Source organism: Heteronotia binoei, chromosome 11 (assembly GCF_032191835.1).
Source record: "Heteronotia binoei isolate CCM8104 ecotype False Entrance Well chromosome 11, APGP_CSIRO_Hbin_v1, whole genome shotgun sequence".
Lineage (NCBI taxonomy): Eukaryota > Metazoa > Chordata > Lepidosauria > Squamata > Gekkonidae > Heteronotia > Heteronotia binoei.
In genome coordinates, this window is record NC_083233.1 from 4456383 (window position 1) to 4670670 (window position 214288).

General features: G+C 47.7%; 3 protein-coding genes across 4 annotated transcripts; 2 read left to right on the plus strand and 1 right to left on the minus strand.

Moving 5' to 3' along the window:
- Positions 1-3221: 3221 nt before the first annotated feature.
- On the minus strand, positions 3222-141953 carry OPHN1 (oligophrenin 1). 2 transcript variants are annotated; one of them, XM_060249711.1, is made up of 23 exons: positions 141800-141953; positions 100559-100654; positions 89916-89977; positions 87995-88066; positions 85288-85389; positions 75743-75853; positions 69495-69599; positions 68080-68209; positions 67460-67560; positions 67183-67274; positions 66024-66102; positions 62916-62949; positions 58125-58187; positions 55120-55194; positions 38871-38955; positions 36733-36791; positions 32743-32848; positions 27011-27170; positions 24806-24953; positions 20957-21268; positions 7777-7942; positions 3561-3611; positions 3222-3276 (listed from the first exon to the last, which is right to left on the minus strand). In XM_060249711.1, the coding sequence occupies exons 1-23, from the start codon at positions 141951-141953 to the stop codon at positions 3234-3236; spliced, it is 2406 nt and encodes an 801-aa protein (XP_060105694.1). In that variant the 3' UTR covers positions 3222-3233. The 2 variants fall into 2 exon arrangements, with proteins under 2 accessions (XP_060105694.1, XP_060105696.1); XM_060249713.1 differs by lacking the exon at positions 20957-21268.
- A 16913-nt stretch (positions 141954-158866) lies between these two features.
- On the plus strand, positions 158867-166894 carry LOC132579223 (potassium voltage-gated channel subfamily C member 3-like). Its single transcript, XM_060249457.1, has 3 exons — positions 158867-159115; positions 163440-163953; positions 166089-166894. Exons 2-3 carry the CDS (start codon positions 163462-163464, stop codon positions 166878-166880), a joined length of 1284 nt encoding a protein of 427 aa, XP_060105440.1. The 5' UTR covers positions 158867-159115; positions 163440-163461; the 3' UTR covers positions 166881-166894.
- An 11640-nt stretch (positions 166895-178534) lies between these two features.
- On the plus strand, positions 178535-191654 carry LOC132579221 (potassium voltage-gated channel subfamily C member 1-like). Its single transcript, XM_060249456.1, has 3 exons — positions 178535-178621; positions 185777-186286; positions 190871-191654. The coding sequence occupies exons 2-3, from the start codon at positions 185789-185791 to the stop codon at positions 191651-191653; spliced, it is 1281 nt and encodes a 426-aa protein (XP_060105439.1). The 5' UTR covers positions 178535-178621; positions 185777-185788; the 3' UTR covers position 191654.
- Positions 191655-214288: the final 22634 nt, after the last annotated feature.

Consider the following 214288-nt stretch of genomic DNA (forward strand, 5'->3'; position numbering starts at 1 on the left):
CGGGAGCAGTTTTCGCGCCCTTTTTCGCCCGCCGGCGCACGCGATCTCCAGCTTTTTTTTTTTTTGAACGTCCGGCTAAGATCGCTATAGCGCTATAGCGACGTATCACAAGAGCATCACCATAGGGATGCCTGGGCTCCATTAAGATGCCAGATATCGCCACCACTGAAACCTGGTAACTTATCTCAATAGAGCCTAGCCATCTCTATGGTGTTGCTGTTGTGATACGTCGCTATAGCACTATAGCGATCTTAGCCTGACGTTCCAAAAAAAAAAAAAAATAAGCTGGAGATCGCGAGCCGGCAGGCAAAAACGGCTGGCGCTGGTGGAAGCGAGATAAGAACGGAACAGTGTGAAATGGCTCGCTTCAATCACGGAACCCTACCGGAAAAAAAAAAGTGTCTGAAAACTCCCATCCCTGTCTCGGATTACTGCAAGCGGCACAATACCGACTCCCTTCCGGTTTCCACTGGTAAGTGTGAAAAGGGCCAACCAGTCACTGACTCAAGGGGTTATCCATTACTTTAGAAAAATCAGTACAGAGAAATGATGTGGCCAATTATTGCCCAGTCTTCTGATCAAAGTAACAATTTCAGGTTTTCCTCATCTTCTCTGGTGACATCAATTGACCATCTCCATCAGCAGCCTTTGATATTGTAGACCATGAGCCCTGGTTGAGACGTTAGGAGAGAAGAGCTGGGATCAAGGGATGGGCTTTGAACTGCACCCAGCACCATGGACTGAACTTGGAAGTGAGCTGGTCACCAATGGAGATGTTTGAAATAGGTGACACATGTTCCTGTTTTGGCTAGCTCCTAGCAATAGAGTGAAAGGCGCTACCAACCAATGGGACCTCTCCTCACCACTAGGGCAATGAGCAAAGAGGCTGTACTGCCTACTGCCCAAGAACCTGTGCATTTGTGTCCCCCCCCATGCAATACTTTGACCGAGTTCTGAAAATAAAATGCATGCAATCACAATAACACAGACAGGCATTTTTTTTTAACCCATAGAAACTTTATGAACATTATATCTAACTGGACAAAATACATTAGCAAACACCCTTGTGGCCTTGAAAAACACACAAGAACAAGCTGATTTGCTGGACACCTTCAAGTTGCTTAGCTCTGATGGACGGAGGCATGCAGGAAGACCCACTGACTTGTGGTGCTCAGCCTCATGCAGAAAGGGACCATAAAAGGAGGGTGTCACAAGGCCGCACAAGTGCTGCTTTCTGGTGTTGCCTGCATGTCATCTTTCTCCCCAGCCATCTCCAGCATTAGTGTCCTCTTCCTCCTCCCAGCATTCAGTGATGACTTGAACCACAGCGTGAGTACATTAAAAGAACACGATCTGGATCTCTGACTTTCCTGTTTGGTCACAACTAAACTCTTCTCCCCCCCCCCCACCCCCCGACAGAAAACAGCTTCAACTGAAGGCCTTGGGATGGACGGACAGGACTCCACTGTGTCCTCTGAAGCACTGACTAATTTCACTACAGCGACTGCCAACTTTTTTGTCCGATTTGCATCTGCTGGACACAAATTGGACTAAATGGAATGGATTGCGTGCTCTTATTTGGCAGGAATTCTTATCAGCACTGATATCACTCAAAGACAATATTAAGTTCGGCATGCTCATGTTTGATTTCCCCCCCCCCCCACACACACACACTGTTTAAGCAAGGGTACACATGTGCACAGGACATCAGGTTCAAAATGCAATGTCTCCAAGTGTAGCACACTGCAAAAACCACCACTGGACTTGGACAGAAAGCAGGATGTGCCCCAATAACACGAAAAGGCAGGCAGCCCAGAGACATGGCCAGAGAAGGGGCACAGAAGTCCAGGATCTCTGTTGGCACAGCGTCACCTTCCTTGTGCACTATCAGGCATGACGACTTTTTCTGTTTTGGTCCCAGGAAATGATACATGTTGTAGTGTGAACCCAGATCATCAAAGCACTTGGAACGCAAAGGAATGCTTCACCCATGTGGCAGATCAGCAGAACATGGCTGCACACAAAGAACAGGTCGTTGCAATGATTCTAAGTAAGCGGATGCCACAGACTCTGCCCAATGAGGAACATGTCCAAAGAAGACAGCAGAGTTGACTGTGCAGGCAGGCATGCGAAAGGGCGCCCAGAGAGTCTCCTGCTTGCTGCAGAGCGGAAGTGCTGGCTGACAGTCTTGCCAAGCCTCAGGCCAAATGGGAGGGGGGGCAGGAATCAGCCACAGGAAGGGTGGAGGCAGCCCCCCCCCCCCCCTGCAGGAGGCAGAAGAAGCCGCAGGGAGATCGGCCTGGGAAGCACCACTGAAGGGAGGCACAAACAACTCCTTTGGTAAACTCCAGCGCTCTTCTTAGTGCGAAGGGGAATTCTGGGTTTTTTATAAAGTCCATACATTCCTACAAGGCATTTACAAAAGGAGTCAATAAATTTCACTTCCACAGATTATCTGCTTGCTGAAGGAGGGGGGGGGGGGAGTGAGCAGAGACAACTGTCTGGGCAGGAAATCTTTCCACATTTCTTCCAACAGCACAGAAAGGTCTTGCCATTGCAGCGCACTGAAAAACACACACATGGTGCTGCAGTTTTTGAAGAAGCACCTCAAACCTTCCTCTTAGTCCAGCATATCCCCAGCAGGAGCTGTTCCAAGGCAGGGTCTAGGTGGAGGCCCAGCCCACCCAGGGCCTGGGGAAATCCTCTGATGGTCCCCAAGAAAAAAGCGGCAAAACGGATCACTTTCATTGGCTCCAAAATCCATCAACTGTCCACTAGCCAGCAATGCCCTATCTAGTCAGTCTTCAGATGGCAAATGGAAGACATGTTCTTTGGCCACTGGCAATGGTAAAAGCTTGGAAGCAGAGGAGAAAAGGAGGAGAAGCCACGGGCTGGACTTTTAAATTAATGACAAGGTAGAGATATTGTCTTCCATGGCGATATATCCTTCTCTTCAGAGAATGCCTATGATTCACAATGGAATGCCACAATGACTGGGACAGCACTGGGAAGCAAGAGAACTACTGTGGCAGTTTCTCTGGAATCCGCCAGGGTCAGTCCTGGAAAAAGAACAAAACCAAGCTCTATTACAGCTGAGATGAACATCCGGAAATGCCATGCGGAGCCGACATGCTGGGACTGCACCGTTCAGACTGCAAGCTGGAATCCCCGCCCCCCAAGCCTCACAGAGCTCAACCTGCTTCTTTGCTCTACAACACATACCTTGGAGCCTCTCAGCTTTCATCACTTGGGAGCCTGCCTTGAGGAGATGAGGAACTGCAAAGAGAAAAAGAAGAAGAAAAGTGCCGGGAATCGCCCTGCAACCCAGGATTGCAACTGTGCTGCCAGAACATGGAGCTCAAGGAAGCCAAAAGAGTGACACAGAAGGCTGTTCTGCCCTCAAGGCCTCCAGGGGATGCAGTGCCAGAGCTCGGGGGAGGGGCACTGTCCCTCCCCTAAATTCTGCTGCCAAAGGCGCAGGCTGCTTGCAAATGGCCACCGTCTCTGGGCCTCCCTCCCCTTCCCACTTCAGAGGAAGAATGACAACAGTCCTCACTTACCTGCCTGTCCTGAAGGAGGCCGTCTCAAAGAACTTGGTTCTGGAAGCCACTCTAGAAAAGGAACCAGCACAGGCTTTGATCAGAGATGGAGGGGCTCGTGGGGCAGGCAGAGGGTGGACAAACCCCACCTGGCCAACAGCAAGACTCTAATGCCAGGGGAGGGACAGGCACAGATACGTTCAGCTCCCCTCCGCACTCAGCACAAACCCATGGAAGCTTTCCTGCAAGTCCAAGATGAAGCTCGCAAAGCTGCACATCTCGGTAAAGAACCTTTAACTTCTGTAGTTCCACTTCCCAGCTCATTAAATCTCTGAGTGGACCTGGCTTTAAATGCCAATCCTAGGTGAACACCACAAGTCCTGCTCTGCTCAGCCTGCCCCGCAAGGTACCTTCCATCTCCTTTCCCCAGCGGGCCAAGCTCACTTCCTGGGAGTGGGCCACTGCAGAATGCAGGGCTGGCACAGCAGGCCCAAGGCCTATTTTGTAACATTGAAATCCCACTTTTCTGGCCTCACAAGGGCCATCAAGGCATACATAATAAAATTGCATTTTAAAACCATTAAAAACAACCAAAAACAACAACAACGCATTGCTGACCACTTAAAGCCAGAATTAAAATCCACGCAAAGATATAAAAACAACAGCTGAAACGTCACATAGGAAGGAGGGGTCACCAAAGCTGATAAAAGGCTGGTTGGGTCTGAGCAATTATGGCACACCTTCCCTGGTGCTTCGGCTCTGATCAGAAGCCTGCAACTGGACTCTCTGGACCAGAACTGGAAGGCAGACGGTCAGAAACACCACTCAGCCTGGATGTGCTGGACCAAGGCCAGACTCCAGCAGGCCTCACAAGCCTTCTTTGGCCTTCATGGAACCAATCCTTGGTTTTTACACTCCTTTCTTGGTCCTATATCAACTTGTATATTGTTTATCATATTTACTATTGTATCATGAACCTGAATGTACAGACATTGTTGAGCACTGAAGATGGTCAGACTAGAGCTAACAGGTTGAAATTAAATCAAAAGAGTTTTTGGCTCAACGTTAGGAAGAACTTCCTGACAGAGCAGTTCCTCAGTGGAATAGGCTTCCTCCTTGGGAGGTGGTGGGCTCTCCTTCCATGGAGGTTTTTCAGCAGAGGCTAGATGGCCACCTGACAGCAATGAGGATCCTGTGAATTTAGGGGGAGGGGGTTGTGAGTTTCCTGCATTGTGCAGGGGGTTGGACTAGATGACCCTGGAGGTCCCTTCCAACTATGTGATTGTATGATTCTATTGGGACCAAACTGCGTGGGGTCACAATAGCTCCCTTTTGTATACGTTGTATTTTTAAGCTTAAATGAGGCTACAAGTGGGCCCATAAATGTTTGTAACCAATAAATAATATATATATATATATATATATATATATATATATATATATATATATATATATATATATAATATATTTAGATTTCATATATGGTTTTTAGTAATTGGCCCTATACTGGTTCAAAACTAACCTTTTTAGTTCTTGGTTCTTTAAGCAATCTATGACTGTATTTGAAACAAAATTGTATATGAATGATGAATATGTTATTGCTAAAATGTAAAAACATTTGCTGAAATTGGAAACAGAAGAAGAACAGGTGAAAAAATTTATGATAAAATGGTCAAAAAACTTTGGATATATTAACTGAACAATGGAAAAAATTATGGTCAAAGGGGCTTAAATTTACATTAAGTTCCAACTTGAAGGAGAACTTTTACAAAATGATGTATCAATGTTTAAAAGTGTTTTGAATAAATGCTAGAAATGCAAACAGCATGAAATGTCATTTTATCATGTATGGTAGACTTGTGAGAAAGCTAAAAAAAACTGGATACAAAATCATTCATTTATTCAGAAGATTTTGACTAACATAAAATTAATGCTCCCAGAAGCCTTTCTGTTGGGACTCAGAAAACACCCGCTTTTGTTGCTGGATATGACACCAGCAGCAAGACTGCTACATGCTTAAAAATTGAAACCCTGGACTAAATGCACAATAGAGAAATGGTTGGTGAAGATGATGGAGCTGGTGAAGATGGCCAAACTTCCTTTTTTGATAAAGGAAAAGACAGTATCTAAGCCCCTGATAGACTTCTTGCATGAAACAGAAAAAAATTAAGATTAAGAAGCAAAAACAATAAATTTATAGGGAAAGTACTCTTTTAATGTGATTTTAGAGTAAGGTTATAACATAATGTTAACAATAATCTGAAATTATTCCTTCTTTCATTTCTTTTCGATAATTCTTATAGATTCTGTTCCTTCCCCCCCCCCCTTTTTATTTTGCCTCTCATTTCCCCCCTACTTTTAAAATATCTTTTTCTGTTTAAAAATCCCAATAAAATTCATTTAAAAGGAAAGAGGGATCACTGAGGCAACGTCAAATGAAACTTTTGGTGGAAGATGGCAACGGGGACAAATTAATCTCTGTGGAGAGAAGAGAGTTCCAGAGTTTTGGTGCCACAACTAAGAAGGTCCTCTCCTCAGAAGACCTGAGGGGCACCTGCAAAAATGACCGTGTTCTGCCATAGTGACCTGAACATGTTCAGATAGTCAAAGCTAGGAGGCAACATCAGGGGAAGGCCTCAGCCTCTCTGCCTCCAGAGGAACTGAGTGGCCATTGTGTGAGATGGGATGCTGGACTAGATGGACCCTCCCTGGTCTGAGCCAGCAGGGCTCTTCTGAGGTTCTTCTCAGGGGAAGGCCTCGGCCTCTCTGCCATGTTGTTGGACCTCCAGAGGAACTGAGTGGCCATTGTGTGAGATGGGATGCTGGACTAGGTGGACCCACACTGGTCTGATCCAGCAGGGCTCTTCTGTTCTCTTGTGTTCAATTGCTTGATGTGCATTATTTCCAAAGTTTTTCTTTAATTTAGATTACCCAAGCACAGATTTCCGGTTTCTTTCCTTTCTTTCTTGGGTGGGCTGCCCTGAATATGCATGAGCAGGATACGTCCCCCTCCCGTCTCCCCCCACAGTAGTTTCACAGAGATTCTGAAGGGTTGTGTCAGAAGTCCTCTGCACCTGCTGTTTTGTTTCCAGATGGGCACCTGCAGAGCAACAGGGGTTCAGGGCTGGCTGTGTCACACAGCACAAAGCGTGGCTTCCCCACACACACTTGCTCCACTTGGCAGTTCCAGGTCTGTGCTGCAGTATGACTGTCGCTTGGATACTAGGAGAGGAAATGTCAGTGCTGAAGCTGGCAGCCGCTGCTGGTGCTACTTGGCCTCTTTAGAGTGAGAGGGTGACACACACTCCTGACATTTCATCTCTGTGGCCAAGTTACGGCAGCCACTGGCTGCAGGGAGTCTGTTCTTGGCTGCTAACTCCACCAAGGTCTTCTTGAGAGCTGCGTGTGCAGGGCAAGGATTCTCTAGCTCCCAACGGTCACTTGCACAAGGGATTTCCCCTCCAAGGAGTGAGTGACAGGAGCCAAAAGTGCAGCATAATTCAGGCTCCTAAATTTACTTGGGACGGGCTTGAGCAGCTCCAACCCCTTTTGATGTGTGGTGATGGGAGGGCCTGCTTCACAAGCTCTGCAGGTGCCAAGCTGGGGAAGGAAACAGGAGCACCTACTAGAGAGGCTTCCTAGAAAGTTCCAGCTCTTTTGTGCTCCACCGTGTTCTTTTGCCTTTCTGTGCACCTGATGGAAGTCGGGCGTTATCTAAGACTGCCATCTCTCCTGTAGATTTGGGGATCTGGGCAGAACAGGGTTTAAGGACAGGAGGGGCCTCAATGCAGTATAACACCAGAGTCCACCTTCCAAGGTAACATTTCCTCCGGGGGAACTGATCTCTGTCATGTGGAGATCACCTGGAGGCTGGCAACCCTGCCTGATATCGCTGCTGAGCCCCTGCCACTTCAGCCAGACCTCCAGCAGCCTTTTCAGGTCCTTTTGGCTGCACAGAAGGGGACACCTCTGTCCACTTTGACCACACAGGCTGGTTCAAGCCTGCAGAGAGTGAGTTGCCTGGGAAAGCAATGCTGGAGGCTGCAGGTAAGATTTCAGCTTTGAATGTCCTGGATGCAAACTGAGAACTGGCACAGCACAGAAGGAGTTTCTAAGGGAGGGAAGCGATCCCAAACGCAACCCTTCTTGACTTTCTGCCTACAGTCTGGCGCAGCCTATCCCTCCGCCTCCTTCCCCGGCTGGTGTGAAACAGGTCTCACTCTGGCTGGCTACTCACACTGAGGGAAGAGCTTCTCCCGGCCTCCCACTTGGCAGCTCCGGCTTCGGTTCCAGCTTCTGAGGTGGGGGGGCTTTGCAGGGCGGGTCCGGGGGTCTCACTGGAGGACGCATGATAGTCGGTTTCTCTCCAGGAGATCGCACTCTAGAAAAGCCTTCGCAGTCCCCTAATGTTGCAAAACAAGACACAGTTCAGTGAGAGTTACAAGACATGTAAGGAAGCAGGGGATGGAGGGGGGGGGAGAAGAAGAAAAGCCTCCCTCGTTCTCCATGCTGCAGAAGGTGCCAAGAGGCTGCCTCCAGGGGCTCCACCCAACGGCAAGGCCAAAGGGCTTTGAAAAACTGCCCTTTGAGGAGCAAAGCAGCAGGGCCCTTGTGGCCAGGAAAGCCTCCGATGGCTTCTTTTCCCAAAGGAGGAAAGACCAGCTACTGTATTCCAGAGATCTGATGTATTCTCTGCACAGGAGTCTGGCAGACAGATGAATCTTTTGCTGCCCAAACTGACCCCCCCCCCCACCTCCCACAGGTGGTCTGCCCCCAGAACAGAGTTTGTGTATTTACTAGGAAGAGCAACATTATTATCAAACACATGCTCAAAACTAACATACATAACTGGAAAGCTGGGGTGGGGGAAGAGACCATTCAGATGCAAACTCTCTCACACCTGCACAGACTGTCAAAATTATCTTTTCCCACAGACTGTCAAAACCATCTCCGTGCAAGCTTCCAGCACATTCTGGTTGCAACTCGATGGGACCATCGAGAGCCACACCAAGTCATTTGTTGGTCTAGTGGTATTTGCAGAGGGCCACCCCACCTTATCACAGATAAAACTACAGAAGTTAACATTCTGATTTTAAAAATCTTAATTTAAAAATAATCTTCTGTGTGAAAGATCCTTAAAGAACCATTTATAATTGTAAACCTTACATCCATGCAACCAGACAGGCAGCCATCTAAACACCTCTAAAATCAACCAGTCAACTGACTGCTTCACTCAGAAACTAAAGACGAGAAGGCACGTCATTACAAAATCCCCTGCGTGTCTGAAAGGGATCCTTGAAAGGATCCATACAACAGGAAAACAAGAAAGGGGTGAATAGCTAATAGATATACAGCCCTAAGCAATTTTCATCTAATAAGAAGGAAAGGCATTTGTTGCATCAGGAGAGGAAATATATTCCCAAGTACAAACAAGACTGGATGTGAGAGGAAACAGAAATCATTTGCTCTGCCCCCTCCATCAGGTGCGTACAAGCATGAAAGCAGCACAAAAAGTGTACACTTGTTAATTCAAGGGATGCTGTGGAGAGAAGCCGTATCAGAAATTTAGATCTAAGTAGGAGTGTGTATGCAGTTTAACTCAGATTTAAAAAAAATACTGAATAAATGCCTTGCGGGTGTTTATTCAGAACTTCCTAAACTGAATGCAAATTTGAGAAGTTATTCAGCTAATGAATAGATGATCCTGAATATAAGCTGAAGTTATTTGGCTTTTATTCGGGTTCAAACAGCAAAACTAAATGGCAGCAGTGGGATTTGTTCCCCTGCTTGGGGGGGGGGGCAAATGGATAGCTGCGGGGAGGAGCAAAACAGATAGCTGAACCGGATCACTTGGGGGGGAGTGAAACTGACTAGTTTAAAGGTTTGCAAGCATTTCAGCCCAACAGTGGGCCTGCTTGCTGTCAGGCTGAAATGGCTTCGTAATATAAAGCCGCAAAAAAACTGTGGAAAAATAACGAAAAAGATTGAAAATTATTTCAAAAATATATGTGATTACTCAAATCCCTCTTAAACAATATACCGTATTTGTAATAATTAATATCACCATAAATTCCAAAAGAGGCAAATGTGCAAGAGAACAAGTTTACACTGTCCTTTCAGTTCATCTTGTCAGTTCAGACTTCAAGCGCTCAATGATTATTCACCCGGCTCCACGGGAAGAATGAAGTGCCAGTGCCGACCAGATTTCAAGTGCAGATGATTTCAGTTTTTCAAAGATGTTTCTTCTGTTGCGGGTGTGCCATTAAAACTTCCATCTTTTTAAAGCAATTTTAAATTCAGTGGGTTTTCACAGCCTCTAACAGTAAAGCTGCCTGTGATACTGTTTCACTCTCCTTTATCTAAGAGACGTTTCCCACTCCTCCTGGCTTTCCGAATTTTTAAATTCTTTAAATTCATTCTGGAACACCACTGCCAATCCTTCAGCATTTGAGAGCGTTTGGGAAGCTTTACTGTTTGGCATTTGGCAGCTTGTCAGAACTTGTATCTTTACTGCGGCTTTCTTATAATGCAACCAATGCTGTATTGTACTCTCGCTGTGACTCAGAGCGGCTTTGTTACTGAACCAAACCGACTCCATGTTGTAACCCTTGTTTAACCCAAAGTGCTTGAATAGTAATTAACCTTGCCCCACTGGTATCCAAAATATTTGGGGCTGTAGAATGAGTTATGTTATGTCTCTGCACATTCTCACACTGGGACCCTTTGAAGCTGAACAGCATGGCCTTCGGAGTAGGGAGGCATCCTCTCTACTGATAGTGATGGTGAGAAGACAGATGTGCCTGTAACGGTGTGAATTGTGGCTTTGTGAGATGTTTGCTTTACGTGTATAAAATTGAGTTGGTGCTGGCTCTCGCCATCACTGTTATCTTGCCTCTTCCAGTGCTTAGTTCTTACTAATAAAATCCTAGCTTTGCAACCAAGTATGGGATCCGTTTGAAGTTCTTAAGTTCTGACATTATAACAGTGATCCCATTGTTTCGTGGCTTATCTGTACTGGAGGCTTGGCCAGATGGCGGCAAAAGTTCCAGACGACGGAGAGCCCACCACCCCAACGGAGGACCCACCGCTCGACCCAAAAGTGACGGGGGTTCGGCGCAAAATTAAGGTCCCAGCACCGTTCTCGGTCGACGCGTTCCCCGCCCCGCGAACCTGGAGCCCGCGGAAGTCTACGGCAGCGATCGACGCCGCGGAGCAACGGTACAGAAGCATGTTGGGCGAAGGGGGAGCCGAAGACGGCGGCGACGACCAGGCAGAGGGCCCGGAGCCCCGAGGGGGAGACGACCAGCTCCGGACCCTCCGCAACGACTTATTCGACTGGGTGCGGGAGATCCACGACGACGTGCATCGGTCCCGCGTGTCGATGGCCGAAGAGATGCAGCAGAACCTGGGCGCAATTTACGACCAGCTCCGCACCTTGCAAACTGCGGTCCTGGGGGTCCCTGCTGGAGGGCTGCCGCTGGGGCAACCGCTTGCGGCCCCGCCGGCTCCACCGGCCCCAGCCCCGCCGGCTCCGGCCGCCCCGGCCCCGCCGGCTCCGGCCGCCCCGGCGCCGCCTGCCCCAGCCCCACCAGCTCCGCCGGCTCCGGCCGCTCCGGCGCCACCGGCTCCGCCCGTTCCGGGGCCACCAGCGCCACCCGCCCCGATCCTGCCGGCCCTACCGGGCCCAGCGCCACCGCCGGCGGCACCTCGAGCCCCGGGAGGAGCCGAGGGTCGAGGAAGAGAGTTGAAGATTACTTTCGACGGGAATCCCGAGGACGTGGAGTACTTTACAATACAGTGCGACACGTTCTTCACCCACTGGGGTGCCGATTACCCGGCCGAGGCCAGCCGAGTGTACCACATCGCGTCCCGACTGAGAGGCCCGGCCCGCAAGTGGTACGTGGGGCTCTTCATGGGAAGAAAGCCCGAAGTAGCTACCGTGGCGGGGTTCCTGCACGCGATGCTCCGCCAGTATGGCGACCCTCTGCGGGAGGAGAAGGCTGTCGCCGCCCTTCAGCGCATAGAACAGGGCAACCGCTCCACTCGCGAGTACGCCACCGAGTTCCTGGGCTACTGCGCAGCAGCGAGGGGATGGAACGAGGTCATGAAATACACTGCGTTTATCAATGGCTTGAACCCGAACATCCTCGACCGCTGCTACAGCCAAGGGAGACCCGACACGCTGGTCGGATGGATCCAACTGGCCGGAGAAGTGGAGACCAACCTCCAACACGTCGGAATGCGGCGGCAGCAGCTGGCAAAGAAGGGGGCCAAACACACCCCGACTAAAACCGAAGGGCGGAAGACCCCGGCGACCTCGACTCCGTCCCCCGCCCGCAAGTGCTTCAGATGCGGAGACCCGGATCATCTCGCCGCCAACTGCCCAGTGAAAGTGGGAACCACCCCTCCCACGGCGAAGCCGACCACCCCGGGCCCGAAAAAGAAGAAGAGTAGCCGCTCGAAGGAGCCCAGCCGGGGCTCCGTCGCCACTTCCTTGGCGACTGACGAGGATTTTACCACCGACCTGGCGACTGTGGAAGAATCGACCGAGGAGTCGGACGACACCGAGTCGGCGGGAAACGACAGCGACCTGCTTTAATGGGTGCCGCAAAGCAGGTCCAACAACAGCCGGCACTCCTAACGGTGAGAGCCTCGGGGGGTTTACTATTTATGGCCGTTACCCTCCTTAACCCCAACCTAAAGAGATTCATGCACGCCCGAGCGCTAATCGACTCAGGGTGTAACAGAGACCTGATCACCCCCCGCCTAGTCGAGGCGTTGGGATTAGCCACCTCGCCCCTGCCACAACCGATGCAATTCCAGCAGATGGACGGGGGGCCCATGAGGGGGGAGCCCTGTACACTTGAGACTCAGGCGGTCCCGGTAGGAACCGAGGAACATTGGGGGATTGAGACTTTCGTAATTGCCCCCTCTTGCTCTTTCGACGTGGTGGTAGGCTCGGCTTGGCTCGCCCGCCACCAACCAGACATAAGGTGGGAGGAACAAATCGTCCGGTTCCCCGATTGGAGGTGCGAGCACCACCACTGGCGCCCCGAATGGGGGCCGCACGCTCCCCCCCAAAACATGCGGGCTTGCCTCACACTCGAGGAAGTCGCCACAATCCCCAAGGAGTATCGGGACCTAAGATTAGCATTTAGCGAGAAGGAAGCGGACGAGCTACCGCCCCACCGCCCTACGGACTGTGCCATTGAGCTGATCCCAGGGCACCAGCTTCCCAAAGCAAAACTATACTCCATGGGTTGGGCGGAAAAAGCAGAACTCCGAAAGTTCTTGGACAAGAATCTTAAACGCGGCTTTATACGACCGGCCACAGCCCCCCATGCCGCCCCCGTCCTATTCCGAAAGAAAAAGGACGGGTCTCTTAGACTTTGCACAGATTTTCGTGCGATAAACGGGATTTCCATGTCCAACGCCTACCCGATCCCATTGATAAAAGACTTGTTGAACACCGTAGCAAAGGGAAAAGTATTTACCAAGCTTGACCTCCGAGACGCGTACTTCCGCGTCCGCATCAAGGAGGGAGACGAGTGGAAGACAGCCTTCAACACCCCTCTGGGACAGTTTGAGTACTTAGTTATGCCCTTCGGACTGCAAGGGGCCCCTGGTGTATTCATGAACTTTATCAATGAAGTGCTACGGGACTTCCTCTTTAAGGGGGTGGTGGTGTACCTTGATGACATCATTATCTATTCACAAGATCTAAAATCTCATGTGCCACTGGTTAGAAAAGTGTTAAGCACCCTTTGTAAACACAAACTGTATGCCAAATTGTCGAAATGCGAGTTTCATAAAACAGAACTGGACTACTTGGGTTTCCGAGTGTCGGGGGAGGGATTGTCAATGGACCCCGCAAAGGTCCAAGCGGTGCTGGACTGGGAACCCCCTCGAACCCGCAAACAATTACAAAGTTTTATCGGGTTCGCCAACTTTTACCGCGACTTTATTAAGGGGTTCGCTACAGTCATGCTCCCCCTCACGGAACTCCTCAAAACCAAAGGGAAGGGTGACGAGGCGAAAAAGCCAGGCGCGCGCCTAACGTGGACGCCTGACTGCCAAAAAGCTTTCACTGAACTGAAGCGCCTCTTCACCTCCGAACCGGTGTTGGCTCATCCCGACGAACTAAGACCCTTCGTGGTCCAATGCGACGCCTCCGACGCCGCAGTGGGAGCCATATTAATGCAAAGAGGGGAGAATGGGGTGCTCCGGCCGTGTGCCTACATCTCAAGGAAATTTTCCAATGAACAAAGAAATTGGTCAGTCTGGGACAAGGAGGCGTTTGCAGTCATGTTTGCTCTTAAAACTTGGCGTTCCTGGCTAGAGGGAGCGAGAGTCCCCTTCGAAATCTGGACCGATCATAAAAACCTCGAAGCCCTCACTGGGCGCCGCAAAATGACTGCAAAACAAATCCGGTGGGCAGGCTTCTTTGCTAAATTCGACTTTGTGCTGAAACACATCCCTGGCTCTAAGAACTTTTTGGCGGATGCCCTCTCCCGCATGCCGCAACACGACAGTCTCCAGGAGGAGGTGGTGGACTCACTAATTTCCCCCTCAGCCATTTCGGGGGGAGTCACCACCCGCTCCGGCATGCAGACCGGCTCTCCGGATTCAGACCTGCTGCCTCGATTCCTCTCAGTGTATAGCCAGGAGACTGACCGCCCACCCAACTTAGTCAAAGCCGAAAACGGTCTCTGGCTGCACAATGAAAAGATCTATGTGCCCACTCCCCTCAGAAAGGAAGTCTTGGAACGCTGCCATTCTAGTCGCTTGGCCGGCCACTTTGGCTATGTCAAAACTCTCAACTTGCTCACCCGCCAGTTTTGGTGGCCAAAAATTAAAAGAGATGTGTCCGAATTTGTTCTCTCATGTCCCACCTGCCTCATGGCAAAGCGGAGGGGCAGCAAACCCCCGGGCCACCTGGTCCCCCTCCCTACAGCCGCCCGGCCTTGGTCGGTAGTCTCCATGGACTTCATTGTCGAACTCCCGCCTTCACAGGGCAAGACAGTCATCTTGGTCGTAGTGGACACATTTTCAAAGCAAGCCCACTTCATCCCGTGCAAACAACTACCCACGGCCAAAAAACTCGCCCAGCTCTTTTTCACCCACATTGTACGCCTACACTCATTCCCAGACAAGGTCATTAGCGACCGCGGAACGCAGTTCGTTGCCAACTTCTGGCGGGAGTTCTGCAAACTAGCCGGCATTGAGCAAGGCCTGAGCTCTGCCTACCACCCCCAGTCGGACGGACAGACGGAGAGGGTTAATAGTCTTCTAGAACAATACCTCCGCTGTTTCATTAATTTCCAACAGTCCAACTGGGTGGACCTCCTCCCTTTTGCGGAATATGGCTACAACAATAGCCTCCATAGCTCTACCAAAACCTCTCCTTTCCAGATCATCAATGGTTACGAAGGCAAGCCATTCCCCACACTCACCCTCCCTGCCAGCCCGTCCGAACCAACATCATGCCAGCAATGGTGGGAGGGCCTTCGTGAAGGCTGGAAGGGTATTCAGGAAAACCTGGAGGAAGCGAAAAAAGCCTACAAAAAGCAGTTTGACAAAAAACACTCCCCAGAGTGGGATCTGAGGGTGGGGGATACAGTCTTCTTGTCAACAAAAAACCTTCCCCTTCCCCAGTCCTGCCGTAAACTCGCACTGAAGTTCTTGGGGCCTTTTAAAATCAAAAGGGTCATAAACAAAGTAACGGTGGAACTCGATCTACCCAAAGCTCTAAGTAAGATCCATCCTGTTTTTCATTGCAGCTTACTTCGGAAAGACCCTGGTGCTACGTCCTTCCATCCCAGGGCCCCACCACCCCCTCCGACGACAGTGAGGGGTCAGAGTCACCATGAAGTCCAGGAGATCCTGGACTCCAAAGTCAAAAGGGGAAAACTGTATTATTTGATCAGATGGAAACACTTCCCCCCGAGCTGTGATGAGTGGGTCGAATCTCAGAATGTAGCTGCTCCGCAACTGCTGAAAAAATTTCACCTACTGTACCCGCACAAGCCCAAGGCGGGCCCCGCGGGAGGGGGCGCTTAGGGGGGGCAGTATGTCAGAACTTGTATCTTTACTGCGGCTTTCTTATAATGCAACCAATGCTGTATTGTACTCTCGCTGTGACTCAGAGCGGCTTTGTTACTGAACCAAACCGACTCCATGTTGTAACCCTTGTTTAACCCAAAGTGCTTGAATAGTAATTAACCTTGCCCCACTGGTATCCAAAATATTTGGGGCTGTAGAATGAGTTATGTTATGTCTCTGCACATTCTCACACTGGGACCCTTTGAAGCCGAACAGCATGGCCTTCGGAGTAGGGAGGCATCCTCTCTACTGATAGTGATGGTGAGAAGACAGATGTGCCTGTAACGGTGTGAATTGTGGCTTTGTGAGATGTTTGCTTTACGTGTATAAAATTGAGTTGGTGCTGGCTCTCGCCATCACTGTTATCTTGCCTCTTCCAGTGCTTAGTTCTTACTAATAAAATCCTAGCTTTGCAACCAAGTATGGGATCCGTTTGAAGTTCTTAAGTTCTGACATAGCTTTACTGTTAGAGGCTGTGAAAACCCACTGAAATCATCTGCACTTGAAATCTGGTCGGCACTGGCACTTCATTCTTCCCGTGGAGCCAGGTGAATAATCATTGAGCGCTTGAAGTCTGAACTGACATGATGAACTGAAAGGACGGTGTAAACTAGTTCTCTTGCACATTTGCCTTTTTTGGAATTTATGGTGATATTAATTATTATATTGTTTAAGAGGGATTTGAGTAATCACATATATTTTTGAAATAATTTTCAGTCTTTTTCATTATTTTTGCACAGTTTTTTGTGGCTTTATATTACATTTCTGTTCTGTGGGACTCTAGGTTTCACTATAGACTGAAATGGCTGGCAACCATTTCACCCCTTCTTTTCACTGCCTCCCCCCCCCCGCCCGCTTAGAAGCAAGATGGAGGGTTTACATGGCTGGAGGGCATTTCAGCCTAACAGTTAGGCAGGTATGCTCATCTGGTGTTAGGCAGAAATGCCTTCCAGTCATTAAACTGGTCAGTTTCACTTCTCTTTCCTCCCAAGCAGAGCAGAGTAGAACTGACCAGTTTAAGGGTTCACAGGCTTTCCAGCCTAACAGTGGTCTGAGGTGCCCATCCACAGCTAGGTTGAAACGGCTGCAAGGCATTTCAGAGATCCTTTTTGCCTGCTCCCGACTGGAAGCAGGGAGAGTGACAGCTGCTGAGAAATATCCACCTGCTATTTGAACCTGACAGCCCCCATTTCATTTCATTTTATTCGATTTATATCCCGCCCTCCCCACCGAGGCGGCTCAGGGCGGCTCACAACATAAAATTCTAACAATAAGATTAATGAATATTAAAATACATTAAATAGTTTACAGCAGTTAAAACAAGAAAACGATCTATCAATGTGCTATCCTACAACCTTCCTTTGGGGTTTGGGGTTTTCCAGGTACCGGTCAGGCACCAATCGGCTGTTAGTGTTAAGTGGATGGCAGCCATTTCACTGGTGGGATTCACTCACCCCACTTCCAAGGGGGAGAGTGAAAGTGATCACTCGAATGGTTTCCACAGGGTATGCAATGGGCCCGAATTCAGGCTTCCTGAATATGTCCTGAATACCAGTATCATACCCATATTCATATTCAGGAAATGCTGATCTTTTCCAGATCCAAAATACCCAAATGATTAGAGGCTGATTTTTTTTCTTGCTCACCCTCAGATCGAAGCCTCTCCCACCTCACATCTAACAACATACGTAAACCCAGACATTGCCAGATGGTGATCAACGGCAGCACTGCTATTTGTCCAATTGGTGCTGCTCAGACAGGATTCCAGAAGCCTTAAAAGGCAGAGGGACTCATGAGGCCAAGGCCGTTGTCAGGACAGAACAAAGGCCCTTCCCGCGGAAATGCAGCCTGCTCTGAAAGAGGGCAAGGCACGGAAACAGAACCAGCATCCCGTCTTTCAAAGGCACATAGCTGCCACCCAGAACATGAGCCAGCCCAGACCACATGCCAATGCCTCACTGGGGAACCAAAAGCTCAGCCCTGGCAGCACGGATTGCTTGAGTGGTAGTGGCGTAGCCATCACTGTGACTTCTCAGGCAGACAATCCACAGACAACAGTTGTTTTTGCCGGAACAGAAGCAGGTCTGGTTCTGTGTGGTGCTGAGCAGCTCTGAACGGTTTTCCTGTTCCTTCCTGGCCCTCTTCAGCCAGCTACTCTTCAGATGTTATTAACTAATAGTTGCATTGGAGTTAATAACATCTGAAGAATCAATAGAATTGGCAAGTTCAACTGATGAGAACTGGGGTCAAGACCTTCTCAGTTGGGTCCCTGAATGGCCAGCTACCCTCCGATACCATACCTTGCAGAACTAGCGTTTTTCTTAAACTCGCTTTTATAACATAGCTGATGAAAGTGTCACTGAATGCTTTTGAGGACACAAGAAAAAACAAACGTCTCCTCCAAATGTATGTGCCTTGATTTGCCCTTGACAAAGGGGAGCAAGGAGGACTTAAGAATCCACAAAGAACCAAAATCTTCAGGCTGTGAAAATCTGAGAACTGCAAGGCCATGAAATGATACCAGGCATGGCCAGATTGTCAAAAGTGCACATTCCCTCAAACAGCAGAGCCCTGGTCCCAAAATGGGATCCATCACACGCAGACAAATATGGAGTAAAAGAGGGCGGGAATTCCCCAAACCACAGGTCTCCCACTCTCAGTCACCCAAAGGTCTCTTGCCTTAAAATGGCTCCACCCATTCTAATTGGCTGTCCCCTTCCTGCCACCCATCCCAGCCACCTACATGATGCTCTCTCTCCCTTCAAGCATGATCTCCAAACTCTCTTCTTCCAAGAAGCACTGTGCAAGATAAAGCTACTCTCCTGGCAGTACCTGACCTGCCCCCCACCAATCCCACTCCCCTGCTGATTCCATTCACTGTCAAGATTGAGACTGAGCTCTGCAGAGCAAGGACCTGCCTGTTCTGCTCATGATGCTTCACTGAATACCACTCACAGGGAGGATTAACAACTAAAACCTGACTCAGTTCTACGTTCAGATGACAAATCTTGAACCCTGCAAGGAACCAACACACAGGCAAGAGCCCCCGTGCATGTTACAGCCCCCATGTGGCATCCAGTGGAGACTTCCAGGTGTGCTCAGTAACAAGAAAGAGTCAAAGAGGACGTTATACAGGAGACCAGGTGATAAGAGCTTCCAGTGCATCCCCTTCAGTGGCAAAGAAGTTTCCCTAACTTTCCCAGTCAAGAGGGGCCGTCCCAGTGGAGGTGAAGGGCCCCTCCACCCAACAGGCTAAAGAGGATGACCACCAGTCCTGGCTTCATCCAGAAAGGCAGTCAGACCAAAGCCAGGCTATGTTCATTTCTCTAGGACATGTTTTACACTTCTTGAGCCTAGCGGAAAATGCTTGTGCACACGCATGCACATTATTCTAAGAAACTCACCGCAAGAACAGAGATAAATCAATGAAAATGGTGGTGGTGGAATGTTTTTTAAATTCTGAATGCATCCCCTCCACCATCCAACGTGGTGGAATCTCCTCCCCCTCTTCTCTGAAGCGGTTCTGCTTTGGCTGGAGGTTTTGTTTGCAGAGAACCTGGGGCTCCCTGGATGGACCTCAGAGCAGCTGACTTGGCATCAGCTTGAGCTTGGCAAGCCTGCCTGGACTTAAGACAGCCAAGCTGTAAGATCAGCTCAAGCTGAAAATTACTAGTTGGTCTGGGGTCAGCTTTAATCAATGAGGGCAAACTCGTGGAGGAGCTGCTGAGGACTCTGTTCTCCATTGCTTATGGGTGAGGCCTGGAGACTTGTGGAGTAAGAAAATCAACTTTAACCATGAAACAGGAGTTTCTGCATAACACTTTCTCAAAGACACCCTGAACTTCCTGCCACAGACACAGTTGGTTGAAACCGCAGGTTAATGACCAAGTGATTTCTTCATTGGATCAATAGGAACTCAAGTGTGCCAAATTCAGGATGCTGAAAAATCAGCCTCTATGCAGGGGGTGTCGAACTCATTTGTTATGCGGCTGGATAAATAAATAAAGAAATGTCACTGTGTGGGTGGGGCCACGAGTGCCATAAAATGTGACACAAAACCAAAAACCGAGGAGGAAGTCGCAACAGAAAACCTACAACAGAAGCTGAGACAGCTTGTGACTATATAATTACCAAAAAATAAATACAATCTATAAATGATATTGTTCTATGTTTTTTTCTTAACCGTGATTACAAATACAAAAAGTTTTGTTGTCCCCAAAGTGACCACAGGTCACTCGCTAGTTGAGAGCGGCCATTTCATGTGTCACTTCATCAGGCAGCAGGACAAATTTTTGTGATGTAATCACTATCCCTACAATCCTGTTCATATCGAGTCACATTTAGAACTGGCTTCTCAAAACTTTTATTCCAGCAGTGCAGGGAATCAATTCCTCTGAGTCACTGTATATTCTCATTTTATGTGTACTTGCATGGAGATGTAACATTTTGTATTTGTAATCATGGTTAAGAGAAAACATACAACAATATGTCTTATAGATTGTATTTATTCTTTAGTAATAATAGTCACAAGCTGTCACAGCTTCTGTTGTAGATAAACCGGAAGGAGACTGCTGAGCTGGAAGAGAAATAAGGAGGAGCGGGGGGGGGGGGGGGACAAGGGGAAAGGGAGGAGGGAGGGAGGTCAAAAGGGAGCTGTGGGGAGGATAAAAGGAGCAAAGAGGTGGGGAAGAGATGCCTGCCTGTTTTGGAAAGGAGCCAAGCAGGGGGCAGCAGTGGTGATGAGGCCCCACACCCTATTCTGAGGTGTGGCAGAGGGAAGCTTTGGAGAAGGAAGCAGGAGAGACCGAGTAGCTTGGCAGGCCAGCCTTGCAGGGGCTGGCTTCAGCCTGCTGGCCGTATGCCTGACACCTCAGCTCTATACAATTCAATGAAAGATACAGAGGAGTTTTTTAAAAACATACCAAGGGATCAAATTACTATTATTCTCAGTCATTAAAGCTGAGGTTGTGCCTTGATTCTGTAAAAAACAACTCATAATTCTGATTAATAAAATTTTGTAACTGGAAATAATGAAATTTTGAAAATATTTAATTACTACAGAAGTTTACCTGCTTGTAAGACCCAATTTCACTAACTTAAAACGATTATGAGAAGTCTGCATTGGTCCAGCACTTGGTGGAAATGGTGTTCTGAGCAAGCAAGTTAGAGGAGGAGGAAGAAAGTGGCATCGCCAGGTGCTCGGGGTGCTAGGCACAGCAAGGGAGACGGGTAGGAGAAGCAAAGGAAGCGGGGGACAGGGGAGCTGACGGAGTGCAGGTCACAGGCAAAAACTCCAGAGAGATGGAAAGCCTTACCCTCCTTGCCACAAGCCCCGGGTCTTGGAGCAGGCTTCTTCGGGTGGGCAGTGGATACCTTTAGAGAGGCAGTGCCTGGCACAATGCCATTGGCAGCTTTGCTGGTGAACTTGGGCCCCCCGTCCTGCAGCCTGGACACCAGCCTTCCGACATCCACCTCCGCGCAGGGGTCAGGCTTGCCTTCTGCACCGACCTTCCCGGGTTCAAGCTCTCCTGTCCTCTGCACAGGCAGCCTGCTGCGCTGGAGCGGTCTGGGAGCTTCCGGGTAACTGGGCACGATGAAGCCATTGGGAGTTGTGCTGGGGCTGCCACCTGCCAAAAGAAGACCCGTCACACTCCTGGCTGAGACCCTGCCAGATGCAAATTCCTAGCAGTGGACAGTGATGCAAAACGGGAGCCAAGCATTCTCCAATCAAGCTTTGTGGAGGAGCTTCTGTCTGGGCAGAGGGTTTACCTGCCTGATGATATTTAACTAATCCAGGACTCACACTGTGGGAAATCCTGTCCTTTATGAAATAGGCAAAATAAGACGTCAAGAACCTGCCTGGATTATTTTTGCAACTGGTGATGCTTTGCGTACAGCCCAGAGTGCCTGTCAGAGGCCCTTGATGGTGGTACAAGCCCCACCCCCCCCCCCCACCCCCCCGGGGAAGGTGTATCTGTAGGAGACACTTCAAGATGAGAGTGGACTAATTTAGGTTTTATTTCTTGGCAGCCCTGCAACGCTAAATGGTGGTCTTTTATGTTTTATTTAAAAAATATAATCGTTTTATTTAAATGGTCAGCTGCCTTTATTTAAATGATCCTGAAAGGTGGCCAATAATTTGTTTAAATACATAAATGAATAAGTTGATAGTGCAATGCAGGTAAGACTCCCACGCAGATGTCATGGACCATACAGGCCATTTCCACAAGCCCGGGTCCAGTGACGGCCAGGCAGCTGGGCTTTCTTGGCTGCAAACGCAGGGGGTTGGACTAGATGACCCTGGAGGTCCCTTCCAACTCTATGATTCTATGAAAAGGAGTCAGTAAGGATTTCAGGGACAGCTTGACTTGTGAAAAAGAGGCCATTTGCAAAACATCAGGCTGCATTAGAGGCAAGAATTAGCTGATGCTCACAAGCCAGACAGCTGGTCCAAAGACACCAAGTAGGGAGAGCATGAAAAGAAGGAGGAAAAGCCAGGAAGGGGGGGGAGGGGAATCAACTTTTTTCATTCCCATCAATGCAGAAATGTCTCATTCCTGTCAGCATCAGCAGGCCAAGTATATTCTGAGAATGCACAACTGGAAGATAAGAAGTTGCTGTCAACGTGGCAAGATCCTTCCAAGTTTCAAATTGTTGCGAAGTAAGCAAGCTGCACGCCCAGCCCATGGATGGGAAAGGAGGCCCGTCAGCATTCCGGGGGCTGTGACTCATCAGCCCGTCTTTCCTAGTGGTGCCTGACGTGGGCTGCCCTCCATGGAGCCGCCCCCCCCCCCGGCTCTGACAAGAAGACTCCCTCTCTGCAGGGCAAGCTCATCTTGCAATCTGACTGGCAGGAGAACCAGCCCAGCCGAGCCTTTCCCGAGGCAGGCGATTGCACAATGTGGCCCCTTTCCCCATTAGCTTGGCGGCTGTCCTACAAAAGCTGCAGAGATGCCGCAAAGGCAGATGATTTTGCAGCTGTGGTTCTGTGGGGCCCCTGGCTCCGGGGACAAGCACATTTCATTCAGAAACAGCAAGACACCAAGAAGGTAGAAGAACATCGAGAGGGCCCTGCTGGATCAGACCAGGGAGGCTCCATCTAGTCCAGCCTCCTGTTTCACACAGGGGTCACCCTCTGGATGTCCAGCAATGGGGCACAGGGCGTGAAGTTGCCTCCTTTCAGCCACATGTCTGTCTGATGCCCTTTGCTGTGCTCTGATCCTCCCCCAGTGGCCAGTACCAGGAGGACGTGGTGGGAACAGCTTGAACCCGCGCCACCAAAAAGCCAAGTTTCATGGGGCTCCTCTGTTTGCCTACCCCAGGCTGTTTAACACCCCAGGAGAGATCCTGCACTGATCCGAAGGGTGGTGACATCCATGTGCAAAGAACTCAAGCTCTGAAAAGGCGCCTGGCCATGGAAATGCACAGGGTGAGAAGGTCAGCCCAGGTGACAGAGAGGCTGGTGGCTGGCCTCAAAGCCCAGCAAGGATGGCAGAATTCTGTGTGGTCACTTGATGTTATTTATAGTCCCCCTTTCTCTCTTGGGCTCAAGGCAGGTCACAGAGAGCAAGTCAACAGAATGAACGACATGGCAGACTCAGGGAACAAGGCAACAGAAGTAGGTCTGTAGAACCAATCAGAAATCTAAAAACCACTGCAGCAAATCTTAAGTATTAAAACGACACATTAAATGATGCAAAAATGACACGGTAGTTTCTGGACAAGGCTGCTCGAGGAGGGTTTTAACCGCCTGCCGGGGGCTGCTTTGCCAGCTGCGGCTTTCCCTCGAGGGCGGGATTTGTTCACAGTTCAACCCTGCTCTGGTTGCAGCATGGCTGGACTCCAGCAAGGCATTCTGTGCAGGGGCAGCGATAAAGCCCGAAAAGAAGCTTCAGCCTATCCAAAGTGCAGCTGCTGTGATGTTGGGAAGTGAAGGTCACAGGGGACCAGCTCCACAGGCCACTGTGGCCCACGTCCAGGCCCCATTCGGAGTGGTGGCAGATCTGGGCAACTGGTCTGGGACCCACAGCCTGAAGACCCTTCTCAGAGCCCCCCCCCCCGCCACCCCGCAGGTCCCCACTTCTGGGGCAGGCAGGTGAGCACCAGAGACAAGGCCTCTTCGGCACCACAGCTGCCTCCCAGAGGGGCCTGCCTGGCACTGAACTGGCCGCCTCTGAGATGCCAGGGGGGGCTTTCAGCGCTCGCTTCCAGGGAAGCTTTCAGCTGTGCTCCCTTTTCATCTTCCCTAAAGGGTTTTTTTTTAAGAAAAAAGAAAGTTTCCAGCAACGCTCCTTTTAGGATGTTCTAAGATCTTTATCCTAAAACTAATCTAATTAAAAAATTGTCATTTCTTCCATCATTTGTTGCTGCCATCATTTTTATGCATTTGGAGGATGTTTTTATTGTTATTCCGTATGTTGTGAGATGGACAGATATAGACGCACACCCACAACTGCTTTCGATAGAACAAAATGCTGGCAGAGAGCCCCAGATGTGCTTCAGACTGGTGCGAGGAGTTCAGGGGAATGCTGGCCTCCTTTTCTTCCTTGGGCCAGCTGCCCTCTCCTCTGTTCCCCCTCCCAAGCTGGGGGGGCGGGGGGGCCTGCTTGAGAAGCAGCAGTCTCAAAAGCCTTCTTGGGGCTCCCCCAACTAGTCCTCCAGATCCTGGCCCTGACTTCAGACACATCCTGAGCAGGGCCGGCCCGTGGGTTTGCCCCCCGCCTCCTCCCTCTCCCCTTCCCATTTGCAGCCTGCATCCCTCTGCCCCCCCCACCGCTGCTGCTGCGGCTGCTGCTAGCCCCCTCCGGCCTGCCCCTGCCCCCTTCGGCTGGTAGCCAGACCCTCCGGCCGGCTGCCACCGAGCTCTGCTGCTCTCCCTCCCTCCCGCTCGCCAAACTAAGGCCTGCCAGCTACTCACAGCCCACGCCTGCACGTTTTGACTCAACAAAATGCACGGGCTGCCTTAGTTTGGCAAGCGGCGCAGGAGGAAGGGAGAGCGAGTAGAGCTTGGTGACCGGCCAGAGGGTGCAGGGGGCGGCGGGTCCACCTCCAACCCCCCCTCCCTCCACTGACAGCCAGCTGAAGTCACAGCAGCATCAACACGGAAGGCAGCCACAGGCAAAGTCTGAAAAGGGACAAAGAGTCTCCAACGCAGCTGAACTGACCTTCGTTCTCTTCCACCGAACCTCCAAAGAAGACGGGCCTCTCCCTCAGGGGGCGCCTGGAGATGGTGATGGGCTTGTGTCTCCGAGTGGCCACCCGTGGAGGGGGCACTGGGGGTGCAGCGTTATCCTCAGGGGGGCCGGAATATATCTGGGGGGGGGTGGGACAGAAGGAGCAAAGGGTGAAAGATCTTAAAAAAGAGAGAATGACCCACACAGAGGTCTCTTGATCCCATCTGGCTTGGCTCTGCTCTCATTGGGAGCATCAGCCCCCATCCCCTCTCCCCGTCCTGCCTGTCTTCCAGAGGCCACAAGCAACTTGGCTGCCTCTTGGCTGGGCAGAGCCAGGTACAGCTTTTGCCCAGAAAGGCAGCAGTTGCCACCACAGCCCAAGGAGGTGCCCTGTGGAACTGAAGTTAAGCTGCCTTCTGCGGCAGCCATTTTGTTGCTATGTCAGCATTCCCAGTGTGACAGGCTCAAAAAGACTTGTTTTTTACACACACACCCTTCACTACCCAAAGGCGTCTCAGAGGGGCTTCCACTTGCCTTCCCTTGCTCACCCCACAACAGACACCCTTGTGTGGCGGGTGGGGCAGGAAAGCTCTGAAGAGCTGGGACTGGCCCAAAGGCATCCAGCTGGCTGCATGTGGGGGAGGGGTGGAGAATCAAACCCGCTTCTCCGGAGTAGAGTCCGCTGCTCTGAGCCACTATGCCAAACTGGCTCCTGAGCTACAGTCATGGCCCAAATCCACCGTGTGACTTGGCCTCTGCCAGCCAGTGTGTTCTGGAACCCGGTTGCCAGGCATGGAGAAGCCCGAGGGACCCAGAGCTGCACCCCCCAAGTGGTGCCAATTCCCTGCAGACCCTTCTCCAAAGCCCAGCTGAAAAGCTGCCCTCCCTAAACCCTCACTGAGAAGCTGGCCTGCCTGAGCTGGGCTTGTGCCCGAGGAAGTGGAAGCGGCATTTAAACTATTCATAAATGCAGAGAGCTATTGACCCGATCTCAGCCTCGCAGACAAGGGTTTGTGTAATGTCACCAGTTGTTTCCAGAAGGATCACATTTTTAATTTAGCCGTAGCGCTCAAGTTTAAAACTGTCAAAGGAGTAATTACCCACCCCGAGTCAGGGAACAATTTTCCTGCCTTTTGAGTCTTCATCATGCGCAGCATAAATAATATATCATACCTGCTTCAAACTCATTTGAAGTGTTTGCTTATGTGTGAGTGGAAACATTTTCGACTCTGAACCCACACTTATAAGCCCCAAGTCTAATAAAACGTTACTAGCTTAACCTTATCGCTGCAGAAATTAAAGGCCAGGAAGTCGTAGTCTGGCTTTTTAATTAAAAGAGCTCATTCCAGAGATTAGAAACAGCAAACGACATTCATGTTGAGCCCTATGCTGAAGGGAACGTGTCGAGGTGGAAGGCTGCAGGGAGCAGGTTTTGCCTTCTCTCATTTCAACAGATAAGACTACTGGGAGACACTTTGGAAGAGCCATCTGAAGTCACTCTAAGATTACAGCCTTGACTACTTTTCATCAGTCCTGATAGCAAAAAAAACTGCTCAACTGAAACTGCTCCACAGGTGGGCTTCACAGCCTCTCCCCAACTCACAGGGCCCTTCCGTCCTGGCATCCACCCCACTGCCTCTGGTCTCCCTCTCAGCCTTTTCCTCTGTCCCAGGTTTCCCTGAAGCAGGCCCAGTACACGGTGAACATCTTGCAGCAGACTGGCCTCCCCAAACACAGTGGGTGTCTAGCAGCTCACAGAGCTGGGAAACATCTGGCCCAGGATGCCTTGGGACAAGCCGGTCCTTTTCAAAAAGCAGTACCAGATATAGGGAAGCCCCGTAATAGAAAAATGAAGTTCCACTAGGGAAGAAAGTTTCACCTCAGGACCACTAAAAGAAACATCGCAACAGGGCAGGATTCTGAGCATGGAACAGGAATTGCTCCTCAGTCTTAAACCAGCTTGGGGATAGAGTTCAAGGCATGCAGGTCAGAGAGAGAGAAATCTTGACAGGCCACTAACAGAGTGGGTCTCTCTCCACATCGTATGCACACCATGAGTCTGTTAACAAATGCTAGTTAAGCCATCTCCCATTGCTGATCTACAACTGGCTTCAGTGGTGAGTGTGGAGCCTCTAAGGCGTCCCTTGATCTTCGTTCTGCTCTGCAGAGAGCCAGCAAAGGCGGGAGGTGCCGTACCTTGTCAAAGTGCTCTATGAGGATCTCCACCACAATGTTTTGGAACTTGATATTCATCATTGCTGCAACGGTGTCTTCCTGAGCCCGCAGGAGTGTGGGACCAAACACCACTGCCATGTTGGATGGAGTCATCAGGTTCTCCCTGCTGTGTGCACACACACTGCCGGGGGGGGGGGGGAGGAGAAGGAGAAAGAGTGAATCAGGAGAGGGAGAGAGACCAGAGGCCTGCCTCAGCAGGGAGCTGGGGCTTGAAGTGTGAGCTGGTGGGCTGAGCACCCTTTGTGTACCAAAAGGAACAAGGCAATACAGCATCAGCCCTGCCAGCGGGAGGCAGGATTAATCCCCTAGACCAGGGGTGTCAAACTCATTTGTTATGAGGGTCAGATCTGACATAAATGAGACCTTGTCGGGCCGAGTCATGTGTCTACCTGTTTAAGATTAGATAGCAAGAGATGTAAACTTTTTAAAGGACACAGACAAATACGACTAAAAAAAAACTAAAAAAAACAAAAACTTAAACATGCTTCAAATATTAGCAATCATTGGTCTTAAAGGTGCTTTCTTTGTATCTCTCCTGTGCAATCCAGAGAACTGGGCCAAGGAAGCTCCGCCTCTTTCCCTCCCTCCCCAGGGGACCAGGAGGGGGAGGGGCCTCAGCCAATGGGGAAATAGAGGCTTTGCTCTGTAGCTCCTGTGCGATGGAGCAAGCCTTGCAAAACAAACTGTGATGCAGAAGGAAGCAAGAGAGAGGGAGGAGGAAGCAGACAAGAGACAGTTGCCCGGGGGCCTGATGTTTGGCACCCCTGCCCTAGACTGTGGAAGCCCAGCCTTTGCAGAGCAGTCCTTCAGCCAAGACCCCACTCTGGCTCCGGAAACTGATCTCAGGCACCCTCGGGGGGGGGGGGGAAGCCACACTCTCACTCAAGCGCAGCCCCACCTCCTCCCAGGGCAAGCAGTGCAAAGCACCGGGAAGAGCCACCAGCTTGAGCACAAAGAGCCCCCCGCAGGCTGCAGCTGGCAGGAGCCCCCAACTGGAACCCACAGCAGCAGGGCCCCTGCTTCCAGCGAGGGCTGCCTGGGCTCCGCTTGACCTCCCTGCTTGGGAGGGGGAAACACTGGGGGAATGCTGCATGTTTCAAGGTTCAGGATTTTTATCAATCCCCCCCCCCCACACACACACACAGTTTGTGAGAATGCCAGACTGTCAACACTGGGCAATGGGCAACCTGACTCTTCATGGCTGGGTTTGGAGAGAGCGACCCACGGCCCCAGCCTGGCCCTCCCGTGGCTGTCCACGGCACTCTGAGTTTGCAACGGTGTGGAGGGGCGACCACTCAGGAGAGGCAGTGGCGGCCCCGTACCCAGAAACGTTTGGGTGGAAGGGACCAGGAAAAATGGGGGGGGGGCGGCTTGGCTCTCTCTCCCGCTATTGCACTCTCTCTCTCCCCCACTGCCCCCCCTCTGCCGCTCTCCCGTCTTGCACTCTCTCTTGCTGCTCTCTCATGTGCGCTCTCTCTTCCTCCCTCCCTTTTCTGCAAGTCCTGGAGACCCTCCAACAGAGGGGCCCTACAAAGGGAAGAGGGTTTTAATAGAGCGGCTTGTGCGCCCCCCCCCCCACAGCTCCGGCCTGGGTGGCAGGGCTGCTGCAGGTCTGTTCCCTGGCCGGAGAGACGACCTGAGGGGGCAGAAACTTGGCATGGCTCTCCAGCTCCCTTAGACTCCTAGCAGGCCTCTCCACACTACACACAAACACACACAGTGCTGTGAAGGGAAAAGAGCCCAGATGGCCAGGTGAGCAAAGGGCAGGGGCCTTAAGCAGGCAAGGAGGAAGGGGTGGAGCCGCCCAACTCTGAAAAAGATTCATGGCTTTCAGGAAACAAAGAGCTTTTTTTTCTTGAAGCAACCCATAAATTCTAAAGTTTCATTCAATAATGCCAGCTATCGAATGATTTAGACTCAGGCAGGGCAGGTTTTCATGGCATTCCTCACAGTCATTTTTGGTATCCAGCTCTAAAATTAAGTCATGAAACACACACACACACACACACACACACACACCCCGCCACACAAGGGGTCAGCTGAGGCTCTGGGCCTGCATGAGAACAAGGTCCGTCTGGGGCTTCCTCTGTCATGGCTCCAGGAGCTAGTCCTCAGGAAAGCCCACCAGGCTCGGTCACTCAGGACAATTCCCAAACTGCATCGCATGAGAAGTATGAGGTGAATAGCAGCCCCCCAAACGTATCTAAGCACAAAGGAGGCTGGCCACAGCATCTCTGCATGAGTCACTGCTCCATCCCTGCCTCCCTCCCTCCCTTCCTGCTTGCCTCTGCTAGGGCAAGTAGTTCAGCCACATCTAGGAAAAGAAAGATTCACACTGGGGGGGAGACACAGGCAAGTCTCATTTTGACATGTACCAAGAAAGAAACTTTTCAGGTATCTACACGAGAGGAGAACCTGAACTACAGGGTTGGGAAGTCCCTGGAGTTTGGGGAGGGGAGGGATCTCCGCAGGGTAGAATGCTCTTCAGCCCCTCCTCCAAAGCAGCCACTGGCTCCAGGGGAAGGGATTCCTGAGGTCTGGAGCTCAGCCACAATTCCAGGAGATCTCCAGGCCTAACTGCAAAGCCCCTGCTGCGGGGAATGGAAGTCAAGGGAGGAAGCAGAGCCCCTCCTCTGCCCATAGCTCACTCTGGAGGTCCCATGCCCCTCTCCTCTGCTGGGGGCCTCCTTCTCCTCATTGCCTCCGAGTCTCTGTGGGGGGCTGGTGCTCTGGAGAAGCCAATTCCTGGGCTTCTTTTGCCAGGGAGAGAGTGAGGACACACTCTTTCCCTTTGGGGGCCCCTCAGAGAAGGCCATGGCAGGCCCTGGACCAGAGCTCCCCTCCCCAAGGCAGAGAGTCCAGGGTGATGCAGCGGCTGGAGGGGTGGGCTTCCAGGAGCTCATCACTGGCTGGCCTTGGATTGATGGGGTCACTGACTTCTGAGGGCAAAAACAGATGTCAGCAGGGACCACCTCCAGCTCCGGAGGGGGAAGGCAGAGCAGCCCAGAGGCTCATAAAACAAGCTGTCAGCAGCTCACAGATGAATTCTGCAGCCACTCCACAACAGCCACTTCTGATGAAGAGTTTGGAAAGCATGACATGCAAAGTGCAGAACAGGAACACAATTACCAATAAGAGAAGGAGAGTCAGTTTCAGCAACACAAATTCAATTTACTCTAGAGCAAGCATTCCAGAACTGCTGCCTGAAACAACTGGCAATGGCCAGGCCTGGGGTCAGAGTTCCTGGGGTAGCCCTGGGAAGGCAAGCACAGGGCAGCAGCCTGCACACACCTGGGAGCCCACCAAAGGCCGGCTCTCCAAGGAGTGCGCATGCTGACACATCACCTGGCCGCTCTCGCCTGCTCAGAGGAAAGCACACCAGGCCTGTAGCCACAGTGGGGCCTGGGGGGGCTAGCCCTCCACCCAACCCCCCCTCCACCTGTGTGGCCCCTCCTTTCCCCACTGCTCCCCCCACAGACCCGTTTTTGCCACCGTTGCAGTTCTTCCCTGCCTCCCCCGCTCTCCCCACAGCCCCGTTTTCACTGCTGCCGCTCTCCCCGGCTTTTCCCTGCCTCTCCCCGCACTGCCTGCAGCCCCATTTTCGCCGCCACTGCTCTCCCCAGGCTCTTCCCTGCCTCCCAAGCTCTGCCCTCAATCCTGTTTTCGCCACTGCTGTTCTCCCCAGGCTCTTCCCACTCCCAAGAGCATGAGAGAGAGACAGCTGGGGCCCAATGGCTGGTTGCTGGAAGCAGCCAAGCCTCCACGCCCCCCCCCACCCAAAATTTTATGTCCTGCCCCCCAAAAGCTACGGGGCTGGAGCACACAGACCCAGAACATGACAGCAGCGGGGCAGAGGGGGAGGCGCCCAGTGGCACCTCTGTTGGCCAGGTGGTGCCCTAGGCAGCCATCTACCTGGCCTACTTCTACACACCAACCCTGGTAATGAACAACTCTTTTGTAACTAGCTTTTGTTTCAAGAAGAAAGGCATTTCTTCCACCAGACTGAGCCCAGAGAACATGTGTGCACCCATGTACACACAGCAATCAGGGTGGAGCATGGTTCTCAAAATCCCAGATAAAACAGACTTGATAGCTGGGCTGGGCAGAAAGCAGGTTTAATGTTCTGGCTGCAGAGTCCAGCCATATTAGCATATAAGTTGCACGCTACTCTTAACACTTGACAAAAAGCTGCCAGTGGGAAGAAGAAAAAGAGCAGTTACCAAAAGGAAAAAGGAGAGAAGGGAAAGCTCCTCTTTCCACGCGTGAAGTGCTTCACAGAAAAGGAGTGCTTTCTTTTACTGTTCCTTTGACTGCCAGGCAGTAGCACTCTTCGGATTAAAGGCCCTTAGCAGAGCGCCCTACAAATCTGGGGGAGTCAGGATTAGAGATGAGTACAAAACAAATTACAAACCAGGTTCTGTCATGAATCAGGCTGGCTTGTGGCTCGTGATCTGCCCATGAACTGCTATGCTGTAATGTGATGCTTCGTTCGGTTTGTGGCCCAAATTCCCTTCATTCTTGGAAGCGCAACCCCGGGAGGGAGGGAGGGGGTGGCATATAAAACGTCCTCACACTCTCTTTGCACAGCAACAGATTGGGCAAGAAACCCGGGAAAAGGTGCAACATGCAATTCCTCTGCCACTCGTTGTGTCCTTGCCCTAGCAGCTGCTCTTATTCGAAGGTGGGAGTGCACCTCTTCATTCTCACAACAGCCCAGCTGTGCGACCCAACAAATCCATGCGCATAGGAATATGGTTAAGATTTATTAGAAGTCAGAGCATGACCTTTGCTTAGAAAGCCATTGCTCAAAATGGTTCATTGAACGCACTGGATACTAGTATAGATACAAAAACTGCACACAAAAGCCTCTCTACTCCCAGTGTCCGTTATAGTACCCATGAGCTGGTACCGGACAACACAACACATCTTCCCAGACATCTCCAAGGTCAGGGCTACATCCTCCAGCCACACCGGCCGTAACTAGAGTGACCAGATAAGCAAGCTCTGAGCGAGAGCCAGCATGTATAACAGAGTTTCTGTTCCCCTTACTCCCTCCTGCACCCCCTTGAATAAAACATGGTTACATACAAGCATTTCAGAAGTACAGATTGATGTACTAAACAGAACTTAGTGGTAGGGAACCTGACTCAACCAGCAAGAATCATAGAGTTGGAAGGGGCCATACTGGCCATCTAGTCCAGGGGTGCAAACATGCAGCCCCGGGACCAAATCAGACCGAGTGCATGTTTTAAGCATGTTTTAAGGTTTTTTTTTAAAAAAAAATCTTTAATGTTTGTGTCCTTTATAAAGTTTGTGTCTCTGCTACCTAATCTGAAAGAGGTACACACATGGCCTGGCCCAACAAGGTCTCATTTACACCAGATCTGGCCCGCATAACAAAAGAGGTCAGCACCCCTGATCTAGCCTAGCCCCCTGCTCCAGGCAGCCTAAAGCATCCTCCAGCCATGTTTGGAAGACTGCCAATGAAGAGGAGCTCCAAGGCAGCTCATGGCTGAAAACAGATTTGAACCTGGATCTCTCCCTAGTTCTAACCCATGCAGCACAGTTATCACAACAGCAGAAAAGCAGTGAAAAAGCAGGGCTTGACTCCCACAGTGTTTCCACCAATGCACCCGCATGCTTGGCCCCCGAGCCCCAACGCAGCTCCCCTTCGGGCAAAAATGTCATCTTACTGGACAAGATGCCTGATGAGAAGTTCCAGCATCTCTCGGTTCTTGTCAGGGAGTTTATAGACCACAGCATGAATGGACCCCAGCCTGTAGTCCAGGTTCTCAGATTCTGCGGCGGGGGAGAGGAGAGAAGAAAGAAAGAGGTTTGGGCCTGAGATCAGCCAGCCCCTGAATAAATTGATGGTGCGGCCTCATTTGGAATACTGTGTACAATTCTGGTCACCACACCTCAAAAAGGATATTATAGCATTGGAAAAAGTGCAGAAAAGGGCAACTAGAATGATTAAAGGTTTGGAACACTTTCCCTTTGAAGAAAGGTTGAAACGCTTGGGGCTCTTTAGCTTGGAGAAACATCGACTGTGGGGTGACATGATAGAGGTTGACAATATTATGCATGGGATGGAGAAAGTAGAGAAAGAAGGACTTTTCTCCCTTTCTCACAATACAAGAACTTGTGGGCATTCAATGAAATTGCTGAGCAGTCAGGTTAAAACAGATAAAAGGAAGTACTTCTTCACCCAAAGGGTGATTAACATGTGGAATTCACTGCCACAGGACGTGGTGGTAGCTACAAGCATAGCCAGCTTCAAGAGGGGTTTGGATAAAAATATGGAGCAGAGGTCCATCAGTGGCTATTAGCCACAGCTTATTGTTGGAACTGTCTGGGGCAGTGATGCTCTGTATTCTTGGTGTTTGGGGGCGGGGTGGGCAAAGTGGAAGGGCTTCTAGCCCCACTTGTGAATCTCCTTTCTTTTTTGGCCACTGTGTGACACAGAGTGTTGGACTGGATGGGCCACTGGCCTGATCCAACATGGCTTCTCTTATGTTCTTATGCTGGAAGTTAACAGTGATTTCAGTTGAAATCTGAAGGGGGGGCACCCCATATAATCTAATGAATTCCAAAATTTCTAGACCATATACAATACATTGCAAAAAATAATTAGGAAGAATTATAAAGGTAAAGGTAGTTTTTATGCTTTTACTGCTGTTCTATCTTGTTTGGTCACACTAATCTGATTGCTTGACCCTTAATCTGTGAGCTGCCCTGAGCCTGCCTTCGGTGGGGAAGGTGGGATATAAATAATAAGCAAATAAATAAACATCCAATGGGAACGATTTCCAGGAATCCGTTATGGGGAAAGTAGCTCCTGTGTTGAAGGCAGAGCGGCCGGCTCAGGGGCAACCGCTTCAAACCCATTCAGATGCTGGAAGCAACAGGGAAGTTGCTCACCGAAGGCACCTGCAATGCAGTCCCCATGGCTGGACTCTGGATTGCCAGGCTAATTGTAATTACATGAGAATCTTGTCCTCACAGCAGAGCATCAGGACAGGCCATCAGGCCAACTGGAATGCCGCTTGAAGGATGCACTGAGCAATTCATCCGCCTGTTGCCCGGAGCATCCCAGACACACAGCAGACCTTGGTGCCAGAGCAGCAGGGCAGGGCTCTCTTCTTCCTGGATTACAACTAGAAGCACATTCAAAAAGATACTCATTCTTCTCTTCCGTCTAGGAGAGCCAGAAGAGGCAAGCTTTCTCCTTGTGAATCTGGGAGGCCAACTCATACCATTCAGGTGTTTCCTGCTTCCCTTTGCTCAGACAGCTGGAGCTCAAGGCAGGAACGCTGCCTCCCGAGAGCCCCTTGCCCCTGTGGGCCACTGCCCAGGCTGCATCTGGGAGCCCTCGGGCACCAGGATTGTTTGTATCCTGCTCTCCCCAAGCCTGGCTCAGAGTGTGGGACAACAGCTCATTCATTCATTCATTCAAACTCCCACCTATCCCACAAGTGGGCTCAAGGTGGCTTACAATATAAAACCCATCCACAATAAAACAACAGATACTGCAAGGATCCATGCCTCATGTCAGGCAGAAAACAAGTGCCCCAGGAGACTCCGGGGCCCAGATAACATCCAAGACGGGGGGTGGGCGCTGGGGAAGGGGAGGCCACAATGACTGCAGGTCTGCCACCCTGGGTATAAATCTGTATATATAAATATACAACATATATAATTTACACTTACTAAAACAAAGCATACAATTAATCAGTCTATAAATATAAAAGCAATAAAACTTCTGTAAAATTCAAGATGGTGTGAAAGCCTATAGATGGGAGCAACAAGCAAACATCTGAGAAGGGAAACAAGGGGAGGAGGAGGGGAGGGGGGGGCAGAAACTAGCTTTAGCCCAGGGGCGGCCAAACTGCAACTCAGGCACCACATGTGGCTCTTTCACACATATTATGTGGCTCCTTAAGCCCCCACCACATCAACTGGCCTGGAGAAAGCATTTCTCTCTTTAAATCACTTCTCCAAGTCAGCCAGCGGCTTGGAAAATGCATTTAAAGTTGCTTTATTTCCACCTCTCCCTCCCATCTATTTGCCTGCCTTCCTTTCAGTTCTCAAACATCTGATGTTCATGTCTTGCAGCTCTTGAACATCTGATGTTTATTCTTTGTGGCTCGTACATTAAGCAAGTCTGGCCACTCCTGCTATAGCCTATCAGCTAGGGGCTCAGTAGTGCCCTCAACTCTGTTTCGCAGGCTCTAAGGAATTGCACCAGATCCTGCAGGGCCCTGATCTCTTCCAGAAGAGTGTTCCACCAGGCAGGTCAGGGCCAGGATCGAGGACAGCTGGATGCTCTTTGGGCTGGTGATGACCAGCAGATTTTGGTCACTTGAGCGTAACACTCTACCAGGACAGACCATCCCAAAGGTATGCTGGTCCCTGACCATTAAGGGCTTTGAAGGTCAGCACTAGGATCTTGAATGTGATCTACTCCTCGATCTGGAGCCAGAGTACCGGTTGCATAAACACTCTAAAGGATGTTCCTGTCAACAGCCTCGCAGTGGCATTCTGGACCAGTTGCATTTTCTGGATCAACTACATACAGCAAGTTACAGTAGTCTAGCCTGGAGGTGACCGTTGATGGTAAAACACCACCTTAACCACCTTTGTGACCTGGGCCTTCATTTCACTGGCAAAGTCAAATATAAGAACAGAGGTTGACAGCTTCCTGGTGGTCCCCATCCCGAAAGAGATCTGGCTGTCCTCAACACCCCTGGCCCCTACCTGGCAGAACTCTCTGCCTAAGAATATCAGCGCCCTGAGGATTAACTACCTTCTCACAGGGCCTGCAAGGCAGAAATGTTCTGCCAGGAATTCAGTTGAGGACAACTATGGCCTGGCACTCCCCGTCCCTCCATTCTAGGGGGCCTGTGGGAATTTGACCCTGCCAGGTTGAGCATTGATTTAAAGGATTTTAATATTGCCTTGAGTTCTAGCATTTATTGTATTCTGCTTTTTGTTGAACACCACCCTGAGCCCTATTTCAGGGAAGGGCAGCTTAGAAATTTAATTTAATAAATAAATACATTATTGCATAAAAAGGGGGCTCTTGTTTTTATATATAAGCAAGGAAAATTTTGTAATCAAAAGTATATCAATTGTAGAGAAAATTGGAAACCTTTTATGCCCCCCCCCCTCATTTTTTTCGTCTTCCTTCCTTTCTTTTTGTTTTCTGTTTTTGGTCTTCATGTTGGATTTTGTTGATGTTTTTGTATGCTTTTAATCAGGGTTCACTTTGCAGCAGGAGCTCCTTTGCATATTAGGCCACACCTCCCTGATGTAGCCAATCCTTGCTCTTGGAGGATTGGCTACATCAGAGAGGTGTGGCCTAATATGCAAAGGAGCTCCTGCTACAAAGTGAGCCCTGCTTTTAATTTTTCTTTTTTTGGGGGGGGGGGGTATATTTCCTAGTTTTACTCATGTAATAAATCAAAATTTCTTCATTGATTCAACCCTTCCATGGCTCCCTGTGTGCAAAGGAAGGACTCCTGACTGGGTTTGTGTCTCTGAAGTTCATCAAGATGCCTGAAAGCAGCCAGTATCACATCTGCTCCAGCCAACAATCTCCAGCAGATTCAGTATCCCAGAACTTCTCCCTAGAGGCAAAAGGAAACCACTCCAGAATTTCCCCATCTCTCTCTGGCACATACTGGCAGCTGAGACCAATTCTTTGTGAAGTTTGTATGTCATGACGGGTTCAGAGAGGTTCCTGCAAAGGGGAAAAAACAGAAAGAATGCAGAGTTCATCAGGAGACAGCAAGGCACAGCTGCGTATCTCTTCTCAATTACGATGGGAGAATCTGGAGATAAAAATCCCGTCACTTTAATTCCACTGAGAATGCCATCTGGCACCCCATCTCTAGACTTTCTAACAGTTGTCAAAGTTGCCTATGAAGCTTTGGGGGGGGGACCACATTTCTTCCAAAACAGACTCCCTCTGTGGCCACAGAATAAATGCTTCTTTCCCTGTTCCTGCAAGGCATTTGAAGTCCTCAGTCCACTTTCATCCATGAATAGCACCGCTTCACCTCAGGTTCTGCTGATCCAAAAGAAAGGCGGAGAGTGGAATGGCATTTCTCAATCAGAGAATGACTGTTGTGCTGACAGTCTAACTGGAATGGAACTGCCTGAAGGTGAGCTTGGCATCAAAGGGACTCAGATACCATCAGCAAGTTTGTCAAGCTTGCAGCAAATGAGGCAGCTTCACTGTGAACTTCTCTGGACAAAATGTTGCCACACAGACCTGCCATGTGCTACTGAATGCGAAGCACCAGCTGAGGCTGCACAGATTGGTTCACAGCAGAGAGGTGAAAAAAGCAGCTCCCAAGAACACCCCCAAGTAGGTGCCCCATGGAGCCTCAGAGTTCTGGGTCTTCCTTGGCTTGTGCTTTCTGTTGCACCCCCTCTGGTCTCAGTCATTGGCTTTCCCCCAGCCCATCTCGACAGACACACTGTAAACCCCATGGTGGCCTGCAACTGCACTGCACGGAGGAGAGAGCCTTCACCTGGAATTGGTGACCCAGGAGTTCTTCCTCAGTTACTGCCAAGCAGGAGATTTCATGCACAGAGACTGCCTGGGATCCTTCCAGCTAAAGCAGCTCTAAGAATCCCTGGTAGGGTAAGCAGGGCATTGTCTCCACTGCTATAGGGGCTGCACATCAGCCAACTTTACCAATTGCCTTCTGGAAGGAGCACCAACACTGACACTTTTGCCAGCTGCAGCAGGAAGGAGGTCAACAGGTAGAGTTGCTTATTGATGGAGGAGAGCATGCCAAACCTGTTAAATGCACCTCCTGGCCATGCAGCCGTTAAAAAACTGCAGGCACAGCTGGCTGCCTGACATCAGACTCCAGCAATAGCTGGTTCTGCAATTGCAACTGCTAGAAATTTAGCCACAGCTCATTTTCAAGTGCTTGTTTCACCCACAGATGTGCCATTTTTCACAAGAGACAAAGCATGTGAGAAAGACAGCCTCCTTAGGCTGCACTTCCTCTTCTATAAATATAAGCACACTTAACACTGACTTTAGCAGACAACAGCCAGGTAACTGCTCAGATTATGCAATGTGCTGAAAAGGCAGGTTGTAGCAGGCAAGCTGTCTTGAATGGGATAGGAGAGCTCCTGGCTCATTTTGGAAGAGCCGCTGGAGCTGAGTGCCTGCTGGGGCCCTTGGGCTCAGAGGCTGCTTCCTGTCAATCTCAGCTTTCACTGTTGAAAAGACAAGCTTCTAGGCCTCATTGCTGTCCTGACATCTTGGGAAGTCTCAGGCCCCAAAGGAAGGACAAGGGCTCAACAATGCATTGACCCCCTCTCAATATAATCAACCCAGAGAATAATGCATACGACTTGCAGAATGTACTGTAGTTTAAGCAAAATCTTTAGTTCTTCTTGTGAACAGGAAACGTTTTACTAGTATTTGTATAATATAACAAGTTCTTTGTGAAGACGAATATAGTTGGGATAACTGTATAATGGCTATTATGCGAGACTCAGAATCTGGCAACTTGGGTTGTAACCTGGTTTTGTGTTAATGTTTTAGCCTCTGAGGTCATGGTTGGATAATTTCAGGTGGCAGGAAAAGATCTCTGAGGCATTTCAAGTCAGACAGCTAAGCAATGGTTTGACTTTGCATCAAAGTAAATTCATAGATTCATAACCATAGGGTCATATGGTTACTGGAGTGGAACAGAAAATGTATGTCTCAAATTAAACTTTCCTCCCCTCAATTACCCATCTTGGGCAAGGTCATCCACCCCAGCAGCTACAGCAGAACAATCCTGAAAGCTACCTGAGGTAGAACTTCAAAGAGCTGGTGATGGTCTTGATGTCCCAGTCGCTGTTCTGAAGGTCCACATCCCCTGGGCACTTGGGATCTGGAGAAGGAAGCAGGAAGGCAAGTCAACGGAGAAGAAGTGTTGTCCTGCACTCCTTTCTAATGTGCATGAAGTTATTTCCTCTCAACACAGCAGGCCAAAGTGGCAAATTATAAATACATCTATTCTCTCAATTTATCAGGTAATACTAAAAAACTGCAGTACACAAATACTAGAGAACTCCACTGACTTTAAAAGGGATTCCTACTTATCAGTCATTTTAAGAAGAAGGGGCAGTTGTGGGAGGAAGAAGAGGAGACCAAGCTGGTTTCCATGCAGAGACAAAATTCCACACTGTACAATCACAAGCTGCCGCATCAGAAGTGGAGGCATTCGCCCCACCCCCCACCTCCTTATGCTGCTGCCAGGAGTTTTGGGCAACTTAAAAAAAAGTAGCAACAACCCATATTGTAAGTTGTTGTGGAGGGAATCTGGCATCATTGAGGGCAGAGAAGCCTGAAACTCCACACCATCCCATCCACACGGGGACAAAATCCCCTGGGGAGTCCAGGATCAGGTCTCCATTCGGCTGAAAAACTGACCTGGTGATCCCGAGACCAGCCATCTGCTCTCAGTGACTAACTACGGAGCTCTGTTTTCCCTTCCTCTGCCTGCACAACCAGACATGCCCTGCCAAGTTCTATGCAGCCGGCGGGGGGGGGGGGGGGCTTCATTCCCAGAGACAGGTGGCACACTTCGGGCCCCACCCCCATGTGCCATTTCCCCCACCTAAACGGGCCCAGAAAGCTGCTGTTTGCCCTGCTGGGGAGCAACTGTGCCCAGCCCCTCAGGACCCGTGGTTTCCACACTGGGGCAAGTGGGCTTTCAGAGAAGAAAAATGGCCTCTCTGGGAGGAGCTTAAGCCCCATTCTCAGCAGCCAACTTGCAGGGCACATCTGATCCTGCAGGCTCAGAGAGGATGTGAAGAAAACGTAATTTGTAATTCGGCTTGTAGCATAGCCTACTTTGCAGGGATGTTGTGAGAGCAAAATGAACATAAGGAAAAACCTAGGATACCACCCTGAATCCCTAGAGAGAGGAAGAGGTGAAAATGCAGTAGAAAATGTGCTAGAAGTTTATAGAGATTTGGGAAACAGCACATTGCTTTCTCCTTCAAAATCCTACAAGAGAAGGAGGCAGATTATGATATTTTGAATCTTTTAAGCTTCTGGACAAGGAACTACTTTTTAGTTTGTTTTTTAGTTTTGTTCTTGTTTATGAAACTCTGTAAAGCATCATCCAGAGATGCAGCAACCGTCTTAATCTGCTGCATCAGAAACGCCAACAGGAGTCCTGAGGCACCGCAAAGCGCAACCAGCTGATTCAAACAGAAGCTTTCATGGTTTCAAGACACTCTTGTCAGCTGTGTGAAATGGATTCAGCAGAACTGACCCAAAACAGAAGGAAAGAAAGAAAACACTGAACAGGATTTAGAAGGCAGACTGTGTGACATACCTATGCACTATGCAAAGGTACAGAGAAGATCATCCCCAACAATTGCTGTCGGATTAACACAGGCAGCTATGTGGGTTTTTAAACACAATTTTACCCTGAAAATTGTTATTTTAAGTCATTTGTGGTCTGTTTTTATGAGCGATGTTGGGGATTTTTTAATGCTGGATTTTAATTAATGTCTTTTAATTGTTGTTTTTTATTATTTTAATTGTGTTCTTGGATAAGTGGCATAAAAGTAATGTGTGTGTGTGCATGTAAATTTATGTTGCTTTTAAAGGTAAAGGTGCAAGCACCTGTCGTTTTCAACTCTGGGGTGACGTTGCTTTCACAATGTTTTCACGGCAGACTTTTTATGGGGGGTTGGCCTTTGCCTTCCCCAGTCATCATGCTTTTAATTCATCTTAAATCGTTTTATTTCACATTGACTACTGATCTGTTTGACCTGTGTATGAAATAGATAGTGACACCTAAATTAATCAGTAGGTGTCAGTGGTGTTTCTCTTAGAAGAGGGATTGTTGGAAATCGTGTTCACATATTCAGAAGGTTTATCGGAAGGCACCATACATCACCACTGGAAGGCACCATATCCTCACACTTTTCCAGATTTGTCTACCAGAAAGACCACATCACTCAGTGCACTACCTACCAGGAAGTCCAACAACCTTTGCTCCAGTTAAACAGGGTACACATCTAAAGAATTTCAGTCTAGAACTTTTTAAGATTACATTTGTGAAATGAAAAAAAAAGCAATCAACAAGTCCAGGGACAGAGCCAGCGCCAAGGAGAAAATGGGAGAAAGCGATCTATTGCTATTTAACTTGGCACTGTATTAATCAGTCAATCACAACCCATTCTGGACAACTGTAATTCTCCCACACAAGCCTTAGGTGGTTCACCAACAAGTGTATAGATCTCAAAGAGTTCTTCACCAGCAACAGAATGCCACTAAGCACAGACCCTGCCACAAGGCTCCATCATTGCAACCAGCTCAAATGCCAGCCTTGGTCCCCTGCCCACTCAGGCAGAACTCTTGCAGGGCAGCATCAGGGAAGCATTCACCTCTTCCTCCTCCAACCAGACAGAGACCACCACTGGTCAATACTTGCCCTTCTACAGTATGCACACAACAAACCAGTCTCTGCACAAAACCATAAATGGACACAAGCTTGTCACACAAGTGGGCAGCATCCAGAAACCCAAGGGGGAGCATCTCAGTCTACTAAGACAGCCTTCCGGTGACCTCTTCTCCTCAGGATAAAATCTTGAAAGGCTGATGCCAGAAAAATTCCAACTCAGCAAATCCTATCTTGTATGAACCAGGGCTTAAGCACAGTCAATGGCCTCTGCAGATGCTAAGCTGGTTAGGGTAACTTGCTATCACCAATTACAGTGATTATCACCATACTTATCCTCTGTACTTTGGAGGTTTTCATAAATATGTCATGAACTCTCCTGCAATCAGAACAATTCGAATCTATTGATCACATTTGTTTCTTCTTTGGGGTTTTTTTAAACCATCTTCTAGGCGTGGGGCAGGGGTCACTGGGGGTGTGGAAAGCCTTTGTGAATTTCCTGCACTGTGCAGGGGGGTGAGCCAGATGGTCCTGGAGGTCCCTTTCAACTCGGTGGTTCTTGCCTGATGCTCCACTTACAATGCCTTCCTCTTACTTGCATCTTATTATTCTTAACTGTATCCTGAAGAATTCCTTTCTGCACTGGAAGCCAGAAGCTGACCAAGGGAAGAACAGAGAGGATTCAAAGCACATGTTCCTCATGTTTAGATTAGCTGAGCAGCCACAGCATTTTTGTGGCAGAAAAAGGCTAAGTGTTCTGGCTCTGGGACAAGCAGAATAGAGACTCCATTAGCTGCCATGGGGAAGGGGGGAGGAATCCTCCTCTTCAAGAAGCGGAGCAGCCCATTGCCTGAGGGCTTCTAGGGAGGATTCCCAGGGGCCTGCCAGTCCAACCTCAGTTCTTGCCGTGTGATGCAGACGGCAAAGGACTCAGCCAAGCCAATGTGGATTTCACATCAGCAGAAGCTTCAGACAGAAAACACACCAAGCTCCGAGTGGGGAATCCTGGCTTTCCCAAAACTCTGAAGGCAGCTGTTTTGGCCTGACAGCTCTTTTTTAAAAAATAAAAATCTAACCTGAGGAAGAGAGAGCTCAAAAGCTGGCACATTGTGCTGCGCTGCATCAGTGGTCCTAACAGAAGGTATTAAATAGTTGTTTGCACTTTGATTTTTTATCTTCAGCAAAGTCAGTCATCAAGAAAGTCTGGTCCTGCCAATTTCTGCAGGAGTCTAATGAACAACTGCAAAAAGAGGGTAAGGGGCAAATATTTCAAAGGAGAGAGGGGGGGGGGGAGAGAGCGTACAGAGCAGGACTAAGTGATGAAAGGCAACAGCAGCCTCACTAGAAGGCGGGACAGTCTCAGGAACCAGGAAGTCAGTGAGTGAATTCCCTTCTAGCTCAGTTTTGTTATCATGGTGCTTGCCCCACACCTGTCCAAAGTAACATCCAAGAACAAGGTCGGGCTGTCTGCTGTCACCTTTACTCTTTATTTTGATGTTGGAATACTTAAATTAACAAATACGGTCTGATAAAGAAATAAAAGGAATCAAAACAAGGGGAGAATCCTATAAACCTCAAGCGTTTGCTGATGACTTGGTTTTTATATTGGAGGATCCATTAACATCCAAAAAAGGCTTAAGGAGAAATTGGAGAAATTTGGAACAGTTGCAGGTTTTAAAGTGAATTATAAGAAAACTAAATTTTTAGCAAAAAATATAACAGAAACCCAGATTAAAGAATTGGAAGATTAAACATTTGGGAATATATATATAACAGCCGGAGCTAAAACATTGAAAACAGACAACTATGATAGGTTGTTAAAAGAAATCAAGAGTGACTTGGAGAAATGGCAAAATTTACAAATTTCATTAATGGGAAGAATTGCAACAGTTAAAATGAATATATTACCAAAATTACTGTTTTTATTCAAATGATACCTATTCCCCTGTCCAAAATAATTTTTCAACAATTAAATAAAATGATCTCTATGTTTATACGGCAGAATAAGAAACCTAGAATTAAACTAAAAGCACTGCAGGATGCTAAACAACGAGGCGGGTTTGCTTTACTGGACTGGCAGACTTACTATAAAACTTGTACACTACTGTGATGATGATGATAATGATGATATTGGATTTATATCCCGCCCTCCACTCCGAAGAGTCTCAGAGCGGCTCACAATCTCCTTTACCTCCCCCCCCACAACAGACACCCTGTGAGGTAGATGAAGGTATTGGATTTATATCCCGCCCTCCACTCCGAAGAGTCTCAGAGCAGATCACAATCTCCTTTATCTTCCTCCCCCACAACAGACACCCTGTGAGGTAGATGAAGATATTGGATTTATATCCTGCCCTCCACTCCGAAGAGTCTCAGAGCAGATCACAATCTCCTTTATCTTCCTCCCCACAACAGACACCCTGTGAGGTAGATGAAGATATTGGATTTATATCCCGCCCTCCACTCCGAAGAGTCTCAGAGCGGCTCACAATCTCCTTTCCCTTCCTCCCCCACAACAGACACCTTGTGAGGTAGATGAAGATATTGGATTTATATCCCGCCCTCCACTCCGAAGAGTCTCAGAGCGGCTCACAATCTCCTTTACCTTCTTCCCCCACAACAGACACCCTGTGAGGTAGATGAAGATATTGGATTTATATCCCGCCCTCCACTCCGAAGAGTCTCATAGCGGCTCACAATCTCCTTTCCCTTCCTCCCCCACAACAGACACCCTGTGAGGTAGATGAAGATATTGGATTTATATCCCGCCCTCCACTCCGAAGAGTCTCAGAGCGGCTCACAATCTCCTTTACCTTCTTCCCCCACAACAGACACCCTGTGAGGTAGATGAAGATATTGGATTTATATCCCGCCCTCCACTCCGAAGAGTCTCAGAGCGGCTCACAATCTCCTTTACCTCCCCCCCCCACAACAGAAACCCTGTGAGGTAGATGAAGATATTGGATTTATATCCCTCCCTCCACTCCGAAGAGTCTCAGAGCGGCTCACAATCTCCTTTACCTCCCCCCCCCCACAACAGACACCCTGTGAGGTGGACCAAAGAATGGATTACTTTAAAGAACAAAAAGTTGTTAATTTTGGAAGGCTTTGATTTAACAAATGGCTGGCAGTCATATCTTTGGTGTCAAAATGTGTCAATGAAGAATGTATTTAATATTCATAAAATTAGAAGATCAATATACTTAACTTGGAAGTGGATAAAACCCCAAATATATTGACATATTCCAAAATGGATATCACCTCTAGAAGCATTGTGTCAACCAAAGCTATTAAACTTTGAAGAAATTCTTACATATGAGAATGTACTGGATGAGACTGATACTTTAAAAATAGAAGAAAATAAAACACTAGATTGGTGGACGAAAATACAATCAAAATCTAGATATATGAAAGACCTTCCTGGATGACGCTTCCGTCCTTGACCCTCTTCAGTCCGGCTTTCGCCCGGGCCATGGGACGGAGACGGTGCTGGTCGCCTTAGTAGATGACCTGCAACGGCATCTGGATCGGGGCGGCTCGGCAGTACTGATGTTGTTGGACCTATCGGCAGCGTTCGATACGGTCGACCATCAGTTACTTGCCCGCCGCCTCGCCGACGCGGGGATTCAGGGGTTGGCCTTGCAATGGCTTTCCTCTTTCCTTGAAGATCGGGGACAGAGGGTCGCGATTGGGGATGAGCTGTCCCGGAGGCACTCGCTTGATTGCGGGGTGCCTCAGGGTGCGGTTCTTTCCCCGATGTTATTTAACATCTACATGCGTCCCCTCGCCCAGATTGCCCGAAGGTACGGGCTGGGTTGTCACCAGTATGCTGATGACACCCAGCTTTATCTGCTTATGGACGGCCGGCCGGTCTCCGCCCCACAAAATCTGGACCGGGCGCTACAGGCTGTGGCTGGGTGGCTCAAACAGAGCGGGCTGAGGCTAAACCCAGCGAAGACAGAGGTCCTTTGCTTGGGCCGTCGTGGCCCAGGGGGGGAAATACCCCTTCCGGTTTTTGACGGTGCGCCGCTGATGGCGGCGCACAGGGTCAAGAGCCTGGGGGTACTTCTGGAGCCCTCCTTAACTATGGAGGCCCAGATAGCAGCCACTGCCAAGTCCGCATTTTTCCATCTTAGGCGGGCTAGGCAGCTGGCTCCCTTCCTGGAACGCGACGATCTAGCAACGGTGATCCATGCTACGGTCACCTCGAGGTTGGACTACTGCAATGCCCTCTACATGGGGCTGCCCCTGTGTCGAACCCGGAAATTGCAGCTGGTGCAGAACGCCGCCGCCTGGCTGTTATTGGGGCTCCCAAGGTGGGAGCACATTCAGCCGGGACTTCGGGCGCTGCACTGGCTGCCAATATCCTACCGAGTTCGATACAAGGTGCTGGTTATTACCTTTAAAGCCCTATATGGTCTAGGACCTGCCTACCTGAGGGACCGTCTCTCCCCGCATGTTCCCCAGAGAGCACTGAGATCGGGATCTCAAAATCTTTTGGTTGTCCCCGGGCCAAAGGAGGCCCGCTTGAAGATCACAAGAGACCGGGCCTTCTCTGTAATGGCTCCATTTTGGTGGAACCAGCTGCCGGAGGAGGTAAGGGCCCTGCGGGATCTCACCCAATTCCGCAGGGCCTGTAAGACAGTCCTCTCCGGCTGGCCCACAACTAACGGCCCTGTATACCGACTACCGAATGCTGTATATTGTATACTGAATTTTTACCTGAAGCTGAATGGAGTGTAGCTTTACGACTGCTGGCTGTTTTAATTATGTATAGTTATAACAAATGTTTTATTTTAATTATATATTGTGAATTGTTAATTTAAAGTGTAATTTTATACTTTTATGTTAGTTTTATATATGTTGTAAGCCGCCCTGAGCCACTCGATGGGAAGGGCGGGATATAAATAAATAAATAAATAAATAAAATAAATAAAGAAAGAAATATTAAGATTACAAGATCAGTTACTTTCAAAGAAAATTTCTACAAGATGTTTTATAGATGGTATATTGCACCAGACAAACTGGCGAAGATGCACTCAAATGTTTCAAAGAAGTGTTGGAAGTATCAAAAATCAAAAGGATAATTTTATCATATGTGGTGGTACTGTGACTTAGCGAAAAATTATTGGAAACAACTTCACAGTTGCCTACAGAAAATTTTAAAGACTAATTTGCAGCATAAACCTGAGAAGTACTTGTTGAATAGTTGCCAAGATTCGCTCCCCAAACCGATAACCAAATTCTTGATTCCTGCAGTAACTGCAGCAAGAATAATATATGCAAAACAGTGGGAAACGCAAAAAATACCTAAACAAGAAGATTTTGTTCAGAAATTTTTAGAAACAGCTGAAATGAACTTGCTTACTGCAAAATTATGAGAAGGAAATGTACAAGACAATAAGAAGATTTGGCAGCCACTGCGTGATTGGTGAGGCGCAGTATGGAAACTGAGACAACTAAGAAGTAATATATTTGTACATAAAGACTATATAAGGAATGGATAGTGTATAATATATTGCATAAGATGACACAATTATAAGAAATGTCTATTTGTAAGCCAAAATAAGAATTATAGAGAGGCAGAAATGTTATAAGAGACAAAATAGAAAATACTCATTGTAAGCAATATATAGATGGAATGATGACTGATTCAGATGTATATGTAATGAGAAAGAAAATGTAATTAAGAGAGGTGCTTGTCTTCTTCCTCCAACCCTGTTTTCCCATATTTCCCTGTAAAACCTTCCCTTTCCCCTTCCCTATAACTGAAATACAATAAAACCTTTAATTTGGAAAAAAACCAACAAAGTAACATTCAGAATGGGGCAGCCTGAATCTCCAATTTCTAATTCGTCCACCGAACAAGAAGGCAGGATACCGTTTTCTATTTCTTTTTAGAATTTATATCCGCCCTTCCTGCAAGCCGGCTCAGGCAAATGGCTCAGCCATTCAGCTTTAACAAAAGTACATCCATTAATAAATAGCTAAAACCCCATTAAAACAAAGAAGTTTAAAAACAGACTGCCCCAGGTGCCATGAGCACTATCTTCAAAAATGGTGCCACTAGATTCTGAAGGCTGTTGATCTGGGCATCTTAAGCGGGTGCGGGGGGGGGGGGGATTTTTTATTGGATGCCAGCTGCCTCAATCAAAAGCCTGGCAAAACAGCTCTGTTTTATAGGCTCTGTGGAATGGCAGATCTCACATGGCAGCACGTTCCACCAGGCTGAGGCCAGGAAAGAAAAATCCTGGTCCCGGCCGAGGCTAAACAGACCCCCCCTGGGCCAGGGACCAGCAGAGCACAAATGGGGAGAGGCAGTCCCTCAGGTATGTTGGTCCCAGGCCATGCAAGGTATTGAAGGTCAGTGCCAGAACCTTGAAGCAGATCTGGTGCTCAACTGGGAAGCAGTGCAATTGGTGTAGTGCTGGCTGGATGTGTGCCTGCACAGGCAGCAGGCGCATTGCCACATTTTGTACCAGCTGGAGTTTCCAAATCAGTCTCAAGGGCAAGCCTGCATAAAGGGAGTTACAGTAATCAAGCCTGGAAGTGACCATTGCAAGAGTCACTGTAGCCAAATCCCGAGGGGAGAGGTAAGGGCCAGTTGCCTGATCTGCTGGAGATGAGCAAAGGCAGCAGGCTGGCCACTGAGCGCGAGGCTTCCAGAACCACTCCCCCGCAAGGCTTCTCACCTTCTGGGCTGGCACAAGTGATGTGCCATCCAAGGTGGGCAGTGTGATCCAGCCCCTCCCACACACACACATAGAGGCAGGACCTCCGTCGCCACTGGGTTATGTTTCAGCCGGCTCTGCTGTAGCCATCCAGCTACGCCTCCAATGCCCTGGTCAGATTTTCTGGGGCGGAGTCTGGGCAGCCATCCAACAACAGAAAGAGCTGGGTTTTGTCCACATGCCGGTGACATCCCAGCCCAAGCCCCCATGCCAGCTGGGTGAGGGGACGCATATGGATGTTGAATAAAACTGGTGAGAGAATCACTCCCTGCAGTGTCCCAGGGAGACTCCCCCAGCAAGCGCCACCTTCTCTCCCTGATCTCAGAGGCAGGAGAAAAACTACTTGGGGGGGGGGGGGGGGAAGCTGAATTCTGATATGCTTTGTTTTGGGAGGGGGGGCACAAACGCCCCAGGCAGCAAGTGGCTGGCCTGGAAGATGCATTTTCACACCCACAGACTCCTTCCATCCCCAGGAAGAAAAGATTTCCATGATTTCCCATTTCCAAGGTGCATCCTCATTACTCGTCTGTCGGAATGCAGAACTGATACAGTCTGGGGTGCAAAAGGCATCAGCAGAAAAGGCATCTTTAGGATGAACTAAAAGATCAGAGTAAGTTTTGCCCAGTCCAAGAAAGAAAAAACAAACCCTCTTCATTAGATGAAGAGGTTCCTGACCGCATGCATCCCCCCCCCCCCCCCCCCGTTTGGAAGGAACCAACTCCAGACCCCTCTTGGCCTTCCCCACTCCTTCGGCAGGAATGCAAGAGCGTCCCTTAAAAGCCATTTTGGAAGTCATCTCTGATGGAAAATGTGATTCATATCCTCACTATAAACATTAATATGCTGAAAAAACAATTGAAGTATCTTCACTCAGCATCAGATCCACACACACACACACATACACAACAACCTTGTTTTTTACAGTCAAATCACAGCCGACTTATGGCAACCACTCGACAGGGTTCAAGTGAAGACAGGAGCAGAGGTGGTTTGCTCTTGCCTGCCTCTGCGTACCCACCCTGGGCTTCATGGAGGGTCTCTCATCCAAGTACTAACTGGGGCTGACCTTGCTTAGCTGCTGAGAGCAGGTTAGCTTGTGCTATCCAGCTCAGGGCTCAGACAAGGTCTCTCTTCCTGGAGAGGAGAAAAGGCAGCCCTGGCCCCTGCGGTGCCCTGGGCCTCCCCTGAGAGCAGCCTCCAGGACCACCCCCCTCCAGACTCCTCCCCTTCAGCGCTGGGTCTCCCTCTGTGGAAAGGGCCATCCAGTGCAGCAGGCTTCCGGCAAGCCCTCCTGGGGTTTCCAAGGCAAGAGACCTTCAGACCTGCCCGGTGGTCTCCCATCCAAATACTAATCGGGGCCGACCCGCTTAGCTTCCGAACTCTGAGAAGATCAGGCTAGGCTGGACTACTCTTCTCCAGGTATAACTCAAGCGATCCTTTGTGCTATTTGTTGTTAGAAAAGCAATGCATACACTTATGGAAACATTTTGTGTACTGTGATCCTACCTTTGCTACATCCCCATACTATGTTTTTTTAACACTTTTCATATTTTGCACATTTTCACTTTTTTCATACTGATTATTTTATTTTTACGCACACTGAACCTTGGGGATTCGAATCCCCTAGGTATAATTTTTCTGCACGACCTCCAGGTGACATTGGGCAGAGAGATTATGGTGGTCCCAAAGCCACCCACAGCCATCTCTCACTGGAAGGCCCACTGTCCTGCCCACTGGAGCTGTTCTCTCTATTAGAATGAACTTTGTTCCATCCTAGGCTAGTGGAACTGCCAACGCAGAAAGAAAAGGTAGCCCAGGGATCACCTGTGAAGGCTGTGGAGAGGATGCTGCTCAGTGAACAGACCTTCAGGTGGCTGCAATGGAGAGGTTACTGCCTCTCTCAGCATGGAGGGTTTGTCAGAACACAATCAACACAGCCTGCATGAAATTGGCTCATATCTGGCATTCGGATATGCTCTGCACAGTTTAAAACACACATGGACATAAAATGGCATATTTCAAGATCCAGCTACGCTCTCAACACACACCAGGCTGCTGCAGCCTCCTGCTATTTACATCCTCCTTTCTGCTTCATGAGCATCCATTCGTTCAGCATCTTGCTGCCACTCCACTACATCTGGTTTCTTTCAGAATCCTTCCTTTCCCTGCCCCGCCCCACCCCAGTCCCTCTTCCAGTCGCTCCCCCCACTCCTCAGCTCTGGGCAGTTTCCCACTTTTCCCTCGCTTTGCTAGAACACCCTCAGCCCAAAAACTCTGTACTGCTGTTTGTTGTTACTGCTGCCTTGACAACAGAGCTTCAAGCATTACTTTTGTCAATTTTTAAAAATCCCTGTTTTCCCCCCCTCTCAGGATTTCTTCTTTCCACAGATCTCAAAGCCTCTCTGCTCTGAAGTGCTGTCAATTCTGGGGGACCAAACTTTTAACTGTGCTCCGGTCTCTGCTCCCTCACCCGCCTCTCCTGCATGGTTATGCCTCCTCCCCACTGTTCAGTTTTATCTACTTGTGCTTCTCTACCAACTCTCTATACTAATATAACTTACTGATTATTCTAATCGCCCTCTATTTTTTGCTAGCTGCTTCAGCTATCTTTGACTATCCTTCCTTTAAGTATCTATGGCTTCAGGTGGATAGTTGTGTTGGTCTGAAGTAATACAACAAAGTCTGAGTCCAGGGGCACCTTGAAGACAAAAGATGTATTCTGGACAGGGCTTTTTTTGTAGCAGGAACTCCTTTGCATATCAGACCGCACACCCCTGATGTAGCCAGTCCTCCAAGAGCTTACAGGGCTCTTCGTACAGGGCCTACTGTTAGCTCCAAGAGGATTGGCTACATCATGGGGGTGTGGCCTGATATGCAAAGGAGTGCCTGCTACAAAAAAAAGCCTGATTCTGGATATAAATTTTCATGCGCATGCACACTTCTTGAGATAGTTTAATTCTGAGGTTCTGAGGACTTCATTTTCATGCACGCGCACACACACATGGCTGATGTAAAACGTTTCTATTTCTCCCTTTCATAGTTCTGCCTCTCTCTCCTTCTCCAGTTAGATGACTTTTTCTCTCCCTCCCTGCCTCCCTTGCATCACCCAGTCAATTTGAGTTTTTCCCTCAGTCTGAAATGTGCTCCTGCTTAGGCTAGAGCTGTCCTTTCTCACACAAAATTCATAGCAATAGGGAATGGCTCACTGTAGACTTATAAACTCGTCAAACGGACTATCATTTCCAGCACCTTTATCCAGACTCCAGCTCTCAGCCTGAGCAGGACTTCATCCTTCCATACTTCACCAGTTTATCTCACTGTGAAGCCTCAGAGCTGCAGGCTTGTATGCTCCCCCCTGTCTTCTTTGTCACTTACAAGACCTCAAGGTGATTCCATGACTTGAAGGGGCCACAGTTCTACAGATTCAGTACAGCTGTTAGACAAGACTAGGCAAAAGAATTCAGACTGGAGCCCTGGTGGGCTCCTTAAAACCTTTTTCCTTTGTGCTGTTTTTCAGATGTAATCACACACACCCCAGTTATCGGCGTAGAGAAGGAAGCAAATGAAGGACACCCTCCCTATACATCCTGTTAAAGGCCCGGTGGTCTTCTCTGGGGTGGGGGGGATTATGCCACGTCCAGTGGACAATGGTGTGGGGTGCTGCCTCTATGCTGTAGCCCTGACCTGAACCAAGCTCTTCCCACAGCTTTTTACCTTTAAACACGACAGAGAAACAAAGGAGGTGGCATCTTGTTGCTTGGGCTACTGGCTGCATTCCCCCCCCTCCCCCCATGAGCAATACTGGGCACAATTTGAGCTCTGCTTGCATCTCCGACTGCCCCGGCTTCACTCCTGCTCCTCCCCCAACTGCACACGAAGAGTCCTCCTCTTGGGGGCTTTTATCTTTCCAAAATCAAGAGGGCCCTCCCTTCACTAGGAGTTTGCAAAGAAAAATCATGGTTCCCCCCCCCCCCCCCAATTTCAGTCTACTGGACAAAAAAAAGAAATCAGTATATATTCATGAATAATATTAGTATTATATTGGTATTTGGGTTAATATTTGGGAAACCTGAATTTATTCAGCACCATTACATCTTATGGGGACCATCCCCACAGGGTATATTGGAGAACTGAGCTATTTAAATTAGGTTTAAATGCCTTCTGAGTCCACACGCCAAATCTTGCTGTGCGGTGGCATGACTCAGCTAGTTCAGAAGGCATTTAAACTTCAAATGCCTTCTGAGTTCACTCGCTGGGTTGTATCGCTGCAGCAGTACAAGATCGGCTTTTATTCGGGTGCAGCTATTTCGGCAGCCAAATCACATTGTCTGAGGTATTTTTCAGGTATTTATTCAGCTTGGCATGTACCAAGTGCACACCTCAACCTGTCACAGTACTGCTATTTTCCTGCGTGCCCCCAGGTAGAATCCACTCCTGCTCTCTCCTGATTCAGTGCTGAAGCTATGCAGAGTACCCACTTTCTGAATGGCATCACCTTGCCAGATCTTGGAAGCTAAGCAGGGCTGGCCACGGTGAGTACTTCGATGGGAGACCATCAAGGAAGTCCAAGGTTGCTATCCAGGCTGGGAACAGCAAACCACCTCTGTCCATCTGCCCTGACCTGGATAGCCCAGGTTAGCCCAAATCCATGAGATCTCAGAGGCTAAGCAGGATCAGCGCTGGATGAGAGGACACCAAGGAAGTCCAAGGGCAACCACTTCTGAAGGCTCCTGCTCTGAAAGCCCTACAGGATTGTCATGAATTGGTTGCGACATAATGGGACTTTCTACCCGCTGTTTTGATTAGCATGTTGGACTAAGATCTGGGAGACCAAACCACTAGTCTGCTTTGAAACTGGCTTGGTGACCTTGAGCCAGTTACATACTCTCAATTTAACTTATCTAACAGGGTTGTTATGAGAAAAAAAAGAAGAGGAGGGGAAAATGACGCATATTACTAACATTCCCTGAAAAAAGATGGATAAAAATGCACTAAGTAAATACTAGAATAACCATATTTTCTTCTGTTTCTTTGAAAGTACTGGCCTTATTTGAGCTTCAGAGTTCTCCTTAGTTCTTCTGTACAACCTCATGAGCTTATCAACATACTTCCAACCATAAAGAGTTGAAAACCTGAAGGCGTTCCAATTATAACGTGGGCCAAGAAGCAGGGAGGGTGTGTGGAGGCAACTGTTTCATCTCTCCTGGGATTTTTCACCACTCGCATAGAGATGATGAAACCAGAATTCTTTCCAGCCAGGCTGCCGTCCAACCGGCTGTTCCTGTTTCACATAATGTCAATGGGGGGGGGGGGGCGGGGTGGTTATGTAACATTCTATCTTTTACTTCTTAACTTAGACCTTATGTTAATTTTGTATCTATTTATCAAAATCACTGTGAATTCTAGTCTCATGTTCTTCACAGTTCGAAGGCATGCATCAATTCCAGACCTGACAAATGTCCGTTTGGTTATGCAAATTACCAGTAAGCAGATTAGAAAGATTGGGATCTACAACCTGGGAAACCTAGGTTCAAATCCCTACTTTGCCATGGAAGCTTGCTGGGTGCCTCTAGGCCAGTCACATCCTCACCTACTTCACAGGGCTATTGTTGGGGGGATAAAATGGAGGAGAGGAAACCGATATAAGATGCTTTGATTCCCCAGGGGTGGGGGAAGGCAGAATATAAATGAAGTAAATAAATATAAACACAAACCCACTTGGTGTTTTTCCCCTTAAAAAGACTGGAAAGAAAAATTACGTATTTTTTTTTCTATATCAAATTAAATTAGATTTCATACTCTCCTCTTCTCAAAACAGCACCACCTGCAGTTCCTTCTTGGAATACATCCTCCGCAGATGTCAAAATACATTGCAGGTCCCCAATTTAAGGCAGACCATAGGTCTGAGAAAGAGAACATCCCCAAGCCCTCACATCTGTGGAAGCCTTAAAAAAACTTTGTTCCATCAGCTGTTCCACCAGAGTCATCTAATTTTCAGATCAACTGGGGGAGAGAGATTCAGTAACAATCTATTTCTAATACAATGTGTCAGTCAAGAATACTGTAACGATGAAAATGCATTCTGCCTCATTCAATTTGCTTCTTCCACAGTTAATCTAAGACAGGGCAGCCAAACTGCAGCTCAGAGGCCACATGTGGCTCTTTCACACATATTGTGTGGCTCTCGATTCGAAGCCCCCACTACCCCATTGGCCACTTTGGAGAAGGCACTTTTCTTTAACTCACTTGCCAACCCAGCCAGCAACTTGGAGAATGCATTTAAAGTTACTTTCTTTCCACCTCTCCCTCCCTCCTCCCTCCCTTCTCTCAAACATCCGCTGTTTGTGTCTTGTGGCTCTCAAACATCTGATATTTATTCTTACGTTAAGCAAGTTTGGCCACCTCTGATCTAAGATCTACCTTGCTGACACTCCAGCACCACTAAGCCATCTAGGGTCAAACTAGATGTGAGACACCATCAGGATCTCATGAAGCTGCCTTAGACCGAATCGCGCCATTGGTCCATCAAGGTCAGTATGTTCTGCTTGGACTGATAGTAGCTCTCCAGGGTGTCAGGCAGAAACTGGTCCTTTTCAGCTGGAAGTGCCTGGGGTGGTACAGGGAACCTTCTGCATGCCAAGCAGATGCTCTGCCACAAAGCCATGGCCCCTCATGGTGTTTTCAGTCCTTTTAAAATGGTGGTGGTGCCCCCCCGCCCCAGTCAGAGCTGCGGCTGCTCTCACATCTAGTTTGGCCCTTAGAAAGAGAGCAAGGGTGCCAGGGTGCAAGACAAACAGGAGGGGCCAGGCAACAAAGAAGATTTCTAGAGCTAACATGGAGTGGAGGCTTCCGGACATGACAGCTCGCACACAGACATAAAACCCCGTGAGTCGCTGTTTGTTACCAAAGAAAGCATTCAGGAGCTTTTGAACCTGGATGTTGCTGCCCACCGTTCGATACACACCTTCGGCTGTAAGCCCTAAGGAGCAAGGAAACAAGCAGATGTCAGATTTCCTTCACAGCTGATAGGCTGCATTCCAAAAGCTCAACAGCGCCACCTGGTGCCATCATTTATTCAAACAAACAATGCTGACTCCCAATGATGACAGACAGGTTCAGGTGGGCATAGCTGGGTTGGTCTGAACCAGCAGAACAAAGTTTGAGCCTGGGGGCACCTCTCAGACCAAACACATTTAATTTGGGGTAGAAGTTTCCGTGTGCAGTTGGCTGCTGGCCATGTGCACCTCCTGCTAAAAATCACAGCTCACCACTGGAGCTGTTCCTGTCGGCAGCAGAGGAGGGGAATCACAATCACGGGTTTAAATTAAGGGCGGGAAGGTGCTGGCTGGATAGTATGAAAACCTTTTTTTTACATTCAGAGTTGTTCAACAGCAGAATCAGCTCCCGAGGGAGGTGGGGAGCTTCCTCCCCGCCCCCCCCCCCCCCATGGCGGTCTTTAAGCAGCGGCTGGGCGAGCACTTGTCAGGCCGCTCCTGCATTGAGCGGGGGGTTGGACTCAGCAGCCTGAACAGCCCCTCCCAACTCTGCGCTTCTCGGATTCTGCTCCCTCCCATTATGAATCGAAGCACACGGGCTGTTTATCTAACAAGGGGAGCTCTGAATCTTGAAAGCTCATCCCCCCCCCCCCCCCAAAAAAAATCTTCTTGGCCTCTCAGGTGTTCCTGGACCGGGATCTAGAGATGAGCCCTTCTCTTGAGGCTGGTGGTCAGTGCCCAAGCACAGCAGCGTGGCAGGCAAGGGGTCCGCCAGAAGTTAACCTTTGGCCATATTCATTTGCTCCGATTTAGATTCTTACCCATTCCCAAGGTTTGGGGATTGGCAGCACCAGTTTAAAACAAAAGAGAGGGAAGCCCTCTCCTGAAGACAGCCCGTTAAAGTCAGTCACCTGCCTCCCCCTTTACTTCTGGCCAGCGAATGCTGTCCCAAGACTCCACCATGCCCTGGAAGAGAACAGGAGGCCACAGTTGTGGGGCAGACAGCAGAACAGTCATCCTTCCTGTCTGAATCCGGTGCCGGGTTGTGTGAGGACTGTGCTGACAAGCTGCGGCCAACTTGCAGTGACCCCCACAAGGGCCTTTCAAGGCAGGGGAGTTGCAGAGGGGGTCGGTCCTCCTGGGAGTGTCCCTTACAAGTCCTGACCCAGCTCAGCTTCTGAAATCTGAGACCACGTGGCTTTCCCTTCCTGGGTGAAATGGATTTTCTTTTTTTTGCTGTCAAGTCACAGCTGATTTATGGTGACCTTGTGGGCTTTCCGAGGTGTGAGATGTTCGGGGGGCTTGACATTCTGTGCCTCTACAACAGGAGCCTGGTATTCCTTGGCAGTCCAGGACAGCGCAGTGAATGGGGGACACCTTTTTAGAAGGGCCCATCTGTTGACCTTCACCACCACCAGGACAGATTCAGTTGGGCAGCCCTGTTGGTCTGCAGCAACAGAACAAAGTTTGAATCCAGTGGTCCCTTCCAGCAAAGTTCAATTCTGGCTTCTGTGTGCAAGTGCACTTCTTACACCCAGAATGAAGCTTTGTTGGTCTTAAGGGTGTCACTGAACTCAAACTTTGCTCTGCTAATCGCCACAAGGATGCAAGGAACAGAGGGCAGACTTGGATGTGCCTTCTAGACAACCACAGCCAGCCTCAACCACACATGTGCTGCCTGCCTTTCCCTGAAGAGTGCCTAACTCCCTTCTCCAGGTCTTATGGACTGAACAACACATGTGCTCAACGAGCAAAAGAACGTGGCCCTGTCCAGGGGTAATTTCATACAAAAAGAGGTGCTGGAGCTCATTAGCACAACTAATTTGTGTAACTCGTTTGCATATGCAAACGTACACCACCCCTGACATCACCGGAAGGTGTACGAAATTCTATCAGCTCAGCATCTACCTGAAAATGCTTCTTGAATTAGAATTGTCATAATAAAACCTTACTGCCATCATAATTCTAAAATTATTTTCTCCTACGTGGCCACAGTAGTATAATGAAGATTTCCATCTGCCTGCTTTATATGTTTCAGCTGTTTTCCCACTTTTTGTGGGGGAGGGAATATTAGAAAGTTTGTCAAATCGTAGAGTTCAGCAAAATTCTTACAAGGGGTTTGAACAATGGAGCCCAGAAACAAGCATTTGGAGGTGTGTGTTCGGGGAGGGGAGTTGGGAAAGAAAGAACACAATAAAATTTAGAGGTTCCAGAGCTCTGCTCCTGTGAGCTCCTGCCCAAAATGAGGCCTGGCCCTGCCTAACATGAAGAAATGGTTCTCTCAAACACTCCCATGGGCTCTGTGTGTTGGCTTCCAGCTGATTTCTCCCCAGAAATATTCCAGCCTGAAAAATTCATCAGGAACCTTAAAAGAAATGGCAGCACAAAGTCAGCGCGTTTGCATTTCCCATCAATTAGCTGAGGAATTCTACTGGCATTCTTTTTGTGGGGCAATCCTCAGCCAGGCACTTAAAATCCCAATGGCAAAACTACCTTGTTGGAGATCCTCAATGTCAAGGGCAGGATTCAGCTGAACCGCTGCCACTTATTCTAGTGACACTTTGATGAGGAAGCCCTTTGAAATCCCTGCCTCCCAACGCAGCCAGCAGCTCTGTCCTCCTTATTCCATTACTTCGTAGACTGAAGATGAGATGAGGGAGTTTTTAATCCAGCCCTATGATTTTTCTCCCTGCCAGTACTCGGTCTTGTTGTTCACCAAACGTTTATTGCAAGCTCCCAAAAGAGAAGTTTATGATGGACATAAAAGTCGGTCTCTGCTGCACTGGTGCTACTCAGAGCTCTTGCTTTCAAGCTGCTCGGTGAACCTCTGGCCAAGCTATCCTTGCCTGGGGAAGCTGAGGGGCAATAAATCAGCCTGGCCGAGGGAAGCAACAGAAACAGCTTCCAAACTTACCTTTGGTCTCTACCGCATTGATGCATTTCCGGACAAATCTGAAGCCAACTTCATTCAGCTCCACTGTTGGGGGGCAAAAAGGAAAAAGAACGAAAATACAAGACAACAGTTACTATTTAGCTATTGGTGTCAGGAAAGGCAGGTGAGCTCCCTCAAAAAACCGGGCTCCTAAAACGAAAGCAGGACCGATAATTCCCACTGTAGCAAAGACAGCAGCATGCGCCTTCTCTGTCATTTCCATGCGTAATCAGGCTACATTAAATGAGAATAAACATGAAGAAAACCCAGTTTGCCTGTCTATATCACACACACACACACACACACACACCCGCGAAGGCTGAGGCTTGAGACAACATCTAGGCCTTCTCTTCCAACAGTCCCTTCCTGGCTCCTCCTTTCCAGCCCTCCCTTCCATGATCTGCCTAATTCACAGAATCAGCATTGCTGCCAGATGGCCATCTAGCCTCTGCTTAAAAACTTCCAGAGGAGGAGAGCCCACCACTTCCTGAGGAAGCCTGTTCTGAGGAACTAACTTTGTCAGGAAGTCCTTCCTAATGTTGAGATGAAAACTCTTCTGATTTAATTTAAACTAATTGGTTCTGGTCCAACCTTCTGGGGCAACAGAAAACAATTCTGCACCATCCCCTATATCAGGGGTGGCCAACGGTAGCTCTCCAGATGTTTTTGCCTACAACTCCCATGTGCAGACCCATGCAGTATATTGTAAGTGCCCAAGAAAAATCAAGTGAGTTGTAACTTTTACTGCAATAGTGAACATGGAAAAACAGTAAAGGTTTTTAGAAATAAAAGCCCTTGTGCAACTAACTATACGTTCCCTTCCTCTAATTCCCACTGACTCACCACACTTTGGATGCAGGATCTCTCATGACTGCAGCCCTCTTTCCAGCTCAGCTTTCCAGAGAGAGAACAATCCTCCCTTTCTAGCTTGGCTCTTTATTTCCTTCCTTCCGGTCCCACTCCATGGAGCAAGTTTTCCCTCCAAAACTGCTGCCACCCAATCAGAGGGACAGAAAGGATTCTGAGAAATGGAGACCCTGTAGCCACTCTAATACAGGCTTCCTGGAGCCTGTAGGCCTCACTACATCTAGGATATTAACTAGCTACTTGGAAAGTCTCTGGGAGGATATTTTAGAACCCAGTTTTGGGTTGCATAAGACAAAAAAATTAGGGACCTTACAATGCACTCCACTCCAAATGTCATCTTCCATGACAAATGCTGTAGAGAGCAGGTGGTCATCAGTTCAAAGAGTTTCCCCATCAGTACCAAGGGCAAATTCCATGGAGGGGTGGGTTGTATGCCGCAGAGCATAGATGAAGAAGAAACTGCTTAGAATCTGGATGAGTGAACACTGAGTACCCATTAATAGGATCATGATAGGTGGAAATGGCTGCAAGGTATACCCTGTAGAGGAATGGTTCAGGCCAGAGTCTGTGAGACACAATAGGAAGCCAAATATAGCCGCCAGACCTGCTGTGGGGCGGGGGGGGGGGGGGGGAGGAGAGCAAGATAATGGGGCCCTGTGATTCAAAAACAAAAATCCTACAGTTGTAGGATTTGCAACTAAACAGCTTCCTACTAATCAGTTAAACGTGTTGTACCCTGACAGGGAACGGAGGGAGTCCAGCTTGAGTATGAGGTGAGGCACGTCGTGATGTGGTACCTGGACCCCGTGAGTCAGTAGTAGGTTCGTAGCTGGAGGGAAATGATGAAAGATCCCATTGGAGAGCTGAAGAATGAGTGGGAACCAATGCTGACATGGTCACCATAGTGACACTAGGATACATCTGATGCATTCCCTCAAGAGGAAGACATGTGAACATGTAAAGAAATTAGTTTGCACATGGGAGACTGTCTCCCAGTGACATTGGGTCTGATCCCCCTCTGGAACAAAACCTGGGACACTTCCGGTTCTGACTGGTGGTGAATACAACTACTGAAGGTCATCTCCAAGCTCAGAAGACTGGACATATGTAAGGCCAATGCAGTTCCCACTCGTGAAGGGAGGCACCTCCCTGACTCAGGAGATCTGCTTGCACATTCAACTCCCCTGGAAGAGGTATGGGTCTAATGAAGAAGTGATGAGCTATGCACTCCATCCAAATGTCCAGCACCGGGGCACATAGCTTTCTGGAGACTGTGCCTTCCCCCCACCACCGGACTGATGTCACTTAATGCTGTGGTCTTGTCCATGAGGATGGAGATAACCTTTTTTGAGAGAAGTGGATGAAAGGAGCGAAGGGCATGTTTTATGGCTAGTAATTCCAGAAAGACACTCATGGGCCTCCCACACACAGTCCCGACATGAGAGGCCCCCCCATCTCCATCGTGATGCATCTGTAGTTATGGTTACTGGCAGTACTGGGGGATGAAACAGGGCACAACCACTCCAGTGACCTCAGGACACGTGTTGGAAGGAGCGGGTGGAGCAAGGGAGGATCTACAGTTGGTCAGAAGTTCCTGAGGAACCAGAGTTATAAAATTTGAATATGCAGCTTGGCAAAAACTAGTATGTTGGTAATTGCTGCCATCAATCCTAAAAACTGTTGTATCTGGACAGCCAAGGTGACTTCCTGGGACTGGATCAGCTGAATCAGTGAAATGATGTCTCAGGCTCTCTGCAGTGAGAGGAAGGTTCTGCAGAGCAGAGAGTCCAATACTGCCTTGATTAACTGCACCCACATGGAGGGTGTCAGGTTCAACTCTTCCAGATTTATTCAGAGACCTAGGCTTTGTAAGAGAAAGAACATCATCTCTACGTTGTGGAGGAGGACTTGTTTGGACCCTGCAACTAACAGTCGGTCATCTACATATGTGAACAGGGTTATCCTATGAAGTTGTAAATAAGCTGTGATGACCGACATGGTTTTGGAGAAGACTTGTGAGCTGTTGAAATTCCAAAGTTAAGTACCTTGTACTGGTTTTGGTCTGACCCAATGGAAAAATGCAGGTATTTACTGTGGCAGGAGTGTGTGTTGATATGGAAATACACACGATATAATTCCAAAGTGGCCATCCACTTTCCAAAATTCGGAGTGGAATTTTTGGTGAAGTCACTGAACACCTAAAGGTCCCTGGTCGGAGGAAGGCCCCATCTTTTTTCAGAACTACTGGAAGTAGAAATCTTTACCATGAGAGACTGGAGGCACTGGTTCTATAGCTTGCTTGTCTATAAGTGTTTGGACTTCTTCCAGGAGGACAGGTGATGGTGGGGTGACTACAAACACTGGATCGGATGCGTTCTGAACAAATTCTATTGACTGAGTATGAGCCATCCATTTAATGAGCTCACCATATGATTTGACGTCCTCTGAAGGTGAAATGGGGAGATCCTCTGCCACGTGGGACTGTGGAGATGGCTTGTTAGGTGATTGTTATTCCGAGTTGAGACTTCAGACACTGAGTTGCGACCGAGTTGAGACTTCAGACACCGACTTGCCTGAGTTGGTCTGAAGCTGTGGATGCTCCTTCGGTGTCAGTGTGATCTCACAGAGGAGGTATTGGTAACTGTCATCGTTTGGTGTCGGGAGCAAAATCAGAGTTGAATTTAGTGAAGGTTTTTCAACTGGATCAGCTAGGCAATGAGACTTCTCTTTCCAGTGTTGTTCCTTTGGATAGGTGATTAGAGACGGTCATGGTTGGCGGGTGGCAGGGTGGACAGTAGGATGTCCTGGAGTGATGAGAGAACTCCAAATGCCCAGGCAGCCTAGAGAAGCCAGTTTTGACTCGTCGTAATTATGAATCCTATTTAGAAAACTCTGTAAGGCTTGGATAGTGATTGCATCACCAGTTTGGTCCCATCACCTGACAAAGTGACACGTGAAATGGCAAAGACCAGCCAGCGTTCTGTTGTCGGACTTTGGGGACATCCAGAAGCACAATTCAGGCTTCACTGTATCATTTGAGAGAGACTAAGTCTATACGAAAAGTTGCATTTACCGTGAACCTGGGAGCAGTCTGTATATATGGAACTTTTTCAGAAAGGAAGCCTTTTAACCCCAGCAGGTTTACTTCTTCGAGTCATAGCTGGTATAAATCCATGGACAAATTTTGAGTGTTTTTGTCTTTTGCATGTTTTGATAAATTATGTGGGAATGATATAAATTCACTTTATGATCTTCATCAATTGTTGATTAGAGTCGAGTAATTTTGCTTGTGAGCTTCACAGTCTCTTTTTGGTGTCAGCTTCACGGCTTCCTTCCGAGTTGGCTGCCTCCATGAGAAGCCAATGCCAGCAAAGTCTACAATTTTCACCCACATTATTAGCATGGTTCATACAGTTCTGTGGTCCATGCTAACAGAACACAGACACAGACACCGATCGTGTGTGGCACAAACTCACACAATCCTCTTTAATGCAAGGCCAAAAGCTGGGGAGGGGGGCCTCCGGGAGCTGAAAGCAGCAGCCTCCCATGGAAAGGGACAGCTGGGCTGAGTCCAAGAAGGCGGGGGGGGGGGGGGGGTCAAGGACAGCAGGGACTTCCAGAAACTCTTCAGCAGGACATGATCCTGGGGGGTCAGGTGACTTGTACGCTGAGGACAAGCAGGTTGGGTCTGGGTGGAATCTCTGCCTGGGGGCTCACGAGGTCTTTGGCAGCCCTGCCTTGAGCAGTTACCTGCCCCTGCCTCACATTTCAAAAATGCACACAGGGCACTAGGCAGGCCACTGCAATTCACAACAAATCCAGCAGAGAGCAGCAACTTAGCAATAATGTTCAGCAATCCGATTCATTTAAGCAGAACATTTCTGAAGAGAAAGACAAGCAACTTACTTTCCTCCTGCTTCGTGATGGGACTGTGGTAGATCTGAAGAGAAAAAGGGGAAAGAATGGTAAAGAAAAACAGAGGGCAATAAGAAGTGCACATTTTAAACTCTCACCACGCAAGGAACTTTCCTTTTTCATATTGTGCAGGGAAAACACATCAAGGAAATCCATCAAAGACTCAAGGAAATTTTCAGGGTCCTCACAAATGAGAGTGCAGTTAGATTGATCAGGTTCATTAATAGTCACACAACATAATAGATGCAGCCTTTCAAATGCAAAACATGCATTGAATGCAGATCATGGCATTTATTTATTATTTATTTATTCTTATTTTATTCTACTTATATCCCGCCCTCCCCTAGCGGGCTCAGGGCAGCATGTTGCTAACAGTGGAGCAGTTTAAGGTTTCTACCTTAGAGCCCTCCCAAGGAAGAACAACTAGGTGTGATTCCAGGAGCACCTCAGAGAATGACAAGATTTGGGGGGGGGGGGGGGAGCTTTCAAGAATCAAAGCTCCAGGCCTATAGCTGGGGTGGGGGGTGGCAGTCCAGGCCCCTCCAATCAAATCCCTGTTCTTCCTTTATGGACCCTCCAATCAGCTGCCAAGGTGCCCGTTGTCACCTTCACCTCCAGGGACAGGCAGTTGGAAATTGCCGGTCCAGCAAAGGGAACGTAATGCACTTTTCAGCTCTCAAATCTGCTTTCTAGGGTGATTCCTCAGAGTAAAAAAAAAGGGAGGGTGTATCCACAGGTGGATCCCTGCATAAATTGCAACCCAGTCTTTCCTAAGGTTGCAAAAGATGTTCAGAAGTGATACAAAGCTAAAGCCTCCCCTCCACTAGAACAAAGCAGGAGTCAATTAGCACCGTTAAGGCCAACAAAGTTTTATTCAGAATGTAAGTTTTCATGCGCTAGAAACACACTTTATCAGACAAACTGTCTAATGAAGTGTGCTTCTAGGACACAAAAGCTTGCATTCTGAATAAAATTTTGTCGGTGATACTTGACTCCTGCTTTGTTCTATCGCTTCACACCAACATGGCTGCCCACCTGCATCTACCTAAGGACTCCCCCCCCCTCCTCCTCCTCCTCCTTTGGGCAGGGAGGGGGAAGGAGAGAGTGCATGTGAGAGAGGAGTCTTTTTCCTATGGCTCTGAAAACAGTAAGTGAACTTCTGATTTTAGGGGTGGGGAGGAGGAAGAGATGCTACTTCTTTAGTTGCTGGCATTCGCCTTTGAATTTTGACTCTTGGCTCAGCTGCAGAGTTTATTTCCTTGTTGGCCACCCTTGCTTGACATGATCTATCGCACTTAGCTGCTTGATCTCTTTATCTGCACCTTTTCTGTGTGACGCAAATCCACCTCCCCTTCCCCCACCCCTTTTTTGGGTGCAGTTGAGTGGAAATGGGCTGAGCAGGCTTCACTTTACACTTGCCCAAGAGAGGAGTTTTTCTCCCTCATTATTCATTTATTTTAACTTTAATTGATTTTAACTTTAATTTTAGGTCCAAGGCATTCTGTAGGTCTTCCTTCTGTGTAAGCATTCTACCCCGACCATAGCTTCCGCGTTTGCAAATTTTTAAAATGTTAGTGTTGATGTTCCCAGGGCTTTTTTTGTAGCAAGAACTCCTTTGCATATTAGGCCACACCCCCTGATATACCCAATCCTCCAAAAGCTTACAGGACTCTCCTTACAGGGCCTACTGTAAGCTCCAGGAGGATTGGCTACAACAGGGGGGCCTAATATGCAAAGGAGTTCCTGCTACAAAAAAAGCCCTGGATGTTTCTTCAGTAAAAGACATCCAAGTTAAACCTACTTTGCTGTGTCAGACATGAGAAGCTGGTTAAAAGAAATGCTGTTCTGAAGCAATGTAACTAAGTTACACCATTAAGCATAATGATTAGGGACCCCACAAAAAAATGTGCCCCACTAAACAAAAATCCTGGCTCTGGGCTTGCAGAGCTCTCTGACAGGACTTGGATCTGGCTCTTCAACAGCAGCCCAGAACGGCTGAGGGATTCCAGATCAGCTTCAGGCCTTGCTCGAGACCCTGCGCAGTCTGGCTTCAGGCAAGATCCCGGGCTGGAGGCTCTGGTTTGGGGTTGTGCTTCTTGGCTGTTGTTGCACATTTTTCCGCAGCCCCGGATACAGCAGGTCACACCTTCTGGTTGAGGCAGAAGCAGGAATCGAGGATCCACTTTGGGCTGCTTTTCGTCGTTCCTTATGGGGAGGATTCAGAGGGCTGCTGCGGGAGACCAGCTGTCAGTAATGAGGGGTTCCACAAGGCTCAGTTTTGTCCTACAGCCTGTTTCACCTTTATGCAAAGTCCTTGGGAGATGCCGTCCACAGTTTTGGAGCTGGGTGTCTCCAATATACTGACAACACCCAGCTGTGCTTTTCTTTCCTCCACCGGGTGGAACCCCTGGCACTGCTGTCGAGGATGGGAGCCTGACCAGAGTCCTGACCAGAGATGTTGCTGGATGTTTTGGGCTAAACAGCAGGAAGACTTTCCTGTCAGTCAGAGCAGTTCCTCAGTGGAAGAGGCTTCCTCCTCGGGAGGTGGTGGGCTCTCCTTCCTTGGAGGTTTTTAAACAGAGGCTAGATGGCCATCTGACAACCATGCTGAACTTGTGACTGTAGGGGGAGGTATTTGTGAGTTTCCTGTGTTGTGCGGGGGGCTAGACTAGATGACCCTGGGGGATTCTGTGAACACCATCAAGTACCAAGACTGTGCTGGAAAGAAGGAACTCGACTAAGTCTAGGAAGACACAGATGCAAAATACACACAAAGAGGAACTGAAGAGCCCCAGAAGGCCTGTCAGGCCAAGAGAGAAGTCCCAGCCACATCAACCTGCCTGACTTCCTGGCACTTATGCACACGATCAGGATCAATCCCAGGAAGCAACTGAAAGGGAACTGCTTGTCAGAACTGGCACTGCATTCAGCCATTTGGAAAATGCAGAGCCTCAGAACTGTTTTCAATGAGGATTTCTTCTGGGTGAGGCTTTACTAATATAAAGCAGCTGGCACAAGGCAGCACTTTGAAGGCAGTGCCCCTGGCATGAAGACTGGGCAACAGCTTGGGTCCTTTGCAGCCACATTCACAGCACCTACCGGCTCTTTGCCATCCATGGCCTCCATCCAGAGACGCCTGTTGGCTTCTGAAAGGGCTTGCAGGGTGATGGTCCCAGGCCTGCAAGAGAGGCAGCAACAGGAGACCAAACTCAATCTGGCTTATAGTTTCCCCCCCCTCCTTGCAGTTATGAAGTAAACCAAACAAAATGTAAGGGGGGAGGGGCCCCAAGAGGCCCAGATAGGATTTTGGCTACCCTCTTTGCCAAGTGTTGAGCATGTAGATGGGAACAGGAATAACAGAAGGCCACTGATTTCCTACTTATACCAGTTTCTTTTTAATGTAACTGATTTTACGATATCAATACATGTATTTTATTTTTATGTTGTACATCGTCCAGAGCCTGGCACTGGCCAGGATGGGCCAATTCATTAAGTTAAAATGATTGATTTAAGAGAATTGATTTAAGAGAAAGCAATGTGACCCCACCCCAACTGACAGCAAAATGAAATAAAAGGGTGTAGCTGTATCTTGCAAGGGGTCTCTCTTAAGCTCAGCCAATCAAAAGTCCACTTGGGATACATTTGTAATTACAGATGTGTGGACACCCCAACCACACCCCAAGCATTATCATATCCCTCAACATTTCTCTATCAGTTTCTATGGGGCAGGAATCTCAAATTTCACCTCAGTTTCTCTTTAGGCAAAATTTGGTGTCTACCTAGGAGGTGGGAGAACCAAATTCTGCCCTGGAAGCTCACTGGGTGACCCTGGGCCCGTTCCCTCCTACCCCGCCTCAGAGCGTGAGGCCAACCATGTTTGCCACCCAGAGCTCCTTGGCAGAATAAAAATGTACTTGGCAGAATAAAAATGTTCAGATGGACACTTCTGTTTTCTATGGGCCCAGCCAAAGAAAGTTACATTGTGCTGGCCAAAGGGGACTAGTCTTGTCCAAATTTTTAGCTCCCCTAACAATTCCTGAGATGCTTTGTCTCAACAGGAATGACCAAATTCATTTCAAAAAATTTCTTTTTGGTGGAATTCTTCGGAAACTTTTGCCTCTGTTATCTTTTTAAATCTTCAGATGATGCATCAGGCAACCTCCCATGCTTCTGTTTTGCACCTAGGTGAGACTTCCAGAGAATTCAGAGCCACCCCCCCCCCCCCAGCTTGACTTCAGACTGCAGTGGGACAACTCACCTTTCCATGGTCTCAATATCAAAACAAAATCTTTTGTCTATGGAGTCTGTCTTCCGCCTCACACAGGACTTCAGCACAAACTGTAAGGTACCCTGAGGAGAAAAGAATTCAGAGCCAACATTTAAACAAATGCAAACTTCAGAGACAATCATTTTAAAGCCCCAGGCAGGTATCTGTCTACGGCAACCAGTGCAAAGGAGCAGGCAAAAGGGAGAGCTGCATTTGGCCTCAGAGTGCGCCCTCCTCCTCCATAAGCTGAGAAAAGGAAGCCACTCACTTGCTTCGAGCCAGGCTTCTGTTCCATGGGCACCATTCTTAACGTCCTGTGTTCCTTCTCATACTGGCAGTAGTACTTCACCCAGGAGACACCCAGCGCCCCTACCACAAGCAGGAAGGGGGGAAAAGTCTCATGAGAAGTCAGTGCTTTCCCCTTCAATATTCCTGTACAACCTCCGGCTTCTTACAGGGCCTGCTCAGACACTCCCTGCTCCTAACAGTCTAATCTCAGTAAGGGAGGGCAGGGAAGCACCTAGACTTTGACCAGCCAAGCATTGCAGACTTGGCCTCCCTTTCTCTTCTCCGGAAGGAATCAGGGGTTCCGTCACTCATGGCCCAGCTTTGAATATCGCCTGTTAACATTTTCCCTCCCATCGCCCCCCCCCAGATGTCAGTGCAGCATCCACCGCTTCCCCACCCACCCCCCGATCTTCTCCTGCCAGGCAGGCTGAGTTGAGATGAGCCAGTGCCTCGGCCAGGCCCCCCAGGCTGAACAGGGATCCAAATGCAGCTTCTTGTCTGACACTTAAAGCAGCAGAGCACACATTATCCACCTCCAGCAGCTAGAAGAGCTCCAGCTGGGCAGGCTCCTGAAGCCCCACACAGACCAAAGCCGCTTACATTTTTCTTGAGTGTACAGATAGCCTTCTATAGTTGGCTGCCCAGGCAGTTTGCAGGTCAATGGAGCTTCTTTCATCCTTTTCTTGAGGTCTTCTAACCCTTCCCGCGTACTGGTGAAATGGTTCCTGGTCTGTTGCAGAAGGGGGAAAGCCTGCATTTCTATCGGCATGTGAGCAGCAAGAGCAAAGATTCCCCTGGCGAGCCTGGGCACACTCTTCTCTTGAAAAAGGTGAGAACTGCTCTCCTGGGTCAGGCCCAAGGTCTGCACTAGGGATGCACATGGAACGACCCACAAATCATGATTCATGCTAAAAATGGCCAATTTGTGGTTTGTGTTGAACTGGTTCGGGGTTCATTACAAACCGGCTTTTTTTCTTGCCATGTTATTTGGTTTGTGTTTGCTTCATTTTTCCTGACAGTCTGGAGCCGCTGTGAGCACTTCTGGCCAGTTTCCAGTGAACTGACTAGACCCCACAGCTCCACCCACCCGGCCCAAGAGCTTCTCTTCAGTTTTCAGTGAAACTCACAAGAAATGCAGGGGTTGGGAGAGTGGAGCTGTGGCATGTAGTCAACTTCCAAGCTTCCTGGGGGTGAAACCAAGCAGACGCTGTAGTGCAGCTTCCTTTTCTTTCCCCAGCTCCTAGGGGAACAGTTTACTGGGGGCACCTGCTTTGGGAGGCTCAGCCCCCCGAAATCCAATTTGCACCAAACTTGAAAAGCAAGTGGAGGAGAGTCCGCTGAACGGTTTGCCACATGAGTGGCATCTCTAGCCCACTCAGGGGCCATTCTACACCTTCCCAAAGTGAACAAACCAATGAACCACGAATTGTTTGGGAAATAAAAAAAACACAAAATGGACTGAACCAATTTGGGCAACCCAATGAACCATGAAACAAAACGAACCACCATTTTTGCGTTCCATGCCCATCCCTGGACTGCACAGCCCAACATTCAGATTAGAGTCCTCTGGAGCGTTTGCCAAACTTGCCAGCCTGTGAACTCCAGCAGGTGACCTCTGAACAGAGATTTCCACTGAGCTATCCCAGCTAATTTAATTTCACTTCAGAGTTGGTGATCAGGTACACCAAGAACAGCACAATATAACTGTTACCCCTGCAGCTGCTGAACAAAGGAAACAGATCAGCTACCAGAAATAAACGACACCCCCCCAAATGCAGGCAGGGCACTGGTCAGGAGGCGGGACTCTTCGGCTGAGGATGGGGAGAGTCAGCTGCCCGGCAGAAAAACAAGATTCTCAGCCATAGAACAATACAAGAAATGTGCTACAAAAATCTCACTCAACCCTGGAGAAAATGATACACTGCCCAATTCATGGGTGACAGGAATTATAAATACTGCCTGAGTTCTTCCAGTGGAAACAGAAGGATAAATCAAGAGAGCTGAAGGAAACTCACATTCTGCAAGCTGAGCTGAAGCTGCTGCTTGTAAGGGAGGAAGTCTTGAGTCAGCTCCACCGTCAGGTTGTTGTAGGTAAAGAGGCTGTGAAGAAAAGCCAGCACCTGTGCAGGGAAAAAACCATCAGGTCACCCTGAACACCACACACCAACAGAATCAGATATCTAGAATCATAGCAAAAGCCTTTCACATGTAGACAACTTCAAACCAAATCCCACGTCCATTTTAGTAACACCATGCTGATGACCAAACAGGTCACTTCTTTACCTCAGATGAGGGGGCAGAGCACAGAGGACTCTGGACAGGACCCAGAAGCATGAGAGGCCCATGTGGCTTTTTCAGGCCCTGCCCCCACATCCTGCCCAAATCCAGGAGTGAGCAAGCAAGGCCAAAGGCCATGACAGTTACATGACACAGAGGGAGACACACAACTGTAGCAAAAGCAAGAACAGAACGAAGCTGAAAGCTCTTTAAAACACATAAACACCTTCACAATAAACAATTAAAATAGTTCAGCTGTTAGACACTGCTCTGGCATGTATTTTCTTAGTTGCCAAGGCAAACTGTGCCACTTTGTATGAGACAAACTGATGCAAATCAGGAGAAGACATACTGATCCTCTCATGCCTTCAAGGTCTCTTCCCAAAGACCATTACCTTGGTCTGGGCAAAATTAACATTTAAAGTCTCACCCTTGCAGATATTACCCATGTTGTGCAATACCCTTCTTGTTGATATGGGCGAAGGAGACCAAGACTACAGTATCCATGTATAAGAGGACAGAGATCACCCAAAGGTGGTGGGAAGAATTCAGGGCTTGGGGGGGAGCAGAGGGGCCAAAACACATCCCTGTTCAATCCCTTGAGTAACTGGAATCTCCTCAGTTAGGGACCACAAGGGGATCACTTTAACTCTAGCAAAAATACCATAATGAAACTCCCGTAACAGGAACACTGAGTGCTTGTCCGTGTTTGTGCCCGCTAATTTCACTCAGAGCCAATTCCAATCAAGTTAAAAGCAGCAGTTAGATCTATACACACAGTGAGCAGGACCTGGTTTCTCTTCAAATACTATGAATCTTGGAGAGGTGGTGCTATGTCCGCAACCCAAGCCAAGGAAACACCCCTGGGATGGGAAAGTGGGTATGACAGAAAGGACATGTTTCTGCCAGGAAATATCAGAATGTGATGATAGAAGGGAACTAGTTTTGTTATATGGAGCCCCGTGGCACAGAGTGGGAAAGCTGCAGTACCGCAGTCCGAGCTCTCTGCTCACAACCTGAGTTCGATCCCGGCAGAAGCTGGGTTCAGGTAGCCGGCTCAAGGTTGACTCAGCCTTCCATCCTTCTGAGGTCGGTAAAATGAGCACCCAGCTTGCTGGGGGGAAGTGAAGATGACATACATAAGAACATAAGAGAAGCCATGTTGGATCAGGCCAACGGCCCATCAAGTCCAACACTCTGTGTCACACAGTGGCAAAAAATGTTATATACACACATACACTGTGGCTAATAGCCACTGATGGACCTGTGCTCCATATTTTTATCTAAACCCTTCTTGAAGGTGGCTATACTTGTGGCCGCCACCACCTCCTGTGGCAGTGAATTCCACATGTTAATCACCCTTTGGGTGAAGAAGTACTTCCTTTTATCCGTTTTAACCTGTCTGCTCAGCAATTTCATCGAATGCCCACGAGTTCTTGTATTGTGAGAAAGGGAGAAAAGTACTTCTTTCTCTACTTTCTCCATCCCATGCATTATCTTGTAAACCTCTATCATGTCACCCCGCAGTCGACGTTTCTCCAAGCTAAAGAGTCCCAAGCGTTTCAACCTTTCTTCATAGGGAAAGTGCTCCAGCCCTTTAATCATTCTAGTTGCCCTTCTCTGGACTTTCTCCAATGCTATAATATCCTTTTTGAGGTGCGGCGACCAGAACTGCACACAGTACTCCAAATGAGACCGCACCATCGATTTATACAGGGGCATTATGATACTGGCTGATTTGTTTTCAATTCCCTTCCTAATAATTCCCAGCATGGCGTTGGCCTTTCTTATTGCAAACGCACACTGTCTTGATATTTTCAGTGAGTTATCTACCACGACCCCAAGATCTCTCTCTTGGTCAGTCTCTGCCAGTTCACACCCCATCAACTTGTATTTGTAGCTGGGATTCTTGGCCCCAATGTGCATTACTTTGCACTTGGCCACATTGAACCGCATCTGCCACGTTGACGCCCACTCACCCAGCCTCAACAGATCCCTTTGGAGTTCCTCACAATCCTCTCTGGTTCTCACCACCCTGAACAATTTAGTGTCATCCGCAAACTTGGCCGCTTCACTGCTCACTCCCAACTCTAAATCATTTATGAACAAGTTAAAGAGCACGGGACCCAGTACCGAGCCCTGCGGCACCCCATTGCTTACCGTCCTCCACTGCGAAGACTGCCCATTTATACTCACTCTCTGCTTCCTATTACTCAGCCAGTTTTTGATCCACAAGAGGACCTGTCCTTTTACTCCATGACTCTCAAGCTTTCTAAGGAGCCTTTGATGAGGAACTTTATCAAAAGCTTTCTGGAAGTCAAGGTAAACAACATCTATTGGGTCTCCTTTGTCCACATGTTTGTTCACCCCCTCAAAGAAATGTAACAGGTTAGTGAGGCAAGATCTTCCCTTGCAGAACCCATGCTGAGTCTTCCTCAATAACCTGTGTTCATCAATGTGCCTACTCATTCTGTCCTTGATAATGGTTTCTACCAACTTTCCCGGTATTGAAGTCAGACTGACTGGCCTGTAATTTCCTGGGTCTCCTCTGGAACCTTTTTTAAAGATGGGGGTGACATTTGCTACCTTCCAGTCCTCAGGAACGGAGGCAGATTTCAATGAAAGATTACAGATTTTTGTTAGAAGATCCACAAGTTCAACTTTGAGTTCTTTCAGAACTCTCGGATGTATGCCATCCGGACCCGGTGACTTATTAGTTTTTAATTTGTCTAGCAGTTGTAGGACCTCCTCTTTTGTCACCTCAATCTGACTGGGGAAGACAATAGCAAACCACCCCATAAAAAAGTCTGCCATGAAAATGTTGTAATGCGACGTCACCCCAGAGTCAGAAACGACTGATGCTTGCACAGGGGACTACCCTGTTGAAATTCTTTTAACAATTCCTGTGAAGTTCTGTCTTATCATGAATGTCCAAATTCACTTCAAGCGAGATTGTGGAAATTTCAGCATCTGTTCCCACTTACGGTCTTCAGATGATGCATCAGGCAATCCTGCATGATCACGTTTCTGCCCCTGCAGCAGTGGTGACACTATCAAGATGTGTCTGCCAGACGCTGCAGAAATCACAGCTCCTCCTGCCTCTGAGCCTGCACCCCTTCACACAAGGCCCCTTTGGGCTCTCCTTACTATTTCTGTAAAGTCCTGGCTTGTCTCATTCATTTGAACTGTGGAGTTGGAGAAGAGTTTTACGGATACCAGGAATTGCCAAAAAGACAAATAAGTAGGCCTTAGATCAAATCATCATCAACACTCGTTTTGACAGAAGATCAGTCACGCAGATCAAATCAAGCCTGAACTCTCCCTAGAAGATAAAATGATGCAACTGAGGCTATCCTACACGGGACACATTACGAGAAGACAAAAGTCCCTGAAAGAGACAATCATGCCAGGAAAAGAGGGAGGCCCAGCAGGAGATGGGCTGAGTCCACCACGGAAGCCATGAGGCCCCTCATTTGCAAGACCTGAGAATGGCTGTTAACCAGGGATATTTTGTAGGAAAACAGGTGGTGGAGCTCGTTAGCATAACTTACTAGCAAATGCCCCCCCCGACCAGTCAAAAGCAACCTGACGCAAGAAAAGAGAGCCCCAGGCAAGCAAGGCCTGCTTGAGCTGGCTAGAGATCCAGCCAGCCCAAGAAGGCCTCGCTCACCTGGAATTCTCCTTGGCTGCCCCCTTCCACAGTCAAAAGGCCAGCAAGCCACTAGCCACCCAAAATCACATCAGAAGTGGAGAAAGGGTGGTGTGGACTTCTCTAGGGGTTAATGAAGGCTGCTGGGGGTGTGGCAAAGCTCTTGGTGGCTGGCTGGGTGCCACCTGTCCTAATCCAGGGATTGTTAAGCAGCTGCACCTGCTACTCAATAGACAGGGCAGGTGGGGAGGAGGGGAACATCAAGCCCTGCAGTTGACAATGGGGTGTTTAGGGGGACATTAATTCAAGGGGTCTCCATAAGTCAGAGGCAACTTGATGGCACTTAACACACATGCACAATTGATCTTAGATACGTAATTGTAAAAAAGCGCAAGTGCCCAAGGTTGTTGATGGACATCCTGTAAAGCGCTCTTGAGCAGCTTCCGCTGGTGGCAAAACACCCTCCCCCCTCTTCTTGCAGGGAAGGAGAAAAGGCATTTTGTGTGCCGCAGCCATTAGTGACACTGCACTCTCCAGGACAGCAGCAACGCCAAGCTGTTTCATCATGGCAGAGGAAATGAACTCCATGCGGCTTTCCATTTCAGGGTCACTGGTTGTGCTAAAACTTCTGACATGGAGAACAATCGTAAAGAAGAAGAAGAAGAAGAAGAAGAAGAAGAAGAAGAAGAAGAAGAAGAAGAAGAAGAAGAAGAAGAAGAAGAAGAAGAAGAAGAAGAAGAAGAAGATGATGATGATGATGATGATGATGATGATGATGATGATGATGATGATGATGATGATGATGATATTGGATTTATATCCCGCCCTCCATTCCGAAGAGTCTCAGAGTGGCTCACAATCTCCTTTCCCTTCCTCCCCCACAACAGACACCCTGTGAGGTGGGTGGGGCTGAGAGGGCTCTCACAGCAGCTGCCCTTTCAAGGACAACCTCTGCCAGAGCTCTGGCTGACCCAAGGCCATTCCAGCAGCTGCAAGTGGAGGAGTGGGGAATCCAACCCGGTTCTCCCAGATAAGAGAGCTCTGGCTAACCCAAGGCCATTCCAGCAGGTGCAAGTGGAAGAGTGAGGAATTAAACCCGGTTCTCCCAGATAAGAGAGCTCTGGCTGACCCAAGGCCATTCCAGCAGGTGCAAGTGGAGGAGTGAGAAATCAAACCCGAAAGAAGAAGAAGAAGAAGAAGAAGAAGAAGAAGAAGAAGAAGAAGAAGAAGAAGAAGAAGAAGATGATGATGATGATATTGGATTTATATCCCGCCCTCCACTCCGAAGAGTCTCAGAGTGGCTCACAATCTCCTTTCCCTTCCTCCCCCACAACAGACACCCTGTGAGGTGGGTGGGGCTGAGAGGGCTCTCACAGCAGCTGCCCTTTCAAGGACAACCTCTGCCAGAGCTCTGGCTGACCCAAGGCCATTCCAGCAGGTCCAAGTGAAGGAGTGAGGAATTAAATCCGGTTCTCCCAGATAAGAGAGCTCTGGCTGACCCAAGGCCATTCCAGCAGGTGCAAGTGGAGGAGTGAGGAATCAAACCCGGTTCTCCCAGATAAGAGAGCTCTGGCTGACCCAAGGCCATTCCAGCAGCTGCAAGTGGAGGAGTGGGGAATCCAACCCGGTTCTCCCAGATAAGAGAGCTCTGGCTGACCCAAGGCCATTCCAGCAGGTGCAAGTAGAGGAGTGAGGAATCAAACCCGGTTCTCCCAGATAAGAGAGCTCTGGCTGACCCAAGGCCATTCCAGCAGCTGCAAGTGGAGGAGTGGGGAATCCAACCCGGTTCTCCCAGATAAGAGAGCTCTGGCTGACCCAAGGCCATTCCAGCAGGTGCAAGTAGAGGAGTGAGGAATCAAACCCGGTTCTCCCAGATAAGAGAGTTCTGGCTGACCCAAGGCCATTCCAGCAGCTGCAAGTGGAGGAGTGGGGAATCCAACCCGGTTCTCCCAGATAAGAGAGTTCTGGCTGACCCAAGGCCATTCCAGCAGGTGCAAGTGGAGGAGTGAGGAATTAAACCCAGTTCTCCCAGAGTCCGCACACTTAACCACTACACCAAACTGGCTCTCCAGAATGGGGGTGTCCAGCAACATACGGGTGGGGTGGCATCTGTGCCCGGACTGGGCACTTGCTGCCTGGTGCACTGAGGGGAGAGGGAGAAGGGACCCCCTTCTTATGTTAGCACCTAAAAACTTCTCCTTCTCCCTCCTTCCAAAGAAATTAGATAGATGGAAAGTGCAGCTTGGATCTTTAAGCAGATTTAAGATCCAAATACAATCTCGGGGGGGGGGGGGGGGGAAGGGAATGGAAAGACAGAGCACAAGAAAGGACACTTACAGGCTCCACGATGCAGAACTTCTTGCTTTCCTGCACTTCTTGGATTTGGTACACGTATTCCAGAGAAGATTCAAAGAAAACATGTTGTTCTTTATCCACCTGCAGGTCAGCCTAAATCAGACAGAAAGAGGAGGGTTATGGAACACAGTGATTTATGGAGGCCACATTCTCAGGAGCTGTTAAGAGCTATTGTTTCTTTGAACACTGGAAAACAGTCAAGCGTGTATTTGGCACTTTCTCAAGAGCTGAATTATATTAGCCACATTTCCTATCTCACCCTAATCTTGATTTTGGCCAGCAAACAGGAATGGGGCTCCTCGGAATGCTGGAAGGTCTCGGAAAAGGAGTGACCCAGCCAGGAGGTCTGACGTATGAGCCCCAAGCCACTGGCTCAGCGCAGAACCTCACTCTCTAGGGCAGCAGTTGCCAGCGCAGTGCCCAGGAGTGCCACGACACCCGCCAATGGAAGGCCTAGGACTTGCTTGCTTCTGGAATGTTGGGGATAAAGCCCAAGTGCCCCAAGCAAGGCACTGAGCAGAACAGAAATGACAAAAGATTTCTGCTCACTTCCTAATAGCTTAGATCCAAGCAGGCAGCCGTGTTGGTCTGGAGCAGTTGAACAAAGCAGGAGTCAAGTTGCACCTTTCAGACCAACCCATTTTTATTTAGAACGTCAGCTTTCGTGTGCTCTTAAGCACACTTCATGAGACGAGGAATCCGGCACAGTGAGCAAAGCCATACATAGCTGAGCAGAGCTGGTAGGCAGTGGCCCAGAATGCAATATGGTACAGATTTAGGAACCAATGACAGTGAAGTAAAATTATCTGGTAGGCAGTGGTTTAGAATGTAAAATGGTGCAATGACAGAATAGTAAAATTAACAAATTGAGCAAACCTTTGCTCTGAGTATCAGGCTTTCAATGACTTTCACCCTACCATCAACCTGACAATGAACCAGTCTATGCAAGAAATACATTTTCTGGACACCACTGTAAAACTAAACAATGGACACATTGACACCACTTTATACCAGAAACCTACTGACCGACAAACATACCTGCATGCCTCCAACTACCACCCCAAACACACCAAACGATCCATTGTATACAGCCAGGCTCTACACTACAGCCGTATTTGCTCCAATCCCGCTGACAGAGATTCTCACCTGAGAGATCTACAACAAACCTTTTTGGAACTAAAGTACCCACCTGATGAAGTCAGGACACAGATCAACAAAGCCAGAATGATACCCAGAGAAAACCTGTTACAAGACAGACCCAAAAGAGAAAATAACAGAATACCACTAGTGGTCACACACAACTCTCAACTTAAAACAGTTCAACATATCATCAACAACTTACAACCTCTTTTGGACAGTGGCAGCTCTTTCAAAAGCACTGGGGGGTAAACCCCAACCTCAAACAACTCCTCACCCACAACAATGCAGCATCTCATCTGAACATGGATCGGTACCAGAGCTTGCAATAAACCCAAGTGCCAACTTTGCTGCCACATACACCCAGACAACACAATCACTGGGCCTAACAACATTAACTACACCATCTCAGGCTCATTCACTTGTTCATCTTCCAACATTATATATTGTCAAGCATGGTAAAATTCCATTGATAATTTATTGTTTTAGGGTCCTCCATAACACTGGTCTGTGAAATATCTTGGAGGACCAAGGTCTGTTAGCTCTGTTATTCTTTCCCCTCCCCCTTCTTGCCTTATTACTAGCAAAGTAGAAGTAGAGAGAAACAAAACTAACTTGAGAAGAAGTAATCAGCACCTTTCCATACATTCCTGTTAGGGAGTGCGACACATCCGGGGAAAGCAAGGACAGAGTCCTGATAACGCCATGAGAATGTAGACATTTATGATAGTTTATGTGTGAGAGCTATCCCTCGCCCCCACCTTTTTGAATCCTTTTGAAGTAAGCCTTAAAAGTATTGTATCAATGTATTTGTGGCATCACTCTCAAGAATCAGTTACACTGAAAGTATCGGTCTATCAATAAACGTAGTTTGTATCAAGCTCGACTCGTCATTGAACCCGGATGCTTGACATATATGCCATTAAATGCCAACAATGCCCCTCAGTTCTCTACATAGGGCAAACAGGACAAACCCTCCACCAAAGGATAAATGGACACAAATCTGACATTAGGAATCACAGAACTGAGAAATCTGTGGGAGAACACTTTAGCTTTCCAAAGCATTCAATGAGTGACTTCAGAGTAGCTGTTTTACTGCAAAGGAACTTCAAGAACAGAATGGAGAGAGAAACTGCTGAATTACAAATTATTATGAAACTTGGAACAAACTCCTCCCCAGGACTGAACAGGGATATTGGTTTTTTTATCTCATTACAGATGCTAAACCCACTCTCAGTGAGTATAGCTATACATCCACAGTATTCCAATGTGTTTCTCTTTTATTCCAATGTGTTTCAGTATAATTATTTGTATTGACATACTCAAAATAGGGATATTGGCTGTATATCTCATTACATCTGCTTTACCCATTTTCACTATATTTTATTGTATTCCTTTTTCCTATGGCAAACTAGAATTATGTTTACATGTTAAAAATTAAATTAGGTGGACAAGAACATCACTATCCAATGTATTTCTCTTTTAGCTGTATTGACACACTCAAACAGGGACTTTGGTTGCTTATCCCATTACATATATTGAACCCATCTCCCATTGTCATTGACAGACAATCTCACATTTTGACATACTACTGTTTTGTTGCTTTCCCATGCTCATGCTACTCAGATCAAAGGTTTGCTCAATTTGTTTATTCTACTATTCTGTCATTGTACCATGGTCATGGACTTCTTCCATATAGGTCCAGACTAATGTACTCTGCATATTATTCTGTAGCTGTAGCTGTTTACATTCTAAACCACTGCCTACCAGATAATTTTACTTCACTGTCATTGGTTCTTAAATCTGTACCACGCTGCATTCTGGGCCACTGTCTACCAGCTCTGTATGGCTCTGCTCAGCCATGTATGGCTTTGCTCACTATGCTGGATTCCTCATCTGATGAAGTGTACTTAAGAGCACACAAAAGCTTACGTTCTCAATAAAAATTGGTTGGTCTGAAAGGTGCAACTTGACTCCTGCTTTGTTTCCTAATAGCTTGTCCTTGATAGTCGTGTCACAGCTTCAACCTGGCCATGCACATGGTCTCTTAGGACTTCAAGCTTAGAAGCGCCTTCCTGTGACCACAAAAGGAACAAACAATTCTCTCTTCCTTTGGAAACTGAACCTCTTTCCTCTGTCAAGAATGCTCTGGCCATGGACTTCTTCCATATTGGTCCAGACTAATGTACTCTGCATATTATTCTGTAGCTGTAGCTGCTGGCTAGTGAATCAAATATACTGAGTCTGTGAAATGTACAAGTAGCCTTTTCCCACGTTGAGTTATGTGGTACACCTAGGCATCAAGGTCAGCTACTGTATTTGTGACCCCTCCCAATTTAGTATCATCTGCAAATTTAATAAGGGTTCCCTCTATTCCTTCATCCAAACCATTTATAAAGATATTAAACAAAACCGGTCCCAGGACAGATCCTTGAGGCACTCCATTTGTCACTCCTCTCCAAGAGGATGAGGAACCATTCACAAGCACTCTTTGAGTACTATTTGCCTACCAGTTTACAGATCCACCTAACAGTAACAGGATCCAAACCACATTTTACCAACTTGTCAACAAGAATATTATGTGGAACCTTATCAAAAGCCTTATTGAAATAAAAATAAACTACATCTACAGCATTCCCCTGATCCAGCACGATAGTTACTTTCTCAAAAAAGAGATAAGCTTAGTCTGACATGACTTGTTCTTGAGAAATCACAGCCATCCCTTCTAAATGCTCAAGGACTGACTGTTTGATTGTTCTAAAACTTTTCCAGGTATAGATGTCAAGCTGACGGGTTGGTAGTTACCTCGATCCTCCTTTTTCCCAGTCTTGAAGATGGGGGCAATATTTGCCCACCTCCAAGAATTCTCATAAATAATGGCCAGAGGCTCATAAATTATATCTGCAAGTTGTTTTAGTACCCTTGGATGCAGTTCATCTGGTCCTGAGGACTTTGTTTCATTTAAAGAAACTAGGTGTTGATGTACTACCCCTCTGCTGATCCTACACTGCAACTCCCTTCCCTCATCATGTGTTCTACTTTTGCCAAGTTGAGCACCATTTCCCTCACAAGAGAAGACTGAGGAAAAGCAGGAATTGAGCAGTTATGCCCTTTCTTCATCACCTGTTATAAATTTCACTTTCCTATTCTAGCAATGGGCCTATTCACTTTCCTATTCTACGTGGCCGTAGGAGCCATATTAATGCAGAAAGATGAGGAGGGGAGGCTCCGGCCTTGTGCCTACATCTCGCGCAAGTTCTCGAATGAGCAGCGCAACTGGTCGGTCTGGGACAAAGAGGCGTTCGCTGTAACATATGCCCTGAAAACCTGGAGGTCCTGGTTAGAGGGGGCCAGGGTGCAGTTCGAAATCTGGACCAACCACAAGAACCTAGAAGCCCTAATGGGCCGGAGGAAACTGACCGCCAAACAAATCCAGTGGGTGGGGTTCTTTGCCAAATTTGACTTTGTGCTCAAACACATTCCGGGCTCCAAGAACTTTTTGGCCAACGCTCTTTCACGCTTGCCCCAGCACGAGAGCCAGAGGGAGGAAATCATAGACTCGATCATCCCTCCTTCCGCAGTGGCTGGGGGGGGGGGGTGACCACCCGCTCCGGGAAGAAAACGGGGCAACCAGAGCCGTGGCGGGGGAAGCAGGCTCATCGAAGAAACAGAAAAGAAGGGAGAGGGGAGGCTGGAAGGTATTCTGAAGGGAGAGGGGGGATTTTGGTACCACGAGGGGAAATTCTACGTGCCAAAGTCCCTCCGATCAGAGGTCCTGCAGCATTGCCACTGCAGCAAATTGGCCGGCCACTTTGGCTATGTAAAAACCCTGCATTTAGTAAATCGCCAATTCTGGTGGCCCCAGATGAAAAAAGACATTTCTGAATTTGTGAGTTCATGCCCCATCTGTGTCATGGCTAAGCAGAGGGGGGGGGGGGAACCCCGGGACTGCTACATCCGATCCCCACCACAAACTGGCCCTGGTCCGTGGTATCGATGGACTTTACAGTAGAACTCCCGGTCTCCCAGGGAAAAATGGTAGTGCTAGTAGTGGTGGACACCTTCTCCAAACAGGCGCATTTTATTCCCTGTAAACAATTACCGACAGCTAAGAAACTAGCCTACTTGTTTTTCCACCACGTGGTTAGGCTCCACTCATTCCCCGACAAGGTCATTAGCGACCGCGGGCCGCAGTTCGTTGCCAACTTCTGGCAGGAGTTTCGCAAAATGGCAGGAATAGAACAAGGACTGAGTTCCACCTACCACCCCCAGATGGATGGACAGACGGAACGTGTAAACAGTCTTCTAGAACAGTACCTAAGGTGTTAAATAAACTACCAGCAGTCCAACCGGGTGGAGCTGTTCCCATTTGCAGAGTACGGCTACAACAATAGCTTGCACAGTTCAACCAAAGCCTCGCCATTCCAGATAGTAAACGGCTATGAAGAAAAGCCGTTCCCGCTGCTACCCAGTCCTGAGGGAACAGCGTCACCTAGCTCTTGCCAACAATGGTGGGAAAAAGTAAAGAAGGGCTGGACGATCATCCAGGAAAATTTAGAAATAGCAAAAAGGGACTATAAAGCCTATTTTGACAAGAAGCGCTCCCCCGAATGGGACTTCAAGGAAGGGGAGAGTGTGTTCTTGTCCACTAAAAACCTTCCTTTACCACAGACTTGCAAAAAATTAGTGTATAAATTCCTAGGTCCATTTAAAATCAAAAGGGTGATAAACAGAGTGACAGTAGAATTGGACCTTCCTAAGATGTTTAGTAAGATTCACCCTGTTTTTCATTGCAGTCTTCTTCGCAAGGATCCTGGAATTACGTCTTGGCACCCCCGCCCTCCAGAGCCCCCACCTATTCAAGTGAAGGGTAGAGTCATCATGAGGTGCAGGAGGTGCTGGACTCTAGGGTCCAAAGGGGGGTGTTATACTATCTGGTTCGTTGGAAGTACTTCCCTACCAGTTGTGATGAATGGGTTAAATCAACTGATCTGAGAGCTCCCTCTCTGTTGAAGAAATTTTACCTACTGCACCCAGACAAACCCCGAGCAAGAGCTTAGGGGGGGCAGTATGTCAGACATTGGAGAGCATTACTGTGTTATTATGCTGAATGTATTCTGTAACTTGTTCCTTGACATGACTAACTCCATTTTTGAACTCCTGTTACTAACTATGAAGCAGAAGACCTTGCATATCAAACGGTCTTAGAAATGTTACTAACCCATGGTGTGAATTCCTCTGCATAACACTAACAAAGCAATAGCTCTTTGAAGATAGCGAGCCTCAAGGAGAGCCAGCAGGGCTCCTCTGTGAGAAAGGGAGCCACAAGCGATAAGAAGTAGGGAGAGTGTTACTTGTAGCATTAGAGTGTGAATATGTAGGATTGTTTGGAAATGCTTTGATGTAAGGCCTTAAAACCCATGTATGTTTCAATGTTTGCTATCAGTTCCAATAACTGCCTATTCAGAACTCTGAGATATCAAATAAACACTACTACTTTTGCAACAAATGATGGTCCGTTTACTTTGAGCTCCAACGTCTGACAACCATGTCCTTGCTCTTTTTCCTACTTTGAAAATAAGAAAGGAACCCTTTTTTGTTGTTTTAAGCATCTCTCACTATCCTAAGCACATACTCAGCTTTAGCTTTCCTAACACTTTCTCTGCAAGCACTGGTTATTTATTTATATTCAATCCTTCCATTTCCTAAATGAGTGTTTTTTATTTCTCCTTAGAAATCTTTTTTTGGAGCCACTTTGGCTTCTTTAGGCTCCTCCCATTCTTCCTTCTCATAGGAATCATTTGTGGTTGTGCCTTCAATATTTTCCTTTTAAGAAACTCCCACCCCTCTTCAACTCTCTTCTCCTTCAGTATTTCTGACCATGGGATTCTACCTAGCATAACTTTAAGTGTGTCAAAATTTGCTTTCCTGAAGTCCAACTTATATGTCTATGTACAGCTTTTTCCTTCACTGTAAAGTCCAAAATTACATGATCACTACTACCCTGGGTGCCCACTACTTTCACCTTGTCAACCAGTTCTTCCCTGTTGGTAAGAATCAAGTCCAAGATAGCAGATCCCCTTGTTTCCCTCTTCACTTTCTGGAAAATGAAGTTGTCAGAAAGACAACTCAGGAATTTCTCTGACCTTTTGTTATTAGCAGAGTCAGATTTCCAACAGATAACTGGGTAATACATGAATCTGTGAGAGCCAGTTTGGTGTAGTGGTTAAGTGTGCAGACTCTTACCTGGGAGAACAGGGTTTGATTTCCCACTCCTCCATTTGCACTTACTGGAATGGTCTTGCGTTAGCCATAGTTATCACAGGAGTTGTCCTTGAAAGTGTAGTTGCTGTGAGAGCCTTCTCAGCCCCACCCACCTCACAGGGTGTCTGTTGTGAGGGGAGAAGATATAGGAGATTGTAAGCCGCTCTGAGTCTCTGATTCAGAGAGAAGAGCAGGGTATAAATCTCCAGTCTTCTTCTTCTTAATAGTAATCTCCGATGACTACTATGTCCTGTTTCTTTGAGAACTTTGTGCAATCTGTTGTAGGAATATCTCATCTAAGTCCTCTACCTGGCTCAGTGGTCTATAGCAGACCCCCACCATATTATCACTGTTATTTCTTACTCCCTTCATTTTTCCCCAGAGACTCTCAGCTGAACTACCATGCTCAGATTCATGTATTTCCTCGCAAGTATATACCTCTTTTACATATAATGCAACTCCTCCACCCTTCCTTACTTGTTTGTCCCTTTTAAATAAGTTGTACCCCTCAATCCTAATATTCCAATTGTGAGTGTCATCCTACCAAGTTTCAGTAATGCCTATCAGGTTATAGTCCGCTTCTTGTATGAGGACTTCCAGTTCCTCCTGCTTGTTTCCCATACTCTGAGCATTAGTGTAGAGACATCTGAATCCATTTTTATGTACTCTGAGGTATTGTTTCTGTATGTACCTGCATGTTAATGTTACCTAGACCTAATGTTACCTAATACTATGTGCCACTCCCCACAAAACTTTAGCATTCTTATCTCCAGTTTTCAGCATAGTACTAGTCTTTGAATTTTTCTCTTGTTCTCCCATACAATTTAGTTTAAAGCCCCTTTATTAGGTTTGCAAGGCTCTTACCAGGGTCATTTTGTAGAAAAAAAGGTGCAGCAGCTCAGTAGCATATCTCATTTGCATGTGCCCCAGAATCTGTGTGCAGCGGAGAGAGAACCCCCCCCCCCTGCATGCAGACCCTTGTTGAAGGTTCAGGAGCTGTGCTCATGTGAGCTCCTGCTGAATTCAAGCCCTGGCTCTTACCAAACTATTTTCCCCTACCTTTGTAAGGTGCAAACCACCTCCCAATAGTTTTGCACTTGTCTCCACCCCAAGGGGGCCAGTTTCTGGTGGTGTAAGGTTCTGCCCGTTTTTGACCCAACTCACCAATTCTCATGTTAAAAGAATAAATGGTTTATTGGATTCAGATAGAGCATTTGCCTTGTGCTCCGAACAGCCAAAGCCAGGAATGACGAAAGGAAGAACAAAACATACAGTTATAATAAAAAAAATGCCCTCAAAAAGTCTTCTGCCAACCTAGGCCCAGTTCCCACAGATGGCACTGCATAGAGCTATTTGGAGGATCGAAGTCAGCAACTAAGTCCTCCTTCTGTGTTACCAAGCAACATGATAAGTACCAGTTCTGTCTAGACTACAATGGATTACACACTTAGCTTCCTCCATATTGCACCTGCACTTTTCTTAGTGGTTACATATTGATGTCTGTTACCAGCGGCCAGAATTTAAAGTTATAGAGTTCAGAGATCTGTTAGACAAGCACCATAATCAGATTTCTCATGAACCAGGAAGTCATGTCAGAATACGCACAGAATAACGCATTACAGAAAGAGCATATCAGCCCCATCCTGATAGGTGGTGCCCACTAACTTCTCTCAAAATTACAAAAGTGCCCACACGGGGGGAGGGGTGCCCTGCTCTAGTGATTCTAGTAAAGTCCTTAACAAAAGATGCCACGGACAGAATCAAAGGCTTTCTGCCAGCAAAGTATGGGGGGCAGGGGGCAACAGTGGGAGGGCTTCTAGTGTCCTGGCCCCACTGGTGGACCTCCTGACGGCACCTGTTTTTTTGGCCACTGTGTGACACAGAGTGTTGGACTAGATGAGCCATTGGCCTGATCCAACATGGCTTCTCCTATGTTCTCCACCATTGAGCTATAGATGAAGTGGACCTCTGTGCTAGAGCTGGCTGCAACCCTCCAATATTCAGGATCTGCAGAAATGCTCTGATACAAAGGGCTGGGCTGCTCTGACCTAGCCAGTACCTTCTGCACTTGGGCTCTCAGTCTTTACTGCTGGCAGGCTCAACTTTAGAGGAAAGGAAAAGATTACCTCTTGTAGCTGGGTTTCCTTCTTCTTTGAAGATAAATTCAAGTGGCGATCTAGCATGGAGTAAAACTTCTCACCATCCTTCTCAAATTTCTTTTTCCGTTCCTGGAGTCAAGACAGAAATCAGTTATGAGCAGTGACAGGTTGTTTCTTCTTGCTTATTTTGCAGAGGAGTTCATGCCCAACCAGAAGGTGCACCTGCGTGCCTGGAAACCCCCCAGACTGTTCAGTGGGGAAAGCCGATCCTCAGCATCTATAGTATTTCTGATGCATGGGTGTCCAAAAAAGATCAACAAGCCAAACTCTGATCAGCAGACTTCTCACTATATGAAAAATGTGCACGCTGAATTTGTTGCAAGGTAAGCTACACGGTAGGTGTATTTTTTTTAAAAAAATGAAAACATTTATTATCAGTGTATCTGCTTTGTGGAACTTAAAGTAGTTTACAATATAATAAAGCAACAATTATTAACAAAAACAAATTAAAGGACCACAATTTAAATCTGTTAGATTTATGCCCTGCCATCCTCCACGCTGCTCAGAAAGACATTTTTCCACCTCATATCCAGTATTTAGGGAGGTTTTGTGAGAGAGGCCCACAGTCCTAAGTCTTGCCCAGGGGCTCCAAAGAGGACTCTGACCCTCAGTCTCGCCCCCCCCCCCAAACACTCTGGCAGCCTGCATTCAGCCTCATCAGCATTCATTCAGTATGGAGCCCCGGAATGCAGCCAGACTGATGCTGGCTGTTTGACAACGTAGGACAGACTCTGCAGATGCACACACATCCCCAGGCCTTGGAGCTGCACGGAGGCCAGCACAACACAACATCCCTTACAAACTCAGGGCCACAGATTTGGCAGGGTCAGCAAATGCCTGCCAAAACAGGAAGTGACTCCTTTCCCAAGCTCAGTGGGCAGACGAGGAACTAGCCAAGCTTCAGCACAGAAAAACTGGATTAACACCACAGAGCCGTGGTCTCCAAACAAAATGAAAGAAACTGCACCTGGTGTTTGCACACTCCCCCAACTCCACCCCCTCACTGCACCAAAGGCAACGTCTGAATGGAACCAGGGAGCCCTGCTGTTGCTGGAGGGAGGGGTCCCACACCATCTGCAGGAGAATTCCACGTGGTCCTCTCAGCGCATGGCAGAAGCCAACATGAGATTGTCCCATTGGAAAGCTCTCTTCTGTAACACTTGTGGATGGGAAGAGGAGCCATAGTGGGTCCTGAGGAGAACTTCCAGCCCTTCCTCACCCATGTTGTGCCCAGAGTTCTGCATTCCACTTCTTCAATCCATGGCCCAGACTCAGGAGAAGCCAGAGCTAAGGTAAAGGTCAAGGTAGCCCCCTGTGCAAGCACCAGTTGTTACTGACTCTGGGGTGATGTCGTATCACAACGTTTTCATGGCAGACTTTTTTACAGGGTGGTTTGCCATTGCCTTCCACAGTCACCAACACTTTCCCCCCAGCAAGCTGGGAACTCATTTTACCCACTTTGGAAGGAGGGAAGGCTGACTCAAGCTGGAGCTGGCTACCTGAACCCAGCTGCCGCCGGGATCGAACTCAGGTCGTGAGCAGAGCTTGGACTGCAGTACTGAAGCTTTACCACTCTGCGCCACGGGGCTGCTTAGCCAGAGCTAAGGAGCAACAAAGGAGCACAAACGGCAGCATCTGCTCCAGGCCCACCTAAAGCATGACCCACCAAGCCAAACACAGGCCAGGTCTGGATATTCCTCTGGCTTTTCCTGCTAGTCCAGAGCTATGGAAACAAGGGAGGAGCCAAGCACTCAGCAAGTAACACATTGGGCAAGTCTGGCTTCACCCCAGCTGCAGAAGCTGAACTTGGAATGTGGGTGGTTTGGTGGGGGTGGGAGCCTGAGGAAGGCAGGGGTTTCACACCCCACTGAGAATGGAAAGGCCTGACTGCCTCAAACACCCATGTGACCTTGATGACCACAGGCTGACTTTGAGCCAGACTCTGCGTAACTCACTTCACGGGCTGTTGTGAGGATAAAGCAGGAAAGGAAGGAGACCCCAGATCAGACTACATCCAGCTGTAATCATATGGCAGCTACTCCAGCTCAGAGAAGGGCACTGGCACAAAAAAGCCCCTTCATACATACTCAGAAAATAAACCTTGAGTATACTATACGTAGTCAGAGAGTGATTGTTGGCCTTAGCTGCAGTGCCACACTTCCTGATATTCAGTGACAGAGAGATGAACTTTTCCATCTATATAAAAACTGCTTTTTAATGTGTGATGTTCACAAATATAAGCCAGTCCGATTTGTATTTTTTTAAATAATGAACTTAAATGAGGACAGGACCACTCTAGAGAGAGGCCAATCCACAGAAACAGCAGAACACTCGGCAACACTGTCCCAAGAACACAGGCAGCTGGGGGCACTGTATGACTCATTGAATGCCCCGCTCAAAAATTCCTGGCATGCAGAAAACTAGACATCTAAGGTGAAGGTTCTCAGACTGGCCTTCTTCTGAACATGCTGGCTGCCTACAAGTAGGGAGTTTATGTTTCTGTAATGGGCACATGTAATCCCACACTTTCCACTTCAGTGAACTGAAGAGACTGCGTGAAAGAGCTCATTTTTAAATAAATCATTAGACTACCAACCTACTGATTAAGCTACCAACATCTCAGTGTGCAAGAGATTTAATCACACTAATCAAGAATGTGGGGAAAAAGACTTACTTTGGTTAGTCCTATTTGCTCCTTTCGGAAGTTTTCCAGAGGCTTGATCAGCAAATCACTCGCATTCTGCACCTGCAGGCAGAAATTTGAAAGATGGAACATTTTAGGCGTTTGAACAAATTTTGAGGGAGCCTTTGTTAATCCATTGCAACAGGAAGAGAAAAGGGCTGACACATCTACAGGCATCTTTTCAAATTAGAACTCCAAGGTGCTGAATCATGCCTTGGACAAATTCTGAACTCAGTAGTTCTGGGCTGGGGAGAAAGCATATGGAAGTGTCAATATGCTCTGTAGTGAACAATTTCAAAAAGAATTCAGCAGGAAAATATTCTGTGTCATTTAGTAGAGGATGAAGTCACACAGAGAGGCCAGCAGTTCTAAGTGCTTCCATGAACAGCCTATGAGAACTCTGCTTTGGCCAAACATCTTGAGATGTCAAAATCCAATTGACAAGTCTCACTTGGAAAACACAAAGCATCAACTCAGTATTTCAAAGGGACCCATGAGTCATCACATCACAGAGACCAGAACTTAGAACCTCCGAGACCTGGGCCGTTCTGGAGTTTGAGGGCATCGCTCATTCCCTTTTACACATCCATTGCTGTGCCTGCCATCAACTGGGAAGAGAGTGGGCACTACAGAAGTTCTGACTGTGATACTGTGTCTCACACATGAAGCCCATCAGATGCTACTGCATCTGACAAATAATAAGCAAGCACACCCAAGCAATGTCCCACCTACGGCCTCAGATGAACTTGCAGAACTGCTAATATTTTTAGATTATTTAGTATCTGCACCAAATGCCTAATAAAGGTTCTGAAATTAGATGGAGTGCTCACATCATCAGCATCAACCTGTGCAATCCAGCCTCACCCAGCATCCTCTTGAAACAGGGCTGCTGGGGGGAATTCTGTAGCAACTAGAGTGTCAGACCAGGATCCAGGAGACCCAGGTTCAAATCCCCCTCTGCCATGGAGGCTCACTGGATGACCTTGGGCCACTCACCCACTCTCAGCCTCACCTACTTCACAGGGCTGTTGTTGGGAGAGTACAATGGAGGCGAGAAGAATGATGTATGCCACTTTGCTTCCCACAAGGGGGGGTGAAATTTAATTTTGATTTATTTAAAACAATTTATTAGCCACTTTTCTTCCTTATGGCACTTTCAATTGTTCATCCTTAATGGAGCATATTTAGGTCTCCTCTGGCTATCAGAGTGTCCTTCCGCACCCCCCACCCCCAGTTCCTTTTCATTGATGTTCAGTAATTTCCCAGGTTCTTCTTCATACTCAGAAGTCAGGAAGGAGGGGCCCACCTTGTCCGCCTGCAGAGGAACCAGCTGCTTCCCCAGCTGACACAAGCTGGAGGCCTAGAAGGAATCGCTGGGGGGCAGGAGAGAAGACCCTGAATCCCACCCTACTCCCAAAGTCTTTCCCTTCAGGACTCCATGAGTTCTGAGAGGGACTCAACATGCTGATTTCCTGTCCTTCCTGTTCCTCTTCTTCAACTGACACTCAGCTGCCTGTCCTAAGTGCTCTTTCAGGAACAAATTCAGTGAGATTGGAGTGGAGGGTTTTTTTGAGGGGTGGGGCTCTTTGATTTATGAAGTCATTTTTTCAGTACACTTGAGGAGTTACCACCCCCAAGTGGTTAGACACCCACAGTTGGCCCCCACTGCGCAGCTTTCAAGGTTCACTCAGGGACCACCCAGTTTATTATTAGATACAGGGACACAAACTAGGCACCAAAATGGAGGCATTTTCAACTGAGAACTCATGAAGTCTTCCAGGAAAGCTCTAGTGGGGAGGATGAACAAGAGCTGTGCTCATTTCAGTCCACTGAGTTCTTCAGCTCTGGGTCCTCCACATATTTCTGACCAAAAACTGGGGGCGGGGGGAGAGTGGAGGTAGGGCCTCCTTACCATCATCGACCTCTCCAGCTCCACTTCCTGGAGCAGCTCCGCAAACTCTTTAAAGGATTCAGCTGTGAAGGAGAGAAGGGACAAGGAAGAGAGTGAGGAAGAGGCTACTCAGGGTTGAATCTCAGGAGACCAGACTGAACCCTAGGATTATCACCTTTCAAAAGTACAGGGCACATTCCTTTAAGTACGCTAATTTTATAGTAATATTTGTTCCCATAACGACCTAGTGAGGCAGATCATTCTTCAGTTGTGGCCAAGAAAAGACATCCAAAGGACTTCCGGGGTTGGAAAATGCCGAGCTGAACTGCTTCTCAGAAGGGGAGCAGGCTGGAACTTCTGTTCGGGGTAGTGGAAGGCAATCTAATGCCTGCTGCCTACTTTTCTCAGTTAGAGATTAGTCCAAGATATGCACAGGAAACTTTGAGGAGATTTACTTTGGCTAAAAGGGAGTCCCGGGGTGGGGCTCCTTTGAGGCTTTGAAGGGTCTCTGGAGACGAGTTGCATTTTCATCATCTGCAGAAGTTTCCAAAGTCATTTATTTGATGTAAGCTCGACAGGATCCTAATCTTCTTTGATACTACTAAACATCTAAAGCTATACAAGACCGGTGATGATCTGGATAACTACAGAAAAGGTACAGATCACTATCTTTCATTCCGGGACTAATTAAAGTTAAACAAAATAAAATCAGAAGGTGAGAAATTGAAATCTAGAAACCTTGGAAGAAGAAGGGGCGAAGGGGCGAAATTTGGACTTTGTAAATTTAAAGGACAGTGTTAAAAACTGGAAAGGAATTTATTGTTTGGTCTACTTGCGGTTTTTGAGAAAAAGCCCCATTGTCATAGAACTGCAGCTCCCACAGTCAACACAGAAAATACGTCAAGCATCATGAGATCTCTCTACCAGCGAAAACGGGATTTGGTGGCAAGTAAAGCAGGAAGTATTGGATGAAAAAGGGAAATCATTGAAGCAGCCAGCCTACTCTAGGACTACAATATCATAGAAAAACATTGGCAGCCATTGCAAGGAGGCCAAAATTTAAATAAAACTTTTAAAGTGTTCAGGACATTAAAAATTGGTAGAGCCGATAGAGGTGACGATTATAAGGTAAATGCTATTGGACATTATTGTTAATAAATATTTTAAAAGCCTCTAGAGGAAAAAAGTTTTTTTTTTTTTTTAAGTGAAGCAGAAAATCGCGACTGCCATTTTGGAGAAAATAAAAACTTTAAAAATTAATTTCTGAGCCCAGGAGGCTCTGAGGACGGCAAAATTAGGCTTATTGAAGAAAGCAAGCTTCACTCTTTTAAATCTGATAGTTGAAATTTAATTTGGTGAGGTCAAATTTTTCAGTGTTTTTATATGTCAGACTACAAGCAAACCCATGCAAGGATTGCTTCATTGGAGAAAATGCAGGACCAATGGAATGCAGGACCAATGCAATGGAAGCCAGGATAATGAAAGGGATGAAGGAGATGATAACTGCTTCCAAAAAAGAAATTAGAAAAGATATTGAAGAGCTAAAAAAAGATATAGAGGATCTCAGAAATGAGACTGTGGTAACATCAAAGAAAGTGCAAGAGGTGGAAGGGAGAGTGAAAGTACATAATTCCGCCTTGTTAAAAATACAAGAAAAAGTGGCAATTCATGACTGCAAATTGATGGAGACTCAGATACGTCTGAGAGGAGTACCTGAGGATGAAGAAACTGACTTGAAATACTATATAATAAAAATAATTGCAGAATTTTTGGTGGAAGATCCTGAAGGGACTAGAAACATGTATGACTATATGTATAGAGTGAATTCACTTTATGCTAAAAAAAAATAATCTACCAAGAGATGTGGTTATGAGGTATATGACAAAAGAAATAGTGGGAAAAATTATGAATAAAATTTTTGAAAAGACATTGATAGTGAGAGGCAGCAGAGTAAGAATTATGAAGGAGTTGCCAAGACAAGTGATAAATGACAGAAGAGCATATAAGAAATTGACAGAAAAATTAAGGGACAATGAAATGAGGTATAGATGGTTAATACCTGAAGGTTTGAGCTTTGTACTTCAAGGAAGAAGGATTACAATTACAAATACACAGGAACTGCGTAGATTTTTTGAAGAACACAAAGAATTTGCACCATGATGGATTACAAATTATTATCTTGGAATGTAAATGGACTAAATTAACCACACACAAAAAGGCAACATTTCATTGGATTAAAAAGCAAAATTGTAATATAGTTTGTCTACAAGAGTACATATTAAACAAAAGGATTACAAATTTTTATGGAATAAGCAATTGGGACTAGAATTTTATTCATTGGCTGAACAGAAGAACAGGGGAGTGATTTTTTTATATTAAACAAGAACTGGACCCAAAATAATCTAAAAAGATAAAGATGGAAGATTTTTAATGGTAGAAATAATATTAAATGCAAAAAACACGTTGTTATTGGAACTGTATGCACCAAATAGAACAAAGGATGCTTTTTTAAAAGACATTATACAACAATTGGATGAAGTGACATAGGATCAAGTTTTGATAATGGGGGACTTTAATGGAACAATTAAGAATACACTGGATAGGTCTGGGGGGGGGGGAAATAATAAGGAAGAAAAATTGCCAAAGTCTTTTTTTGAATTGGTCAAACAAGAAAATTTGGAAGATATATGGAAAAAATTTAACCCTGAAGTGCAGGACTATACCTTTTTTTTCAGCAAGACATAATACTTTTTCCAGAATTGACATGTTGTGGGGCACTAAGGATTTAGGCCTTATAACAAAGAAAATACAGATTTTACCTAAAATAGGGACTGATCACAACTCAATAATGTGGATTACAAAATTGTCTAAAAAGTCGAGAAGATGATAATGCTGTTAGATAAAAAACCTCTATGGTTAGAAGCTCATGGGAATAAATTCGGCTGGCATGCGTATTTGTGTTATGGGAAGAATAAGATGGACGGTTTCTTCTCTCACCATTATATCAGAAATAGTTTATTAAACACTTGGATAAAATATAAGAAATATGGTGACGAGAGAAAACCGCTCTGGATAGTGCCAGCAGAAGTAATAAAAATAACAGCTAAATCTGATGAAGAAAGAGCGATGTCATATAATCAACTGCTCAAGATTCAAGGCGGCAAAATTGAATTAAAATCTGCAGAAAAGTTAAACAATAAGTACGATTGGTTTCAAATGCAACAAATCAAAAGCTTGATGGAAAACGGTATTAAATTGGATGGAATTAGACGTGAGCAAACAGAACTGGAAAGGGTCCTGCTTGGAGATAATGAAAAATTAATATCGAAAGTATATAAATTATTATTGAAATGCTCTACAGAAGAAGAAGTAGTAAAGTCTCAAATGGGCAATCAATGTGAATAGTGAAATACAAATGGATACGTGGGAGCACCTTTGGAAGAACTCGATGAAGATCTCAACTTGTCAGAGTATTAAAGAGAACTGTTTTAAGATGATGTATAGGTGGTATATGACTCCGAAAAAGCTGGCTAGGATGAGTAAGAAGACGTCAGATAGATGTTGGAAATGTAGAAAACACAAAGATTCCTTTTTTCACGTGTGGTGGACTTGTGAAAAAGCGAAAGAATTTTGGAAGATGATACAACAAGAAATCTCCAAAATTTTGGGTTATGACTTTAAAAAAATTGCAGAGACTTTTTTGCTTGGATTACAATTAGAAAAATTTCCAAAGGAAGACAGGACTTTAATTTGGTATTTGCTGTCAGCTGCTAGGACATTGTATGCGCAGCTGTGGAAACAGAAAAAAATACCAAAGAAATGGGATTGGATTATGAAAGTTTTATCGTGGAGTGAGATGGGCAAATTAACTAAAACTTTAAGAGACTATGATTTAGACATATTCAAAAAGGAGTGGAAGAAATTTAAAGGATATATGGAGAAAGAGTGGAATGTAAAAAGACATTGGACAATTTTTTAGTATTAATGAGAGAAGAAAAATATTGAACTTTGATTGGTTAGCGGTACCTTTATAATTGAATTTAAAATTATAACTTCGGGGAAGTCAAATACTGGAGGGAGGGGGGTTGAAATATCATATGGGTTAGTATAGAAAAGAGACAATTAAATATTGTAACCATATATTATTAATAAATTGTTAAAACACAAAAGTCGAGAAGATGGAGATTAAATGAAGATTTACTACAGAATAAAGAAATAGTGACATCTCAAGAAAATGAAACTAAAGCTTTCTTCCAAATAAACGATAAAGAAGATATAGAATTTCAGACGGTATGGGATGCTTATAAGGCAGTAATGAGAGGAATATTGATTACTCTAATAAAGACAAGAGGGCAAAAGAAAAACAGATGCTGGATATAAAATTAAACAAAGAAAAAAGAAGGGGAACTGAGAAAAAGCCCAGGGAAAAAGAAAATTATGAGGGAGATTACAATATTACAAACACAAATGAGACATTTGTTAAATAAAGAACTGGAATGGAATCTGAAAAGATTGCAGCAGAAATCTTTCGAGTGAGCAAATAAACCTGGAAAATATTTGGCCTGAAGAAAAACTGAAGAAAAAGAGAGAAAGCAAAATTATTAATAAAATTGTGGTTGATGAAAGAGAGGTGGTAGATCAAGAAGGAATGAAAAGAAAATTTTTTAAGCATTATGCCAAATTATTGAAGGGTGTTAAAATAAAGAAAGAAAAGATGGAAGAGTATTTACAAAATATTAAAATAGCACCCTTAACAGAAAATATGGGGAAAGTTTTGAATGATCCAATTGAAAAAATAAAAATTGAAGCAGCGATTAATGCAATAAAAATTGGGAAGGCACCTGGGCCAGATGGATATACAGCTAAATTTTTTAAAACCTTCAAAGAGTAGTTAATACCGAAACTTCAGAAATTGATGAACATGATAAGAATAAAAGGGAAAATACCAAATACATGGAAGGAAGCTGTTATCGCGTTGATTCCAAAAGAAGACAGAAATGTCACGAATGTAAAAAATTACAGACCAATCTCACTATTAAATAATGATTATAAAATTTATACAAGAATATTAGCAGAATGGCTTAAACAACATCTAACAAATTTTATAAAGGAAGATCAAGCAGGGTTTCTCCCCAAAAGGTAGATAACAGACAATATTAGAACTGTTGTAAATATTGTAGAATACTATGAAAGACATCCAGAAAAGGAAGTAGCATTATTCTTTGCGGATGCAGAGAAAGCATTTGATAATTTAAATTGGGACTTTATGTTTGCAGTAATGGAGAAAATGGAGTTGGGGGAAAGCTTTTTAAGGATGATAAAAGCAATATATACTGAACAACGTGCAAGGCTATGTATAAATGCAGATCTTACGGAAGATATGATAATTAGTAAAGGTACAAGACAAGGCTGTCCGCTTTCCCCACTGTTGTTTATAATGACTCTTAAAATCTTACTGATGCAAATCCAAGAAGACAAAGAAATAGAGGGATTAAAAGTAAAAGGATTGACTTATAAATATAGAGCATTTGCAGATGACATAATGTTTATAAATGAAAATCCCATACAAGTAACACCTTTGTTGTTAGCTAAAATACAAGAATATGGAAAATTGGCAGGACTTTATATTAATAAAGAAAAATCAAAACTTTTATGTAAAAATATGCAAGTAAGTAAACAAAAGGAATTGCAGAAGCTAACGGGTTATGAAGTTACCTCTAAGGTAAAATATCTGGGTGTGGAGATAACAATGAAGAATATTGATTTGTTTAAAAACAATTATGAGAAGCTATGACGTAAAATGGATGAAGATATGATAAAATGGAATAAACTTAATTTGTCATTGCTGGGCAGAATAGCTGCAATTAAAATTAATATTCTGCCAAGAATAATGTATTTGTTCTAAACTATTCCAATTGTGAAAGACAGTAAACAATTTAATAGATGGCAAAGAAAAATCTCAGAGTTTGTGTGGGCTGGGAAGAAACCAAGAATTAAACTGAAAATTTTAACAGATGCAAAAGAGAGAGGTGGATTTGAATTACTAGACTTAGTGTGGCTAAAAAAATGGATGATGCTGTTAAACAAAAAACTCTTAGTGTTGGAAGGTCATGGAAATAAATTTGGCTGGCACGCTTATATGTACTATGGGGAAAAAATGGATGGTTTTTTTTTCTCACCATTATATAAGAAACAACCTGTTAAATAAGTGGATGAAATATAAGAAATATGGGGATGAGAGAAAGCCATTATGGATAGTACCAGCAGAAGTAATAAAAATAACAGCAGAGATGGGTGAAGAAAAGTGGTTGTCATATCCCTCGGCTTGGCTTCGCGAACGAAGATTTAAGAAGGGTGCAATAGTCCACGTCTGCTGCAGGCTCGCTGGTGGCTGACAAGACCAATGTGGGACAGGCAGGTCTGGCCGCAGCAGCTGCAGGGAAAAGTCTGATTTAGGGCTGGCGCCGTAGCAGTGCGATTCTTCCTCAATCTTCTTTTGTCCTCAAGACCAGCTATGCGTGCGTTCTCAAAGGAAGAGACAGCCTGGTGGATGGTGTGCCTCCATGCTTTGCGATCTGAGGCTAGGTCAGACCACTGGTGATGGTTGATGTGACAGGTGCTAAGGGATTTCTTCAAGGAGTCCTTGTACCTCTTCTTTGGTGCCCCTCTATTTTGATGGCCGGTGGAGAGTTCGCCATACAGGGCAATCTTGGGAAGGCGGTGGTTTTCCATCCTAGAAATATGCCCTGCCCAGCGCAGCTGCGTCTTCAACAGCAGTGCCTCGATGCTGGTAACCTCCGCCCGCTTGAGGACTTCAGTGTTGGTCACAAAGTCACTCCAGTGGATGTTGAGGATGGTGCGAAGGCAGCGCTGATGAAAGCGCTCAAGAAGTCGCAGGTGATGACGGTATAAAACCCACGATTCGGAGCCGTAGATGAGGGTTGTAATCACAACCGCTTTGTAAACATTGATCTTTGTGCCTTTTTTCAGATGCTTGTTGCTCCACACTCTTTTGTGCAGTCGGCCAAATGCACGGTTTGCCTTTGCCAGCCTGTTGTCAATCTCCTTGTCGATCTTGGCATCTGAGGAGATGATGCACCCCAGGTAGCTGAACTGCTGGACTGTCTTCAGTACTGATTCACCCACAGTGATGCAGGGAGGGTGATAACCTTCCTGGGGTGCAGGCTGGTGGAGAACTTCTGTCTTCTTCAGACTAACTTCTAGGCCGAATAGCTTGGCAGCCTCTGCAAAGCAGGACGTCATATGCTGCAGAGCTGATACCGAGTGGGAGACAAGTGCAGCATCATCAGCAAACAGTAGCTCTCGGATGAGTTTTTCCATTGTCTTGGAGTGGGCCTTTAGTCGCCTCAGGTTGAACAGGCTGCCATCGGTGCGATAGCGGATGTAGACACCATCGTCATCATCTAGATCTACTGTGGCTCTTTGAAGCATCATGCTAAAGAAGATTGTAAAGAGAGCTGGCGCGAGAACGCAGCCTTGCTTTACACCTGTGCCTATTGGGAAGGGCTCCGAGAGGTCGTTGCAGTGTCTGACTTGGCCTCGCTGGTCTTCGTGTAGCTGGATGATCATGCTGAGGAACCCTGGGGGACATCCTAAACGTTCCAACCTCTGGGTTGTCATATAACCAACTAATAAAAATACAAAGTGGCAAAATAGAATTGAAAACTGCTGAAGAACTGAATAATAAATATGATTGGTTTCAAATGCAACAAATAATAGAGAATGGTGGAGAATGACATTAAAACTGAAGGAATAAGAAAAGAGCAAACAGAAATGGAAAGAGTTCTGCTTGGAGATAATGAAAAATTAATTTCAAAATTATATAAATTACTTTTAAAATGGTCTATGGGAGATGTAGTGAAATCTCAAATGATAAAGTGGGCAATTAATGCAAATAAAGAAATACAGATGGAAACTTGGGAATATTTGTGGAAGAATTCTATTAAGCTTTCGACATGTCATAGTATTAAAGAGAACTGTTTTAAAATGATGTATAGATGGTATATGACTCCTAAAAAGTTGGCAAAGATGAACAATAAGATGCCAGACAGATGCTGGAAATGTAAAAAACGTGAAGCTTCTTTCTACCATATGTGGTGGACTAGTAAAAGAGCAAAAAACTATTGACAGATGATTCAACAAGAAATTTCTAGGATCTTGGGATATGAATTTAAAAAAGTTTCAGAGACTTTCCTGTTGGGATTACAAATGGAAAAATTTCCAAAAGAAGATAGAAGTATAATCTGGTACTTGCTTTCAGCTGCTACGACATTGTATGCGCAGTTGTGGAAGCAAGAAAAAATACCAGAGAAATGGGATTGGATTGTAAAAGTTATGACATGGAGTGAAATGGACAAATTAACAAGAATTTTAAGAGACTATGATTAGAAGTTTTCAAGATGGAGTGGAAAAAGTTCAGAAGATATGTAGAAAAAGTGGAAAGTAAAAGGACATTGGACAATTTTTGATAATGATTAAGTATTAGAAGAAAGAAGGATATTAATCTTTGTTTTTATTAGTTAAGGGTACCTTTAAATATTAGTATTTTAAGTAAATAACATCGGCGGGGGTCAAGTAACGGGGGGGTGAGAGGTGGTTAGAAAGTAACATATGGGATAGATAAAAAGAAGTTATTAATGATACAAGAAATAGATATTGTTACCATATGTTACTAAATAAAATTGTTTTAACAAAAAAAAGAAAAGACATCCAAAGCAGCTCAGCTTGATTTGGCATCTTAAACCCATCTCTAGAATTCAGCATACTGTCAATTCCTGTCTGCTAAAGCCAGGAAGGCCCAGGAGAAACAAAAGGCAGGACCTGGGTGGAAATGTTCATTGTGTTCGCTGGCCACCATCTTAGTCTCAGGCTGTCATGTGCTGCAGTGCTGAAGTGAAGATTATTCTGCCATTTATCACCAAAAATACTTTCATCCCACATTCTCCAAAATTGAACTAAAATGGCTAATAGCAAGAAGCAAAACAAAAAACAATACAATATAAAAACAGTCTATTTTAGTAATTCCAAAATCTGCCTGAAGCAGCTACTAGCATAAAATGATAAATGATACAGTTTCAAATCAAAATATGTGTAAATAACAATATTTAAATAAACCCTATCCTCAGTATTTTAATAAAAAAGTCAGCAAAACCAACAGTATGAAACCAGCACCAAAACTCAGTGTAAATGCAGCAAACAGAAAATGTCAGGACAGATCACCGTTTGCTTGGATGGTGCCTCTGATCTCGCTCATCTCCGAGGCACGTCCCCAAGCAATCTGGCCACCTTTTCTCTGATTTCCTGCCTCTTCCAAGAGCCCAGACTTCCCAGCTCATTTTGTTAGACCCCTTGGGATCCCACAGACGCCCTGCACAACAGTTTCCCAGCCTCCAAACCCATTGTGTGAGCGGCAGCAGGGAATTAAAGAGACAGATGAATTCCCCACACGCATTGTAAAGAAGCACACCAGAAGGATTCTGGCTTAGTTTCCAAGGCTACTTCCTTGCCAAGCCAATTACTTCTTTGTGGCTTAAACACCTGTCACTTTCAGCCAGAAGGAAAACTTGAACCTTGAGTGGGGAGGACCCCAAACAATAAGACACAGCCCCCCCCCCCTCCCCCCGAGTCCTGGAAAGGTTGAAAGCCATGGTGAGCTGCCTTGCATAAAATGCAAGAGAGAAGAATGAGGAGAGCAAGCGTGGGTCCCCTCTGAGGAGAAAGGCAGAGTACTAATGAAGTAAATAAATAAAATCCACACCATGAGGTCTCATTCAGCTGGGACACTTAAAAATGGCAAGCAAAAGTACTGAGGAGGGAGGAGGCGCCACAACAGTCCTTCCTGTTCATGCAAGGACTGTGAAGAGGTAGCTTGGGACTGGCTCCCTATGTCACTTCCCAGATTTACACACCTGAGGCAAGAGGGAAGGGGCTGTGGCTCAGGGGAAGAGTATTTGCTTGGCAAGCAGAAAGCCCCAGGTTGTCCCTGGCAGTATCTTCAGTTAAAGAGGACCAGGCGCTAGGTGATGTGGAAGGCCCTGAGGCCCTGTAGAGCCGCAGCCGGTCTGAGCAGACAATACTGACTTCGATGGACCAAGAGTTTGATTCAGTATAAGGCAGCTTCACGTCTGTTCATACTGCAAACTGAAACTTATAGCAGAAAGGAACAGGAGTTCTGGCCAAGGCAGAGGACAAGGCTGGTGCTCATACAGACCAATCACAGGAGCTGCTAAGAATGCACTCACACGGCCCCTTGTCTGAGCCTAGCCAGAATCAGCCCTTAATACAACTCAAGATAAAGATCCAGTGTGGGAACTGGTCACAAGGTGAGCTGGGTGCTGTTTTTGGTCCAGATCATTGATCTGGCACATCTGACTCCTGCAAGCCACACCGCAACTGTGTAGATCCCCCAGGAGAACACACATCTGGCAGGGGAAGTGCGGGATCAGCACAGGGGAGAAGGCAACGCTGTGCCTGCTCAGGTCATGGCTGCTACAGCTGCTGGTTCTACATTAGTTTGCAAATGATCTACAGACATATTTGTAAAGGAGTCCATTTGACATATATTAAAACCAGAGATGTTGCTTTAAATAAATAATTCCCTATAAAACACATGCACCCCATCAGAGCACCAAGAAAGCACCTACCGATATTAATCTCATCATCAGTCAGGGTGTCTCCGATAAAATCAAACTGAAAGGCCTGAAGTGTCTGAGAGAATTTCTGCACAGCCAATGAATACACTAGGAAGAAAGGGAAAAAAAGATAAAAGACAAAATGATTTTAGGAATAAAGACTCAAGAACAGCAACTCCTGCTGCAGGGAGGATATCAGTTGTCTGGATTTCCAGCTCTGCAATCAAGCAATCTGCAACTTCACCAAATTATCCAGGGTGGTGAAAACCAAATCTGGACCCCTCAAGAACATCTCAATTTCGACTTTACTTTTAACATGAAAGTGTCTCGTTCTTTTACTTTTAGAGGTGAAGAAATGTCTGCCCAAGGGCATTCTGCCACCTAGTTGTTCATTAAAAGCAGCTCCCCCCTCCCCACCTTCCAACTTTCTAGTCCATCAGTGAAAAGGCACCGGAAGAACTAAGCACGTTCCTCTTTCTTAAAGTGCTGATATTGCATAAATTCAGTAACAATATAAATATAAATTAGAACAAAGTTTGAGTCCAGCAGACAGAGTTAAATGGCCTTTTCCAAAAAGACGTAGAGGGGGTATTAACCTCCAGGGGGGTGGCTTCAGCCCAGATTACTCTAGCACAGGGGTGGCCAAACTGAGGCTTGGAAGCCACATGTGGCTCTTTCATGCATATTGTGTGGCTCTCGAAGCCCCCATCTCCTATCAGCCAAAGAAAGGCTTTTGTCTCTATTTAAATCACTCCTCCAAGCCAAGTCAGCCAGTGGCTTGGATAATGCATTTAAAGTTAAAGTTGCTTTCCTTCTACCTCTATCTCTCCATCTATTTGCTTTCCCCCCCACCTTTCCTCCCTCCCTCCCTATGTCTTGTGGTTCTCAAATATCTGATATTTATTCTATGTGGCTCTCAGAGCTTTTTTTTGTAGCAGGAACTCCTTTGCATATTAGGCCACACATCCCTGATGTAGCCAATCCTCCAAGAGCTTACAGGGCTCTTAGTTCAGGGCCTACTGTCAGCTCCAGGAGGACTGGCTACATCAGGGGGTGTGGCCTAATATGCAAAGACGTTCCTGCTACAAAAAAGCCCTGGTGGCTCTTATGTTGAGCAACTTTGGCCACCCCTGCTCCATTGTGTTGCGTCGGATTTAGATTGGTTCCCCACACGACAGCTGCCCACCCAAGGAGGGGAGGTCCTCTGAGCTTGTACTGTCAAAATGAGACAGATTTCTCTAGCTGCCCTCTCCAACCATGCTCCTTTTAACCATCTGTCATACCCCTCCCAATGATTTCATTTTGGCTGCCTTCCATGCGCTCTTATCAGCTCTAACGACATCTCTTTTTTGTGAAAGTGTGACCAAAACCGCACTTAATGCTCCAAGAGCTCACAATCTCCCTTACTGTTTTTTTGCTGCTGGAAGGGAGGGAAAAAATAAAACTACTCTAAGATTATCTCAAATTGCATTTCCTGTTCCTGCTGTGTAAAGGAACAGAAATTCATTCTGTCCTCATAGCGAACAGATATGCCTGGCCAAGCTTGGGAGGATATGGGATCCGAATACGAAAACAGCACTGTTAACGATAATAACAATAATAATATTTAATTTGTATCCCGCCCTCCCCACCGAAGCAGGCTCAGGGTGGCTCACAACACAGACATTTCAACAATTAAAACATACATATTATAACTCAACCATTTATAAAATTAATCATCATTATACTTAAAAACATTCTAGGATTAAATTAATATTAAAAACATGGTGTTGTGCATCGTGCAGTTTTCCCGTGGCGACAGTATTCATTCACCAGTCTGCTGCAGGATCATTAAGTAAAGGCCAGCTGAAAAAGAGCAGTCTTGCTCCTTGGGAACTGAGCAAGGCTCCGCAAGGCCCGCACCTCTTCTGGCAGCTGGTTCCACCAGTGTGGGGCTGAGATCGAGAAGACCCTGTCTCTAGTAACTTTCAGTTTGGCCTCCTTCGGCCCGGGGATTGTCAATAAATTTTGAGAACCAGATCGCAGTACCCTCTGGGGAATATATGGGGAGAGACGGTCCCTAAGGTAGGCAGGTCCTCGGCCATATAGGGCTTTAAAGGTAATGACCAGCACCTTGTACCGAATCTGGTACACTATAGGCAACCAGTGCAGTTCCCGCAGCCCTGGCTGTATGTGCTCCCATCTAGGGAGCCCCAATAACAGCCTGGCCGCTGTATTCTGCACTAGCTGCAGTTTCTGGGTTCAGCACAGGGGCAGCCCCATGTAGAGGACATTACAGTAGTCCAACCTCGAAGTGACTGTCGCAAGGATCACTGTTGCCAGGTCACCGCACTCCAGGAAAGGGACCAACTGCTTCACCCGCCTAAGATGAAAAAAAGCAGATTTAGCAGTGGCTGCTATCTGGACCTCCATTGTCAAGGCAGGCTCCAGCAGCACCCCCAAGCTCTTGACCTTGCACGCCATTTGCAATGGCGCACCGTCAAATGCTGGTAGAGAGATTTCCCTGCCCAGACCGCCAAGACTCAGGCAAAGGACCTCTGTCTTCGCTGGATTCAACTTCAACCTACTTAGCCTGAGCCAGCCTGCCACAACTTGCAACGCCAGGTCTAGGGTTTTTGGGATACAGTCAGGCCAGCCGTCCATCAGTAGATAAGAGCTGGGTGTCATCAGCATATTGGTGACAGCCCAACCCATACCTCCAGACAATCTGGGCAAGGGGGCACATGTAGATAAATATTTAACATGAGAAAAGATGGTATATAATTTTATTAGTATTCCAGAATGCAATTTCTATCATAAGAGATTTGTGATTAATCTGTATGAAAATGATACAGAGTGGCTCCGCGTGACTTTTCCCCCAAGGTAGCATCTGAATTAGAGAGTTCAAAAAAAAATCCCAGGGACTGAATAGAGTTCTGTGTAAATCTTGTTGATTGTATGGTGTGAATTCTATTGTATATTATATTAATTTCTATGATGAGTGTGTGTAATTTAACAATTTGAATATTGGCTTCCATAGTTTATTTTCTTTAATTTGGGAATTCTTGACAGGCAGGGGTCTGCACAAAATGGGTTGTGACCTGGATTCTTTTTACTTGTTGCTAAATTCATTAGGTCTAAAATGAAACCTTTAGGTCTCCTTTTATTACAGCAGCACAAACTCAGGAGACAGAGGGGGCCTCTTAAGAATTTGCATTCAATCCCAGATGATTTTAAAGGCTTTTAATACAGATGCAGGGCCACAGAAAAAGATCCCAACTGAATGACTGCTGCTCCTTGACTCCTAGTCTCCATTTATTTCTGCGCCAACAGTCCTCCCTTCCCTGCAAACCAGGCTGTGTTCTGGAGGGTGGTACTTTTCCATCCACAGCTCGCTTGCTTTCCATCTGCTTTCCTGGGGAGGGGGGCTTTCTGGCAACGGCTGTGGAAAGAGAGGAGTTGTCCATCCATCTAGCCTTTGGGGATTTACTAGCCAACTGTTAATCCAATTTTAAATAAATGGGAAGCAGGCCCCACTCCCACCCATCTCCGGTAAACTGTAATTGAAAAGGATTCACTATTCAAAGAAGGAAGGGGGGCATACAGGGGGGCTCCCCATCTGTATCCATGCTGCCCCCTCCACCCAAGACCCTCCTGTGAGGACAGCCCCCCAGCATCCAGCCCACTTCCAGGCTACTGCACATTAACACACTGCTTCATCCCACACCTACGCCTCCAAATAAGGGGAATCCACGTTTGAGGAGGAGGAGAGGGTTTGGCAACAGATATCCCTTCCCTTCTGGGCTGGGCTTGCAAATCAGTTGAAGAGACCTAGAATGGAACGACCTGTTTCCAGAGGACTGCTGGGGCTGCAGCTTCGGGGGGGGGGGGCACTGCTCCTCTTCTCCCCTCAACTGGCAAAGCATATGTCTAGGCTCTGAGAAGCAGGGGGTTGCCAACTTCCAGGTGGGCCTGAAGATCTCCCAGAATTGCAACTGAGCCCCAGATGATAAAGATGACAGCTTTGGAGGGCAGATTCACCAGAATGATACCCCACTGAGGTCCCTTCACTTCCCAAACACCACTCTCAACCCTTAAATCTCCAGGAATTTCCAAACCTGGAGTTGGCAACCTGAGCTATGTACCCAAGGAAGCCCAGAAAAGAGCCTCCGAACCAGTGACAAATGCAACTGTTACTTTTTTAAATCCTAAAAGATTCTGTGGTGACGTTGAGAGGATCAAACTTGTTGAAAAAGAAGGGCTTTTGATAATAAGGACATAAGAACATAAAAGAAGCCATGTTGGATCAGGCCAGTGGCCCACCCAGTCCCACACTGTATATCACACAGTGGCCAAGACCCAGGTGCCATCAAGAGGTCCATCAGTGGGACCAGGACACTAGAAGCCCTCCCACTGTGCCCCCCCCCCCAAAGCACCCAGAATACAGAGCATCACTGCCCCAGACAGAGAGTTACAACGATAAGCTGTGGCTAAGAGCCACTGATGGACCTCTGCTCCATATATTATCCAATGCCCTTATAAGAACATAAGAGAAGCCATGTTGGCCCATCCAGTCCAACACTCTGTGTCACAGTGGTCAAAAAAACCAGGCGCCATCAGGAGGTTCACCAGTGGGGCCAGGACACTAGAAGCCCTCCCACTGTTGCCCCCCAAGCACCAAGAATACAGAGCATCATTGCCCCAGAGAGTTCCAATGATACGCTGTGGCTAATATATTTATCCAATCTCCTCGAAGCTGCTTTGCTTGTAGCTGCCACCACCTCCTGTGGCAGTGAATTCCACATGTTAATCATCCTTTGGGTGAAGAAGTACTTCCTTTTATCAGTTCTAACCTGACTGCTCAGGAATTTCACTGAACGTCCACAAGTTCTTGTATTGTGAGAAAGGGAGAGAAGTACTTTTTTCTCTACCTTCTCTATCTCTTGCATAATCTTGTAAACCTCTATCATGTCACCTCTCATTCGCCCCAAGCATCATAGGGAAAGTGTTCCAACCCTTAATCATTCTAGTTGCCCTTTTCTGCACTTTTCCCAATGCTATAATATTGTTTTTGAAGTGTGGTGACCAGAATTCTACATCTTGGGCCCTCCTCAGGGTCAGAAGGGGAAGAGAAGAGAGATCCCGTTCTTGGGGAGGAGATGGAGGTCAAAAGCCCTGCCCAGCCATTCTGCTGGAGAGAGGGGGGCACTTTGAAGTTCCCCTCCCTCAGCCCCACAGGGTTGCTGAGGCGGTAAAGGAAGTAAAAACTGTAAAAGCTCTCAACAGGAAAAAAGTGTTCTGTGCTTTGCAAATACAAATGCTTATAAACAGGATTCCAGACCTCACTTAAGTGGGAGCTCCGCCCCCCCCCCCCCCCCCCGCCCCTCGGGAGGCCAGAGTGCTCTTGAACTCCTTCCAAGGGGGCTGGGCGACTGCTCTGAAGGAGGAACACCGGGCCCTTCCCTGCCAGAAATCAAGGCTGGAAAAAATGAGCCAAATGGTTTCCAGACACTACTTGGGGTATGCCCAGTGCTATGCTTTGCTGTGCTCTTCTGCTTTGCATGCCAAATAAGCAGCACTTTTAAACTCTCCACCCACTTCAAAGCCAGCCACGAGAAGTACAGCATTGCCATATTGCAGAACAGAAGGCAACGCAAGATGCTGCAATCAGGCTGGGAAATGCGGTGGGTCTCTTTAATCAACACAGAGGAACTTTATTCAGGATAAGGGAAGGCCCACTAGAGCCCTCTGCTACACTTCCTCTAGCCAGCTTATCCACAGAGACAAGTAAAACCTGGGCTGGGACTGCTCCAGATTCTGCTATTCTGGAACTAATATAAAATATGAAACAGATTCCTGGTAAATGCAAAAGAGCCACCTGAGCTCTTCCTCTTCACTGGAAAACCTGGCTCAGGAGTTGGTGCCAGCGGAGCAGGAGTCTTGAGGCACCAACAATACTAGTCTCCAAGCTTCTTGGGAAACCTGCTACCACATATGAGCTGCTAAGGAGGAGATCCTTCATGCAACAGAGAGCCAGAGGAAACAGCTGTGTCCATTTTCAGGAGATGGTATTCAGCCCATTCATATGTCCAGAACTTAAGTACTGTTGCTGCTACCAGCAACTGACAATTCTAATTTCCCTGGCATTTTTAAAAACACCTTGGGGCTAATTCCCCAAACTCTACATATTATTATTATTATTATTATTATTGATATTCCGCCCATTCCCCCCATGGGGGCTCAGGGCGGAGCACAACATAATAATAACATTACAATAAAATCATATAATAATAAAAGTCAATTTCAGTATTCAATAGAACAACCCTAACCCTAACCTGGCAGAACAATATGATGCGATGGTGCAGCAGGACAGTGCAGCAAATCAGCACAGCAAGACAGGCCAACCGATGTATTGTGTAGATGCCCGCTGCCTCACCCAAAGACCTGGCGGAACAGCTCCGTTTTGCAGGCCCTACAAAAGGCCAGCAGGCCAGGGAGGGCCCGGATCTCCATAGGGAGCTGATCCCACCAGGTCGGGGCCAGGACCGAAAAAGACCTGGCCCTGGTAGAAGCAAGACGAGCATCTCTTGGACCGGGGACAGTCAGCCTATCTTGGGATGCTGAGCAAAGCGACCTACTGGGCGTATACGGGAAGAGACGGCCCTGCAAGTATGCTGGTCCCAGGCCGCATAAGGCTTTGAAAGTCAGAACTAACACCTTGCAGCGGATCTGGTACTCTATGGGCAGCCAGTGCAGGCCGCGGAACACCTGCCACGTGCTCACCTGTATAGGTGATGCAGTCAGCAGGCGAGCTGCCGCGTTCTGCACCTGCTGCAGTTTCCGGATCAGTTTCAAGGGCAAGCCAGCGTAGAGCGAGTTACAGTAATCTAGTCTGGAAGTGACCATTGCATGGGTCACTGTGGCCAGGTCTTGGGGGAACAGATATGGTGCTAGCTGCCTGATCTGCTGTAGACGGCAGAAGGCAGACCTGGCAGCCGCCATGACCTGGGCCTCCATAGAGAGTGAGTGCCCGCATCCATGCCACCAGCAGCCAAGAGGCAACCAACCCCTGCAGCACTGCCAACTCAGAGCCCACCAGAGGCAAAGCAAGTCCAGGAAAGTCTGACCATTGCCTCCAGTGGCACCAGTAAGGGCTGGAAACAAGACAGGCCCTCAGAGCATTGGCCATGCTGGGCCCCCCCAGCTGGTTCAGACATGGCCAGTGGAAGCCAATGCGGGGGGGCTGCTTTCTGGGCCACTGCCAGCAAGCCAGGCCTCTTCAAGAGGCACATCAACACCCTCCTCTGTCGAGTTCTGTGCAGCATTCATCAGTTTTTAGATTAGATTTTATTTCTGAATGATATGCGTATACACAGCAATGACAAACTTTGCTGAACCGAGTGACATTGGTCAGTTCACACCTTTATAGATTACAACCAACCGCTAAGTATGCAGTGCTTCAGGCACCCAAATTCTGGTAGGCTAAACATTCAAAGACAGACACCGTAGCAACACCCCCACCCGAGCCAGCCCTGCCACAAGGCAAACGAGGCAATCGCCTAGGGCTCCAGCCTTCTGGGGGCACTGAACTGGGCATCCCCATGTGACTTGATGATGTTATCAGTGTGAGGTGAGACTTGCCCTAGGTGCTGGATAGTCTAGGGCCACCCCCCCACCCCCTGTTCACAGTCTTTTCCCAAAGCGAAAGTTAGAAGCTCCAGCCAGAGAAATTATCGGCGGCCTTCCCCTCTCTCAGATGAATGTGTTGCCAGGTGCGGTGGAATGGTTATTTACATTTTGTTACAAAAGTACCAGAAAGGACAGTGCAAAGCAAACACAGGCAACAAATACAATGGAGAAAAGCAGTCTCCCCCCACCCATACACGGTTATAGCAAGTTCTTGACATCCTCACTGTGCCCCTTGAATCCACTGGGGGTCTTTGGCAGAGAACCAGCCTAGTGCACAGACAGGTCACATTGCTGGGAATTTGAAAGCCACGGGAGGGGACTGCCCCCCTTTAAAAAACAAACTCCCTGACAGTTTGGGGGCAACTGGTGTTGTGATGTCACCCAATGGGTCAGTAATAACTCAGTGCTTCACAGGGGACTACCTTTACCTTTAGGAACACTTTCATATCAAATCTAAATGTATTACTGTTATTACTACCTGCAAAAGTTGTATTTATAATATTGTACTACAGTTTACAGTTCTTTAGAGTAACAAAATAGTCATTTGTTGTTGATTGTTCCTGGTATGTGTTACTCCATGCTTATAATGGAAGTCTTTGCAGTTCTTGTAAATGCTAGATGTTTCACTGTTCATGCAATACCTCTTAGATGGTTGTTCCAGTGGTTCTTTTTTGTTTAAACAATTTATTAATTTTAAATGGAATAGGGAGGAGAAGGGAGGGAGGATGGATTGGAGGGGAGGGAAGGGAAGTATCATGACATAAAAAATAGCATATAGTTCAAAAAGAAATTATTTATCCAGTTGTAATCTTAATAAGTAACAATTCTCAAGATTTCAGCTTAATAATACAAATCAATTAAGCCAGTCTCAACCTATTCTTATTGACATGATTTCCTCTATTGCTCAAAGTCCTATCTTGTATTTTTCAGGAGACCAAACTTTCTTAAGGTTTCTTTTGCTGTCTTCTTTCAGAAGATCTGTCAAAATGTCCATTTCAACTATTACAAAAAAACTTGGCAACTATTTCCTCATCAGATGGTATCTCTGCTTTCTTCCAACACTTAGCATAAACAATTCTTGCAGCAGTCACCAGATGGATACACATATATTTGACATTCTTATCTACTATTTCTGGCATTACATTCAACAAAAAGAATTCTGGTTTAAATGGAATAGTGATTCTACTGATTTTTGGTAGCATTTCATGTATTATTGACCAATATTGATTCACTTTCTTGAGTTTTAACAATTTATTAATAACATATGGTTACAATATTTAATTGTCTCTTTTCTATATTAACCCATATGATATTTCAACCCCCCCTCCCTCCAGTATTTGACTTCCCCGAAGTTAAAAATTTAAATTCAATTATAAAGGTACCGCTAACCAATCAAAGTTCAATATTTTTCTTCTCTCATTAATACTAAAAAATTGTCCAATGTCGTTTTACTTTCCACTCTTTCTCCATATATCCTTTAAATTTCTTCCACTCCTTTTTGAATATGTCTATGTCATAGTCTCTTAAGGTTTTAGTTAATTTGTCCATCTCACTCCACGATAAAACTTTCACAATCCAATCCCATTTCTCTGGTATTTTTCCCTGCTTCCACAGCTGCGCATACAATGTCCTCGCAGCTGAGAGCAAGTACAATATTGATTCACTTTCTTGCACGACCCTCAGTGGTTCCTAAAAGTCAACTTTCTAACACATTATGTTAATTTTCATCAATAGTAAAATTAAACTTAAAAGAATCCAAATTAACTTTATTGAATTGAGACCACACATCCTCTTCATGCAAGAAACACATCTCAAACCTGCTTCTAATAAAATTTTAAATCCTCATGGCTACACAACAGTTTTATGCTGCGGGCTCCACTAAATCACGACACATCGGAAGAATATTCTCAAAAAACTGTCGCTTTACTCTCAAAGACAAGAAATTAGACCTTCGGGGACATTTCATTTTTCTTACTGCTCCTCTAGATCAGGGGTCCCCAACAGTTAGCAACCAGGCCTTGAGCTGCATAATTATTTCATTATCTATTCCATTGTAGTAATAGTAATAAGAAGATGATGACATTGGGTTTATATCCTGCCCTGCACTTTGCATCTCAGAGTCTCAGAGCGGCTCACAATCTCCTTTCCCTTCCTTCCCCACAACAGACACCCTGTGAGGTGGGTGGAGCTGAGAGAGCTCTCCTCAGAACCTGCCCTTTCAAGGACAACTCTGCGAGAGCAATGGCTGACCCAAGGCCATTCCAGCAGCTGCAAGTGAAGGAGTGGAAAATCAAACCTGGTTTTCCCAGATAAGAGTCTGCACACTTAACCATTATACCAAACTAATAGAAATAAAGTGCACAATTGAATCATCTCCCCAACCCCACCCCAGTCCATGGAAAAATTGTCTTCCACAAAACTGGTCCCTGGTGCCAAAAAAGGTTGGGGACCTCTGCTCTAGATGACAGACGTTACCTTGTTTTGATCTATGCCCCTGATTGCAATCAGCTGTCTTCCTTCAATGAGACATTAACACAACTAGTCTCCTTTGGAGTCAGTGATTTCATTATGGATTTCAATTTCACTGCAAATACTGCAATTGACAGATCTAGACCCAAAACAAATTTACCAAAAATTGAAACACAGACTTCTGATTTGAAGTCTTTATTTGATAACTATGGCCTGGGTGACATCTGGCTCATTCAACACCCTTTGGCGCACGGCTATACCTATTATTCAGCTTCCTATGACAGACGTATCAGAACTGACTACATTCTTGTATTCCAAAAATGTGATTGATCTTGCTCTAAGTACATTTTTAGGTTTAAAATTATATTCTGACTATTCCTGGACAGAATGTATATTTTAAAATAACACTGAAAACACTAATAAAGTGGGTTGGAGACTTACTACTTTGCTTTTAATGAACAATAATATAAGTTAAGAAATAGACATTACAATAAAAAACTATTTTAAAGACAAACAGAATGTGGTGTGTCTCATGCAACAATGTGGGATGCAATGAAGGCTTTGGTTAAGGGATAAATTTATTTCACTGGCCTCATCCTAAAAAAAAGAGAAGGAAAAAATCAAATTGGAGGCCATTTTAAAAATTTCTTATTTGGAATAAAAACATAAACCAAAAGGTAGCAAAAAAAATTATAAACAGTTACAATCCAAAAAGAAGGTTCTGGAGACACTGGAGACTTCACAGAGTCAGAAAAATCTCCTTTACTTGCAACAGAAATACTGGCATAGTCACCCAACCAAGATCATTGAGTTTATTAGCCTAGAAAATGAAGCGTAGAAATTCCATTCATTATATTAATAATATTATGGGTTCCAAAAATAAAATGATAACGTATTCATCCCAAATTCAGAATGCTTTTGTCAAATTTTATAATTATATTCATCTTTGGCTCCAACTCTGAAGTGATTGAAGATTACTTAAATTCTAGATCTCGAATTAAGATTCTTCTTGAGCATAAGGACTTCATGGAAGTTCCTATTACAGCCCCAAAATTTATTAATACCATTAAATCCTTAAAGAATAACAAAACACATGGCAGTGATGGCTTCCCCAGTGGATTTTATATTTTAAAAATTCAGATGTTTTAGTGGGTCCCTTATCAAAAGTGTGCAATGACATTTACTTTCTGGCTTTATTCCACACACCTGGTCACTCCCCAGAATAGCTGTAATTCCCAAACCTGGGAAAGATCTCACTAACCTGAGCTCCTATAGGCCAATCTCACTGCTGAACTAGGATGCAAAAGTATTCTTAGCCTCCACTGCAGCTAAACACATTTATCACACAATATACACATCAAGATCAAACCGGCTTACTGCCAAATCACAGTATAGCAAATGAATAGTAATAAATTATAAAGAAATGAAAATCAGCCTATTTACAGATGACACAGTCTTGTATTTATAAAACCCTATAAACTCTATATCAGCAGTTGATCGAGATCTCAAACAGCTTCCAGAAATATCTGGCCTACATGTCAACCCAACTAAGACAGAAATATTTCCTGTATCTCTTTCTCTCAAAACACCAAAGCCCATATCAAGACCTATCATGATTATAAATCCACGACCTGGCTAGAATGCCCCTTGAACTTAAGGATCTGTTTAATTATACCTTCCTGGAACTCCATAAATCAACAATACCCCATCTTCAACACTGAAACAATCTACAATGATCCTATTTGGAAAGGATCAGTCTAGTTAAGTAATTTATTTTATCTAAATTCATTTTTCTTTCTGGAACACTGCCAATTCCACTTCCCAATACTTTCCTTTAAAGGGTTCAAAAACCCCTTAGTGGCCTTATTTGGAATTACAAAAAAAAATGCAAGATTAGTTTTAAAACACTATGCAAGGCCACTAAGAAGGGAGGTCTTGGTTATTTTGATCTTAAATTATTTTGGGATCCATCACAACTAGCAAATATACTAAGTAGCTTCCATTCTGATTTGCGTGTAGATTGGGCATATATAGAACGAAGTGTTACATATCCTAAATCCATATCTGAGTCTTTGCAGGGGAGGACTCCAAAACCCACTGCTCAGTCTAGGACTTGTGGTCCAACATCCTTTCCCCAAGCAGCCAAGGGAAAAATTAATTGCTGGCTCATCAACACCATTCTCTGTGTGGCAGCACGACTGCACATGTAAGACATGCAGTGGAAGCCCTGTCATGTGACCTGGCCACACTGGGCCAGTGGCATGAAGCCTCCTCGAGGCTTCTGCACGAAGACTGACAGCTCCATTTGGGGGAGGAGTCTGGGGAGGGCAGAATGCCACAGAGCCCACCCTCCAAAGCTACTGTTTTTCTCCAGGGGATCTTATCTCCATAGTCTGGAGAGCACCAGGGGATTTCCAGGCACAAACTGGAGGTTGGCAACACTAGGCACACCTCCCCACATCTGTGAAGGTGAGAGAATTCGGAAGCGTTTGAATGAGTTCCTGCAGCCAAGCCACGCCTCTGGTGGAATGAACCCCTGGGGGGCAGGGGAGGGGGCGGAGCTTTCCCCCGCTTTCCAGGGAACACTGAGTTTTTCTTTTGCCCATCCCTGCAAAATGTCTCTAGGTTTCCTTCCTTTCGTTAGTGTCCAAAAACCAAGTTTCCGTACTTCCCCAAAGCATTCTAGCAGTTAACGGAAGTGTGTCCGCTCATTCCCATCTGAGGGGACTCCTACTTATACTACCATGTTCCTACCCACTTGCTTCTGCTTGTTCCGAAGTACTTTAAGGCCCTTTCATAGAAGCATAGAGTTGGAAGGGACCTCCAGGGTCATCTAGTCCAACCCCCTGCACAATGCAGGAAACTCACAAATACATCATCAAAATGCTAATCTCTGTGGGGAAGTAGGTTATCCTTTATAGGCATGGACTGAATTGGAGAGGACCAAAGAACATGAGAATTGCTGCCATATGTTCCAGAAAGGAGTCTATACATTTTCATGTATGGAAAAAGTGAACTAATGAAGAAACCACTAAATTACCTTAAAATTGCAATTAAATTTGATTTTTGAGCCTCAACGCCGCCTATGGGATGGGAAGAGAATTGCAACAAATGTGCCGTTTTAACAACCAGCCTCCCACACACTATTGGAGCACAACTATTAGGGACATAAGACTTCCGTCAAGGATCATTTTATGCTTTTAGTTTCCTTGGAGGACAGCCACACAGTAGCACCCCCATTTGGATCATGGCCAGGATGCCACAGAAGACATATTTATCCCATGTTGTGTCCCATACAAGATGCTATTGGCACTAGCCAGGGAGAGATCACACCACTCACATTTCTTTCCTCGACTGGGCAGAGAGTCTTGTCTGAAAAGGAACATGACAAGGAAGGTGCCGGACACCCAGCATGCCAGCTCCTGCAGGTGCTTGTGAGTATAATGAAAAACGGGACTCTCTTGCATCTCGTCTATCAGAACTGCATCCTGCCAGAAGGGTTTCTTTGCTAGGCCTCTGTTGTAGAAAGGGGAGGGGGTGATGCTTGTTACTTTGTAGTAGAAACCTCTGCATTTTATAAACTGTGTCTGGTGCTGGCGATTTCTAGCTTATCTCCTTGCCTGCTGGATCCTCCCCATATGCGAATAGCCTTGATGACTGAGAACCAACCGGGCTGTGTTGTCTTCAAAGTGAGAAAGCGGGAGGGGGGAAGAGTGCCTTTGGCCTGTATGAACTCTGGCTCTGTGAATCTCATGGCTAGAGCAGTTCTTTGGCTAAGCAGGAATGTCAAACATGTGCCCCGGGGGCCAAATAAGGCTCCCAGAGGGCTCCTATGAGGCCCCCAAACAACTGGCTGTCATCTGCTTCCTTCTCCCTCTCTCTTGCTTCCTCCTGCATTACAGTTTGCTTTGACAGGCTTTCTCAATCGCACAGGACCTGCAGGGCAAAGCTTCTAGTTTCTCAATTCACTGAGGCTCCTCCCTTGAGGAGGAAGGGGGGGAGGAATAGCTTGCTTTGCCAGGCTCTCTCAATTGCACAGCAGGGCTACTAAGCCAAGCTTCTTCCTTCTACTGGCTGAGGCTCCTCCCCCTCCTTGCCCCTTGGGGGAAGAAGGAAAGAGCCAGAGCTTCCTTTGCCCGGTTCCCTGGATCACATGGGAGAGATACAAAGAAAGCATTTTAAGACAGAGTGCTAATGTTTTAAGCATATTTTTAAAAAAGTTTTTAAAAAATCTTTAATTGTATTTCTCTGTGTCCTTTATAAAGTTTATATCTCTGCTACCTGGCATTACATTTTATGACATGCATGGCCCGGCCCAACAAAGTCTTGATGTCAGATACAGCCCTTGTAACAAATGAGTTCGACACCCCTGGGCTAGAGAGTTGATACCTGTTATTGATACTCAATAAATTCTGAACTATGCTTGTATAAGACAGTCTATGCTATTGATGCTTTCTTTACTCACATTTTGCCAGAAATCAACCTCTCCTTATCCCTGGTGATGCCAAACCAGTCCTGAACGGAACCATGAGAGAAAACAGTAACGGGGCCAGTCCGCCAGACGCAGGCAAGGAGCAACCTGACCTTACAGACAAGAAACCAGACCCCACAGATCAAAAGCCTGAAGAAGGAGGGCAAGGGCACAACTCTCACCGCACCAGCATGATGTTCAGAGAAGACTGGGGTCTCGATCCACCCAGCGGGAATATGCATCAATGTAGCAGCTGGAAAAACACCACCACCCCGCATTGGACACCTCAGGTAGCCTCCGCTAGAAGAGATGTTGGCCAGAAAGAGAGGAGCCAGAGCAGCTACTTTGTGGGGAGGGCCTCGCCGAAGACTATCTCCTGGAAAGAGAGGGATGGGGACGAGTCTGATGAAGGAGACTGGGATGGGCAGGCCGGAGTGTCCTCCGCCAATAAAGCTGAGCACTTCTGCGCAGAGACAGCCAAGGTGAGAGAAGAAGTGTGACAAGAGCTACTGGGTTTTATGGATTTTGTACAAGGGATACTGTGGACAGTGGTGGATGCAGCACAAACCCAACACTGCACTGGAGCCCTCGCCAGTGGGGCTTGCCCGTGTGGGGGTGCTGTTACCGGCAGCTGCCCATCTGGGGCTCCCTGGGTGGTTGCAGTGGATCTAGTCTCAGCTGTTGGGCCTGTCATAGTTTAAACAAATTTTAGGAAAATATTCAGTGTATTCACAGTCGTGAAATATAAACACAGATAAAGAACATATACCACCCCAAAGTCATTCAAAGGCAACTCAATGTCCACAAACTTTCAATCACTGGATGAAGTAAGTAAGTAAGTAAGTAAAGTAAAATTTTATTTGTATCCCGCCCTCCCCCACCGAAGCAGGCTCAGGGCGGCTAGGATGAAGGTAGAAATTCAAGTGGTAAAGTCTCATATGAAGAACGATGCTTCCAAAAAAGATGTATTCCAATCAAAAATTCCGATGAAAAATACCATTCCAGAGAACTCTTCTTCTGTACAGCAAGGCACATAAACTGTATAACATGACGCAGTAGTACTCAAATCCCACATTTCGCACTCTCGCGTCTACAAGCTTTCTTCAAATACTGACTTCATTTTAATGCTGCTGCTTCCAATATGCTAAAGTCAACAGTCTAAAGTAAACTGTGGGAAATACAATCTTCATTCTCTTTTTTCTGGAGAAAGTTACTACCTTGCTGGATCAGGGGAATACTGTAGACATAGTTTTTCTTGATTTCAGTAAAGCTTTTGATAAGGTTCCATACAATATTCTTGTTGACAAGTTGGTAAAATGTGGTTTGGATCCTATTACCTTGGGAGGTGGTGGGCTCTCCTTCCTTGGGAGGTTTTTAAACAGAGGCTAGAGGGCCACCTGACAGCAATGCTGATTCTGTGAATTAGGCAGATCATGAGAAGGAGGGCAGGAAGGGCTGCATCAGTGCTTAGTTCTCGTGGCCCTTTCTGACATGCCCAGGGAAATGCTGATTGCCGCTTCGGGTTCAGTCAGCAATTTTCCTCCAGGCCAGTTTGGCCAGGGGTCCCGAAGGAGTTTTTTCCCCCATACATAGCTGGCGCAAGGGCTTTTGCCAACCCCAGCAAGGCTCCACCCCCCCATCCCCCACCCCTCCAGTGGGGGAGAGCCCCCACTGCAGTGCCAATGTGGGCCCATTTGCAAATGCTCATGGAGTTCTTCCATAAGCAGAAGCTTCCTAGTTCACAGCTGACAGCATACTCTGGGTTCCAAGGATTTGTTTTTTTTCTTAAAAGGGATCTACTAAGGTCTCAGTCTCCCCAAGCTACAGAGCTCCTTGAACAAGCTGTAGCTGCAGATCTGTTTGAACTACAAGAGTGACAGAAGCCCCACATTCAGGAGGAGGTGAAATCAACAGGCCACAGTTTGAAAGGGCAGGCCTGACACCCTCATGCACACACAGCAAGAGCACTGCGATGGATGGACACCACTGACCTCTGAGCAGCGTGCTTCCAGGCAGTTTCACAAGCCATCAAAGATAAGGTGAAGAAGCTTCAATGGATGCCTCTGGACCTTCCCAAGAGCCCCTGAAGGCTCTTGGGAAACGGGAGGCTCTGGCCAGACTAAGCTCTGCCTTTGAAGCCCGAGGTGGCCATTGATGGGGGAGAACTGCAATGGGAGCCAACTGGGAAGCTCAGGGCACCTCTGTCTGACCCCTCCTTTTCAGAAGTAACTTTATATTAACATGTCTCAAAAGCTGGCAAACCCAAACTTGTGCAGTTCCTAAGTGCTGCAGGGTGAGGCATGGCAGTAGCTTCAGCAGTGAAAAATTACAGAACTGGTTGGACCAGTACACTCACCATCTGATCATAGAGTTGGGACCTCCATGGTCATCTAGTCCAGCCCCCTGCACAATGCAGGAAACTCACAAACACCTCCCCCTAAATTCACAGGATCTTCATTGCTGTCAGATGACCACCCAGTCTCTAAAAACCTCCAAGGAAGGAAAGCCCACCACCTCCCAAGGAAGCCTGTTCCACTGAGGAATCGCTCTAAGGGTCAGGAAGTTTTTCCTAATGTTGAGCCGGAATCTCTTTTAATTCCAACCCATTGGTTCTGGTCCTACCTTCCGGGGCCACAGAAAACAATTCCACACCATCCTCTATATGACAGCCCTTCAAGTACTTGAAGATGGTGATCCTATCACCTCTCAGCCATCTCCTCTCCAGGCTAAACATCCCCATAGGACTTGGTCTCCAGACCCCTCATCATCTTTGTCACCCTCCTCTGGACCCCTTCCACCTTGTCTATATCCTTCTTAAAATGTGGTGCCCAAAACTGAACACAATACTCCAGATGAGGTCTAACCAGAGCAGAGTAAAGCGATACCATCACATCACATGATCTGGACACTATACTTCTGTTGATACAGCCCAAAATTGCACTTGCCTTTTTAGCCACCACATCACACTGTTGACTCATGTTCAGCATATGATCCACTAAGATCCCGAGATCCTTTTCGCACATACTACTGGTAAGACAAGTCTCCCCCATCCTATAACCATGCATTGGATTTTTCCTACCTAAATGCAGAACTTTACATTTATCCCTGTTAAAATTCATTTTATTGGTTTTAGCCCAGTTTTCCAGCCTGTCAAGGTCATCCTGTATCCTGTTTCTGTTCTGTGAAAAGCTGCAGGTGCTGCAACGTAAGTGCAGAGGACCAAGATGCAAAGTGTGAAATTGGGGCCATTAAAGTTCAGTGACATGAAAGACAAACTCTTTAAATTTGACCACGTCAGGAAAGAGCAGATCACGCAGACATGACTGGCGCTCATGTCAATAGTGAGTCTCTGCCAAGATGGAAAAGCAGCCCAACCAGCCCTGCCTGGGACGGGGTGGAGCGGGGGGGTAAGGATTCAACAGCCCAAAATATAAGATCAGGAAATGAGGCACTATTTAACTATTAAGAGAGGAGAACGTAGAAAGCAGAGCAAGTGCAATGGGTCTACCATGGTCTCAGCAGTGCAAAGTGTTACTTGGAAAGGCACACTGAACAGAGATTGCAGAGGAGGAATTCACCAAGAAAAAAATCAATCCCTTGACACTAAGAATTGCATAATGACAGAAGCATCTAGGAAATGCAGATGCCTCAATGCATTTGTTTGTAAGGATCAACTGGAAGACCAGCAGTGGAAGATCTCTGCTCCCCTGCCCCACACCCACCAGCGATGCATGCGCCCTTGCTGTGTTTTAGCACAACTACAGATAGTTTGTATGTTCACATCAGGAGACTGGCTGGTTGCTTTTTTTGGCATCTCAAAAGTATTGTTTTATGGTTCCATTTCATTACTAACATCTGCACAAGTTTAAAATTGGCTCTGTGAGTCAGGGCCTCTTAGTCATTTTCTGGCTGGCTCATGTGCAGAAAGCCAGAGCGATTCCGCTCCGTTCAGGGCTGAAGTTGCACAGAGGTGCAGCCAAGTCCTGCAGGCACCAGGGCCAAACTGCATCGACTCCAGAGGCGCCCAGAGGGCCATCTTTGCTTCAAACGCTCTGTGTGTTCCTAAGTTATTTCACTTATTTAAAACATTGATAACCCACCCTTTTTTGTAAAGGACTGTGGCAGCTAACAATACAGCACAATAGTCTGACAGCTTAGTATTAACTTATTAGCTCAGCCCTATAAGAGTTGACATTCTCAAATGTCTCCCCACGAATCAGGAAATGCTTTAAAAATGAGGGATACTATTTTGCAAGCACTTTTAAAGGCCAGTGGGGAGGGGCTTGACAAAGCATTCCATTGCAACAGTGCGGCAGCAGGAACCTGTGTGTGTGTGTGTGTGTGCACAGTGCACACCCTCTGCTTCAGAATTCCAAGGAAGAGGTTTCTACAACCCACAAGGAGCCATTTGCTCAGCACCAAAGACACTTGCTACCTCTTCACAAGCACCACGAGGGTGTAGTCAGAAGGAGATCTCAGTTGCTGCTGCTGGCCCAGACAACACACCATAGACTCCTGTGTAGGGCCAGAGCAGGCCTTGCCGGCAGTCAACGGCTGTGGGTGAAAGGAGGACAACGCCCCCCACCCCCATCAGTAGCCACATCTGCTCACCAGTCTTTTCACAGACAGCTCCTTATACATTGTTTAGAATAAACCCCACCAACAAAAGGCCCATTCTTCCTTCCCTGGAAGCTCATATGGGATCAAAATGGTATTTCTCAGGCTCTGCACAGACTTCCATTTGATACTAACAAGCAAAAGGGCCAAGCTAAGCTAGGCTAGTATCAACTTGAGGATGAGCTGTACTCTCCATTCATATTTTGCACAGCTTCCTTGGAGGCAAAACCACTGCCCACTTTGGCAGGTTTTTCCTGGGAATGCACATCTGCAGGCAAGGTATTTTGTTCTAAATGGCTTCAGGGACATTTAAGCAGTTTTCATCTTTGATCACCTGGGTTCCAGGGAAGGCTTCAGGCAAGAACAAGGACCACTGCAGTCAGAGGGATATACTTATCCCTTTCTTCTAAAATTCAGACGTTGCAGGTAACTGGCATAAATCAGAACAGAGAAAATCAGTGAAGGGAGGTATGCTTGTGCAAAATGAAAAGGTGCAAAAGAGCTGACTGGAGACGGCAGCTGGCACAATGGATTTCGAAGAGCGTATGCTTGGCAGGCATGGGAAACAACGAAACTTGGATAACAAGAACCAAGCAAGCCAAATAAGCTGAGCTTAGGGGACTCAGCACTTCTTCCCCTTGTGCCAGATGACAGGCTCTATGATCCAGCCCTTGGATGCAGCTGGCACAGCCGCACCATTCCCTGCAGGGTGGCACATTCCACTGGCAACAGCCTTGACCACTGAACAAATCCAGAAAATGAATTCTGAGGTTTTGAGCTTTATCCTTTTTGACAGGGGTTGGGGGGCTCTTGACGATGGCATCTCATCTTTCCCTGCAGGAGTTGGTGACAGACCAATACTGGGGCTTGGAGCTTTACTGGGGATGGTCAGGACAAGAAGAGAAGGATGGACTCTTCTTCCCAAGGGAGGAAAACCATAAGAACAGCCACACAGGATCAGACCAGGAGTCCAGCTACACAGTACTGTGGGTTCCAGTAGCCCACCAGTTGTCCATGATGTCCACCCAACAGGCTCCCCTGATGTTGCCTCCTGGCACAGCTGCCTCTATAGAGAGAGGTTCCCGCTACTCGCCACAGATAAGAGCCACTGAAGGCCTCCTCCCCACTCCTGGCCATCACTACATCCTCCTCCAGCAGTGAATTCCACCATTTCATTACTCACTGAGTGAAGAAGTTAGCCAGATGGTTGTCAAAAAGCCAGGCAAAATACTGTGAACATCCTGACAGCTTGCTAACAGGATAAAAGGTGGAGAAAATAAAGAAACCCAGCAAAAAAAAGGGGGGGAGCTCATAATGAATCCACAGAATCCATAGGATTCATCACTGCATCAACACAACTTTAACTTTCTCACACTATCAGCATACAAGCCAGTAAGCTGGAGACAACAGTTTTCAGCAACCAAACATTTCACTTTTAAGACAGAGAGCCCTCAAAATACAGGCACCACTGCCCTTTTCCCGAGGGCAGCAATGAAATGGGAAAGGACTGAGAAAGCATCAGTCCTCCAGCAAAGTAAATGGTATTTCTTTAAAGCAGGGCTTTTCTGGTAGCAGGAATTCCTTTGCATATTAGGCCACACTCCCCTGATGTAGCCAGTCCTCCTGGAGCTGACAGTAGGCCCTGTACTAAGAGCTTTGAAAGCTCTTGGAGGATTGGCTTCATCAGGGGGGTGTGGCCTAATAGGCAAAGGAGATCCTACTACAAAAAAAGCCCTGCTTTAAACACTTGGATGAGCCTTGGAAAAGCACACTGTCATGCCGTCTCATTGAGAGGAAAAGGTAAAAACCTGTGATTGAAAGAACAGCCACCTGCTCTGCTGGGGAGGGCCTGATCCTTCTGGAATCAGCCAGCCAAGTAAGAGCGGAATCACCAACGCCCCCAGTCAGCCTCTTCGCAAGGATTGATTTGGTGGTTGATGGTATCAAAAGCCAGGGGGAGGTCCAGGAAAAGGACCAGGGGCCTACTTTACAGGTGAATATCTGGCTCCACCCATCCCAACCCCACAAAGTCATATTTGACAGTCCATTGGATCTGGGCTAGGATCAAGAGAGCTGCCATGAGAGCACGCCCAAAGTGGGAGCACATCCTCTCCCCGAGGGAGGAAGAAGAGGGCCTCCATCGAAACACCCTTGCGTCATTCCACAGGCATTCCTGGGATGGCTGTCTGCGCAGCTGCTTTTTAAAAGTTCTCCCCATTCTCAAGATGAAGGGATCCCATTTCAAGACTAGGAAAGGATCTCTCAGGACAGGGCTGGGGCCATTCCGATTGCTCGACTGGGGTGCCAGAACAAGGCAACGGCATTCCTGGTCTTGGGTTGGTTTTTTGTTAGGTTTGTTTTGCAAAGCAACACTTAATTAATTAATTTCATGCATCCCCTGCCTTTCTCCCCAACAGAGACCTCAGTGGCTTAAGTCATTCTCCATTTTACTCTTACAACAATCCAGTAGGGTAGGTCAGGTTGAGGTTGTGTGATTGGCTCAAGGTCACCCAGCAAGCTTCTACAGACCAGGGATTTGAACCTGGGTCTCCTAGATCCTAGTCCAGCACTCTGACCACTACTCCAACATGGCATTTACCCACTACAGATGTGAAGGTTTTTTGTAAAGAAATATGGAGAAGTTCACAAAAAACAGAGTCAACACCAATGCAGAGTTGAGGCCTTTTGGTAACACCCTGAAAAAACTGGCACTACTTGTACTGTGAGTTATACTTCTGAACCAAGCCAAATGCCAACGGATCTTGAGGTATTACTGTTGCTACCCATCCTGAAGCCTTGCCATGCAGTGGAGAGTGGGAGAGAAATAAAATGAAATAAATTATTATTATTATTATTATTATTATTATTATTAATAATACAGAAGTCACATGTTAAAAAACATTTGTGTTGGAAGTAAATGTTTGTTTTATACATTCAAACACCCAGAGCCTGAAATCATCCTTTCACAAGAGGAAGGAAATAATTGTATTAACATTAGTATTTAAAACTGCAAATTTTGTCATTGGTCTGGAGTATTGTTCTCCCCCCAACATAGCTCTCTTGTGGTGAGGCTGATGTTCCCTAGATTATCAGGAGGGGTTGTATCTCTCCAGAACACTTACAATACTTCCTTAGAGTAGTGGTTTCTGAGGAAAACATTCATGGTTGTCACTTCTGTTTGTTTTTTAAAAAAATCCAAATACATTTAATGTGCTAGATAAAACCACACACTTCAATGACAAAAAGCAATGGATTTCTGGGGCAATTTCCTACTACCTGTCCTTCTTTGCAAAAAGAAAACTGTAAGTGAATGTTCCTTTGAGGGATCTGTCAGATCACAACTCTGCATTCTGCCCCACCCCTCCAAATGCAATTCAGGGGTAAGAGTTCAGCCCAGACCACCTCTACAAGGTTAAGTCTTCATTTCCACACTAAAACAGGAGGGCATTTCCATTTCAGTGTCGGCCAGTTCAAGCACAAGGAAACGAGGCCTCTCTTGCTTCCAGGGAGTCCTCAGGAGGAAAAGCAGGATGTGGCCCCCAGCCAGGACCGGGACCGTTTTTTGAGGGGGAGCAAAATTAAAAAATGGTGCCCCCTTATGGGCCATTCTATCTTATGGTCCCATAGAATCCAATGGACTCCATACCCAATTTGGCGACCCCCTCCGTCAGCGCCCAGGGCAAGCACCCTCCTCTGCCCCCCCCCCCAGATCTGGCCCTGGCCAGGACCCCCTTTTTAAAAGTCAGTCACTGGATAAATGCCAGACTTTTTCCCCCCTCACAGCACACCCTCGAAGGGGGCCACATTTGGTCCAGAAGGTGCTTTGGCATGGCCAGCAACATCACAGAAGAGCCTGAAGAATCCTGAACACTCTTCCAAAGTCAGATGGGCATTATTGCCCCACGACCCCTTATGGGTTGGCCTATGCTTGGAGAAAGCTTTTGCTCAAAGCTACTGAACAATTCTGTTGGCTGTGCGGGACCTGAGCAAGGGTTTCCACCCTCTCAAGTCCAGCCTTCTAACCATTCCACAACACAGCCTTCTTTAAGTGCTCAAAGCTGGGAACTGCCCTTCCTACAAACCCACACCTCCTTCCATCCCAGGTGCAGATGGTGGGCTGTGGCTTTCAGTTCCAAGAGGGAACACACTGTGCACACTTGTTTCCAAAGTACACCCCACGCTTCTGCCATGGAAATCCACAGCTTCTCCGTTCTGGCAGCCAAGGGGCCTTCACACCACACTCCCTCTCAAGCCAGCCTTCCCCAAATGCTGTGAACCCAGACAAGGGGCAGACTCCTTAGAGCTGCACACACCTCTCCACATCTCCCTGCTCCCCTTCCTTCTGCAGCCCCTCCAAACACTGCAGCTGGTGGTCCTGCTGGGGCCAGGGCATCTGCAAAGCCAGGGGGAGCATTCTGCCTTCCTTCTCCGCGCCCCCTTGCAGAGGGTGGCAGGTGCACAGCAACTGTTCAGCCACCCACAGCCACGCCTCCCCAGAAGTCTCTCACACCTTCCAAGGAAGAAAGACACAATCAGAACAACCCTCCCGCCTGCCTCTCCCCAAAGCACAGGCCCGGCAGGGTCTGCAAAGTCCTTGGGAGGAGAACAGGAAAGGAACTGCATGTGATGCGGAACCAGTTCCGTGCACTCTTGATTCAGACGTCTCACTGCCGGAGAGGCTGCCTGGTAAAGGGGCCTGAAGACTGAGCCGGCATTAGTCCTCCAGACACAGGCAGGGTGCAAAACGCACTTGCCAAAAGCATCTGGCATCTTCTTCCTCCCACTGGAAGGGGGGGAGGTGCACATGGGAACTCAAAACAGTGCCCCAAAGAGATGAACCAAAATTTACTCAGTGGACTCAAATGTTAAGAGAATTACCAAACCAAGAGGCAGGAGATTTAGGCCAAAAGAAGAGCCAGCCGCAGGCCCAAAGGTTTTCCTGCTCAAGGCTGCAAGGACAGCCAGCCTCAGCATTCGCTGCCGGCAGCTCCGTGGGCAGATGAGTCACCCCTGTCAAGCAGGGACATCTTACAAGCGCAGGGAGCTGAGCTTGTGTTCCCCCCTCCCTCTTCCCTCTCCCCACGCAAGGAGGAGAGGAGAAAAGTCTGTCTAGCACAAGCCTCGTTTTCAAACTTGCATAATTGCAGGCTGGAATGGAAAACTGCAGCCTCTGCCAGCCCCTCCACAAGGCTCAGCTGGAGTAAATGATACACCCAGTGGAACCCGCATTTTCTGCTTTCTTGGGAGGAGGGGGAGTGTTCAGCCCCTCCTGCTCGTGGCAGCAACACGGACCCCCACCCCCACCCAGCTCCCCACACACACATCAGCAAGCCAGGTCAGCCGTCTCCCAGAATGCTCCAGTTCTTTCCTTGAAGAACAGTTCACGGAGAGGCCTCGTCCCAAAGGCACCAGGCAAGCGCCAACTCCACTGGCAGCAGCCCCAGAAAGGAAGGAGGTCCCCCTGAATTCAGACTGCAGCACCCAAGGGCAGCCTCTCCGGGCCAACTCAGAACCTGAGCTTTGGAGGAAAGGCAAAGAAAGCGCCTGTTCCAAGAACACTGGGGCTTCTTCCCTCACAAGTTTGCAGTCCTGCTCTCGTGCTGCTTGCCCCACCCACTCCCAGGAGCTCTTAGAGGGTTTTTAGGCAGCCTGCAAGGCTATTAGGAGCCAGGCTGAGACCCCCAGCAGTCCTGCTCAGCTCCTCCCCATCAGCACCAACAGCTAAGGAACTGAGACATATTAGCCAAAACATTCAGCAGCTCAAAGCACCAAATGACATTTCAAGCAGGAGGAGGAGGAGGTTGGGCTTATACCCTGCCCTTCTCCTTTCCCCTCCCCACAACAGACACCCTGTGAGGTAGGAGGGGCTGAGAGAGCTCTTCTGAGAACTGCTCTTGAGAGAACAACTCTGCGAGAACTGTGACTGGCCCAAGGTCACTCAGCAAGTGCATGTGAAGGAGTGGGGAATCAAACCCAGTTCTTCCAGATTAGAGTCTGCGCACTTAACAGGGGTGTCAAACATGCGGTCCGGGACCTGAATCAGGTCCCCGAGCAACTGGCTGTCATCTGCTTCCTTCTCCCTCTCTCTTGCTTCCTTCTGTATCACAGCTCACTTTGCCAGGCTTGCTCACTTGCACAGCCTCTATTTTCTCTACTGGCTGAGGTTCCTCCCTTGGGGAGTAAGGGGGGAGAGGGATAGCTTGCTTTGCCTCCTCCCTTGGGGAATAAGGGGTGGGGGAAGGGATAGCTTGCTTTGCCAGGCTCTCTCAATCACACAGCATAGCTACTGAGTCCAGCCTCTCTTCCTTCTATTGGCTAAGGCTCCTCCCCCTGCTGGTCCCCTGGGAAAGGAAGGGAGAGATACAAAGGAAGGGAGAGATACAAAGAAAGCACCTTTAAGACCAGCAAGTTCTAATGTTTTAAGCTTGCTTTATTTTAAGTTTCTAAAAAAACCTTTGTGTTGTCTGCTACCTGGGGTTACATTTTAAGACGCTCATGGCCCGGCCGGCCCGACAAGGTCTCATTGATGTCAAATCCATGAGTTCAACACCCCTGCACTACACCAGACAGGCTTTCTAGGAAAGCAGTTTCATATAGAGACTGAGCATAACCAGGCTGCCACAGAGAAAGGCAGCATCCCATTCTTCCCACCACCACCTACACCCATAACATCCCCACCTGCAGGGAGGGCAGAATAAAAATCAAAACAGACAAACAAATATCTAGAAGTGGGGCCCCCAACATTTTTGAGCCAGTCAGCACCTTTGGAATTCTGAAACATGGTGGGTGCAGCCACAAAATGGATGCCACTAAAGGGTTACCACAGGAGGCAGTGGCAGAAACAAAATGGCTGCCGCAGCTTGCCTTCAGACACTCTGTGAAAATCCTTGTGCAGTGATGGAAGCTGCTGCCAAAGCAATTTTTAAAAAAAATCTGCACAGCCAATCAGATCTCCGATGTCTAAGCAGAAGCCTTGCTGGGCAAAAGCTCCACCTGACGCCACCCTCCTAAACACACTTGGTTGCTGGAGATCTCTGGCCTAGAAGTACAAAGGGACTGATGTGTGAAGTTCCCAAGTTTCCCAGCCTCCATTGCTGGCTGCTGAGGTATCTCAGGCCTGGACATGACACTGATAGGACAAAAGAACTCATGGGACATTGCATACCCTGAAACTGAGCAGTGATCTGGTGACATGTGCCATACAGGCCCCCGAGTGCAGCACCCACCCAGGCTATGGAACCTTACCAGGCTCCCAGTGCATGTAGAGCAGCTGGCAGCTCAGTTCAAACAAGATGTGGGGCGTACAGGAGTTGTGCTGCCACACTAGTCACCCTGAAGTCAGGCCTCGGACATTCAAGCGGGGGCTGGGGAGAGACACTCAGCTGCAGCCACATTCCACTTGAAGACGAGCCACAGACAAAGAGGTGCTTCAAACCACAGCCTCAACCTGAAGAGACTATTTAGACTTCATGGCCCTGGCATGAAACTTGACTTCTCCCTGGCAGCCAGGCTCCAGTGCAGCAGATGCACAGCGGCATTGGTCCCCAAGACGTGACGAGATCTTGCCATCCAGATGACTATCCCTGCAGACGGCTATAACTGAAAAGCAGATTATAAATATGCCAGATCTAATCATGGGCTTTTGGCCTCTGTTGCACAATGGCCATTTGTAATGCACAATGACAGCTTGTTACATTTATAATCAATCAATTAATTGTTGGTAAAGTCAATTACAGAGAAGGTTAGGAAGCCAGCGGCTATTTAAGGAAGGTTAGGAAGCCAGCGGCTATTTAGCTCAATGCTAAGGGCTCCCCGCCCATTCCAAGTACTGCAAATGCTAACCTGGTCAGCTCCGGCCAGCCTGATCTCGTCACGTCTTGGAAACGAAGCAGGAGACCCCGAAGGAAGTCGAGGGCTGCTCTGCAGAGGCAGGCAAAGACAAACCACCTCTGAACGCCTCTGGCCTTGAAAACCCCATCAGGGGTCACCACAAGTCTGCTGGGACTTGAGCACACACACACACACACACAAAAACCCTATTAAATAACTACTCATATTTTCAGATGTTGCTGCTCTAAAAATCTGATTAAAAACAAACCAACATTGCCTTTCAAGCCAAGAGACAAGTTCACGCAGAAAGGCCATGCAGCAGAACACTAAAAACTAGCCTGAGAGAAAACCTGGAGATCCCATCAAGGCAGGAGGTGAAAGGAAGCTGCGGAGACTATCCCAGGTCGGCTCGAGGTCTGCTCCTGCCCACTTGGCCCAGTGCAGCCAGCCCCACAAACTCCCCCCACCTTCTTCAGGGAGGGAGCACCTTGCCTTATCAGCTATGGGGCAGAGCAGAACATTTTACTCAAGGCTTCAGGTTCAGCCATCAAACCACTTCAGCCACTTTTATCAACACATATTTGTATGTCCACACTTTTGGTGGAAAAAGCCCTCGGCGTTCTTGATGTCCCCCAATAATAAATCCCTCCAGGTCTGCTTGAGCAATCCAGACTTTCTTAAGGATCTGATCCGGCCACCGCTGCCAAGAAAGAAAAGCAAGCTGCCAGGTTGTCTGAAGTGCTCTTGGGTGACAGCCCAATGCACTGCCGCTGGGGGGAGCCAGGCTCCAACCTCAGGACTCCCCAAACTGAAGCCCCATTTCCCAAAAGCTCTACATGACAACCACAGAATCCCTGCTATCCAGATGGCCTGCTTGAACCCAAGAACTTCCAAACAAGCAAACTTGATGCAGAACCACCAAGACCAGCTTTGGTTCTCTCCTCTTTTCCAATCAAAAGGACACCTCCGGGGGGGCAGCCAGGGGAGGGGGCACTTCATCCTTCCCCTGCTGCTGTTTCTAATGAACTGCCTGCCCCCCCCCCCCCCGTAGGATTCCAAACACAAAGCGACCCTCCAAAATGCATCAGGAATTCTGATGGGAGAGGAAATCCATGCAGGCAGGAAAAGGACCACATACCCCCTAATGCAAACTGGCATGCAGCATCTGAGTGGACTCCAAGCAAGAACAAGAGCCAGTGTGGTCAGGGGTTAAGAGTGGCAGACTCTGATCTGGAGAACTGGGTTCAATTCTATACTTTCTACAAGAAGCCAGCTGGGTGACCCTGGGTCAGTCACAGCTCTCAGAGCTCTCTCAGCGCAAATAAAAAGCCTGACTCATCACTTAGTAGTGAATAATGCCAACAGAGCTAGAACTTAGAGCTGCCACATGGTCTTCAGATCTCCTGGCTGTACTATACACACTGCCAGATGATGTTAATTATTATTATTAGCAAAAACAAGTTAGAAAGCTACACATTTCCCAAAATTTTGACATAATTCCTTATTTTCCCTGAGGAAAAACATGCGGGCGTGAAGTCATGCCTTTTGAGAACTCTCAGGTAAGCCTGACATGCAACTGCTTTACCTACAAGAGAACTCTTTGTTTCTGGGACCAGGCTATTTATTTAATTACTGATTTCATTTACAGCCTTTCTCAAAAAGCAAAACGGTAGATTACCAGAGAAAGACAACAAATACAACAGAAATAATCAGAAACTTCCAAAAGGTGTTAAAAAGCTACAAGCTCCCCTCCGTGAAACCAGCTGGTTCTGTCTGCATGCCGTGAGCCACAACAGGCCGGCCATTCCTCCAGGCAGGAGTCACAACAGGGAGTGCTCGGGGTGGGCCGTCGCTGACCTCACCCCTTTGCAGGACAGCCTCTCCAGAAGGCCTTGCTCAGGGAAGCCGAGGTGCTGCGGTGGAGCATAACAGGAGAGGCTGTCCAGGAGATCCCTGCCCTCCTCCTCCTCCATGATGGCTTCCAACGTACTCCCCTTCTCCATTACTATCTTCACAACAACCGTGTGAGGTTAGATTAAGCTGAGAGTATGTGACAGGCTCAAGGTCACCCAGCAAGCTCCCAGGGTAGAGTACGGATTCAACCCTGAATCTGATGCTCTAACCACTACACCAGGGTGCCCAACTTATCTCATTGCTACACCAGTTGCAATTAGGATCAATATCAAGGCAGATCACTATTATTCCTACTGTGCATTTCTTATCCCAAACACTTCCCAGAAGGGGGAGGGTTAGCCTTTCTCAAAGCCTGTGGAAAGAAGGTCATGCTCCACCACAGAAGAGGCTCTGGAAAACCACAGCCGAGGACACTGGCACACCGATGGGCAAACACCATCCAAGCTCTGGAAGGTGCAGGTTTCCCAAAAGCACTTTCAATGTAAGAAAATAAGCAGTGGAGGTTGCAAAGGCCATGTAACAAATCCTCAGCAGAAGTCATGTGCAATCCCAGGTCCAAGTTTCAGAACCTCTTGGCATACACTGGCTCCTCACTTGCCAGCTGACAGTCCTCGGGAGAGGACCGAGAATAGGTCCACACGCGCCACGCACAGCCTGCTGATGTCATCATGATGTCATCAGGCCGCGCACACTCTGAGTGCAAAGGTTTGTGAAAAACAGAAAAAGGAGGGGGCAAATTTTGGCCTGGAGTGCTGGAAACCTCAGCGCCGGGCCTGACCTCAGGATGCCAGCTCAGGCGGCATGCATGCGCACATGAACAGCTCCTGATTCTTTCCACTGGGCTGTGGCCACAAAGACAGCAGCCTCCTGCAGTCAGTCCCTACCTTCTGAAAAGCTCTCCAGAGTGAATATGGGTGCCAGTTGCCAGACAGGCCCTTGGGCAAGAAGCTACTGAAGGAGCATGTCTTGACTGACAAAGGAGGGAGGAAAAGCAACACGGCAGGCTTTGTGACAGCAACCCCGTCCACCTTGAGAGGGCACTGCAAAATGCCATAACTACCGCCACAGCCTTGCCTCCTTCTCTTTTAAAGATGAGCCCAGCCCATTCACTTGTGGCTGCTGTCGAAACACACATCTGTTTTAGATCGGCAACAACCTGGGCAGCTGGGATTTTCTCTAACAACCTCAAAGACCAACAGCTTTACAAAACAAACTCTCCTGCCCACTGACCAGCTGCCTAAGGGATTCACTACCCTGTTGCCAGCTGGCACCATCTTCCAGCGGGTTCTGAGCAAGATCTGCCAGGATGCGACGATGCTCAGACAGCAGCCATCCACCAGCCTCTGTCCAAAACTGCTCCAGGGGGCCTTCACTGCTGCAGAGGCGTCCTCTGAAATTTCAGAGGTGCTTTGGACATGTGCTGATTCCAGAGCCCCTCTTCTCCCCACGAGTGGGCCTGGCTGCATCCAGGTCTCATAAGCACTACGGGAAGGGACCCAACGCAATGCCTGCAGGTGCCATGGTGACCACCAACACCTGTCCTGGGGCTTTTGCCCAGCAAGGTTTCTGACTGGCCACTGGACATTTCACTGGCCATGCATTTTTTTCAGAGTGATGCTTGGGAAGCAGCTCTCAGCACAGACCAAGGATGAGCACTGGGGGGACTGAAGGTGAGCTGCTGCAGGCATGTTGGGGCTGAAGGAGCTGGAGAGGAGGCGGCCGAGAGGGGATAGGACCACCATCTGCAAGGACTTGAAGGGCTGTCATCTAGACGATGGTGCAGAGTTGTTTTCTGTGGCCCCAGGTGTTGAAATAAAATCAGAAGAGTTTTTGACTAAACGTTAGGAAGCACTTCCTGACCGTTAGAGTGATTCCTCAGTGGAACAGGCTTCCTCCCTGGGAGGTGGTGGGCTCTCCTTCCTTGGTGGTGTTTAAATAAAGGCTAGATGGCCACCTGACAGCAATGAAAACCCTGTGGATTAGCAGATCATGAGAAGAAGGGCAGGAAGGGTTGCATCAGGGCTTAGTTTTCAAGGCCTACATGCCCAGGGAAATGCTGGTTGCCACTCTGGGGTTAGTAAGAAATTCTTCTCCAGCCAGTTTGGCAAGGGATCCTGGAGTTTTAGCCATCTTCTGGGCATGGAGCAGGGCTCACCAGGGGTGGGAGGGAGGTATGTGTGAAGTTCCTGTGTTGTGCAGGGGGTTGGACTAGATGACCCTGGAGTTCCCCTTCCAACTCTATGATTCTATGACTCCACCTCCCAAAGCAACCATTTTGTGGCTGTGCCCACCACACTGTGTTACCATTTCCCAGGGACCTGCAGGCTCAAGAAGACTGGGGCCCCCCTCCACAGTGGGAATCCATGTGTGGCACTGCATGCAAGTTCAGCACCCAGAGGACTTCCAATTCCCTTTCAAAAACCAGAACATCACCTGTATTCTAGTTGTCATATCAGACCTGACAGGCACTTTCAAATCCATGCGCTCAGTTTTCTGGAAGGCGGACTGGATCTCCAATCATGCCCTGCGTAGCCCAAGACAATCTGCAGTATCATTTTCAACACTGTGGCCATGGCCTTGTGTGGCAGAATGTGCCCACTCTGAGCCGCAGGTCCTGTTCAGCCTGGCCCTCCTTGGGGATCCCAACTCCCCTGGAGGGGCTTCTCCTTTTCATTCTTTAGTAGCCGCTGCCACCACTGGTCAATGTCGCTCCCCTCCCAAGCTCTGAGGCCTTCCTGAGTGTCTCCCACCAGCCCAGCCCCAGGTGGCCGCAGGGAGAGGCGAACGCCAGGTGCACCCCTGAGGGAACTCCTTGCCCTTCCCCCTCCTGGAGCCCTTTGAAATAGTGTGTCCGAAACAGTGGGGGTTGATGTGGTACAGAGTCAAAAGATTAAAGTATTTATTAAAAAGGAAATGTTTAAAAACATACTTTAAGTGCCATGTCAGATTTAAACAAGGAAGAACAAAAAGAAAGTGGTAAAGCGCAGGTCCTCTGTCCCTCTCTCTAAAACATGCCCTAACTAGATGTTAAAATTAAGACAGGCTCTTTATCTTAAGAGTCCTTGTTCTCTAAAGATCCTCCGTTTCCTTAACAATTTCTCCCAGCTCTTTGGGACAAAAATGGTTGCCTGCTCCCCCCCCCCCCCCCCAGACATGAGGTCCAGTCAGTTTAACATCCTAAGGAAAAGAGAGCCCACCTTCCCCTCCCAGAACACTTTAAAAAACCCTCTGTTTCCTCCCCCTTCAGCCCTGGTCAAGGCTTCTTTTCCTGTTGTCTTCAGGAAGCCCTTTCCTGTAATATGCCTAGCAAAAAAGTCCTCCAAGTCTCTCTGTCCCCTGCTTGCAGAAGAGTGGGGGGAAGAGGGGAATGACTGACCATTCCCATGAGCATTTGTGTGCAGGTGATCTGATGTGCCAGTGAGCGGACTTCCCCCTCTGACTACAGAGGGGAAAAACTGGGAAGCTGCACAGGGAAGCCCTACTCACTGCCACTTCCCACCAGGAGAAAATGCATTTCTCCACCCCATGTATACAGCTGTAGGGATGGAGGCAGGAGGTGAGAGCAAGCAGTGCATCGGTCCACCTAATGTCAGCAAATGAGCTTTCCAGTTGGAAGCAATTTGCAGGCAAACTCTGGAGCCACCATCCCCCAACATCGATGGTTCCCAACAGGGTTCTGAATCCCACCCCAGCCATATGCTCTGCAACAGCTCCTCAAAGGAGACTCTGCACAGACCAAAGGAGTAGAACAGGAGTGGCCAAACTGTGGCTCTTCCACACATATTGTGTGGCTCTTGAAGCCTTCAACATCCTATTGGCGAGCTTGGAGAAGGCCTTTGTCTCTTTAAAACACTTCTCCAAGCCAAGTCAGTGGGTGGCTTGGAGAATGCATTTAGAGTTGCTTTCTTCCCGCATCTATCTATCTATCCATCCTCCCACACCTGACATTCATGTCTTGCGGCTCTCAAACATCTGACATTTATTCTGTGGCTCTTGTGTTAAGCAAGTTTGGCCACCCCGGCATAGAACATGACGAAGGGACTTAGCCATTGAAGAGAACAGGTGGCAGACCATGCAAACCGCTAAAGAATGATTTCTGCCTCTCAATGGGAAGCTTTTTTATTCTTTGGGGCCTCACAGCCCTACACTATCATGCAAATGCTGACCTTATAAAAATTTACAAGATAAGAAAGGACTGGAGTAACATGTGACAAAAATATCCCAAGAAAAAAATGCAGCATTTTGCAGACTGGATAAAGGTGCAGCAGGAGGGCTCTCTCCAACATCTCGCTGACCTCTGACCCCGCCAGCTCCTTCCTTGCCCTAACAAGTTAACTAAAATCCTGACGGTTTCTCAGCCCCTCCAGCAGGGAAGATTCAGAGTGGCTCCTTCAGGTTTGCAGGGTTGTCTTCACTCCAGCTGTTTAGAAGGGTGACTGGCCACACACAGGATAAAATGTTCCTGCCTCTAATGACTGTGTGGTTAGAACTCTGCCAAGTTGGAGATTTCAAGCCCTTTCATTAAACGACAATTGCCAGGAGTTCTTGACTGGGAACAATGGCAATCTTCGGGGAAAGGGGAGCGTCCTCATTTTCCGGATGGCCCAGGCTAGACTGACCTCGTCACATCTCAGAAGCGGAGCAAGGTCAGTGGGTGTGAGACCACCAGGGAAGTCCAGGGTCACCACGCAGAGGCAGGCAATGGCAAACCACCTGTTCGTCTCTTGCCCCATAGCAGGGGTGTCAAACTCATCTGTTATGAGGGCCGGTTCTGACATAAATGAGCCCTTGCCAGGCTGGGCATGTGTGTCATCAAATGTAATGCCAGGAAGCAGAGATCAAGGGCACAGACAAACTCAATTAAAGATTTTTTAAAAACTTAAAACATGCCTACAACATTAGCTCTCTTGGGATGTTCTGTTTATATAACAGTTTGATAAGCAACCCCTCTTGCTCTGAATTATTCCATCAAAATCTGGAGACAATGTCTGTGCTGGAGCAATCTTGAGTAATCAGGGCGCTTTTTTTTGAGCAGGAACGCAGGTCTGGTTGGCTTGGGGTCGGGGTGTGTGATCTAATATGCAAATGAGCTCCTGCTGGATTCTTTTCTACAAAAAAAGCCTTGAGTATGCTGTTCAGGAAGCGCTAGCTTCTAGGGACAAGAGCTTAGGGGTGCTCCTGGAGCCTTCGTTGACTATGGAGGCCCAGGTAGCAGCCACTGCCAAATCCACATTTTATCATCTTAGGCGGATAAGGCAGTTGGTTCCATACCTGGAGCATGGCGACTTGGCAACAGTGATCCATGAGACAGTCACCTCGAGAATAGACTACTGTAACGCCCTCTAAATGAGGCTGCCCTTGACACAAATTTGGAAGCTGCAACTGGTGCAAAACGCAGCAGCCAGGTTGTTAATGGAGCTACCTTTACAGGAGCTCTTTCAACCTGCACTGGAAACACTGCACTGGCTGCCTATGGTGTTCCAGATTCACTTCAAGGTGATGGTTGTGACCTTTATATAGCATCAGAAAGGACGCCATCTTGGATCCTAGGGACTGTAACTGAAATTATAATTGTATGAAATGATTTTAATGATTTTATTGTGATTCTATTTAAATTCTATGTTGTTTTAACGATTGTTAGCTGCCCTGAGCCCATCAGGGGAGGGTGGGATATAAATATATTAAAATTAAATTAAAATTGTTCAGCTGTGTATCTGTAAGTTGCAAACCTACTTTTGATATACTGACATTCATTACAGAAATCTCATAGTCAGTGCTTTGAGCCTAAGACCCAAAGGAAATCATGTAACAGCTGGGCATTGCAAGTTTTTGTGCATAAGTTGCTTCTTGTGCTAGTCAAGAACATAAGAAGGCACTATGACATAGACTAAGGGCTATGTGTTTGTCTACAAAACTACAGTCTTCCCCAGAGAAATAACTACAACTCTTCCTATGTGGCAGTGCAAAATAGAGACAGAGCAATGTACAGTGGTCAGTGTTAGCCTACTATTTAGGAGGCTTAGGTTCAAAATCCTCAGTCTACAAAGGAAATGTTCTGGATGAACTTGGTCTGGACACACGCTCTCAGCCTAATACACCTCATTGGCTCATTATTATTCTTCATCTAGACAGTTCACATTGCTTTCCTACTGAGAAAGACTAGATCATGAAAGCATGAATACAGTGAAAAACAGAAGGGGAACCCAGCTGCACCCAGGACAGCCCTGGCAAAACAGTCCAGCAAAACACACACACGCTCTCTCTCCTTCTGTAGCAAGGCAAAGAACTAATTCCTTGAATAAAACTTTTTTGGTCTTAAAGGTGCTTTGTATCTCTCCTGTGTGACTGAGAGAACTGAGCAAAGCAAGCTGTCACTCTTTCCCTCCCTCTGCAGGGAATGAGGAGGGGGAGGAGCCTCAGCCAATGAAAGGAAGAGAGGCTTGCCTCAGTAGCTCTGCTGTGTGACTGAGAGCCTGGCAAAGCAAGCTCTCTTGTTCCATAGTTACTGTGCGACTGAGAGAGTCTGGCAAAGCAAAACTGCTTGCTCTGTAGCTCCTGTTGAATTGAGAGAGCCTAGCAAATCAACCTCCCTTGCTCCATAGCTTCTGTGCAATTGAGTCTGGCAAAACAAGCTGCAACACAGCAGGAAGAAGAAAACAGTGAGTTGCTCGCAGGCCTGATAGGAGCCCTGTGGGGGCTGGATACAGCCCGCAGGCTGCAGGTTTGACACCCCTGCCCTACAGGTTTACCATGAATCAGTGACACTTGATGGCAAAAGGGAGCAGGGAAATAAGTGACATACTTCATAGGTTTCATGACAGCAATTCACAAACTCCCAGAACATTAATTCGGAATTAAGAGGTGCTTTGTTAATAATATGAAATGGAAGAAGTCGGCATCACTTTTTCAAACATGTCACAAAGCCAAGGCAAATGAAACACCAGAAAGGAGGAGGAGCAGAAGCCATGGCTGCATCTGGGACTTTTGCACCAGAACTTCTCAAACAAGATAAAAGAAGGACCAGTCCACATGATGAAGGGGGGTGAGAACTGCTCCTCAGGGCAGATGTCTTCAAGGAAGCCACTGGTGTGCTCCAGCTGACCATCCTGCTGAGGACGTGTCTTCCCAGTCACATTAGCATCCAAAGAGCACTTTTGTATAGAAAAGTCACCCTAGCTGAGCAGTGGGCAGCTGAACACCAAAGAGCCAACGACTTCTGAGCTGGTCCTCTGGTCCTCCACACTGAGAACCATCCTCTCCAATTGACCATGGCTCTCAAGCAGAGTATTCTCTCTCTTAGTGCTTCCTACCTACGATCTCTCCACTGGAAATGCCAGAATCTATTGTACCCATAGTGCATACACTCCTGGCATACCACAACTGCCTCCCAGCACAAGGAGCTCCCTCTCTCCCTGCACCCACTACACACACGCAGAGAGTAAGACATGAAGTCTGAACAAAAATAAAGCCCATGCAATTATATCAGCCCTGCCACACTGCAATATTTGTTGTCAAGATGGGACATTCACCCAAAGAGGTTATTTTTAAATACCCAGAAGCAGATGTCAGCATTTCGGTTCCTTGGATACAGAGCTGATAACAGTTGCATCTCCCTAACCACAAGCCTATTCTCTTCCATCATGGAGACCACAGAAGGGCCTGTAAGCTTTATGCAAACTCCAAAGAAGACATGAAAGCCTCTATCTGTCCTACACAGTCTTTGGGTACCAGTTACAGACCCACACAACCAACCACCTGCTTCCTCGGCCACTGGCCAGGGCTACCCCTCTGTGGCCCAGTCCAAGGCTCTGTTGTTGCCCCAGTCTGGTGGAACTTGTTACTGGTGAGGCTGAGGAGAGCCCTGTCCACTCCTTCCGTCGTCCGGCATTGGCCTGAATCTGCTGGGCTGGACACTTGTTTCTGTATTTCACTGAAAGTTCTGCTGTTTGGGCTGTACAATGACTGTTGCGACTCTGTTGTTTAACTTTTGTAGCATTTTGTTGCTTTTGCTTTGATGTTCTTCATTGTGAAAACATTAGGGTAAAAATGAACAAAAATTATTTCTGTCCAAGACAACATGCCTCAGCCCTCCTAACATCCAACACTGACTGTGAATGTTATTGTGAAAAGGCACTCACGGAAACTCAGGTCACTGGGGACAAAACCTCTCAAAAGACAACTCCCTCTACATTCCAAAGCAACACCCACCCCACATGACATCTCCAAAAAGTCCTTCTGGTCCCCATCTATTACCCAGCTATGGTTCCACTGATCCAACAACCATCTCAAGGCCCAAACAGACGCGTCAGAAAGGAGGAGAATCCTGTATTCGCTACAGAGTGTGGTCTGGAGAAGACCTGATGCCTTAGAGTTGATGGTTTCATTGGGGTCTGAGAGACTACTAGAAAGCAGAAGGCCATAGCTGAAAAGTCCTCCAAAGCCCCTGGTGAGCATCAGTGCTGGGGCAAAAATAACTCCATGTGAAAGGTTGTCTTTGGACCATTTGATCAATTTCCTCAGTGGGGGCCATCAGCCAGGGACAGCTCCTGACCTGCTGGGTGGAGTCTGGGGCCGCTGCTCCACCTATGGGGGAAGTGAACCTGGGCAGAGTCTTCTGTGCAGGGGGCACATGGGTGCCCTTGGCAATCAGATGCAGGACTGGTGGTTGTGATACTGTTTTATGAGCCTGCCTGCTCCTTTCCAAGAAGCTCTGCTGATGCACTTGCAAACAGATGCGAGGCTCTACTGAATTCTGTTCTCCTATGACAAGGAAACAGGCTCAGTAAGGACCTCACCCCTGCAACTTCCACCCACCCACTTCCCAAACAAAGACAAACAAGCTCTCTTGGCCCTGCTTAGCACTTGAGCAGAGATGGGCAGGGAGCACTAAAATAACCTCAGGAGCTAGTGCATTCACACCCCACACCCACAGGAATCCACTGCCTAGAACATCAAGAGTCTAAGGAAACTAGGCTTTCCTAAAGAAAAAAATCCAGAACACCTCCCTGGTCAGTCACCATTTATTTGATCAGCTTTTTGGACTAGGGGACTAATCATGCCATCAAGTCATTGAAGACAGCAAATGTTTCCACCCCTCTTGCAAATGACATGCCCAGTCTCTCAGCTTGCTTTGTCTGAGTCTACTGCTGCCGAAAGATGCAGGTGTGGAATAAGTGGGGGCGGGGGGGAGGGGCCATCTCACTTTCAGAAACCCCCATATCTGGCTGCAAAATAGCTCCTTCACATTGGCTAGCTAGGAGACCCAGAGCATTGTACTTGTTCTTTTTAGGAGTCCAAATAACTTGGACATACTGATGCCTGCAGAGCAAATCTTTGCAGGGAACAACTTATACTCCTGGGGCAATGAAGAGGTGGAAGGGCACAGGCGGTCCAGTACACAAGCCACCCCTGCAAACTTCTCAGCCCCTCGGGTCAAAGGACATGCAGGAATGCCATGAACATAAGAGAAGCCATGCTGGATCAGGCTAATGGCCCATCCAGTCCAACACTCTGTGTCACACAGTGGCCCAAAAAAGTGTCCATCAGTGGGGCCAGGACATTAGAAGCCCTCCCACTGTGCCCCCCAAGCACCAAGAATACAGAGCATCACTTGCCCCAGACAGAGAGTTCCAACGATACACTGTGGCTAATAGCCGCTGATGGGATCACTGGCCAAAAATTAGGCTGCCCCTCTTCCATGAACAGAAAGAAAGGCTAGGATCCAAGTTTATGCTTTCTAGAATTTTAATCCTTTAGAAACATCTTATCCAAGGCTGCTCTGTTGCCAGCTGAGCAGGTACAACATATGGAACTTCCACAAAGAGAAAAGGGGCCCGATGCAGCACATACGTGGGTTCAAGGAGAAAGTGAAGCTGGCAGGGAGGGGGAGTTTGCTTGGCCCGGTAACAGAAGCACCAGACAAGGGCCCTGGAAACTGAGTCATTGTGGTCAGCTACATCTGCATAAGGCCACAAGCCATTGCATCTGGTGGATGATGCAACCCTGGTTCCTGAGATTTCATGGATGGGTAAAGTGAATGATGCCATCATGACTACTAGGAGTTCTACCTCAAAAGCAAAATGTGGGCAACAACATCAGACCACATGAAGAACAACCCCTCTGTGATTGCAGCCTGTTCAGCAAACAGTCAGCAGAAGACCGGGGTGGGCTGGAAAGCAAGCACAAGACATCTGCATTGTGTTGCCGAGAGAAAATCTGAACAGCTGCTGATTAAAAATCCTTCTCATCTGATGCTGAAAGACCCCCTGCCTGTCCTTTAGGGCTCTCCTGAGTCTGCCCACTGCTTTAAATAGGCACAGTCAATTTCATATCCCAGTGAGCACTGCTGCTTTCCCTTCCATATGGACCACTTTGGTCGCTTTTAGCAGCCCTTCAAACCGGCCTTAAAGCCAGATCACAAGTAAGAGGTTCCCTCCCCCACCGGCAAAACTTGTAGCCTGTTGGAAATTTATTCATTTTATAATCAATACTGGGGAAATGTCAATACTCCCTCAGCCTGAGTATGATTATTATTTCAAATTACAAAACAACATCAAAACAATGTTGGAAGTTTCTGCAGCAGTGGGAGCCGGGAGGGGCAGCAGGAGCCCGCCCTTAAGCCCACCCTTTCAAGGGGTGGAAGACCCGGAGTCCGCAAGAGAGACCCAACACCCTTTGAAAACAATGGCCCTTTAAAACTGGGATGTGCTGAAAATAACACTGAAAGAGGGGGCCATGGAAAGAGTGGCCTTTGGAAGTTCCAAGGCCCAACGCACCACATAGAGAACAGTAGAAAAACCTACTGATACTCCACCTACTCCTGATATTAATTGGGAACGAAATTCTGGGACCAGGAAACGACCCAGCTGGCAAAAGCCCTGGCAGGGTCCTGAGCCCAGTCATCGCAAGCAGAGCTGCTGGGCTGGGCCAGTTCCACCCTTCAGCTGCCGCCTTGGCTCAAACACACCTGCAAGCACCCAGCGCTCGAGGCAGCAAAGAGACCTGGCATCACAGGCTATGGGGCAAAAAGTGAAGAACAGCCATGGAAGTCCAGACTTGGGAATGGAAGGCCAGTGAGGAGGGGGGAGTGCTTAATCCTTCCCCTTCCTGCCATCAGTTCAAGCAGCTAATTCTTTTCCATCTGGAGGGGATGAAGCCACCAATCAGTGTATCCTTCATAGCACAAATATGAAGGGAGTGTAGATAGAATGAGCTATGGCCAGGGTTGGGGGAGCCTGGGCCATTTGGATCAGGGGCTTGGCAAACGGCTCTGCAGGAGTTTTTAAATGGGACTTCCACCATTCCTAAACCCAAGTGACATTGGTCACCTCTGGATTCTTCTGCTTGGCCAAGAAGTCAAGCGAGGTGTGCAGGATGGAAACGTCTCTTCCTGCGGAGTTTCCAGAAGCTGAAATCCAGCAGTGGTCTTGCCCCTTGTCCAGCAGCAGCACTTCTCTCAAGGAAGGCCAGGCTGCAAGCGAAATGCAAGAGACCTGCGAGGGACCCAGCCTGCAGCATCCCAGCTGCTCATTCCCAGCTTCTGCCACAGGCCACTCCCTCCAAACATGCATGTTCAGTCTGTGCCCTGCAGTGACAGCAGCATCCATGGGAGGAAAAGAGGCCGTGGATGAGAAAAGTGGCAGGCTGATGGCGGAAGGAAAGAGGAGAGCCCCACATAGCTCAAGGCATGCTGAGCGGTCCGAAGCTGCACATGTGGGCAACCTCATGCCCTTTGATGCTTCCTCCATCACGTCAGCGGCAGCACACAGGGATCTCACAGCCCATCTCATCCTCACAGCAGACTGGCAGATGGGGGGGTCTGATCCCAGGCCTTTGTCTGACCCCACTCCAGGAGAATCCCTGCCACAAAAGAATGCTGTTTCCAAGAAGCCCCACAGCTCCCCGTGGCCGTTAGGAGCCAGTTAGCAAGAGAAGCCCCGTGCAGCCTGCTGCTCTTGCTGCGGCCCTGCGGCTTGCCAGCACCCGCAGAGGAGAGGAGCGCCTGGCAGGAGCTCCCCGGGACGGCAGCCCACAGGCAGCAAGAGGGGCTGCGGGAGTCCAGCGGCCGGCCGCCGAGGGCGCCGGAAAGCTCCAGCCCAAGAAACCTTCTCCAGGCCCCGAGCTCCCTTGGGGGCGGGGCGGGGGCGATGCCAGGGCCGTTTGGGTGAAGGGCTTGGCTTCCCTGCCCCGCACCCATTGCCGCCTTCTGTCGCCCGGGGGCGAGCTCGCATTCCGGGGCTGGAGGGTGGCCCCCCCGAGGAGCCCCCCCCCCCCGCCCCACTGACCTCGCAGGGCGCCGATGAGCGCGTTGCCGTCGCGGATGACCTCCTTGAGGAACTTGGCGGTGCGCTCCAGCTCGTGCTCGTAGCACTTGAGGCGCTCGCGGAAGTCCGGGCTGTCCAGGTAGCAGGCGCGGAACTCCAGCGGGGGGTGCCCCATCGCGCCCCTCCCTCCCGCCCTCACCGCCGCCGCCGCGCCCCCGCCATCCGCGCCACAAAGCGCGCCCCCGCGCCGCACAGCCCCAGCCCCGCCAGGAGGCGGAGCTCCCGAGGCCGCGCCCAGGGGAGGGAGGGGGGGAGGCGCTCGCGAGGCTGCGCTCGCTTTGGCTGCCGCTGGGCGGCGCTCCTGAGCAGAGGCAGCGCTTTAGCGGGCAGGCACGCGCCCTCCCTGCAGCCCTCCGGCAGGCAGGACCAAGGCGCTGCTCTCACGGCAGGCCTTTGGCGGGGTGCGTGGCCCTTGCCTCCCCCAGCTCCTCGGAAGGCGGAGTCCCCCTGGAGCCGGCTGCCTGAACCAGCTTCCGCTGGGCTCGCACTCAGGCGCTGAGCAGAGGCTGTCCGCAGAAAGGAGCGGAGGGCTGCTCCGACACCCCGGGAAAGCCTTCGCCCCCCCCCCATTTGGAGGCAGGGGGAGGAGTTTGGCTGAGAAGGCCCCAAGTGTGGCCTCGTGGTTGCCAGCTCCAGGTTGGGATGATCCTGGAGAGTCAAGGGGTGGAGCCTGAAGGGGAGGGACTTCAGCAGGCCATTGAGGCTCCCATTTTCTCCAGGGAGTTGGTCTCCGTCCCTGCAGATCGCTAGCCCCCACCCCCCCCCCCTTGCCTTGGATGGCAGGGCAAGCAAAGTGCCCCCCCCCAGGCAGAAATTAGATGGGAGTTGGTGGTGCATTTTTTTACAAAATGTAACAGCACAAATGGGGGTAGGGGAAATCTACCCACTGACATGGAAATATTGATGAAGTCTGTTTTTAAAAATATGTACAGAAGAAATCCTCATATGTTCCCCAGAGAGCACAGCGTTCAGGAGCTCAAAATCTACTGTCCATCCCCAGACCAAGGGAGGCCAGACTGGGCGCTATACGGGCCAGGGCCTTCTCAGTGGCAGCACCAATGCTGTGGAATGCTCTCCTCAAGGCCATAAGAGCCCTGCGGGATCTCTCCCAATTCCGCAGGGCTTGAAAAACCACACTTTTTTAAAAAGCCTATAACAACTAGGGGAGAAGGCTGCCACTCTTATTCTGCTGGGCAACTCCACCAGAAGGACCACCAACCGATAAATGGAAAGCCTAGTAGGATCTGAGCCGCTTAAGCTTTTAATATGTTGTAAAACACCAATATTTTGTTTTAAATTGTAAATTATTATGTCATCATTTTATATCGGAAACTGAGATGTTGGTTTTGTTTTGATTGTTAGCCACCAGTCATCGCAAGCAGACCTGCAGGACTGGGACGGTTCTACACCTGAGTCCATTTGGAATGGGCAGGATATAAATGGAAAGTAAATAAACAAAATGTCATGAACAAGAAAATCCAATGGCTACTCACACAAAAACATAGATAGGGAAATTACAGAAGAAGAACTGAATTACAACATTGGAAAGTTAGCCACCAATCAAAAAGCTGGAAGCCTGATTATTAATGTATATTTTACTTATTTATTTAAATTTTTATCCTGTCCTCTCCGCAAGCGGACTCAGCTGCTAGCAAAACTTCTCAAATTATCTTCTTCAGATACAGAAATGTTATTCTTTTCTTCAACTTTGAAAAGTGCCTCTTCTTTCTTGCATGAAGCCGGCAATCAAGTGAAGAGCTGGTGCCTCTCACAGGCACCCCTGAGGCAAGGTCGGACCACCCCTCACTCTGGGGGTTTCACTTTCAGCTTTCACTGCCAAAGGTTCATCTACTGGCTGACCAGATGCCAGATTTCTGATAAGAGGCAAGGAGGGTCCGTCTGCTGGCAAGCTTCTTTTGTCTTCCAAACCCTGGAAGTCAGAGGCACTGTGCTTCTATGCAGGGAGATGCCACCTTGTGAGGGAAGGGTGGGAAGAGAGAGCAGTGCTTAAAGCTGAAAGAGCGAGTAGTGAAGCCAGATAGGGGTGACCCTCCAGTCCCGTGCTACTTTGAGCCTGCCTTTGGTTGCAGATCAACCCATTTGGCTTTAAGATGTCTCGGGAGAAAAAGATTTTAGGCTTCTGATTTCAGTCTCTCCCTTCATGCCAGTTTTCTACTCCCAAAATATGGTTTAGATTAACAACAAGGAAGATTCTTCAAAAGCAATAGCTTTCCATGCCAGAACACTGGTGCCACCGTCTTTTCCTGGGATCGTGACCCCTTGGAATAATTAGCAACCAGAAACTTCAAACAAACACATTTGCTTACACATCAGACAATAAGGCTCCTTTTCCAACTGCAGAAAGAGGAAGTCACCAGGTGGAAATGAATATCCTCTTTCAGAAAGCGTGCTTGAATTCGCTGCTCGTAAAACGCAGCTGCTGGCAGCCCAGCGCCTTCCAAACAGGATACATGCAGGGGTTGAGCAAGCTCTTACGCATCGCAGCCCTGCTGAATCACAGCAGCCCGGACCAGAAGTGACCTTGGCCTGATTCTACCAGCATTCAAAACTATTTGAAACCACACGAACTGAGACACACACAGAATGCACATCTCAAAGTAAGAAAAGTACCACGAAGCCTAAAAGGATGTCTGTGTGATTAACAGCCCCAACCAAGGAGATAAGAATATTTTACACTTCTATCATTCTGAAGAATGTGCAAAACAGAAATGTTTAGGAGGGCATCTTTATAAATGGATTAGAACAAGGGGTGGGCATGGACCTAGAAATGAACCAGGCTGGTTTGTGATTTGTTTTGAACCAGTTCATTGGGCAGCATCATTCCTGAACCCACAAATGAACTGCCTTTTTTCCACGGTGGCTTGCCTGGTTCGTTTTTGCTGTTCTTTCTCCAGACAGCCTGGCACCGATTCAATCAATTCCTAGGCAATGCTGGAGTAGATTTTTGGAGAACCCTAGAAAGACCCAAAGCAGTTGTCCATAGCTTAATTGGCAGCTCTGGGAGCCAACCATTCTGCTTTGGGGAGCAGATTATATACGGGTATAATCCCACACCCTGACTCAGCTGCTTTCACTTTGCAGCACGAAGAGAGAAGAGTTAGTTCAGTTGTTGTTTGGAGTGTGACTGATTTAGGGGAGGGTTTGAGGGACCTCTTTTTCCCCCACACAATGGGACAATTTTTTAAACACCTCTCCCACTTGGGAAGGTGTTCCTTGCTGGGGTTTCAGGGAGGGAACTAGGGAGGGAGCTAGAGCTCATCTTTCCTGGGGGCATCTGCTTGGCTATAACTCAGACATCCCAAATCCAATCTTCGCCAGACTTGGAGGGCTGGTGGAGAAGAGCCTGCTGAAGACTTCCTGTGAGTTTGGTTTCTCTGATTCATGAGGGGGCTATTCTAACACCTGAACCAAATGAACTATGAACCAGTTTGGGAAATTAACCATTAACCAACATAAACCTCTGGTTTAGGCAATCAAATGAATCACAAACCAACATGAACTACCATTTTCCCGGTTCATACCCATCCCTAGTTAGAACTATAGCTGAACAAATAGGCCACGAGGACACCTTTACAATGGACAAAACTGTCATCTACTGCAATCATTATCGTAGGTATCACCTCTTACTGCACTGTTCTGTTCTTCATAATCCACTTTTTGTATTGTTTACCGTAAACCTTGTCTTAAATAGTTTGTTGTTTGCATCGCTCTCTAGTTCTGTAATCCTTGGCTGTTCATTGGCTGTTTTATTGCTCTGTTTTACATCTTGTAATCTGCTTGGAATCCCAGTGAGAATGACAGGTTATAAATAACATTAAGTAAGTACTAGGCAAAGTGAAAATGAGTCAGTCTCTGGGTCCAGATGGCAAACACCCAAACATTCCCTGGGAATTCTCTGCCCGCCACACAGAGCTGGCCAGTAGTGCAGGTGGCTTTGAAAGTGAGTTAGACAGAGCCAGGAAAGAGACTACTAGTCCACGGCAACAAGTCCCTGTAAGTAAAGGGGACCTTCATACCTCTGAACTGCAGGGCCAGGAGGAAGTATTAAGGAGGGCCTTGAACTCTATGCTCTGTTTGTTGCCCTCTAAATCAGCTGGTCAGCTGCTGCAGGGAACAGGATGCTGGACTCAATGCGGGCCTGATCCAGCATGGCTCTTCATCCCTGAAGGACAGGGGCTCTAGTCAGATGCTGCTCACCTTTGAAGCCATTACAGGATTGCCAGCCTCCAGGTGGTGGCTGGAGATCTCCTGGAATTAAAACTGGTCTCCAGCTGACAGCCATCAGTTCCTCTGGAGAAAACGGCTGCTTTGGAGAACCCAGGCACCACTCGCCAGGTAAATCCAGGTATTTTCCAATCCAGAGCCGGCAACCCTAGAAGTGGAGCATGGGTGTGGAATCCAAATGCTATTCATGTTTGGCTGCTTCAGGAAACTGAAATGAGCCACATGCTGCTCCAAAGGTACTCCTTCCTTCTCATTCCTAGGGTTGCCAGCCTCCAGGTGGGGGCTGGAGTTCTCCCCAAATTTCAACTCATCTTCAGAGATCAGTTTACTGGAGAAAATGGCAGCTTCAGAATCACACCCCAACGGAACAGGGATTTCCCATCTTGGAATTGGCACCCTATCCCAGGTCTCCTGCATTCTCACAACAAGCAAGCCAATAAATTAATCAGTCGTGTGACGGCCACAGAGAGTTACAGAAAAGCCATGCCTTTGCATGCAAGTATTTATTTGTTAAATTTATGTCTTACCTTTCTGGCCTCCTCAGGGTCACACAACCACTCTGAAGAAAAGGAGTGAGCTGCCTTGGTTTGGGATGACAACACGGAACTCAAGCCTGGCCGGAGCTGTGGAGGAGAAAGGGTGGCCTCTTCTAAAATGGCCTCCCAACTGCAGCATTTGTAAGTTGCAATACAATCAAATCATCCTTTAAAAAAAAAAGGTAGTCCCCTGTGCAAGCACCAGTTGTTTCCAACTCTGGGGTGACGTTGCTTTCACAGCATTTTCATGGCAGACTTTTTACAGGGTGGTTTACCATTGCCTTCCCCAGTCATCTACACTTCCCCCCCCAGCAAGCTGGGGACTCATTTGACCAACCTTGGAAGGATGGAAGGCTGAGTCGACCTGGAGCCGGCTACCTGAACCAGCTTCCACTGGGATCGAACTCAGGTCGTGAGCAGAGGGCTCCGACTACAGTACTGCAGCTTTTACCACTCTGCGCCACGGGGCTCTTTGAACTATGCTAAAACGATCAATAATACAATGAGTTCAAAGACAAGTCAGAGCATAAAAACAGTATAAAACATTTTTTGGCAGTCAAAAATCGTATTCATAAAACAATTGTCAGGTCAGGTTAGAAGCAGACCATTAAAAAAAAGCTTTAAAAGGTAGAACTGCTCAGTCAAAAGAAACATGGGCAATAAGGAAAGCCATGGTGAGCCCCAAGGGGGAGCGCATTCCCTAAGCAAGGTGCCACTACTGAAAAGGCCCTGGCTCCAGTGGCCCCCTGTCCCCATCCCATCAGAGCTGAGGAAGAGGATCTGAGCAGGCTGAACAGCTCAGGAGGACGCAGTCCTTGAAGGACGCCAGCCCTGAGCTGATAACAACCAGCACTTTGGAATATGGAGGCCAAGAAGGATGCAAAGGAAAGGCTGAGGAACTTGGGAATGTCCCATCTGAAGAGGAGGAGGCTGAATGAGGGGGGTCAGGAGTGCTCTCTCTAAGTCGTTGAAGGGCTGTCCCTTAGAGGAGGGCGGGGAGCTGTTCCTGTTGGTGGCAGAGGATGAGAGGACTCACAATTACGGGTTGAAAGAATTAAGGGTGTGAAGGTACCATCTGGATATTATGAGAAACTTTTTTATTGTCAGGGTTCTTCAACAGGGGAATCCGTTCCCTAGGGAGGCGGTGAGCTTCCCCTCCACGACAGTCTTTAAGCAGCAGATGTACAAATACTTACCAGGGATGCTAGGCTGATGCTGCATTGAGCAGAGGGCTGGAGTAGTTAGCCTGGGTGGGCCCTTCCAACTGTGATTCTGTGTCTGGGAGCAGAAGGTCTGCCAGTGCAGGTCAGGACAGACTGAAGTTTTAGGTAGTTTTCAAAGGCAGCACCATGTCAGCTCAGCTGCATCACAGCCGTCTTAAGTGGAGACCAAAGCCAGAGCAGGCTTCTTGAGGAATAGCCAAAGCTGGCCTATCAGCTGGTAATAGCATATCCATGCCCTAGAGGAGACCTAAGCTTGGTTCCAGCAGTAGCCCAGGAGCCAGCAGCAGAATCTTGCGGGGGGGTTGGGGCCCTGCTCCCTCAGGGGAAGGACAGCCCCTCTGGGACAAGTGGACTCCACAGCCCTCGAGCACAGTCTCTGCTGACCAGCAGCACCGCAGTCTTGTGTGGGCTGAGCTTCAGTTCTTTGGTCCTCATCCATCCCGCTATGTTCTCAAATGTGACTCTTTCTTTTCTTATAGTCCCAGATGATCTTCTGGTTGTTTCATAAGAACATAAGAGAAGCCATGTTAGATCAGGCCAATGGCCCATCCAGTCCAACATTCTGTGTCACACAGCGGCCAAATATATATATATACACACACACACACACACACACACTGTGGCTAATAGCCACTGATGGACCTCTGCTCCATATTTTTATCTAACCCCCTCTTGAAGGTGGCCATGCTTGTGGCCGCCACCATCTCCTGTGGCAGTGAATTCCACATGTTAATCACCCTTTGGGTGAAGAAGTACTTCCTTTTATCCGTTTTAACCTGTCTGCTCAGCAATTTCATCGAATGCCCACGAGTTCTCGTATTGTGAGAAAGGGAGAAAAGTACTTCTTTCTCTACTTTCTCCATCCCATGCATTATCTTGTAAACCTCTATCATGTCACCCCTCAGTCGACGTTTCTCCAAGCTAAAGAGCCCTAAGCGTTTCAACCTTTCTTCATAAGGAAGGTGTTCCAGCCCTTTAATCATTCTAGTTGCCCTTTTCTGAACTTTCTCCAATGCTATAATATCCTTTTTGAGGTGCGGCGACCAGAACTGCACACAGTACTCCAAATGAGACCGCACCATCAATTTATACAGGGGCATTATGATACTGGCTGATTTGTTTTCAATTCCCTTCCTAATAATTCCCAGCATGGCGTTGGCCTTTTTTATTGCAAACGCACACTGTCTTGACATTTTCAGTGAGTTATCTACCACGACCCCAAGATCTCTCTCTTGGTCAGTCTCTGCCAGTTCACACCCCATCAACTTGTATTTGTAGCTGGGATTCTTGGCCCCAATGTGCATTACTTTGCACTTGGCCACATTGAACCGCATCTGCCACGTTGACGCCCACTCACCCAGCCTCAACAGATCCCTTTGGAGTTCCTCACAATCCTCTCTGGTTCTCACCACCCTGAAAAATTTAGTGTCATCCGCAAATTTGGCCACTTCATGCAGCCTTCGCCCCTTTTGTTCTAGCCTGTTAGTGGGAGGGAGGGAGAGAGGGAGGGAGTAAACACTTCCATCAGGAGCTGTTCAGCCAGAGACACATCAAGGAAAGGGGCCACAATCAGATGATGGCCTTTCTCCAGCCAGCCAAGGCTTCATCCTGTCATCGGCCGCAGCCCTGATTTGCTGTGAAATGGCGCCCTCTAAGGGAAACCAGAAATGTTATATGCAGTGGCATCAAACTGTATCAGACATTATAGGAACAACTGAGGACAAGCAATATGCAAATGGAAACGGTGATAGAGAAGCACAACTTGGAGAATCAAGCATGCAGGTTTGGTTTTGCTTCTGCATTGTCAAGCTGGATGGGGATGAGACATGCAGAAAGAGCAGTTGGGCGTCAAAACACAAACACACACACACATAAATAAAAGGTGCAGAGGTTCTACGTGTCCCTCCTTGGCCTGGCCTGTCTGTCTCCCTTCATCCCTCTACACCAGGGCTCCCCAGCATGCCGCCTGTGGGCTCCATGGTGCTCACTGACATCTTCGAAGCCTAGAGCTGGAAGGGACCTCCAAGGTCATCCAGTCCAACCCCCTGCACAATGCAAGAAATTCACAAGTACCTCTCCACACCCTCAGGATCCCTGGCCAAACTGACCTGTAGAAAAATTGCTTCCTGACCTCAAAGTGGTGATCAGCATTTCCCTGGGCATGTAAGAAGGGGCCACAAGAACTAAGCACTGATGCAGCCCTCCTGCCCTCCTTCCCACAATCTGCCTCACAGAATCAGCATCGCTGTCAGGTGGCCATCTGGAATCTGTCTGAAAACCTCCAAAGAAGGAGAGCCTGCCAGCTCCTGAGAAAGTTTGTTTCACTGAGGAACTGCTCTGTCAGGAAGTCTTTCCTAATCTTTAGCTGAAAACTCTTCCTATTTAATTTCAACCAGCTGGTTCTGATCTGATCTTCTGGGGCATCAAAAAAACAATTTCACAGCATCCTCTATCTGACAGCCCTTCAAGTACTTGAACATGGTTATCACATTTCTCAGTCGTCTTGTCTCCAGGCTAAACATCCCCAGCTCCTTCAACCTTTCTTCATAGGACATGGTCTCCAGACTCATCACCATCTTTGTTGCCCTCTTCTGGACCCCTTCCACCTTGTCTATATCCTTCTTAAAATGTGGTGCCCAAAACTGAACACAATATTCTAGATGAGGTCTAACCAGAACACAGTATAACAATACCATCACGTCTCATTATCTGGACACTATATCTCTGTTAATACAGCCCAAAATTGCATTGACCTTTTTAACTACTGCATCACACTGCTGACTCATGTTCAGTGTATGCTCCACTAACAGCCCTAGATGCTTTTCACACATACTACTGCCAAGATAAGTCTCCTCCATCCTATAATTATAATTTGATTATTCTTCCTACCAAAATGCAGAACTTAGAACTTATTCCTGTTAAAATTCATTTTGTTTTAGCCTAGTTTTCCAGCCTGTCAAGATCATCCTGTATCATTGTCTTCTATCATATTTGTGACCCCCTCCCAATTTAGTATCATCTGCAAATTTAATAAGCATTCTCTCTATTCCTTCATCCAAGCCATTTATAAAGATAGTAAACCAAACAAGTCCCAGGACAGATCCTTGAGGCACTCCAGTTGTCACTCCTCTCCAAAAGGATGAGGAACCATTCACAAGCACTGTTTAGGTGCGATCTGTCAGCCAGTTACAGGTCCACCTAACAGTAATAGTATCCAAACTACATATTGCCCAGTTCTCAACAAAAATATTATATTGAACCTTATCAAAAGCCTTACTGAAATCAAGATAGACTATTTCTCTGGCATTCCCCTGATCCAGCAAGGTAGTAACTTTCTAAAAAAAGAGATAAGGTTAGTCTGACATGACTTGTTCTTCAGAAACTCATGCTGGCTGTTAGTAATCACAGCCATCCTTTCTAAATGCACAAAGACTGACCGTTAGATTATTTATTCTAAAACATTTCCAGGTACAGATGTCAAGCTGACCAATTGGAAGTTACCCTGATCCTCTTTTTTCTTCTTCTTGAAGATCAGGACATTTACCTGCCTCCAATCTTCTGGCACCTCACCTATTCTCCAATAATTATCAAAAATAACGGCCAGAGGCTCAGAAATTATGTCCACAAATTCTCTTGGATTTAGTTCCTCTGGTCCTCAGAACTCATCATGTTTTCTATTTTTGCCACATTGGGTACCTTATATGAGAAAACTGAGGAAAAGTAGGAATTGAGCAGTTCTGCCTTCCCTTCATCACCTGTTATATTTCGCTTTCCTGTCCTCACAATGGGCCTACCATGTCCTTGCTTTTTTTCTTACTCTGAACATAAGAAAAGAACATTTTTTTAAGCATCTCTCACTGGCCTAAGTTCATACTCAGCTTTAGCTTTTCTAACTCTCTCTCTACAAGCACTGGTTATTTGTTTACATTCATCCTTGGTTATGAGGCCCTCTTTTAGGCTTGCCAATCCCCAGGTCCCAGCAGGGGATCCCCTGGTTTCACAGGCTCCTTCTCACTCCCAGTCAGCAGGCTGGCTGGGGGAAATCCCGCCCCAACAACCACCACGTGCCTTTCCACCTTGGAAGGCTAGAAGAAGCTTAGAAACTGCTTTCTTTTTGGAAGGTGTTTGTGCCTTTAATCTGTAGGGACCAGGCTGAATGAGGGCGGAGTGAGCTGGTAGAACAATGGTGGCTGCACACAGTGAGCTGTGAAGCCGTGAGTAAGAATGGAAAACTAGCCCAGTCACTGTGTTTGCTTTATATTCCTTTCAGAAGTCATTTGCACAGTAAAATAGTAAATAGTAAACTAGAACCTTTGGTTTCCCTGTGTTAGTCTGAAGAACTTGGTTGAATATAGAGCAGATAGTTACATTCAACAACTCCTGCGAGTAAATTGTCCCAGTAAGATCACAAAAGTGTGTGCTTGCAAAGATGTGCAGCTGCTGGGGAATAGGGAAGTGAAGACTGTGTTCAGGGGAACTGCACTGCTGTATTTATTTGTTTGTTTGCTTGTTTGCTTAAGGAAATGTGAGAGTCTCCTGGCTCCACCCCCAAAGACTCAGATTCATGTATTTACTTCACAAGTATATACCTCCTTTACATATAATGCTATTCCCCCGCCCATTCTTATTTGTCTGTCCCCTTTTAAATAAGTTGTATCTCTCAATCGTAATACTCCATTTGTGAGTGTCATCCCACCAAGTTTCAGTAATGCCTATTAGGTCATAGTCTTGTATTAGGATTTCCAGTTCCTCCTGCTTGTTTTCTGTACTCTGTGCATTAGTGTAGAGACATTGGAATCCATGTTTTATGCTCCCTGAGGTTTTTGTTTCTGTACTTACTTGTGAGTTAATATTCCTTAGCTTATGTGCCACTTTAGTGGTTTATGTCCAGTTTTTGGCATCATACAGGCTTTGAATTTTTGTCTCACACACCCATAGGATTCAGTTTAAAGCCCTCCTTATTAGGTTTGCAAGGCTTATACCAAACATATTTTTTCTACCCTTATGAGGTGCAAGCCATCTCCCGACAGAAGAGCTTAATCCTTGGTCCAAAAATCCACACCTTTCCTAATGACACCATCTATGTAGCCAGCCACGACCTTTGACAGTCAGAACTGATGAATTCCCTCCAAATGAATACCCTTACCTGACACCTTCCAAATACTTTTAGAAAGTGGACGGGGCAGGTGGTGCTTTTGCCCAGTGAGGCTTCTGGTTGGCCACTGGAGATTTCATTGGCTGTACAAATCTTTTAAGTGTTGCTTTGGCAGCAGCTTTCATCACAGTGCAAGGATCTTCACTGTGTGTCAGGGGCTGGGTGCAGGCCAGAGCAAAGTCCCGGTCCAGTCCAGGGTCAAGCCAGAGAGTTCAAACCAAAGCTGAGTCAGAATGCCAAGTCAGAGGGTGGAAAGGGAGGTTGTCTGGAGCTGGAAGTCAGAAAGCCAAAGGGTATGAACAAGAATGCAAGGGCCGAGTGGACACAAGTTGTGCCAAAAGTGGCCTGTTGCTTCCTCGGAGAGCCCAGCCCTGAGCAGGGGGCTAAATGGGCCTCCAGTGGTACTCCAGTTAACAAGCTGGGAAGCTCCTGCTAGAACTCAGGATTCAGTGACTGCCTTCTTTGTAGGCATGTGTCCCTCCACCAGGCCACTTAGTCTCGGTGTAGTGGCTCCTTCAACTGCGCTACCCATGGGAGTGAGTCAGGCTAGGCTTGCCAATCCCCAGGTCCCAGCGGGGGTTCTTCCGCTTTCCCAAGCTCCCTCCTGCCCCAAGTCAGCTGGCTGGGGGGGGGAGCCCCGCCCCCAGAGGACCATGTGACTTTCCAGTCTCCGATTGAAAGGCTTCCTCTTGGGATGGGGTGTCTGTGTTACTTTGAAGAAGTTGGCAGCAACTCGTGAGTAGAGAGGCCAATCCCTCGCTTCAGAGTCTCCAGAAACGGGGGGAGGGGCGGGGGGGAGGGAAACGTCTGCTGAGCACTTCATTATTTCCTTTGTGGAGATTGATTCTCATAGGGTATAATGGGGAATTGATCTGGAGGTTTCAGGGGCTCTGGGGGAGCTGTTTTTTTAGGTAGAAGCACCAAATTTTCAGTGTAGTATCTAGTGCCTCTCCCCAAAGTACCCCCCAAGTTTCAAAACGACTGGACCAGGGGGTCCAATTCTATGAGCCCCCCCAAAAGGTGCCCCTATCTTTCATTATTTCCTATGGAAGGAAGACATTTAAAAAGGTGTGCTGTCCATTTAAATGTGATGGCCAGAATTCCCTTGGAATTCTATTATGCTTGTCACACCCTTGTTCCTGGCTCCGCCCCCAATGTCTCCTGGCTCCACCCCCAAAGTCTCCTAGCTCCACCCCAAAGTCCCCAGATATTTCTTGAACTGGACTTGGCAACCCTAAGTGAGGCAGGCTCCCTGCTTGCAGCTGTGCCTCCTCCTCTCCCTCTGCTGCCGGGTCAGGGCTGGGGGATGCTGACAACAAGCTGTCAACCTCAGAAGCACTAGAGGGGCAACTATGGGCTCAGATGCCAACTCAAGTGAGAATAGGGTTGCCAAGTCCAATTTAAGAAATATCTGGGGACATTGGGAGCAGAGCCAGGAAGGCGACTCTGAAGCGAGTGTCAAGTCTGATATGTATAAAGTGATGGTTCTGTAACTTTGGTTCATTGGTAAAGGATTCTGGGTAAAGCATACTGTAAACTAGCTGCTGAGAACTACCCCTCCTTCCCCTCTGCCTTGCTATGTCTTTGTTGTGTAGTCGCTTTGAAATGCTGATATGGGAACAAGATAACTGAGCCCTCTCAGGCCGAGTGCATGTAGGAGTCTGGAGGCGTCAAGGCCTCGCACTGAGGGAGAAAGTAACATCCTGGTGTGAAAGTAGATTGTATAGAGGGCCCCTCCCGCAGGAATTCTTTGATCTGTACCTTGAAAAGCTGGGTCAATGTATATGCTCCCCAGTCCTTCAATGACTATCTTGCTCTGTAGTTCTGTATTCAATAAACTATGATACTTTGTTTCTACAAAGACTCGTTATTGAAATCAGCAGACTTGACAGCGAGGGATTGGCCTCTCTACTCACGAGTTGCTGCCAACTTCTTCAAAGCAACACAGACACCCCATCCAAGAGGAAGCCTTTCAATCGGAGACTGAAGCCTCCGGAGCAGGAAACGCACATGGCCCTCTGGGGGCGGGGCTTCCTCCACCAGCCAGCTGACTGGGGGCGGGAAGGAGCATGGGAAAGCGGAAGAACCCCCGCTGGGACCTGGGGATTGGCAAGCCTAAGTGAGAAACCCGCCCAGTCATCATCATCATCGCCCATGACACTGTGTGACTGAAAGGAAGCTGCAGCAACCATTTTGTGGCTGGTTGTGCCTCCTATGGCAGCCATTTTGTTGCTGCACATACCATCCTATGTCAGAATTCCAAAGATGCACACAGGCTCTAAAAGTTTGGGGACCTCAGCTCAAATCTCAACAGAACCCTCTCCTGGCTTTCTGTCCCAGTCTCCTTCCCCTGCGCAGTAGATGGAGCAGGGAGTGGCCATGTGACCAGGGGGGAGAGGATATGCAGTTTGTGGTACCCAGGAGGGCAGTGCTGGGCTGCTCCATCCAGATGTTTGGCTGTGCCACTTGTACAAGAGAGGACCCAAAAGCAGCTCCGCAAACCCCCGACAGACACACACAGTTTCCCAGCCACAGTTTTCTCCCTCTCTGTGTGAAGATAGTCTTCAGCTCTCACACATAGAGGAGGCACATGTCTGCTTATGTAACACGACAACAACAACACATAGTCTCTTATATAATAATTGTTTACTCAGAAGATTTCTGAGGTTCTTGTCCAACTCCAAGAAGAAGTGATCCCAGAAGCAAACAAAGCATTAAAGCAAGAGTTAGAACAGTGGGGCTGAAATCCACAATACATAAAACCTGCCCCATCATGCCCAACTGCACAACATCTGTAGCCACCAAAAGCCTACAAACAAAGGTTGGACAGACCTGCTGCTGACCAGAGCTGGATTAACAATGAGGCCAAGTAGGCACAGGCCTATGGCCCCCACGGCTTTAGGGGCCCTGGGATGACTCCCCGCCACCATTCCCCCCTGCTTGCAGCCCTCCCAGCCTGCACACACAGCCAGCAACTGAGTCACTCTTTGCCCAACTTGCCTGGAGCAGGTGCTGCTGGCATTGTTGCCAAGTTTGCCCCTCTGGCACGATTTTGTCAAAGGGGCTTTTGGAACAGTGCTTGCCGGCTGCAGCAGGGGCCATAGGCAGCAGGGAGGCCCTCCAACTCTGAGACAATTTGCAAGGGAGCCCCAAGATTTTGACTGCCTAACTAGGCCTCCACAGGGTTCAATCCGGCACTGCTGCTGACAGAGAATGTCCAGAGGGGACCAACTTGAGCGTCTTTTGGTCAGAGATTTCCGAGCGAGAGCAGCAGAAGGGGGGGGGGCTTTGCAGACCTGCCTGGGGCCAGGCTGCTGCTTGGGCAGCTTTCCCAGCTCTGCCCTCTGCCCCGTGACTGGCCAGGACAGGCAGGCTCAACCCTCTCAGCACACTTTTGCACCTCGCATCCTGCTCCACCAGGCTGCACAGAAGGGAACTGCAGGTTATGGACTGCCAACTTTATATAAGTTTAAGTAACCACACATCGTATAAGGTAACAGCTTAAAATAATTCCAAAGTTAATGTTTTTAAAAATAAATTTAACACATAAAATAATTGTGTTTGTTCCCTTTATTTTTTGCCCTTCTTTGATTTCTAGAAGCAACACCTGGCCTCTGATCATTTCTCTTCCTGGATGTGGGTCTTTGTACCATTTTATATACTGACCACTGAGGAAGGCCCTGGGGGGCTGAAATGCATATTGTGGTGATTGCAATCCATCAAATGTAGATGTGAAATTGTATTTTGTTTGCAAATTTTATGCAGCCTTATATTCAGATATAATATTTTAAATACATAAGAACCTAAGAGAAGCCATGTTGGTTCAGGTTCATCCAGTCCAACACTCTGTGTCACACAGTGGCCCAAAAACCAGGTGCCATCAGGAGGTCCATCAGTGGGGCCAGGACACTAGAAACCCTCCCACTGCTGCCCCCCCTGGACCACTGACGTTATTCTTGATGGCCTTAAAAAGCCCTTCCTACCCTCCCCCACCCTAATAATCATAGTTCAATTTAAACAGGAGCTTGGCTGAGCAGAAGAACTGCTCCCAGAATGCTTGGCACTTGGCGGCCTCTTGTTTAAACTGGCCTGCTGCTGCCGGTGCTTCCACCTCACCCATCATCTTCCTTGAATTAAGTCCAAGTGGCCCTACCCAACAAGTTGTTGTGACATATTTGGGAGCCACAGTCACGTGGCCTTCTCTGGTGCTTTTGGACCACCTGTGAGATCAAGTCTAGCCCTATGGAACTGTGTGTGCCACAAGGAATATGAGGCGCCAAAGGAAAGGAGGTCCTTGCCCGCCTTGGCTCCCTGTCTCCAAGCCAGAGCTTCCCGGGCTCCTTTTCTCCCCTCCAGTCTGAGGTCGGTGTGAGAGCTGAGACCAGGCCGGGGACCAGGATTCCATTCCAGCAGTCCAAGGCAGGCCTGCAGAGGCAAGCTCTGTGTGCTGGACCCCAGACAGGTAGCCTCAGGTGAGCAGAGGCAATGCCTCCAAGCGGATGCTGTTGCCCTGAGGTGCAGGTGGGTAGGCCTGAACAGGCAGGAGTCTCACTCTGAGCACCCCCCCCCCTACAAGCACCCCAGGCACAAAGCTGCCTGACGGGTGGAATTGGAAGCTGGCGCAGCCAAGCCTAGGAGGAGTCAAGCTGGGAGAGGGAGCACAACAGGCCAGGATGACAGGACAAGTTGACAGGGCTGGGTCTTCCTCCCGACAGGTCCTTGGGGAGACCAACCAATATTTGCCTCCTTCCCCCACTCCAGAGTCCTTGGTGGGTCTTCAACTCAGGCTCCCTTCTTGATTAATGGGACCCTTTTCTGTCTATGGCTTTGAAGCTTTCTTTTCTTTTTCTTTTAACAAGCTTGTACCTATGCTAAGTCACATTGCTCCACTTCAAATTTTCTTGAACTTCTCTTATTGGCACTATGAATAAGTATTAAAGGTTTTTTATCATAGGTTAGGGAAAACTATGTCATAGGTAATAGTTATAAGTAATAGCTGGGTATTTTTAGCTGGTGATTATAATGATGGAGCTAAGCAAATGTAACAATAATGGAGATATAGATTAATTTTTTATGGAGACTATATTGTTAAAATATTAATTATAGAAAATGTTTGTATTAGAATGTTATCTTAATATACATTTAGAGGTTAGAGATACATAGCTTTAGGATAAAGACCAGAATTTTTCTCTTTCTTCCTTTCTTTCTCTCTTTTTAGACGCTTAGGATGTATGAACTTGGCTTTGCAATCTGACTTGAAGTTTGCTACCAAATATTTTACAAAATAGTAGGATTTTGTATAACTATCAAAAGGTCACAGAATGTTTCTAGAGTTCAAAGGCAGCGTCTGTGTAATAATCCTGAATACTTGCAGGTACAATGAAGTAGATTTTTCTCTTCTCTTGAAAAGGAAACAATTGTAATCTATCTCTTTTTCCCCGTTTGTATTCTGGCTTCTAGTCCTTCCCCCCGCCCCCAAATCCAAATTTTCCCTTCATGAAACTTTTTAAAACTTTGAAAATGCAAACTCCTTGACGGGAGTCTAACAGATGGGGACTTGATGTCGTCTTGACAGAACTGGAAAGAGGACATGAAATTGCTGCTGCTCCAACAGATTTCCCTCCTGTTGGACTGTGGCGGATGGAGACAGAAGAGAAGGCTGCGGAAAAGACGATTCTGGTGCGTCGTCTCTAACATTAGTCTGAACGACAGGAAGGGCAGGCGCTGCACTCCTTCTCTCCTTCTCTTGCTCAACATTCCTGCTATGCTGTCCTGCCAAGAACATATTTCCGGCACAATACTGTCCTTTCAGGCTGTAACAGGAACAGTGGGAGACAGAGGCAGAATATGCTGTCCAAGACGCATCTGGTTTGTCATTTCCCATCATGCTTGAGTGCTGTTCCCTGGAATTTGGCAATGGATTGCTGATAGAAGGGGGGGGGGCTCAGTGGGGGAAAGTCCCATGGCCTTGCTATTAAGAGGCTGGCTGGCTTTTCTGGCATCCCTGAGCCACAAGCTTGGATGTCGGCCACAGAACATCTTGTTTTTCCTGAGCGCACTTCTTCTCTTGTTGGATACATCTCTTGTTGGTCCACCAAGATTGTCTAAGAAAGCAGAGGTAAGAACCGAGCCCCCTTTCTTCCCTGGGGATGGGGAGGGTCAGTGTGCGCAGGACAGAGTTGAGGGTTCTAGAAAGGACAGAGACGAGACGATGGCTAGTGAAGGGGAGAAACAGGTAGGAGAAGCCCAACGTCTCTACTGTCCTTGCTGAAAATGAAAAGAGCAGCTCTAGTGCTGGCGGAGGAGGGGAGTCAGAAGGATGGAATAATCGCATGCTTGTATCTGAGGAAGGACATCTTAAGTCTATCCCATTTGCTTCCCCCTTAAGACCTCTCTTGCAAAGCAAGAACTTGTGTGCTATCTCAGATATTGGATAGGAGGGTTTCTATTACCGCACAACTGAACTTTTGTTATGTAATAGTAGTGCTGTTGCCAACAGGCCTGGAGAAACATGTCCTGTTGTTTAACAGAGGATAATTTGAGAAATAGGCAGTCAAAGCTTTTCATGGCAGGAAAGTAAATAACCCTGCCTAGTAAAGAATTCCCCTTTAAGCTTCTATTAAAGGGACAGGATTGACAATCCTAAATATGAGGGTGATTTGCCTTGGTTGCTTGTAAAGTTAGGATCTATTTTGCAAAGTTTATGGTAACTAATTGTGAATTTGTTTCCTGCAATGAGACCTGGTTTGTAATGCAAATTTTAAAATATCTTTATACCTGCTTTTTAATTGCATGTTCTTGCTGGAATGGCCGAGACTTCTGGCTAAGGCAATCAGACCATTGCAGATTCTCCTCTTACACAGCAAACAGAACTAATACAAATTCATGTCATCCGAGGTGGGTAGCCTGGCTAGCCTGGACTCAGAAGCAAAAGAAAACAGGCATCCCAGCCATCTGCTCTCCTGAACTAGTCGCCGCTCACCAGGTACAAGTTTCCATAACAGGCAGGCAGTTTGGGGTTTCTTCTTTTCTGAGGAGCCTCACAACTTTATTGTAAAGACTGTCGCATTCCCAACAGTCCAGTGTGCAGGCTCCTGAAGTTTGGCTTCCTGGGAAATGGACGCAAATGGTTAAATATACAGAGGGAAGACTGAAAATATCTGGTTGTTATGAGGGAAAAATTGGCAATTGTTTGTAATTTTAAAAAAATACAAAAAGAATTTGAAGTGATCATTACTGAATAATTTAGTTAAATGAGGCAACTCAGAAATCCAGTTTAAAGGTTTCACTTTTCAGTGTTATTACTAGCTGTTTCTAGGATGGGCATCTTGAACACAGGCAGGTAAAATTCTACACTGCCTTGCCTTTCTCGTCTTGATGATTCTGGTGCCTGATCTGGAACAGGAATCACGTCAGGGCTGTTGTCTGGACTGGCACCAGCATACCCTAGAATCAGAACTATAGAGTTGGAAGGGAACACCCGGGTCATCTAGTTCAACCCACTGCAAAATGCAGGAAATTCACAAATACCTCCCTCCCCCTAGGTTCATAGAATCAGCATTGCTGTCAGATGGCCATCTCGCCTCCCTTTAAAAACCTGCAAAGAAGGAGCTTCCACTAGCTCCCAAGGAGGATGCCAGCTCCACTGAGGAACCGCTCTAACTGTCAGGAAGTTCTTCCTGATGTTTCAACAAAAACTCTTTTGATTTAATTTCAACCCCTTGGTTCTGGCCTGATTTTCTGAGGCAACAAAAACAGCTCCACACCATATTCTAGATGACAGCCCTTGGAGATGGTTATATTGCCTCTCAGTCACCTCCTGATTGAAATCGAGACCAGCTATGCCCTGTGATGGAGCAAGTGCCAAGCCCCAGGGTCTCTGCCACAAAGGGAAGGTGTCCTGATGGGCACTGTGGTGGTGTTCCCATCTGTCCACACCACCCAGCACCATCCCAGAAGGAACGCACAGCCAGTGTGAAGGCCCACAAAGGCTGGAGAAGGAAGGACACGCAGCCAGGTCTGGGGGTGGGCAAGCTGGAAGGGAGGTCTGACCAGGGGTCCTGGTGGTTGTCAGACGAGGAAAGGAGGCTGCTGGGCACTCTCTGCTGCCCCATGCCCTCCTAAACCTCAAACCATCCCTGGTTGTCATCGCCTTGCCTGGAGAAAGTTACCCATGTGTTGCTGCTGGGCCTCCAATCTTGTCTTCTGCTGTTTCTCGAAGCCGCTTTTCCCCAGATCTGCTGCATTCCTTTAGTGAAACGTGGGGAGGGGGATGAAAGGAATCTGCAGCACTCTGTGCTTGTAGGTGAGGGTGGAGGGGAAGAAGACCTGCCGTGGTTTGGCTCCTGCACGTTCCTCAGCGCCTCACCTGTCACCTTGCCTGCTGCATTTTAGATTCAGCAGGTTTTCTTTCAAGTCCCAAGCGAGAGAAAGCAACCAGAGAAGAGTCTGGAGGCTGGATTCAAGAGACTGTGTGGTCCAGCGATCAGAGTACTGAACTGCTTTTAGATATCTGGATTTGTGTCCCGCCACTGCCTTGGACTCACCAGATGCCATCCAACACAGAATTAAGGAGACTCAGCTAGCTGTTCTATGACCTCGGGTGACCATTGGGTAATTATGGGCATAATGACAATCTGCCTCACAGGGATCAAACACACTACAATTTTTTTAAAAAATGAGAAATCCAGTGAGCTGCATAGATGAACATTTATCTCCATAAGAAGGATGAATGGAAGTAGCTGCAGGCTTTAGATTTAAAATTCAACATGACCCTGGAGTGCTGGCTTTGTATGATTTAATACAATATGTATTATATAGGAAAACTCAGAAATGTAATTCCTAGGCCTGCGAGATGGAGCAGAGCATCAACAGTGACTGCCCTTTGTGCACAAGCACCAGCAACCATTCCTGCTGTGTGTCATCCTCCATTCCTCCTGCTGCTGCTGCTATTGCCAGATGAGGCTATAGGGGGAGGTCTTTGTGAATTTCCTGCGTTGTGCAGGGGGTTGGGCTAGATGACCCTGGAGGTCCCTTCCAACTCTAGGATGATGATAATGATGATATTGGATTTATATCCCGCCCTCCACTCCGAAGAGTCTCAGAGCGGCTCACAATCTCCTTTACCTTCCTCCCCCACAACAGACACCCTGTGAGGTGGGGGGGGGGGCTGCAGAGGGCTCTCATAGCAGCTGCCCTTTCAAGGACAACCTCTGCCAGAGCTCTGGCTGACCCAAGGACATGCTAGCAGGTGCAAGTGGAAGAGTGGGGAATCAAACCCGGTTCTCCCAGATAAGAGTCCGCACACTTAACCATTACACCAAACTGGATCCTATGATTGGGGAGTTTATGTTCCACAGTACCTTAGAGTTGCCAAATCCAGGTTTGGAAATACCTGGAGATTTGAGAGTGGAACCTGGGATGGTGGGGTTTAGGGAGGGGAGGGCTCTTGGTAGGGTCTGCAGTCTTTCTTCCAAAGCACCAATTATCTCCAGGCGAAGTAGAGCCCGGGCTCATACCAGGGTTGTGTCTGTTAAAAGGGGTGGGGTGATTTTTAAAAATCCCTCCCTCCCTTAAACCAAGTCTCATCCCCCACTGCAATTTACTGCAGGCCCCCCATCTCCGTGGCCCAGGCAGGTCCAGTCTCATTGCATCTTTGGTTAGTAGTGGGAGGGAAGTCCAGAAGCCCTGTGCAGGGGCTGGGAATGGCAAGCCAACTCCGCTCATCTCTCCCCTTGAAAACCTGACGAAGGGTTGCCAGAAGTTGGCTGCAGCTCCATGGCACTCCCCCCCCCCAACACACCAATTGTGTGTCGGGGCGGGGGGGGGGCTTTACTGCTTACAAAAAAGCCTGCAGGTCATCCAGTAACAATTTCATGCCGCCTTGTCATGAGACCCAAGCTATGCAGGGGAATCATTCAACAGTGACTGTGCTTGTTAAGGACAGGGCTGAGGGAAGGATTTCCACTTTAGTCCATTGCAGCAAAAGAAGACATAAGTCTGGTGGGGCCTTCATGACCATCAAAGTCTATCTCAACAGAAGCTTCCAAGAGCCGGAAGTATCTGCCGAAGTCAGCTGTTGCTCATGCTGGAATGAATGTTGATAACCTTTCAGGTGTTGGTGGGCTCCTGTTTCATTTTTGTACATGGAATACTGTTTGCACCGGTCAATGGAAATGGGAGTGAGAAGAGAAGCGCGTAGTGCCAGCAAGCTTCCTGGTTGCTGCATTTAGGTTTTAGATCACACGCCCCCCCCTCCCCCACAAAAAAAAGACTGAAGCAAACTGTTATGAAAATGTATTTGGTGAACCTTTTGCAAAACGACTCTTGGCTGGGAGTTGTTTCTCATCCTGAACTTGCCTTATTCAAATCTTTGGATTTTGAAACAAATTCAAAGTGATTCTCCTGACCTGACCTCTCCATTCTTTCCTCCCCTCCCCCAGGGCACCACTGGAGAGCCAAAGGATGAACCCCTCCAGAGAGAAGATCACCATGAACGTGGGCGGAGTCCGCTATGAGACCTCCCCCAGCACCCTCCGGGCTTTCCCAGGGACCAAGCTTTGCCGCCTCACGGAGCCCCAGGCGGAGACTCTCTTTGACTATGACTCCAGCTCCAAGGAGTTCTTCTTTGACCGAAGCCCCCAGCTGTTCAGCGCAGTGCTGGACTACTACAGGACCCAGCACCTCCACTACCCTGCAGATACCTGCAAGTCTACGTTTGAGGAGGAGTTGGCATTCTGGGAGATCGGCCATGTGCCCGTGGCTCCCTGTTGTTGGTGGAAGGTGGCAAATGCAGCGTCCAGGCAGGCCGAGGGCCCTCTCTGGGATGAGAGAATTGAGACTGAGAGCCAGGCTCTCCTGGTCCCGGTGGAAAGAAGGAATCTCAGCTGGCGGGCCAGGCAGCAGCCCAAGATCTGGGCTCTCTTCGAAAAACCTTTCTCTAGTTGGCCTGCAAAGGTAACTTCCTTGCTAAGTGGATTCCTTTAAGGCTAGGCCGAAGAAGCTGTGCAAGGATGGGAGGGGGGAGCCGGAGGTGGTCATCTGAAGCAAAGTTGCTTCACCCTAAGGACTCAGCTGGACAATACCTGAGACACTGGTCTTCTCAACATGACTTGCAGGCGCACATAACATCTGGGAGCAAAAGTTCCTGGGCACCACATGCTGTAGTCAGAGACAGAGCCCCAAAGCAGGGCAAATAGGCCCCCCACAGCCCCTGCCACTCAGGAGGCTGAAGTCCTTCCTCTGCCTGCATGGCATGCCTCACCTGAATTGGCCCCAGAGAACTTGGGAACTTAAGTCCCCCAGTGTTACATGTGACCAAGAGGCAGTTCGGAGACCTTGGCCTGACTTGTGTCACACAGCTACTTTAACATTTGGTTCCATGGTGTCCAACTGGTTGAGAAAAGCTTTATGTATTCCCAATGGAAGCTTCCTGCCAGCCCCACGGGGGGGGGGGGGGGGGCGCTGTCCATTATCTTCTTGAAAAGCCCGCAACCACACCTGGCTTGTCCCACACAAAGAAATCCCGTTGCAAGTGATCGCTGTAGTGCAACCAATGGCCAATGTCAGAGTTGCTAAATAATTTCTGCCTAAATTGGGGGGGGGGTGTTACTAGCAGTAACCTGCATTTCATAGGAAACCTGCTCCCTCCTAAATTTTAGCTGAGCTTCATCCACTGCAGAACAAACTAGTCCCGAATGCATCTCCCATCGTGGAGTTGTTGTAGCCCTGCAGAAACATGACCTCCAGGAAGGGATGAAACCTGCCTCTCATACAGCCTGGTCCTCTAGTCTGCCTCTCAGGTCGCCCCTTTAAGTCTCCTGTGAAGTAGCCTTTCTAAACCCTGCAGAGGCCAAGCGTGCCTTCTGCTGTGAGGAAGCAAATGCCCTCTGCGCATGCTCAGAGGGTCTCGTTTCTCACTCTGTCCATTTCAGGGTCATTGTTTCACGATCAATTTCCCAAGATCTAGGTGTGAGCTGATCTCCCCTCCCCCCCCCACTGTCCACTTGGCAGCCCCTCCTCCCCCACCCCTCCTGCCTCCGTGACTCCCCCTCACTCGGCTCCTGGGCTACTCAGTGGCACTCGCCTGCAGTTCTGTCTGCTGTCTCCTTTGCAAGCCGCCGGGACCGAGCAAGCAGGTGCTCTCAGATGCTCCCCTTGCCACACTCTGGCCATTTCCCTCCCCTGTCAGGGATGGCTGGGCTGGAGCACTGGAGGATTTAGGGGCTGAGGGAGCAGCTGGCTTCCTCCTCCTCCTCCTCCTCCTCTTGCGGGAGCCCCAGGCAGCCCCGCCAGCCACCACCGCTGCTTTGGAGCTCCCTGTGCTGCTGGGCCCCAGGTGGCCAGGCCAGGTGGCAGAGGCAAGAAGGTGTGCTCAGCCACAGGTCCCTGTCCCCCAGTGCCTCAGGTCCTGCCCAGCAGACTGAGCGGCGGCAGAGTGAATCACGTGGGGGGGGGGTGCCCAATTTGTCACCCTCAGAAGGGCGGCACTCTAGGCAATGGCCTAGTTTGCCTAGTGCAGGGCTGCCCCTGAAGATATCTGATTTCGTTATAACCAGCTCTTGTTTATTTATGCCGTTATTTCCATGCTACTTTTCTCCACAAAGTGAATCCAAAGCAGCTCACAACATTGTTCTCCTCTCGTATCCTCACAACAGCCCTGTAAGGTTGATTAGGCAGAAAGTGAGAGTGACCGGCCCAGGGTTACTCTCTGAGCTTCCCTGGAAAAGTAGAGATTCAAACCTGAGAATCCAAGATCCTGAAGTATTAGTTCATTTCACTTCTGACAACTTCGCTAGGTGGAGTCGTATGAAACCGATTCCTCTCAGTCTTTGCTCCCCATCTATAAAATGAGCACATAATGACCTACTGATAGTGGGATGGATCCAACCTTCCTTTGACTTGCCTTCCTTCAGCCTCTTGCAACTTAAGCAGCTCTTCTGTTGGAACCTCGAGGAAGGCTTCGGCCTGTGCCCAACGCAGGGGCAGAACCAGGATCCCAGGGTTTGGACAGGGGTAGAATGGAGTTCTGCCGCAATGCAACACTCACAAATTACTCTGGTAATATGACTGACTTTTCTCTCTCCCCTCAGTGCCTGGCTATTGTTTCTCTGCTCTTCAACATTGGCATAGTCATCGTTTTTGAGGAGAAGAGTCGTGCCCAAATATACTACCGCTATCCCACGGTAGTACGTGATGAATTTGAAAATATGACACACCATGAAATCCGCATTGCCTTCTGCCAGCCAGCTAATAACTTCCTGTACATGGAGCTTTTTTGCGTCCTCTGGTTCACATTTGAGTTTTCCATGCGACTCATATTCTGCCCAGACAAAAAGAAATTCCTAACAAACCCTTTGAATATTTGTGATTTCCTTTCTCTGTTCCCGGTTTACATTGAACTCTTCTTAACCGGACATATCAGCGATATGCTAAAACTCTTGTCTTGGCTGGGTTTCTTCCGGGCCCTCTACGTCGTCAAACTCCTGAAGACCTTCCGGCTCCTGGAGACCCCTTTGATGCTGCGAGTTCTGCCCTTCACATTCCGGTTCATCTTGAAAGAGGCCTTCATCCTCCTGGTGGTCTTCACCTTTGAAGTCCTTTTCTTTGGTGCCCTCTGTTATCACGCAGAGCTCCTCAGTTCAGAACTGCACTTTGGAGGGCTGACTGACTCCTTCTACTGGGCAGCCATCACCTTGACCACGGTCGGCTACGGAGATGTGTATGCGGTCACTCCCTTTGGCAAAGCCATTGCCTGCTGCACGGCACTCTGCGGCATCCTGACCATCGTCATCCCCCTCCCCATCTTTTTGATCAAGTTCCAGGGCTATTATGCCACCGCCCTGATGAAGGAGAAGATGAAAAGTGAGAAGAGGAGTCACTGAGAGGACCACATCGCTCCAGCTATTTGCAGGATGAGGGGGAATGTTTCTGGAGAGCTCGCCCACACTATACACAGTTGTCTCTCATCATTTTAAGCTCTAGTGCTGCTGCTTTTACTAAATAGTACTTAGAGATTATTCTTGTATACAAATGGGGAAAACCCATTCATTTTCTTCAGTGACCTCCCTTCCTGTGCTGATTGGCTGACATCCACTCTCCCTCGTGGAGCCCATCGTTTAGGCCTCCATGGTTGCCTTTGGTAGGCTCTGCCACAGTGGCCAGGAGTGGACCTGGAAACTTACATGGCCCTGGAAGGAGGCCTCAGAATGGTCCCTCCCACTGGCCAACCGAACCTTGCCCAATGGAGCACCCAAACCATCAGAGACAGGAGGAGCTCCTGGTCTGCCAGGGGAGGGCCACCCAATGCAATGGAGGGGAAGGAGGCCTTCATCCCAGGCATTGCCCTTGCAGCCACCAGGGACACATCTGGCTGAAAGAGAGGCACCCCCAGGGACTACAGAGGCTCACTGGCCTCTTCAGCTCCTCAGGCCTGGCCTCTGTTGGGGATGGTGGGAGGGACTCTTTGAGGGGTCCAGAGAAGGACGGTTCTGAATGGTGCCCCAAAGAACAAAGTATGTAGAGAACCCCAGATTGGCCAGTTTCTTGTCCATCAGCTGGCTCCAGGAGCTGGACTGGGAGTCCAACTGAAGCCAGCTGACCATAGCTGGGAGGGAGTGTGAGTGAGAAGAAGCTGGAACTCCAGGGCTGCAGACCAAGCTGTGGTTCGGTTTTGCTTCACACCTCTCTTAGTCACAGGCAGTGCTGACAAGGCTCCAAGAAGAGCACACAGGGAGGCAGTTTGGATGCATCCAGTAGAAGGTTTAAGAACCTGAACGAGGGTGGCCAGCCTCCAGGTGGGGCCTGGAAATCTCCAGGAATTACAACTGATCTCCAGGCCACAGAGATCCGTCCCCCTGGAGAAAATAGCTGCTTTGGAGGGTGGCCTCGATGTAGGCTTGCCAATCCCCAGGTCCCAGCGGGGGTTCTTCCACTTTCCCAGGCTCCTTCCCGCCCCCAGTCAGCTGGCTGGTGGGGGAAGCCCCGCCCCCAGAGGGCCATGTGCGTTTCCACCTCCGGAGGCTTCAGACTCCAATTGAAAGGCTTCCTCTTGGGATGGGGTGTCTGTGTTGCTTTGGAGAAGTTGGCAGCAACTTGTGAGTAGAGAGGGCAATCCAGAGTCACCAGAAAGGGCGGAGGGAAAACGTCTGCTGAGCACTTCATTATTCCCTAGGTGGAGATCGAGGTTTCAGGGGCTCTGGGGGAGCTAGTTTTTGAGGAATGGCACCAAATTTTCCATATAGTATCAAATGTCTCTCCCCAAAGTACTCCCCAAGTTTTAAAATGATTGGACCAGGGGGTCCAATTCTATGAGCCCCGAAAGAAGGTACCCCTATCCTTCATTATTTCCTATGGAAGGAAGACATTTTAAAAGGTGTGCTGTCCCTTTAAATGTGATGGCCAGAACTCCCTCGGAGTTCAATTATGCTTGTCACACCCTTGTTCCTGGCTCCGCCCCAAAGTCTCCTGGCTCCGCCCCCAATGTCTCCTGGCTCCACCCCCAAAGTCCCCAGATATTTCTTGAATTGGACTTGGCAACCCTACCTCTATGGCTCCAGAGTCCTCTGAGCTCTTGCTCCTCCCCAAACACCTCTCTCTCCACACTTCAACCACAGTCTCTGGGTATTTCCTAGCCCCTACTTGGCAATTCTAGTTTGAATCCAAATTGGGGCCTGCATCTTCACTGGCTCATAATTAAATACTTGTGAAGGAATGTAACACCCATCAAGAGAAAAAAGGCACCAGTAAATAGTTGTAAGATTGATTAGAGAACTGGCTGATGCAAGTTTGCAAGGGATGCTCCAATAAAGAGAAGAGTGGAACTGGAAGCCCAGGTAATTGAAGGAGTGGAGTTGAGCAAGAGAATGGCCGTCAGTCAGCCGTGTCTCAGGGGGCACAAATCAGGCCTTAGGGGGGAAACCATTATTTCTTTGATATTTCATAGTTAACAGATAAGGATTCTGACACAGCAAATCTAACTTTGTATATCGTTTCTTATGTATGTTGCATTTTAATAAAAAAAAATTAAAAGAGAGTCATTTTCTCAATTTAAGCTGAAACTTACAGCACGTAACACTTAATCTCTTGATTGTTTTGCCTTCATCTGTGCCTTGACTGTCCAGTCAAATACTTAGTAAATGTTACTATAAGAAAAGATATGTGGGGGAAACACAGTTTACACACAATCAACAGTTCATCCTAAATTTGTGTCATCTGTAAAGATGGGCATGGATCAGGAAAATGTGGTTCAGTTAGTGGTTCGTGGCATGCCTTATTCATGAACCACAAACTGTCACAAACTTGTAAGAGCTAAACGTTTGGTTTGTAACATGGTAGAACACCCACCCGCAGCATGCTAGGACATTAAACTCATAGGGGATCTTGGATGACTTTGCCTGCCTCCAATTCTGGTGAGGATTGGATATACAGGTACCCCAAAGAAGGTGCCCCCATGCACCACCTTTGTTTCTGTTGGAGGGAAAAACGAGTAAAGAAAGCAAGGGCAATAGAAGCCCAGCAGAACAGAAAATGAAGGGGGGGCATTTTTGCAAGCCCAGCAGAACCAGAGCAATGTCCTGAAGATCAGGGGCCTGGAGACCAAGCCTTATGAGGAAACGCTGAGGGACTTGGGAATGTCCAGTCTGAAGAAGAGGAGGTTGATGGCTCTCTTGAAGTCATTGAAGGGCTGTCACTTAGAGGAGGGCAAGGAGTTGTTCCTCTTAGCAGCAGAGGATAATGGTTTAAATTAAGTCAGGAAGGCACTGGCCAGAGTAAACTCAGTCCATAAATGGTAGAAAAGGGGGGTTCAGGGCTTGCAGTGTGAGCTTCAGTGTCTATCATCATGCCGTGACTCCACAGCAAATTGACCCTGAGTGCCCAAGGCTGGGGCATTCATCCAGAACCTCTTTCTAGAGCCCTTTGTATTTATTCTCACAATGGGGCTTATCCCTAGTATATTTATAAAATCTTAATCTTATTTTCTTCTTCTGCCTGGATACCAGAACATATAATTCTTGTACAATATACATTTTGAAGTATATATATGTAATTGTTTTTTAAAACAGCTAAGATAGAAACAGTTCTATCAACCACTGAAAATCCAAGATACAAGTACTTAACCTCTATACATCTCCTCAAAACCTTGGAATGTTGCTTCTTGGATTGAGGGAGGGGGGGAATGGAGAATCCCTTTTTCTTAGGCCCCGAAGTCTTATAAACTGTGCAAGGAACCTTTTCTTTACTCTTAGATGAGATGGGCCTGTCTCTGCCTTCCTGGCAGTATCCCAGTATGATTTTGACTCAGTGTCCCTCCTCCCACTTCCACCTGCAAGCCCCGCCCCATAGCAATAATGTATCTGCTACACAGGACTTCTTTTGTAGAAAAAGCCCAGCAGGGACTCATTTGCATATCAGGCCACACCCCCTGATTCCAAGCCAGCTGGAGTGGCATTCCTGTGCGTTCCTGCTCAAAAAAGCCGCACTGCTACACATGAGCAGATCCCACAAGGCTGCCACAGAACTTTGCCATGTTTTGTTCACAAAAGCATCCACTTCCAAGAAATCAGGTGGTGCCAACAGGATGGAAGCAGTGAACGATGCCAGGCTAGAAGACAAAGACTCTGCATTGTTTGGCAATCACTGGCCACTGAGGCAATCTGGACTTTAAGGGCCCTCTGGCAGCCTGGAACCTCCCGGTCAGATCTTCCCGTTGTCCATTTTTCCAGTTTTTAAATCCCAAATTATAACTCAATCAAAAACCTCCCTTCCTGTTGCCTTTCCTCAATATCGTTTTATCATTTCCAGGGGTCATTTTAATAATAATAATAATTTTATTTTTATATCCCGCCCTCCCCCGCCAAAGGCGGGCTCAGGGCGGCTCACAGACATGGAATTCCATGATTCAATAAAACAATGCAAACAGTCTCAAATACAATCAATTACATAATAAATTATTTAAAATAGATAAAATATATAAAATGGGTGCTAAAATACTGTAAGTCATAATATCCACAAGATGGCTAGGTGGCCGCACGTCAAGTTAATCAGGTTCTGTTTCAAAAGCAAGCTGGAAAAGAAATGTTTTGCAAGCCCTGCGGAATTGATTCAGGTCCCGCAGGGCTCGTATCATCTCTGGAAGGTGGTTCCACCAACGCGGGGCCATTACTGAGAAGGCTTGCTCCCTAGTAGCCTTCAACCTAGCTTCTCTTGGCCCAGGGACTGTTAGAAGGTTCTGAGAGCTAGATCTCAGTGCTCTCTGGGGAACATATGGGGAGAGGCGGTCCCTTGGATAGGCAGGTCCTCGGCCATATAGGGCTTTAAAGGTGATAACCAGCACTTTATAGCGAACACGGTACACAACCGGCAGCCAATGCAGATCCCGCAGCCCAGGCCGCACATGTTCCCACCGTGGTAGTCCCTCTAGCAGCCTGGCCGCCGCGTTCTGGACTACCTGAAGTCTCCGTGTTCGGTATAAGGGCAGCCCCATGTAGAGGGCATTGCAGTAGTCTAATCTCGAAGTGACCGTTGCGTGGATCACAGTTGCTAGGTCGCTGCGCTCCAAGAAGGGAGCCAACTGCCTTGCCCTCTTGAGATGAAAGAAGGCGGATCTAGCAGTGGCAGCTATCTGGGCCTCCATTGATAAAGAGGATTCCAGTAGCACTCCCAGGCTCTTGACTTTGCGCACTGGTGTCAGTGGCGCACCGTCAAAAGCCGGTAAGGTAATCTCCCCTCCCGGTCCGCCGTGGCCCACGCAAAGGACCTCAGTCTTCGCCGGATTCAACTTCAGCCCGCTCAGCCTGAGCCAGTCAGCCACGGCTTGTAATGCCCGGTCCAGATTTATAGGGACATCACCAGCCCGGCCATCCATCAATAGATAGAGCTGGGTGTCATCTGCATATTGATGACAACCCAGCCCATACCTCTGTACGATCTGGGCAAGGGGGCGCATAAAGACGTTAAACAACATCGGGGAGAGAACTGCTCCCTGGGGCACGCCACAGTGAAGTGGGTGCCTCTGGGACAGCCCCCCCCCATTGCCACCCTTTGTCCCTGACCTTCAAGAAAGGAGGAGAGCCCCCGAATTCCTGCATCGGCGAGGCGGTGGGTCAGCAGCCGATGGTCGACCATATCGAACGCAGCCGATAGGTCTAGCAGCAGCAGTACTGCCGAACCGCCTCGATCCAGTTGTCGTCGGAGGTCATCCATGAGGGCGACCAGGACTGTTTCCGTCCCATGGCCCGGGCGAAAGCCGGACTAGCATGGGTCTAAGACGGAGGCGTCCTCCAAAAAATCCTGTAACTGCAACGCCACAGCCCTCTCAATAATTTTGCCCAAAAAGGGCAAATTTGAGACCGGTCGGTAGTGTGCCAATTCGGCCGGATCTGATGACGGTTTTTTCAAGAGAGGGCGGACCAATGCCTCTTTCAGGGGTGTTGGGAAAGCACCCTCTGAAAGGGATCGATTTATAATATCCCGTATAGGATATCTTAGTTCCTCCTGGCAGGCCTTGATTAGCCAGGAGGGGCATGGGTCCAAATCACAAGTTGTGGATCGTGGATTTTGTAGAGAAAGAGATGCCGGAGCTCATTAGCACAATTCATTTGCATATGCCACACACCCCTGACATCACCAGAAGGTGTACGAAGTTATATCAGCTCAGCCTCTACCTTAAAATGCTTCTTGAATTATAATTGTCATCATAAAACCTTCCTCCCATCATACTTTTTAAATAACTTTCTCCTATGTGGCCACAGTGGCATGATGAAGATTTCCATCTGTCTGCTTGATATGTTGTATGATTTTAATGTTTATGTATATAATAATTGTTTAGATTTTTAACTATAAATTATGAAATGTTAATTTTAATGCTTAATTTTATATTTTATGTTAGTTTTACATGTTGTAAGTCGCCCTGAGCCACCTAGTGGGAAGGGCGGGATATAAATCTCAGATAAATAAATAAATAAATAAATAAATAAATAAATAAATAAATAAATAAATTTATTCGTGGGAGCCATTCGTGGGAAGGGCGGGATATAAATCCCAAATAAATAAATAAATAAATAAATGTTTTGGTTGTTTTCCCATTTTTTGTGGGGGGAAATAATAGAAAGTTAATCATAGAGTTCAGCAAAATTCTCACAGGGGTTTAAACAATGGAGCTCAGAAGCAAGTATTTTTCGGGGGGGGGGGAGAAAGAAAGAGCACAATAAAATTTAGAGGATATGGAGCTCCACTCCTGTGAGCTCCTGCCCAAAATGAGGCCTGATCATTTCTAATAAATTATCCGACTGTTGCAATCTTTTGTTTTCTGAAAATATTTTACTTTATGCTCCGGGCCAGAAACAGGTTAACTTTAAAGGTGAAGGTTGTCCCCTGTGCAAGCACCAGCTGTTTCCGACTCTGGGGTGACGTCGCATTACGACGTTTTCATGGCAGACTTTTTACGGGGTGTTTTGCCATTGCCTTCCCCAGTCATTTACATTGCCATCAGCAAGCTGGGGACTCATTTTACCAACCTCAGAAGGATGGAAGGCTGAGTCAACCTTGAGCCAGCTACCTGAACCCAGTTTCCGCCAGGATCGAACTCAGGTCTTGAGCAGAGCTTGGACTGCAGTAGTGCAGCTTTACCACTCTGTGCCACAGGCCTCCTGGCTTTAGGGTCACTAATTGGAGTCTGATGCGGGTTACAAACTGGACAGCAACACAGGCTCCCAACTTACTGAACCCCTCCTTTTGTCATCTGATTTCCATGTAGTCTATGACAAGTATAGCATTGCTCCCCATCTTCATCTATCGTTTGTATTTTCCAAAGCTCACTGCCCCACACAGAGACCTGGCACTTCACTCCTCTCCACTGTTTAGGCCTCACATCTGGGAGACTGGACACCTCCGCCACCACAGGTTCCACTTCTCCTCTGGCCTAGTCCCTGTTTCCCCCTCATTTACAGATTTAGCTTAAAGGTAACTCCTGCTCCAAGTGTGTGTGTGTGGGGGGGTAAGCTGTGTTGGTCTGAAGCAGCAGAACAAAGTTTGGGTCCAGGGCCACTGGATTCAAACATTGTGTTGTTGTTATATTGTTAGTTTTGGATGTCCAGGCTTTGATTTAGTATTTCTTAATATTTGCTTCAGATAAGCCCTCCCACATTCTATTGAATCCCCCAATAAACTCCATATATTCCTTTTAAAATCTTTAAACTAGGTCTCTGTCATCCTTTTCCCACTGGAAACCTGATGTCAGCTACCTCTCTGGGGAAGAGATCCCAGTTTTCCACTCCTAGCACAAACATGAAAGCTAATGATCCATTGCTGTCTGAACGCATCTCACGTGCTTGTGAGGAAGTGGTAATAGGAGAACAAGTTTGGATTTTCTAGGGCATCTTTGTCAAGTCAGCTGAATTCAATAACGAGTCTTTGGTTGAAACAAAGTAACTAGTTTATTGAAAGCAGAAATGAAGACCATGATAGAGATTGAAGGACTGGGGTACATGGACATTAACCAAGCATTTAAGGTATAGATCAAAGGATTCCTATGGGCGGGGCACTCTAGGCAGTATATTTTCGCGCAAGGATGTTACTCCCTCGTTCCCAAGCCAAGGCCTTGGCGCTTCACACTCTCACAGACACTCAGCTTGAGAAGGCTCCACAATCTTGCTCCCATATCAGCATTTCAAAGCAGACTACACAACAAAGGCATAGCTAAGAGGAGGAGGGGGGGAGGAGAGGTAGCTAGCAGCATTCGGTGTTCAGTAAGCGCCCAGAATCCCTTGCTTCTGAACCAGAGTTGGACATCATGTTAATAACAATACAGCAGACTTGACATACTGCCCCCCCTAAGCCCCCCCTACGGCGCGGGCTCGAGGTTGCTCCTGATTATGGCTCTGTGTTTCGGAACTGTGCTTCGTTGACTCTGATTGGTGCCAATCGGTCGGGTGCAGGCTTCGAGGAAGTAAGCTGCAATGAAATACAGGGTGGATTTTACCAAGAGCCGGAGGCAAATCTAATTCCACCGTTACTGGGTTAATTACCCGCTTGATCTTAAAGGGCCCCACGAATTTAAAAGCCAGCTTTCTAGATGGTTGGGAGAGGGGTAGATTTTTCGTTGACAGGTACACTGAGTCCCCAACTTTTAGTTCCCAGACTGGCATGTGAGACTTGTCGTATTGCCTCTTGTAAGCCTCTTTTGCTGTTTTTAAGTTTTCCTGGATAGCTGGCCAGCACTGGCTAGGACCCTGCCACCACTGCTCGAAGGCAGAGCCCGTCCCTGAATCTCCCCCCCCCCCGGCAGCATCGGGATCGGTTTTCCCTCATACCCAAACACTGTGGAGAAGGGGGAGGCTTTAGTGGAACTGTGAGCACTGTTGTTTTAGGCATATTCTGCAAACGGGAGGAGGTCTACCCAGTCAGACTGGCGTTGACTTACAAAGCATCTCAAATATTGTTCCAGCACCCCGTTCACTCTCTCCATCTGTCCGTCCGTCTGGGGGTGGTATGCTGAGCTTAGCCCCTGCTCCATTCCTAACAGTTTGCAGAACTCCCGCCAAAAGGTGGCAACGAACTGAGGCCCCCGGTCACTAATAACCTTGTCTGGAATTGAGTGGAGTTTGGCCACGTGATCAAAGAATAGGGCGGCCAGTTTCTTGGCGGTGGGTAGTTGGGCACAGGGGATGAAATGAGCCTGCTTGGAGAACGTGTCTACTACCACTAAAATGACTGTCTTCCCCCGTGAAGAAGGAAGCTCTACTATAAAGTCCATAGACACAATGGCCCAGGGGCGTTTGGCTGTTTCTAGTGGTTGCAGCAGGCCGGGGGGCTTCCCCCCTCTCTTTTTTGCCATTATGCATATCGGGCAGCTGGTTATGAATTCCAACACATCCTTCCTAAGGGACGGCCACCAAAACTGCCGGTTTACTAAGTGCAAGGTTTTTACATAGCCAAAGTGCCTGGCCAATTTAGATGAATGGCATAGTTGCAAGATTTCTTTTCTCAGGGTCATCGGGATGTATATGCTCGAACAACATGGGGTGGGGAAGCTGCGAGCGCTCTAGTCCCAGAGCCTCCACCACCTTGGGGGAGATTAGTTCTCGGTTACACCCCGAGTCTATGAGGGCTCAAATCTGTAGGAATCTTTTCAGTTTTGGGTTCAGCAGTTTCACCATCACAAAATACAGCTTTCCCGTGGTTCTCACCGTGAGTGGTGCCTTCTCCCGATCGACCTGCTGGTTGGCACCATTCAAAGCAGGTCGGAGTCGTTTCCCGCCGGCTCTTCTTCCCACGCGAGGTCGGCCAATTCGGCAGAAAGACGGACCTCTTCCTCCTGCAGCTCCTCCTGCACCATCAGCGCGCTGCTTTTCGCCACATCCTTAGGGCAGCCAGTGGGCTTCTTAGGCCCCGGGGTGCTCTGCCTGGTCAACCCTGGTGTCGGGGCGGCCCCCGCGGGTGGCTGAGGGCAGTTGGAGGCAAGGTGGTTTGGGTCGCCGCACCAGAAGCAGTGGCGGGGCCCCGCCGGGGCGGCCGCCGGCAGTTTTTTGGCTTTGGGAGGCTCGACCTTCCCAGGGGTGGTCTTGGGTGCTCCTTTGCCCGCTGCCAGTGCTTGGCGCAGCATTGCCACTCTCTTCAGGTTGGTTTCCACCTCTCCTGCGAGCTGAATCCACCCCACTAGCGTATCTGGGCTGGCTTGGGTGAGCGCCCGGTCCAGAATGCTAGGGTTCAGCCCGTTGGTGAAGTGTTCAATCTTCATTACCTCGTTCCAATTCCGGGCTCGGGCAGCGTTCGCCTGGAAATCTGCGGCGTACTCCCGGATGGATCAGGCCCCCTGCTTCATGTTCCGCAGCGCCGATAGCGCCTGGGCCTCCTGCAGGGGGTCCTCGTACTGGGTCTGTAGAGCTTGCATGAATGTGTTCACGAAGTGCAGGATCGGGCTGTTGGTCTCACACAGGCTCACATACCACTTCTTAGCAGCGCCCTGCAGTTTCGACCCCAGATAGTCAACTCGGCTCATCTCATCAGGGAACAGGTCTCCCCAATAGTACATGTAGCTATTTGCTTGGATTGCAAGGTAGTTTACTTCCTCCGGGTCCCCGTCGAAAGTTGCATCCAGCTCCCGGCCCCCCCCCCCCCAGGTCTCGTTGCCTGGCCGGGGCGAGGCCCGCCGGCGCTTGGGGCGCCGCCGGCGCTTGGGGTGCCGCAGGGGCGATGGGTGGAGGTTGGCTTGGGCGGCCCCGCCGGGCCTGGCTGTTGCTGGCGGGCCCCGGTTACCCCCAGCGCTCTCCCCAGCTGCGCGGTTAGGGTCTGCATTTGTTCCTTGAGGTCCTTCATCGCCCCGTCGACCTCGCGGCGGACCATCGATCGGAACATCTCGTAGTCCTCATCGTGCGGGTCCTTGGGCTTCGGCCCTCCGTCCTCAGCCCCACACTCCGCGCCTTCACTCCCGCTGCCGGGGGCTTGGGCCCCGGTCGCCTCGACTCCCTCGCCCGACTCGCCCGGGTTGGTAGCCGCGGCTTCGGCCAGTTGAACCCGCTTGGTGTGGCGGGTCATGATCGCCTCTCGGCGGATCGGTGCCTGGTCCATTAACGTGGTCGAGGTCCTCGGCTGGTATTGCCGGGGGGTGACCACCAGCTGGAACTGGGGAGGGGAGGCCGCGGTCCTTCTGGCAGTATGAATGTGCCAGGGTGTCTCGGCCCCCTCCGCTCTGGTTGGGAGTTCTCCGTTGTCTGGAGGCTGGTCGGTCATCGCCTTTTCAGTTGCCGGAAAGGTTGAACCCCAAGATAGGGAGTCCTTCAAAATGTCAAGTCAGCTGAATTCAATAACGAGTCTTTGGTTGAAACAAAGTAACTAGTTTATTGAAAGCAGAAATGAAGACCTTCCCAAGCCAAGGCCTTGGCGCTTAACACTCCCACAGACACCCAGCTTGAGAAGGCTCCACAATCTTGCTCCCATATCAGCATTTCAAAGCAGACTACACAACAAAGGCATAGCTAAGAGGAGGAGGGGGGGAGGAGGGGTAGCTAGCAGCATTCGGTGTTCAGTAAGCGCCCAGAATCCCTTGCTTCTGAACCAGAGTTGGACATCATGTTAATAACAATACAACAGACTTGACAATCTTCACACAGGAGTCGTTGACTGCCTCTTATTCTGTTTGTGTCTGATTATTACTGAACATGTGGGAAGAAGATGTCCTCTTTACAGGAAGGGAAAAAATAAATATCAGAGAGAGGTCTCTAAAAAAAAAAAGAGGAATGAAACAAATTGTCCTTGTTTGTTGTTTCCCTCCCGTGTTGCACAACAACTCTGTTCAGCCAAGAAAGTTTGAACTCTGCCTGCTTCAAGACATCAGTGGTCTTCGTGGAGCCGTGGGTGGAGATGAGGACCAATTGGCACAGGGCTTATTGGCTTATTTGAAAATTGTTCCCTGAAGAATGGTGAGTCACTGTTGATGGGGATTTTTTTTAGGGGGGGGGAGGGGATGAGATGGGTTTGCTGTATTAACTGGCTTTGTTTTCTAGCCCCTCACAGCTTGCCACTTGGAAGTGGGCCACTGAACATCCTGTTTTCATCCAGCTCTCTGCTTCCCTTGCGGTCCTCTGCACTTTCTCCCTCTCTGGCCACATGCAGCTGAAGGGCGAAGGTAAGGATCCAAAGAGCTGCTTTTTTATTTAAGATTCATCGCGGAGACCATGCTTTTGGTAACAGAGAGGTGTGATGATTTCCAGGTAAATGAAAAAAAAGCAGGATGGCAGAAGGTGGGACTGCAGAAAGAGCCTGCAAACACTACAGCTGACCACTGAGGTCTGTCTGAGAAAACAGGGATAGATGGAAGCAGGAGTGGACCTTCGCAATGGGATACTGGCCTCACTCACACATGGGTTTTTCTAATGAATGCTTTAAGGGCCAATGTTGGTTCCTGCTATGTGATTATCTTCATTATCTGGGTATTTTAGTTCATGTTTAAATTTGTTGATGTTAATGCTGGTTTTATTACATTGTTGATAGTGTTGACAGATCCTAGGAAACCTCCAGGCTGCCCAGGATACAGGTGGGTTTTCCCAGTAGGCTAAATAACATGCCTGCTGGGACTGATTCAGGCTATGAAGTTGGTGCAGAGTGGGGAGACCAAAGCCCCTTCTCCACTCTGAACCAGAGGCTATTTCCATGCACAGAACCCACAACCCATGTGCGTTTCCGTTGCATCTGAGGCAGGGGACCCGAGACTCTACCTGGGCACTAAGGTGTGCATCATCCCAAGCATAAGAGAGCAGAAAAGCAGGGCCTGAAGCCCAGGGCTCCCTCTTTGGATCCCACATCTGCTGAATGCTAGAATCTCTGTAATGATGCATTGAAACATGTACACCTCTAAGCCCTCTGTGTGGGCAGTTTGCATTGAGAATAGGAGAGGAGTTTGCATTTGTAAGTGTTCTACTGGTATTCTGTTGTCCTTTCATGTTATTTGATTGGTATTTTATGGTTTTGATATTTATCTGTAGAATAATAAAGGTGATGGGGACTGCAGGTAGGAGACAGGCTACCAAATTATTATTTCTCCAGATTGGAACTTACCTGTGAGATAGATCTTGTGACTGTTTATTAAATGACCAGTAATGAGGCCCATTGTGAAGAGAAACACAACGGGCACTAGAAATTTGCTGTGGGTGAATGTAATGGCCATGGCAGGGTGGGGCTGCGGAGGGAAGGGAAAGATAGAGGGAGGCAAAGTGTCTCAAGGAGGCAGCTGTTGGGAAGGGAAATTGAGAAAGTGGGGAAATGTGGGGTAGGTTATCAGAGAAGAAGGGTAGATTGAGAAAGAAGGAATGGGGGCAAAAGAGATGGCATGGATAACTTTCCATCTCCTCCCCCTTCTCTGCAGCCTTTATGTAGGAAAAGTGCAGTCTTTCTTTGCAGTGGAGACAATTGCAGCCTACATAATTCTCCTCTCCCCCTTTTGATCTGCACAACCGCTCTGTTGTTGGGCTCTCCTTCCTTGGAGGCTTTTAAACAGAGTCTAGATGGCCACCTGACAGCAATGAAGATCCTGTGAATTTAGGGGGAAGTGTTTGTGAGTTTCCTGCATTGTGCAGGGGGTTGGACTAGATGACCCTGGAGGTTCCTTCCAACTCTATGATTCCTGACTGTTAGAGCGGTTCCTTAGTGGAAGAGGCTTCCTCCTTGGGAGGTGGTGGGCTCTCCTTCCTTGGAGGTTTTTCAACAGAGTCTAGATGGCCACCTGACAGCAATGAAGATCCTGTGAATTTAGGGGGAGGGGCTTGTGAGTTTCCTGCATTGTGCAGGGGGTTGGACTAGATGACCCTGGAGGCCCCTTGCCACTCTAGGATTCTAGGATTCTGTGAGGCAGGTTAGGCTGAAAGACTGTAACTGGTCAGAAATCAACCAGTCAGTTTCCATAACAAGAAGCTGGGTGTAGCAGACCCTGCTCTGAAGTGCCAACTGCCATGCCACAGTGGGTGTCACTGGGGGGGAGGGTGACCTCAGTAGGATATAATGACTCAGTCTACATTTTTCTCCAGGGGAACTGATATCTGCCCATCTGGAGAGGAGTTGTAATTATCAGTGGTCTCCAGCTCTCACCTGGAGATTGGCAACAATGGTCCCCCATGAAGAAATGGCTGGTTTGGAGGGCAGAGTTTATGGCATTGTCCCTGTCTGAGTTCCCACTCCTCCTCAAACCCCACCCTCGCCAGGGTCCGCTCCTCAGATCTCCAGGAATTTTCCGAGTAACAATCAGATAGATTCCCTCTATATGAATATAGGTGAAGCTTTATTGAATTGCTACAGATACAGAACCCCTCTCATGGGAGAGAAGCATTGCGAAGAAGAAGAAGAAGATATTGGATTTATATCCCGCCCTCCACTCCGAGGAGTCTCAGAGCGGCTCACAATCTCCTTTCCCTTCCTCCCCCACAACAGACACCCTGTGAGGTGGGTGGGGCTGGAGAGGGCTCTCACAGCAGCTGCCCTTTCAAGGACAACCTCTGCCAGGGCTATGGCTGACCCAAGGCCATGCTAGCAGGTGCAAGTGGAGGAGTGGGGAATCAAACCCGGTTCTCCCAGATAACAGTCCGCGCACTTAACCACTACACCAAACTAAGAATGAAAGTAATCAATACAGACAGTCCTAAAATTCCCCAAGCTCCGAACTCCCCCCTCCCAGACCTCTCTAACATAAACACTTGAAAAAGCAGTTACTGTAAGGTTTTGTCCAAAATTTGTCACAAGACTTCTTGAGTAAATGCAAGAGAAGAATCAGATAGCAAACACTGTAGCAAATACACACAAGACAACTTGTCTTGCCAGACTGTCGATAAGCCAGAGTTACAGCCCAAATATAGATTACAGGTTAACGGCCCATCATTCCTCCTGTCTAACCGTCTCCTGCTCAAAAGCCTTTGAATTAGTTCCCAGACCACGGTGTTATTTTTCTTCAAGATCACATTCCAGTTTTGCAGACATTTTCAGTTGGTACCTATCTTCCATTACCAGGGAGACAAGATTAGGCCCTTGCTTCCCACAATAGGTTACCCTGTATTAAGGCCTCATACGTTATCAATACTATTCTACATAAATCCATAAGAGAGCATAATGAATATATATAAAGGTTAGTAAATATTGATGTTATAATAAAGGGGTTAGTGCAGTCATGAATACATGTACCTAAACACATATATGAATACAACAATATAGTAGTGGGTATATGAATATGCTTGGTATAATTAACCACTCACCAGCAATGACAAAAATATTAGGAAAATCAATAGCCTGTTACTGAACTACAAGGTTGAAACAAATCCTTGCCAGGGACTTGACAGTTACTCTCTAATGTAAACAGCAGGATATAATTCAGAGCAATCACAAGATGTTGTCTTGAAGGATGTGTCTTTCCTTTCCCCAGATGGTGCACGGAGGAGCAATTTGCAAGATGATGTGCCCAGGCCCAGGCCCCAGGGCAATTCACAAAAGAATGCTTTAACGTTCCTTCCCAACCATTCTCAAGGACATACAAGGTTCAGACAACACAACACAACACTAAACCTAAAGCAAAAGCAAAAGAAATAATATGGAAAAAAACATGGCATGAATTCTGACACCCTCTCTCCATCCCAGCTAACCTACCTTTATCTGTCCCTCTGACTTCAGCTTTCCATCTCCTCCCCCCTCCCTGCAGCCTTTACCTAGGAAAATAACAGTCTTTCTCGGCAGTGGGGACCAAAGTAGCTTACATCATTTTCCTCTTCCCCTTTTGATCTGCACAACGGCCCTGTCAGGTAGGTTAGGCTGGAAGTATGTGGGTGGTACAAAATCACCCAGTCAGCTTCCATAGTAGGAACCTGGGTCTGGCAGACCCTGCTCCGAAGCTCTTACTGCTACACCACACTGGCTGTCATAGGGGGACTGCTGCTGATCAGTAGTAAGCATTTAGGCCTAGTTAAAGTCATGCCAGTCAGATGGCATCAAGTCACTCAGAGGGAGCTGCCAGGCCTAGAGTAGCCAACCTCCAGGCAGAGCCTGAAGATCTCCTCGTATCACAACTGAACTCCAGACAACAGCTGTCTCTCCCCCTGAAGAAAATAACTGCTTTGGAGGGTGGACTCTATGGTGTTATATTCAGCTAGGGCCTCTCCCCTCCTCAAAGTCTTGGTTCCATAGACTCCACCACAAAATTTCCAGGAATTTCCCAACCTGGAGCTGGCAACTCTAGTCAGGACTGATCCCACTGAGTTCCTTCTCAAAGGCCAATAAAGGCCTGGAAAGGGCCTCCCCCCATACCTTTTACTGAATAACCAAGCTTGGTTGGCTAGCAACAGGCACTGATGGGAAAATGAGTTGCCAGTGAAAGCAGCTTCCCCAGTGGCCCAATCTTAAACACAGGACTCCATGTTCTCTCTCTTTCTCTCTCTCCATACCTAGAATCACTGTTGTTCTGCTGCCAAGGGGTGCCATTTTTGTTGTCTGTGTCTCTGACTGTTTGGTTCCCCAGAGGAGGAGGGGAAAGATCCCTCTAGCAATTAAGGGAAGGCTTTCTATGGCTGTTTCCCTCCTCCTCTCTCCCTCAGCCAATCAAGAGAAGGTTTACTTTCTCTCCACTGCAAAGCAGTGCCTCAGTCCTTCAGCCAATGGAATGCAACAGATGCTGAGTGGCAGTTGACAGCTCAATGGCTGATGGAGTGCACACCACAGACAATAGGAGACCTGGATCTGAGCTTTTAAAGAATAAAGGATACTGATGTCACTGGTGACCAGCCCAGACTAAAACTACCCTTTAACTTATTTGTTGATTTAATTTTTAGAGGTGGCCCTGCCTGCACTTCAGGCTCAGGGTGAGTTTCAACATGATTAAAACATGCACCATAATTGAAATATAACACAACCTTAAAATCTATGAAATTATTAATCAGTTCATAAAACATTGCTAAAAAATTAGATGGCATCTGCTGTGCAATTCAAAGTCCCAAGGGATTCCAATTGCGGGTAGCCATAGATGGCATAGTGCAAAGCTGAGAAAGTCAGGCATGATGGGGAAACCAAGGCAGAGCAGGGGAGGCCAGTGTGGATGAATTGCGGAACCCCCTTTTTACAGGCCCTGCAGAACTGCGTGAACCCCCCCAGGGCAGAGGTGAGAGGGCTCTGCCTCTGGTCATCTTTTGGGCCAGGGATCACCAGCAGAGCCTTTTGAGGGACATGATTCTGTAGGTATACTATACCAAAATACCAATACTGAATATATAATAGCAGGGATTTTTTGGTAGGAAAAAGCCCAGCAGGAGCTCATTTGCCTATTAGGCCACACACCCCTGACAGCACCATTATTTCACACAGGGCTTTTTAAAGAAAAGGCCCAGCGGGGACTCATTTGCATATAAGGCTACACCCCTGATGCCAAGCCAGCCGGAACTGCGTTCCTGCTCAGAAAAGGCCTGTATAATAGGATTATCCCCAATTCTCAAGTAAATTTTCTAGTATCATATGAAATCAAATATTTCAATTTTAAATCATCCTTAAGAAAACAGGCCCAAATAAATGTATCAGATTCATAATTTCCATAATGGAATGTCTTGGTGAGTACTACGTCATCCATATAAAAACAAATTTTAGAGATCGGATTCTGAAACTTAACACCAAAAACCTTTCCATTGTCCCTGATAGCAATTGCTAGTGGTTCTATGGTCAAGACAAACAAAAGGGACGAGAGGGGGCTGTCCTGGCACACGCCTCTGGAAAGGGGGAAATTCTCTGATTTATTGCCATAAGTGAGGACTCTTGCCCATAGATTGATACATAAGTGGTATCCAATTTCCAAATTTCTGTCCTATACCAAATCTTTCTATACAAGATAGTCATGTTCAAACCTATCAAAACCTTTTCTGCATTGAGAAAAAGAAGCATGATTTTGTCCTGAATAAGTTGCTCTTTATGTATTACATTTATAACCCTCCTGATATTTCCAAGCATCTGTCTTTTCCCCAAGAACTGTTTTTGGTCTTGATCAGTATATTTAGTAACAACTTTATCCAGTCTCTTAGCTCGCATAGATGGCCATATTTTGATGCGTCTTCTCACTGTTATACCAATGGCTTCCTGGTTTCATTTATGGAATCCCATGGTCTGATGGACGAAAACCACCTTGCAAGTTAATGCTGGTCGGGTGCCAGTGAAGAGTGTGTAGTTCTAACAGGAGGACCTACAGTGAGGCACTTGCCTCAGGTATCTGCCATTCTTATCCACCGCCTCTGTCCACTGAGAGCACATGCCTGTTCTCCAGTAAAAAAATGATCTACATCACTTCTTGCAATTGTTGTGTTAAAGTGCATTTAGGTAGGAAAAATCCAATGCATGGTTATAAGGTGGAGAAGACTTGTCTTAGCAGTAGTATGTGTGAAAAGGATCTAGGGGAATTAGTGGACCATATGCTGAATATGAGCCAACAGTGTGATGCGGTGGCTAAAAGGGCAAATGCAATTTTGGGCTGTATCAACAGAAGTATAGTGTCCAGATCACGGGATGTGATGGTATCGCTTTACTCTGCTCTGGTAAAACCTCACCTGGAATATTGTGTTCAGTTTTGGGCACCACATTTTAAGAAGGATATAGACAAGGTGGAACAGGTCCAGAAGAGGGCGATGAAGATGGTGAGGGGTCTGGAGACCAAGTCCTATGAGGAAAGGCTGAAGGAGCTGGGGATGTTTATCCTGGAGAGGAGGCAGCTGAGAGGTGGTAGGATCACCATCTTCAAGTACTTGAAGGGCTGCCATATAGAGGATGTTGTGGAATTGTTTTCTGTGGCCCCAGAAGGTAGGACCAGAACCAAGGGGTTGAAATTAAATCAAAAGTTTCCGACTCAACATTAGGAAGAACTTCCTGACCATTAGAGCGATTCCTTAGTAGAACAGGCTTCCTTGGGAGGTGGTGGGCTCTCCTTCCTTGGAGGTTTTTAAACAGAGGCTAGATGGCCATCTGACAGCAATGCTGATTCTGTGGACTTAGGCAGATCATGAGAAGGAGGGCAGGAAGGGTTGCATCAGTACTTAGTTCTCATGGCCCTTTCTGACATGGCCAGGGAAATGCTGATCGTCACTTTGGGGTCAACAAGCAGTTTGGCCAGGGATCCTAGAGGGCCATCTGACAGCAATGAGGATCCTGTGAATTTAGGGGGAGGTGTTTGTGAGTTTCCTGCATTGTGCAGGGGGTTGGAAAGACCTTTCAACTCTGTGATTCTGTGATTCTAATCAAGACAACGGAAGCTTGATGGCTGTGTCCTTTCTCTTTCTGCTAGGCTAGCCACAAGATGGAGAGCACTAAAGAAAAGATCGTCCTGAACGTTGGAGGCATCAGACATGAGACCTACTGCAGCACCCTCAAAGCCTTCCCAGGCACCAAGCTGTGCCAGCTCACGGAGCCCCAGAGCCATGCGAAGTTCGACTATGACCCTGGCACCAATGAGTTTTTCTTTGATAGAAGCAACAGGGTCTTTGGTAATGTGTTGAACTACTACAGAACCAAGCACCTCCACTGTCCGGCAGAGGTCTGTAAGTCCTTCTGGGAGGAGGAGCTGCTCTTCTGGGAAATCCCTCACACCACGCTGGCCCCCTGCTGCTGGATGAAGCTGGGCAACACCCAAGGCCCAGAGGAGGAGTTTCTTCTCAGGAGCGACAGCGATAACCATGATGGAGACAGCTTGGCTCTCCTGGGCCGGGTGGAAAGAAGGGATTACCACTTGTGGGCTCGGTGGCAGCCCAAAATATGGGCTCTCTTTGACAAGCCCTATTCCTCTGCAGCAGCCATGGTAAGGAAGGCTTCTAAATGATCTCTCAGCATGGGAAGGTCTGCCAGAGCCCTGGGAATGGGGGAATCCAAACAAATAATAACACAAGAAGAGCCCTTTGGGATCAGACCAATGGTTCTCTAGTCCAGCATTCTGTTGCACACAGTAGCCGGTCAGTTCCTCTGGAGGGCCAAAAACAGGCTGGGCTGAATCTACGTATTTTTTGAGGGGCTGGCAAAACCGAAAAATGGTGCCCCCACTCAAAAAATGGGAGGCATGTGATCTGCCTCCCCCCCCCCCATTTAAACACCCCAGGTGGGTGTTTAAATGGGGAGGGAAGCTGGAGGGCTGCCTTTGCCATCTCCCCATCTCGTGAAGAGACAGCAAAGGCAGGCAATCTGCTTCCCTCTCCCCATTGAAACACCCTGGGTGTTTATATGGGGAGGGAAGCCACGGGCTTGCCTTTGCCACCTCCCTGCCTCATTAGGAGATGGCAAAGGCAGATGATCTGCCTTCCTCCCCCCCCCCCCTTTAAACACCCTGGCAAGGTGTTTAAATGGGGAGAGGGAAGCAGATTGCCTGCCTTTGCCATCTCCCCACAGGGTTGAGAGGTGGCAAAAGCAGGCCTCTAGCTTCCCTCCCCATTTAAACACCCCACTGGGAAACCTCAGGCCTGCAAAAGCATGCAAACTGCCTTCCCTTCCCCATTTAAACACCCCGGTGGGGTGTTTATATGGGGAGGGGAGTCACAGAGCTGCCTTTGCTGCCTCCCTGCCTTGCAGAGAGATGGCAAAAGCAGACAATCTTTCTCCCCTTGCCGGGGGGGGGGGGTGCCCAGGGCTAGTGCCCCCTCTCCCCCCACCCCCAGATCTGGCCCTGGAGCTGAGGCCTTCCCCGGATGAGGCGTCCTGGTTCTGGGATCCAGAGGTTTAGTGCCTCTGAATGTGGAGGTCCCTCTCTGTTACCCTGGCCCAAAGCCATAGATAGACTCATCCTCCATGAATCTATCTAACTCCCTTTTAAAGCTGTCTGTTCCCATGGCCATCACTATACCCTCTGGCAACAGATTACACCTTTCAATCACTCTGGGTAAAGTAGTAGTTTTGTTTGTCTGCCCTGCACCTCCTGCGCATCAGCTTCATTGGATGCCCTGTAGTTCTGGTATTTTTGAAGAGGGAAAGAAAATTATGTGTGTCAGCTCTCTCCATCCCAGGCATAGTTTTTCCAGCCTTCCTTGTGCCCCGCACTTAGTCCTCTCTTTTCTTAAGATAACAAGTTTTATTTATTTTTTCTGCAAACTACATAATGCAAGCAATAAGGGAAAGGGTTGTGGGATACAGGATGGGACAAGAGCATTATAAGTTCTACATATAATTATCTTTTCTCTCAAAATCATCACCAGTAAGTCTTAATCATGTCATTATAAATTTTGCACACATTTTCAATATTTAGTAAAACATCTCTATCTCAAGTTCAAATATTTCTTCTGGACCTCCAACACTTAAAGACAATATATGTTTTATTTCTGTTACAAACTTTATATTATAAAATCTAGGCATACTGGTCCTTAAAAATAATTCAATAATAAAGTATTACTTCTTTTCTCTGTCTAATAAATCGTATTCTTATCTTGATCTTATTAACTCAATATATTTCTCATTTTATTTGTTTCTTTCTTTTTTCTTTTTGAAGATCTTCCAATTTTTAGCCAGTCCTAATAACACATGTCTGTCAAAATTTTCTGGGCTATTGTATTTCTTTTTCTCTTCTACAGCTGTGGCGCTCTCCTGTGTTTGTTTCACTCCTACTGCTTCAACAGACTGTTGGGCTTTCATTTTCTTTCTCTCATCATCATCTAATGTGCTGGCATTATCTTCTCCTTTCTGTTCCGCTTTTGGGATCTTTAAGAGACGCTCCTCCTCTTCCTTTCTGATAAGGTGTTCTTTCTTCACCACCGACTCCATTTTAAAATGATTCTCATATTGCTGGGCTTCTTCTTTTCCCATCATCTCTGTCTTCTGGTCTCCTGATATTATCTGGTTTGTTACATCCTGTGGCTCACTTGTACTTTCAGTAATATTGCTAGCTGTCGGGTCATCTATCAGATTGAGGCACTCATGCAAAGACTTTTGCAGAGCTTGCATCCTATTCATGAAAGTGTCCCGAAAAATTTCTAAAACCACATTTATGTCCCATTCCGATTCTACCTTCGACCCCATCATGTCCATTCAATAAGGGAAAAGAGCTGTGAGAGCTTGTACCAATCAAAGGACCTTCTGCCAGTTCTTCTCTTTTACAATATTTCCACTTTTCACTTTTATTTCAGTTTAAGTCTTTAAATCAGTCCACTTTATATTCGCCAATCAAAATCCAATGTTTCACTTTATTTTTCCTCCAGTCATCAAAACAGATTTTTGTTTTTCTTCCATCTCAAGCCCCCTTTTTAGACTTTGAAGTCTTTTAACACTGAAAAGGGGGGGCTGAGGGGGGTTAGTGATGTCACTCCTCCCCTCTTTCTTCACTTTTCTCCCAATTCAAAGCAGCTAATGGAGTTTTTTTTCCTTGCAAACAGACAGATACTTCAGTGACTTACTTGTAGATGCTTCATTCAGTGTAGAATATTATTATTTAATCTTCATTGCTCTTGGACTAACGAGCAGTTGACTTCTAGTGCCATTACGAAAATGGGACCGCACGGTGGAGCTGGAGGCAAAGAAGGTGCTACGAATCCCGCACCTGTCAGAATTCTACGCCACCATCGTGCCTCTTGGTGCCAGAGATCCTTACCGGGTCTCCGGTAGAGTGGCTCAGAAGAGCTGCCGGGAGACATTCGGCAAACCCTGAAGCTCATGTGACCCGGAAGCCTAGTCCTCTCTTTCCTAAACTGCAAAGCCCCCGACTCTTCAGCCTTTCCTCAGAGGGAAGGGGCTCCAGCCCCCTCGTCATCTGGGTCACCTTCTTCTGTACTTTGGACTGTTGGCTGCCCTGAGTCCGCTTGCGGAGAGGGCGGGGTATAAATTAAAGGTAATAAATAATAATACTTTCTCCATCTCTGCAAACCAGGAGCATATTAAGCCAGGCCATTCACCAAGGGGTGGCCTCCCTGAACTTTAGCCCCACAACAGCCCTGCGAGGAAGGTTAGACCTGCGAGGCAGGATGACTGGCCTGTGGTCCCCCAGGGCTGCGGTGAGATTGAAGGTGAGGTCCCTGCCATCAAAGTTCAATGCAGGATGAAACCATCTGCTCACTGGCTTACCCAGACCACAGAACTGGTCCCAGCCTCGGGGACTTCTCAGCTGGTTTGTATAGGAGCAGCAAGACACGCAAGGCAGAGGCAGAAGCAGCGGGCTGGCAGGCAGCGGCCTCTCTTCATGGTCTGGAATCATCCCCTCTTCCAGTTGGGTGCCAGGGTGAAGTGTGCAGACTCTTATCTGGGAGAACCGGGTTTGATTCCCCACTCCTCCACTTGCGGCTTCTGGAATAGTCGGGTGAGCTATAACTCTCACAGAGTTGTCTTTGAAAGGGCAGCTTCTCTGTGAGAGCTCTCTCAGCCCCACCTACCTCACAGGGTGTCTGTTGTGGGGGGGAGGGGAGGGAAAGGAGATTGTGTCTGCTCTGAGAATCTGAGATTCGGAGTATAGGGCAGGATATAAATCCAATATCATCATCTTCTTCTTCTTCCACTGACAGGGGGGAATTCAGGCTGAGGGTCGAGCCTTGCATGGGAAGTCAACTAATCAGAAGTAGTAATGGTGATGCAATTCTAAATTGAGGGGGTTTAGGGGGAAAACTGGACTCTTTTGTGAGTGGAGCCCACATGTCCTCTGAATTCCAGACTCTGCTTGTAATGGGTTCATGTGAGACCACTCTTCTAGGCTGTTTTCCCCCTCCCAGATTTACCCTTGTAAAGAACAATTAATAGCAGGGAGGCCATTCTAGAGGCCACTGTTGCTGTGGAGCCTGGGAAAGGTTTGCAGTTCTTCTGGCCTAAAAGACTGAATCAGGAAGCAACGGAAACTACATTTCCCGTGGAGGTACCCTTGAAGGTAACGCAGGCTCTAAATGAGTGCAGAACACTGCAGCTCACATATTGCTGGGAGTACCCAAGAGCACTTCTATTGCATCAGTCCCAGGATCATAGTATTGGCTGCCTCTAAATCTAGGTTCACTTCAAGGTGCTGATGTTTCCCATTTGTCTGGGAGCTCCCTCAGGGTCAGGAAGAGAACTCTCAGGACAACCCCCAAACTCCTCCCTCTAAGACAGGTTGAAAAGATTGAGACAAGTATAAGAGGGTGGAAAGGGGATCTCATGCACCAGTACTTGAAGGTTTCATTGGCTGGCCTAGCAAGTTCCCCACACCCGTCTGCACACCCGTGTTCCCCACACCCGTCTTCTCCTCTAGTCTGGAGCACTCAGGGCCAGCAGCACCATCCAGGCATCTATTCCCCACTTTTGGACACCATCGGCTGAGGCCACAACAGCAGAGGACATTCAAACACCTTGTTCTAGGGAAACCTTGAGGTTGGGTGATGGGGGCTGAAGAAAAGTGGAGGACTAGCATTTGGCATTCGCTGTTCTAATGGGTTTTCCCATCTCTTTGCAGTGCTTGATGACAATTTCCCTGCTGTTCAGTGTTGGCATCCTCATTCTCTTTTTCATAGAACCAAAGACCTACGTAGATATCAGCCAATATGAGGATTCCAGAGGCGATGACACATTCCATATTGCTCCAAGAGCTTCTTTCCAAGAGGCCACCCACTTGCTCTATGGAGAGCTCTTCTGCATCCTCTGGTTCACATTTGAGTTTTCCATGCGACTCATATTCTGCCCAGACAAAAAGAAATTCCTAACAAACCCTTTAAATATTACTGATTTCCTTTCCCTGTTTCCAGTTTACATTGAGCTCTTCTTAACTGCCCACTTGGATAAAATGCTGCACGTCTTACTCTGGCTGGGTCTGCTCCGGACCCTCTACATTGTCAAGCTCTTGAAGATCTTCAGGCTCCTGGAGACCCCTCTGATGCTGCAGATTCTGCCTTTTGCCTTCCAGTCCATCTTGAAAGAGGCCTTCATCCTCCTGATGGTTTTTACCTTTGAAGTCCTTTTCTTTGGTGCCCTCTGTTATCACGCCGACCTCCATGAACCGGACTCCCACTTTGATGGAATGATCTCTTCCTTCTACTGGGCAGCAATCACCTTAACCATGGTTGGCTACGGAGACATCTATGCCATCTCCAAATTTGGCAAAGTAATCGCCTGCTGCACAGCAATCTGCGGCATCCTGACCATCATCATCCCCCTCCCCATCCTTTTGGTCAGGTTCCAGAACTATTATGCCACCGCCCTGCTGAAGGAGAAGTTGAAAAGCAGCAAGAGGAACAATTAAGAGAGCCCCAGAACAGCATCTTCCCTAGAAGACTGCAGATTTATACCCCGCCCTTCTCTCTGAATCACAATCTCCTTTATCTCCTTCCCCCGCAACCAGGGCCGGCTCACCCACTAAGCAAACTCGGCATTTGCCTAGGGCGCCAGGAGGGTGGGGGTGCCAAATTGGGCTCCCCCTCTTCCGGTGGCCCAGGCAAGCACCTAGTTTGCTTGCCTCCTCCACCTGTACGCCCGCCATCGCAGCCGCCCATCCTTTGCCACGCTGTGGTCCGTCCCACCCCTCCAGGTGCCGCGCCAAGGCATGGCAGCCCTCCTGCACCCTGTCCCGTACTGTTGCTGCCCACCCGTGTGATCACAGCGCGCCCTGCCAGTCCCAACACAGCGTGCATCTTATCGTTTGAAGAATGCGCTGGTGAAGGTTTGGCTCCCCCTCCCTTCTGGTTCCAGAAAGGAGCAGGGGGAAGCCTCAGCGCATTCTTCTGAAGATAAGATGCATGCCGTGTTGGGGCTCTCAGGGCCCTGGCACAGCGCTGTGATCACACAGGCGGGTGGTGACAGAATGTGACAGGAAAGGAAAGGAAGGGGGGCGGGAGGGGGCATCTCGGTGTGGCACCTGGGGGGTTGGACAGAGCGCACTGCTGCATCACAGCACCATGGGGGGGGGGGTAGTGATGGAGCACCTGCTTAGGGCACCCTGCACCCATGAGCCAGCACTGCCCACAATAGACACCCTGTGAGGTGGGTGGGGCTGAAAGAGCTCTCCCAGAAGTTGCCCTTTCAAGAACAACTGCGAGAGCTATGGCTAACCCAGCAGGAGTGGAGGAGTGGGGAATCAAACCCGGTTCTCCCAGATAAGATTCCATGCACTTAACCACTACACCAAACTGGCCCCAAAATGTGTGCGATTCAGAAAGACCCTTCTGGAAAGCTCACACCATCATACCCCAGTCCTGTCTTCCCATTTCAAGGCCTGCTGCCTCCTCTGCCAGTCTGTGATGCCAGCAAGCCCTGACTCTTCCCTGGGCTGTCATGGCTACAGCCAGGTGCCTTGAGGAGACTGCCTCCATTCCAGACCCCTGGCCCTTTGGCTCTAAGAGGGAGGGCCCATTAAAACAATGAAATCCAAAATAAGAGGGCGGATCCTATTGATCAAGGGGGTCTCAGCTGGAGGAGGGGTGGGGTCCTTACATGAGGGAAGGAGTGGAAGGCGGCCTCCATCCCAGGCACTGCATCTCCAGGGTCACAATTGGCTGAAGGCGAGGCACTCCACCCCTGCGTGGGTCCGCACAGGGAACCCAAAATCTTCTCGTTATCCCCGGGCCAAAGGAAGCCCGCCTAAAATCTACCAGGGACAGGGCCTTCTCTGTTATGCCCCTTCCTGGTGGAATCAGCTGCCGGAAGAGGTGAGGGCCCTGCGGGACCTTGCTCAGTTCTGCAGGGCCTGTAAGACAACCCTCTTCCGGCTGGCTTATAACTAACCGGCATAGGAAACTAAGTGTGGTTTTATTAGATTTCTGCTATCCCTAATGTTTTAATGTTTTAAATGTTTTAACTGTGTTAAATGCTTAATATTTTTATGTTGGATTTTACGTTGTGAGCCACCCTGAGCCACTTTGGTGGGAAGGGCGGGATATAAATCATAAATAAACCAAACTAAACTAAAACCCTCAGGATGGCACACATCCAACCACTGCTGTGCTAGCTGCACTGGCTTCCAGTGGAGCACCAGATCTGGTTCAAGGTTTTGGTATGGACTTTTAAGGCCATTAGCGGTCAGGGACCTACGTAACTTTGGGGCTGTCTCTCCCAATGTGCCCCTGGAAGAGTGTTGTGCTGCTGGTGGTCCCCAGCCCGAGAGAGATCTGGCTGTCTTCAGCTAGAGCCACGGCCTTTTCTGCCTTGGCCCCTATCTGGTGGAACTTTCTTCCAGAGAACATCTGTGCCCTATGAGATTTGCTACCTTTCTGTAGGACCTGCAAGGCAGAGATGTTGCACCAGGCATTTGGTTGAGGGCTGGCATTCTCATATTCCACCTCCCCCCTTTTTGTCTTCCCCAGAGTCCGTCTACCCAGGGAGGCTTGTGAATACATCGAGACGAGAGTATTGTAATGCACTCTACATTAGTCTCCCCTCAAAATCTATTTTTTATTAAAAACTTAACATTACTTTTTAAAAAAACATTAATTACAATAATATAGTCACCTTACACTATACATAGTAGACATAATTATTACATATGTTACATGATTATTTACTGTAAAGCATGCTTAGCTTCATCAATTGCATTATGCCAGTTTCTTGTGACATTTTCAGTATCTTGTGGCCTTCAGATCTCCACAGAACCAACATTTTTCATGGCTATTTCTATCAATTCTGGAGATCAGGAGCTGGATGCCACTGGTGAACTATCTGGCAAATATCTGGGGTAGACACAGAACAGGAGGAGCCACGTTTCACCTAATGAGACCAGGCATGCGGATCTATATTACTTTCTCCATTTTAAAAAGTAGCTGGGATTTAAATCTGTTATGTATTGCATCTCACTGGGTTCCTGTCGCCTGAGCTTGAGACAGGCACTCCTTTCAAACCAGGATCCTGAAGCCTGGAAGAACTGGCCAATCAGGATGCTAGGCATGTAAAAACTTTGAACAAAGAGATGCAAGTAAAGGATTCTGGAGTAAGCCAATAGAAGGGATTGCAGCCAACTAAAGAGGGCGTGTTTAACTCAGCCATAGTATATATGTGAGTGAGTTGCCTGGGTTGTTTGTGACTGTTTCTTCTTGCAATAAAGTGTTCTTGGTTGATTCAGAGCTGGCTGAACTCACTTTATTTCAAAATCACTGTTGATTTCCAGAACAAAGGGATATTACAGTGATTGGTTTTGTGATTAACAAATTTCAAACTTATATGACGCCTCAACTATCTAATCACTTCTGGATGCGAAAATGTATACAACCAGTTATCTTTATTAAGATCTTCGCTGTACTTATTAAATAGTAATAATCCACATATAGAAATGTTCTGCTTCTACGCAGACATCAATGCATATTCCTCTATTATTTCCTTCAGCTTCAACTGTCGTGATTCTGCAGGCACCCCCTGCCAGAAGGGTTGCAAGTTTTATTGGAACAAAATCAGGGCCTTTCCTGGCCTGGGCTTGAGCAGACACTAACAGCCAACAACCAGCAGTGGAGGCGTAACCAAACCACTTCGCAGGCTTTTCGGCCCTCAGGGACCAGGGGAGAAGAAGCTCCATAAGGGAACATCACCAAATTCACAGCTTGCCACAATATAATATCTCAACATAAAAATTGCTAAATCATCTGCACATAAACTGACATTTTTTGTTCTAATGCCCCCCCCCAACAGTCATCTGCAGCCCTACTTGAAAAGAGCGGGCGCGTGCACACCTGCCCCCAAGCCGTGAATGTGCAGCTTGCATGGTTGGTGCATCCTGCATCTGCTCTTTTCAAGCAGGAGCCACACGTACCTGTCCCACCAGCTGCAGATCCACTGCTTGCAGGACAGGAGCATGCAGCACCCACTCTTTTCAGGTGAGGACCCCGCAGTCCTGCCCTGCAGGCAGTGAATTCCTGGCTTGCAGGGTAGGCACGCAGGGTGCCTGCTTTTCCTTCCTTTCAAATGGCTGGGGGAAGGCAGGGGTGTATGCACACCGTGCTGCATCCCTGACATGATGAGGGCACTTTGCATGATGTCATCACATCAGGGACAGCTCTGCCCCCTCCCAGAACACCCTCCAAATCTCACCGCTGGGGAGAAGATGGGACTTGGCAACCCTGAACAATATATACTGTATTAGGCTCCCATCCCTGGACAGCACAACACTTGTGCTGGCCCAGAAGGTGAAGAGCCTCGGTGTGATCCTGGATGTCCCCACAGCTGCCAGGTCTGCCTTTGAACATCTCTGGCAGATCAGGCAGCTGGTTCCCCACCTACCTCTCCCCTCAGGACCTAGCTACAGGACCCATGCAATGGTCACTTCCAGGCTTGATTACTGTAACTCGCTCTACATTGGCTTGCCCTTGGCTGTCAAGCACCGATATTTCCCAATAACAGAGTCCTTTTGTTTTGAATCAAAAGAACTTTTATTTCAGAAAACTCAGGAGCTCTACCAAGGACACAAGCTTTGGGAGTAATGGAGTACCAAGGGTTACAAAGTTGCTATATAGGATATCATCAAAGGTTATAATACAGATGCATACTTGAGTCACGGGTTCAAAGGTTACTAGGCAACTATCTATTTACTACTAAAGCATTCTAGGCCATTGAAGAACATCAGAAACATTCTCACACCATCCTGTGAACAGATAAGAGTTGTCTGTGTGAAAACAGTGGGAGGATACCTTGAGGTACCAACTGCTAGTCTATTCTATAAACATCCCAAGGCCAGATGGCTTTGCTACATGCCCTTTGGGTTGTAAATAATGGAGGAGAGCAGGCCTGGTGACGTGCTCTCTGCACAGTAAAAAATGGTCAAGAAATGAGCGTGCTTGACATTGGGACTGACTCCAGTCGGTGCAGAATGTGGTGGCGTGCCCGGGGATTGCATCGCCTGTGCAGGCTCACATTCAACCAGTGCTTTGCCAACTGCACTGGCTACCAGTTGAGTACCAGATCCATTTCAAAGTGTTGGTCTTGACCTTTAAAGCCTTGTGTGGCCTGGGACCGAGATATCTGAGGGACCGCCTCTCCCCATAGGTGCTCAGCCAGTCAACATCTACTGGTTGTTTCCGCCTGAATGACTTCTGATTACCTCAACCAGGGCAAGGGCATTTTCCACCCTGGCTCCAGCCTGGTGAAACCTGCTACCCCTTGAGATCAGGATTCTGCAGGGCCTGAAAAATGGAGCTGTCCCACCAGGCCATTGGCTGAGGTGATGGCTGTCCAGTTAAGTTGGCCTCCCTGCTGCAGCCTTCTCTTCATTGGCCTGGTTTTTAAGAAGTCTTTGTTACCCAGAGGCTCCAGTCTCTGTGTAGTTTTAGCTGACAGCTGTCTGTGTTAATTCTTGTTTTAACTGTTTTATCTTATTATACATGTTATAATTTATTATGTATTTTTATATGATGTAATCTGCGGTGAGCCTGCTTGCAGAGAGGGTAGAATATAAATCAGCATTAATGAACGAATGAATGAATGAACAAATGAACGAACGAATGCATCCATGCCTGGAAAGCTCAGTACGGTTTAAATTGTAGCCCTAAGTTTGGAGCTGTGTGAGTATTGGGTATATTTTAAATAGTTAGTGGATGGGAATTATAGTTAATATTGGTATTTTGATGTTATTAACTTATGGTATTTTTTCATATGGGTCTATATCTGATGTTAATCTTATGCTCTGCTGTGATGTTATGACTTGTGGTTAAAACATTAAATTCATTCAGACCCCCAGTTAGGAGCAAGCAAGCCTCCCAACGCACAGACTTCTCTTTCTGGCTGAATGTGACCTGCCTCTGTGGGTTTTTCCAAGAAAGAGCATCTACTCCTGCTCCGTCCCAACATGACTCAGTACCAATCAAGGCAGAGGTAAATATCTTAAGTCCATGGCCGGTGTGTGGGAGTAGGCCAAGTAGGCAGCCACCTAGGGCGCCACCTGGCCTAGGGGGCTCCACCAGGCACCCCCTCTCCCCACGTGCAGCCTGCCAAGAAAGCTCCATGGAGTGCAGACACTGCCCAGCTAGTTTCGCATCCCCCGGGTCCATTACAGACCCAGGAAACGTGAAAGTGGACAGCATCTACACAATGCACTCCCCAGAGCCCACCAAGTATAAATTAACCAATTGGTTAAAGCTGAAGAAGAGCCAATTGCAGTTTCTAAAAACTGGCTCCTGTCGAAGATGTCTGCTGCCACTTTTCCTTCCTGCTCTCCTTTACCAGAGCCATGGGGTGGGAGCCATAGCTCAGTGGCAGACCATCTTTCTTGCATGTACAAGGTCTTGTCCCTGGCACCTTCAACTACAAGGATCGAGTAGTATTCTCATAATTTTTATTGCTTAATCTCACAATTCTTTTTTAAATCAAAATTTAAAATAGAAAACCCTGTAAATTAAAAATGTAAATAATTTCAAGTTTCTTCACTTCTCCTACAATTCTCTGGTTTTTAAATTTCGGGGGGGGGGGGGGCACTAGTGGGCAGTTTGCCTAGGGCACCAAAAACCCTAGCACCGGCCCACTCACACCTCCCTTAATGGCTTGTAGCCAGTAGACAGACCCCAAGCAGTGCTGAAGCCAATTAGTTTGCAAAGAGCTTCTGAAATTGCCACCCAGACAGCAACACACTTCAGGACTTCCTCCCCTTGTTTGTGCAAGTCACGGGGAGTACTCCGTAAAGCTCAAAAGGCTGGTGACGGGGTGTTGTGAATTTTGGATGTTCTATGTAAAAATCCCTGCACAGATTCCTCCCCCCCAATTGTGTAAACATTCCTGTTTTCTCCAGCAGAGGGCGCCCACTGACAGCCCAGGAGAGATCAGGGCAATGGAGGCAGGAGCCCCGAGAGGAGGCCTGCAGTTTGAGAAGGTTTTTAGCAGAGAAAAGAGGCAGAGCTTTGCGGATCCCCAGGCATGGGAAGGAAGGGGCCAGTCCCTGGAGTGGGAAAGCATCTTCATGACATATGAAGCAGTGCAGACACTGGGGGGAGTGGGGGGAGCGGCATCTGCCCTTTAACAGATCCATCAATTGATTTAAATTTACCAGAATGTCATTATTGCTGCTGCCAGTGGAAGCTGGGCAGCTCTCACTGGGTCTTCGCAACAAGAGACGAAGAGAGGCGCTTTGCCCTTGCCTGCCTCTGGGGCTCACTCCCTCCTTGGCCACCTATTATATCCAGCAAGATCTGCAGGCAGCTTTCCCAGGACGTCACATGGTCTGTAGCATTTCCCCCCAGTCAGCTGATGTCTACGGGTGGGGCTGATCACCACCTCTGTGGGGCAGAGGGATGGGTGTGAGTCCAGTGTTTGCTCTACCATATCAGTGTAGCTTTGGCAGGAGAACCAGCCCCAACATCTGTTGTCTTCCTCAAATCTATTCTCAGAATCCCAGAATCATGTGTGGAAAGCTAATTTGTAAAGAAACTGGTGGCCTATGCAGACATTCCTGCCCCCCCCCCCAACACTGATTTCTACCCCTGGCTGCCGGGGGGGGGGGGCGGGTGAAGACACAGCCAGGGGCAAGCCAACATTAAAGGTTAGTCCATCACTACCATGACAATCTGCTAGTTCCAGTGAGATCCAAGGTGATCTAGCTAACCTCCTGGTGGGACCTGGTGATCTGGAATTACAACTGCTCTCCAGGCATCACCCGTTCCCCTGGAGCAAAGGGAGGGGCAGGGGTGTCCAACTCATTTGTTATGAGGGCCAGATCTTGGCCTTTTATTTAGATAAGATTTTTAGCCGATAGGAACCAGGAAATCACTATGAAGGCGGCAACATTTGCTGTAGAGGCTGTGAGACTCCACAAACAACTGATAAAAATACTTACACGCAGGCCTCGGATTCAGCAGGAGCTCACAGGAGCACAGCTCCTGAACTTTTCTGAGAGTTCCCCCTCCTCCTTCCCACCTTGTCCATTGAATAGTAGGTGCAGCTGCATAACAATCCCTGGATGAGCTCCACCACCTGTTTTCCTACAAAACGACCCCTGCTTACATGTTTTTGAAACGTTTTAATTTACTTTGTTTTATAACTAGAAATGGAAACAGACATTTTTATGTATAAGTATAATATTTTATACTGTGCCCAAGATGAATTGTATACCTTGGCTTCTCTAATGCCACTTGTCACTGATTCTCTCTTTTTCTGGATGAGTCTCTGACCACATTAAACTTGATTTGACTTGACCTTCTCTCATGGACTGACTGAAGGAGCTTCCTTGATTGACAGGACGGCCTCTCCCTGTGAACCTCCTTCCCCAGCAGGGCTCATTGTCAACTGAGCAGGATTCCTTCATCGGCTTTTTCCAGAACACAATTCTGCAAATCGGCTTGCTCAGAAGAAGAGGAGGAGGAGGAGGAGAGACTGGATTTATACCCCGCTCTTCACTTGATGTCTCAGAGCAGCTTGCAATTTTCTTTCCCTTCCTCTCCATGCAACAAACACCTTGTGGTAGGTGGGGCTAAGAGAGCTCTCAGAGAACTGCTCTTGAGAGAACAACTCTGAAGAACTGTGGCTGACCCAAGGTCACTCCAGCAGATGTATGTGAAGGAGGAGTGGGGAATCAAAGCTGGTTCTCCAAATTAGAGTCCGTGCTCCTAAGCATGAGACCAAACTTAGCCTTCAGCTTTGTTGCTGGGAGGGGCTGGGTGTGGAATAGGATTGCCTGCCAGCTACAGGAGCTTTGGGGGTCTGGGGAGGGTGAGCTTTGGGGGGAGGGGCCATGGCCTGGGCCTGGGCTTTGTGTGCAGAAGGTCCCAGGTTCAATTCCCCTCCAGCTGAAAGGACCAGGTGGTGAAATGAAAAGCCTCTGCCGAGACCTTGGAGAGCCGCTGCCAGTCGAAGCAGACGACGACAACAACGACACATTCATTGATCCCTCCATCCCAGCTTGTGTGAACTCTGGGTGATGTATAAACAAACAAACATACAACTTTAAAATTCAACAAGTAATTTGATTAAAAAAAAATTAAGAGATAGTCCAAGACAGTGTCCTATTAATTTTCTGTCCCAATTCTGGACTACCTGGCCATTTCCTGGGAGGGAGACAGACTGTCCAAGGGGGGAGGGAAGAAGGGAAGGGTTCCAGCCAGAAGAGAAACTGTGGATGCCCTCAGCCCAAGGCCTGGTGGGACATCTCCACTTAAAGGCCCTGCAGAATTGCATAAGGTCTTGCAGGGCCCTGATGTCATTTGGCAGAGTTCCACTGGTTGAGGACAGCCAGGCCTCCCCAGGGCCAGGGGTCACCAGCAGGTTGCAATGCCCTCCCAGCGATATGGTCCCATAGATACAATAAGGAGGCATCCAAATCACGCCCTTGTCAATGGCACCTTGTCAAGAGCTGGGAGTTTGCACTCCAGTCCGAAGCCCACCCCTCCCCACAGCCACAGAGCCTCTGTCTTCACCGGATTCCGTGTTGGCCTGCTCTTTTTTAGCCATCCCACCATGGCCTCCAGTACTTCAGCCAGATTCTGCAGGGTGGTGGCCACCCATCCACCTAATAACAAATACAGCTGGGTGTCATCAGCATATTGATGACACCTGAGCCTGAAGCTCCGCACCAGCTGGGCATGCAGATGTCTTGAGGAACTGGTGGTCAGGCAAACCTGACAATCGATCCCAGGTCTTGATGAACTGATGGTTTGGTTCAGTGTTCCACAGCTTCATGTATTCAGTAATTCTATACCAGTCCAGCCCCTGCAGCCCCCCTTTTCCCCAGGGAAACTGGTCCCTGCAGCTGCAATTCTGAGAGACCTCCAGACCATACTTGGAGCTTGGTGGCCTTAGGGTGGAGGCAGCCAGGGAATGGCCCCGTCTGATTGCAGGGCCAGGTGAAGCAGGAGAGGAGCTGTAATGGTGATGCATCTGGTCAGTGCAGGGCCAGGCAGAATCCTCCCATCGCCTTAGCCCCAGGCTGGAGCAGTTCTAGCTCTCATGGGCAATTTGAGAGCGGCAACATGCAAGCATCCATAGCAAAGCTCTTCCCAAGGCTTTTCTCTGAGAGGCAAAGAACCAAACTGCCCGCTCATCGTGCTGGGATCTAGCCAAGTTTTATATTCATTTGGGGTGGGTGAAGGGGACTCGCTTTCCCAGGAACCCCCCTGCCCAGACTCTGTGTGCCAGGTTCCCAGACTTCGGAAAAGGTGAATTAGCTGCTGTGTTCTAGGAATTAGAGTGATTATTTAATCCTGAATTGCTCAATTTAATTTCCTGAATTAGAGTGACAATTTAATCCAGCCTGCTCTCAAAATATAAAAACCGCCCAGGACTTCACAGGTGAAGTGGCGGGGAGGGGGGGTGGCTTGTAACCCCCTCCTTCCATCCAGCCTCTCTTGGCTCCCCATCCCTCTTCCCATCCCGGCTGTTCTGTTTCAGCTGCCAGGATTTCATGTGGCTACTCAGCCTACCATGGTTTCCCTTTAGGGAAAGCAGCAGCCACTTCCCCTGTATGTGAAATCTCAGCAGTGCCAAGAAGAGGCAGGCAGCCTGGCAGTCTGGAGTTGGGTTCAGGGGCCAGGATTTGCAGCTCTGCGGACTGCCATATAGGGTCGGAAATCCCCCTGATTGAGCTCAAAAGGCAGACTGGGAAGGCGGCGTTGTCTTCCTTCGGAGTGATTCAAGGAGGCCCTGGAATGATGTCATGCTACATTTTAGGCTACAATAACAGGAAATGGTCGAGCGTTTATACTGACAGCTGGGGGCTGCTATGTGGCCCTCCCTGCCCGCCCCACTTCCTTATCATATCTGTTTCCTCTGATTAAAATACTATACAGGGGCAACACTGGTAGAGGAAAGGGGGGAGGGAGACAAAGATACACATTTTAAACTGATGGGATGAAATGCCTGGCATGGCGTGTGTTCTCATGGTGGGCGCACACACATACCCTGTAGTAGTCATGCATCACCGCTTGCCCTGCTGAAGAAACAAGAGGAAATGAGGCTCTAAAGGGGCTGCTTCAGCCCATAGCAGGGACTAAGGACTCCTCCCCATGTGATGGGCGCAGGTTGTTCACACCAGAGATCCCCTGGGGTTGCCAGATCTGCCCTAGGGTTCCCAGCCTCCCACTGGGGGGGGGGGCAGGAGTTCCCCAGATCTCAGGACCTCCAACTCTCCCCCCCGCCTCCAGAACTGGCCAGTGGAAGGAGCCCCACCCCCAAAGAGCACTGGCGCATCGAGACTTGCCTGGTGCAATGACATCACCCACGAGTGATGTTATTATGCTGGGCATGTTGTGGGTGGGATGCTCTAGCATTTGAGAAAAAGCTCCATGATAATCATAGAGTTTTGCCCAAAGTGCTAGAGTGCCCCTTACTACATACCTGTGTGATGACATCACTTCCAAGTACTGTCAATTGTGCCACATGCGCAAGAACATCCCCTGCTGGGAGCCTAGGGTTGCCAAGTCCAATTAAAGAAAAATCTGGTGACTTTGGGGGCGGAGCCAGGAGAATTTGGGGGTGGAGCCAGGAGACATTGGGGGTGGAGCCAGGAACAAGGATGTGACAAGCATAATTGAACTCCAAGGGAGTTCTGGCCATCACATTTAAAGGGACAGCACACCTTTTTAAATGCCTTTCTTCCATAGGAAATAATTAAGGATAGGGGCACCATCTTTTGGGGCTCATAGAATTGGACCCTCTGGTCCAATATTTTTTGAAACTTTTGGGGTATTTTGGGGAGAGGCACTATCTGCTATACTAAAAATCTGGTGCCTCTACCTCAAAAAATAGCCCCCCCAGAGCCCCCAATACCCATGGATCAATTCCCTATTATTCTCTATGTTAATCGTTCTTCATAGGGAATAGAGTGCCTAGTAGACATTTCCCTCCCCCACCCACGCTTTCTAAAGGGGGGAGGGCCTCCATACCAGGGAATCCCCCCTCCCTGCCCCCTCCCTCTCTCTCTCACACACACACAAATACTTACCATACTTGGTCTTCTTCCAGCAGAATTTGCTCGCTGTGAAAACGAAAGCAAGGCTGCACAGGAAAAGAAAGGGAGGGGCCGTTCCTGTTTCCTGTGCAGCCTTAAAGGGACACATTTTAAAAACAGATCCCAAGCTATAAAACAACATGATGCCTACAGGTATGTTCTCTCTCCCCCTGCCCCCAGATTTTTTAAGAGCGGGGAAGGAGGCTGAAAATTTGGGGGTCCCCCGCCAGGGCAGGAGGGTTGGGAAGCTTATGGGAGCCAGGTAAGATCTGGCAACTCTACTCTGGCCTGGGAATTTCCTGGAGATTTTGTGGCAGGGAAAATTTAGGAAGAGATTTAACCTAGAATTTATGGCCTCTGGGTGCCCCCCAACACCTTTCCTGTTGCCTGTTCGGTTAAAGAGAACTTCTCTCTAGAATGTGGAAGAGATACCGTGAGGGTTAAATATAAGACTTTGCTCCCTGGCATAATTTAGTGGTTGGCTCTGTCTCCAGAGGCAGCCGTTTGGGGATGGTGCCCACCACAGGGAGTCAGGCTCCACAAGTGTGAGGACCCCTCATCTGTTGTATCCCCTCCAAAGCTGCCATTTTATCCAGGGCAACTCATCCCTGTAGTCTGGAGATGGATGGTGTCTGTGGCAGGATTCTCCTCCCCATCTGGAGACTGGCAACCCTGAGAGGTGTTGGTGGGTTGGGCAGCATCTGCCAGGCAGGACAAACCCCGAGTCTTGGATGCCAGGGGGGCAGCAGCCCCGGGAGGGATCAGAAGCAGGCGAGGGAGTTGCCCAAACAACCGCAGGAGTCATTTCATAGACAAAGCGGTGCCGGAGCTCATTAGCACAACTCATGTGCATCTGCCACACACCCCTGATACCACCGGAAGGTGGACAGAATTATATCAGCTCAGCCTCCACCTTAAAATGCTTCTTGAATTAGAATTGTCATCAGAAAGCCTTCCTCCCCTCATACGTTTCAAATTCCTTTCTCCTCTGAGGCCCCAGGGCATGAGGAAGATTTCCATCTGGCTGCTTCAGATGTTTTGGTTGTTTTCCCATTTTTTTGGTGGGGAAAATATTAGAAAGTTTGTCAAATCTTGAAGTTCAGCAAAATTCTCACAGGGGGGTTGAACAATGGAGCCCCGAAGCAAGTATTTGGGGAGGGGGGTTAAGAAGCACTATAAAATTTAAAGGTTCCAGAGCTCCACTCCCATGAGCTCCTGCCCAAAATGCGGCCTGCAAACAAGGGTGGGATCTTAGCCCACTGGGGCAGCCTAAGAGCTTTCTTCACACCATGACAAGTTGTGTGAGCTTAAGAGTAGTGGAGAGAGTGTCAACCTAGAATCCGGGAGTCCCAGGTTCAAATCCCCACTCTGCTATACCAAGTTGCTGGGTGGCCTTGGGCCAGTCAAACACTCTCAGCCTCACCTACCTCACAGAACTTCTATTGGGAAGAAGGGGGCTGAATCTATGAAAACACTTTAGAGCTTTGCCTTGAGAGGCTTCTCACCTGCTGCTCCTGAGTCCTGTGAGGCTGGCTGGGCCGCCTTGGGGCAGTCACCCCCTCTCAGCTCGCCTGCCTCCCAGGAAGGAACAAAAGGGTGGCGTTCTGTGGGCCAGGAATTGAACGTGGCTACTTGCCTCCAGGCTCCATCCCCTGGTCAGCCACAGAAGGTCAAGGGGTGACCCCTCAGGCCAGCCACACCTGCTCAGCCTGGCCTACCTCACAGGGTTGGTGGGAGGGTAAAATGGTGGAGAGGTGGACAGTGTGAGCCACAAAGGGGGAAAGAAAACCCTCTTGAAACTGACAAGAGTGTTTTGGAGGCAGAGGATCTGCCCTGCCCCCTCCTTTGAGGTTTGGTTCATATTTTGTTTGAGCCCAGAAACAGATCACTAACTGGCACAACCTCCACCACAAACTGCTTGAAAATTTGTGGGAAATTCATGATGGTTGACCAGTCAAGAACTTCAGTTTGTGAAGCACGACCCAGCCAAAATCCATTATTCACTTTAGTTCATGAGCCAGCTCGTGCCCATCCCTAATGAGAAGGGCATTGCTGGTACATGAAGGCATAAGTTAAAATGGAGGATGAGCAAGTGGATGAGTCCTGGATAGTGCAACCAATGTTGCTAGGTTCCATAATAGTATACCCACGTGTAATTGTGGACAAAGCTGACATATAGGTCTGTTGCACACTTGTGTTACCGAATCCGTGTCTGTGGTTGTTGTTGGGAGGCAGCTGATGCCTGCAAGCAAGGAAAGGCCCTCCTCCCCTCCCCCCCCCCCCAAGCCTGGGAGAGCGGAGCACCCTTAGTCAAGAGAGGCTGCAGGTCACTGATGATGCACTGAAGTGGGTGACAACCAGTGGGGCTCCGGTGTTCCCTCCTATGGGTCTGTCTTCTAGCAGGCTGGCTCTGGGTACCTGGCTGGAGGTGTTAATTAGCTCTTTGACTTTACTGAGCCTATATTGTAATCCAAAAATGCTTTCTGCAAATCCTCCAGGTGAGAGTTCCTGTTTGATGGGTCAGAATCAGTGCTGGACTGTAGATTATGGACTGCTTTCTATGTATTCCAGATGGTAGCTAGAAGTAGACAGTTCTGCTGCATATTCAGTTGATTTTCAATCTGAAATGATGCTTATACATCCCTTGCCTAGTTTCCTATTGATGCCCATAAAATGTACTTGGTGTGTGGAGTGGTTTCTGTTGGGGTTAATGCGAGGGTGAAAACTATTGAAGTCGCAATTGAATGTCTGAGTACATGGTGAGGGGGGTTGGACTAGATGACTCTGGGGGGTCCCTTCCAACTCTATGATTCCTTTTAATGTGTCCAGATGATGAAAATATAGCATCAATAAATCTTAGGTCAGGAGTCACGCAGGTACTTATAGCTGTGCCATTAATCTGGAGATATAAACTATTATCAAATTCAAAGTAGTTGTGGCTGAGGGCAAATAAGCCATGCTGTTTGTGACATTATTTTAGATAATGCTACTGATGGCTTGCAGACAGAGATCTGAAGGCCTGGAAAAAATCCTGAAAAATTCAGGGGAGGATTCCCCCCCTTTCTCCCCAGAGGCCTTATCTTCTAATTTTCCAATAGAAAATATGGAAATTGTGAGGAGTACAGAAAAAAGCCTCCTAAATAGGCTGTCTTTTAAGAATGAGTAAAATGTTTGTAAAGAGAAGGTGGGCGTGCTGTGGGAACATACAGCTCTTAAATACAAGATGTAGGGTTGCCAAGTCCAATTTAAGAAATATCTGGGGACTTTGGGGGTGGAGCCAGGAGACTTTGGGGGTGGAGCCAGGAGACATTGGGGTGGAGCCAAGATCAAGGCTATGACAAACATAATTGAATTCCAAGGGAGTTCTGGCCATCACATTTAAAGGGACGGGCACACCTTTTCAATGCCTTCCTTACATAGGAAATAATAATGGATCTAGTACACAAAAACATCTACCATAATAAATCTGTTCCTCTTTAAAGTGCTACAGGATTCTTTCTTGATACATCTACAGTTGAGAACTTTGCGGCAACTGCTAAAATTCCTGCCTGTCGAGGTCGGTACAGGACCTGGCTACAGGAGTCAGCAAGGGCTCTGAAATCTTGTACAGAGTTTTGTGTCATTTTTCTTAATTCTGATAAACAGTTTGCATTTCGTCTTTTGATTCTAGACCAGCAAGGTTCACACAACTTTTGCCTGCTCCGGGGAAGAGCCATGGCTGCCCTGCCCTCTAAGCCTGTCCTCATTCAGGAATCTCCTTCTCACTACCAAGCAGGGACCCACCTGGTCCCGATGCTTTTGTTTCACGGCGCTGCTGCCGCGACCGCGGTTTCGTCTTCACTTTTGGCATGTTGATGCACCAGAAACATGCTCGCCGCACAACTAGGGATTCACGAGGAAGAAGCAGCAGTCATCATAAAACCCCTCGCTGGCGAGGGATGCTGGGACAAGTAGTTTCCCTGCTCATATACCAAATGCAGTGAAAGCGTTTTATGACTACAACTCCCATAAAGCACTTCACTCAAAAAACTGCTGTCATTCGTAATTCTAACTGTTGCGCAGGAGGAAATAGTCACACAAGCAGGAACTGAAGCTAAGTTCTATAAGGAAGAAAAAGAATTGAAGTGAGACACAAACTAAACCTTCAGTTTAAAAAAAATACCGCTTTTGGCCATGATACAAATTGCTTTTGGCCATGATTGTTTCCGGAGATACAAAACGGCATCGCTGTGTGTTTTGACGTCTCTGTTGTAAAAATACCGTACTACGTACTATCCGTATAGTAACAACGCAGTATCTTTTATTGAGACCAACTAAAGCTGCCAGAACTGGCGCCCGCCGTTTCCCCCTCCCCCCGCTTCCGTTTTTTTGGGGAGCGGGAGAAGAGGCTGGAAATCCTGGGGTCCCCCGCCAGAGCGGGAGGATTGGGAAGCCTAACTAGGGTTGCCAAGTCCAATTCAAGAAATATCTGGGGACTTTGGGGGTGGAGCCAGGAGACTTTGGGCGCGGAGCCAGGAACAAGGGTGTGACAAGCATAATTGAACTCCAAGGGAGTTCTGGTCATCACATTTAAAGGGACAGCACACCTTTTTAAATGTCTTTCTTCCGTAGGAAATAATGAAGGATAGGGGCACCTTCTTTTGGGGCTCATAGAACTGGACCCCCTGGTCCAATCGTTTTGAAACTTGGAGAGTATTTTGGGGAGAGGCACTAGATACTATACTGAAAATTTGGTGCCTTTACCTCAAAAAATAGCTCCCCCAGAGCCCCCGAAACCTCCAGATCAATTCCCCATTATACCCTATGAGAAATATTTCACATAGGGAATAATGACGACTTCTCCCTCTCCTCCACACACACCCTTCTCGCAAATCTGATGTAGGGGATTGGCTCTCTACTCACCAGCCAGCTTCTTCACAGTAACAAAGACACAGACACAGACACAGAAAGTTGAAGCCTTTCACCACCTCTGGAGGTGCAAAGGCACATGGTCCTTTGGGGCAGGGCAGGAAGCAGCCTGTGAAAGCTCCGGCTGTTGCAATGAAGCTGGGTGGGAAGGGGAGGGGCAAGGAGAAGCTGCTGTGATCAGAGGTGAGAAGGGAAGGGAAGGGAGGAGGAGAACCATCAGGGATCGGTGGGAAGGGGAGAGGAGCAGCTGCTGGGTTCTAGGCTGCGTGGGAAGGGCTGCCATTCCCTCCGCTTTCTGGATTTTTGCCAAGCGGGGGGAGGAGGCTCCAAATCGGGGGTCCCCCGCCCAGGCGGGGGATTTGGGAAGCCTAATGCAGACTGGGATGCCAAGATCACGTTATCTGTCTGTACAGACAGCACATCTACCCACTGTCTGCCATGTGAAAGAAACTGGTGGGAAACAGTTCATATTATTTGTGTGGGCTTTTTGCATCATAATTTAGGTGGGCTGCTTAACAGCCCTAGATAAGGTATATAAGACAGGACACCACATAGGTATTCTAGTTCAGACACTGCCATGGATGCTACTGACCTATCTATCATTAAAACCAACTTTCTGAATAAACAGGAAGTCTCTTTTATTTGAGGATAGTCCCAGAGCTGACATTAGCCTTCCTTTAGAAGAAGAAGAAGACTGAAGATTTAAACCCTGCCCTTCTCTCTGAATCAGACTCAGAGCAGCTTACAATCTCCTAGCATAGAGTTGGCCTTTTTTACTGCAGTTACACACTGTCTTGACATTTTCATTAAATTATCTACCATGACCCCAAGATTCTCTCTTGGTCAGCCTCCGCCAGCCTCTGCTTCTAATGTATTTGAAGAAATTTTTATTGTTGGTCTATGTTTTTTTGCAATATGCCCCTCATAGTCCCTTTTTGCCTGCCTGATCACTTGCATGTTATTTGCCACAGCCTGTGTTTTCATTTATTAACCTCACTTGGACTAGCTTTCCAGCAATTAAAGAAATGCTTCTTACCCTTTACAGCTTCCATCACTTTGCTTATTAACCATGCAGGCCTTTTTCTATACCTATTTGTGCCTTTCCTGACTTGGAGTATATATTTTATCTGACCTTTTAGGATTGTAGTTTTAAATAGTCTCCAATCTTCCCCAAGCTTTTTGACCCTATTTATCTTTCCTTTCAGTTTCCTCTTCACATACCTCCTCATTACATGCCAGAAGAACAAAAAGTTACCCCTTTTAAAGATAAAAGTGGTTGTGTTGGTCTTTTTGGGCAACTCCCTATTTATACAAATAGTGAAATCAATAACATTATGGTCACTGCTCCCAAGTAATGCAATCACTTTTATATCTCTCATCAGGTCTTGGGTATTGCTTAGGACCAAGTCCAGGATCACCTCTCCTCTGGTAAGTTCTATGACCATCTTCTCCACAGCACAGTCATTCAGAGCGTCTAGAAACTCAGTCTTTTTCTCCCGACTGGAACACATATTGACCCAATCAATATGTGGATAGTTAGAATCACCTATTATGACACAGTTTTTACATCTAGCAGATATCTTTAATTCTTTCATAATTTTATAATCATTCTCTATATTTTGATCTGGTGGGCAATAACAAACTCACAGAGTTAAGCTTTCTTTTGGGGCCACTATTTCGACACAAAGCATTTCTAGTAGCAAATTGTCAAGCATCGATATTTCTCAATAATCAAGCTTTTGTTCTTTAATCAAAAGTTGCTTTATTGTTAAAACTCCATAACTTGCCCAAGGATGGACTCCTTGGAAGTAATGACATACATAGCATTGCATAGTAACTTATAGGCATGCTTCAAAGTGAAAGGTTACAGATTTCAAAAGGATAACATAAAGATGCAAATTGAGTTGAGGGTTCAAAGGCTACTCACTAGTATCTCTTTATGACTAAGGAATGTCAGCTAATAAAAACATCTCCCTTTCTCACACATTCTCTGGGAACCAATAAGACCTGGCTGTGTGAATATGAGGGAGAGGCACTCGACACCATTAGCACAAGGTTACTCTAAACATCCTGGGTCCAGATGGATTTATTATGCACACTTTGGTTAGAAGGAGAAAGCAGAGGGGAGGGGGGGAAAGAGCATGAAGAGTGTCCTGCTTTGTATCTGGCTTGTCTGCTGAACACCTTTAGAAGTAGCATATAGAAATGGCATGCCTGACATACTGCCCCCCCGCAACACCCTCATCGGGGTTTGGAAGGATGCGCCCTATAAAATGTCTTTATTAAATCTGGGGCTCTGACATTTGAACTTTCTACCCACTCATCATGGGCTATTGAAAAATACTTCCATCTGATCAGAAAATACAAAACACCCCGTTTTAGCTTTGCATCTAAAATTTCTTTCACTTCATGATGACTCTGATCCCCAATCAGAATAGGTTCTGGAATTTGGGGTCGAGGGTGCCAAGACGTAGCTCCAGGATCTCGCTGGAGTAGACTGCAATGAAAGATAGGGTGTATTTTACTAAACAACTTGGGTAATTCAAGTTCCATGGTCACTTTATTAATTACTCTTTTTATACGAAACGGTCCCAAGAATTTATTTGCGAGTTTCTTAGACAGTTGTGGTAATGGTAGGTTTTTGGTAGACAAGAATACAGTCTCTCCTACTTTAAAGTCCCAACAGGAATATGGCTTTTATCATAATGTTTCTTATACATTTCTTTGGCCACTTCCAGATTTTCTTGAATAACTTTCCAAATTTTTCCCAGTTTCCCCCACCATTGTTCAAAAGATGAAGGTACCTTGGGTATTACTCCCCCCAGCAATAGTGGGGAAGGTTTCCCTTCATAACCATTCACTACCAAGAATGGAGAAGTCTTTGTGGAGCTATGCACACTTTTATTATATCCATATTCTGAAAACGGCAGGAGCTCTACCCAATTCTATTGTTGATAGTTCACAAAGCACCTTAAGTATTGTTCTAATAAGGCATTTACTCTCTCTGTCTGACCGTCCGTTTGAGGATGGTAGGCTGAGCTCAATCCCTGTTCAATTCCAGTTAACTTACAAAACTCCCGCCAGAAGTTGGCAACGAACTGAGAGCCTCTGTCACCAATTACCTTATCTGGGAACGAGTGTAGTTTAACCACATGTTGGAAGAATAATTGTGCTAACTTTTTAGCAGTAGGAATTTGAATGCAAGGGATGAAATGAACTTGTTTTGAAAAAGTGTCTGCTATCACTAAAATTACAGTTTTCCCTTGTGACACTTGTAACTCCACAATAAAATCCATTGAGACAACTGACCATGGTCTGGTAGCTGTCTCCAAAAGTTGTAATAATCTGGGAGGCTTTCCCCCCCTTCTTTTCACCATTATGCATATTGGACAAGAGGCAACATAACTGGAGATGTCCCTCTTCATGAACGGCCACCAAAATTGCTGGTTCACTAAGTGCAGTATTTTAACATATCCAAAGTGCCCCGAAAGTTTGTTGTTGTGACAAAACTGTAACACTTCTTTGTGAAGGCTTTCTGGCATGTACAGTTTACCGTCCTTGTACCAGAAGCCCCCTTCACCTTTCTTTACTCCCTCTGGTTTGGCTTCTCCCTCCTTTTCAACTTCATTGATTAATCTTTCTCCCCCACCATTTTTCTTTCAGTTTTTCGCTCTTGGCCTTAGAGCAGGGGATTACTGCCCCTCCTACTTGACTCGGTGGGATGATGGAGTCGATCACTTCCTCCCTCTGACTGTTATGTTGAGGGAGTCTAGATAGCGCATCAGCTGAAAAGTTTTTGGAGCTGGGAATGTGTTTTAGGGTAAAGTCACATTTAGCAAAGAAGCCTGCCCACCAGATTTGTTTTTCTGTCAAGTTCCTTCATCCCATGAGGGCTTCCAGATTTTTGTGATCTGTCCAAATTTCAAATGGGACCCTCGCCCCCTCTAACCATGATCTCCAAGTTTTTAAAGCGAAGTCTCTTTGTCCCATACCGACCAATTTCTCTGTTCATGAGTGAATTTCTTGGATATGTATGCACAGGGTTTTAATGCCCCATCCTCATCAGGTTGCATCAGAATTGCCCCCACAGCGACATCGCTGGCATCACATTGTACCACGAAAAGTTTTAACTCATTGGAGTGAAGTAAAATAGGTTCGCTAGTGAATAGTCTTTTCAGTTTATTGAACGCCTCTTGGCATCTGGCTGTCCATTCTAACTTAGCTCCCGGCCATTTTGGCTCTGGGCCCTTCCCTTTCATTTTCAGGAGATCCGTTAAAGAGAGCATGGTGTGTGCGAACCCCTGTATAAAATTACGATAAAAATTCGCGAATACGATGAAAGATTGGAGCTGTCTACGTGTTCTCGGGGGTTCCTAATCTATCATTGCTTGGATTTTAGCCAGGTCCATTGCTAGCCCCCTCCCAGACACTCGGTATCCTAAGTAGTCCAATTCTGTTTTATGGAACTCACACTTGGACAATTTGGCATACAGTTGATTTTCATAGAGGGTTTTCAGAATTTCTCTGACTAATTTCACATGGGATTGCGCATCTTGAGAATAAATAATTATATCATCCAGATATACTACTACCCCTTTGTACAGGTACTTGCTCAGAACTTCATTTATAAAGTTCATGAACACTCCAAGGGCTCCTTGCAACCCAAAAGGCATGACTAGATATTCAAATTGCCCCATAGGTGTGTTAAACGCTGTCTTCCATTAATCTCCCTCTTTTATGCACACCTGGAAGTAGGTAACTCGTAAGTCTAACTCTGTGAAAATTTTCCCTTCCGATACGGTGCTAAGTCCTTTATCAATGGTATGGGGTACGCGTTGGAGTGGAAATCGCATTAATTCCCCTAAACGTGCAAAGCCAAAGCCCCCCATCCTTCTTTTTCCGAAACAGTATGGGGGCAGCGTGGGGTGCGGTAGCGGGTCTTATGAAACCTCTTTTTAAATTTTTATCCAAAAATTTTCGCAATTCGGCTTTCTCAGCCCACCCCATCGAATACAGTTTAGCTTTTGGGAGTTCCTGTCCCAGGATTAATTCAATGGCACAGTCAGTATTTCTATGGGGGGGAAGTTCATTGGCTTCCTCTTCACTAAACACTTGTTTTAAATCTCTGTATTCCTTAGGGATTGATTTTACTTCTTCCATGGTTAAGCATAGTTTCTAATTTCTAGGGGGTGGTTCTGGACCCCAGTCCCCGTTCCAGTAGTGGTGTTCACACCTTTTGTCTTTAAAGTCTATGATCTGGTCTCCCCACTTTATGTTGGGTTCGTGTTTGGCTAGCCATCCCACCCCTTAATACAATGTCAAAGGGAGGGAGCTATCACAAATATTTCAGTATCCCAATGGTCTTCTTTTCTCATGGGTACGTCTTGGGTTTGCTCGGTGCAGGGCTTCCCTCTCATTATAGTTCCATCCATTTGCTCAAACTGTATGGGGTGAGGTAATGGACTCTTAGGGAGCCCCAGAGCTTCCACAAACTTGGGTGTGATTATGTCTCTAGTACATCCTGAGTTGAGCAGAGCTCGGGTGTGAATGAATCTCTTTAGTTTATGATTTAGTAAAGTCAAAGGGATGAAAAATAAAGTTCCAATTATTCTCACCCTCATTGGTGCCGTTAATTCCGCGACCTGCTGCTCGGCACCTCTCAGTGCAGGTCGTCCCCGTTTTCCACCGGCTCGTCACCCCATGATGTTTCACTCAGCTCGTCTACGACAATAATTTCCTTCCCTAGAGGGGTTGCAGCCGCGGTGCTCCTCTTCACCGACTCCTTTGATTGACCTTCCATCTTTTTCGCCTTGGGTGTGCCAGATTTCGGAGTAAGGGGGGTGAGCCGCAAGGTCGTTCCGGGCAGTTGGCAGCCAAGTGATTTAAGTCGCCACACCGAAAACAGCGTCGGAGGGTAGTTGGTTTAGTAACTCCCCCAGTTTGGCTGGCCTTCTTCCCATCTAGTTTTGCCCCTAACCGAGACTCATGTCCCCCCTTTCCCCCTTGCTGCTGTTGACGTTGTAGGGCCACTCGCTTCATGTTGGTTTCTACTTCACCTGCTAGTTGCACCGATCCTACCAACGTAGTAGTGCAGGCTTGTTGAAGGGCCTGATCCAGTACACTCGCATT

Bases quoted from the DNA above. Each gene is read 5' to 3' on its own strand.
- OPHN1 (XM_060249711.1), bottom strand. From the start codon at position 141,953: ATGGGGCACCCCCCGCTGGAGTTCCGCGCCTGCTACCTGGACAGCCCG. The intron at 66,103-67,182 runs GTGAGTTGTCCC...CCTCTCTTGCAG, and splicing joins GATATTGAGACCATGGAAAG to GCCTGGGACCATCACCCTGC. The intron at 55,195-58,124 runs GTAAGTTTGGAA...CTTGCTCCTTAG, and splicing joins CAATGCGGTAGAGACCAAAG to GGCTTACAGCCGAAGGTGTG.
- LOC132579221 (XM_060249456.1), top strand. From the start codon at position 185,789: ATGGAGAGCACTAAAGAAAAGATCGTCCTGAACGTTGGAGGCATCAGA. The intron at 186,287-190,870 runs GTAAGGAAGGCT...ATCTCTTTGCAG, and splicing joins ATTCCTCTGCAGCAGCCATG to TGCTTGATGACAATTTCCCT.
- LOC132579223 (XM_060249457.1), top strand. From the start codon at position 163,462: ATGAACCCCTCCAGAGAGAAGATCACCATGAACGTGGGCGGAGTCCGC. The intron at 163,954-166,088 runs GTAACTTCCTTG...CTCTCCCCTCAG, and splicing joins TCTCTAGTTGGCCTGCAAAG to TGCCTGGCTATTGTTTCTCT.